The following is a 239,471-nucleotide window of genomic DNA, read 5'->3' on the forward strand; positions in this document are numbered from 1 at the left end:
AGTTAGAGTAAAGGCAGGGTAAATTTTTTGAGTGAGGGAAGAAGTGGTGTGTAGCTGATAGATGAAGAAAGGTGAAGGTGTGACATCTTTTGTACGTAATAGAAGAGTGTTGTGCACTGAATTATGTTCCCCCTCAACATTCATATGTTAAAGCTCTAACCCCCATTGTAACTTTTGTGAAGAAATGATAAATAAGGTCATAGGAGTGGGGCCCTAATCCAACTGGAACTCATGTTCTTATAAGAAGAGAGGGGGACACTAGGACACACAAAAAAAGCCATGTGATGACACAGTAAAAAAATGACAATCAGCAAGCCAAGGAGAGTGGACTTAGGAGACCACTACTTTGTTATGGCAGCTCTAGCAAACTAATACTAAGAGGTATACAGCTAGGTAAACATAGGAGGATTACTTGAGGAGTTAACATAGGCAAGCTCATTTGTAATGATGCTGAGGTAGGTACCAATAGCGACTTCCCAATATCCATTCTCCTCCTCTTCTTACGAACACAATAGAATTTCATTTGGAACAGCAGTGTGTCCATCTTATACATATATTCACAGCCTCTCTTACAGCTATAACTGGTGGTTCTGGCCAATGACAAAGAATTATGCTGGCAATTTCTGAAACAGTTTTGCTTTCCTAACATAAGCATTGTCACTTTTCTCTTTGTTACATTCTTTCTTTTTTTTTTTTTCTGCCTGTTCTTTGGATGTGAGGCTGAAGATGGCAAACTGCTTTTGGCTTTAAAATGATCATGATATAACTATGAGGATTAAAGCCAAGTGAAACGGATAATGGAGCAGAAATACAAAAGGAGCTCAGAATACTAATAATATAGCAGAACTACTGTGCCAGCCATCTACTGTCAACGTCTGGATTTATTATTTTTACCAAAACAATAAACATCCTATTTAGTGAAGCCATTGTACTTGACTATCTTCTCTTGCATGCTTCCAACTTATTGACAGATTGACGAATACACAAACTTTGTAGACAGAGTTACCTAAGACTGAAGGTTTGTCAGGCAGTTATTGCAGAAAGACCAGAGACTGATGGAAGCCCAATTTAGATTACATGGTGTAAAAAAAAGACAAAGTGTATAAGGAAGGTAGTGTTTTATGGGAAAAATTAGGAGAAAAAGAGGCCTTAAAAATGTTGGCATCTGGCTGGTGTGGTTCAGTGGTTGAGCATCTACCTATGAACCAGGAGATCACGGTTCGATTCCCCATATGAGCATGTGCCTGGATTGCAGCTACATCCCCAGTTTCGGGCATGCAGAATGATTAATGATTTTCTCTCATCATTGATGTTTCTATTTCTCTCTCCCTCTCCCTTCCTCTCTGAAATCAATAAAAATATATTTTTATAAAATGTTGGAGAATGGATGTAGAATTTAGTGAATAAAATGACCAGAAAAATAAAAGTGGTGATATTGGGGTTTAAGATTTCATAAAGGAATAGTTCCAGATAGCAACAACTTTCATGATAAAGCCAGGGGTAACAGTGGCTCAAGTACAAAAAAGTAAAGCTTTCTGGACTTGAGATCAAAGATCTTGTCATCCACACAGACTGTGATGACAAGCAGGAAATGTGGCAGGATATGACACAATAAGCTATCCACTGAAAGTGTTAATGAAATCTGCACATGTTATCAACGGTCAATGTGGAAGAGTAGAGAGTAGTATAGCTAGATCACATGAATTTCACGAGGATAAACTTTCATAGGAAAACAGAGCAAAAGGGAGCTAAGTATACATATTTTCCTCCCAAACAATTGGTATTTGGATGTTACCATTTATCTTCCCAATTCTCTTTAAGCAGATACTCATTAAATGTTTAGTAAATTAATAAAGGGTACTTGTCTTCAATCCTTTATCCACACTTATTCCCCTATTCAGAAGTCCTGTGAATACCAAGGAGCTAATCACACATTCCTAATTTTCCCCCCATTTCCCTAAGAGAGCAGATTGCCATTTTAGACCATCTTTAGACATTGAAAAATAAACCTCAGCTTCAGCCATGTTTATGTGTCCCTATTTTAATGCAATTTTCAGCTATTAAACATCTTTCCCTTTGAAGGACCTATTTGAGTGGGGAGTCCTTTCTGTGGAAATAATCTTTCTTCCTAGTTAGGGCTCAAAGTGGAACTTTCCTTAAAAGCTGCTTCCTGAAGAGGACACGCATTGCCAAGGTGTTCATTTCTAAATCAATCTCCTTTCTTAACTGATCCTCCAGTGAATCTTTGCAGAGTATTTGGTCAACATTCTGCAGACTCTCCCACTACAAAGACCGGATAGACACCACAACATTGCCAAGACAAATTAAGTTTACTTGTCTCAAATCCACACCACCATCAGATTCCATTTCCAGTTACCTAACACAGGTTACCTAACACAGCTTCTAACCCTGACTAATTATGTAAAGTTCATCTTTTACTGCATACTATCCTTCTCTGAAAATGTGGTTAGCGAAGGTACCAGAAACAAAGATACCGTACTTTTCCCTAGTTTACTGAATCCTACATTATCTGGCTTCAACCTCCCTCTTCCATCTCTGCTCTAAGATCCAGCACACTGGCCTTCTTTATTTTCTGTGCACAGCCAAACTTGTTTCTCTTTCTTCTACCTGGAATCCTCCCTGACCTGATCTTCCAAGGTGTGGTTCCTTTTTTATCTGGATCTCATCTTAACTCTACCTGTTCAGAGGGACGTTCCTGACCACCTAAAGGAGCAAGTCAGCTGTCCTTCATAGTGCCATCAGTATTCATTCTCTGCAGCTCATTTATCACCACGTGTGGTAGGCTGAACAATGGCCCTCCAAAAATGTTCACATCCTCATCTCAGACATGTGCATATAGTAAGGAAAAAGAGATTTTACATGTGATTAATTTAAGAACCTTGAGATGAGATTAGCCTGGATTAAAAAGGTAAGCCCAATACAATCACAAAGACCATTTACAAAAGTAGCTGGAGGATTAGGGTCAGAGAGAGGAGATATGATGATGGGAGGAGAAGGTTGAGTATTACATTTTGAAGATGGAGAAAGGGGCCACACGCCAAAGCATGCAGGAGGCATCTAGAAGCTGGAAATGGCAAGGGAATGGATTCTTCCCTGGGTCCCCCACAGGAAGCAAATGCAGCTGACATCTTGATTTCAGCTCGGTGAGAACCATATCAGACCGCGACCTCTGTAACTACAACATAATAAATTTGTATTTTAAGTCACTAGGTTTGTGGCAATTTGTTATAGCTCTAATAAAAAACTAACACCCTATCTGACAAGTTCTTGTTTTGTTCATTTATTTAGTATTTGTCTCCTCTTACTAGAACATAAACTCTATAAGGACAAGAGCCTTGTTTTCATATTTATTCACTTAGAGCAGTGCCTGATATACAGTAAGCACACAATAAATTAAATTGAGTGAATAATTATTTTGGTACACAAAACCTGAATTTTGTCTGCCAAGGAATTTTATTCTTTCCCTAGACTTAAAAACTTTATGCTTACTTACTGGAAAAGGATAGGAAATGTTTGGCAGAGATAAAAGCGCATTGGTCATTTTAATCTCAGTATCAGAGGCCTGTGTTAAGTAACTTTTCTACACTAAGAATATGTTCCTTTTTATCCTGATTCAGCTCTCTTATAAAAAGGACATGGACTGCCTTGATGTTTGCAATCCTTTGCCAAGGTATATGCTGTTGAGTTTTAATTTGAATCTTTAGATTTCCATGTAGTCTATTACATGGAGAGTTAACATAATTATTTTTAGAGGTATAAATGCTGGTAGAGCTACCATCATTTTACCTGGAGTTTATTTAGAACTGAAAAATTATTTCATCATAGGTTATTTTTCTAGGGATATAACTATATGTGAAAATTTTCTAAAAATATTGATTTAAAAATACATTTCAACATTTGTAAGTTTTAGCATATAAATGTAGGGATAATTTTGCTGCTATTTTAAACTAATAGACTTATAGACTAACACTTTATTTAAAAACTTTCATGAGATGGATTCAGTAGACTATGTCAAAAACAACATCTCCAAGTTTCCTTAACCACTGACATAATTTCCCCTGAGCCCATGTACATCCAGAGTTGGGCTGGGAAGTTACAGAGTTGAAAAAACTGAGATGGAGTAAAGGTTATCTTTTGTCAACTAGAAGATTTTCACCAGGTCTGTTCTCATAGAATCCACTTATTTCTAATTGAAATCTTACTGTCAGAGATTGATCTCAGTATTGTCTATAATTAATGTTTATAAGCTTCTCAATCCAAGTCTAATAAAGATTATTAAAAAACAACAAAGTAACCTTAATTACATTTTCAATAATACATCAAAATAGAAGATTACAAAGACTATTCGGAAGCAAACAACTATTATTAGAAACTATGGACCAAATATATGGTGACAAAGGCAACTTGACTCTGGGTGGTAAACACAGGATACAAAATATAAATGAGGTGTTACAAAATTGTACACTTAAAACTTATATAATTTTATTAACCAATGTCACTACAATCCTATATAATAAAGATGTAATATGCAGTGAAGCATAATGATTGACTGCATAACGACCGGATCATGGATCAGCAGGAGGGTGGGGCAGTGAGCCACAAGTGGGCAGTGGAGAGCTACAGGAGGGGGCAGGGCAGCAAGCTATGAGAGGGGGGTGCGGGGCGAAGGGAGCTACAAGAGGGCGGGGCAGCGAGCTACAGGAGGGCAGCAACGAGCTACTGGCGAGCTACTGGCACACGGATTCATGTGCAGGGCTACTAGTAAATTTAATAATAAACTAAAATAAATTTGTGTTTAAACAAATTTTTTTGAAAAAGTAAATATGGCTTCAGTAACATTTTAAAACTTGACTAGCCCCATCTGTAAGTGGAGATAGCAATTATCTCCCATATGGTCCCACATCACAATGTCATGGCAACAGTAGAGATGGCTGGAAATTTTCTGTTTTGGAAGGGGATTGGAGGAAATCTTGGTATTCATCAGTTAGGGAATGATAGGTAAAATGTAGTAAATGCACACGCAAATATTATGCTACAGTTAGAAGAAACAGATCATATAAACAAAGAACAACAAAGCTCTTAAAACAATAGGGCTTAAGGAAAAATTGGGAAAACAGAATGAGATTGATAACTTTACCATTCATATACCACTCATTCACTCCCTCCATAATTATCAAATCTATAGAAACTTTTTGAATACTTTCTTTTCCATCTAGTCATTGAACAGATCTTTAAGTCCCTATTGTGCATCACCCCCTGGGCTATCTTCAGGCTATTCAGTGTTGAAAATGACATATTTTGGACCCTCAAGAAGCTTAAATTCTAGTAGGGAAGCAGAAAAGTATCACAATTGAATTAATCACATATATTCATTTGCCTTCTTAATACACACACACACATAATTTTAGGGTGATATATCAGCTTAGAAACTGATAGAAAGAAAAAACACACTTGAGAGGCACCAGGCACCGTATTAGTGCTTAAGAATGCAAGTGACTATAATGGCCTCTAAGTATGTCAACCAAGTGAGCAATGTCTTATACATTATCTCTAAGACAGCTGAAACTCATTAGTTTTTTGGGCAGGCCCATGAAATATGTCCTCCACCCAAACATGAACAACAGTAGGTCCTGACCTTAGTCAGAAAACAGACAACCAAATGTCCTGTGTGCTATCCATCTGTGGTATTCACTATGACAACAAGAACCACTTCAAAAAACAATATGTGGCATTTGATAAAATAGAAGGTGCTGGAGGGAAGAGGCCATCAGTTCAGTGAAATTAGATCCAGCTGTGAGCCACTCAGGCCAGGGCTATCTGTAAATCTCTTTTTTTCCCTGCCCTGTACATTATAGCAATCTACTACAGATCATAGGAGCACAGCCAAAAGCCATATGTTTGGCATCATGTGGACAGCATCTGGTATTTTTTAAGATACAACTAAAAATGTTGAAAACACAATAAAACAACTGTCATTCACTTAATGCTTATGCTTATATCTTAGCTCATGGATGGTTTTATAACAAATAAACAGTTGTATGAAGTCTCAGTTTAGTCACCTTCCTTTATATATATTTTTTCCTTTGGTGAATTTCTCTTTCTTCTCTCCTTTTGGCTTGGTCTACTGTACTTTTGTATATGTGCATGTGTGCTACTGTAGATGGTGAAACATTGCTGTATAAGCAGAATGAAGCTGTCTTTTAAGGTGGATTCAGCCAAGCAGTCTACAAGGTCATAAATATTATTTACACTCAATTCTGTTTACTAAAAGTCAGTAGGGGTCTGGCTAATATGTTTCATAATGTCTAGAATTCAAGCTTACATTGAAGAAACACATGTGGTTGGCGCTTAGGAAAGTAGACATGGGCAGTTTTGCTAGCCCTCTGGATTATATATGAACTAACAATCCAGATCAAGTCTACTCTCTGATTTGGAAGTCTGTGTAAACCACAGAGTTGGAAACCTGTTAGATATTTGTTTAGGAAGACACATAACCAAACCCCGCCCCTCCAAATTACATTATTGATCAATTCACATCTTCTTTGCATCTGTACATACAACAGTGCTATTAGAAAACAGAATGAGATTTATAACTTTACCACTCATTCACTCCCTCCATAATTATCAAATCTATAGAAACTCTTTGAATACTCTTTTCCATGTAGTCATTGAGCAGATATTTATGTCCCTATTGTGTACCAGCCTTTGGGCAATGTTCAGGATATGCAGTGTTGAACATGACATATTTAAAATTCTAAGGTATGTTTGCTTTCTCACTTTATCTGCTAATTCAGAAAACGACAAGTACACTAACTGCCTTTGAAGGCATTTAATATATATTATTTTATATGGTGAAGACAGAAAAGTTGTTATAATAGGTTAGTTTGAAAACCAAGGTTAAAAAAAATAGCAACTTTTCTCTGTAGCATTTGCATATAATTTCCAAAATCAAGGTATAATGAATATAAAACACCAAATTTGTATTTATTTAATTCCTCCAACTTTTTTTTACATACTTAAGAGTTTATGTTTTTAACTATGATTCATTTGGGACAGTAGCCAGGATGTGGCCTAGACTGGGAATACAAAGATTTTATGTCTAGAAAGACTATGGTGGAATTCTGTCATTGGGAGAATTAGGACAGTTTCTCAGTGGAAAGTAGAAAGGCATAGGATTTATTTCTAAGGAGGAAAAATTAGAGAATCATTTTTATAGTTGAGTTACTTAATGCATAATTGAAATTAAGGATTCATAGTCTGGACTTATTCTTTCACTAAACATGAAGTTCTTTAACTAAGTTAATCTCTAAATAAATTACTTAGTCACTTAAAAACATGTAATTTATGTGTGGTGAATTATAATTGTTTTTAAATTAGTAATCATGCTTAATGGCATTACTACTAAATTCTAAAGTCTGTTTTATTCAAGTGGAGAATGTCCTTTTTAATCTTGCTGCTTCCCACTTTTGTGCTCCCACAGTTTATTTATATACCAACCACAATACTTATCAATAAAAACTATAATTACTATTACTAGACGATGAGTTCGCCTAGTATTAAGGCCATGTCTGATTCATCTTTGTGCCCTTAGTATCTACCTAGAAGCAGTCTGGAAAAATAAACACTAATATGTTGAAAGATATTGCCTACCTGTGAAGCATAGGCCCATGAAAATAGAAGACACAGTATACAGGAATATACACACTGACTAATGGTGTACAGGAATGAATCCAAAGAATAGTGGAAAGTGACTAATGGAACCGATGACCATTATGTTCTGAACACAGAGTCCAATACAGTCAAATAGTACAGGGTATATGTAATAAGACATTTTGTTACTTTTATTCAAACAGTCAATGCTGCCCAGTTGGTGTGGCTCAGTAATTGAGCGTCAACCCATGAACCAAGAGGTCCCAGTTAGATTCCAGGTCATGGCACATGCCGGGATTGTGGGGTCCATCCCTAGTAGGGGCCATGTAGGAGGCAACTGATCAATTATGTCCCTCTCTCATTGAAATTTCTCTCTCTCTATCCCTCTCCCTTCCTCTCTCTCTAAAAAATCAATAAAAACATTTTAAAAAACAAACAGCCAATGCTAATTTGAGCAGAGGACAGGGCATTGCAGTACATTGACAACACTGACAGCATTGGCCTCACGGGAAGTTTCTCTTCCCATTGATGTACATTGCGTTTGTTTTATAACTGGGAGGCAGTGAAACAGTCTGATTGAAGCAGATGTCACAAGTAGGAAAGAAGAAAGCCTTTGTTTCCTATCTGACCACACAGACTGGACTTGAGCTTCTTTTAGTAAAGGGTAGAAGGCCAAACAAAAATTAATTGAACTTAATACAGATCATGTGTGTGGTTAAAAAGAAAAATCAAAGTCTATAGAATGGCTTAAAATGATTAACTACTTACTCTAATCCTGTATCTCATTGCCCAGGGAAAATCACTTTTACCTTTAAATAAAATCCCATTATTTCAAGAGTACATTTATGGATTTTAACCAATTGAATTTTACTTATATGAAAGTTTAGCTTATTTACAACTGTTTCTTCTTCTTACTAATATGGAAGTGGGTGGGTTGGTCATTGGGGGACTAGGGAGCATGGGCCAGGAAGGTGTTTGAGGGGAGGAGTGTGTAGTAGATGGTACCAAATGCAGCACTTTGAGGTGATGCCAAATTAAAACCTGGCCTAATGCCCAAAGCCATCATCAATACAAAGAGCAAATCAGAGAAAAAGATCCTGGAGCAAAAGCAATAAAATACAGCCTAGGAAGCCCAGTAAAGAGAAAAGGTTAGAAGCAGAGTGGTGGGAGGAAGGGCAGAGCAGAGCGAAGCAGAGATGGATGTAGTTCTGTAGCCCTGGCAGCTCTTACAAAGCTCCTGCCAAGCAAGGAACCTGCAGTGATCGTGTGCTGAAGGGTGGCCATCAGAACCGGACATTTGAAAAACAGCAGAATAAAACTAAACTAAGCCCTTAAAAGATTTTTGCTTAAATCATGTCAATTTTCAATAATTTGTGTAAAATAAAATGTTAGAAACATTGTAAAGTCTTACCAATTAACCAACCATCCTGGTAAACTCTAGCATTTGTAAGCCTGGGCAAGACTACAAATGGAGGCCAACATATCATACTCTATATGTTTAAATTGTAAGTAAAGGCAACTTTTCATTAAAATATATTCTATCTTCCTACATTGACAAATATTTCAAAACAGAAAAATAAAATGTTTTGCTTTATAACAGAGAAAATGAAATTTAATTAGTATGTAAGTGGTCTGTGGATGGGCTGAGTAATAAAAAACTATATCATTTTTTTAATATATTTTTATTGACTTCAGAGAAGGAAAAGGGAAACATCAGTGATGAGAATTATTGATCCGCTGCCTCCTGCACGCCCTCTACTGGGGATAGAGTCTGCAACCTGGGCATATGCCCCTGACCAAGAATCAAACCGTGACCTCCTGGTTCATAGGTTGATGCTCAAACACTGAGCCACACAAGCCAGGCATCATTCTTTATTTTTTTAAATCATTTTTCTTACCTTCCTTTCAGCTAAATAATTATTATATTGTTATTGTTTAGTCTTAAAAGTAATTAAGAATTTTTTAAGTGTTTTGTTTTTGTCAATCATCACCAGAGGATTTTTTTTTTTCCCATTGATTTTTAGTGGGAGTAGAAGAGAGAGGAGAGACAGAGAGAAACATTGATGTGACCAGGGCTGAGCCTGCAACCGAGCTATGTGCCCTTCACCATAATAGAACCTGGGACCTTTTGGTTCACAGGTCGATACTCTATCCACTGAGCAAAACTGGCAAGGGCAGTAATGAAGAATTTTTTAAAAATATAATCATAAGTTATATGAACACTAGAGGTCCGGCGTACAGATTTGTGCACTGCTGGGGTCCCTCGGCCTGGCCTGCAGGGATTGGGCCAAAACTGGCTCTCTGACATCCCCTGAGAGGTCCCAGACTGCGAGAGGGTGATTCTCGGGTGATGCACCCCAGAATCGGGGTCCCTCCTCTCTGGTTCCAGATGCATCACCCAAGAACTGCAGCTGCCAAGTCACCACAGCTCGGTAGCTCCTGCGTTGAGCGTCTTCCCCCTGGTGGTCAGTGCGCATCATAGCTACTGGATGGTCAGATGGTCACTTAGGCTCTTATATATATATAGATATTTTTATAAAAATGTAAATTAAGGTAATTTCAAAAATCAAAATATTAAAATTATTTCACATACATATTTTCAAAATTAGTTTCTTCTAGAATATTCAAAATTCCCTATTGGAAGTGAAGGACAAGATTATAATTCACATCAAAATCTTAGGTGTAAAATATTTAAAGAATGCTGAAATTTTATTTTTTTTAATTAAATGTATAAAAAATTAAATGTATTAAATATTTTAATAAAAAAGAAACTATTAGCAATTCTAATACTTAGTGTCAATCTAGCTATAACTGATATTATGCTTTAGACATATTACATGTATACCTACATATATAAATTTAAATTAAATATAAATTTTTAAGTATTGAACAATATTCTTCACCTGCCTCATGCAAAGTAAATACAATGCTAACTTGTGAGCATTTTCAGAATCAAATTGAAACACAAAAGCAGCAAAAATAAAAAATAGATGTTAGGAAACTTTGTTAATAAGAATTTATTTCAGTCACTATCTAACATTCGACAAGTATCTAATAAACTAAATGCTTCTTACACTCAAATAGGTGATAGAGGTGTTGGCTAATGCTGTGGTAGTAATCATGAAACATGTAAGTGTATCAATTCAATTTGTTGTACACCTTACACAATGTTATATGCCAAGCATATCTCAATAAAACTGGAGGAAAAAGTCTTTCCTAAGCCCTGAAGCTGCATCTATCTCAAAAGAGCAGCAACACAATCTACAGACTCACCACATTCAGAACAGTTGCCTTTTGTTTCAAGAACACAGCAGGGAAGGGGGAAAAAGTGGAAGAGCATTTCCTCTGGGTCTGAAAAATGTTCGTCTTAAGAGATGTTCAGGATGTTAAAGGTTCCTGGTTGCTCGATCAGGGCTGAGTACTAGTCATCAACTAGATCTCTAAAGAAGTATAAGGTCCAGGGCTAAGGCCCCTTTTGCCTTGTTCTAAGGGCAGTACTGCCTGCAACAGAAGTGACTCCAATGCCAGTGAAGGTCCTATGTCAACATATGTAGTATGGATTAATATCACTAAATAACAATGACTCTCATAAGTTCCTGTGCTATTGTTATGTCTGGACAAACTAAATAAACAATATTTTTTAAGTTTAAAAAATTAACATATTCAACAAACTCTAGACTGCAGGTTCCTGATGCTGGTATCATAACTGTGGAGGCCACTGCTATATACCCTGTATACTAGGTGTATCATACTTATTGCATAGTAGGAGTTAATACTTATGAAATAAGTTGATGAGTGAAATATTTTATGCCTACTATGCATTATGGGACAAACTAGAGTAAATACACTGGGTGCCCCCTGCGTATGATCTCAAGGAGACACCTGAAACATGATTCACATGTCAGAGTAGAATTTATTAACCTCTTTGTTGGTCCTTTCCATGACTTCTATGACAGTTCAACTCAAAGCAGAGAGCCCTCCTGCTATGACCAGAATTAAAGACAAGGGCAGGGTCATTGCTCATCACTAAATGCCGAATTAAATCAGTACCAGATATGAGATCTCATTACTTCCAGTTTAATACAAAATTTGAGAACAGCCCTGTGAATCTTGGAGGATGTTCCAGTACTCTGACAGCCTTATTGCAGCGTTAGTCTGGACTCTGGCTCCTTCTCTGCCTCTGCTCCAAGCTGAAATCAACTGCCAGTCTCTGTTCCAGATTGGAGCTGTGCCATAAGCATTTCCCCTGGCAAATGAGTCACTTCACCCATGGCTTTAGGGTTGGTGGCACAACCCACGAACTCAATCTGGAGGGTGGGTCATCTGGAACTGGTAATGAAACTAGGTTCAGTGCATCAGTGCCAAGCTTTGAGAGAAATATTTCAATACATCCATCCAAACTTCAATTTATAGGGACTTTATAAAAAGGAACCGAGAAAAATAAAAATTGGTACAATAAAATGAAACACATTTTTAGAAAATGCCTACCTTTATAACTGTCAAAGATTATAGTTTCCATGAAATTATACTTTATTTTTTTCTTCCTCCAGAATAATCACACTTACCCGGACTCCCAGCCAGGTAATTACATGAGTATGTCCACTCATTTAATGACAGCGTGTTTTTACCAGTTATGAGTAAATAATGTATTTGTACAACTGGTAATGATTTGCAACAAATTTGACTTATCAAGCAATACTGAGTTTAGCACTGATAAATATTAAAATGTTGGATGAAATTCAGACCACATTGGTTGGAATATACCAGTGTAGGTTTCAGGGTAAGCAGAGCAGCATAATAAAAATCAAGCGCATTAACTTCACCTAAAAGGCCAGCCTGACAGCACTGGAGACCAGTATCTTTCCTTTATTCCCAAGGCACATGTAATGTAGGTCTCAGGCTCCAGTAGTAGCAAAATCTCCTCCAAAGTACTTCCAGTGAACTTTCCCATTTTCCAGGGAAGAACACCTTATAATGAGAAAAAGGCAAAGTCTCCACCTCACAATTTAAGATTTAATTTAAAATTTTTTCAACAGCAACCCCAAAAAATGTTGCCTAGGATTAAGGGAACCTGGACTGTGGATTTCATGCATTGGGAATTGCTTGGAGACAGTGTTTCTTACCTGTATAATCACTGTTCCATCCAGAGAAGACTTGGTGCAAAGCTGGTGCTTTGCCTATGCCCGGTGCATGAAATTCATGCACTAGGTTGGGGCAGGGGGTTCCCTCAGCCCAGCCTGCCCCCTCAGTCCAGGAGCCCTCAGGGGATGTCCTACTGATGTCCTCTGGCCTCCCTCTGTGGGACGTGACCAGGCTGATCAGGGGAAGGTGCCACCCCATCACCCCACTGCTGCTGCCACTGCCGGCCACTGCAGCTGCCAAGGTGTTTTCATCAACATGGACTCCAGTCCCTTCACCACAAAAAAATGACAACTTTCTTTAGGCATTTTCAAGATGTGTCTTTCACAGGATATGACTTTTTTTTTTATCCTCATCTGAGGATGTTTCTATTGATTTTTAGAGAGCGTGTAAGAGAGAGGGAAAGACAGAGAGAAACATCAATGTGAGAGGGACACTTCAATTGGTTGCCTCCTGCATGAGCCCTGACCTTGGCCCGGCCAGGAAGGAGCCTGCAACCTAGGTACATGCCCTTGATCAGAATTGAACCCGGACCCTGCGGTTGGCAGGCCGAGGCTCTATCCACTGAGCCAAACCGGCTAGGGCAGGATATGACATTTCATAGCCCCTCCAGCAGCAGACCTTCGATTTTTCCTCTAGGAGTGAGTTGGAAAAACCCTAGATCACCTTCTTGGATTCTTATTACCCAAGTTACAAGAACATTGCGAGTGGCGGCGTACAGGGAGCTTAGCCAATGAGCAGTCAGAAACAGTGTTTCCTCTGCAGCTGACAAGCAGAGGCCCCCATGTGTGTCCGCTGGGGTGGGGGCATGCTCTGAGCCGCACCAGTAGTGACTGTCAAGGCTTGGAGCCAGTCGTGACTATAAAGGCATCCCGGACAAATTTGCATATTACCTCTTTATATATATAGTGCTTTTTCTTCTACATTTGATATAGGGTCAAATTCTTAAAAGTTTCTATACACAATGTATTTCTATTTAAAACACTAGTAGCTAACATCTCCTGCTTCTTCCTCAGGCTTATTTATACATAACCTTCTTCCATAAAGAATATGAGATGAGCCCAGCCCTCATGGCTCAGTGGTTGAACATCCACCTATGAACCAGGAGGTCACACCCCCTGTAGGGGGCATGCAGGAGGCAGCTGATCAATAATTCTCATTGATGTTTCTCTCTCTACCTTTCCCTTCCTCTCTAAAATCAATAAAAATTTAATTTTTAAAAGAGAATATGAGATGAATTTTCTTTTCCTCCAAGGAGTATTGTTATGAGAATCAGGAATATTTTCAAATTGCCACATAAATATGTCTGACATTCCGCAACCTGTTGTATGCACACAGCTCTGATCCTCTTCTTCAGGACTTTAAGTTCATACTTTGAACATAAGATTAATTACTATTCTCTGTTTTATGCACCCAATGTGAACCAGGTAATATATCACAAGAATGGATCCTGAAGCACTATGATAAAATATCTCACCATCATTATTTTATTCAGGAAGAGAGTGTTTAAGGCCAGTACATTATTTTTATTTTGTCTCCATCTGTAGTGGTTGCAATTAACTTAATGTTAAAAAGAAACTCAAGGGACATTTTAACTTTAATGACCCTTGTGTGTGGTGTTATGGCGAAGTGCAAGACTTCTGAAGTCGGTGTAACATGGTTTCATGGCACTATAATAATTACCTGGGAATTGCATCCATGCTGGAAAAACGCCACAAATGATCAATCATCTTGTGCTCTTCGGCAGAAAAGAACTAAGTGAATATACACATAACCGTGCCTATACGTGGAGTCACTAAGAGTCAGCTGATAAGTGTATAGATAGCAAGAAGTACAAAAGAATCATAAATTATCATCCACGCATACCCACTCCTACCTTCATTCCAGCAGGTTAACAATTACAAGTATTTTGGTGGAAAAGTTAAGCTTCCATTTTCTTAAAACCAAATATGAGATCATGCATAGTGCTCAGGCCCTGAGGATCCTGGGTACCGCCAAGGCTGTAGTTAAATTGGGGTTTCAAAGAGGGGACAACATCCCCTGGTTACTTCATACCACTTCCCCTTCTGAAAGAATTCTTAAGCAGATGTTTACCTTGTCAGCATGTGTAACTAGGGCAACATGTTCTCAGTTTTAGAGGGTTGTGTGCTCCTCCCCACTGTGGGTTATTCACAAAATTTCTTGAAGTTGTGCAAAGCAAGTTACGGTGAAGGTTCTCCAAGGTTCTGGTTGACTTAGTTTGGAATAAGTCTTTTGTTATTTGCTTTCTGACAGAAGGACTGGAAATTGTCTAGACTTTGGAACTGACTTTGTGATGTTTGGATAAGTACTCTTAAAGTGAGCGGTGTATAAGCATGTGGTTTACTTATGCAAAGCAAGTTAAAAGATGGATTAAAGTACCTTTCTTAAAAGTGTGTTTTTTAGAAAACTTCCTAGCTGTCCCACTGTTGTGGTACAACAGACTCACGCTGGCTAAAAAATAGGCACGGTACTGAACTACCACCTTCTGCAACTGATTTCAGCAATGCTGCAGTAGCTGTTACTAGGTCCTTCCCGCCCCATCACCACTGAAATTAAGTAGACGGTGATACTACTTGCGTGCTACACTTACCAAGGTTTAAAATGGAAGTTTTTGAATAGTAGCAACTCAAACCTCCATTCTGTAGCAACTACCTCTGGCTTTTTTTCTTTGTAATAGGGGCTAGGGAATAAATAACCTGATGAACATTTAAAGTAGTGAATAGTTAATTGGGGATGAATGTTTTCAGAAAAGGACACATCTTCTTTCTAAAATTGCATTTCTCTGTAATCATCTACATGATTTTAGTGGAAAAACAGCAATTTAAATGTGATACTCTGTGAATAGAGGTCTGGGTTGAAGGGTTCTCCTGCTCTCCCCAATTCACATACCCCTTTCTGCACACCACTAGGGTAAAGGCCCTGCATTGTATTATCCTAACTTGGTCCTCAAATCCTAGAATCTAAAAATAAAATAATTCATTTACTTGATGTATTGCTGGTGTTCCTTCACAAAAATACAACATCACCCTTACCTACAAATATGTGCAAACAGAGTAAATAAATCCATGGTGGCATTGTCAAAATGAGAACCAAAGCACCAATCACTGCCCCACCCCATACACACAGGTGCACCAGGTTGTCCCAAGAAGGCACCTCTGTGCTCATCTCTCCTTGTATCAGGGGCACTTTGCTCACCACATGGAACTTTCCTGCTGCCAGTTCCTATGAACAGGGAAAAGTATTATGTGCTCCTCAGTTTGCCTTTAGGGAATAAAGTATTTTAACCATACAGCTAGAAGTATAATTTGTATGACAGAATTAGCCCCAGAAATTCTGAGTGTGAAATCACAAGAAATGCCCAGTTCTTGGAAGTCAGCTGCAGTATCTACTCTGGTTTTGCTCTCTTAGCTGTCCTTAGCCCCTGCCCTGTCAACTTACTACTGAGTGGGAGATGTGGCTGGTTCCTGAGTTACTATTTTTAAACATTAATGATGGGAATGAGGAGAGGCCAACTGTTACCAACTAGTTGGAATCCCAAGTCAGGAATATGCTGACCTTGAAAGATGCCCATTTGTCCCAGGAGGAATGTGGGCTGCCTGGCACATCTGTCCACCTAGGTCCCAAGCATTTATCTAGGATGTGAAAGCCACTGAGGTATAACTTTTTCAGCTATGTATACAGGTATAGATGGCTATCAGCTTGTGTGGACCAGAAAATTTTATTTCCATTCATTCATTCACTCATTCCCAGCAAGACTCTGAAGTACAGCCAAATCAAAACTGGGTTAGTATCTCAGCCAGTTCCAGCTTCAGGACATGTATATTGTATTTATTGATAGCTTCCTTTAATGAGCTACTACAATTTGAAACTTTTCTAGTGCTAGCCAAAGCTACAAAGAGAGCTAGTTCCATAGTTCCCTCTGTAAGAAAGAAAGACCAGGTCAGACTATTATAAAATTTCCCATGCTGGATAAACTAGAAAAGACTGGCCCCTTCATATGCCTCTTCAAAGGAGTCAAGGTTTTAGTCTATCACTGAATGAGAATAAGATGATCTTTATAAGGCCTACATATAGCTCAAGTAATGAAGAGGGGAAGGAAGAGGGGAAAATCAGAAAGGAATGAGATGGGGGGAAAAAAACAACACAGAAAAAAATGGGCAAGAAACAATAGAGAAGTAAAGCAGGAGAGAAAAGAAGGCTAGAGGCAAAAGAAGTGAAGAGCTGTGAGGACCAAGAACAACTCACCAAATGTTACACTGAATTAAGAAAAGAGGCAATATGTGGAGAGCAGATAGGCTAGAGGAGCAAGGGGCAGATAGCATCCAACTTCTCAGTAATTCCACTTCCACCTAATCCAGTTTGCCATTATCGCCGCGGATTGCTGCAATAGCTTCTTGGCATCTTCCTATCAGTGCTATTCTGTAGTTTTCCCTTCTATCCAGAATCAGAAATGATCCCTATAAAAGGTAAATCATAGCCACATTTCTTCCCAGCTTAGAACATGCCCCAACCTTCCCTTCACATTCAGAAAAACTCCAACGTCCTTATTATGGATCCAGAGGCCACCCTTATTGGCCTCACCTCTTCTTCAGCATGCTACAGCAAGGCCAACTTTATTCCTGTTCCTTGAATACATTATGTTTATATCCTCTTTAGGGTGTGTGCGCTCAGTGTTGAACTCACTGCCAGCAGATCTTCTCAATGCTGACTCCTTGTATTTCAGGGTTATAGTTCAAGTCATGTTGAGTGTGTTTAACTCATAGATGACACTCAATGTCTGCTGTAGGAATGAATGAGGATTCTTCCAAATAAAATTTCAGCATCTTATTTCTAGCTCATAATGGTTCAATTCTAGAGTCACTGGCTTTGCTGTGGTTAAAGAATATGCTCCCTATTTAGAACAATCAGCCTTTCATAAGCATTTACTTCCTATGCATTTCACCAGTTCTTTCTATTGTAATTGAAACAAGTAATGCTTTTGGGGTCAAGTTTTAAAATGTTTTATTAGAATTCTTATTAACCTAATGACTTTGTTTTTCCACCTGTGTACTTTTGCATGCTGTTCTACCTATAGCAGATCCTAGAATACCCACCACACACCCCTTCCCTACCATCTCCTCTATGCTCAGCCTTAACTCAGGAGTAAAGCCTTAGCTATCTCTGGAAACTTCCTTAGTCACCCAAACTCAGAGAATCATCTTTCTTTGAACTCCAACAGCAATTAAAACCTGGACCACTACTCCAGGCAGTGTGGTAACTAACCTCCAAATATGACCTCCAAAAATGCCTCCACTAGCTATCTTCTGTTACTCACATCAAGAGCTAGAACTTATTCCCCGACTCCATCCCACCAGCACAGGCTGGTCTTGTGACTATCTTGATCAATAAAATGGGTGAAAATGGGTAGTACTTCAGATCCTAGGACTTAAGAGTATTAAAAATTCCACTTCCTGACTCTTGGAGCCCTAATCCATGATATAAGGCTACCCCACTGGAGAAAAAAGGCCACATTAAGATGTTCTAGAGGATGAGACATAATCGGGAGAATTCACTTGGAGGAAACCAAAACCCTCACACATGTGCATGAAGAAGTCAACTTGAACCTCCCAGCCCAACTATCACTGACTGCAGTGGTATGAGACTTCAAGTAAAACAAACAGAACTAACCAGATAAGCCTTGCCCAGCCAATCCACAGAATCATGAGAAATAAAGAAAGTACTTTTGTCTTAAGCCATTAAGTTTTAGGATGACTTGCTATGCAGCAATAACCAAAATAGGCAGTCATGCCAGCTGTCCTCTCATGAATTATTTTGTTATCTGCTCAAACTATAAGCTTCTTAAGGGCAAGTAATGTTTTAATGATTTTTATGTCCCTCACTCTTTAGCACAGTGCCAGCATAGCTAGTGCCCTAAAAACAGGAGGTACTGAAATAATATTATCTTGTCCACAGACTAAGAACTTTAGTGGCCCATCTAATTTCTTTTGGTTGTTGAAAGTTTTAAAATAAAGCTAATCTTGTTTAAGATTATTTTTCTTACATATAAAGAGTCTTTGAGGACTATATTAACAAGATTTCAGAATTCAAAAAATTATTTTGATATAATTTATACCTTGTACATTTTTCATATGTGAAATATTATTACAGTTATCCAACTGTAATAATATAAAAAGAAAATACAATTATTTTGAGGATTTCCTTAGAAACCAAGAAAAATGACTCCACTGTATCTAGAAATAAAGCAACATTTAAAATTCCAAGCGACTAAGAGTAATATTTTATTTTATTACTCATGGGCACAGAATCTATATTACTGGTAGTATCCCAAAGCACTTAAGAAGACTTATGTGAGTAACAATGAAATGATTGCATTTCCAGAAAGGACACTTAGCAAGTTTATTGCTGGTTCTTTCTGCACTTCTTCAGTGATTCAATCTTTTGGCTAGACCTTTTAACTTCTACATCACTAGAGGCTTGTCCAAAATATATTTCAAATAACCACATACCTTCAGAACCTCATTCTTAAAACCTTCAGGAATATTTTGCCAATTTGATTATCTCACTGGCAAATATCTTTAGCTGTACAATTTTGCCCCTACATCACATATTATTTGGGGAAACAAAGTGTAATTATATATATCTGATAATCTATCTGGCTATATTTATTTTCTATTGTAGAATTGTTATAAGCATATTGATCATTTAATTTGAAAGCTTACCTTCATCTGAGATTACAAGCAATATAACAAAATAATACATATATGAAAATATAATTGGGCCCTGAATGAGTGGCTGAGTTGGTTGGAACGTCATCCCGGTACACCAAAAGAATGTGGGTTCAATTCCCAGTCAGAACGTGTACAGGAGGCAACCAATAGATATTTCTCTCTCACATTGATGTCTCTCTCTCTTAAAAACAAAAACAAACTATAAACATGGAATATAAATTAAAATTTAAAGATGTTTGAAATCACATATTTATGTACTATTTTTCATATTTATAAGTTGGTCCTCAGACTACATGTATTTTCTACCATTTCTCGCTGGTGTATTCTGGGTTTCTCTGGCCACAGTCTGCGAAAGTACTCGGATCAAAAACAGTAACAAATGTCCTAATTCAGTATTCAAACAACAGAAAGAATTCCAGCCCAATAGGTTAAGGTTTTTAATTTTATGATTTAATACATTTTTTGGTAGAATTAATGGGTTCTATAAAACAGTTTTCTGCCAGAAACGCCACCTAATATATGCTTCTCCTTCCTTTAATGACAGAATCTTGATTGTGCTCAGAGAGACAAAGTGCCAAAAACAACAAAATACTTAGCAATAAATTTAACCAAGGAGGGAAAAGATCTGAACATTGAAAATGGTAAGATGTTGATAAAAAAGACTGAAGATACAAATAAGTGAAAAGACATCCTGTGCTCTTAGATGGAAAGAATATTAATATTGTCAAAATGTCCATACCAAACAAAGTGATCTACAGATTCAATGTAATCCCTATCAAAATCCCAATGGCATTTTTCACAGAAATAGAAGAAACTATGCTAAAATTTGCAGGGAACCACAAAAGATCCCAAATAGCCAAAGCAATCCTAACAAAGAATAAAGCTGGAAGCACCAAACTTTTTGATTTCAAGCTATATTACAAATCTATAGTAATCAAAACAGCATGATACTAGCATAAAAAAACAGGCACACAGACTACTGTAAGAGTACAGAGCCCAGATATCAACCACACATATTTAAGCAAATTCTGTAGTAAATACTAGTTAGATGGTAAACTTGAAAGCAGGGACATCGCCTCTCATTCACTCTACATCAGTGATGGCGAACCTATGACACTCGTGTCACCACTGACACGTGTAGCCATTTCTGATGACATGCGGCCGCTAAGGCGGCCGCATGCCGAGGATGAAACATTTGCTGCTCCTGAGGATGAAACATTTGCGAAATAATGTTTTTTTCTCAAAGTGGACACACTACCCGAGTTATGCTCAGTTTTTTGGCGAAGCTTGACACACCAAGCTCAAAAGGTTGCCCATCACTGCTCTACATGAATGATCAGCACATAGAAAGTGCTAAATAAATGAACATGCCCAACATGACTATTTGAGTGTATGGTATACATTTACAAAATCAGAAACTATTCACAAGATAACACTCATAAAGGTACTATTGGACCTAAAATACCTATGCAGGTATGATTAATACTTAACCCAGTTAAAATCTAAATTGACAAAAATGTACACATATCACTGAAAATAAATGAGTTTCATTAGATTTAGGTATGTTCTTTTCCTCTGGGCAACCTTAACAGTTCAATTACAATACAAATCTAAGAATAGTTATTTTCGCAACACAGGGTGAGCTAAGCACAAAATTACTGGGTTAGAGCAATGTAATCAAGGTACTGATTGGGTTGCTGCCCCATCCCATTTCCTAAGCACTCTAAACTGGGATTTGCAGCTAAGTACCTTACATTTATAAGTACAGTATATTTAAATACTAATGACAATTTAAAAAATAGAAACTTCAATGTTTAACTTTCAACTTCAAGTACAAAACATCAATAAATTTTCTAAAATAATTAAAAATTGTGTAGTCTTACACATTGCCATTATTTCACTAACCAAACTGTTTATGCAAGGAAACTAATGAAATATATGTATTATTTTGATTTTATGGGCTTTATAATAAAAAAATTAAGGTAACATAAAAAACTAGAGTAAAATTTTACAAAACAAATTTTTAAGGATCTAAAGTGAACTTATAATACAACTCAAATGTAACTGTATACCATACCTATAGTAGATTGCGTTTTTCCATGCACAGTAAATATAAAAAAATAACACAATTACAACTTTATTTTCAAACTTGAATTATTTTTAGTATTTATGTTTTACAACTACAAAGTCTTAAAATTTAATGTCAGTAGGGATCAAAATGTTTTTTCCTCCTCATTCAAATCTTGGCAGCCCTAACTCTCAAAGCTCAGAGATAAAATTTGATTTAAAAGCCCACTAAGAACAAATTGCTTAATCAGAAATCTGGACTTCACAATTAAGAAATTTCATCACCCACAAAATATGGGGGGAAACTCATACAGCCAAAAACATAAAAATGCTCATTTTTATTTAATGCTTTGTGGATCAGAGCTAAGGAAAACAAAAATAGACATTTTTCTTACTTTACTAGTTACTAAAATCCCTAAACAGTAGCTTTAGAATAGCCTATTTTTATTATAAACACATATATTTTTACACACAGGTAACATTATTTTTCTTTACTCTGTGATATCCTAGTTGTAGTTTTATTCCAACTCATGCAAATTTCTAAAAATGTATAATCAGGTCACACAAAAACTGGTGAAAGTCACCATCTCACCATTTCAAAAAAGTTCGGGAACCTCAAGCAGAATAAAAAGGAAAACAGAGGGAAGGCAGGAGTGGGTGGTTGGGTGGGAAGAGATCAACCAACAAACTTGTATGCATATATGCCTAACCCATGATCACAGACAACAGGGTGGTGAAGACCTGGTGTGGGGATGGGCTAGAAGGGGTCAATGGGACAAAAGGAGGACATATGTAATACTTCCAATAAAAAAAGTTTTTTTAAAAAAAGAAAACAAATGAACAAAACAAAACAAAGCCTAAGGGAATTAAATATAATAAGATTGCTGAAAACCAAAAAGGTTTTACTAACAGAGGAAAGCCTTAACTAATAGTGTGTGTGTGGGGGGGTGGGGGTGGGTGTTGGCATATTGCTTTAAGACTTACAAACATCTAAAAAATATGATGGAAACCTGAAGATGTGGAATAACATTTTTAAAGTGCTATAAAAAAAATCACTCATAATAAAGACTCAAGAAGATCTCAAACTGAATGGTAATAAATGAATGCCAATACCAAGATGGCAAAATGTTAGAATCATGAGACAAGGATTTCAAAACAGTCATCATAAAAATGCATGGAGTCATTACAAACACATTTGAAAATAAATAAATAAATAGATAGATAGATAGATAGATAGATAGATAGATAAATTGAAAGTCTCAACAAAGATACAGAAGATATAAAGAAGACATTCAAAGGAACTCTGTAAACTGAAAAATACAGTAACTGAAAATTAAATAAAACCACTCAATTGGTCACAGCAGAAGGGGGAAGACAAGTGGAAATAATCTGTTAACTATAAGATGAAACAGAAATCAGCCAATCTAAACAACAAAGAACAATAGACTAAAAATAAAACAAGCAAAAATTTGTAGAACTATAAAATCTTATATCTGTGTCATCAGAGACCCAGAAGGAAAGAAAAAAGAAGATAGGGTTAAAAAGTTTTCAAGTGTTAAAAAAAAAGGAAAATAAACCTCTCAAGCCCAAATTTTATATCCAGCAAAAATATGCTTCAAGAATTAAGGAAATATCAAGACATTCTCAAATGAAGGCCACTAAGAAAATTTGTCACCAGCAGACCTACACTAAACCAATGACAAAAGGAAGTTCTCTAAACAGAAAGGAAATGAAAAAAGTAAAAACTACAAATCAAAGATATAAAGGTATTCCACATACATGGACTAGAAATTTCAATACAGTTAAGACGCCAATTCTCCCCAACTTGATATGCACATTTAATGCAACCAATGAAAATTCCAGCAAGATTGTTTAGTAGATACAAACATTATTCTAAAATTTCTATGGAAAGGCAAAGAAACTAGAAAAGTCAAAACAATTCTGAGATAGAATCAAGTAAGAGGAATCATTCTACTAATTTCAAGACTGATTATATTGCCACATTAATAAAGTCCATATGTTATTGGTGGAGGACTGAAAAACAAAACAAAACAGTGGAATACAGAACCCAAGAATAGCCCATATAAATATGACCAATGAATTTGTGACAAAAGTGAAAAACAAATTCAATGAAGAAAAGATAGTCCTTTCAAAACTTGGTGCTTTGCCCTAACTGGTTTGGCTTGGATAGAGCGTCAGCCTGCGGACTGAAAGGTCCCAGGTTTGATTCCAGTCAAGGGCATGTACCTTGGTTGCGAGCACATCCCCAATAGGAGGTGTGCAGGAGGTAGCTAATCGATGTTTCTCTCTCATCGATGTTTCTGACTCTCTATCCCTCTCCCTTCCTCTCTGTAAAAAATCAATAAATTAAAAAAAAAAAAAAAACTTGGTGCTTAAACAATTGGGTATCTACAAATATCAAAATGAACCTTGTCCTAAACCTCACACCTTATACAAAAATTAACTCAAAATAGATCAGATACTTAAGTGTAAAACAAACTATAAAACCTGTAAAAAAATAATATAGGGAAAAAAATCTTCAGGACCTAGAGTTTGGTGAAGAGTTCTTAAAAATGACACCAATACATGAAAAAAAAAATCCAATAAATTAGACTTTATAAAAATTAAAAACTGTTGATCTTCAAAAGACCCTGTTAAAAATAAAAGCTACACAACAGAATATTTGCAAACCCCATTAACTGACAGAGGCCCATACCTAGAATAAAGAACTCTCAAAATTCAACATTAAAAAAACAAAAGACCCAAACAGAAAATGTACCAAAAAAAGAGAAATATTTCACCAAAGAAGAAAAGATGACAAATAAACATATGAAAATATGTGCAACAACCATTAGCCATTAAGTAAATGCAAATTTAAAAGCTTAAAGAGACACACTTCAATGAGAACAGCTAAAATAAAAATAATGCCAAATATTCATGAGAATGTGAAGAAAGTGGATCTTTCATAAACAGCTGATGGGAATAAAAAATGATACAGCCACTCTGGAAAATAGTTTGGCCATTTCTTTTTTAAAAAGTAAACATATACTTACCATTTGACCCATAATCACACTCCTGGGCATTTACCCCAAAGAAATGAAAATTTGTATCTGTATAAAAACTCATAAATGATTGTTTATAACAGCTTTATATGTAATAGTAAAAAACTGGAAATAACCAAATGGCCCTCAGTGGGTGAATAGTTGTACAAAAACTGTGGTACATAAATACCATAGAGTACAACTCAGTAAGTAATGCAGGTCACAAAGGCATTAAAGGGTTAAAATTATTTAAATGGACCTACATTTGATTGCACATTGTACTTTTTCAAAGATTAAATTGATTCCATAGTTAACTGTATGTAAAGGAAAATACTTAAAAGCTTAATTTCAAGAGATACATCTCTTCAGGCTACTTCATATAGTAAGATTTCATTTTTAATATACAAAACATTTGCAATACCAACCAAGCCATTATGCTCAATTAACATTTGACAAAGGAGGCAAGAGCATACAATGGAGTCAAGGCAGTCTCTTCAATAAATGGTGTTGGAAAAATTGGACAGATACATGCAAAAAAAATGAAACTAGACCAGCAATTTATACCATACACAAAAATAAACTCAAAATGGATAAAAGACTTAAACATAAGATGGGAAACCATAAAAATCTTAGAAGAATCCATAGGCAGCAAAATATCAGACATATCTTGTAGCAATATCTTTACTGACACATCTCCTAGGACAATGGAAACTAAGGAGAAAATAAACAAATGGGACTACATCACAATAAAAAGCTTCTGCAACCACAAAAGAAACCATCAACAAGAAAGAGAGTCCACTGCATGGGAGAATATATTTGCCAATGTTACATCCAATAAGGGTTTAACCTCCAAAATTTATAGGGAACTCATACAACTTAACAAAAGAAAGATAAACAAGCCAATCAAAAATGGGCAAAGGACCTAAATAGACACTTTCTGAAAGCAGACATACAGAAGGCCAAGAGACATATGAAAAAATGGTCAGTCACTAATCATCCGAGAGATGCAAATCAAAACGACAATGAAGTACCACCTCACACCTGCCAGAATGGCTATCATCAACAAATCAACAAACGACAAGTGTTGGCGAGGATGTGGAGAAAAAAACGAACCCTTGTGCACTACTGGTGGGAATGCAGACTGGTGCAACCACTGTGGAAAACAGTATAGTTTCCTCAAAAAATTAAAAATGGGCGCTGGTTGGTTTGGCTCAGTGGATAGAGCGTCAGCCTGCGGACTGAATGATCCCGGGTTTGATTCCAGTCACGGGCACATGCCAGGGTTGTGGGCTCGATCCCCAGTAGGGGGCATGCAGGAGGTAGCTGATCAATGATTCTCTCTCATCATTGATGTTTCCATCTTTCTCTCCCTCTCCCTTCCTCTCTGAATCAATAACAATTTTTAAAAAATTAAAAATGGAATTCCCATTTAACCTAATAATTCCACTTCTAGAAATATATCCTAAGAAATCAGAAACACCAATCAGAAAAGATATATGCACCCCTATGTTCACAGCAGCACAATTTACCATAGCTAAGATTTGGAAACAGCCTAAATGCCCATCAGCAGATGACTGGATTAAAAAACTGTGGTACATCTACACAATGGAATACTATGCTGCTGTAAAAAAGAAAGAACTCTTACCATTTGCAACAGCATGGATGGACCTGGAGAGCATTATGCTAAGCGAAATAAGGCAGTCAGAGAAAGATAAATATCACATGATCACACTCATTTTGTGGAATATAATGAACAACATAAGTCGATGAACAAAAATAGATCCAGGGACACAGAAGCATGGAACAGACCATCAAATCTCAGAGGGAAGACAGGGGAGGGTGGAGGAGCGGGGTAAGAGATCAACCAAACCAAAGGACTTGTATGCATGCACAGGAACATGACCACTGGACACAGACAGTAGGGGGTGAGGGCATGTGCTGCGGGTGGGAGTGGCTGGGGAGAGGTCTATGGGGGGAAAAGGAGCCATATATAATACTTTTAATAATAAAGAATTTTTTTTAAAAAAAAGACTTAAAATTATTTAAATGGACCTAGATTTAATTGTACATTGTACTTTTTCAAAGGTTAAATTAATTCCATAGTTAATTGTATGTAAAGGTAAATACTTATAAGCTTAATTTCAAGAAATACATCTCTTCAGGCTACTTCACATAGTAAGATTTCATTTTTAATATGCAAAACATTTGCAATACCAACCAAACAAAAGTAAAATGAACTTGAGTCCATTTAAAGTGAATGAAACATAATTCCTAAAAAGTAAAGTTAGATATTGTTTGAGATATTTCAATGCTAGTAAAATAATACACAAATGCACACATCCCCCAAGCAGCCAATATTTTAATACACAATATTAACTAATACGTAAAAAGTGCTTTCACGATCTGTTATCAACTAAAATAAAAAAAAATTCATCATATAAATTTCAAAAATGTGTTCTTTGACTTCTAACCTCTGCTCTTCTTTAGCATTACCTGTGAAGGAGAAAAAAATATGAAGATTCATATTATACCTATGGCAAATAAAACATAATCCCCAACAAAACATTAAATATTCCTATGTTTATAATATGTAAGACTCTGAATGAATAAAACCCAATACAGAAGATGATTAGGGAATCCTTTTGCCTCATAAATGGTCTGAGACTTCTACTTCTCTCAAATAATGTAAAACGTGCCTAGATTCTCAAAATCTGGTTTTATAGTCACTTCTAGATGCTAATTTCTTCAATTGTAAGCCAAAAGTGTCCATATTAATGGTTCCTAACATTTGTAGACAATTTAGTAATCCTGGGAGTTACAGAATGTTCTAAACTTCTAAAATCCTATTTATAAATTGGGCATTTAACAACTATAAAGCAATACAAACACATTGCAACACCATATTTCTTACATTTGTTCTGCAATTATATCAATTTAAAGACCAAGACTAGTCATCTAATGCTGAAAAGCTTGTTAGGTAGACAATTTTCAAAACATAATAGTCCATGACAGAAATAAAACAACAGATCTTTAATCTTAAAAGACGGGAAGCATTAGATCAGAATATATCCAAAATATTTTTAAAGAACTTACCTACTTTTAGGTTAAGCATATCTATCATTTGTTAATAAAAACAAACCCTAAATTTAAAATACATACATACATTCTTCAAGCTCTTAAACCCTGATTTACCTACAGAAAAACTAACTTTAATAGTCTAGAATCTTGTTAGAATGTTTATAATTGTAAGAAAATTTGAAACCCCTAAGAAAATGCCAAGGCATGAACATTTCTAGGCTTGCATATATGCCACCAAATAGGTCTATATCCTAAATTAGTACTTCTGTTTTATGTTAGTATGGATACTACAAAAGTACTATGTACTCAAATGAATTTACAAAATGCTGAGTACATTATGTATTCAAATTTACAAAATGCTAAGTTAAACAGAGTTCAACAAGTTTCTTTACTGCTATTTCCCATAACCTTTTATAACTTTACATAACTATCTATACTAATAAAAGGGTAATATGCTAATTAGACAGGGAGACCTTCTGGACAAAGCCATGGTGGTAGGGCTGAGGCAGAGGCGGTTAGGAGCGATTAGGCCAGGAGGGGAGGGGAGTTGGGGGTGATCAGGCCAGCAGGGGGGTGGGGGCAATTGGAAGCAAGCAGGCCAGCAGTGGGGGAGAAGTTGGGGGTGAGCAGGCTGGTGGTAGGGGGGAGGGGGCAGTTGGGGGCGAGAAGGCTGGTGGGGGGGCAGTTGGGGGCGAGCAGGCCGGCAGGCAAAGTGGTTAGGGGCAATCAGGCAGGAAGGCAAGTGAGCAGTTAGGAGCCAGCGGTCCCAGATTGCGAGGGATCGGGCCTAAACCGGCCATCGGACATCCCCCGAGGGGGTCCCAGACTAGAGAGGGTGCAGGCCGGGCTGAGGGGACACCACCCCCACCACCACCCCATGCACGAATTTCATGCACCAGGCCACTAGTAGTTATATAAAGATGTTAACATTGTGTAAAGATGAACAAAAAGTACATGGAACTCTCTATACTACTTATGCACTTTCTGTGAGTCAGTCTATAATTATTTCAAAACAAAAGTATACAAAGACATACAGTGTCAAAAGTAAGTCTCTCTCCCACATTGTTCCCAGTCAACCATGGTTGCCAATTTCTTGCATATTCTTATAGTAACAGACTCTATATACATAATAACATTGTGACTATTCAAGGAGGTATAGTATGTTAAGTTATCTAAATGTATCTTGACACCAGAAGCCTTTCATGGTGGGGCATCTATTAACATCAAGTGGAAATGACCTCAGGAATATATTTGGAAAAAACTCTGCCTTAGGCCTCATACTCTCACATTATATAGAACTACCAGTAAGAAGCAATCTCCTCTGTTTTTATAAGTAATTTGAGTCATAAGTCACGCAAAAAACAGTTAGAAAAACAAATAGGCAATTAGAAAAGTAAAATGATCAAGAAGAAAGGTTTGATAAATTTCAAGGTGATAACTTTCTCAACTATCTATAGCCCACTACAAATCCTACAGATTACAGCCAAATATTAATTTTCCCCTAAACAGTAATAAATCAGTGGCCATGAATCTTTGCATCAGCGATCCATAATATACATAGAGAGAAAGAAAATCTGACTCCTTAATTAAATCGATTAACATGAAAAGCTAAGTGTCAACTGAGTAGACAAAGTTGAATAAAAAAATCTAAATCAGGCAGAGGTGATGAACCAAGTGGTATTTTTAAAGTCAATTCTTGTTCAAGAAAAAAAACCTCATGCCTGGCCAACGTGGCTCAGTGGTTGAGTGTGGACTTACGAACCAGAAGGTCATGGTTCCATTCCTGGTCAGGACTCATGCCCGGGCTGCGGGCTTGACCCCCAGTGTGGGGTGTGCAGGAAACAGCCGATCAATGATTCTCTCTCATCATTGATGTTTCTATCTCTCTCTCTCTCTTTCTTCCTAAAATCAGTAAAAATATATATATTTTTTAAAAATCACGCCTTACCTTTGCTGCAGCCAGTACATGCTGGTCTTTAATGATTCCACACTTATTCTTACAAGCATCTGTCCTGGACTCTTCTGCCAGTCGACGAATAAACAGTAAACAGTTCAGATGCACCTTTAAAAGAGAAAATTCAAAAGTATTTTTAAAATACTGATGTTCTGAAATAAGGACTTTTAAAAATAAAAGATAACAAAATTTAATGTACTAATTTAGTATTATGATTAAATCAATTATTTTTTTATTTAAAGTAACAGAATCTATTTCAATATAGGTCCATCTTAGATTCCATACAAATGAGACTTAGTTATTGAAATAAGGCCATGTAAGGCTAACCAAAGGCTATAGACAATAACATTATTGTAAAGCATCCTTAGATCAAAATTTATGTAGAACTTTATTAAGTAACAAATATTCCTGCTTCTGATTCCAAATAAATTTATGTATTTAAAATTTTCCCAAAATTTAAAATCAAAACAACGTATTTAAGGCTAATCATCTTTCAATCTATAATCCAAGGTCTAAAGATTTTTTTAACCAGGTATTTGAAAGACCTATTCAAAAAAAAGGTAATAATTGAAATTCTGAAGATTTACTGAGTTGGAAAGTATATGTACAAAGGTCATTACTTATTATCTAACAATTTCAAAATAATCATATCTACTATTAATAATCTTTGTCACCTTTTAAGAAATTATTTAAAATAGATAATAAGCAGACAGAACAAAATTCAAAACTCCACAAAGGACTGTAGTTAAGTAAGTTGTTAGCATTGTGGAAAGCTGGATAAAAGATACATCAGTAGTCTCTACTATTTTGCCACTTCTTGTGAATCTAGATTGCAAAATAAAAATATAAAGCAAGAGTCTACAAAAGGGTAGACTGTCAAATATAAGTCCATTTTCCATGCAGTCCCATATTAATTGTACACTCAGAATATTCAAAGTGTTACATTAAACATTAGGAATAAAATAGTCCCAAACTTCCCAGGCCAATGGCAGAACCAAACCTATAAAGAAATCAAATAGATGATAGAGTAAAATAGGGTTAATCCTTTCTAGGAAGATTCAGAAAGGCTTCACTGGAGAAGTGGTATTTGAACTGGGTTTTGAAAGAATTGGAGTTTGCTGAGTGGAGTGAGGACATCTTCAGGCAGAAGAAATACCATATACAAAACACAACATAAAAATAGATTAGTTTTGTGTTAAAGATAATGAGAGACACAAAAAGAGATATGTATAGTTCCTTCCCCTGAAGAAGCTGCATACTACAGTAGGAGACAACACTGATATATGAAATTCTTAGTGAACAGTGTCAAATTACCAATAGCTAAACTGTATGATGTACACCTTCTCTGCTATCAAAATTCAGAAAAAAATAGGTCAGAGCAGGCTGCCTTAATTGTAGAAAGGTTTATGGATGATGTGGGACATCTGCTGGGTAAGATTATGAAGTGTCAATGGCAACCAGAAAACCCTAAGCAAAGAAACCAGGGTGATGCATGGCATACACAGAGAGTGAAGGAGAATAAGAAAAAGCCAAAGAAAAGCATCCGACCTTGGAATAGATAGTGGCCTAAAGAAATTCCTTTCCCCTTCCACTGAAAATGCTCGGAATTTCAGCTCACCTTCTCTCCTGGACCACCTGGATCCCACCTGTTGTCCATGAGTCACTTTGGGGCAGACAGGTGTGAATATAAGAGGAAGCTGATCACTTGAGAAATTTTTGCCAACCTATTTAACAGTCTCCTAGATATCCCTGAGCAGGTACATTTCTTCCCCACACACTTGGGACCCCAGGACCAATGAAAACTCCAGAAAAAATGACCTAAAAATGGCTTGTAAATCAATTTCACTTTAACCCAAGGCACTTGTGCCGCCTTTACCATCACCACTGGTACTGATCAATGATTCTCTCTCATCACTGATGTTGCCCAATAAAAAATGGGCAAAGGACCTAAATAGACACTTTCCGAAAAGAGACATACAGAAGGCCAAGAGACATATGAAAAACTGGTCAGTCACTAATCATCCGAGAGATGCAAATCAAAACAACAATGAAGTACCACCTCACACCTGCCAGAATGGCTATCACCAACAAATCAACAAAGGACAAGTGTTGGCGAGGATGTGGAGAAAAAAAACGAACCCTCATACACTGCACGCAGATTGGAGAGGGTGCAGGCCAGGCTGAGGGATCCCTCCCCTCCCCCCGCCCCGTGCACAAAATTTTTTAATAGGTCTTTGAAATAGCTGGTTAATAGGTCTTTTTAATAGGTCTTTCAAATACCTGGGGGAGAGAGGAGAGATGGTTACAAAACAGAACAATATGTACTGTCTTTTCTTATGGGATCTAAGACAGGAACAAAAAAAGGAGGGTAGGAGATATTAGATGGGCTACTTTTTCAAGCCAGAAACAAAAATGTTTGCTTTGGCTTCAGAGACCAAATAAAGGAAAAATGAAGACAATTCTATAATGTCCTTGTTAGCCACAATTCTTGACCTTGATCTCCTGAAAATTAGGGACCCACTTATCACGTCTCCTTTACTCAAAGAGCCCTTGTAACAAACCTTAGGCATCTCCCATGGTTTAAACCTAGGCAAACAGTGTTCATTCTGCCAGAGGGGTATGTGTTCCAGGCATTCAACACGAAAACTCTGAATTTATTTCACGGCGGCTTGGTTGTGGCTATTTACTAGCTAAGCATGATGCTGCAGGTAATATGAGTCAGAGAGTGTGGTTTGGCTTGGAAACTGAATTAACAGGCGTTCTTGTCTGTCCAGGAAAACGAATTCGCAGCTGAGAGCAAACTACTTACAAATTACATTTCTGAATCCGGGGTTCTATAGCAAGCAAGCTAAAGTAGAGAAAACAAGGCAATATATTTGGTTGACAAGGTAAAAACGCGTGTCAGCAAGGCCTTTTACAATAGTTAAATAAAAAAAAAAAAATGGCCCGGCCTGAATTCCAAAATCTACTTATAAATGGCCTTATCTTTCTTCCTTTGGCAAGGACACTCCACTCAGTTCCATATTGGGCTCCTGAACAGCGATATTTAAAAGCGATAAGCAGGAACTTAACGCTATTTACGTTTTCTCCTTACGTTGATGTGGCTAATAGCCTTCTAGCTAAAGAAATAAAACAATTAAAAAAAAAAAAAAGGCACCGATATCTCCATTTCAGTGGACTCCAAGCGCCAGGAATAAGAACGTTCGGGCCGGACCGGGGCAAACCCGTGTGGTCTCGGCGGGACACGCCCTAAACACAGGCCTGAGAGAACGAGACTGTCTGGGGGCGCGGAATGAAAGATGGGGGGGGGGGGCTTATTTCCCGGGCCTGCCCCTGCCCCACTCCAGCCCCCCAAAGGCAGAGAACTCACCAGTAAGTCGCAACTGGTCCCTAGATGAAGGTGAGCTTTCTGTCGCTTGAAGACGCGCCTCAGAAAGCCGCGGGGAGCCTTGCGCTTGATCCGCTTCCTCTGAGAGATGGTGGCGGCGACCGCCATGCTTCCCCGCCAGGCACCAGCCGCCTCGGCCGGCGAGGTCCTCCCGGCACCGCACAGAAGCAACCGCCCGCGGGCAGAGCGAAGACCAGCCCGCCGATCGGCGGCTTCCTCCAGCCGGAGACCTCGGCCCCGGCGTTTGAATCCGCCGCCGAAGGAGCGCGCCCGGCGCTCGGCAGTGACGTCACCCCGCGCTAGCCCCGCCCCCGGGGGACGCCTGAAGTTGATTGAAAACACCCGTGGGCGCCGGGGTGCTGTCCTTAAAGGGCCCAGGCCTCCTGGAATGGCCCGATGTAATACACCGATCCTGAGGAATGATTTCTCCTAGGTTTCATAGAGATGGCGGAAAACTGTGGAACGTGTGGGTATGCCAGGGCAGCTACACCTCCTCTCCAAGCTCCCACTCTATACTGAGCCCAACAGCAATGGACTTAAAAAGTAGATGAGTTCCAAGACGTTTGTGATGTTGTATCAGGATTCCTAAAGAACCAATGTCTTCCTAGCAAGGCATGATTTTCGGATATTAACAGCTAACACTTTACACTTTCACAGAATTCCATTGGATTCTTTCCTGAAGTCTTTTCGTGAGTCTATCGTTTCTTTATAAATGCGGCTCCCTTTCATTTTAAGGCCCTTCCAGGTAACCTTGCAATAACTTCAGGTGTAGTTTAAATACTACCTCTTTGAAAACTTTGCTACTTCTTCAAGCAATTAACTTTTCTATTATCTAAGCTCTTGCATAGGTAGTTCTCAAACTTCATGGTCCATCAAAGGAAGCAACCACCCCTGGGGATTCTCATTCAAGAAGTCTTCATGGGACTTGAGAATTTGCATTTCTAACCAGTACTCAGACCATGTTGGCATTGCTAGTCTCAGGACCTGTCTGAGATCATTGTGATTTTCATGGCACCGCTAATCCTATGCCTATAATAATTATTCTGATTTCTTTTTTTTTAATATATTTTATTGATTTTCTACAGAGAGGAAGGGAGAGGGATAGAGAGTTAGAAACATCGATGAGAGAGAAACATCGATCAGCTGCCTCCTGCACACCCCCCACTGGGGATGTGCCCGCAACCAAGGTACATGCCCTTGACCGGAACCGAACCTGGGACCCTTGAGTCCGCAGGCCGACGCTCTATCCACTGAGCCAAACCGGTTTCAGCTAATTATTCTGATTTCAATAACCACACAGATGAGCTTTCTCTCTGGCCTTCCATCTCCAACACCTCTTCAGTGATCTTATCTTTCATCCCATTGAGAAGGCTAACCCCTATTTTGTAAAATTACTGTTTGGAATTCTCTGCTATTTTTTAGTCTCTTATTCTAATAATAATAATAATAATAATAATAACAACTTTGCTTTCTAGCCTGATTTAGCCTGCTTAAGTAATAAGGAAGATAAACTTAGCTGTCTGACCTTGTAGGCCAGAGACTAACTATGCGAATACTCTCTATGCCATGCCAGGTGTATTTTTTAATTGGATAGAACTGTGTTGTTTTCAAGGCCACCAGCAAGATAACCACTAAGCACACATAGGACTGGCTCTTTAATAAAAAGGGAAGTTCTGCTTGTAGCTCTGCTTAGAATTTGAATTCATTTTTCTCTGGGCCCACCGGTGAATAAAGTTGTGACTCCAAACTCTCCGAGCATTGCTTGATTTATTCTGGTTTTCTGTAACACCATGAGCCACTTAGACCTGCAGTCATACGCTAAGCCTTGCCATTAACAAACACCATACCTTCCATATTCTCAATCCAATCATCTCACTCTTCAACCTCATCTCCAATCTTTTGAACTCTCTCCAGTACCCAAATTGCAATAATTTGTAGATGTCGATGGGGTCACTGTCCTCTCTCTTTTGATCGCTACCACATCCTAACCCTACTCCTTACCTGCCCCCCTGCAGTCTATTATGCACCATTCTAATATTCCCTTGCAATTATTCTCAGCTCTGTAGCTATTCTCTTTTTTCTCATACTCACCTTACAAATCCCAGCCCTGCTTAAATTGAAATATCAATCTGCCCTGTGCTGTGTCTGTGCACTGATAGTGCCTTAAGAGAAACAGAGAGGTCTGGGTCTGGCCTCAATTTAAATGCATGACCACTCAAGTGGGCTCTAAGTACTGCCCATAATAAAGCATGTCCTATACATTACCTTATTTTTTTTATAGACTTTCATCTTTATGTATTAAAGAGTTCCAGAGTAAAACATTGGAAAATTTTTGTCACAACCTAAATTTTCAAAATGTTCTCCTTTAAAAAAAAATATTGTTTTCAGTAATTTAAATTCCTTTGATTCAAATGGTTAAAAATGACAAGGCCACTATTGGAACCCTAGCTCCCAAAGCAAGAAACTTCTCAAATTGGAAATGCCTTAAGTGTGGACAACCCTTTATTCCAAATCCAGGGAAAGTAAAAGGGAGTCTAAAAAAGAAGGAGATCTGGACAGGAGTAGTATTGACACCACAAGGATAAATATTCCATTTCTTTATCTCAAACATTTCTTCTTCTGATGTAATTTTAGTCCTGATTTGCAGAGGTCAAAGTCCTTTTGATACTGCTGTTTACTTTGGAAAGACAAAAAAAAAATTGTTTAAGGAAAATTATTGAAGAATTCTCACCACCACCACCCCATCTCATGCTATTCTTAGGAGTTGGTGTACATAAGAAACAATCCTATCTAATAAAGAGGGAATATGCTAATTGATCCTCACACCATCACAAAGATGGCAGCACCCACAGCCAATAAGGAGGGAATATGCTAATTGACTGCCATGCCCTCAAAGATGGCAGCACCCAGTCTCCTCAGTCCTGCCGCGCCTGCCTCCAGAGTTCCCCAGTCCCCTCAACCCCCCAGCCGCCCAGGGCTGGTCCGAGGAACAGGCAAGCCTCGGATGGCGGCTGCCCAGCCACCCAAGGCTACCTGAGGCTCAGGTAATCAGGGCTGGCCAAGGCTTGTGCTGCCAGCAGTGGCAGCACCAGAGGTGTGATGGGGTGTCGCCTTCCCCTGATTGCCAGGTCGCCTCCTACCCCTGAGGGCTCCCAGACTGTGAGGGGGCAGGCTGGGCTGAGGGACCCCCCTCCAGTGCATGAATTTTCATGCACCAGGCCTCTAGTTATTATTATATTAAGCTATTGAGAATTTTTGCCTTTTTTGTTGATGACATCTCAATATCTGATAAGATAGTCTTTTAAATAGTGATTCCTTTCTTTTAATCTATCCTAAAGAAATTTATTCTAAGTATAAAATACATTTTATGAACAGAGACTTTAAAATATTTTTTAAATATCTAATGTATAAATTTGGGTATATGCATTCAGTTAATTATTATGACCATATTAAAAATAACATGAAAAATTGTAATAGCCTAGAAGAAGGCCCAGGGTAATGCCAAGTGCAAAAAAAAAAAACACACCTATATACCAAGGTAAATGTAATATAATCTGCAGAATATTAGAAAATATGCATACACACACACACACACACACACACACACAACACTGGGGAAAATATAACAAAATCTGAACATGGTTTTTAGATAATGGGAATATGAAGTTTTTGATTATTTTAAATGTTGTTAAATTTTCTGTAATAAACATACTCGAAAAAGAAATAAGATATTTCATATTTTAGCTAATTAATATTGAATATAACTTAAAATGTTTACTGAATAAATGTCACTAAAATATTTCTCTAAGAAAATTATTTACACTAGAAAAAATTTTAAAAGTAATTGACAGTACCTTTTGATGTTTGAAACAATCTTAAGAAGACATTTGATTTTGCTTTTCATAAATTATACTAATGTACACATATGGTATATGTTACTAGTTAATGTATTTCTGTGAATAAACATTTTTAAAATCATTCTACATGAAATGAATCATTTATAAGATTGTTACTGACTTGTGTCTTTGTGCTCATTAGCAAAACATGAGAACAAATGTTAACAATAATTAACACTAGGTAGAATCTCATAGTTTGCAAAATACGTTTTTGACATATTGTTTTGTTAGACACTTAAAAATTATGTTGATTATAATAATGGTTAAATTAAAAATTTTAATCTGCCAGATGTAGTACAGTTGCCAAAAAATTTTGTAATTTCAAAATACTTCTGTCATGAAGCCATTCATCATTTGTGAGATACAGAATCTCACAAACTTTTGGAAACCACTATTTCAGTTGATTTTTTTTTGTGTGTGTGTGTGTGTGTGTGTGTGTTTTCATCATTCCCATGGGTTGTAAGACAAATTATTTCAGAAGCTTTGAAAATTTTCACCTTGTGTAGTCTCTTAATTCGTATTTCAAAGGTTTAGCTCAGCTAAGTGCATCTCTTCATAAACCTCTTCCCTTCACTGACTACCCTATTTTTAGATTGAATATGAAGTGGTTACAGGAACACAGATCTATTTTCCAGTGTTGATGAAAGATACTGAATTTAAAACAAATTTTTGTTATGAATGCCAGAAACCTTAGACATTTTGATGTGTTTTCCAAGATAAAAAGATGGCTTTGAAATAGGAAATAGGAATCCAAAAGAAATAGATATTGTGAGGAAATATTAAGTGAAAATAAAAATTATAATTTTGGGTAAAAGCCTCATTGCTAACAATAATTTTTCTGTAACATTTTATTCTCAGTTTGTACACTATAAAGAATAATTGCTGCTAGAACATTATTTGGAACAGATTAGGACAAAAAAGAGAAATAGTGCAATTTACTTTTTTTTTTCCTCTTCAGAAACATGTTATTTATTTTCATGTCTCCTTTTATGTCTTTCAATAAACTTTATTTTCCCTCTTTTAAACGTTATTTTTATTGTTGAGATTATTACAGATGCCCCATTTCCCCCTCCCTTTGCACCTCTACCCAGTCCCCAACCCCCACTTCCCTTGGCCTATCACCAAACCATTGTCTGTGTATATGGGTAAATTTCTACCCAGTTGGTAATGGGCCCATATCAAATCATCAGGAATTTTTATTTTTAATTTAGTGACTCCAGGGAGTTTCCAAACTGACACTACTCTCCATGGATACATTGTTTAAAAGTCTATAAGAAAACTGAATGATATCAATTGACTGTCAGGGAAAGAAGAAAAACCTATTTCTTGCCAAGTAAAACCTTTTCTCTTCTATCTGAGAGCAATGACAATATTTGTAGAGGGGAAAATTTTTAAGCAAATGGGGAATATTCCAACATAGTTTATTACTTAGTAACTATTAATTGAAAGTAAGAAGGAAGGGAGAGCTAGGATATAGTGAAGGAAACACTGAACCTCCTTCTCCCACTCCAGGCTTCCCAGTCTAGATCAGGCACAAAGCCTGGGAGAGAGACACTTTGTATTGGGTAAGAGTGTTAGGTTTTAATTCTTTCTCCAGGCTGAATTATAATCATGGAATAATTATGAGACTAGACTAAGCTTTTTATCATTAAAACAGGGGAGCTTTACGTTTACTAAAGAGCGACAGTAAAATCCTGAGAGTTCCATCTAAGACAGAAAAAAAGAACAGGTTTAGAGGGAAAACAGGAGAAAGAATAAAATTAATTTCTCCTTACACTTCATCAAGACTGGCTTGTTCATTATACTCAAGCCATTACAAAAAAATATGATGAAAGTATCTTCATGCTTTGTGTTACCATGTGCCAGGAATTGCTCTAAACATCAAATGTGTGTGTGTGTGTGTGTGTGTGTGTGTGTGTGTGTGTGTGCATTTACTTTTTCTCTAAAACTTTTGAGGTAAGTACTATTATTATTTGCATTTATAGAGAAGAAAAACGAGACTCGGAGGTAAGTTCCCAAAATTTAAGCATTTGGTATATGATGGAGATGAAATTCATCACTTGGAACAACATAAAATGTTTGAATAAATAAATACAGTCTCTCTGGGAAATACCATGCACACACTTAAAATCATGATTTTAACCACCAGGTAGAAATATGATAGATGAAAAAATATCAAGATATTCTATTATTGGTAGTTTTGTTTATATGACTTTTGTTAAAATTAAAGCTTACAAAAATGGCTGGAAGAAAAATCACAAAATGTGAATGAAAAGGTGTTAATTTTATAAGTGATTTTTTTTCTCTGTAATTTCCTATTTATTTAGTGTGGTAACATTACTTCTCTACTGAAAATATAAATTTATAATAAAAAGGAGAAAGGAATCTACTTTTAAATTTTTTTATTCAAACCAGTAGAGTGGTTTGTTATAAAAACTAATTTAAACTAGGTTTTTAGTATTATAAGACTGGGAATGACAATAACAAAATAGTCTTAAGCATTGTTGAAAACTAATTTTTCAACATGGGCACATCATTAATCTTCTGTGAGCACATCTATGTTCCAGCAAGTATGAAGGAGGAAGAGGAAATGAAGCACACTCCCCCTTTCCTTAAACTCAGTATCTGAAAGTTGCACATAGCACATCATTTGTATCTCTTTGAACAGAATTCTGATACATGACCACACCAAGATGCAAATTAGAACAGAAAATGCTATTTGTCTTTGGGCTACCATGTGCCCAGCTAAATATCAAAGAATGTGTAATAACTGTTAGCTTCTGACATATGCGGCTTTACTGGGAGACAGTATATGTAGAAATTAAAGTGGATTGTAAAGGCAAATAAACTGAAATGAATACTGGTCTATCACTTATTAGCTTTGAAATCTTGGGCAAGTGGCTTAATCTCTCTAGACATGAATTGCATCGTCTGAGGAGGGAAAAATACCTAATGCTATCACTATTGTGTATATTTCCCATATTCTGTCTGACTTCCTATTTTGGCAGGAAGATTGAGTTTTGTAGAGCTGCCATCACACTACACAAAAGACAATTTTTTAAATTTATATCAAGTGCTCCTATGTGATTTATTATTGTTTTCTCTAAGAAATTTTCTAACCAAAATTAATCTTTACATTCTACAGTTAGTTCAATCCTATCTAACAAAAAAAGAGGGAATATACTAATTGACCATCCTCACAAAAATGGCGGAACCCACAGCCAATAAGGAGGGAATATGCTAATTGACTGCCACACCTTCAAAGAGGGCGGTGCCCACAGCCACAAGATGGTGGTGCCCAGTCCCCTCAGCCCCGCTGGAGCAGCAGGCACTTGGCAAGGTTGGGCCCGCCCCCAGGTGGGTCCGGCCGCTCCATGCACCTGCCTCCAGAGTCCCCCAGTCCCCTCAGCCCTCCAGCCGCCCAGGGCCGGCCCGAGGTGCAGGAAAGCCTTGGATGGTGGCTGCTTAGCTGACACCTGAGGCACAGGCAAGCCTCAGATGGTGGCAGGCTGGGCTGAGGGACCCCCCCCCCCCTCCAGTGCATGAATTTTCATGCAGCAGACCTCTAGTTTTCATAATAAACATCAAACATAAAGATGTGTTTTAATGGGGGAAAAAAATCTTGCTTTTCACTGCAGAGCAGATGATTAAACAGTATCCTTGTAATAGCCTCCAAAATTTAAGCTTCTATTTTCTCTATCCATCTATCTCTGTATAACAAAAAATAAAATCATGTAAAGAAACTAACCAGCAGCAGCAACTACAAGAGAAGTAACAGACACCCAAAGTAGATCCTCAAAAACATCAGATAAATAAATGATTGAATATCTATATATATAAAAAGCCAGTGACCAGAATGCTGTAATGACCAGAACGACTGGTCGCTATGATGCCCACTCCGGCCAGCGAACCGGCCCAATTGGGGGTGGTGCCGGCTGTGGGGAGGTGCTGTGGGAGGTTGGCCGGCTGGCCCCACACCCAGTTGGCCCCCCCACCCTGATCAAGGGTGGGGTGGCCAGCCAACCACCCATAGCCCCTCCCCTTGGCCGCTGGCCCCCACCATCCCAATCAGCCCAAGGCCCCTCTCCCCCCAGCCAGCTCCATCCCCTATTGGGACCCCCCCGACACTCTGATCAGGGGCAAGGCCTGCAGCTACTGCCTGCGGCCCTTAAAACCCCCCACCTCCAGCCTGGCCCTCATTGGGCCCTGATTGGGGCAGGCCAGTCAGCCAACCTCCTGCTGTATCCTCCTTCTGACAGGTCCAGCCCCGATCTGCCCCAATCAGGGCCAGGCCAGCTGGACCCCACCCGTGCACAAATTTGTGCACTGGGCCTCTAGTATAATATAAAATGTATGTTTAATTTTTTAAAAATTAGAAAGTAACAAATTATTACCAAAAAAATGAAGCCAGTTATACTTTTCCAAAATAAAATAAAATATCAATGCATTTTAAGAGTATTGCTTGGAATCAAATAGTTAATTAATTAAACAAGACATTAGAAACAGCAAAAGTGAAAAGTAGTGACTTATAAATTGAGGAAATTACAAAGTGACTGAAAAGATAAAAGAAAAAATTTTAAATATGAAGAAAAAAATAAGAGTTCCAGGAAGAGAGAATAGACTGAATGGAAAAGAAGAAATATCCAAAAAAGAATGGCTAGAATTTTTCAGAACTTAATTTTCCCTTTCAAGGAACATTATGCATCTCAGACAGAATGGATAAATAAATAAATGAAATCCATACTTAGAAAAATGTTAGAAAAACTGTTGAATACCATTAACAAAACAAGTATGGTAAATGCATCTAAAGATTAACTACAAAAGAAAATAAGAAGAATGAGCTGAGAACATAATTAAAACAATTTAATAATATTCATTGTAAAATTTTATAAGTAAACTATCATTCAGAAATAAAGGCAATAAGGGTAGAATTAAAATCCTGGTCAACAATGACATGTGAGATAAAAGGAATAATAATCAAAATGAAATAGTCTGATATTCTTCTAATTGAGGGAAGAAAATTAGAAATATTCTATAGTTTCATATTTTATCAGGTATTTATGTTAAAATGTTAAAGATTATATGCATGCATATAAGCATAACCAACGGATGCAAAACTCTGGGGGGTGAGGGCATATATGGGAGTGGGGTGGGGGGTGGCAATGGTAAGATATGTACACATATAATACCTTAATAAAAAAATTGAAAAAAAAAAGAATTAAAAGGAATAAAAGATATAACTTCCACCAAAAATAAAAATTAAAAAGAAAGCAGAATGAGCCAAAGTCAGAAGGTATAAACAGCAGGATTATATCCACAAGTATGTGAGAAAATAAAACAAAAATTTGTAGGATAATTTAAATATTAGTGTTCTGAAAATGCTTAAATACAAAAAAAGCTAGAGAGAGTTATTGATTTTTGTTTTTTGTTTTTTTTTTTATGTGAGCTCCATATATAAAATCAATAATGGTCAATATACTTGCATCACAAAAAGAAATATGTACTTTTATGAACAACATAGACTGATGAACAAGAACAGACCCAGAAACAAGGAGGCATGGATCAGACTGTCGGGCCTCAGAGGGAGGGTAGGGAAGGGTGGGGGTAAAGGGGAGAGATCAACCCAAGGACTTGTGTGCAAGCATATGAGCCTAACCAGCGGTTAAGGACAACAGGGGGGTGGGGGCATGTGTGGGGAGGGGGGTGGGATGGGAATGGGGGAATGAGGACAAATATGTGATACCTTAATCAATAAAGAAATTTTAAAAAATAAATAAAAATAAAAAGGTATCACCTACAATTGTAACATAAAACATAAATTTCCTGAGAATAAATCCAATACATGAGGTACAACAACTTTTATGGAGAATATAGTAAACCATTATTCAAAGGCATATAAAAGTCAAAGAAATGCTGTAACATGTTTATATATAGCAATCATGAGTAAGAAAAATATGACAGTTTCCCCCAAAATTAATCTATAAAGTAATGCAATTTCAATTCACAAGATTTTTGTGGGGCCTAACAGGCAGATCCAAACATTTATATGGAAAAGTATAGGAACAGGAATAGAAAATAAGCATATAAAAATATGCTTAAAATCATAGGAATACAAATGCAAGTAGCAATGATTTACAATTTCAGAATCATCAGATTGACACAAACTTTTAGGTCAGATCATATCAAATTTCTGTGAGATATAAGGAAAGATAAGTTATTTACTACATTCCTGGAGAGACTATAAAAAGTCAAAACAAGATGCATATGCTCTACTAAACTGGGTTTCTATCCTTGACAAACTTTCACATATATGCACAAAGAAGTATCTGCAAGAATGATCACTGAGCAGTCTTTGCAACAACAAAACTTTGAAAAAATAAAATTGCCTCCCAATAAATGGCTTACTTATGCAATGGGATAATACTATATAGCTGTTAAAATTGTTGGAATAAATCTACATCCTATCTAATAAAGAGGGAATATGCTAATTGACTGCCACACCCTCAAATATGGTGGTGCCCACAGCCACAAGATGGCGGTGCCCAGTCCCCTCAGTCCCTCCGAGGCGGCAGGTGTGCGGCACAGCCAGGCCCGCCCTCAGGCAGGTCCAGCCATTCTGCACGCCTGCCTCCAGAGTCCCCAGTCCCCTCAGCCCCCCAGCCGCCCAGGGCTGGCCCAAGGCACAGGCAAGGCTTGGGTGATGGCTACCCAGCCGCCCAGGGCCACCCGAGGCTCAGGTAACCAGGGCCGGCCAAGGCTTGCACTGCCAGCAGTGGCAGCAGCAGAGGTGTGATGGGGGCATCACCTTCCCCTGATCACCGGATCGCCTCCTGCCCCTGAGGGCTCCCGGACTGTGAGAGGGGGCAGGCTGGTCTGAGGGACCTGCTGCTCCAGTGCATGAATTTTCTTGCACCGAGCCTCTAGTGTATTAATATGGCTAAATCTCAAAAACATAATTTTGAATAAAAATAGAAGCTGCAGAAACTTATGCAGTGTAGTGCTGCATAAGTAAACATATCAGTGTAGTACAGTAACACAGATTTAAAAATGATCAAATTCAAAGCAGCAGCATAGTTTTACAAATATAATAAGCATATTAAGCACACAGGAATGACACATACCAATTTCAGAGTAGTGGTTGCCTCTGGAAGTGGAGGAAAATAAATTATGGGGCTCCAGCTATTTCCATTTCTTAAAACCAGCAAAGAAGATATTCACAAAGTTTAAAACAATATGAAGAGCTATGTTATCTCAGTGGTGAGAACATATTTTTGTATTTTTAAAGTTGCATAATTACACTTAAAAAATATTTATACACGTGCATAGAGCTATATGTACACAGATTTTTATTGCAGCATTAATTGGTGCAGCCACTGTGGAAAACAGTATGGAGTTTTCTCAAAAAATTAAGAATGGAACTCCCATTTGACCCAGTGATCCCACTTCTAGGAATATATCCTAAGAAATCAGAAACACCAATCAGAAAGGATATATGCACCCCTATGTTCATAGTGGCACAATTCACCATAGCTAAGATTTGGAAACAGCCTAAGTGCCCATCAACAGATGAATGGATTAAAAAAACTGTGGTACATCTACACAATAGAATACTACGCTGTTATAAAAAAGAAAGAACTCTTACCATTTGCAACAGCATGGATGGACCTGGAGAACATTATGCTAAGTGAAATAAGCCAGTCGGACAAAGATAAATATCACATGATCTCACTCATTTTGTGGAATATAATGAACAACATAAAGTGATGAACAAAAATAGATCCAGAGGCATAGAAGCATCAAATAGACTATCAAACCTCAGAGGGAAGGCAGGGGAGGATGGGGATAAGAGGCCAACCAAAGGACTTGTATGCATGCATATAGTAAGCATAACCAATGGACACAGACACTAGTGGGTGAGGGCATGTGCTGGGGGTGGGAGGAGGGTCAATGGGGAAAAAGGAGACATATGTAATACTTTAAACACTAAAGAATTTTTAAAAAATAGAATCAATTAAATATATATCAATAGGGAAATGAGTAAGTAAATTATAGTATAACACTATGGCCCAGTGCACGAAATTCGTGCACTGGGGGAGGGGGTGTCCCTCAGCCCGGCCTGCACCCTCTCCAATCTGGAACCCCTTGGGGGATGTCCGACTGGCACTCAGACATCCCTCTCACAATTCTGGACTGCTGGCTCCTAACTGCTCACCTGCCTGCCTGCCTGATCGCCCCCAACTTCCCCCGCTGCCGGCCTGCTTGCCCCTAACTGCCCCCCCGCCGCTGGCCTGATCACCCCCAACTGCCCTCCCCTCCTGGCCTGATCACCCTAATTGCCTCTGCCTCAGCCCCACCACCATGGCTTTGTCTGGAAGAACATCCAGAAGGTCTCCCAGAAGGTCTCCTGATCTAATTAGAATATTACCCTTTTATTAGTATAGATAGAGGCCTGGTGCACTGGTGGGGGCAGGCTGGTCTGCCCTGAAGGGGGTCCGGATCAGGGTGGGGGTCCCCTTGTGGGGCGTGGCCAGCCTGGGCGAGGGGCTGAGGGCCATTTGGGGGCAGTTTGCAGGCCGGCCAAGCCCCCGGCTTTGTCTGGAAGGACTTCCAGAAAGTCTCCGGAAAGTCTCCCAGTCTAATTAGCATATTTCTCTTTTATTAGTATAGATATCCATGCTATTAAAGACTAGTGCAAACCTATATGAACATATGTTCCATTTACTGCAGTAATGGCCCTAATTTTGTACTCTTCCCATCAAAGTCAGAGCATTCTGCCCACTCTTTGACTCTGGGTTTGATTACAAGACTTTCATTGGCCAATGGAATGTTATCAAACATGACACAGTCGGGAAAAGTTCTTGTGCATTGGATTTGCTTTCTTGCTGCTCTTACTCCTTCACCAGAACCATGAGAACATGCCCAGGCTAGCTTGCTGGGGAAATGTGAGGAACACCTGAGGAATAGCTGTCATCACTATGCTGACCATCTTATACCAACCAGCCTCCTCAGAGCCTTCAGCCAACAAGAGATAGATAGATGTCTAAGAGAGTCCCACTGAGATCAGTCAAGATGAACCCAGATCAATTTAAAAACAAACAAACAACTGTTGCCCTAACCAGTTTGGCTCAGTGGATAGAGCATTGGCCTGCAGACTGAAAGGTCCCAGGTTCGATTCCAGTCAAGGACATGTACCTTGGTTGCGGGCACATCCCCAGTAGGAGGTGTGCAGGAGGCAGCTGATCCATGTTTCTCTCTCATCGATGTTTCTAACTCTCCCTCTCCCTCTCTCTGTAAAAAATCAATAAAATATATTTCTTAAAAATCTGTTTAGCCAATCATAGACTTGTGAGACAAAAATTAATAGTTTCAAATCCTTTTACCAAAACAATGCATTACCAAGGAAAATTCCAATTGGAAAATAACTGACATGGAATGCTTACAATGTCATTTTCTAATCAAATTTTTTTCCAATAATTTAACTTTTTGGTAAAAGAACTGAAACAGCATTCTTCACCACTACTTTCCCTTAAATGTCTCTTTTCTAAATTGTCTCTAAAGTGAATTAAATTTGTATTCAGTACTCCAGTTACAATGAGTATCTAGAAATTTACATTTGCTAAGAGTTTAGAGTTAGAAAACCTCAGCTTATATAAAAAATAAAGTTTTTGTAAGAACCAATTGCTTCCACAATATAACATTTTAACAAGCTGTTCAGGAGAATTATTAACAAGATTTTAAATAAGTCTAAAAGCAGTTTCTTCACATTAAAATTGTAAATAAATTTTACAATTGTAGAATCATAAAATCAGAAGAATCTGCAAGAGATTGCTTGATTCTAACAGCTGGTATATAAGTTAAAATTTTAACTCAGCACTCATTTTAAAATATATTAATATGTGCATCTCTATTTATCTCTGCACTCTATGTTATAAAAAAAAAAAAAACTATGCTATACAGAGTACAGTTGTGAGTTGTTGCCAAACTTTTGTAATGCAGGTACTTTCTTGGCAAACAAATAGCAGACATATTTTTCTGTTTAGGTAAATGTTAATAATCACAGCTGGTTTGGTAATTCAGTTATTCGGCAAAGACATTGTAAACTACTTGAAAAGAACCCATCTGGTTTGCAGTTGTAAAACTGAAACCAATTAAAACATTTAAACAGCATTTTGTTTTTCATTTTCATCTGTAAAAATATATTTTGCAAGTTCTAATTAGTGGTTGACTTTTTTCTATTGCTTTTATTATATGAATCTAACACTCAAATAATTTTCAAGTTCAACAAAACTGTTCCTATAATTGATATTATATTGGGACAGCAGATGAACTAAAGGATAAAGAATATAAAATATACATGGATTGATACACATAAACGCAATAATGTAGTACACAGAATTTCTATGTATCAAACCAAATAAAATAGGACAAAATGTCTACCAATCACAAGAATTGATTGGTTAGGTATAGCCTAAGAACCTGACAATTTAGTTAATGGACAATATCTACTTTTAAAAAATAAAGGAAGGAAGGAAGGAAGGAAGGAAGGAAGGAAGGAAGGAAGGAAGGAAGGAAGGAAGGAAGGAAGACACAGAACTCAAAGACTATAATAAGAAATATACTTATTTTTCCCACCCACTTTCCCTTTAATATTTATTCAGTGATAAGAGCTTTTCACTTTGACTCTGGAATAAAGTACAAGTAGCCCAATGACTGTTCTTCTCACTTTCAGATAATAAAAAGTATTATGATCTCTCTGGATTTGGTACTTAGAATGACCAGTCTCATGTAATAGTCAAAAGTATTCAACTTCATCCAAAATTAGAGCTCTGCCCAGTTCCCCAGAGGGAGCTTGGAGGCCTGCTGTAAGTGAGAAACCAGTAAAGAGGGAGCGAGTACTCGTTTTGTATCTTTCTTACTCTTTTTATTGTGTCTTCACTTCTGTACCTCCATCTTGCTAACTGGTTTTTGATGCCTCTCTCCAGAGAAAATATGAGAGGAAGGACAAGGGGTGAGCTGGGGCAGAAAAATTCTTAATTGATTGCCATTGTTTTTTAACTCTCAAGGGCTAGCAGGTGTTTAAAGTTAACACTTTCCGCCCAGCCAGCATGGCTCAGTGGTTGAGCTTCCACCCAGGAACCAAGAGGTCACGGTTCAGTTTGATTCCCGGTCAGGGCATATGCCTTGGTTTGATCCCCAGTGTGGGGCGTGCAGGAGGCAGCCCATGGTTGATTCTCATCATTAATGTTTCTCTCTCTCTTTTCCTCTCCCTTCCTCTCTGAAATCAATACAAATATACTTTTTAAAAATAAAGTTAACACTTTCCCTTCTGGGAAACTCTCATATTTGTTTGGAATGCCCTGTCCTACCCTCCTCCCATTCAAGGTGGTCTCTTATCTTCAGTTCCCTACGTAGGACTAATGTACTCCATTTCCATAGTTGCTTACTTCTCTGCCATAAGGAGTTTGATGATTCACCTTGAACTTCTTTTGGGGTTGTTTTCCCTCTCAAGAATCTGCTTATACAATATCTAATAAAGCATCTACACCGTCTCTCTCTCTCAACCACGTAAGATGTATATAAAACGTTCAGGCATCCTTAACCCTATACATCTAGAACAGTGGACCTATACCAATGAGGGGAACTCATTCCACTCCCACTGCAGCTAGCCAGGCCCTTGTCCTATGACTATATTTTGCTATAACTCCCTAACTACAGGGCCATAGCTCAGCCTCTCTGATAATTCTGTTACAAACCCTCCTACTTGACTTGAGATGAAAAGGGAGTAATTTTGTTCAAAAAATCCTCTTCATGAATCTCCCCTCCCTCTCTGCTCTTTTTATTATTTATATTTCCAATGAGAATAGGGAGGTGGGTTTAGAACCAAGAAGCTCATTTATAGACATTTTCTTTGAAAATTTTCATCTTGGTCTGGCATCTCATTTTACAATTTCATAACTTATTACATTCTAACATTTCAATTACATTTTCACTTTAACATCTGGCCTTAATAATGGTTTTTGTTCATAATAATACCTAGCCAGAGCAAATATTTAAATACTATACAGACAACATACTCCCACCTTTAAATTAATAGTAAAATTATAAATATTTGACACCTGATATAAATCTTTTTTTCTATAATCTCTATAATGTTACAGAATACATAAAAGGTGAAAGAAATAAAATGATTGGTTTCTCTTTGTAATGGCTATTGCCATTGTTGAACTGGCATCTCCATCATTCTTCTTTGAAAAACAGCCCCACATCATGACCATACAGGTCATCAAGCAACACAGGCTGGATTATTCCTAATTTGCTTTAGTTCTGGCCATATGGATTGGTCCAGGGATGCGTATGTGCCTCCAGGTGAACCAATCAGAGTTCTTCCTTGGGATTTTTCTGCTAGAGATAAAAATCTCTTTCCTCCCTAATTATGAACCTCAAATTTGAGATGCCACAACTTTTAGCAGCCTTGTCCCTAACACCCAGAAAGAAACATCGGTTAGAGGCAAAAACTTTCTGACATTCCTACAGCTATCCTAGCTCCTGACATTTTCCTTTAGGTGGTCCATCCCAGCATCTTTCCTATAAATCTTCTTTTTCCACTTAAACTAGTTTGAGAACTTTTTTTATTACTTTAAATCAAACATGATAGGCTCTTGATTATTTGTTTCTCAAAGTGTATGTAGTGTCTGGGATCTTAAAATGTTTTCAACCCAAATAAACAGAATTAAGCTCAAATTTAAGAGCAGCTATAATACTGTGGATACTAGAAGTTGCTGCAGTCATTCTAAAAGTGTGGCCAAAGAATAAAAGAAGATATTCCAGTATTTAACATTCAAGGCAATGAATGACAGCAGCAATAGAAAATGATAAGCATATATTTTAATTTTTTTTTTTATTTTGAGACACCTAAGTGATTGTGCTCCTTTTACTTTAAGGGGACTAAAGGTCAAGGTAGCACATTCAAAAAGACTAATTTTTTTATTTTTTAAAAAATATTGTTATTGATTTCAGAGAGGAAGGGAGATGGAAAGAGAGATAGAAACATCAATGATGAGAGAGATCATTGATCAGCTGCCTCCTGCACAGCCCACACTGGAGATCAAGCCCGCAACCCAGCCGGGCATGTGCCCTGACCAGGAATCAAACCATGACCTCCTAGTTCATAAGTTGATGCTCAACCACTGAGCCATGCCAGTCGGGCCAAATAGACTAATTAATGGTTAATGAAAGCATTCTTTTCAATTGCAAAATATATATAACAGGAAGATAAATATGTAAATTTCCCTTCTCAATAAAAAACCCATAAGAGAACATCTATATATATATATATATATATAAATATATATATATATATATATATATATAAGCCTAATATGCTAATAGTCCCCTCGGGAGTTCAACTGTGAGTTCAATCACTGCTGTGATGTGTGCTGACCACCAGGGTGTGGCACGGAATGAAGGAAAGCTCCAGCCGGCAGCAGGAAGGCCCCGGTGGCCCTGATTGCCAGTCAGGCCTAGGGACCCTACCCATGCATGAATTTTGTGTACCAGGCCTCTAGTATAAAATATTAATTACCTAAATCCAAACATATCAAAAATACATATATGTTTGCTTTTACCTATTTATTACTCTCTTCATTCAAAAACTACTTGAAGTAGAAAGGGAGCATTCCAAACTTCCAATAATTGGAATATTCCATTCAAAAAGTCTCCAAAGTACTTAAGATACATTATGTTCATGAAATCTTCTTATTAATAATTTGTCCATTATTATTTTCTTCTGGCTTCAGATACCTTCCAGCTATACTAATAATAGAGAAATATGCAAATTATCCGTTACAGTGTCACATCACAACAAGATCAGCAGGCTGCATCCCCGCTGTCTGCTCAGGCAGCTGCAAGACCCAGGGTAGGATAGGATATGATAGGAGGGGATAAGAAAGGAGAAGGAGAGGAAGGCAGGCCTGCATGCAGACAGGCTGAGGAGAGACAGAAATATAGAAAGGGAACAAGAAAAATAGCAGGAATGGAAAAGGGAAGGAAATGCGGGGCTGCATGCAGGAGGGGGTGGCGACCATGGGCGGCGGGCAGGTGCACCTGGCGAGGGGCAGGACGGAAGCCCCACCCATATGTGGGAGGAGGGCAGTGGCTCCCGGTGCAGGCCATTGGTGGGGAGGTGCCCACGGGTCCAGGATGGACTGGTGGATGGTCCGAGGCCTTCTGGGCGGAGGCGCTCCTGCTTCACAGCTGCAGCAGTAGTGCCCGGGCCATGTGGGCCTCAGCCACCCTTGCTGGGCCAGGCGTACTGGGCAGGGAATGGGAGCAGGACAGCGGAGGTGAGACCGGGGAAGTGGGGGTGGCAGACACCTGGCTGGGGCTGAGCCCTGGGCTGAGGGTTAATGTCCCCCCTGAACAGAAGCTTTAATAAGAGAGGGAGGGAAGGAAGAACTTTATAAAGGAGTCAGTAGAGAGCAGAGTTAAAGAAGGAAAGAGTATGTATGAGTGAACTGTAGGAGCTATAATGAAAATCAAGTATAGTTGTATACTGGGGACAGATTTTAAAAGTAGGAGTCAGAAAAGAAAAATGATAAATGATAGTGAATAATTAGGCAGGTAGATAGATAGATATTAAAACAGTGGAAGTAAGTAGAGAAGAGTGTATGGGAAAGGTAGGATGAGAGAGAAAGAAGGAGGGAAGAAAAGTTTTAAAGGGGAGCTGGTAGAGCTTAAAAGAAGAATGGGAAGAAGGAAGAAATGGGGGAGGGAGCAAAGCAGGTCTGAGGGAGGAAGTAAAGAAAAAAATTAAGGTGGGAAGGAAGGAAAAGGGGAGGAGGACAGGGGTAAATATAAAGGAAAGAAGGAATGTGGGCAGGGAGGGAGGGTAGGCAAAAGATAGAAAGAAGGATGATGGAACAGAAGTAGGAAATAAGAAGGAAAGAAAAGTTTATAAATGATGAGTCAGTAGGAAAAAGTGTTACATAAAGGAGAGAGAAAAATTGGGTGAGAGGGAGAAGCCAATAAGGAAGTCAAATACAATTATGTGTGAAGGGGATAAGATTTTTAAAAAGTTAATAGGGGTAACCAGGCCAGCAGGGGAGGGCAGTTAGGGGGATCAGGCAGGCAGGCAGAGTGGTTAGGACAGGCAGGCAGGTGAGCAGTTTGGAGCCAGGGGTCCCGGATTGCAAGAGGAATGTCCAGCTGCCAGTTGGACATCCCCCGAGGGCTCCCAGATTGGAGAGGGTGCAGGTAGGACTGAAGGACCCCCTCCCCCCATGCACAAATTTTGTGCACCAGGCCTCTAGTAGAAAGTATAAAGGTGAAATCCATTTAATTCTCTCAGAATTTAGAACCATTTATCAGATATTTAATATAGTTTCATATTTAAATAGCAAGTTAAATTAAATTATAGTCCTCATTTTGCTATTGAAGGAATTTTAGGTTATGAGCCTAGATACAGGTTTATATAGAATAAAGAGTCATCCATACAATAATTTATTTTTTATATGGGATTTCAAAATAAATTTTATCTTAACTACTTTTAATGAATTAATTTGTTCATTTGCTCATAACATTAATTGGGGTATTTTATTTATCAAGTGTATAGTAAGAAGATATTTTCTATGTTTTACCAGAATCTTATAATCACATAGAGGAGAAGTCCAGACAAACTCAGGAAGTGTGTGGCTAAGTAAAATGTAATAGGATTACCCAAGGAGCAAGACCTAGACATACCTTTGTTGAGATGGGATTAAGAAATTGAAGAAGATAGAAGAGGGTATAGGGGGATAAATAATAATGGAAGGAGACTTGATTGCGGTGGTGAACACACAATACAATCTATATATTTAAAAGCCTAATATGCAAAGTGTCCCCTTGGGAGTTCGACCAACCAGGAGTTCAATCACTCGCTATGATGTGCGCTGATCACCAGGGGGCGGTGTGGAACGAAGGAAGGCCATGGCCAGCAGCTGGGGAAGGGAGGTCCCGGCTGACAGCTGGCAGCCGCTAGGGACCCTACCCCAGCACGAATTTCGTGCACTGGGCCTCTAGTATACAAATGATACATTATAGAATCATACACCTGAAACCTATATAATTTTCTTAACCAACATCACCCCAATAAATTCAATAAAAAATAAATTGATGAAAACTTCACAGAGGATATAACATTTGATTTAAGAATTCAATTCAATCTTCAGTTTACTAGTATGCATGAAAAATTTATATGGGTATTTATGTGATGGTGGTTTTGGTCACCATCTTTCTTTTTAGGAGTCTATATGCCTGTGTTTATAAAGTTAGTGGGGCATAGATGCTGGGTTCAAGTTGAATATAATAAGTATTAAATACAAGGCTGGGTGGAAGGTGGTTACCAAATGAGCCACTTAAAGTCTATCAGAACTTCATAAAACATGTGGAGCTACTTAATGGGACCTCTTCTCTCTTAATGCACTATTGAACTTAAAGTTATATTTTCCTGTTAATTGTAAATGAGCATTCTTAAAGTTCTATACCACTAAAGTAAAAAAGTATTATTTATTAGACATTCACTTAACAAAGTTTATTTTTAAAAAGAAGACAATAGTGTGCCAGAATCTTATCATTATAAAGTAACTTTTGTTGTTAAATGGGAAAAAGGCCATAAATCAAATTTAATTTATATTTTCTCTTTTAAAGTAGAACATTCAGAACAGAAGAAACTTTGAACTCTGTTGTCAAACAAACATGTATCTATTACCTTTCATATGTTTCTCATAACCCTTTTAACTATCCCAGACAATTGTCAAAGCTACTTATATTTAACAGGCTTTTGCTTCCTCCAAGCTTAAGTTCTTCATCTATTTGATCCTAAAGTAAAATGTTGAATTTGTGACATCAAAATCCCATCTAGGGCAACCATTTCTTATGTGGTCAATTTTGACTTTATGGTTTCACTCTAAGAAAAGAGAAGAATGAAAAGAAAATAGAATACTTACATAAATTACTCAAACAGTAGTAAAAGTTATCCTCAGAGCAACAGAAATGATAGTTAATGGAGCTCCTTCTTTATTACAGTCCCCAGTTGCTACACGCATAGAAATAGAGTTAGTACCACCACTTTTTAAAGGATCATATTCTTAAATAAATGCAAATATACAAAACTTGTATGAAAATCACCATGCAATGTCTCCAGTTAATCCCATTAAATATTAAAGGTAGGGGTGAGGCGGGGGGACAGTGAGAGCCCAGAAAGGAGGTGAGTTGGTCACATCTTCCAGGGCTTTGAGCCACATTTTTGGCATCTAAAACAAAGACAAACATATTATTCATTGGTGCAGTACTTTGGTATAAATGTGTTTTATGCACAAGAGTCATATATTTCTATTTTCCTCTATTGTAATGGATTAAGGTGGAGTCCCATAGCACTATAATATTTGTATTTACAAATAGAAACCATATTTATTCGGAATGCATTGGTAACTAAGTGTACAATTCACAGCTTTATCACTTGTTTTATGAGTCCATTTGGCTTGGCACAGAAAAAAAAATAATTAATCAAGTCTGTAGATTTCAGGGCCTGGTCTTTACTTATGCAGAAACTGCTTGTTTATTAACATTAAGCATCTCCCATTTGGTCTCAAAGAGACGTATAGTTACATGGAAACAGAACAGCTTTCAGTAGATGATTGCACAACTACAGATGCTTTTTTCCGACACCGTCACAGCTGAGGAGGTCCGACCAAATGAAAAACAGTTCTGATGAAGTGAGAAACAGAAAAGCGGTACCATGCAAACATTATTACATAATAAAGTGCAGGCCAGCACACATTTTTTTACTCTCTTTATTAAATTTATGTGAATCTAGAGAAAAGGGTGAAAAGTATATTTACTGCTGATAAAAATTATTCTCTGGATAATTTCAGTCTTCTCATTTAAAACTCGTTCTTTGCAAGTTTCTCGTTCTCCCCATTTCCTTTGAGTTCTTTGTCATCTACTCCAAAGTTAAGCTTTGCGGATTTAATAAAGAAATAGAATTTGCAGGTGGCATGTTCCTGAACACACAGTCTAATATCAAGTGATGGTACTAAGCACTTAAATAAAAATTAGGAGGCTGTCCTCACTAATCCTAGTCTTAAAATATTTTCAGATGATTTATCCTAACCTGTTGCAAGAGCTATGTTAGTATGTGTGTCTATCCTGCCCCACCGGGAACGATGCCAGCCGAGTAATGCACGAAATCATGGGATGTGTTATGATGCTATCCCTGAAAGATTTCCAGCCTGAGTTATACTCACAGCATTATACTACAGGGAGCCCAGCAGCCCAATGGATTTGTAAAGTACATGCAGATGTGTTTTTCTGAAAATGCAGTACTAGAAATATTGCTTATCCTTCTGGAATGTGCTAATGTAGATACAGATACAAATATTAGAATGAGTAATTGTAGAACATACACAAATGGATCAAGCACATTCATTTCTTCCTACCAAAGAGCATTTTTTCTCCATTACTTTGTATCTATAAATATGTATAGGGTGGAGCAAAAGTAGGTTTACAGTTGTATGTGAAACACAGAGTTTATTCTTGCATTATTATTTATTAATTATTGTATTACTTTCCATACAAACAATTATAAAACTACTTTTCCCCCACTCTATATATGTGTTTGAGTGTTTAACATATATTATCTCATTTACCCTTAAAATGATCTTATAAAGTAATTCTATGTCTGTTTCACCAATAAGGAAATTATGCCTCTGAGAAATTGGGGGTTATGTGAGACAATTAATTAATTAAGTAGGGAAGTGAAAATTAAACTTAAAACTCTAGCTCTAAAGCCATTGCTCTTAACTAGTATTTCTTTCAAGTCAGCTAACCCAAACCTAACTCAATACATTAGCACAAAAGGGACATGATTGATTCTAATTAAGTATGCTTCATTTAAAGGATCATAATAAATGAATAGAATATATTCATCTTAACTAAAAGCAGTAGGAGGGAATTGGTACTCTACTAAATCTCCCACCCTAAATGTCTTCCTACTCCCCCATGCCAACATCTAAAAATATTTTAGAGGAATATAAACCTACTAGCGGCCTGGTGCATGACATTTGTGCACTGGAGGGGGCGGGTTTCCTCAGGCTGGCCTGCACCCTCTCACAGTCTGGGCCCCCCAGGAATGGGCCTAAGACGTCAGTCGGACATCCCCTGAGGGGACCTTAGCGCTGCCACAGAGGCGGGAGAGACTCCTGCCACGGCCACTGGGCTCGCCAGCAGTAAGCCCGCCTTCTGGCTGAGCAGCGCTCCCCCTGTGAGAGCCCACTGACCACCAGGGGGCAGCTTCTGTGTTGAGCATCTGCCCCCTGGTGGTCAGTGCATGTCATAGCGACCGGTCATTCAGTTGATTTGCATATTAGGATTTTATTATATAGGATTATAGCATCTGAGATATTTGGATGCTTTACATTTCTATAGCATTTTTAAAATATGTTTTATTATTTAAATGTCTACAGCATTGTCATCTGCTCAAGTTAAAATCATCCAAGAACACTTTGCATAATATTCCTTTAAGAAATGTGCCAAATAATGAGAGATTACAAGTTAGTACAAATGCATATGCCCTTTGAACTGAGTTACAATTATAGAAATTGACATGTACTAGTATACATGGCTATCCACTGCAGCATTCCTATAACAATAGATTAGAAACAACCAGATTTTCATAAAAAAGTACTAGTTTTCTAAGTGATGGTATATCTGTGGAATAGAATACTATGCAACTATGAGAAATAACAAGGAATCTCTATGCACCATCTTTATTTCTTCCAAATTTTAAATTCTCTATTGTTTAAAGTATTACATATGTCTCCTTTTTCCCCCATTGAGCTCTCTGCAGCCACCCCCACGCCCCAACACATGCACTGTCTTTATCAGCTTGGGCTGCTGTAACAAAATGCTATAAACTAGCTGGCTTAAACAACAGACATTTATTTTCTCACAGTTATGGAGGCTGGGAAGTCCAAGCACAAAGTGCTATTCGATTTGGTTCCTAGTGAGGGCTCTTTTCTTAGCTTGCAGATGGTCACCTTATAACTATATTCTCACATGGTAGAAAGAGAGGGGGGTGCCCAGCTGGTGTGGCTCAGTTGGTTGAGCAGCGTCCCATGCACCAGGAATCCCAGTCAGGGCATATGCCCGGGTTGCCAGAATGATCCCCAATAGGGGGTGTGCAAGAGGCAGCCAATGGATGTCTCTTTCTCATCATTGATGTTTCTCTCTCTCTCCCTCTCCCTTCCTCTCTCTGAAATCAATAGAAAACAACTTTTTTTAAAATAGAAAAAGAGGGGGGAAGAGGGATGGAGGAAGGAGGGGTGGTGGTGCTCTGGTCTCTTCCTCTTCTTATAAGGGCACTATCTCATTATGGGGGCTCCACCTTCATGACCTCATCTAAATCTAACCACCCCCCACAAGGCCCCACCTCCAAATATCGTCACCTTGAGAGTAAGGTTTCAACTCAAATGTGAATTGAATGGGAGACAACCTTTGGTCCACAGCAGCACTGATAAGAAAAGCTTTCCAAGATCCATTAAGTAAAAAGAAAGCAATGTCAAGAACCATGTCATAGAAAGTTATGTGTTTAAAAGAGGGAGCACAGTCAGAATATATATTGATATTTTCTGTTACTTGCATTTTAGAAACCCAGATAGCTTATACCATGGGAAACTAATTAAAGTATTTATGGAGAAAGAGTGGGAACCCAAAAGGTGAAGAATAAGAGTACTTAGTATCTTTTTTTAACATCTGAATAATATGATTGTACTAAGCAAATATTTTAATTAAAAATGAAAGGGAAAACCAATATTAAAATTGGGCATTGCCTACGAGTTGCAGTTGAAGTCTATTTAATGTTTGCCATACTTTGCTAATCACAGGCCATATTGTTGGTAAACTTCAGGACTTGAAGTTTTGGTTAAATGAACATGTGTCTTGTTTATAATGAACCTGCAAGGTCATGATTATTAATCATTGTTGTCTGCTATATAATTCAATACGGTGGTAAGCTGCACAGTTCAAAATGCAACAAGTTCTAAACACCTGGCTTCAAATCCTGTGCCTTGTTTTGACTCTAATCAATGCAAAGTTCAGATTTGGAAGTTAGCCAGTGTGTTCCACTATAAATCCCAATAAATAAGAGAGCAGTTAGTATTCTTTGTAGTCTCGTGGCAATTGGTGTCTATCTACCATCTCTGTTGGCACATCATTCCAGATAATATTCTCATCATTGTAACAAGTGCTGTCATTTATCAGGTGTTCATCACATTAAAATGAAACTAAACTTGAAAAAATTGAAAGCAAAACTTCATAAGATGTCTGTGCACTCTAGAAATAAAAAGAGGCTTGGCAGGCATAAATATGTGCTGGCAACACATCTCTTCTCATATATCAAGGACAAAATTGAAACCATATTTCCATGGGGTGCAAACATTGATTGCTATATGTTCTTATAAACAGAGAACTACAAACAGTACTGTGCATTCTCTTGATCCTTCTCTTTTTATGTGAAGTCCAAAAATGTATCAGTTAGAGTAGGCTTCTGAATTCAGTTCAGCAAACCAAGACTCATATGTCAAGAACAGAGGCAGATACTCTAGGTGAGAGTGAAAACAAACAAAACCACAGTTGTGTTCAATTTGAAATATGTAAAACTATTGTTCACTAATGGTTATAAAATGAGTACTGGTAAGTACAACTCTATAAATTATCTCAAAGCCTCATTTAAGTTGTTTTGTCTTCTCATTTCTCTTCCTTCCTTCACTAATGGTCAGGTTCCATGAACTCAAAGTACTTCTTAATCCCTCCCATTTAATTTCCTTCAGGAGATGTATCATTACCCACAAGGCATTGCATTGTTTAGCTACTACCATCCTTTGGAGCCTCATCTCTCATTACCTTCCCTTCTTTCTCTAACAACCTCCAGCTACACAGAATTTCCTTTAGTTCCTCAAATGCTCCCTGTGTCTTTCTGCCTAGGACATTAACACATGTCACTCCCTTTGCCTGAAAAACCATTTCCCATCAGAGTTCACCTGGCTAACTTCTATGCATTCTTCAAATTTCAAGTATAATAAATTTACCAGTACACCAAGAAGATGACAGCCCACCCATTAATATTGTCTCGAGGCCTATCATTTTTTTCCATCACATCCTTTGCTTCTTTATAGCACTGATGATTAGAGCCAAATCATTAATTTTGAAATTGTTTACTTAGTGTTTGAGTGTAGGTTGCTTAAAGGCTGATATCTTGCTTATCTAGTTCTTCATTGGGCTCTAAGTACCAGTTAGTGATCGAAACACTAGAGTGCATGAGTAATTTTTTGGGAGGGAAGGAAGATAGGTAGAGAAGGAGGGAAATAGAATAAAGAATGAAGGAGAAAGGAATGAAAAAAAGAAGAAAGGAGAAAGACATATGGAAGGAAGGGGAAAGGAGGAGAGGAAGACAGGGAGGAAGAAAAACATGGAGGAAAAACTGAGTGCCTATTAGCCACGGTTCTGCTGTGTAAAATTAGAGGGCAATGATCAACTGTTATGTATAAGGTGGCGATTACCGGGTGGGAAAGTTATATTTAAAACCCATCACAAGCAAGTGTCAAAAGTAAGGGGAAGAAAATCAGAGAGGTTGAACTCCAATAGAAGCAGGTGGGAGTGTGTAGTGTGATGGTTAATTTTATGTCCATCTACTGGCCACCGGTCCACCCCAATGAAACATTAATCCTGGGCACGATTGTGCAGATGTTTCCAGATGAGATTAGCATTTGAAATGGTGAACTCAGTCATGTGGATGGCCCTCGCTGATGGGAGTGGGCATAAATTCCTCAGGGCTGGAATAGAACAAAAGTCAGAGGAGGAAAGCTTTCACTCCCCCCTTTTTCTTTTTTCCTTCCTGCCTGCCTGCTTGGGTTGGGAAATCTTCTTTGGCTCTGGGACTGGGATTTAAAGGATTGGCTCCCCCTGGTTCTCAGGCCTTCGGACTAGGACTGAATTACACCACTGGCTTTCCTGGGTCTTCAGCTAGCAAAGAAAAGGTGGTGAGACATCTCAGGCTCCATAACCAACGAGTCAGCTACTCAGAATAAACCAACAAACACTGATTCTATTTCTCTGGTGAACCCTGACTAATACATATAGGTAGAATCCAGAGATGAGGAAAGCAAGGAAGGGCCAGTGCCTGCAAAGAATGTTTTTCCACACTAAAAAGAGGATAAGCCTGGTCCATAAAGTGAGCTGCATTCAATAATTTTAGGCCATTTGTTTCCATCTGGATTTTGATTCTGGTTAACCTGCATAGTTAGGTCAACATATACTCCTACCTGGCTGTCTGTCAAGTATTAGATATGTGAAATTTAACTTCCATTAATGAAAACAAGTGTCCTTAAATGAAATGAAATCCTACAGTCCCAGCAAAATGTTTATTCCCTTTAATAAATAGGTGTTATACAAATAATACCTGTGCATAATATTTGTGAAAAGTGAATTCTATTGAAATGTAATATTATTTCTGGTTACTTTTAGTAGGATTAATAAACATAATTAACATATATCTGCCACATTCTTAAAACGATTTTCTCTTTTTTTTTTAATTTGTTTACCAATCACCCAATAGAATTTGGAAGACACAAATAGAACAATTCAAGTTAGAAGAGTCAAACATGAACATTTTGAGTTACTAGAAGTTAGTCACTAATATTATAAAGAGTTTGGTGAGAACATACAAGACCTCAAACCAGATTACAAAACAAGCAAACAAAAAGTCTTCTTAAGGCATTGTGCTTTCTTGAATTTGTCTATTCTGGTTGTTATAGAATTCTCTGTTTAAATCAGAGTCTGCCATTGCTGGTTTGCTCAGTGGGTAGAGCATCGGCCTGTGGACTGAAGGGTCTCAGGTTTGATTCCAATCAAGGGCACATGCCTGGGTTGTGGGCTCGATCCCCAGTAGGGGGGCATGCAGGAGGCAGCCAATCAATGATTCTCTCTCATCATTGATGTTTCTCTCTCTCTCTCTCTCTCTCTCTCTCTCCCTCTCCCTTCCTCTCTGAAACCGATAAAAATATGTTTTTAAATAAATAAATCAGACAGAGTCTACACAATCTTTCTGATATAACAAAACCTGAACATGTTCTGAAGTCACAACTTTATGAAAACAAAGGTTTCTCAGGAATAATTGCACTCTGCAGTTTCTGGTCTCCAAATGTAGCTGCCATCAATCCTTTTCACGGCTGTTTGTGCCTATCACTCGCCTGTAGAGAAGTGGCGCTTATTTCCCCTTTATTTGATTCTGGGTGGGCCATGTACTGCTTTGACCAACAGAAAGCAGAGGAAGTAATATCCTGGTACTGAATAGGAAGAGAAGGAGGAAGTGGACATTGAGTATTAGAGAATATCATACTTCATTATTCAAGACTATATTGTATTAGTACTAAGAGGAAGAATTTAACAAGCTAATTAATTTGACTTTTCTTTTATCCTTAAGTATTCTTGCTGTTTAAATCGTCCCTCCACTTCAAAAATGTGTCACTTTAATTGGTTTGGCTCTGTGGATAGAATGTTGGCCTGCAGACCAAAGGGTACCGGGTTCGATTCCAGGCAAGGGTATGTACCTTGGTTGCAGGCTCCTCCCCAGCCCAGGCCCTGTTTGGGGCTCAAACAGGAGGCAACCAGTTGATATGTTTCTCTCGCATTGATGTTTCTCTCTGTCTTTCCCTCTCTCTTCCACTCTCTTTCAAAATCAATGGAAATATTGGTTCAAAAGATAAGTCAAGAAATATGGAGAAGCATTTCCCTGTGACCTGAACAGTTTCGATCACAAGGGCTGATGTTTAAAATTTGGGACTTGCCATGCCAGTGCTGAATGCTGGATCCCAAGTAAGAAAACACACATCTGTTCCTGTATTTATTTGTAATTCATTTCAAAATGAAAGTAAATACATTACATGTTAGCATAAATAACATCTTTATTAAAAACAACTATATTTTCTTCTAAACAAAAAGTTAATAAAAAATAGAATTTTATATTTTTGTAAATCTCATTTAGATTTAATGGAAGACAGCTAAATTGCCATATTTGTTGTTGTATTCAATCTACTGCCATATGTTGTTTGTGAAGTATGTAAAGAAAATCCAGCCCAACATTTATATGTAACGAGGGGGGAGCATTTTAATAACCTTTTCAGATAATTCTGTAAATTCTTCTTTGATAGTACACCAAAACTCAACAAGTGGCAGATTTTTAAAGGTTAGCTGCAATGTCAACAAACTTTTCATATTCGGTGACATTAAAAATCCATTGGTTCCTCTTGTACTTTAAGTGAATTATTTATCCATGTCTCATTTTGTAGCATCCTTATTGATTATTTGGAGATTATAAATTCACAGAGTTGTGCAGATCTTCTAATTGTTGACCTGTTGTTATTTTATAATCTTTAAGAAATTATATTTGGTTTTAAAAATAATGTGGTATATTTTAATTAAAAAGACCCACATCTAAATAACCATAATTTTGTCTGTAAGTTGTTCTTTCAAACAAAACTGATGTTCCATGAAAAAGTGGCCATTTCAGTTTACAGCTGAAACAATTGCATGAGTGCTATTGCTCTTGACAAATACCAGTTTGTAGTGAAACTGCTTTATGCATACTTCCCATTTTATCACACAGAATATTAAAAAGACATGTTCAAGGGTAAGGCCTAATAAAAGTATTTTTTACTGCTTAGTGAAAGAATATTCTTAAATAAAACTGGATTCTTTTTTCTTGCCAGTGCGTAGTGGTGAAGAAATTAATGACTATTAATACGATTTGGGCCCACGGCTTTGATTTGTGCCAACAGTTTTACTCACCAATTCCTTTTCCACCATCAGACCAAATAGCAACACTTTTTCCTCCCAGAAAAAAACATGTGATTCAAAAGAAGACATTTGATTCTTTGAATATTTCAGTACCATTTGTGTGTTGTCACGCATTAACATAAAAGATCTTCCATCATTGGTTTGTTCTGATATTTAACAGCTGATACTGGAATATAAGGAAAACGGTAAGCACAGACACATCTGTAGGTATTTTCCATTTTGAAGGAGAAGGTGCAATTCTACAGAGACAGTATTGACTTGATTTTCTTTTTGCAGATAAATTTTTAATTTGATGAATTACTATAGCATTGAAAAGTGGCAGCTCCATGCTATCTCTTACCAATTTTTTTTCACCCAGCAGACATTCAGCAATGTCAACTCCACAGGCATATAATATGTGTTTCCCCAGGCAACGCAACATGATAACTTGCCTTGCAAGAGGCTTCTGTCATAACTTTTTAGTTTCTAGCTTGAAAAACGGTAACAAATATTTTTGTTTATTAAAAAGTTTATCATGTCTACATTTAAAAAGTTAGTCTTTCTGAAAAACAGTGCATAATTAGTCTCAGAATGTCATTGTAAGGTAACTGGCACCACACTATTTAAAATGTTCTATGGGATAAGGGCACATAAAAGTAAATTATTAACATCTATAAAGCCTAGAAAAAAACAGCTTTGTTATATTTGTGTTTTTTATTTATAGTTTCACACCATTTTTAATTAGATTCCTCCCTTCCATGAATCAAACTTTATGATACGTCATGTCTTCTTTTTCCTTAGTTTCTGTAGACATGGATGAAGCAGCTGTGGGTTGAGATAGCAAGCCTTCTAATCTTTTAAAAGCCAAAATTCATTCACTCTAAGATGCTGCAAATGGGGAGCTAGAGTCGGGCACCATACATGGCCCAAGGTCACATAACCAAGAACAGAAGAAAGGACCTCAATTATTATTTAAGTAATTTATTTTTGTTCACTGGGGATATGTAGAACACACTAGAGTGTGGAACTCAGGAAAAAAAAAGAGCCTTCTTTTATGGGTTTAAAGTGTTACTTGAGGACATCCCTGGCAAGCCAGCATAGATTGTCTAAAACTTCCTATATAACCCTTTCAGGCAACCTGCCTCTCCAAGAATGCTCAGGGGGTTGATTCAGAACTGGGGATTCCTTAGCATATAAACTTGAACCAAATGAATTTTCTGTAGAAAACCAATCTACTCATTTCTCAAATATACAGAGTTCTTATGGTGTTGTTATGCAAATCGAGTCTTCAAGATGCCTATTAAAAACCAAGTCATTTTACTTACAAAACAGAGATTTAAAAAAAATCCCAGGACATGAATGCTTTAATTATAAACCAAACATCTTTCCATTATAATGAGTTTCTAATCTGAATCAACATCTCATTTGTATTTTATATCTGACCTAAGGAGGTTCTAGTCTAGGGCTTTCCCCAGTTAAGGGTCAATGCCAAATCAGGATTTATATGGAAGAGCCATTCAACTCCCAAGTTCACAGATTTTTGGCTTGTGCAACCCCAGTGAACCCTCCATAATGTCATCACCTACACCCATAGCCACCCTGGACCTTACTTCTACTCAGAACTGTTTCATTCCTTAATTTTAAACTTTCATTTTTATCTTTATTTTGACTAGAGTTTAATTAGTGCGTGTAGAATCTATGTTTATCTTGATTGCCATTGTATCTTATACAATTTATATTACAAGGACTTATTTCCTGATATTACATTCTATATTTATTATTTTCTCTAATTCCCCTTATAAGATCCATGAGGGCCTAAGCTTCGTTTTATTCACTGCTGTGTGTCCCCAGCATCTAGAACAATACCCAACTTATCATATGTGCTCAGTAAATACTAATTGAATGAATGCATAAATGAGTGCCAGGGTCAGTACAGTACTATAAACATAACCTGTGGTTAATAAATTTGTATTGCATAAGTGAATAAAGAATAACAATGACTAATACTTAATTGAGTATTTAATCTATGCTCAGAACTTTCTAATTTCTGTAAATGGATCAATCTCATTTTATTTTTAAAATGCCCTGTAAAAAATGTTTGTTTAATGCCCTGTAAAGTATGTGGCATTATTATTACCGTTTTGTAGAGGGACAAATTGAATTCTTCAAATATACAGACAAACCAAAATGAACTTACATACTGTGAAATTTCAATTAACGCACACAAAAACAGTGGTGGTGTTTGCGGGGAGAACACTGGAAGATTCCCAGCTCCTCACAACGTAGCAGCAGACTGTGCCTACTGAAGACAGTGGGGGGACTATAACTTGCAAGTTAATTTCACCCACAGCAAAAAAATTTCTATACATCCGTATTTTTTTTACCCATTTTAATGTATCCAAGTTTCTTTGGGGAGCTAGTAGAAGAATACATGTAGTATAATCTGATTCCATTCCCTTTTCCCAGCAAAAGTACCTTTAATGCTTCAGACCACCAGAACAATGTAAACTCATGAAACCTCTAAGCAGTGAACTATTTCTAAGATGCCTGGGTCCCATTCACTTAGTTCTTGGAGATCACATTTAACTCTTTTTTTTTAATCATCTCATACATATAGAGGACAAAAAATCTTTGCCATCTACTCTAGTGCAGTTTTGACCCATATTGAAGACTTTTTCTAGGACTTTCCACTTAGTATGTTGGTTAGGAATAATTTATGTTAACAATAAAAGAGATGAAAAGTTCTTTTTGGCTTTTGTCTTCACTCCCACTGAAAAAGTAACCAGTGACATTCAATAGCTTAGAGGAAAATTAGCCTCACCACTGAATTAAACTTTTTATGATCTGTGAATTTTAATTAGGGAAGTTTTTCAATTGCTTCTATAATGAGCTAAGGTGTCAAGTAAAAGGAAACTGAATCATGGACATGGATGTCAGAGATCTAATAAAAAGTAAAACATGCTGTAGTTGGAGTGATTAGGACTTGAGTGGTGAACAGTACCAAAGTGGCAATGTATTTTGAAACATTTATAGTTTAATTTACAACAGTCACACAGACTTCTGTTTGTATAGGAAGAAGATCAAGGACAATATAATGCCACTGCAGGGTGTAGTCAATTTTTATCAATCCAGGACTACCCATCAACAAGGGAAGAAATTAATTGTCAGTCATACAAAAGTTAAAAGCAAATTTAATTTGGGCATTTTAGAGATAAAACACACACAAACATATAATTTACTTTTCATAGAAAACATAAAGCTCTATTGAACAGTCAATAAAATATCTTAAGTTATTGTTTGTTAGGGAGACGAGCTCAACATTGAAGAGATGTGTTGACTTACTTGAACAACTCCTCCTTCCCCTGTGCTCTGAGACTCACCCTACCATCTATTATTCTCTTCTTCTATTGTATGGGCTGTTAGCCAATTCGTTAGACAATACGTTTCTCCATAATTACAGCCTCCTTCTCTTTCAAGTACAAAGAAAAAACAACAGCATACAACAAAACCTTCCCTTCAATGTATGGCTTCCACTAGTTAACACTCTTGTTCCCTTTTTACCATGCTCCTTGAAAAATAAAAGCTTTCTTCTCTCTTCAAAACACTATAATTTCCCTAGCCAGTTTGGCTCAATGGATAGAGTGTCGGCCTGCAGACCAGAGTCCCAGGTTCAATTCTGGTCAAGCGCACGTACCTCAGTTGCAGGCTTCTCCCCAGCCTGGGCCCGTTATTTCTCTCTGACTTTCCCTCTCTCTTTCACTCTCTCTAAAAATCAATGGAAAAATATCCTCTGGTGAAGATTCAAAAACAAAACAACAAAACAAAAAATAATAACACTGTAATCAACCTTCTATCCCTACAATTTCATCCCAACTGCTCTCATGTAAGTTCAGCATGGTTTATTTTTTTTTCTGTCTCATAAATACTGCTTAATATATTCCCTCTTCTCAATATCCCCCAACTTAGTTTAGACATTTATAACTTCTCCTCTAAGTTATTTCAATGAACTTTATATACCTCTTCCTGTCACCAGCTTAATCTTTCTTTTATCATTTCTACTGATCCCAAATTTCCATTTCTCACAAAGCAGACCTAAGCATTTCTTCCTATATTTGAAGTCCTATAACATCTAAAAATATTTTCTATAACATTCAAAGATTTTACCAAAGTCTTCTAGGCCAAGGTAAGGCAATTAGATTGCACTTTAAGTGGGATGAAATTCACTGAAAAGTTTTATTCAGGTGTGTGTAATCATTGATAGACATTTGGTGAAATCACTCTGGATGTGGGGAGTTGATTATAATGTGGAAAGATTGAAAGTAGGAATTGTTTAAAGAGGTTATCAGTCCAGGTAATGGCAACATGCTTTAATTTATGGATTGTAGAGATGGAGAAAAGAACAATCAAGAAATTCAATAGAGATCAAAGCAAAGGGTCTTTCTCTTGTGTTTGACATGCAGAATAAGGAAATGAGAAGATTAAAAAATAAATGACTCCAGGTTTTATGCTTAAGCAAGTGGTTAGAAAATTGTGCTGATTACTAAATTGAAGAATAGTATTATGATAGGAAGTTTTGGTAGGTAAGAGTGTGGGGACTGAGAAAAACCAGGTTATCTGTTTTAGAAATGTTAGAACTTGAAATTCCTATTAGCCATTGCTATGGAATGAACTAGCACACCCCACCCGCCATTCATATGTTAAAGGCCTAACCCCTAATGTGACAGTATTGAAGACAGGGCTTTTAAGGAGATGATAAATTTTAAATAAAATTATAAAGGTGGATCTCTTATCTAATAGAACCGGTGTCCTTATAAAAAAGAGACACCAGATATATATCTCTCTTCCTCCCTCTCTCCTACTTCCCCCCTTCTCTCCCTCCTTTTCTCCCTCCTTCCCTCTCTCCATCCCTATCTCTTCCATGTAAGGACACAGCAAGAAAGTCACCGTCAGGAAGCTGAAAAAAAGAGTTCTCACCAGAAATTGAACCTTGCCAGACTTTCATTTTGGACTTTCCAATTTTTGGAACTGTGAGAAAAATAAATTTCTGTTGTTTAAGTCACCCAGTGTATGTCATTTTGTTGTGGCAGCCTGAGCTAATACAGACATCTTGGTAGGATAATAACTTGATATATTACCTGATGTTTACTTCTTAACCTCAATTCAAACAGCCATGCTACTCTGTACTTAACTGATTTAAAAGGATCTGACTATAACATCCAGAGAAAAGAGGGAGTCTTCCTGACATTGGATCCCTTTAGAATATAGAGAAGATTCCTAACATGGATAAAATGTTTGGGAGAGACATAATTAGGGAGATCAGGCCTTTGCCCTACAGTGCCCTCACCCACTCTTACAACCCCTTTCCCAGCAGCCAAAAATGAAAATCTTCCCTGGAATTAAAAAAAAAAGAACAAAGAGATGAAAGTGATGAGCGTAGAGAGGTTGGTGGTATGGGTCAAGAGGGCTAGACCTAAATGGGCCACACGGACAGGAATGGCACTGGTTCAGCAAAGGGCCACAGTGAGGAGCATTGCTAAGGTACCTAGAAACCATGTGGGAATCATCATCTGATGAGTATCCGTGTCTACTTTTATGTAATCACTGTCCATGCCTTGTGCTCAGAGATTATGCAAGCTGTTCTTTTCATCAATGTTTAATAAAGGTATCTCCTCAATAGCCTCTGGCACTTCTCCCAGTCACTGCTCAGCAGGAGTGACAACTGTTGGTTCCTCAGATTTTACTTGACCCTTCTCTGACTTACCCCATATGGACAAATAGACAAATCATTTTGTACTATCCCAATGACTCACAATACGCGAGAAAGCCCTAGATACTTAGTGGTGAGATGATGGTCTGGAAGGGAAGACTTCCCACACCTGTAGTGAGTGGAGTGGAATGACAAATGAGGCCACCTCATGGTGCTTTCTGAACTGAGACAGTAATGAAATATATTCAAGTAGATAATTAGATATGACTCTGAAGCTCGAGGGAGTCATGATGCAATAAAAAAAAATAAAGCCATGGAAATGGGTGAGATCATTACATAAGAAAATTCAGACAAAGAAAAGGGGAGAGCCAAGTTCTAAAATATAACTGTTGTTAGAGAGAGTATCAAAGGAGAATGAAAGAAAGAGTGTCTGATGTAGTAGGAAAATAACCAGGAGAACAGATACAGAAGCCAAGATCAAGGAGAGCTCTGAGAAGGACCTAGATGCTGTGTTGTATGTTGCTGAGAGGTCTAAAAAGATGAGGACAGAACAAGAACGTATTGGCTTAAATGACAAAGATCAGCATCAATAAAGATAAGGGAATGGAGCCAGATTGGAGGAGATTGAAAAGTGAAGAAGAGGTGAGGAGGCAGAAGCAGAGTATGTAGACAGTTTTGTTCAATAAATTTGGATATGGTAAGTAGGGCAGAGAAATAGGTTGGTAGTTAGAGTGCTTAAAGGACAAGTTTCTTTTCTCCTCCTCCATCTTTTGGTTTTCAACATGGGAGACATTAGAAAATGTTTAAGCTGGTGAGATGCTCCAACAGAGAGGGAGATATTAACTAAGTAGAAAAGAGAAACAATAGTAGAGATAAATCTTTATATAAGGCAGAAGTGGAGGCTCTGACTTTTAATTGAAGGAGAAACACAAGTTCCATGATTATAGGAAGCAGAAAGGCAATAACCTGCAGATCCCTATAACCTGTAAGTTTGATAGTGGGAAGGTGAGTGTATTATTATTGGGTCTTCTATTTTCTTCTTAATGAGGTAAGATTTCCAGTGAGAGTAGATATTTAAAGAGTGGGAGAACAGGGAGGTTTAAGAAGAGAAGAGAAACTGGTAAGAGTGCTGTTAAAGAATTCCAAATTGAGCCTACAGAAAGACATTACAAAATTACTGAGTTTTGCTGAGAGCTTATTTGGAGTATGTAATCACAAATTTTAAATTAATCCATTAGCCTAGTTGTGGGAGTTTTTCAGGTTTGGGTTCTGAAGACGTAAGCAGGATGGATTTTTTTTTTTTTTTTACAGGTGTATGGTGGAAGGAGAAAGACAAGGAATCTGACAGTTTTTGTGGCTACACAGGAGATAACGCTGCTCTGAGATAACACTGCCTCCTGTGCATACTTTGAGCTTACTTGTTATCACCAGAATTATGATTGTTGGTTATGTTCAAACTTTGTTATTATACCATGAGACTACTTTAAATGGTCTATATTTCACCTCTGTAGTTTCAAAAATCAATAGGCACTAAAATGTTTGTTCAGGGAGTTCATAGAAAACCTTGGGAACTAGGTCAATATAAAAAAAAATTCTTTTAAATTTCACAAGTGAACTTCAGCACCTGAGCTCACATGGAGATGGGAAGGACAACTATAAACCTGGGATGATCAAACCCCAAGAGAAGAAATGTCATCAGGGCACAGAATGGTGAAAAAGCATGAGGCCCAGGAAGAGCAGTGAGCCCTGAAGACAAATGCCTTCTTCAACATGGGCAGAGGTCATGTAACATTGAGAAAACAATCCTCTAATGGCTAATGACGACATGATCTATTTCAACATGCTAAGGTTTCAAGGCTAAGGGGTGTTTTACAACCACCAAAAGTTCTTTTTTTTTTTTTTCTTTGCTGAGAAAAGGGTTTTAATTACAAGGGATCATAATAACTTAGCTTGTCTTACTGAAGGCAAAAAAATAGCTTCAGTGAGTGCTATAGGATTCTGGCCTTTGGAGGTGGGGGATAGGCTGGGGATAGTACAATGTCGACAAAATAAAATCAGTTCACTTCAGTAGATATTTATTGAGTACCTACTATGTTTGGGGCACAGCATTCAGTTGTAAAACTTCCAAGTATACAGCTTATGTCAAGACTGCCTGCTCCACTTATTCAGGAGCAATGCACCATATTTATTATGTGCACCTCTGTGTGTAAAATCTATACTAATAAAAGGGTAATATGCTAATTAGACTGGACATCTTCCAGACGACCTTCCAGACATCCTTACAGACAAAGCCACGGTGGTGGGGCCGAGGCAGAGGCGGTTATAGGTGATCAGGCCAGCAGGGGAGAGCAGTTAGGGGGATCAGGCCGGCAGAGGAGAGCAGTTAGGAGGATCAGGCTGGCAGGCAGAATGGTTAGGGGTGATCTGGCAGGCAGGCAGAATGGTTAGGGGCAATCAGGCAGGCAGGCAGGCAGGTGAGCGGTTAGGGGCCAGTGATCCCAGATTGTGAGAGGGATGTCCGACTGCCAGTTTGTGGGATCAGGCCTAAACCAGCAGTTGGACATCCCCGGAGTAGTCCCAGATTGGAGAGGGTGCAGGCCAGGCTGAGGTACCCTCTCCCCCCATGCATGAATTTCGTGCACCGGGCCTCTAGTACATTATATTTACTTATATTCTATGTCAACTATTCCCAGAGAATGTTCCTTAGAATACTAGAGTCAGTCCTATCTGCTATTAATAGTGTTCTGGAGAAAGGAGAGCTTCCAAAGATGAATAAGTTTTGGATACATTAAGTTAAACAAAGTTAAATGGGTATTAACTTTTAGAAGACTTTAAAATGCTAATAAGTATAAGGGTTTTCTAAGAAAAGAGGAATAAAATAATAATTCAGCATTACTAGACTTACTTGATTTTGGACCCTTTTCATTAACTTTTAAGACATCAGAGGATTACTGTTTCACTACTTGAGAAATTCTGAATCATGTAATATTATATGTTTTATATTAAAACTGCAGAGTGTGTATTATATTTGTATAATTTTATGTTAATTATGTTCTTCTATTCCCATTCTCAACCTCAACTTTGAACAAATTGTGAAGATATTTTACCATCAGTTCATTTAAAAAATATAAATGTGTTCATCCTCATCAGATTTAGACATTTTAATCAATAGCAAATAGCTATAATTATACATATTCATAAGTTTATTTTTTAAAAATTAAGTAAGAAAGATAACATGAAAGACTTTATCTCAAACTAGATCACCAAGTAGATTGTAAAGTCCTAAAAGAGATACATTTCAAAATATCAATCCAAGTATTTTACAATATATAAGAATATTAAGATGATTTCAATGCCTTGGATTCTCAGTGAAATGATAATTGATGCCTTACCTAAGGATTTTTATCCAAAAAGTAAAAATAAAATAGTGTTCTACAAATGTTTCTTAAGTCAGTTTTACAATTAGTATTTAGAATTCATTGTGGCCACAGAAACTTTGTTTGGCCAACACAATTGAACCTGTTCAGATTTATTAATTTTCAGTTTTTAATCCTTCCTAGATATACCCATGTTTCATGTATTATATCAGCTGTCTTCAGCTGTTTAGAACCAGCTGAAGTGGCAATTAAATAGTTAATGTAAAAACATGGACTCAAACCAAATGCTTCAGGAATATATGTTACATTGCATGACTGAGTTCTCCTTAGGGGTTACATTTACTATATCTTTTCACTTTGGCACAACTGGCATGGACTTAAAGACACTTTATAATGGAAGTAATTCAGAGGCAAAGAGTAGGTCAATGAGGCTCTAAAGAATATAAAAATTATGATACTCTGAGGATCCCCATAGCGGGTCATTTAAATAAAACTAAGGAAGGATATAAAAGAGATTATATACCATACATTCCCTTTTAAATACATTGAGGGCTTTTTAAAAATTATCATTGAGACCCTTAATACCTTTAATGATACCCCATTATCTGAAGGATCAAGTTCAGACATTCTAATTTGGCAAAAAAAAATAAAAATAAAAATCTTTCACCACGTACTTTCTTCCATCTTCTTCCTTAATCATACTATCTCTCTCCTCGTCTTTATTTCCTCAGGTTATACTGTTTCTCATTGCTGCTCAGAAACACTCACTTTTCCCCCACACTGTTCCTGTTTCTTCTCCCTCCCCTACAAGATTCAGGGCCAATCTCACTTTTCCTCTGAAGATGTCCCTGACTCTCGTAGGCAGTTTCTTTCTTTCTTCTTTTTTTCACCTACAACACTTAGAACATTTCTCATCTGTAGAACTATTTTTTTCTCTAACTAAACTGAATTTCTTGGAAACAAGGACAAATGACTTACTTATCTTTGTATCTCTACCACCTATCTCAGTAGCTGGCCCAGAAAAGTGTAAGTAAATATTGAATAAATTTTTAAATAAACAACTTGAACAAAAGAACAGTTCTGATGCTTTTAATTATTTAACTACTAATGGCCCAATGCACAAATTCGTGCACATTGAAAGGAAATTAATTAGAAGAAATATTTTAATATCACTATTCACCCTTTCTCTATAACAGAAGTATCAACCAAATTCATGATCAACAATGACAGATGGAAACATATACGTGCAATTGGTGCCAACGAGAGCTTTATATGTATCACGCATGCACGAGTCAACTTAGCCTTTTATATATATAGAATAAACTTGCTTAATTAGACCTGCTTTCTGATTTAGCTAAACTTTTTCCAGCCCAGTGAAGCACCCCAACTTCTCTTTCAGGTAATTGTCAGCAACACAGCAGTGAACATCAACACGAAGCAGATTATTATTGTAGATCAAGCAGGGAGAACAAAGGGTAAAATATTTAACTGCAGCAGTGTTTGACTATATTCTGTGCAGTGACAAAACCTGAAGTCATTTTCAAGGTCCACCATTTCTTACTTCTTTTCATTTGGGCCAAGTTTCTAAGCTTTCTAAATCTCCATTTTCCAGCTAATGAAAAGAAAATAGGATTCCACTGAGTCTCCTATCTATCTACTCCAGGACTTCTGTGAGGTTCAAATGAGATGAGGCACGGGAAAATGCTTCACAGACATTTGGTTAAACTGTAAAATGTTTGCACCTGGCTATAAAGCAAGTTGTGTTCCTGGGTGGAAGAAACTACATTACCCAGATGGACACTTAGCATATTAGCCATATATATATATATATATATATATATATATATATATATATATATATATTACTAGAGGCCTGATGTATGAAATTTGTGCACAGGGGGGGGTGTCCCCTCAGCGCAGCCTGCACCCTCTTCAATCCGGGACCCCTCAGGGGATGTCCAAATGCTGGTTTAGGCCCGATCCCCCCCGCCAGCCTGGTCATCCCACGCAGCCTGCTGTTCAGTCGTTTAGACGTCCCTCACTAACCCCTCTGCTGGTCTGGTCATAGGCAGCCATCTTGTGAGGGTGTGATGGTCAATTTGCATATTACCTCTTTATTATATAGGATTAGTGGGTAGGTTAAGATACAAAAAAGATATTAATTACCTCGCATCACTATTTACTCAATTTTATCAGGAGTACATATATTTTTTCTCCCTGCTTTAACTCTATCTGAAATTATATTTTATCAAAAGACATAGAAAAGAACTTAAACCCATTTTAGCTGTAAAAGCTCTATAATACAATGACAATATAAAAAATTTTCATTTGTTCTCCATAGCACAAAGAATATACAAATTTATATACAGAGTCATTAAGCCAGGTTTGTTTTTATTTTGTTTGTTTTGTTTTTACCATTCTGCAAAATGCAGGGCACCAACAGGCCAGACCTCCTTTGCAGGTGTGTATGAAAGTGTGGATCATGATAGATCTGTTTGAAACTGGTTTAATAAATGTTCCAACCAAAAATATAAATATATATTACTTTCCATAACTGTGAATTTAAGATTCTACTAATAATACACCAAATATACAGAAGCTCTTACATGTTCATGGCTGAGTGTAAGTTAAAATGATGATTTCTTCCCCTAATATCATGACTCTCAGGCTTCCAAAGCAATGCATGATGACATAAACACTATGGCAAAAAATGAAGTATTGATGCCAATGTTTGGAAGAATAAAAACAGTCTTCTATAACCACATTGCTAAATGATTGATGAACATTAGGCTATTAGTGAGTGAGGTAAAATGGAAAAGTGAATTTTGTAGAAAGCCATGTGGTTGGTGCAGGTTTCTATCCACAGATGATGGTGTGATGCCCATTCTGAGAGTTGCCTGGAAAGTGAGTGGTGAAGATTTTTGTGGACACCATTGTAGATCAGTACGAAGAGCTGGTTAAAGGTGCAGAAAACCTGGGAATTGCTTTCAAAGTGGCAACAATTACAATATGAAAGAATTAGAGCCCGCCATTTGGGATCTTTGAAAATATACTGAGGCCTTCCAATATGTAAATGGAAAGCTGCTAGCACATAAATTTATTAGTCATAATTAATAAAAATATGTTAGCTACTTTCAAGGAAATGCAAAAATAATTGCAAAGGTCAAAATAACGACCATTCATAATATTCCTTAATAACCTATCATTTCACAAGCCACCTCCTTTTTGGTATCCTTCCATACAAGTGCTTCCCCATTTTATCCCTATGTACTACCACCTGCTTCTTTTGTCCATGAAGGTCGATGTGACAGCTTCAACAGAAAGCAAGAAGGCCATTGTTAAGCAATGGTGATCCCACCCTTACTGGCTATACAACTTACGTCACCATTTCTCCCACCCACTCTGTACATGCATTGTAAAAGAGATGTTCTCATTCAAAATCACTACTGCCAGATCAGTTTCAAGTTAATATTACAAAAATAATCATGCCTGTAGTGTCATTCAGAATTTATTTTTTGTGGTAGAATTCATGTATTTATTGCAGATCTCCTGGTGAGGTGGCAAAGAGGAAATTACATTGTGTCACACAGCAGAACTTTATAAATAGCTTTGTAAATGGCTTTAGTCCTATACTAATAGAATCAAGAATGGTCTGAATGAGTCACACTTTTCAGTTATGTTACCACATTAGAGGGAGAGAGTAAAGTATGTGTCATAAGGTTATTTGGAAATTTGGGGATTCACAAATTTCTAAGGATATGGCTCAAAAGTACACACACCAGAATGAATAAAAATTGCCCTTTACAGCTATCCCTTTGGCATGAAACTAGAATATATGTATGTTGTCCCTCACTTAAGTTTTATAATTACATTTTTAATTTGTAAATGGAAACCATCCTCCTCAGAACCTACAGTTTGTATTTGCATCCACAAAAATCTTAAGTTAAAATGCTTGAGTAGAGAACGCAATTATTTATACAGCCTGAGTGTTTCATTTTTGTTAATACTATGTTTTTTTTAAATATTTTTTTATTGATGTCAGAGAGGAAGGAAGAGGGAGAGAGAATAGAAACATCAATGATGAGAGAGAATCATTGATCAGCTGCCTCCTGCACACCCCACACTGGGGATCAAGCCCGCTGTGCCCTGACCAGGAACTGAACCGTGACCTCCTGGTTCATAGATCGATGCTCAACCACTGAGTCATGCCAGCTGGGCGATACTATGTTTTTATAACTGTTGAACTTTAGGAGTAAAACTGTTGAACTTTAGAAGGAGTAGGATTTGTATAATTGGTCAAATTCCTAGACTTTACATTGGTCATAGTCGCATTGGGTAGAATTTTAAAGGAGATAAAATGTACAGCGTCCAAAAACAAGAAGAGTCTCTACTCTAAGAATCGATGTAGCTCTCTCTCTTTTTCCCCTCTGGGTTAGCCCTTTTCCCAAAGGGGTGGCAAGATCAAGATATTTAGGTGGAGTGTGCAGGTACATACTAAGTGGCGTTTTAGCTATTGAACTAAAACAAATAAAGAGGGAAAGTGATCAGCACCTATGAGAAATGAATAAGTGATTAGGTTAAAGTAATTAGGGAATTTTTAGAAAGTTCCACTCTGTGACACAACGTAATTTCCTCTTTGCCACCTCATCAGGAGATATACAATAAATAACTAAAATGTTTTTCAGGTTTTATGTAGTTATATTTGTATTTCTTTTAGACACTGTTAAACTGGTCTTAAGGTAAGAGGTTGGCCAATACTGTCATTCAGTTTTAGCATTTCTTATATTGGCTATTTGAGTCAATGTATTCTGAAATCTAAAGTCCAATATCATCATTATTGGTGCAAAAATACTAAAACATAGAAATGTGTGTGTTTTTAAGTAAAATGAAGTTATCTTACTTGAAAATAGGAGGAGCTTTTCTATAAAACATACTTTTGAAAATTTTCTATATAATGGTTATGATCATTTAGTAAGTGTTTTAACAGGATGTAGCAATATGACTGAACTAAAAGTTGCATTTATTTATAGCATATTTATTCTGAATTCTGGTTAAGGAGAATGGAAATTAAGAAAGCAAAAAAATTGTAACTCATCTGGAGCCACAATCTGCCCCCACTTACATCCATAATTGTTGTCAATCAGAAACATGTGAATGAACTAAAGAATAGCCTATGACCTCATGAGTTACCAAACACCTCACACTCCCAAAGGATTTTACCTGGAAAATAAGTTATGCTGATATAAAATTCCTTTTTAATTATTTTAAAAATTTAAACTCCCAGTTCAATAAATGTAAAATCTTAATAAGAAAACACTTGCTATTTGTTGAGACCTTACCCTGTGCCAGCCACAGATCTAAGTGCTTTATACACATTATCTTCCCTTAAGCCTTCTCAACAACCCAACTGAGGCAGATACCACTTTGACCTATTTTACAGATGAGGTAATGGACACGTAGAGATGAAACATCTTACCCAAGGTCATGGAGGTAAGAAACAGGGCCAGGAGCTAAAGCAATTTAACTGGAAGCCAAACCAGTACTCTTAATCAAATGTTAATTTCTAAGAATTGTTTAAAATAAAATTTGCTCATGTAAATGGATCTATGGTAATATGTCATAATGTTCGTGTCAAAAACAATATTTGAGCCCTAGCCAGTTTGGCTCAGTGAATAGAGCATGGGCCTGCGGACTGAAGGGTCCTAGGTTTTTTGTTGTTGTTGTTTTTTTTTTAATATATTTTATTGATTTTTTTACAGAGATGAAGGGAGAGGGATAGAGAGTTAGAAACATCGATATGAGAGAAACATCGATCAGCTGCCTCCTGCACACTCCCCACTGGGGATGTGCCCGCAACCAAGGTACATGCCCTTGACAGGAATCGAACCTGGGACCCTTCAGTCTGCAGGCTGATGCTCTATCCCCTGAGCCAAACCAGCCAGGGCGGGTCCTAGGTTTGATTCTGGTCAAGAGCACATGCCTGGGTTGCGGGCTCGATCCCCAGTAGGGAGCATGCAGGAAGCAGCCAATCAGTGATTCTCTCTCATCATTGATGTTTCTATCTCTCTCTCCCTCTCCCTTCCTTTCTGAAATAAATAAAAAAAATATTTTTAAAAAACAAAACAATATTTGACATTTTGAAACTTGCAGAATACTAATCAGACACTACTAAGAGAGTGCATAAACAGGCCCAACATTGCTACAGGGCAATTTGGCATCGGGTATCGAAGGACCCCCAGAGTGTACATTCTCCAGAATTCAGCTTCTAAGGATTTATCCTTAGGAATTGACTGGACGCACATGTAAACATGCACATGCAAGGAGCGGGGTGGTGGGGGGCGGTCATCACATCGTTGACTAACAGAAAAGGGAACAAGGGTATCATGAGCACTGGTAACCTAGGAGATGGGATATTCATGCAATGGAGTCCTCTGGCCCAGAAATGTATTGTGTGAAATGGAAGAATATCTGCAAGAAGGTTAGACAGAAAAGGTGGTTAAATTACTTGGATAGCAGGACTCCGTTTTTTGTTGTTGTTGTTTAATATATTTCTTTATTGATTTCAGAGAGGAAGGGAGAAGGAGAGAGAGATAGAAACATCAATGATGAGAGAGAATCATTGATTGGCTGCCTCCTGTACACCCCCTACTGGCGATCCAGCCCACAACCCAGGCATGTGCCTTTGGCCGGAATAGAACCTGGGACCCTTCACTCCGCAGGTCGACGCTCTATCCACTGAGCCAAGCCGGCTAGGGAAGGACTCCGTTTTTGATAGAAAATAAGGATACTAATCAGAGAAAATATACTGAAGGATGTACACCAAAATGTTAAAGCAAGTTATCTCTTTAATAATTAATGGAGAAATTATAGGCAAACTTGCTTTTGGGAAATAATTTCTAATAATTTGATTATGTGTGGTTGGTTAAAACAAGAAAACAAAAAACATGACATGGCTACAATGAATATTAAAGTATAATGTATTATAATATAATTAAGATTATATGTATAATATAATTAAGATGATAATATAATGTATAATAATAAAGTATAATATATTTAAAAAATTTAAATCTAATACTGTGCTGGTTATTGATTTATTACCCATCTGTTCCAACTGTATCCTCTTTGCCTGCTCTGTGGATATTGAACTGGACCCTTTAAATCTTTTTTGTTTGCCAGCTGTCACCGAAGTGCTCTCAGTAGAGGGCTCTCAAAAGATATGGCAGGAGGAAAAGAGCCTTGGTTTCCTGGTTTCCATATTCCCCCTGGACACACCCCTACAGCATCGGCATCTCTTCTAGGCCTTGCACCCCACAGCGCAGAATGCCAGCAGCTCCCAGCTCCAGCGGCTCTGCAGAGCATTTCTGATGCGATGCCTCCCTGTGAAAAGCTTTCCCAGAATGCTAGAGGGCAGATTCTAGCACATTCCACCAGTGTGGCATCACAGAGACTTCTCTGCCATCCAGTGAGACACGGCTGTGTTCTCTCCAACAAGACCAGGATCTTAGCCTTGGGAAAATGAGGGATTTGTATTGGTTGTCTGTCTCAGCCTTCAGAATAGTGACCGCTTCTATAGTTGCTATTCACTTCTTACTAGCCAATCCCACACAACACCAATTCCTAATACAGTTACTAACATGCTGCATTAAACTTTATTCAAATCACTGTGTGGATTCTCTCCTCATATTGGGCTCTGACAGAGCTATTTATCTCAAATGAGAAATTTTATTGAAAGTAATCATGTGAAAAGTGATTAACCAAAAGTATTTTGTTAAATAATAATACAAAATTACTAGGCAATACTCATGAAAAATATTATTTACAAATAAAGTTTCAATTATTTTATAGTTGTTAACTTACTTGAAAAAAATGTTAAATGCAGTAATCATAAATCAATTCAAGTTGAAATCTGTAATATTTTTTCTTGTAAAAAGGAAGTCATTTTATCTATTATTTTATTTTTTATAACATCAAATGGGAATTAAATAAGGAAAGCACCTAGCATACAGAGTACTACTAAATATTAGAAAGTTAATAATTATATATACCCTAATATATCAAATTTAATAAAGTATGCTGTAATCATTATCTGACTCTGCAAATTTACATTTAAATGTCTTTTTTTATTTTTGGCTATAAATAATAGTGTGAGCTTATATTGTGCAAAGCCTTGGGAATCATTCAAGCCAGAAAAAAATATATAAGTTAAATTTAATTCCTTTCAGCCAGTTATGCCTAGGGAAATACATATTGGAATGTAGAAAGTCAATTTTCATGTGTTTGAAGTGAAAAATTAATCAGAAAGCAAGTGCGTGGAACTCAGTAATAGAGCTATCGGTAACTTTAAAAAATCCATAAAAGTTAAATCTAAGGAAAAGTTGGCAGAGAGCAACTGATTTTCAAACACGATGAGTTTCATCACAGGTCTAAGCTATTCAGTTAAAGGCAAATGTCTAGGAGTGCTTACTGAGTTCATTGCCCATTGAAAACATATGACTCTTAAAACTTTTGTTTATGCATGGAAGTGTGACTTTAAGGATTGGAAAAATCTATGTTAACAAAAGCTAAACTTTTCTGAAACTTAAGACCACCCTGTGCTGTGACTTTCTCAGTTCTCATAAAATAAACTGGGTCTTACTTTGTCATTACTCAGAAGGAAGACCACCAAAGAAAATCCAAGGTGTGACTACATGCAGCGATTCAATAAATAGCCCTTTTTGTGAAATCAACATTTAATATAGCCTTCAAAATAGTGTTCTAACCTGTCCCAACCACACACATAGTTTACATGTTCTGTTTTGGCTCCCTGATTTTGGATTTAGACATCGACCCCTGGGAGACGGCGAAGAAGTCAAGGACTAAAAGTAGGAAATGTTCTAGGATTTATTCAACTCCAAGGGTGCTGGGAAAGAAGCAGGCCTCGGTGTGCTGTCTGTAGTCAGATCATTTCTGGAGAGAATCTTGGCTCTCTTCTTTGGTACCATTAAATTTAAACAATTCACTTAACAATTTTTTATCCTTGGCTTTCTCATCTGTAATAGAGATAAGAATTCCAACCTCACAGAGTTCCTATTGAGGAGTAAACGAAATAATCTACATAAGTGTCCTGCACTCAGTAAATGTTAGTTTCCTTCCCTACTCATCCCCATTCTCATTCTCAGGAACCTATTTTTGCCAAACACCAGTTCAGATGTTCTGGCCAGAGTTAAGTAATGACAAAAAGAAGGTAGAAAGGAAGGCAGGAAAGTCATGAAAATGAGAATTTAAAAATGGGGAGACAAGGAGAAGAAAGTGCAAGGCAATACATTAAAATGAATTTGTTCTGCTCAAATTACTTTTTCTTTTCCTCTTTACGCTCCAAGCTTTCAGTCATTAACAACTTGCAAGAGAAAGCAAACAATATACTTCACCACACAATCAAAACACAATTTACTGAAGAAACCACTGGTTCCAGGTGGTTTTTTTGTTTATATAATATGGACAACTTCTAGGTTAATAGGAAAAATAATGCCCATGCAATACAAAAGATTCTAATTATTTGAATGCCTTTACTGTTTTAAATTATATGGCATAAAACTAGTCACAGTAATTTTCTGGCAACACATACTTTTCAACATTTGTATTATCATTGTATTATTTTGTTTATTCCTTTTTCATAAAGCACTCAACATTGAAAAAATTTTACTAGTCCATTGTCAATAATTAATTTTAAGACAATGAAAAAAGTTAAAAGTTCTTCTTAAAAGTAAGTCAAATCTTACAACTATTCTCAGAGAACATGTAATATGTAGAAAGTTTAAAAATGAAAGAAGTCACTTGAATTTGGAAGACTAAAAAAGGGTCACTTACTTGGTTTAGGTTGCTTTGGGCGCCAGAATTTTGTCTATAAAGTTCAGTCCAAGCACCTATAAAGAATATTTACATGTGCTTTTTAAAATAGGGTTTTTTAATTGATTTTTTAGAAGAAAAGGGAGAGGGAGAGAGAGATGGAAGCATCAATGATGAGACAGTCATCAATTAGCTGCCTCCTGCATGCCCCCACTGGATATAGAGCCCGAAACCTTGGTGTATCAAGACGATGCTCTAAGCAACTGAGCTGATTGGGGCAGATTTTAATATAATACAATTTTTACCCTAGTTATTAAGAATATATTTTTGCATGTGATTCTTCTTGACATATATCATTAACGGCCATTATCATTTCATATGAAGATTCAAACATGAGTTATCTCTCTGTAAGCCATTTGGGACAGAAGAAAACAAAATGATGGGAAATAGAAATTAAAATAACACATAGCTCAGCTTTTCCCTCAGATTTCGCTAAAATGGCTGAAATCAGTGTCCCAAACCAAAACCATGTTATTAACTTTCTGTAAGACACGAGCTCACTCTATCTCTTAAAAAATATGTGTGATGAGAACATGTTTGGAATCAAATAAGAGACTAAACTTCAGAAACTCTTGTTTTATGTAGTTTTATGTATACATAAAATTAAATCAACAAATATTTGGAAAAATGCAGCCAAAAGAAACAGATGATAAGCTCTGAAAAGTAAGAACACATGATGTGCTTTTCAAGTATTGATAAAATCGCAGAAAGGATAAAGGGTGGAAAACATAGGAGAATAACAGAGGGACATAATGATACATGGATGTATTTTATTTTACTTGGCAAACAAAATATCAGGGAATAAATTTAGAATGTTATACATGACTTTTTCTTTGGCTCATTATTTTGAAACAATTTCAAACCTACAAAAATGTTTAAAAAATTAAAGGATATATCCTTTACCAGTTTTTTAACATATTACAAAATCTATTTTACCATTTTCTCTCTGAACATTTGCCTCCTTATACTTCAGCATGCATTTCCTAAGAATACAGATATCAGCTAATGTAACCAAGTACAGTTCTCAAATACTGTAAGTGTAAAATTGATGCTATATTTTTATCTACTTTTATTTATTCTACAGTCCATATGCCCATTTAAAAAAATTCCTTATAATATTTTTTCTTCTGTCCATGATACAGTCTAAGATTATATATTGCATTTAGATATCACATTTCTTTAGTGTCCTTTAATATAGAAAAGTATCTCAGCCTTTCTTTGTCATGCATGACATTTACATTTTTAAGAAAGATATATATTAGAAACCAGGAGGTCATTCTGTTACCACCAATTGCAGTCCAATTTCACAAGTTTCTTCTTTGCCATCCCTGTTCCATATCGTTGTCTCTCCTCCTCCCCAGTGAGAACCCTGGCTCCCACCACCGACACACTCACTCAATTACCTAACCCTACAGTAACAACAAATAGTTTCAGAATTCCTACTTTCATACTACTAGAAAAGAGAAATACTCAAATTGTATCTAATTTTCATAAAATGTTAATGGCTATAAAAAATTTAATTCAAAAGGTTTCTGAACATTAACAAACTTTTTATCACACATTAACTCCTTATCAGAGATATGATTTGCAAATATTTTCTCCCATTCAGTAGGTTGCCTTTTCATTTTGCAATGGTTTGCTTTGCAGAGCAACACATTATGCGCTGAGTTTTAATAGGGCTGGGGAGTGTAGGCCACTGTGGCAGAATGTTCCAGCTGAAAAAGAATGAGGCTCAGTCTTGCCCAGAAGATTGAAACCGTGACAATCATGGACCAAATTTCTCTTGATTCTATTGAGCTCAGTTTGCAAATACCAGTAAGTGATCTCGAAGGATGAGGGTTCCGGATACTTCACATAACCTGTCTGTAGAGGTTGGGTTATTATGGCTACACCCTCTTGTCCCAGCCTCTTCTTTGCTCCCACACTGTTATTTTGATACAGCTGAAACTTCAACTCCCCAGCTCAACTCCAGTCCCTCCTAATGAGGGAGCGTAACACTATCCAGGCGTCTCCCAGCACAGTGATCTGAATTTCGTTGCTCTGCACAGTCTGATTTATGTCAGCTTGGTTAAAAATCACCCACATGCTGGAAACCCCCTGTGGAGAGGTGTGCACTGGCCCCAGACCATAGCTCTCTTCTTGTTTTCTTCTACCTGCTCAAAATCTGTGGTTGGAGGGACCTGCTGTGTATTTGTAAAAATATCCTCACAGGGACACAGAGAAGAACTTCGGCCTCCTTGAAATAATTTACACCCAATTTAGTTAAAGAAGCATAGATGATGGGATTCCTTTATACCATCAATAAGAAGTATCACTTGCAAATTTTTTCGTGCAAGGTTTTGAGCACACACAGCAAATTCTATCTTCTGGGGCTAGACAAATCTCTCAGAGTAAGAGATTATTTTTGACAATTTAGTTCTAAATCCTTAAGGGGGGAAAAAAGTCAGGGCAGATGGCCTGGGGCCAGTCAGGAAACCCTTAATCACCCAGAAAAACAAGGAACGGGGAGAGGTCATTACTCTTAGTGGGCCAGACTGTAAAACAATGTTTTTAAGTCTTCAGATTTATAGCAAAGCACCTTGAAATATCTCAGGCAATTATGAAGAACAAGACTGCTCCAAAAGGCATTATGCAAAATTTTCTTGCTCATTTTTCTTACAGAAACAAAACTGCCTAACCATCTCCTAACCTCACAAGAGAGCTGTCCTATTGAGTCCATTACTGAATTCTTTCACCGTGGTAGATTTAGCACAATGACTAAATTAATCCTAAACGTCATCATAATTGAATGAAAGAAGGAATTAATTGGGGACAATATGGACACATTCATTTGAAAGCATATCATTTGACTTTAATATCTTCCATCTGCAAGTGTGAAAAAGACGACAAGAGAGGACTGGAAGGCTCTCAGGTGGGTGGGCCATATTGGACCAGGAGTCATAAATCCTGAAGTTAAAGGCAGCAGTAGAGATGAAGAAGAAAAAAAGAAATTAATACTTGCTAAGCCCTGCAATGTGCTAGGCTTTTGTCTCAACCCTTTCATTATATTATATCACACATACATTAAATCCTGTAATAATTACAACCATAAAACAAAAGCTTATTATCAACCTTTTTATAAATGAAGAAATTGTGATGTCAATTGGGGAAGTGGCTTGCTCAAGCCCACACAGCTGGTGCATGACGAAGTTACAAGCCATTCCCAAAGCCCATGCTCATTCTGGCTTTCCAAATTCACAGGCCCATTTTAGGAAACAGGGCCTGAAACACGGAAAACCAAAACATGCAATGACATTTTACCATAATAAAAATGAGTAACAACAATGACCTACTTCTGTGTCACTCTTACTTCCTGCACATGTTCAACCACACATCCATGATGCTGTTGCATCTTACAGATAAAGGAAAGAGAGGAAAAGAGAAGAAAAGCTATCATCTGAACTGTTTGCCTGTGCTGTCATGAAGCTAACGCAGACTATCAAGAAACTGATTAGGCATGAAAGGAAATCATTGCAAAAGAACACTTCTTTCTTAGAAATAGGATGAAATCAGGGAAAGTTGTTGAAATCTCGAAAACTAGTTGATTACTGTGGCAAGGCAAATAAAGTAATTCTGTTTGAGATGATAGTAACATGTAGGTTAGAACAACAATAGAACATGAGAGGAACACACCTGGCACCTCGTTTGTGTTATCACCTAGGAGATAAAAAGATGGGGAGCTTTTTTAAAGAGGAAACCCCATACGAAGAGCAGTCCCATGTTAACGAAGGGAAACCTAAAACAAGAACTGAATATAGGGGTTTTGTGTCAAGCACAGGCATAGAGAATTACTGAGATGTCTAAGCTCATAAGAGCCACACAAGAAAAGCTGCCACTGGCTATTAAACACAAAGCCATACAGTGAGCACACCCAAACAGATATCTTAGAAAGCTCTGCCGCTAAACGGGAACATAGTAATCAGGTCACAGATTAAAGTTTATAGCTCAGCCCTCACCAAGTCGTTCAGTTGGTTGGAGCCTCCTCTCATATGTACACCAGAAGGTTTCAAGTTCGATTCTGGTCAGGCACATACGGGAGGCAACCGATTCATGTAAGTTTATAGTTCACAGTCTAAGTGATCCAAATAATATTTCTGATGCTGGAATATTTTAGGGCTTTTTCTATAAGAAAGGCTACATACTTTCTTGAAGAAATAACTGTGCTTTAATCCAGCTGAGTCACTGAGATAGGTCACTTAACCTATCTGGGCCACAGTTTCTTCATCTATAAAAGATAAACAAATGCTAATTATGTTATTATTAATATTAAATAATAATTAGAGATCATCGAAGATCATTTTTAAGGGTAAAATTCTGATTGCGAGCTATATTTTTTGTCAGTAAAAAATTATTATTTAAAAAGATGGCTCTTAGTCCTGATTTCCTGAAACTGTTCCCTGAAAGGAAATCAGACATGGGATATATGGGAACATGGATGGGAAATCTCTCTTAGAGACAATTCCAACAAATTATAGACTTATGTTCCTTTTGACCTTAATATTTACAAAGTTATATCCTGCTGATATGCCTTAAAATGATATATTATGTCTCTTAACATAATATATCTTTTTTACAACTAGCATACAAAGGTGAATATTATTGATAATAAGATCAAATTTCTGGGCTCTCAGCTAGAATCATTGCCTTTGTGTTAAATAACCATTGGAAATCTGGTAATTTTTTATCCAAATGAGTAAGTAGCTGCTGTTAAAAAGAAACAGAGGATGAAAAGTATCAGGTAAAGTTACACATAATAGGTAAAAGCTATAAGTTATCAAACTATAAAGTGACAATGGTAATTAAGGTTACATGAAGAAGTCAACGACAAAGTTTATAAATTACTAGAAGAAGAAACACACATCAATCAATGTGTAAAAGTACACCTACAGATGAAATAGTGAGGATTTTTTTCTGAGAACAAGAAAAATAGAAAGTAGAACCTAAATTATGCTGAAAAAATTAAGACCACATGTCTAAAAATCAATAAATCAATATGGGCTAAACTCATATTTTAAAGAAAAAAAAACTCTCATTTTATATCACAAAGTAAAACCCTAATAATTGTCATTTATATAACATTTTCAAAGTTGATTCTGAAAGGTAAATAAGAATAGTCATAGATTAAAAATATGAATGCAAGATTTCCTATTCCCAGATGTGTGTGCCCTGCACAATCCCCCAGACTGTGAATAGGATGGATTTTACTCCCATGGTTAAATTATGGCATCTGACACAGTTGCACTTAAATAGGGACATTATTTCGGTGGGCCTAATCTAATGACATCAGCCCTTTAAAGCAGAGAGTTTTCTCAGTTGGTAGAAGAACAAGTCAGAGATCTGAGGCACTGGAAGGATTCAACGCACCTTTTCTGGCTTGAAAAGGAAGAGGGCACTTGGCAGCCGCTACAAGCTGTGAGCAGCCCCGAGCTGAGAGCCAGAAAGGCAATAAGAGCCTAAGTCTTATAAACCCAAGGAACCCAATCGGGTCAACAAGAATAAACTTGGAAGCAGATTTTCCTCCAGTCTCCAGACAAGAACTAAGTCCTCCACTTAGATTTTCATCCTTGAGAACCCGGTAACACTGTTCCAGATTTTTAAAAAATATATTTTTATTGATTTCAGAGAGGAAGGGAGAGGGAGAGAGATAGAAACCTCAATGTTGAGAGAGAATCATTGATCAGCTGCCTCCTGCACACTCCACACTGGGGATCGAGCCCGCAACCCGAGCATGTGCCCTGATCAGGAATGGAACCGTGACCTCCTGGTTCATAAGTTGATGCTCAACCACTGAGCCACGCCACCCTGGCTATTCCAGATTTTTGACATATGGAACTGTGAGCTAATAAATGGTAGTGTCTTAAACCATTAAGCTAATGCTAATTGTTATGCAGCAATAGAAAAGTAATATACCGAGAAAGCTATTTTAATATTGATTTAAGATTAAATTGAAGCAATAATATATTAAACAAGACAAAAAAGGCATCTTATTACAGAAATGATACAATTCATAATGCATATAGTCTAAAGCAGGTATGAACAGGTAACCACAAAATAACCTCACTCAACATTCATAGTGAATACAAAGATAAATACATATATGAAAACACTAGTAAAAGTCAACTCTAATTCACCTCTTGCAACCCCTATTGGATGAAGTGGACAAAAACTAAGTAAAAATATAGGAGACCTAATAACATAACTAGTGGCATAGTTCTAATTGAACTTTGCTCCCTAAAAGAGATGATACAATTTGCTATTACAGGTTGTAATAGCAATAAGTGATAGTGAATGGGATTGTCTTTTTGATTTCTAGTTTTAATTATTTGTTAGAATACTTATCTGGGTTTGGATTGCCACTTTTTGTAAATATTACATAATCACCCCATTATAAGTGTACAAATGTAAATTGAAGTGAACACCAGAGATGAAATCACCTCACAAGAGAGTGGAAAATGCATAAAGGACCTAGAGAGGTCCTTGAGGAATCCTAGGATTTGAACAAAGGAAGAAATGAGTGGCTGAGACAATGTGTGCAGAAAAATAAAAGGAAAATCAGGAACTTAAGTTTCTTACACACAGGAAAGTTTTCAGGAAGGAGATTATATGGACAATGCAAAGTGCTGCTGGAAGTTCAGAAAAGACAAGGAATGAAAAAAGTTCTATTGACAACCTTATTGATGATCTTAGCAGGGGACATATCAATGGAGAATGTGAAAATATGAGTAAGGCAATGTTTCCCTAAAAATTTGTTAACAAAAGGACAGAGAAATTGGAAGTAGCTGCCAGTAGGTGGTGTTGGTGGGGGAGGGGGTGAAGAGAGTGGTGTGAGATGAGAATTATTTGTAAATAGATGGAGAAGATCTGAGCATATTAAATGCCTGTGGAAAGAATCTAGCAACAAGTGGGAGGGAGTAAGGGAGAGGGGGATGGGGAGAGAGAGAGAGAAATAGAGGGAGAAGAAGAGGAAAAGTTCATGAAAGCCAAGGGCTAATATAAGGATTTTTTTTTTTAATGAGGTGAACACTATTTTCATTCAAAAGTCCCTCAGTTTCTACATATGACAGAGATAAACAAGGTTGAAGGTTTGAACCAGTACTAATAGCGAAAATGGAAAGGACATATTTGAAAGTAGAAGGTTCCATTTAATCCAAAGGCCAAGAAGGGGTTTTAGAGGCACATTCTTCAATGGCATCCAGTAAAATTGGAAAATTGCATTTTAGAAGTAGACAGATACAGGTTTGTATTCTCCTATGCCATGTGCTAAATAGTGGATGTTATACAAACCTCTCTGAACCTACCAGTACAGTTTCTCATCTATGAAATATGGATGGTAACTTCTCTCACAATATTGTGACTAGGTAATTAAGGTGATAAACATAAAATACATAAGGTAGTTGCTGGCATATAAAAGATGATGAGGAACAAATGCTAAATGTACAGTACCACTCCCTTACACACACACATACACACACACACCTAAAGTCTTTTGTTATGTTCATATACCCTAGTTCTGACCACTATGTCTCACGTAAATTGTACTGCCAAGTACAAATCTAAGCTAAAACTGATATAACAATGAGGGCCATGATCTACAGAGAGATACAGAGATTGGCAAACGAACAGCTACAAAACTAGCTAACAAGATAGAGAGGTTAATAGCTACAGGTAATATTACTAGAAATTCTTCTTATTTAGGCAATTTTTAGAAGGCCTTTAAAATAATTTTCCATAGTATTTTGCTATTGCTTCATGTCTGAATTTTCTATATTTTTTTTGTTTTAGATGTTTCAGCTTCATAGTTATGAGTGAGAACTGAAGAATCAGATAGAATTATGATTATTTTAACAGTAAATTTTAAAAAATATCTTCCATGACGTAAAAATGTTGGGAAATTTAGGGAAAATTTTTCAATTACTAGGACTTAGGCATAAATCCCAGATTTTAAGGATAAATTTAGCCAGTAATAATATCACAGTGGCAAAATATTACTATTGTGCAATAGTTAAGTATGGTAAAGGGCATCTATGATTAATTACACGTTTAGGACAAAATTCATCATTCTGTTTGATTAAGCAGTTCCGTAGCTAAAGTCAAAATTTCATAACTTACACACATATAAACAAGACCACATAGCAGACACTCAACAACTAAGTATTGACAAGAATATAAGTGTACCTGTGTTTATTTAAATGTAAATGTGACCATATAGGTACAAATCGAAATTACAAATTCAGTAAGGAGAAAAAGAAGTGTTTATAAAAATGAGATTTGGCATAATGCTCTGAAAGTTACCAGAACCAGGTCTAAACCTCGGCCTCCCCACTTGCTAGCTATTGCTCCAGCGAAAGAGTGCCCATAGGATGTGTGTCTATACACAGAAAGAGATTTATTTTAAGGGGCGGGCTCACATGATTGTGTTCGCTCAGTGCGTACAAAATCTGACAGGGAAGGCCTACAGGCTAGAGACTCAGGAGAGAGTTACAATTAGAGTCCGCAGTCAGTCTGCTTGTCAAACCAAGAGGAGCCCACGTGGCAGGTGAAGTCCAAAGGAAGGCGCCTGGTGGAATTCCCTCGGCCTGGGGAGGCTCAGTATTTTGTTCAGACCTCGGATTGATTGGATGAGGCACCCACATGAAGGAAGGCAATCTGCTTTACTTAAAATCCATGGATTTCAATGTAAATCTCACCCAAAACACCCTCACAGACACATCCAGAATAATCTTTGGTCAAATATCTGGGCACCATGGCCCAGCCAAGTTGACACACAAAATTAAGCATCACTTAAGCTGTGCGAGTTGAAGCAATTAAACAGCCCTCTCTGAACTTCAGTCTCTGTAAAATTAGGTTAATACATTTACTCCTTAAAATTTTGTGAGATCATGTACATACAGTTAGCACATGGTAGACAATTAACAAATATGAGTGCTCTATATATATGCATTTGTATGTTCAAAATCCCTCAACTATGATTTATCTATGCATTTGTATGTTCAAAAATCCCTCAATTGTGATTGTAATTTAAAGTGAAATAAAACTGTAAAAATGAAAGAAAAAGCAAACCAAAAAATGTGTTATGAATGCATGTTCACAGACTTGATAAAGAACAGCACAATAGAGAATCTTTTGTTGTTTACTCTCTGTGCTTACAGTGGACTATATTTTATGGTGTTTCTACAACTTGATTTAAAGATTCCATTTGGTTTGATGCCCCAAACCAAACCCAGGTATGTGTCAATGATTAGTGATACCCACTCTGCCATTCTGAAGCAGTTGTGTGCTGTCAAATTCTTACTTGGGACATGCAAAAACCACCACAGTTTCACTGTTTTAAATCATGTTTCACTATATTATTGCCCAACCAAAACTAGAAAAAAAATATTAGTGACCTTTCATTTGGAAGATTAAAATTTTTTTTTAATTTTTAAGGATGGATGAAAGAAGCCAGATAAAATAGAAGCTGCTCATAATCCCTAACCTTTGCTCCAAATTTAACCAAAGCCTCTTTCTGAGATTTGAAGCAGTTCAGCATTTACCCCCAATTATTCTTTATTTTTGCCTCTCTCTGCAGTTTCAGGTTCCAGCTGGAATCAAACAGACTTAAATACCCCAGATGAGGTTGTTCTCAAGATGTCCAGCCCAGTTTTCAAGACTTGAGAGGTTCAGATAGGTCAGATAAGGTTTGGGATCAGCAGCCAAGCACTTGGATGCTTAGCTAAACTGAACCTTCCAAGTCTGCCCAATACTAGTGTCTATAACTGGAGATAAATATTACCTCTAATTAGTTCTCCATGTCTTAAACACATCTGGATCTCACACAATGTTAAGGTATTATACATTTGACATGTTGCATGTTTTTTTGGAAATTTCGTTTTGTAATATTTTAATAAGTTGAATTACAATCAAAAGGGGAAAAAGTGTTTACCGATTCATTTATATTTTTCCAATTATAAATATTATTTTATATTTTAAAATGCACAAGTTTTAGACTTAGATATGGGGATCACCTAATTCTATGGCAGTCAAAGGCATATGATATAGTTGCCAGTATGCCTTGGTATCCATGGGGGATTTGTTTCAAGACCCCCACAGATACCAAATCTGTGGATAACAAGTCCCTTATATAATACTAGAGGCCCCGTGCATGAAAATTCATGCACAGGAGGGGGCCTGCCTCCCTGGCGGTGCTAAGGGGCCTGGGTGCCACCATCTTGTGGCTGTGGGTACCACCATCTTTGAGGGCATGGTAGTCAATTAGCATATTCCCTCCTTATTGGCTGTGGGCATCTTTGAGGGTGGGGCAGTCAATTAGTATATTCCCTCCTTATTTGCTGTGGGTGCCACCATATTTTCGATGGCATGGGGGTCAATTAGCATATTCCCTCTTTATTACTTAGGATGATGGGCATAATATTTGCTTATAACCTACACATATCCTTCTGTATACCTTAAGTCAACTCTAGATTATTTATAATGCCTACTACAATGTAAATGCTACATAAATAGTTGTTATACTATATTGTTTAGGGACTAATAACAAGAAAAAAGTCCTTATATGTTCAACATACACAACAAAGTAGACCTAACTACCTAGTACATGTCAGTAACAATGCAACACTTATTTCGAATGTTTTCCATCTGTGATTGGTTGAATCCACAGATATGGAGAGCCAACTGTACAGAATTATGGTTTGCTGTTTCCCTCCCCCCAATATAACCAGCATTAATAATAGGTAAATGTTTCAGAATCTAGATAGAATATCAAGAGCAGCTAATTAATTTTTATTTAAAATGAAACAAACAAGTAATGGGTTGAGAGGACAATGAGCTGGACATAACTTTCCCTTCCCACGAGGATTCCCAATGAAGTGATAGTAAAGGACAAAACTTTGACAGTAAGGAGACTAGGAAAGAGATTCTAGCAGTTAGGAGATTGCAACAAATATATACAAATTGGAAATAAGATGGAAGGTGTTGCCGTGGTTAAAACAGGGCAACCCAGAATATACAGGAAGGGATTTCAGTAAGAAGAAAACTGACCTGCCACCCAAATGCAAAATAATTGCAGGCACAGGATTGGTGCTGGATCAGTGGAGAGTGACAGGGGAGGCCAAACAAATGGGCAATGCTAGTGTTGTGATCTACAACAACCCTCATGTACATTATCAGGGATCTCATTCCCTTCGAAGTACAGCACTACCCTAGGTAATTCCTGTGGGAGTCCATCACCAACCACCGAGTCTTATTCCACATCTTGGTATGATTCTCCACTCACCAGGGAAAACTCTGCCTTCATTGTAGGAGAAAGAGGAGGGAATGCAGTAGACCAAGGTCAAGGCCAAGGCAGGAATCATAAAAAATAAACCATCTAGAGGAACATATTACAGCTCAAGAGATTAGTAGTATTACCAGACTGCTGAAAAGAGAAACAGTCCAGCTTCTGATTACTTTGCTCTAATATGTCTTGTAACTTATGAGGATTCTCTGAGCAAGCTGTGGGCTCTTGTTTTCAATAACCTACAGCAGTGTGAGGTGGTGAGAGACATGGGAGCTAAGTTCCTGTCCTGAAGTCATTTAACTGCTTAATGCTCACCCAGACATCTCTGAGCCTGAGTGTCCTGATCTTTAAAACTGGAAAGGGAGATTGGTAGGTGAGTTTTTCTTCAAGCACTCTACAGCTCTAGCAATCAATTGTACCAAGGAAGATGAAAAATAGCATTTTTTTAAGGAAAAAAGATATTAGAAACTGAAAGTTATCAAGCATATTACAAGACTTTCAGGAGAATATTTGCTCGATAACTTTCAGTTTCTAATATCTTGCTCAAAAGTCTGGCAAGACTAAAAAAGAAATTGGGGGAAAATATTCTATAGAAGCATCCTATATAATAAAAGGCTAATATGCAAATTGATTGAGTGGCAGAACAACCAGTCGCTATGATGCGCACTGATCACCAGGTGGCAGACGCTCAATGAGGAGCTGCCCCTGGTGGTCAGTGTGCTCCCACAGGGGGAGTGCTGCTTAGCCAGAAGCCTGGCTCATGGCTGGCGAGTGCAACAGCGGTGGCGGGAGCCTCTCCTGCCTCCGAGGCAGCACTAAGGACCCCTTGGGGATATCCTCCTGCCAGCTTAGGCCCACCCCAGGAAGCAGACCTACGCCAGCAGGTGGACATCCCCCGAGGGGTCCAGGACTGTGAGAGGCTGCAGGCCAGGCTGAGGGACCCCCTACTCCTGGTGTACGAATGTCATGCACCGGGCCTCTAGTATAGTAAATAACCAAAGAACTTAAATCTAATAGTATTTACTAAGTACCAAGTATGTGCATAGCATAGAAGCTGCATAATGAGCAGAAACTGGAAGGACTTTGAGGAGAGTGTAAAAATCGAAAGGGTCTTATAAACAGGGTCTGAGCAGAAGTCTGATCGTCTTCTACAAGGTCAGTGGTGAGAGTAAAGAAATAAGGAAAATGCTATTGGAAAAAGAAAGGGAATCTTGGTTATGCTGTGGGAAAGGCTTTAGCAACATTGTTGACCATGATAAGGTGGAAGTGTAAACATTGCACCTAAGGAGCTGGATGATAGAGCCATGCCGTAATTTGCATCTAGGTGACCAAATGCAAGAGCCAATGAGGAAATGTGGCATAAAGATTAAACTAGTGGGAGAGGGCAATGGGGACGAAAAGGGGAGCATATGTAATACTTTCAACAATAAAGATTTATTTTTTAAAAAAGATTAAAGTAAAGGTGTCACAGTAAAATTCTTTGTTTTAGACCTTGGGAAGATCTAAGGTTGTGACTCAGAGAACTGTTTAGTCCCTAAAAGGCCCTCTAGGGATTTTAATGGTGTACCTCAGAGATCCTTTCAATAAACCATTGAGCTGCTAAGGTGTTGTCTGTCAGCAACCTCAGCAGAAGCCCACAGTGGAGCAGGGTTTATCCCAAAGTTTTGTGAATGGGATATTTGTCTCTTGAATGAACCCAAATAATCTCCATCATAAAAACCCCATGGTCATGACGCCATCACGGCGGAACGACCAAAGACTGGTCACCAGGAGGCTGAGTGCACGGGCACTGGCGGGGACTTGATGCAGGCGCGGGTGGGCGGGGCTGTGAGTGCAGCCGGGCAGCGGGTGGGTGGGTGGGGCCATGCAATTTCACGCACTGGGCTTCTAGTATTTATATAAGACTCACAATGTTTTTAAGAGAACAGTATTACTATAAATAATACCAGCCTGAACTAAAAGGGACAGGGAGCATCAAGAATGGAAAGGGCCTTTACACCCAAAATTCTAAAGCAGGCTGAGAAAACTACTCACTTGGGAATACAAACTACTGTTTATGGCAGATAGGAAAGAAAGAGAATTGAACTAAAATTCCAGAGATTAGACACAAGAACCATGGCGAACCAATCTGGAGAACTTGTAGGAATGAGATCTTGTCAAGAAAACACTGGCATATTCTCCGTCAGGTTTCAGAATTGTTATGAACTAGTGATTCCTATGTGCCTCCTATTCCTCTGTCTCACTATCATGGTATGTTGGGTGATGAGGGAAAGATGACTTGTTTATTTCAGAACTAGAGGCCTAGTGCACGAATTCATGCACCAGTGGGGTCCCTCAGCCTGGCCTGCAGGATCGGGCCAAAACTGGCTCTCCGACATTCCCCGAGGGGTCCTGGATTTCGAGAGGGCACAGGCCAGGCCGAGGGACGCCACTGGTGCATGATCAGGGCCAGAGAGAGACATGAGAGGTTGGCCAGCTGGGGAGGGACCGTGGGAGGGCTCCAGGGTGTGTCCAGCCTGTCTCGCTCAGTCCCGAATGGCCGGACCCCAGCAGCAAGCTAACCTAGTGGTTGAAGCATCTGCCCCTTGTTGGTCAGTGCACATCATAGTGAGCGGTTGAGCAGCCTTAGCATATCATTAGCATATTATGCTTTGATTGTTTGAATGGCCAAATGGACACTTAGCATATTAAGATTTTATTATATAGGACTAGAGGCCTGGTGCACGAAATTCGTGCATGGGGGGGTGTCCCTCAGCCCAGCATGCACCCTCTCCAATCTGGGACCCCTCGAGGGATGTCCAACTGCCTGTTTAGACCAGATTCCAGTGGGATCAGGCCTAAACGGGCAGTCAGACATCCCTCTCACAATCCAAGACTGATGGCTCCCAACTGCTCACCTGCCTGCCTTCCTGATTGCCCCTAACCGCTTCTGCCTGCCAGCCTGATCACCTCCTAACCACTCCCCTGCCAGCCTGATTGATGCCTAACTGCTCTCCTGCCAGCGTGTTTGCCCCTAACTGCCCTCCCCTGCCTGGTCACCCCTAATTGCCCTCCCCTGCAGGCCTGGTCCCCCCCCAACTGCTCTCCCCTGCAGGCCTGGGTCCCTCCCACCTGCCCTTCTCTGCAGGCCTGGTCGCCCCCAACTTCCCTTCTCTGCCGGCTTGGTCACCCCTAACTGCCCTCCCCTGCAGGCTTGATTGCCCCCAACTGCCCTCCCTTGTAGGCCTGGTCCCTCCCAACTGCCCTCCCCCAGCTGGCCATCTTGTGGTGACCACCTTGTGTCCACATGGGGGCAGGATCTTTGACCACATGGGGGCAGCCATCTTGTGTGTTGGAGTGATGGTCAATCTGCATATTACTCTTTTATTAGATAGGATAGAGGCCTGGTGCATGGGTGGGGGCCAGCTGCTTTGCCCTGAAGGATGTCCAGGATCAGGGTGGGGGTTCCCTTGGGGCGTGGGGTGGCCTGAGTGAGAGGCCTGTGGTGGTTTGCAGGCAGGCCACACCCCCTGGCGACCCAAGTGGAGGCCCTGGTATCTGGGGTTTATTTATCTTCTACAATTGAAACTTTGTAGCCTGGAGTGGAGCCAAGCCATCTGCTTGCTCCGTGGTGGCAGCCATTTCTGTTGGGATTTATGTATCTTCTGTAATTGAAACTTTGTAGCCTTAAGCGGAGGCCTGGGCCAGCCAGGGTGTGCGGAAAGCTTGGCTTCCTCCATCGCCAGGGAAACTCAAGCCTCCTGCTCTTTCCAGCTCCGTGGGTGCCACCATTTCTGTTTGGATTTATGTATCTTCTATCATTGAAACTTTGTAGCCTTGAGTGGAGGCCTAGGCCAGCAAGGGCAGGTGGAAAGTTTGGCTTGCTCCATTGCCGGGGAAACGCAAGCCTCCCTCCTGCTCTCTGTGTCCGTAGCCATCTTGGTTGGGTTTATTTGCATATTCGCTCCTGATTGGCTGGTGGGCATGGCTTGTGGGTGTAGTGGAGTGATGGTTAATTTGCATATTACTCTTTTATTAGATAGGATACTTGGACTGGTAGAAATTAGACAAGCTTTACTTTGGGAACTTCATACAAGGAGCTTCATCTGTACCTGAACCTGATTTAGTTAATGAGATCCTGGTCCTCAAGCTGATAGTATAATGAGAAGAAACTTTTGAGGTTATTAGAAGAGTGTAAGTGTATTTTATATTTGGGAGTAACACCAACTACGCAGCATCAAGACTGGAACCCCAATGAGCCTCACCTCCCCTCCCACACTGAATCAAAGCTGGTGTGTTTTTTTTTTAACTGACCTGTAGACTAAACAAAGAGTTACTTTCAGTTATAAGAAGAGAAGTGATATGAGGTCTAATGTTATAAAGTGTGAGATAGTGCCTTAAAAGGAGGAGTCAGTAAATAGAAGGTTGAAGACATAAGTTAGCAAATTAAAAAAAAAAAAAAAAACTTAATAAAGGCATGCCTTCTAGTGTTGGAAATGAGTGAGGATAGGAAGCTGAGAAAGCAGTATAAATCAGCAAAATTCCTCATTCTTCATGATAGCAGTATTCTTCCCTGTGATGTTTGAGTAGATTTATTTCCATATAGAAATTGCAGTAAAAATTGGTAATCTCAGGCAATATTGGGTAGTTGTAATTTTAGTATTTGGAAAGCCTGGCTATTTTATAAATAATGACATTTTACTTATTACTAATGTTGGTAATATGAAATTATTAGTTCATTCAATAAATACTTATCAAGAATTCAGTTTGTTCTTAGCACTGTTCATGCTCGGGCAATATAGCAGTGAAAAAAGCTCCTCTTGAAGAATTTATTTTAGTTGGTGAGAGAGAGACAAAAGACAAGAGTCATATAAATAATAAATATGTGTAAGGATCATATAAATAATAAATATATGTAAGCCCATTGTAGATGCTAGAAGGTGGGATAGAGAGTGCTGGGGATGGAACGTGAGGTAGGGTGTGTCCTAGGTGGGGGAGGTGCTGGAAAGGTGACTTTGTTGTGTGTGTTTTTACCTTTACCAGTTTCTTCCCTTCATTTTAGTTTTTTACATTGTTCTTAGTTCAAAATAATTACAAGGTTACAGAAAAGTCTCAAGATCAATACAAAGCATATTTTTTTTCTGAACCATTTGAGAGTAAGTTGCTGCCTTGTTTCATCATTTCTGAATACTGCAGTGTTATATCTCTTACAAACAGGGAGCTTCCACTATATAACACAATACACAAAAGATAAGCACATATTCTGTGTTGTGGGCCTTGCTTTTTCCTTTCTTGAATTCCTTTGGTGTTTTTTGTTGTTGTTGTTGTTGTTGTTGTTGTTGTTGTTGGATAAGTAGCAAACAGGGCTTTCAAAAAGGATGGTCTATAACTGATAAATTTTCTGAGTCTTGCATATCTAAAAACATCCTTAGTTTACCTGAACTCTTCTTTAAAAATATTTTTTTATTGATTTCAGAGAGGAAGGGAGAGGAAGAGAGAGATAGAAACATCAATGATGAGAGAGAATGATTGATCAGCTGCCTCCTGCATGACCCCCACTGGGGATGGAGCCCACAACCCAGGCATATCCCCGGGAATCGAACTATGTGTTCCATAGGTCAATGCTCAATCACTGAGCCACGCCAGCTGGGCTTACCTGAACTTTTGATTGATAGTTTGGTTTGCAGGTAATTCTAGATTCCAATGATATTTTTCTCAGACCTCAGTCTTCAAGCATACAATATCTCTAATGAGAAGTTGGATTCTTATTTATAAGAGACAATAGTGGAGGCCTTTGGCGTCTTCTCTTTACGTATCACAAATATCTGCCTGGATGTCGTCTTTCTTCTTCACTCATGGGTGCTTCACTCTGTGTGCCCTTTCAAGCGAAGAACGTATGTGTTAATGTCTTAAAAATAAATTTTCTTTTATTATTTATCTGATAATTTCTTTAGGATATTTTGTTTTCTCTTTGTGAAACTCTTTTTGAAGGATCATAGCTCTCCTGGACGGATCTTCTAAGACTTTAAAGTCTTCTCTTATATGTTCCTATTTTTCTTTCAGCCTGATTTCTAGGAGGTTTCCTCAGGCTTTTATTCCAGAACTTCTTTTTAATTTTTATCAATTTCAGCCATTGTATTTTAAAGTTCCAATAAGTCACTATTTTTCTTTAGTATCTATGACGATATACAGTTGGCCTTTGAACAACATAGGGATTGGGAGTGCCGACCAACTGCCCAGTGGCTAATCCCCAAAACTTAAGTATCCTCGGTATCCATAGGGTGTTGGCTCCGGGACCCCACCATGGATACCAAAATCCTCAGATGCTCAAGTCTCCTATGTAAAATGGCACCGAAAATGCATGCGATTGGCCCTTTGCATTCACAGACTCTCAACCATGAATAAAAAACAATACAGGTATTTACTGAAAACAAAACAAACAAACAAAAAACACCCACATATAAGTAAACCTGTTCAGTTCAAACCCATGGTATTCAAGGGTCAACTGTATATAAAATTATATTCATGTCCCAAATGATCTGTTTCTTTGTGGGTTGAATCACTGGCTCTGTGTGTGTGTGTGTGTGTGTGTGTGTGTGTGTGTGTGTGTGTGTGCTTATTTTTCCCTCTAATATGATATTCATCATTTAAAATCATGGACTGAAAGTTACACTTCACTGGCCTGGGTTCCTGTGCCAACTGCAGTCCTGTTTCCCACCAGGCCTCTTCTCAGTGAGAGATATGGATTGTGAGCTCTGAGCCCAACGAAAACTTTCCTTTAAACTGAGTAGAAAGCAGAGAGCAAGCCAGGCCCAGACTACATGGTGGTGGTTGTTGCTTTTTGGGAGGTAGGGGCATGGGAATCTCAAACCAATTTCTTTGGCAAAGAGTATTTGAAGAGGTGCTAACTTGCACTGCTGTTCTGATCTCTAAGCCACTGCCTACTCCTGAAACTGGAACATTTCAGAGGCACCGTGCATGGGAGCATGGCTTCCCTGCCCATGACCGCCTGTGTGTGTGCTCCTGTTCCTGTATTTCTTAATATATCACATATTTTCCATCTTCCAGAAGCTCATCAAAGTTAATGGTTTGCTTATGTCTCTGCCTGACTTGAGAACTGCTATAGATGTATTACCTTTGGTACATTTACATTTTATTTCAATGGGATTTGGGAAGGAGAAGAGATATATGTCACTCTGCCCAGAAGCCTCACTTCCTCCGTCAGCCTGCTCTCTGCCATGTTCCTGATATTTATTTGTCCCATTAGTGTTGGCTTATTTCCGCTTATCTTTCCCTGAATGTTGGTGATCCATCCTTGTCTATCTCATCTTTTTCTCCTATTTACTCAATGTGGATGATTTTTCACTCACCCCCATAGATTTTACTCTCACTTCAAGTCAGTAAACCCAGTATACATGACCAGCTCTCACCTCTCTTCTGAGCTCCAGTTTTATATTCTCTATCCACTACTCTCATTTATACTATGCTTAATTTTTCCATCCAATATTAGGAAATTGTATATAATAATTTAATTCATTATCTATTTAATGAAGTAGTAAATGCTTAAAGGATCTAGAACTGGTTTTGAGGTAATCTGTCTATTACACCACACTACTTCCCAAGATTTTTCACAAGTAATTGGCAATAATTAATGAGTCTGAATGACTAATTAATAATCTTTTTGTTTACCTTGGTGTGAGCTCAACCCTGGGCCTCTTCTTTACCAAAAATTTTATATAACCCATTTTCTAATAGCACAATATAGTCAAACTTTGACTATCTCTCCCCCTCCCAAAAAAAAAAAAATTGGGTACTAAAAAACTTGAGGAGAACAAGGAACCAAACCAGTTTCCACTGTAATTCTATTTCTAATTTCAGTTACTATACTCAAACTTCTGCTATATCAAGTTTTTGAAGCTAAAACACTTAAAGCAGAAGTTTTTGCTTACCTAATTGGCTACCAATGCCAGCGTAGATTCAATCCATCTGTCCCTAAGTGGATATGTGTATCTCTGCCAGTTTGCCCTTTGTTTTGGCTTTATATTACCCTTATAAAGCTTGATTTCCCATGGAAGAAAAGCTAATAACAGGCACTCTTCTAGTCTGGACATTTCAACTATAATATCTTTTGATACTGGACATAGATTCTATCCAATTCTAGCAAAATAAGGAAAAGTTTCAAGTTAGCTAAGGTTTCCCACTACTATGGATTCTTTATATGCTGAGGAAAAATCCCGGGTTCTTCATCCACATGGTGCAATTATCTGATTCCTATTAAAGTGATGTACTATATACAGTGAAACCTCTTGTTCCAGCTCTAATAATTCATGGATCCAGCCAATCTGCTCCTATATTCAAAGGTTCAAAGAATGATTACTCACATATTCTTCCAATAAAATCATAAAACCTTTCTTAAAGTTGAGAAACTGTAGACAAATGGGATTTTCACTGATTTGGAATCATAGGTCACCCTTTCTCTGAATATTGCAAATAGAAAACACTTCATATGCATTTAATAGCAATAATAATGAAGGCAAATGTGTATTGAGTGCCAGGCACTACTCTAAACCCATTACATAGAATATTTCACTTAATTTTTGCAATAATGTTTTGGGTAGGTATTATCACCCCATAAAGAATTGATGCTTAGAAAAGTTAAATGTCTTGCCCGAGTCATTTCCACAGCTTCTAAATGGTAGAACTAAGACTTAACCCAGGAAGTCTGATATCAGCGTGCACAATTTTAACCATTAGGTAAGGGACATCAAACAGATTCCATTTGTGTGTGAGCACTGATTGATTGACTATATGGAACAGGGTGTTGAAAAAACTCAGTCATCAGACTCAGTGTGACAGAATACCAAAATGAGCTATAATGTTAACCATGAGTGCATTAGAATTATAGATCATGTTCTAGGAGAGAGAGAGAGAGAGAGAGAGAGAGAGAGAGAGAGAGAGAGAGACTGATTACTGACCTATAAACAGCTTTCAAAAAAAGCATAAATAGTTTACGTTCAGAGATATTCACAGAATGTGCCAAACCCTGCTAGGATTTGTCTTTCTTTATGCTAAGCTAATATCAAACACTACTAGTGATTTGAATTTCTGTTCTATTTTATTTTCTTTCACCCACATACTGATGGAATTTGTTGTTTTGTTTTGTTTGTTGTTATTGTTGTTGTTTTTTAATGAAGGAAGTAATAAGAGAAAGAAAATGAAAAACAATGCTTAGAAAACCATCACATGGATGACTGAGTCAACTTTCTTCAAGTCCAAGGAAATTTCAGACACAAAGAAAGAACACCTTAATTTTCTTTTCAGAAGGCTTAGTGTTGACTTATGCAGATAATTAAGACCTAAATGTGAAGAAATCCTATTTCTACAACAGTCATCCATGTTGCTTTTTTTTCCTTTGTTTTTTCTTGCTTTCCTTTCCCCTAATTTGACCAGATTGTCAGCCCTGTATTCCTTGATTTAGGACTGAATTAAGGAAATTTTTCCTAGTTTTTGTTAAAGATTTTTTTTTCTAGCTGAAGATAATCTAACTTCTATCCAAACTAGAAAAATATTTCCAGTAGGAAAAGGAGGTCTAATAAAGAATAAAAACCTCCCTGGATCCCAGAGAGAGGGACTTGTGCCCTGCTTCCCAGAGAAAAGCCCAAGCAAGACAAAAAGATCTGAGATATTTTGATGGGCAACAAAACATACATACATACATACGTACATACATACATACATACATAAAAATTTTAAAAGGTACATACTTGGTTTCCAGGAAAAACCTCCAGGAACCATAGACTAACTATGCTGGTCCTAAGAGTTGTTTATAGACACACGTGTCAATAAAATTTCTCTCTCTAGATCAGCAAGTACCTTGAAAGAGAAAGGCTCTGTGATACTTCTAGTTTATGAGACCACAAGCAGCTTCAGAGATGTCAATGTCTCAGCATGGCAGAGGGAAGCAGAAAGAGCCCTCACAGGCAAAGAGGGGCCAGCCGAGGACATCGCAGCAGCAAACCACATGAAGGGTAACGAGAACCAATGAGGAGAGTGGATATCTCACTTGCTATCTCCAAGGAAATCAGACATAGAATGGATCCCTATGGATCCCCTCCCCTACCACATAGCCTCTCCAAAATCTTAGATACATTCTTAGATGTATAGCTTACAGCAGTGATTTTCAACCTTTTTCATCTCATGGTACACATAAATCAATTACTAAAATTCTGCGGCACACCAAAAAACATAATTTTAGTTAATATGACAAAAAATAGATATAGTTTTGATTTATTTGCACTAGACGGCTATTGCTATGTTGACTGTTGCCATTTTTTAATTTGATAACCTAAGAGAAAAGAGGTCAGTGCCCCTGACTAAATAGTCAAGTATTGCATGTTTTAAAGATTCTTGCAGCACACCAGCTTGCCACAGCACACCAGTTGAAAATTGCTGCCTTAGAGAAATGTGAAGGGAGGAAAATCATAAATTAATGGAAATATTCTACTCCACCATAACGTGTAGCTGAATAAATAGTAAGCTGAATTATATAAAAATTTTAAAGTTATTCTTTATTCAATTCTGTGCGCAGAGATTCATCCCCACTACATCCATGTTTACAATCTAAGAAATGATCAGGAAGATTGGGTGTTAATAGTATTTAAGGCAAGATAACTTCTTACCTCACCGTGGCTGAATACAAGTTATACAAAAATGTAAAATTAAGTTTGAATAGTAATCAAGTAACCTAGGAATCCCTATCACACAAGGACATTGACATTCGTATGAAATCATATTCATGATACAGAAGAGGAGTTCCTATTACTCGAGGACATTAACATTAGAACAAACAATGTAATGAAAGGTTTCAATGAGAAACCAGCACCGAAGAGCCTGTGGTCTGTTTAATCTCGCCTCTCTCTTCTATGTGCTATGTCCTATACCATGTCAAATACTGGAGGGCTAATGCAAACATGTTCCAAACCTAAGCTTCCACTTGCAAGTTTTCTTCCTAAGAATAACTGGTTAAGCCCATTTAGAGGAATCCTAACTCATGTCACAAATGTCTACTTAAGGAATCAAAGTAATAAATTACTGAGTAAGACCAATGTGACATGTGCAAATACACATGCTCCAGGTGCCAACATACTCACACAGAATAACTTAACATGCTCTGTCTACCGAGCCAAGGCAAAGAGAAGAGGGACTCAACTGTCAAACATATTTTCAACCAACCAGATTCATGTGGATGATTCCAAGAAGCCAGGCCAAAGAAAACAGCCATCCTTGCCTAGTTGGGATTGATTAGAGCCAGTAAAACTGCTAAGTACTACTTGGTTGCCAGAAAAAGACCAGGAAAAAAAAAGTAAATTTGTTAAGCTGGAAAACAGGCCTCATAATTTTGGTAAAAATCTCCAATCACCAAAAAGAGTCTAAAAAAAAATAAGGTTATATTTTGAGACCTGCCCTTTCTCAAAGGACACAGGAACATGTTACAGATAACCCACGTTGTTAAGGATGTGAAGTCCAGAGAATTCACCCGAGATATGATAATGCTAACAAATGGCTTTGCAAAGAGCCTGACTTAGGTGGGCTCATGAGATATATAATCATGAGATAGAGTCTCCTCCTCAGTTGCCATGACTCTTCCAATGCAATGGGCATCTATCTAGCTAACTCCTAATTGATCGTGTCAGGTTTCCTGCTTCAAATGGGACACCTAGAGATCCATACCATGTGCAGTATTCCTGTTCTGAAGCTGGATCAGGTAGAACCTCAAATACTTAAAGTGGCACTTCTCTACCTTTTTTTTACTGAAGTAATTTTAAGAACAAGGAAAATAAGGACTCCATAGGCAGACTCAAAAGTAGAATGTACTAGTATGTCTCAAAGAAATGCATGGTACTGGTCTGTGATTTCAAGTACCTCATTAATATATGCAGAATACATATTAGCTTGGAAAACAAGGCCTTTGGGTTATTTAAAGAGATTAGAGCTTTAATCGCAGTCTTTGAAAAAAGCATGAATAAAAAATACTACTGATATTATTTAAAAACTAGATGCCCAGTGCACAAAATTCGTGCACACGGAGGGGGGTCCCTTAGCCTGGCCTGTGCCCTCTCCCAGTCTGGGAGCCCTCAGGCGATGTCCGACTGTCAGCTTAGGCCCACTCCGTAAGCCATCAGTTGGACATCCTTAGTGCTGCCGCCACTACTGCACTCGCCAGTCATGAGCCTGGCTCAGGGCTTCTGGCTGAGCAGCACTCCCCCTGTGGGAGCGCACTGACCACCAGGGGGCAGCTCCTGTGTTGAGCATCTGCTCCCTGGTGGTCAGTGCACGTCATAGCGACCGGTCATTCTGCCGTTTGGTAAATTTGCATATTAGCCTTTTATTATATAGGATATGTTCATAATTTAAATTTTAAAATATTGATATTCATAGAATATTACATTTATATAAACATATCCCAGTAGAGTAAATGAATTGCCTGTTAACATTTTTGAAAAAAAAAAACATAGAACAAGGATGATACAGACCATCCTTGCAAATCTGGTATCTTCGTGATTTTCTTCCAAAAATAACTTGCAATACCTTATCTAGGGCCTGTTCTCAGTTAAAAGATATCCATCTTACTCAATAAAGCAAATTCAAATGAGTTGTCACTGCTAATTGATCAATATATTTAAATTATAAAATCATATTTATTGTGTGCCTCTGGTTACAAAAAGTCATTTATTTAAATTATTAATTAAATAAATATGAAAATAGTAAATAAAATCCCACCGTGCAATGGAAATTTTCTAAACTATTTTTTTGTTTATCTTTCCAGATAAATAAAGATCTAATATTTCACATTTTGTGGGGGGAACTTTTTCAAATTGTGTGTTGAACTTTTAACTAGAGCATCCCAGAGTCAATGTCTTTAAGGCAAGGAATGTCTCTAACAGGGAAAATCCATAGGTGGGAGATTTGGAGGCAAACATGCCTTCTGATTATCTTCAAACTAGATGCTCTGTCTTCCCATTAGAGATATAGATATGACTATATATGGAAGAAAAGGTTCATTACAAATGAAGATGATGTTGCTAAATTCAGAAGTTAATATCTTTAGAGCCAACCAATACAATAATGATAATATAAGGATTGAAGGCAAAATAAGAGGAAAAGAGTGGAAAAGTAATTATAATACCTACTGTGCCCTACATTGTCTCTACCTTTACAAAACGGTATGGAAGGCTTCATCATCCCTAGGTCTTAGTCTACATCATGACTTCTATGGGTCATAGTCACTTTTTTCCTTTGTGGTCCACTTCCTCTATAAGAACACATTAAAAAATATGTTTTATATCTGCATTGGAATAAAAGCAAATATAACCCAGGATGAATTCCATTAGTATATATCAATTATTGTCATATTCATTTTTTCTTCTGATTTTAACAGAAATTGAAACTACATTATTTGTTGGCCCTAAATGTATTGTAGGCACTGTGTCTATTGGATAATGTATAAGTTAGTCCTTTCAATGGGAGATAATGGTGGTTAAACCCCAATAGCTATTCACCCCTCATTCTAGAATAATGAAACTCCTAAATTTTAGCCAGGCACATGGCCATCCAAAATAAAGAGTACAGTTCCCAGCCTCCTTTGCAGCTAAGTGTGGCCAGATACCAAGTTAGCCAGTGAAATGTGCGTAGAAGCAATGGGCACAATTTCCAGGTTGTGTTCCTTTGCTGCAGTTGGAAGTCAGCAGTGGCTTCCCAGAGCAGAGTCACAATGCCAGCCCAGATTTTATATAGTAAATGAAAAATACATACCTATGTAGTTTAAGTTCCTGCTATTTTGAGTCTAGGTTACATGCCCCTAACCCTATGTCCAAAGTAATAGAATTGACTTTTACAGTGAGAAAACTGAGGCACTGATGTGACTTTCTCAGTGTGATTTAGGACAAGTTAAAATGTGGCAAAAGGTCAACTCTGACCTATCCATATTCAAAACTATGTTTTATTCACTGCCTTCCCACATTGTCTTCTCCCTTCACAGAAACAAAAGGCCTGGAGAACAAAGCAATTATAAGAGAAAGAAGAAGAGCATAAACTTTATGAAGCAATAAGTGTCATCAAAAGGGAATCCAAACACAAAACAAATGGAAAGAAAAAATAAAACAGATTCCATGTGGATTTTTGCCAGCACAACATGACTTGACACTTTGAATTATGCCTGCTTACAGGAAGTATTAGGAACTTTCCAAGAAAAGAATAGTGCACATAAATGATGGGTCCAGTACATTTTGCTTATTTGTTAGCTTTGACTATAAGTTTATTAGTTTTTGGCTCTGGTAATTTCTGATTTCCACGAATACAAAGCACCACACAGAGGTGAGAATCCACAAAGCATACCTGGAAAAAGCATCTCAGTGAGAAATATTTCCGAGTACAGATCTGGTCATTTCCTTCTAACCTGTGGGATAGAAGATCATCTCTCCCGAGAACTTTCTTGCCTTCTTCATGATTCCATCAGGGTGAACAAGGACCCTGTCCAAGCAGTTATTTCTGTTCTTTGGATACACTAAACAGTATAGCTACTAATTGAATTTAACTTTTAAAGATTAAGAAGAGTCTCAGATCGTCTCTTTCAAAATAGCTAGAAAAAAAATGAAGTTTTATACTACTCTATAAAAGTCATATTGTATTTAAAAGGGAGTCTTTCAGTGAGTATGGGGGTTTCTCCTATTCACTGTTAATTAGAGCAAACAAAATGAAAGTGCACAGACATCATTTGCTCCATGGAATCTCTTCCTTTTTATGATTGTCCAGGTCATTTTAGATATCGTGTGTGTGTGTGTGTGTGTGTGTGTGTGTGTGTGTGTGTGTGTGTGTGTTTTATTGATATTTTTTAAGAGAGAGAGAGGAAGGGAGAAGAGAGAGAGAGAGAGAATATTTATGTGAGAGAGAAACATTGATTGGCTGCCTCCTATATGTCCCCTACTAGGAATTGAGCTCATAACCCGAGCATGTGCCCTGACCGGGAATCGAACCAGTGACCTTTGGGTGCATGGGACAATGCTCAACCAACTGAGCCACACTGACCAGGGAAATTTTAGATATGTTAAAAAGAAAAATTAAGTTTCTCTCTCACAAATATATTCATGGAATATGTAGCATTCAGCTCTATTTACTATATCCCTTGATAATAAATATTTTAAAATATTCAACTTTTTATTTGGATATAGCAATAGGAGTATCACCAGACAACTTACCTGTGACCATATATTTTAACCTCCTAAGATAAAAGTTAGCCCACAAAGACAGAAAACAACTAATCGAAGTCATATCATTGCCCACTAAGATGCTGGTGGCCACAGCTAGAGCTAGACAAAGGAATGTGAGGCAGAGACACGTTTCTTCTCTCTTCAGGAGTGGCCCCCAAAGCAGCATTAATGAAAGACGATTTGTAATAGTGTAGGGGAAATATTAGAACTGTCTTTTTAATCTAAGCCACAAGGAAGTAACTAAGCTATTTTACATGGGTCAACACCATTGCCCTCATCCAGTCTGCATGTCAGAGCCCTCAGCCCCATGCAATGAGCAAGGTATCCAAAAATAAGAGAGGAGGCGCTTGTTTCAAAAATGTCAGGGTGACAGCAACATGCTGGCTCATGTGCTTGTTTCCAGTGTAACTATTACATTGTAGTTTTTGTGGACCCAGGGAAGTAGACTAGCCAATCAGGTTTTAAATGAATATTTCCTCACAAAGTAGATTAAAAAGTTTCTGTAAATAACCCATGGTTTGAAAACTGCTAGCAATTTAAACATAAGCAAAACACCAGAAAAAAATGGCAAAATTAATGTTTTAGCTCCTAATACAAGTTTTATCATATATACTAGGGGCCCAGTGCATGATTGAATCATGCACATGTAGGGTCCCCTACACGCTTTCGCTTTCGACCACGGGGGAGCTGGGTGCCTGTCCACTGGTGGACCAGGTGCCAGAGGCTTCTGAAAGGCCTGCTGCCTGAGCAGAAAGGCATCCAGCTCCCACGCTTTTGCTTTTGACCGCGGGGAGCTGGGTGCCTGTCCGCTGGTGCACCAGGCCTTTCAGAAGCCTCTGGCACCTGGTCCACCAGTGGACAGGCACCCAGCTCCCACGCTTTCGTTTTTGATCGCTGGTGCACCAGGCCTTTCAGAAACGTCCAGCGTGGTGGAGGCTTCTGAAAGGCCTGCTGCCTGAGTGGACAGGCACCCAGCTCCCCCGCTTTTGATGATCCCCGCGGCAGGATGTGAGCTCGCTGCCCCAGAGGCCCCTTCTGTGCCACAGCACAGCCATGGCACAGACGCTGAGCTCGCGCCGCTGCTGGCGACGCAGCTCAGCGTCCCACCGGCCCAATCAGCTACCCCGGCCACCCCGAGTCCCACCCCCCCACACCTCCTGGCCAATCGTGGGCATAGCGAAGGTACGGTCAATTTGCATATTTGTCTATTATTAGGTAGGTTATTTTTTTAAATTAATGTGTCATGTACAAAAAGATCTCAGTCTGAAACCTTCAAAATTATCAAGAACACTATTTGAAATATGGGTTTACTTTTACTATTATTAATAGTGAAGAGCCACAATTTTTATCAATGAACCTTATGTTAAGGACCAATTGTACATTACAATATTAACTTATATGAAACAAGACAGTTTCATGTAAAATGTAACAATTATTTTTTTCAGCAATGTGTAAAGCAATGCCATATTCTCAAGCCAGTAATTTATAACACTCTACTAACTTTAATGATAACTATTTAGGAGCCACTTCTGTGGTTCTCTATTTAATAGTAAAAGCCATGTACCACTGGGGAACACTTTCTAAAAAGTGTCTGATATAATTTATAGAAATCAATATGCTGACAAACTACAAAGATTCCTTCATCAACAAATAGATTGGGAAGGTGCATAGAAAGCATTGCTGAATATTTGGCAAAACAAGCATCAGATCACATCATGAAATATGGGAGATTTGTTATAAGTTGGATAAACATCGTGATGTTCCCTCATGCCTCAGCTTATAGTATCTGTCAGATTTTGTTTAAATAAAATACATAAAGAACTACTTTTTATTGGCAACCAAAGGAAAGATGAAATAGGAAAGGTAGATTCTCAATAGCACAAACATTCTTTAATAAAACAATGCTAGTTTATACAACCATATAATGCTGTCATTGCTAGAACCACGGCCTTGACTAGAATATAAGAAAAGGATCCCAAGTTAAACTTACAGAGGGAACTGTAGAAGAGCTCGCTTCCTGCAGCTTTCATAGGCTGTGTGGTAGAAAAGAAGTTAAATCCGGTGGTGCTCTTCAAGCTAGAGGATGCTAACAGTGCGATATATATTTAATAGAAATAAGACTTTAAAAAAGAGCCCTAACTGGTTTGGCTCAGTGGATAGAGCATCAGCCTGCGGAATGAAGGGTCCCAGGTTTGATTCCAGTCAAGGGCATGTCCCTTGGTTGCGGGCACATCCCCAGTAGGGGTTGTGCAGAAGGCAGCTAATCAATGTTTCTAACTCTCCATTCCTCTCTGTAAGAAATCAATAAAATATATTTTTAAAAAGAAAATTAAAGCTTTAAAAAAATAGTCAAATTTTTAGAATGAGGGAGGAAATATCAGGAAACTGTTTTGTGCCTCAGTTTTCCTGGTTAGCTCATGGCAAAGTTCTTAAACGAACTGTTGGACTTAAGGGTAAAATACATTTCTTTTAAATGTTTAAATTTTGTCGGCCTTTTCAGTGTGATTACAATGACTGCCCATAGGATCCTCCTGAGAGTTTTTAAAAATATAAGCACATATAATCTATATGTTGCATTTAAAGTTGGATGTTTCAACAATGACTATGAGTAACGGCTTTTCAAAAGCAAATTCTGCAATTGAGATAGTTTTGAAAAAGATCCTTGGAAATGTTTCTACTCTTATAGTATTTTGTTACTAAAAAATATATAAATGTGTCATCTATTTTAAAAGCATCCTTATACATCTCCTTTGTCTATGTGTTTATGAGACTGAAACACGAATTGTCCATCCGATTTAAAGACCTTCCATATAAAGAATTTTCGGTGTTTTGAACCCCTGTTAAAATGTTAAACTAGGACACAATTTTTATAGTTTGCAAAAGCTTATTAATATCAAAGAATAGAGAAATGTACCAAATTTCATGAAAAGATTATATAAATGGAGAATACCGTTTAAAAACTGAGTATCTTGATTTCAAAAGTGCAACCAAAATATGCTTCCTCCCTTTATAGCCACATACCTTCACGAAGTATCTTCTTCTACTATAAAACCATTAAATCTACCAGAAGATTTCGCAGGCATTAAAATTACCAGAAGTACTTTTAAGGAAAGAATCACTGCACTGCAAAGGGTTAAGCCAAGATTTCCAAGAAGTTGATAGTAGTAACTACTGGAAACCCAAACCTGTACCGTCTCTTTAACTGTCAGTGCCCAAATGCTCGTGGTTTATTGGAAATCATTAAAACCGTGCACTCTCCCCAGCTGATATTAATAAGGCCACACCATTCTTGCTGCTCCGAGCGCCTCTGTGCAATTCGCCAAGGCCCCCAATTATCTGTGGGCGATCTGCAGGCCTGTGGAGGGGGTTCCACATGGGCAGGCGCTTAATGAACAGACTGGCTTATAAACACAGGCTAATCTCTCCCACATGAGCACCTGAGGAGGATCACAAGTGACAGCTGTTTAAATTTTCAGGGAAATTAATGACCCCTAAAGAGGCAGCGCTTATCAGGCGTGGAGTAGGTTTGATAGAGGAGAGTCACCACGGGGCAAAATGTTTATAATTGTCCATAAGTGCCTCATTCTATGGCTTCATCTTGGGAACTTTTATTGACACGGTCTCCTCTATTAATGCTCGGTGTTGGCAGAGCGACTTGGTTCAATCTGGTCCTAATGTTGGGCTCCCGGGGCCGCTAATGAGCATCTCCCTGTCCTCAGATCACAAGCCATTTTTAAACGATCGGGACCGTGGTTGGCATCCTGACCACTGAGGGAAAATCCCATCAGACACATACATTGTTTTGGTCCACAGGGCATTTGTAATGCATCGGCTCAGCCCCAGAGCGGTTGAGTGTGTGTGTGTGTGTGTGTGTGTGTGTGTGTGTGTGTGTGTGTGTGTGTGGTGCGGGGGTTGTGCATAGAGGGAATGAGGAATAGACCCGCCACACTGCTGGCTGGCTGGGGAATAGAGCGGGAGCAGGTAATTAAGTGCAGATTGGCCAACGGGCCAGAAGACTCTTAAAAAACAGATCTGGAGAGAAATCACACATGGCAAAACTCACCACCCTCTTCTTCTACGCCTGCCGACCCCCCTCCCCCCCCCCACCCCCCCCCCACCCGTGTTCTATGGCTTTTATGTATCTTTTATGGCTTTTGTGTATCAACAGGACATGCTACCTTGTTCTCAGTTGTCTTTACATTCCACACACTCCACTTAACAGAAAATGGTCTCATTTCCAAGGAGGGTTTGCAGAGTCTCGTGTCATGTGAAAGGAGCTACAATGGAGAGTCAGAGACAAAGAGAGATGATGATAGATATGCTGTTCTATAAATAGTGTTAAAGTGGAAAAGACCTTAGCTAAAACTGAGGGCAAGCTAGCAGTGAAAGGTAACTAAATGGAAGCATATTGTAAACATCTTCTGGGGTATTAATTTCAGAAGGCAGAAGGGAATTTGATTACTATTAGAGAAGGTGAGAGTAAGCTTCTCTTGAGTACCTATAAAACACCGTGGTTTTTTAATGCCATTTTCTCAGATGGTTAACTAGCCAAATGTTCTGCAGAGATACGAAAGTATGTTCAATTCAGGCTCCATGGCAGAGAGGAAAGATTATGCTGTTTGCATAAGATGCTCATAGATATCTCTGGCTGATTTCAGTGGGAGTCTCCTATGTTTAACTGAGATTGAAACTGGCTTCTGACACCTAGAATTCAGGAATACTAAGTTATTGGCAATGCCACTCAGAGAAGGCAGCCCCCTCGCTATGAGGTATGCCTCTCCCCATGGCTCTCCAAGGAAACTGGCACACCTAACTGCTTATTTCCATGAAGCAAACACTGAAGCCTGGATAAGCCTTTATTGTAGAGCTATATTCGTCCTTTGTGGGGCTTTGATAGTTATTATAACAGTTGCTTAAGGATACATACTTAAAAACAAATACCTGAATGTTTTACAGTTTGGTTCATTAAAAATGTAGATTTTTAAATGAGGAATTCAGAACTAAAAATAAAGTATGCTGGTAATAAATTCATATACACAAATAATTTCTTCACTGTCATTATGTTTCGTTGAACTTTATTTTTTTCTCTCTCTAGTGAAAGTATGCTTCAAGCTAATGATTCAACTACTGTTATATTTGCATTCCTATAAATACTCCTATAGGCAACAAACTTCATTTGGTAAACATTTCCAAGTAGGAATGATCATAATTCATCTATATATGTTAAAAAGGGAAGTAAAGTTACTCTACTGTGAGCAGAGAAGATATTGTTATCAGGTAATATGACTGTTTTGGTGAAGTATTAATGCTTACAAAATGTTCATTAAATAAATAATAAATCATATTCTTAAATAATTGATATTGGTGTTAGCAAGGGTTATACAGTTCTTTGCTTAATTGTATATTTTGAAAGAAAGTATTTTCTGCTAATTTAAAAAATAAATCCTAAATAAGTCATGAGTGAAAATTACAAATTTGTTTCATATATTACTCAAAAAACCGGTACATGACTAATAAAAACACACCCCAGCCTCCACTCTCCTTTCTCTTGTCCTATGGTTAAAAAGAACAACAACACAAAACCTAACTTTATTTCTTTATTCTGTTATGTATTATATAAATACTAGTTTAAAATTCAAATTTTATTTTCATAAAAGCCCAAATAAACTTAGAGCTACAGATACAATTATTCATCATGTCCTTATATGCATTCAGTAGTCCAAAGTGGCATTACCTGCTAACAGCAAGTCACCCAGGTAAAACATACATGGTGTCAAAACAAGCCAAAGGAAAATCGTTTGGGCAAAAAAATGAAAAAGGATTGTAAGTCAAATTTATAGAAAATATTCCCTTATTAACTTTTGGTCGAGAATATGTTTGTATATTTTCAGAAAACAACTCCAAGACATGTGGATTCCTGCAACAGAGAGGAATTGACAGGAGTGCTCCAGCCATGAAGTCAGAAGAGAAACAGTCCAGAGATGGAAGACGCTGACGATGCCTTGCCATACTAGCAGTCAGCAGATATGCGTCACTGCAGATTGCCCAGGACCAAACCAGAGAGGGTCGGACCTGCATTACCACCATTTGTCCACCATCCAGAACTGAAATATCATTGCTGTTATGAACACATAAACAACTGTTGGACATAGAAACCAGGACTCAAAAGAACTGTTGGCCCAGAAAGAAACTCACTATAGACTGATTCACTTGCCTCTCAGCATAACCATTATTGCTTGTCTCATTTTCGGTTCCTATAAGTGTATTCCTAGTATCACACGAGCTCACTCATCTAGGGGAAATGATGAACAACATAGACTGAAGAACAAAAACAGCATTGATCAGACTGTCAGACCTCAGAGGGAAGGTAGGGGAGGGTGGGGACAAGGGAGATAGATCAACCAAAGGACTTGTGTGCTTGCATATGAGCCGAACCAGTGATCACGGACAACAGGGGGAAGGGGGCATGCGTGTGGGGGGGTTGGGAAGGGAACGGGGGGGGGGTTGATGACAAATATGTGATACCTTAATCAATAAAGTAATTAAAAAAAAAAACAAAGTGGCATTACCCAGGAAATTTTTTTCTGATTGAAAAATAGAAAATATAACAGACTCTTGCAAACCGATGGCAGAAATAATCAGAAAAAAACTTTAATATGATCAGATTTGTTTAAAGTTTATGTTTGAGGATAACATTTGACTACATATACTTGACAACATCATTCTTCACCTACAGTATACAATTATGTTAGGGTGGGTAGAAATGAGCTCTTTTAAAAGAACAGAGAGAAAAAAAGGGGCTGTTGGCATATCTGCTTCCCTCCTTCAGGGAGTGAAACTCTGGCTTCATGCTTCTCCTTTGGAAGTAAAAGCAATGACAGAACTGTGGTTAACCATTTGTTCCTAGAATCCCCATGAATGTGTAGATGCCAATGTGGACAAAGAAGAATAACAAGAGTTCTGAGTGGTGGAGGGAGGTTAAACTTCCCAGATTGAAATCCTGGCTCCTCAAGTGCAAGTTGCTTTTTTCTGTGCCTTTTTACTCATTTATAAAATGGGAACAATAAATGTGGTAGGTCAATATTTTATCTGATCACCAATATTTGCTGTTTTCTTCCTGCCAGGTAGGATACATCTCTGCCCCTTGTTGTTGGACCTGGCTGGGTGACTAGCTTTGCCCAGCTGTATTACTTCTGGACAGAAGCATTTTAAAAGCTGGTACATGATTCTCCATCACTTATCTTCCCTGATGTACCGTAAAAATTGTGGAGGTATGTGTCAAGATGGGACATATGACCTGGCTCCTCAAGGAATTATAATAAAACCTGCCACGTGCTAATTATAATTGTACATGAAGCATAAACAAGAAATAAACCTTGGTTGAAGTCATCCTATACCACCTGATTTAGGGGCTTATCTGTTACCACAGCATTGCCTAGTTTATCCTAATTGATAGAATAATCCTACATGCCTCTAAGTATTTTGGTAAGGGTAAGCTGAGTATAAACACTTACAAGAATACCTAGAATATTATAAATGCTTCATTCATTCATTATTCAAATACCTGCTAAGTACCAAGCCCTATCCTAAGTGGACAGAAGATAATGTAAAAACAAAAAGTACCTGCTCACACGGTATTGACCATATAGTTGGAAAGGCAGTTGGTGATCAAAAGATGACACAAATACAAAATTGCAACTCTGTAAACTGGAATCTCTAAGGGCCAGATGGCACAAGAAAGCACATGAGATAATTGACTAAGGCAGGGAGGTCAGCAAAGGCTTCCTTGAGGATGTGCAGAATAAGTTTAAATCTGGAGGTCACAGAGTAATGGTAATTAGGGAAAGTTGAGAAGAAAAGCCTTTCTTGAGGAAGGCACCTGTGTGCAAAGATCTCTGGTTGTCAGGTACACGGTACCTATAAAACACTAAAAGTCTCTGCCTGGAGTCATGACTAAAGGAACAAGATTAGGACAGAGAGTTTGGTAGGGGCCAAGCTTTGTAGGATACTGAAGATTTGGGTCCTTTTCTAAAGCAAAATGGGAGCCCGGCCAGCATGGCTCAGTGGTTGAGTGTCAACCTATGAACCAGGAGGTCACAGTTTGATTCCCAGCCAGGGCACAAGCCCTGGTTGCAGGCTCAATACCCAGTAGGCAGTGTGCAAGAGGCAGTCAATAAATGATTCTCTCTTATTGATGTTTCTATCTCTCCCTCTCCCTTCATCTCTGAAATCAATAAAAATATATTTAAAAAATAAAGAGCAATGGGAGCTGTTGAATATTTTAAGCTGGATGGGATTATTCAGGCCAAAGGGTAGAGAGTGGATTATAAAGAGTTATGATGGGGCATAGTAGATACAGATGTTAACTAGCTAAGAGATTCTTGCTAGAGTCGATAGCTTGTAATAAGATGATGGTAATAGCGGAGGTGGAGATGGAGGAAAAAGATAGAGCAGGTCACTTTTTAAATATATATCCATCACCTAATCTAGTGTAGGTAAAAAACAGATATATCTCAAGGTATTAAGTAGTTTACAAAATTTTTAGAAGGGTCAAAGCTCCAAGCTGGTGAGCTCCCCAGCCAAAAACAATATAATAAAGAAAACAACCACACAAGACTGACTATTCTAATGGAACCTTTATGGCCCTCAAGATGCTGAGGACCAGACTGTACAACTACTGCCTTAGCTGCCCCAGAAGAACCACTCATCTTCACAACTGGGCTTATTAGATGCTCTGAGCCATTCACACATGGCTGCTACCTCTCAATGCTCATGTCAATCTTACCAAATTCACATGAACACATCTATCACATAAAAACTCAGTCTCATGAGAAACCTTAGCTACAAAGAAAAGTAAATTTTATTTTTAGTTTTTACCCTTGAAAGCACAGGGAAGGCATATTTAATGGGGATGAAGTAGCTATGGAGTGAACCAGACTAAAGTACTTGCTACAAAGAAGTGAAATGAATTGGAATTTCTGATGGATCACATATATGAGATAAAGCTGGAAAAGGTACCAAAAACCACTCCCAGGTTTTTTGCTTCCCAACTGGATGGATGATAGATGCTGTACACTGAACTTGGCTTGAGAGTAATGACTAGGAGTCTGGTATTGGGCACACTGAAATTGAAGTACCTTTGAGACAGCCAAGAGAAAATGTAAAATATACAGTTGGATATGCAAGAGAAGGTCTTGCTGGAGATAAATTTATGAGTCATCTGGTGATAATTAAAGACATGTGGTATTAGTTTTCTATTGCTGCATCATAAGTTACCACAAGTTAGCAGCTTAAAACAATACCCATCTATTACGTCAATTTCCACGAGTCCCGAGTCTAGGCGGGGGTAAACTGGGTCTCCTGCTCAGGGTTCCATAAGGCTGTAAAGTGTCATCCAGGACAGCAATCTAATCTGAGGTTCAGGATCCTCTTCTAAACTCACTGGTTGTTGGGCAATCGTAGGACTAAGACCTTCAGCTCCTAGAAGCCACCCACAATTGCCACTTTGCTTCTATAAGGTCAGCAAGAGAGCTCCCAATTTCCCTCATTTCAAATATCTCTCAATTTTAATCTCTAGACTTGATTTTAAAGAGCTCACCTGATTTGGTCAGGCCTGATCAGGATAATATCCCTTTTGGTTAACAAAAGTCAACGTAGTAGGGACTTAAATTATATCTGCAGTTCTTTCATCTTTGCCACTTAACATAAAGTAATCATAGAAGTTAAATCCTCCCATCTTGTTCACAGTCTCACCTATACTAAGGGGTAAGGAATATAGAACATGTATTTACCAGGAGGTGGGAATACTGGGGTCCATCTTGGACTTCTGCTTATCACACATGTACAAGAGGTGAGATATTCCTTGGAGAGAGTATAGAGTGAGAAGAGCATAGCATTTAGGAAAACAACCATGAAGATTTCCAATACTTAATGATGGAATAGAATTATCTGAAACTGAGATAGAGAAGTAGAAGCTCTATTAGTTGTATTGTTATCATAATTGAAAGTCCAATATACTAACCATAATACATCAAGTATTTGAAATCATTGATCTATTTCAGACTTTGCAACATAATAAAGAAGTTTAATGTGACCTGAAAAGATTACTAATATTTTAGACTCATAATGCAGTAGAGTTTCTAAATAGAGTAAAAGTTAGAAATGACCTAGTAAAACCACCTTATTTTACCAAAGATGATACAGATAAGAGTGACTTTGCCAAAGTCATTCAGCCAGTGAATAGCTGAACCACAGATCTTCTGACTCTGAAATCACACCTGTTTGTTTGTTTGTTTGTTTACTATTATTTACTCTGTCCCATGAAATTAACATTAGTCGTGATGCTTTATGCAGAAAATTATACTCAAAATTAGAGTCACTTAAGGGACACAATTCTATTCCTTATTTTATCTATACCTTGGGAAGTAGCAAGGAAGCGTGAGGATGCTCTTCGTCTTCAAAAGATAATCCTCACAAAATCCCTTCACCTGTCTTACCAATTACACTTTCAAACAGCATTCAAGAAGTCATATAAGTATGTTATCAAACCATTTTATAGAGTTGTTACATACCCTAAACTGAGTATTTTATCTTCTCCTTACTACTTCAGGAAACATTCCTCAATGTTTTCCTTTATATAACCTATCCAAAGGGCTATAGACATTAGTTGATATCATTTGATTCCACAGCAAGTATATTGTCTTTATTTCTGTTGAAAATACTTGAACTATGTTATAAATCCCTTTCTATTGCAAGCATATTGTACCCATTTCTGGTGGAACACTTGAATTATATTGTACATTTTCTATGTTGGACTTTCCCTACCAATTTATATTTGAGGACCTACTATACCTACCTCACAATATTTTTATGATAACTTAAGGAGGTGTAACACATATACTCCACAGAGTGTATCATAGATTTTCAATGTGTTGGCCACTTTCCTTCCATTGCTTCTTGGTTCTTTTATGGACAGGTATCCCTTTTGGTCATACTTGTAGCCATTTTGATAAACAATGGAGCCATCCTGTCTTTGCTCACATTTTATACACTTTGGTTTTCCTATAAATAACTCTATAGTCTTTATTAAAATTCTATATATTTGAGAAACATTATACATTCACGTTAATAATTATCGTTCTCTTATTGAGATTCTCACGTGAGAGTGGGATTTGGCACCAGGAAAAAAAAGAACAAGAAGAAGAAAACTCTCTAGAAAAGCAGATGAGAACCTCCAAAAAGGTAGAGCAGCAGGTATCACATGAAAAGCCCTCCAGGTGATTCAGATATCTGCCCCCAAGTAGGGGCTGCTGGTTCCCCTTTCCCTCTTCCTCACTGAGGTCCCTAGATACTATTAATAAAATTTTCTGATGCATTTATTATAGAGAGTAAAACAAACTCCAGAGTACTTTTTCTTCTTTGTGGCAAATCATCACTCACCAGCAATCCTTTGTTTCTCTTCAAATTGGTCTAAGCTGCTTCTTTCTTTTTCTATTTTCATTCTTACAATGGTCTGACCTCATTTACTTTTTGGGCCAGGCAGATTTATTTTTCTATTTCTTTAATCAATGTCTTTAGTTTAAGCTTAATGTTCATTTTATGTACTTTGTATTCAACATGTTCATCTTCAGTCCAACTTGTTGTGACAATAATTGTACTTATTACAATTCCTTTTCAGCCCTTTGGTATCACTTACTAATGTAATGTACTTGCTGGCAAACAAAGACATGTTTCAGTTGTTCCTCATTAATTCTGATTCTTATTTGCAAATTGAGTTTACACACACTGACTACAGCGTGGCCAGGAGATACAGCAGTTTCAGTACAATACCACTCAGTTCACATTGATGTACTAAAGAAACGTGTGTTAGATATTTAACAGGCTTCTTTCAGTTATAACAAGCAAATCAAACACCAATGCAAACTGGCTTTACAAAGAAGGAATTTAGTTGTTCATGAGATCTGAGAAACTCCAACACTTGAGCCAAAGGGAATCAAGACAACTCTGAGATCTTCAGTGACTAGAACTACTCACTCATGCCTTTTGCCCTGTCCCCTCTTTATCTAACCACCTCTCATCTCTTCTTCTCTTTGAGCAGCTTTATTCCTTCCCAACAGAATCAATATCTTCTTGCCCTCTATTCACCTCCTACCAGCTCCATGACCCAGATATAAAGCACCTTCATATGCAACTCCAGGACAGGACAGTTCCCAGGAGGCCTCTGATTGGCTTAGGGTGGGTCACTCACCCTCCTTTGGACTAAATCATTTTAGACAGAGAATGCAGCAACACAATTGTTCATGCATTCACCCTCATCAATGCAAGGCAGAGTACTACGAAAGGAAGGCTTACAGAATCATTCAATTGGAGGTGGAGAGAATAAATTCTCAAAGGAAGGCGGAACAACATCATGTCCACCACAGATAATAATCATAGATGTGAAAGTTGACATTAATTATATGGCATCAGGCCTTCAACTTCTCCTGCCAAGAACTAGAGAAAAGCATACTTGGCTAAAAGACACTGTTTTAATTTACATTTTATTTCCTTGAGGAAACAATTTCCGCTTCTTTACACTCAAGAAAAGAGTGTAGGTGTTTTCCAAATCAAAATAGAGTTTAATGTAAAGTTATATTAAATTACGGTGAATTTTCCTCAAAGAAATGGCTAGTGGTCAAATAGAGCCTCATTGACAAGGCAGCCATAAGCCTATCCACAAGACTTACCAGTGTGCTTGAAGAAAGCCTGCGTGCAGAGGCCAGATCCAAGGGTCCAAGGGCGGCTTAAGGAGTCCTATGAGTTCTGAACCAGCTGCGCTCAGCAAACAACCCAGATCAAAATGAGCTTCTCCACAATGCTGTGAGCAAAATGATGAAATGTTTTGAGTATTAGATGACTGGTTCCAGCCAGGCTTATCCTTTTCACATTCCAGCCCTACAAAATGTTGAGAATGACATTAACAACATAACTAAAGAGCACTTGTGCTGTGAACTAAAGCAGAGCAACCTAATCCTGGCTACTCCAAGTGTGGTCCACAGGCTGGCGGCACGGACATCGCCTGGGAGCTTGTCAGAAGGGTAGAATCTCGGGCCCTGGAGACCGGATTCCCAAAGACATTCAAAATTTGGGAAGTTCTGACTTAACAGTAAACTTATGAAAGCGTCAATTCAAAGGCAGGCTAGGTTATTATTATATCAAGCAATCTAGACTAAATGTAAATCCTGGGAAACAGCTATGGCCAGCTCGACCAAAACTCTTAGAAGGATGGCACTTTCTGAGTTAGACTGCAGGTCTTAAAAGGCAGAGTAATAAACAGAAACAATTCCCCTCCCTTCCACAAAAAATAGCAATGGTTATTACTACTACAGCATTTATATGGAGACACAACGACAAACAGCAATGGGGAACCTCAGTTAGTAACGGTATGTTTGAGTGTGAAGCTCGATTCCTGCATGTTGTGTGGCTAGGTTCTCACGCGTGCACACATGCTTGGGTTTGTTGTCAGTGTGTCTGTCTGAGGCTTCTGCCATCTTCCTATTGCCTCTCCCATTCCCATCTCCTAGATGTTCTCCATAACGACATCTTCCAGCACTTTCCATTTACCTTCTGCCATGAAGAAATGAAGACAGGATACTTGACAATTAATACTGCTCCAATGAATATTTTGTTACGCTCAAGGAACAAGTGTAGGTGTTTCTACATCAAAACACAGTTTCATTGACTATAATTCAAATCAAAGTTATGATAAATGAGGGTAAATTTTCCTTACAGTAATGACTGGTGGACAATCATCTTTAAAACACTATGCTCTTTTATCTTGAAAAATTAAAAAAACACATATTTTTTGTTTTTCTCATTTTTGGAGTTCAAGAAAATGAAAAACAACAGAGTTTTCCTGTTTCATTTCCTCTCTCTAAATGCACTTGTTTCAAATTCGTGCATCTGTTCAAATCTAAACGGGAGTCTGAGCACTAAAATACATTGCTAATTGCAATGTTAAAATGGAATTTTCATCATTTATTGTTAAAAATAATATATATTTACCAAACTTCCTCAGACACCTATAATTAAAAGAAAAGGCTATATTGACTGAGTGAAAAGAGAAAGGGTCCCTAGTTGTAAATACTTTACAGCATACATTAACAAATCCAGTTACCAGAACAATGCTATCAAAAAGCCAAGAGATCCAGGCAACCAGCCCTGCCCAAGTCGCTAACTAATCCCTGGCTCAAACAGGTGTTGCTATTGCTGTAGGCAAAGCTATAATATACAATATTGTACATTAGTTAGTACATAGTACTCCATAATGTTGGCAGAAGTTTCAGGTAGAAACAAAGAACCATAATTCACTTCCATCAACACCCAAAGAAATGAAATTTGGCCACCACGAAGCAAGTTTGGGCTCGTGCCAGTCTGTCATATTAAGCTGTAATTGACCTATGGAAGCCGGGTCTAATAGTAGGGAACGCATACATATAAGTACAGACAAGCTGATTTCATAAGCTTTCAACCTTGTGGCTGCCCTCTAACGTGAGGTTCAGAGCGAAGTGGACTGTATCCATCAGAATAACCTGTGGTAGGAGAAATTAAAAGAACATACTACTCGTCAGCCTTCTGGTATATACAATAACTTCTCCTCTTCAGTGGTTGTGAGAGGCCATAGTCAAACAACAGAGAATAAAGATTTGGTCCGGAATCCTTTTTATCAAACTGGCAAGCAGTGCAGTTCACAGATGGGGGCTTTGCCACTTCTCTCAACACCTTTACACAGTAACAGCTGAGCTGATGCATTCTGCACCTGCCACAGCTTCTAGAGACGTTTCGGGGGAAAGGCCCAAGAACAGGAAATTATAGCTGACTAGCCTGAAGAAAATGAAGATGATTATATCTTTAGTGGGAAGAAAATAATATCCCATTGAAACTTTCTCTTTTATCCATGGTTGCTTCTTCTATGCCTATAGTTTTAAAAAAATAAAAAGTCATAATAGTTTTCTTGGGCATGGAAACAAAGCTTAGCAATGGTTGCTTTCTGCTTGCTTTTTTTATTGTTCTTTTTGCTCTACAAACTCTTTCTAGAAAAATTTGAAAATACCAATATGCTAAAACACACACACACACACACACACACACACACACACCTATTATCCAATTACCTAGAGATAACTACATTGTACGAGACACCTTTGTAATTGTTTTTTATCTATACATAGATTTTTAATGGATTATATTATATTGTAATATGATTTTCATATTTAATAGTATACATGTATAATAGCATTGTAATTGCTGCCTGATATAGCATGGAGTGGAATATAATTTACTTAAGTAATCATGTGTGATAGACATTTAATTCATTTTCAGTTATTTACTATCACAAATAACATTATAATGAACTTGCTTGTGCATATAGCTTTGCACTCTCTGTCCTAGGGGTGAAATTATTGAGCTAACAGGAATCTGTATTTCAAGGTACAAGTTGGTTTGGAGTTAAGTCTTCCTTCGTCACTATATAAATTGCTTTTCACTGCCCAAGAGATAGACTGTTCTCAGCCAGTGGTGACCAGGAGGGCTGAAGTAATAAAACAGATTCCTAGTACATATGGACGGTGTCAGAGAAAGGGCTACCTTGCACTGATATTTCTACTCACCCTCTTTGAATCCTATGCTCTTAGGGAGAATCCAAATAGTCTCTCTTAACTTTGAAAATGGTATGAAGGGTAAGTCTCATGCAGTCCCAGTGAGATCATTTGCAGGGCTGACTGCAAAATGAAAATGAGGAACCCCTTGTTCATAAATTCTTGAGAATGTTTACACAGCAATAGCAGAGCAGCCGAGCATTAAACCAAGCCCGGGCCTTCTGAGCACAGGGCCTGTGCAACCGGACAAGTCTCAGGTGTACAAAGTGGCCCTGGTCTCATGCTCACTCAGAAGTCATCTGTCTGCTCACTCAGTCATCCACCTGCAGTTGTCAGACCTACTGCGTTATATCTCAGAACTTCGTATTCTTGCTGAATAGCAGGCAGAATCCTTTATGCAACTCCTGATGTAATCATGTGTTACCTCCCATTAACCATATCCCACCACTTTCCTTACACTTCATGTAGGGGAAAAAGTCACTCTAATTCTATAAGCAAATAATGTCCTCCTCTATCAGTGAGAAGTTGAAATTTACAGCAAACCCACTTACCCCAGTAAAGATGAAGCTTCCATAAAAATAACCTTGAAACACCAACCTCTTTCACTAATGTTATTTTTCCACTCCCTGAAAGTTTGTGTATGTTTGTAAGTACATGATTTAAGTCAATAAACACAGCATACTTTTTTTTAAGTTTTTAATTTAAAAAGTCCTGGTCTGTGTGCTCACATTGAATTAAAGAAATCAATGCAAAACTAAAGGAAATCAGGCAATGGTCTGAAATTCAGCAGCCAAGAGACATTTTATAAGCAATGCCTCCTTTGCTATTGCTTTTGGCTTGGTTTCCATGGAAATGTATATTCACTGCAAGCCAAGGTTTTTCTGTGGTCTTAGCTACAAGGGGAAAAAAGATAGAAAGAAATGCAGAGAGGTAGTCAGAAAAAAAATTTTTATTTAAAATATGGCCAAGGTACATGAAGCCTTAGAAAGTGAATGAAATTCTATTGACCCATCAAGTCCTGAATACTCTGTGAGTAAATAAACCATCTCTGAATATGGCAACATTAACCAAAGACAGAACATGTGTTTACATTAGCATCAATACATTAAAACAGGCTTTAGGTATAATCTTGGCCTTTGGTTATTTATTCATTAAACAGACCTATATTAGGTGTCCACTATATACCAGATAACAGCCATGCTATGTGCCAGGATTAGAGATGAAGGAGTTTAGTTTATTTCTGTGTCTGGTAAAAAGGTTAAAGAATGTTAACTTCTTCAGCATTAAACAAACAGGTATAGGGCATCTTCTTAGTGTTGGACTCAGCAGAATACAAAGACAAATATAAAAACAAATAAAACTGTCCCTATGGGGTATAAAATGGAATAGTGGATGAGTCAGAGAGCACTCATAATAATTGCAATTTAATGCAATAGGATAGGGCACCACTGAACAGACTAAGTTTCCAGAGGTACAGTCCATACAAGTTAATGGAAAATATGAAAGTACTCTAAATTGGGCTTTAGTTATAGGAGGCAAAAAAATAAAAAATAAAATAAGAGAGTCACATGAGTAAGGAATGAAGGGGTAGATGAGTAACTTAAGAGAAAAAGAAAAGTAAAGAGAGAACCTAAGGGAAAAAATTCTAGAAGAGCAGAGAATTAAAAAAGGAATAAGAAGAAAAGGAACAAGACATAAACTATCATGAAGAAGGAGAGATATTGGAGTCAAGACCCTCAAGAAGGAGAGAAATGTAGAAAGATGGAGGTCTGTGAATTAGCATTGGAACAAAAACAGGACAGTGAGCTTATTCTATACTTTCCTAAGTCCTTTGTATAATTGATCAAAGTAGAACCAATTCACAAGGAAAGGCATCTGTGGAAACATGCTCCAGTTTTTGGAAGGCGATGGTCCCATATGAAGTATGTAGGATGATGGCACATAGAACAGGCAGGGTGCAGGATATACAATCTAGATTGCATTCCTTGTAACTGCCAGCTTTTACACCTTTGCATTATCTAAGAAAAGCAATTTGTCCAAAGAGCGATTTAGAATAAAATCTATTTTTTCTATTAGGATTTTCTTTTTATTTAACAGAGGCACATTTGAAACTTAACCTTCATTATTTAACATCAAAGCAAATATTCAATACTTTCATGATGAGCACTATCTTAGCTCTCCCAGATAGGGGGAAGCACTTGCTCATGAACCAAGTAGTTACCTGGGAGACGGAGCCAATAAATATATCATTTGTTAAAGAAGCCAAGACTTTTATGAAATATAATATTGGCAGACAGCTCATTTTGGATGGGTTTGCATTTGAAATAATCTAGCTTAATATTTAACCGGGTTGATTTTAATTGTGTTATTAATAAATGGGAAAAAAATTAGAAAACAATGTTAACAGATAGATCTCCACAATTTTTGTCTAAACACTCTCTACTCAGATGTTTCAAGATTATGTGTTTACACCCTTATCTAAAAACCACCGCCTCAATAGAGAGAACTACACCTCGTCAGAAAAATCAAACAAGCCAATGATGAGTCAGTCTTTCTTTATAAATGTATGTTAGACCAGGATGGAAATTTAAACAGTAACAAGTAATGTTTTATCACTCTTTGTTGCTTAGCAGTGAACTCCTAACTAGGTATAAACTCCAGAGAGTTTAATTTCTGACTTTTTATTTTAAAATAAAATAATACCACTGTTCTCTGCATGAGAAGAAGGTAAACCCTAAGGCCAGAGAATATTGGTAATTACAGACTACTACACAATGTGGTTATCTTCCCTACTTATGCCAGCCACACACACCCCACTCAGCTACCACCACTGCCACCATCACCACTTTTTGCTAGTTTGCTAGTTTTAGTTTCTCTTTGGTCTACAGCAGATTAGTTTTCCATAAAACATGTCCATGATAGTCCCTGTCTTCATTGAAATAAAGTATTGTTCTGTGATAAACTACATTCTGTAATTTATAACACACTTCCAGAGTTCTGGATGAATCTAACACATTTGGACTCTGAAAGCAACTTCAAAATGTTCCAACGGGAGAGCAGAAAATGTGAACATTGGGGCGTGTATCTGATCTTTGACCAAAGCAAACATGATCTTTTGGAACATTCGAAGAGCAGTCTGCAGAGCCACGGGCCTGAGGATTGTAGGGGAAAAAACATCACAGAGTATCTTTTATCTACACACAGAACTGAAATGGAGTGTTTGTCACCCACGGATGTTTCTACCGCAGTGGTTTTCCTGTAAGGCAGGTGCTCATGACATCAGGTGATGGGGACACCATACGAGGAGTACTCAGTCTTCGAGTCCTTTGTTGACGTTGTACTCACATATGTTCTAGGAACTTTTCTCTGGTAAGCCAGTTTGATTCCCAGCTGCCCACCAATTATTTAGTGGCTGTCTAGTTATGCAAACACACTATAGAAAACTACCTTTGGTTACTCCTCCTAAAATTCAAAGTACTTTGGTTCAAGTCCTTCCAGTATTATTGTCATTGGATCCCAAAACACAAACCTTTTAAAATAGGGGTGGGGGGGGGCAGGATGAGCTGGAGTGGGGAAGTCAGGGAGTCAGGGGGGAGGCCCCTTTCTTGGTAATCTTAGCTACACATGGCAAGATTCTTGGAGGTTGTGCTCCTTAAATTTTAGAGGGCAAAAAACAACAACACCTGTGCTCTGCTCCATGGTGATGATGATGATTTGAAGAATGCACCGTAGAGATCCTTCACCCTGGAAAATATCCCTAGGGTTTCTCCAAGAGAAAGGGCTTATGAAAGTGGGTAGTTATTTTTTTGCTGTCTCCCTACCCATAATGCAGAAAGTTCTCATGTCTGGTTTGCAAATTGCATTGCTGGATTTCTGTGGCAGCCTGTCAGACAAAGAGAGAAGGGGTTTTGTAAACTGAGATTAACTAAATAGTGTGGTCTAATCCCGCCTCGTTTGTGTTTATGCATGCTTCACCGTGGGATTTGCAGCCTTAGCTCATGGAAAGACAGAATAAACGCAGGGAACACAAAGAATCCAGGCTTTGTGTTTCTGGGATTAGGATCAGGTTCAGGTGGGAATTCATTGGAAAATTTATCTGCAAACAAGATACAGAGATAGAGAAAACTAGGGGGGAAAAAAAGTTAAACTTCCTCTCGGCTTTCATTTAAAATTCTCTCAAAAAAGGAAAAGCAGCATCCTTACATACAAACACACTGACAGATGTTTTTCAATAGAACATCGTGCTCAGTCTTGTTCTTTCCGCACACGGTTTCCTCCATTTCTGACCCTAGGTTCCTGTCACCAGAAGCACCAACCCAGTGTGAGAGGTCTATTTTTTTTCTCTGCCATGCATCTGGAAAATTCTTACTTATAACCCATCAGGCTTGTCAGTGGAGAGATGGCAGTAATTGACAGAGGGCAGGGACTGTGTCCTGAAAGGTTAGGAGTAGAATGTAAGCTATGTCTAAAATGTCCCCGCCAAGGCTATTCTGCCTTATTAAGCTTTTTCAAAGACTGCATTCATTCTTCTCCACTCCAGATCAAGTTGACTGATAAGGAGCTTTTATTATTTCTTCTCACCTGGATAAGAAAGGGCCCACGTGTGATGAGAGGGCCTTTTGTTAGACAGGTACGTGTCCTTTGTGTTCACGTTTTCCTTTGGTCCTTCCTTGCCTCCTGGATTTTACGAGTTTTCACCTTGGGAGAGCTGAGGGCAGCTGTGAAGCAGGATAGTGATACTTTGAACCACACAAAAGTGGTAGGATATGACATGCATAGCAAAGGAGCCAATAAGGAAAACCTATGTATGGGTGACCTTATTGCATTCCTATCTCATAAATTATCTCGTTGGGGATATAATAAAGCTAATTTATGTGGGAGCGGGTCCGCATTGTTTAATGTCATCAAAATAATGAGTAAGGAATCTGAGGAACCTACAGAAATCCTTAGGGATTGGATCAGCCATAAGAAATTGCACTAATAATCTCCCCTAATGTGAAGTATCATATAGCCTTTAAAATGAAAAAATGTTTCCATTACATGCTAAAAATAAAAAGTATAAATGAGAAAACAGTTTGTTAACCTCTGGCTAAAACATGGCAGACTAAACAATTCACTTATCTTTGTTCTACCCTAAAATCCCAAATTATAGTAAAACTGTTTTCTAAGATGTAAATCCAAAAAGATAAAATAAAAGGGAAAGGAAATAACAACCAATTAGAGATGTCAACAAATGTTAGAAACTGAAAAGTAGACGGAGGAGCAATAACTGGTCAGGTAGAATAGAGGTAGGTAGGTACCTCTACTGATAAGTAGGTAGGTAGATAGATAGATGATAGATAGATAGATAGATAGATAGATAGATAGATAGATAGATAGACTGATGCATGCTTTAGGCACCAAGAAAATGCAATTGAAAATAGTTTATATTATGAACTTCAAATTTTTGGGCTAGTGTATTTCATAAAATAATTTGCAAAATTATATGTCTTCTCACCTTTTTAAGTTGACATTAAAATTTTTATCATAATTTTAATTATTTATAAAGTATATACTACCTAGCATATTATATCTATACTAGAGGCCCGGTGCACGAAATTCGTGCACTGGGGAGGGTGTCCCTCAGCCCAGCTTGCACCCTCTCTAATATGGGACCCCTCGGGGGATGTCCAACTGCAGGATTAGAGGAATCGGGCCTAATCCTGCAGTTGGACATCCTTCTCACAATCCGGGACTGCTGGCTCCTAACCGCTCACCTACCTGCCTGATTGCTCCCTAACTGCTTCCTGGCTGGCCTGATTGACCCCTAACTGCTCCTCTGCGGGCCTGATTGCCCCCAAATACCCTCCCCTGCTGGCCTGATCACCCCCAAGGCTTTTATTAGTATAGATATGACCCTGCACAGAAAATTTTACTAACCCTTCTTTACAATAAGGGCTTGACGATTGAATCATTAGGACCAGACACCAAGATTTCCTTTCTTTGAATAGTGGAGGGAATACTTATCTTGTCTTTAAGTTGCCCGGAAATTAAAATGAGATAATGACTTAGAAAAGTATAAAAGCACCACATAAAGACAACTGTCTTTTTAATGAAGTGGCAAAATGAAAAACACTTTTTATTCTCCCCTTCCTTCCTTTACAGCTTTTATTTAAACTTTGAAATTTATAAAAATTTCACTCCAATTTTCATTTCTTTACATTCAACATTATTTTGTATTGGTTTCAGGTTTTATATTAGTTACAGAATAGTGGTTAGACAATCATATACTTTACAAAGTGTTCCCCGATATTTCTAGTACCCACCTGTCATCATACCATCATTACAACACTATTGACTATATTCCCTATTTAAGTGACAATGGGTTTACAGGTTCCTTTCAATCTTTCTTTTGTGTTTTTTTTGTCCTTCCTTTTCTTTCTCACTTCTTCCCTCATTTTCTTTATATAGTATCTCAATTGGCCATCAAAGCTCAGTGAAGGCACTGGGACACGCTTCATCCATTTTACAGACCAGGAAACTGAGGCCAATTCCAGTTGGCTGTGGAACTTGACTCAGGAAGCCCTCAGAGCACACAGGAAGCCCTCAGAGCCATGCTCTTTGCGCTTCCTAAGGGGCAGCGGCCCAGCAAACAGAACAAACCTTCCAGTCAGGCTTCCCAGCCTCTTTCTCAAGCACCTCTTCATTGCGGATGCTCCAGATTCTTTCCTCTCCCCCCATTCTTTACTGCCCCCCCTTCTCCGAAGCAGGTGGAAGGCGTCCCACTCACTGCCTAGGCATGCTCTGCTATGGGGCAGGGTGTAGCAAGCTTGCTTTTGGGTGAAGGCAGGAGCAGTAGTCACTGCCTCTGAAGTGTGAAGGCCGCCTGAGCGAGGCCCATTAGCACTGGGAGCTTCTCTGAATCACGTCAGTCAGTCCAGTACCCTGCAGTGTAGCACCCCTTCACTGATGTGGCTCCACCCCTCAACCCCCGCCTCAGGGGTGAGGGTCCTTGCCCCTCTGCCAGGAGTCCTTCCATGCCCCTTGATCCCTGGCTGGGCCCACCCACATCTTGGGGGCACTGCAGAACCTCTGTCTCTCTGCAGATGAGGCAGATCCCTGCCCTAGGTCTCCTCAAAGCTATGAATCTGTGGCCAGAGGCCTGGTCTGGGTCTCAGCAACCACATGCCTCCAATGTTCCCAGGGACCCTGGGAGGGGCTGGGCAAGTCCTGCCACGCCCCCCAGGGTGGCGATCGCCACCCGGGACCCCCGGGAGCGCCTGGCTGGGCCCGGCCATGCCCCCCCGGGTGGCGATTGCCACCCGGGACCCCCGGGAGCGCCTGGCTCGGCCCGGCCACGCCTCCCCGGGTGGCGATCGCTGCCCGGGACCCCCGGGAGCGCCTGGCTGGGCCCAGCCACGCCCCCTGGGGTGGCAATCGCCGCCCGGGACCCCCGGGAGCGCCTGGCAGGGCCCGGCCACGCCCCCCAGGGTGGCGATCGCCTCCCGGGACCCCCGGAACTAAGAGGATTGGGCGCCGCCATCTTGGTCTTCTCAACAGCCGGAAAGGCCACCCGGAGTCCCGCCCCCAGCCTCTTGCAGGCCCAATCATGGGCATAGTGGAGGTGCGGTCAATTTGCATGTTTCTCTATTATAAGGTAGGATATTTTAAATCCAAATTTTGAACGTATGCAATATAATTTTAATACTCTTCCAATTTTATGGCCGCCATCATTTATTTAAAAACCACATTAACAAGGTCTTCTTTGATGATCATTCTTTTTCCCCCTTGAATTTGTATTTTTATTATATCTCTTTCATAGCTATTATAATGAAGTATGTACTTTTATGCTTCAAAATCTTTTACTGATCTTCCATCACACTTCTCTGTAACAAAAATATATTAAACATTTTAAATATAAAAATTAATTTCCTGGTACCACAAAGCTCTAAATAATCACACATATTCCAGTTGAGTTATTATGTCAAATATTAATACTACATAATTGGTCAAAATACCATAAAGTTTTAAATTATTATAACATTTTATAATTATTAAACATAAAGAATAAAACTCTATTGGAAATGTAGTTCTTTTTTATTTTTTAACCCTCACCTGAGGATATTTTTTCACTGATTTTTAGAGACAGTGGGAGAGAGAGAGAAATATCAATGTGAGAGAAACATATCAATTGCACTTGCGCTAGACTGGTATCAAACCTGGGACCCTTTAGTCTATAGGCTGACACTCTATCCACTGAGCCAAACCAGCTAGGGCAGAAATGTAGTTCTTAATTAGATAAATGAGGAATTTGTTTGGGCACCTTAATTTAAACCTGTTTCCTGAGGTTATATTATGCCTTGGGCCTTGAACCTTAGTAAGATTTGGAATGGGTGAGTGAGTGATAAATCTCCTTTGCGAAGTAGAAAGAGGTGATTTTGAAAGAGAAGGTGGGAAAGGAGAGCCACCACATCATCTTCATTTCATGTGTGCTCCAAAAGCCAATCAATTTTAGAAAAGAGTTTTTAGAGATTGAGGACCTGAAAATTGATTTCTTTACAGCTATCCATGCCCATTTATCCTTTGGAAAGCCTAGGACTCCGCAGGGTACAGGCACTTCATTTGAAAACTGCTGGCTTAAATAAGAAGGTAATTTATCTCACTGAACAGTAAGAGTGGAGATAAGCTTGGTTAATTTAGCAACCCAATGATGTCATCAAGGACTTAAATTTTATCTCTAGCTCTCTGCTCTGCCATTCTTTTTCTTTTTAAGTTACAAAATGTTTATTAAAATGTTTCTTACATACCGTTATACTGGCTAGGCTGTAAAAATATTAGTTGTAGATACTTTCCTTTTAAGCTAGCATCCTACCTGGCCACAAGATGAAAATGTGTGTGCAGGCCACACACAGATATGAAAATGTCCAAAGAAAGAAGGAAGCCAACTCATTCTGTGTGTATCTCTTAGAAAAGAGAACCCTTTCTCTGAGATGCCAAGCTAACTTCCTACAGGTCGCATTGGTCAGAATAGCATCACTTGCCTAAACCAATTGCTAGCAAAGTAATCAACCATTATTGGATTAATGATTCAAGATCTACCCCTGGGGCTATTGACAGGGTCAGTCCCTCCCTCCAAAGCACAAGGCCGTGGGGGAGGGAGGATACCTGGACAGACTAGCGATTCTGAAGGAAGGATGAAGGGAGTTGGGAGGGCGTGTACACTGGAAATACAATCAGCAGCATCTCCAGAAATGTACATTTTAAAATGAAGGAAAGCCCTAGCTCAATGGACAGAGCTTCGGCCTGCGGATTGAAAGGTCCCGCGTTCGATTCCAGTCAAGGGCACATGAACTGGTTGTGGGCTCAATCCTCAGTAGGGGACATGCAGGAGGCAGCCTATCAATGATTCTCTCTCATCATTGATGTTTCTATCTGTCTCCCCCTCTCCCTTCCTCTCTGAAATCAATAAAAATACATATTAAAAAAATAAAAATAAAATGAAGGAAAAACATCAGAATGTTAACATTGGTACTGAGTGGTTTTTACTTTGTTCCTTTTGCTTATTTCTACTTAATTTTTTCCCTAAAATTTATCATCAGAAACACAAGATGATAAAAGTTTTGCCAAAATACTTGATATATGAGATTATCACAGACAATATTTGAGTGAAGGCAAAACTACCTCAGATGAGAAGTAAATTAGGGCCATTGCTCTGTGCCTGTGCTCAAATACTTTCTAAGAATTAAGGTTTTGCAGATCTAGTAAAAGTATACTTCTACCTTTTTAAAGAAAGAGCAAATAGCTTTAAAAATGTTGATTCACAAAGCTGGGACAGTGAACTTGTTTAGTTCCAACTATTGCCCCAACAATATTTGGAACTAAACAAGTGCAGTGAGATAAGAAATAACTGAGTTTTTAATAACATGCTATTCAGCATCCATGTGTTTGAATACTTTTTAGTTTTTTTGTTGTGGTTGATTTCTAGTTTCATGCCATTGTGGTTGGAGAAGATGCTTAATATGATTTCAATCTTCTTAAATTTATTGAGACTTCTTCTGTGTTGTAACACGTGGTGTATCTTTGAGAATGTTCCTTGTGGACTTGGGATAAATGTATAGTCTGTTGCTTTGGGATGGAATGTTCTGTAGATATCAATTAAATCCATCTGGTCTAGTGTGTCGTTTAAGGTCACTGTTTCCTTGTTGATATTTTGTCTGGAAGACCTATCCATTGTTGGCAGTGGGGTGCTAAAGTCCCCTATTATGACTATATTGCTGTCATAGAAAAAACTGAATTTTTAAAGATATCTAGAGCAGATTCCAAAGTTTGGTTGTCTAGGTTCTAGATTCTAGACAACCTTTAGGTTCTGGGCTCTGGGTTCTTAAATCCAAAGCAGACAGACAATAAAAAGAAGCTATCCTTTCCTACGTGCATACTCTATGCCAAGCACTGTGCTCTATAAAATACAACTCATTCGATGCCACCCAAACCCTAAGGTGATAAATCTGAAGCAAAGAGAAGGTTAATGACACAGCAAGTATGCATCAGAACTGCAATTTGAACCCAGGCAGTTTTCATGATTTTTTAATACTATGATATACTACCTCAACTATGCTAGGGTATAAAATATATGGAAACTATAGAATACATTGAGAAAAAAAAATTATTTAATACCTAGGTGGACCAGGGTTTGAATCCTGGTTGTGTTCCTTATGATCTTGAGTTTTCCTCTTAATTTCCCCAAGAACCTAGTTTTCCTTCTCAATAACATGAGACAATAAAAACTACTTGAAGGAAGATATTGTAAGGTTTAGAGGCCATGTCTATCAAGTAACTAACCTAAGAATTTGGCCCAGAAAAGGTACCAATTAGCTACTCTGCAAGAAGCACTTGAAACAACATAGCCATGAGTTGACGAGCACTGTGGAAATACAGATGTGATGTCTCCCTCCTAAGCCGGCCCCCAGCTACTGAGTTCCCTTCCTGAGGCAAGTAAATATTTGTCAACTTCTGTATGTCACCCCCAATGTCTGTGTATCTCTCTGTGTATACAACAAATATGTGGTCCTTTTAGATTTAAACACATGGGTGTGCGCACACACAGTAACATTTTATACATGCACACTGTTTCACACTGAATAAAATGTTGCTATATAGAGAGCTGATTCATCCTTTTTCATGGTTGTATAACATTCCACCATGTTTCCGATGGTCTTAGGCGACCCTGCTAGCGAGACCCACAGGTTGAGAACCGCTGCTGTAGAGCCTAAGACCATCAGAAAACACAGACATTTACATTACGATTCATAACAGTAGCAAAATTAGTTATGAAGTAGCAACGAAAATAATTTTATGGTTGGGGGTCACCACAACATGAGGAACTGTATTAAAGGATCGAGGCATTAGAAAGGTTGAGAACCACTGCTCTAACAAAAGCAATTTAAAAGATAAAGTGCTGTGAAATCTGTAAAAACATAATACACTTGCCTATAGCTTATTAATGACAATAAAAAATATGTACATGAACACAAGATATTAAAATTAAATAAACAGTGAATGTCTTGAGAGACAAGTAGATACATGGGATTTTTATATGTTAAAGTACTACACTTGAACTTTTGCAAATCTATCCACTATGCTACCTCATTACTAGATCAGAACTATCCCAACCCTGACCAACCATAAATTAAAACCCAAACAACCAATGATGGGAATCACAGGCAAAGTGAAACCTGTTTTTACATTTATTGGCCATGTGAAGAATAGAAACCTCAGAACCTGATACTACAGGTACATGGTACCTCCTTTTCCCTAACCCTCAGGGAAATAATGAAGTAACAATTTTCCTATGTTCTATAAAAATGTTATTGGGTAATATAAAAGAAATTAGAATACACAAAGCAATAGAATGTTCACGGATTTATTTTTTTTAAAGAACTACAAGATATTTTTGTCTGTCAAATTGACAAAGATTATGAAGTGATACTCCCACCATCTTCTTTAGGATCTGAGGCACACTTGATCATATTGATAAAAGAAAATTAAAAAGAATACACAAATGCATCTTTGTTAGCACTTATGGACCTGAAATCAAACCCATGAGATAGTTTTATCTTTAATGCTCCCCTGTAGGGACGTTCTCCTTAAGCTCCACTCAGGCTTCTTAAATTCAAGATCAGTGATTTCTAATCCCTTCTTTTGCTGGTAAATCTCACAACAGCAAGCACTGACATTTTTCATTGTTCCAACGACTTCCAAATTACATTCAAAATTAGGGACATGTTTCACCAAAAAAAAAACTTCATTGCTTATTTGATGTGCTTCCCAAAGGTCTCTGAGTGGGAAATGTTGGCAGAGGGACATTTTCCATGGTTATTTCTCCAATTTTCTCTTGCTACAAAATTATACACACACACACACACACACACACACACACACACACACACACACACATGAAAGCTCTGGAAAAATAGTATTGGTTCTCATCAGAGCTCCAGATTGAGTTAGCTGAGTGTCCACGGGCTTTGCCTGCTGGTAAGTTTTATCACACACTAGGCACTCAAATCAGTCGTCATCAGGTGACCTTGCTATCCCTGGTGTCCTTGTTTCAGTAATTAAGGTGCCTTTTGACAAGCTACTAATCTCTATGTAGTTAACAAGCTACCTCAGCCAGTGTCTTATGCTCAGTTCACCTTGGCTAAGACTGATACTAATCAGAAAGAAGAGTTCAGTTACTAAGATTTAAATTTGGTGAGCACCTACAATACGTAAAGCACTGTCTGAGCACTTTCTTCATTTAAAACCTCACTAAACTTCTCTTAAACTCTGAGTCCCGCATCACTATACAGAAGGTAACTGAGACCCACAGAAGGTAAGCAATGAGCCTGCATTCAATTCATTGGGAAATAAAGAATACAAACTCAGGTCAGTCTGACCCCACAGTCCATTTCTTAACCCCTTCACTGAATCACCTTTTCCAACTTTTAGCACTCAAAGGCTTTGTGAAATCACAAGACAATCTCACAGTTGAAATCAATCTTGAGGAGTAAAACATTTCCTTAGAAAGACTTTTAAAATGCACATGCCACTGTGGAGGGTTAACTAAACCCTGAAGACATTCTCTTAAAATGTGGTCTCACTTCTTATAGCAGCAACGTTTTATCCTGGGAAGCAGTTAGCAAGAGACTGAAATAACATTAGAAAGGAACATTAAGTATTGAAGAATAGGAGAAATGTTTTTCATTAGAAAAGCATATCAGCAAGAGAAAACAAGTGATCTCTCCTTAGAATCCACAGATTCAGCAGACACACAATATTTATTTTAGGTGGATGTTGAGCATAGCCTGAGGCAAGCACATGCAGAGGAGGCCTGGCTCCTCAACAGATCACAGTTCCGGAAGGTGAAGGGTCCCCAAAAAGGAGAGTCAAGAGTAGATTTGGAATGGCATCCTGAAGAAGATTGAAAAAAAGTAAAAATAAACTTTGCTGACCAAAACAGCTTATCTACGCTCGTTCTACAGACTTTACTGTTCACGTAGAAATAAATCTTCATTACCAAATAAATATTTCAAAGAAAACCTAAGTTATCTGCAGAATATTTTGAATAGAGGGGGGAAAGGTGACTTATTTCCAGGAGCTGCCCCAAAATACCTCCTTCTAATCTGCCACGTATTCTCCTCCCTTTGACCTTCAACAACTACAATTAGAACCACTTCTTTAAATAAGAACATTGTTCCTAAAACTTCAGCCATGAAGGAAGAAATAATCTCAAGAACCCTAATGTTAACATTAGATATACTTCATGGTGTTTAAATATGTACAAATGTAAAACGAGGTGTAAGTATTTTGTAAGTCTTATGAAATGATAGAGTCAAATAACTTTATAACTTATTTTGAAATAATTGAATAGCCCATGGGCACAGACAACAGTGTGGTGAAGTATAGGGGAGCGGGGATGAGGGCTGGGTGGAGGTGGGCAAAAGGGGGGAAAATGGGGGACATCTGTAATAGTGTCAGCAATCAATTTAATTAATTAATTTAATTTAATGATATAAAATAAACCATGCTAGAGAGCCAGGTGCAGGTTCCTCCTCGTCGTAGAACCCATCGGTCCTTCAGAACCCTCCTGCCTAGAACGTTTCGTAGCTGCTTTCCTCCCATTCAGAGAGCCAGGAGGGGCCTGAGATCTGACCTGGGGAAAGCGCTGATTAAAAAGATATAAAGAGGGAGAAAGCAAGTCAAAGAGACCAAAGGCTGACCACCCTGGGAAACAGACAACCTCAGTCCATACCCCATCTCTACTATATTGGCTGTGTGATCAGCCACTGAGCTTCAGGCTCTTCATCTTTAAAGTGAATAATAATAAATGAGATAATAATATATGTAATGATCCTGGCACAGTGTAGCAGCTCAAAAAATTACAACTATGCCATAATTATACTCTGAACTTCAAAAGAAGAACATTGTCACCTAAACTCCTAAAAGCTTCATTAGTTCTGTGGACAAAGCATTAACAGTGCTTTGTTAATATCTGAGCAATATGTAAGCTCTGGAGAATTAAAGCCAGGTACAAAGTAGTTACAATAGATACAAAAAGGATGAATAGCATTCTCTCCTTGCCTTCAAGTATTTAATTCAAAGAATTCTAAACTATTAAAATTACAATTTTTGAGAGGTGTAGAAGGAACTAGAAATGAAAAGGGCTGGGTTCCTGCCCCAGTTTGCACTACATGTTTGTTCTGGTTCACACGCAAATCACCTGATGACTCTGAGCCTCATAATGCTCCTCTTCAAGGCAGAGATCTTGTTTTCCATTAGGCCTACCTCTAGGATTATTATAAAGCCAAATAGGCCCTCGGGCACTAGTAAATGTAAGAAATTATTAGTGATTTTCAAAATCAAAATGATATCTCATCCAATTCCCTCATTTTACAGATGACAAAACAGAATCCCCAGAGAGGTTTCCTGATTACCTAATACCATGAAGTTAGAGCTGGGACTTGCCCTGAGCACTAAGGATGCCTCTCGCCCAGGTTACCAGCATCAGCTACCCCAACCTACCTCCCCTCTCTCCTCTCTCTCTCTCATCACAAACCCAAAGCACCATGTAAACACTGAAAATTAATCTAGAATTCTTGTTTCAACTGTTGAAGTGACAGACTAGGAAAGTAATCAGAGTTTAGAGTCAGAGAAGGTTTAATAAAGGTGCAATTGCAGAGCAGGTGCCCTGGAGCTCACAGGATCTTATTTCAATTCCCTGCCAGTGCCGTTGTTTATGAGCACATCAATAAACTGCCCCAGCACTTAGCATTCCCTGGGACCTCTTTAAAGGGCTCCCGGCTCTCCTGCGCTGCCCAAGGAGGCTAATTAGGGAGCCTATCTCAGATCCTTTGCTGCAGAGTTTCACAGAGCCAGGCGCTTTGTGAGCCTATCAATCGTTTCCCGCTTTTCATGAGGTGGCTTATTTTGTTCCATGTGACACCCTGACACCTCTGCTCACTCGTGAAAACCCTCACCCTGGCTGGTTCGGGCCCTATTTACGGGAGAAAGTTTTATTCTCGGTACTTTTGACTTGGAGCGCTCTTTGCAAAGACTCAGCTCATAAAGTCTTACAGTTCCTTTGTTGGCCTTACCGTGACCTGAACATTTTGTTAACAAAGCACCCCGTTAATGTTTTGACCACAGGAACTCATGTGCTCGGGGCTGACAGTGTTGCCAAAGCGGTGCTTGCTCCTAAAAAGGGAAAGTTTTAATTCCATTTTCAAAATAAGTCATCTTACCGCAGCTATATTAGGAAATGTCATCAATCGGCCCAAGAAGCCTGCAGTGTGTGGGGGAGTGGTGTTTCGGGGCAGGGGGTTCTGAATTCCCTTGTTGATATGGCTCCCAATACTATAAACCTCAGCTCCCTGTAGGGAGCAGGTGAAGTCCCACGTATATGAGGTACAACAGCCCCGATGAACGTGGGTTTGAAATCGGGCATTTTAATTATAGAATACACAAAGGCACACTCAGTGGGTGCAGCCAGGCTGATACCTAATGACTGGGCAGAGACGGCAATATAACAAAGGTCATTTGAGGGTCGAAAGACACAGACAATGATTCAATTCATTTCCTGGACAAAGTCACTCTCAGCTCAGGACATCCCCAGAGTCCTGAGAGCCCTAAACATGACTCCTATAAAGGTAAAAATTTGAAGTTGTCCACCTACCTACACCAAGAGAGAAGGCAGTGATCTCATGCTCCGAGGGAGGAAAGGTGTTGTCAGGAGGAAAGGTATTGACATACTGCAGGTGCTCAAGGGAAGGAATTAAAGCACTCTGCAGGGGAGACAGACTACAGGGAAGTCAGACCATGCCATTCTCAAGCACAGATTCCCATAGTGGGAGAGGACAGAAGGAGGGCACAAACAAGAGGTTGCAGGCCTTCAGTAATAAATCCCATCTGCCCAGGTGCAAGACAAAGCAAACCTCTGCCATATACCTGAGTGGCAGGGAGAGTCTAAATTCTCTGAAGGAAAAGACCATCAGGGATGAAGCAAAGGGGAAGGAAGAAAAAACAAGATAGCCAGGCACTGGTCATAAACTTATTCCACCCTCCTGCTCGGTAGGGATTTGCAGATCATCTAAGGATACCCCTATACCTCAAAAGAAAACCTCTTCTTTCCCCCAAAGCTTTCCCAGAATCCAGAAAAATCATATTCTTTCCCTCTCTCTTGTAGAAACTTTCTCAACCCTATTTTGCTTCGATGAATCCGTGCATTCTAGAATTTCTGTCAGAGTGTAATACTTCAGTCTACAAAACCTTTTTATGTTTTATATGCTTTATGAATTATTTGTCTCCTTTCCTATCTTTATCAGTTTGTAAATTCATTGATAGTAGGAACCATCTACAACTTCTTCTAACTTTCCCTCCCTACCCCAGGGAGTTTGCTCGTACAGAATCTGTTGTCTGGCAGGATGACCTGCTATGTTTTTAGCAGATTACATTCCTTGCCTCTCAGTGTTGACAAAAACTCATTAAAATAAAGGAATCGGTGAAGGAAAGAATATAAAGGTAGTGAGAACTTTGGCTCTGTAAACTGTCCCAGTTTCCTCAATTCTCCTGAAAGCAAGCCAGATGCCAGCACGTTCTCAACTCACAGGGTACTGACATCAATCCCAGGCTTGGGAACACTCCCCTCTCCACTCCCAGGGCCAACATGGCTAGCAATCTTTCTATTAACTACCACAATCACAACCCCACCGGAACAATGGTGCCCTTCTCTTTTAGGTCAGAGTTCATCTTGGTCAATTTACATTTCTGAACCTTTTAAGATTAAGTCTTCTTGTTCCATGGCCCAATCCACAAAGCACTTTAATAGGTAGGACTCTGTATTAAGGTGAAATAGCTCCTAATGACCCAACCATTCTCCAAGAGACCTACACTGAACAAATGTCGGGATCGCTGAAAGTAACCAAAACGAAGTTGGGTGATAATATTTAGCAAGACAATTGTCAGAGGAATTCAGGAATGGAACTATAGGACATCACATACATTTCTAACTATTAGGGCTTTGGATTATGAGCCTTTCTAACAAAAAGAAGATAGAGGATTGAGGTGAAACATTTCTACCAGCTCAGTCACTAAGCCAGAGGGAAACTTCAGCCAGACACAAAGTCTAAGTTCAAAATAGTAATGCAAAGAAGCAATTGGAGATGGAAACAGTTCTATTACCAAGCTTCCAGAGAATATTCAAAAAATAATCCAGGATAAAATTTGGTAACAACAAGCACTCAAAGAATGTTATGTTTTTGAGCGAGAGGTAATCACTAAAATATCCCTTTTAAAAAAATCTTTCTAAAATGTGCGTCCTATTTATGGAACAATGAGCAGTTTAAAGCTTGAGAAAATCGTGTTCTTATAAATACTTATTACGTAAATAATAAAACATAAAGTAAAATTTGATTTGTTTAAAATTTTCCAGACAAAAGATTTTACTGCTTAGGAAATGCCCTTTGCGCTTTAAGCTATTAAATTAGGTTTTGTAATTAGTTGGGCTTTGTCATTCGAGCCATGTTTCTATTACGTGAAAAGACAATAGGACAGAGCATTAGGGGTCAGATTGAAACAAGCAACCCCCATGACTCATAAACCATAAAACTGTGTGGCCAAGTGACTGAAGCACTGGCACCTGTCTCAGACTCTTATCACCACATGCACACAGGGGCTTAATCACAAGGAACAACAACAGCCTGTAATTATTGGAATCAAGAGTCTAGGAGGATCGTTGAAGAAAAATAGGCAGCTACTCATGAACTTTATGATTGTATTAAAAGCATATGTATCATTCTTGCTTCTATACACTATAGTTCTGACCTAAACTTGTTACAATCTCTAAATTAATCAACTTAAAGACTAGCATCCTAGGAAATATTTTGTTTATAAGTCTAACATGTAACTGTCCTTGCCAAATGCTTCCTTGCTGTAAACATGATAAAACTACCCAATGAGGGTGTCAATGGGGGGGGGGGGGGCCACAAAGAGGTTTTAATAAAATTAATTAATAAAAAGGGGCTGAAGAAAAGGGGACATCTGTAATACTTTCAACAATAAATATAATTTTTTAAAAAATGTAAAACAAGTAAAAATAAGTAAATAAAAATCTGAGGGAAAATCATTTATATCCAAAATGCCATATCCAGCCAAGCTTTAATAAAATATGAAGGTAAAATAATAAATTTTCCTCCCATTCAACTATTTCTAGGAAGTAACTGAAGAATGAATTCCAGGAAAAGGAGAGAATAAACCAAGAAAAGCATGTGATTTGGAAAACATTAGCAAAGACAGGAAAGAAAAAAGAGAGCCCCCAATTTGATACTAGTATGCCAGTAGTGCAGGGAAGACCTGGGACTGGGGCTTAGCAGGAGGCATAGGGAACGACCTGTTGTGAGAAGGCATCCAGAGGGCTTAGGGGGAAAGGAGGAGATAAATATTCTAAAAAATGAAGCTGATAGATTACCAATATTTGACTGGATTGAAATGAATCAGCACTAAGTACATAAGAAATAAGTTACTAAAGCCCTAGCTGGTTTGGCTCAGTGGATAGAGCGTCAGCCTGTGGACTGAAGGGTCCCGGGTTTGAGTCCAGTCAAGGGCACATGCCTGGGGTTGCCAGCTCAATCCCCAGTGGGGATTGTGCAGGAGGCAGCCAATCAATGATTCTCTTTCATCACTGATGTTTCTATCTCTCTCTCCCCTCTCCCTTCCTCTCTGAAATCAATAAAAATATATTTTAAAAAAGAAATAAGTTACTAAAAAATGATGCAATCTTTCATTCAGGGAAACAAAAAGCTAAAAAGACATTTCAGAGCACCCTGCCTAGCTCAGCTGTGCACAGCATTTATATGGTCACTAGAGGCACGATGCATGAAAATCGTGCAAGAGCAGGCCTTCCTTCCCCCCAGCTGCTGGCACCGGCTTCCCTCTGGCACCCGGGACCCAGGCTTCCCTCGCAGCCCTGGCTTCGTCCAGAAGGATGTCCGGTCTAATTAGCATATTATGCTTTTATTATTATAGATGGCTTTGTCCAGAAGGATGTCTGATCTAATTAGCATATTATGCTTTTATTATTATAGACTAGAGGCCCGGTGCACAAAATTTGTGCACTGGGGGGGGGGGTGTCCCTCAGCCCAGCCTGCACCCTCTCCAATCAGTGACCCCTCAAGGGATGTCCGACTGCCTGTTTAGGCCTGATCCTACTGGGATTGGAACTAAACGAGCGGTCGGACATCCCTCTCACAATTCAGGACTGCTGGCTCCCAACTGCTAGCCTGCCTGCCTTCCTGATTGCCCATAACTGCTTCTGCCTGCCAGCTTGATCACCCCTTAACCACTCCCCTGACAGCCTGATTGATGCCTAACTGCTCCCCTGCCAGCCTGTTTGCCCCTAACTGTCCTCCCCTGCAGACCTGGTCACCCCTAACTGTCCTCCCCTGCAGGCCTGGTCCCCCCCAACTGCTCTCCCCTGCAGGCCTGGGTCTCCCCCAACTGCCCTTCCCTGCAGGCCTGGTCACCCCCAACTTCCCTCCTCTGCCAGCCTGGTCAATCCTAACTGCCCTCCCCTGCAGGCTTGATTGCCCCCAACTGCCCTCCCTTGCAGGCCTGGTCCCTCCCAACTACCCTTCCCCTGCTGACCATCTTGTGGTGGCCATCTTGTGTCCACATGGGGGCAGCCATCTTTGACCACATGGGGGAAGCCATCTTGTGTGTTGGAGTGATGGTCAATTTGCATATTACTCTTTTATTAGATAGGATGGGAAAGTTAATATCATACATAGGTTAAACTAAAAAGAATGATTTAACTAGATATTTAAGAGATGAGGAAATAGAAAGTATATATCAAGTGGTGTGGGGCAAGCTGATAGGGCTGGATTCTTTTCTTCTGTAAGTGGAAGCAATAGAAAATATCTAGAGCTTAATCATACACATACAAGAAAGTACAGTATAAACATTTGGAATTGTATGCCAGGAGAAATAGCTAAACAAATTAAAAGTGGTTTCATTAGTGCATCAAGAGTTGGGATGACAAGTGGTTGAGTAAGGTGCTGCTGTTTTTCATTATAGACTTTACACACTATTTGACTCTATATACTACATACCTGCATTAAATTAATAAAAATAAAATATTAATTAGAAATTCCCATATCAATAATCATTTTATATCTAATCCCTTTGAAATTTTGATTGATAATGCTACAATTCAATCCAAGAGGAATGAACACATGTTCCAGTATCTTTTATGACACCTGGGGGAAAAAAGGAAATCGGTGAATCAATGGTGTTTGCACGCAGGCTGGCCTTAATGATTTGATTTCCCATCTTGGTTCAGATGAAATACAATGTCTTTCCTGGACTGCACCCATTTTACCCTTCATCTCAGCTAACTTTTCTTCAGTCCCTGTTAAACAAAAAGAAACAGCTGGTGGAGTCTAGGTGAATGTTGTAATTTTGATTCCTCTCCAAATCTGACATTTAACCTGGATGAGTGAGTGAAGGGTTGAAGGATCATCGCTTTCTCATGTTATAATTTATGTTTATGTCAGGCAAGCGAACATTGTTCATATATCAAACTGTCAAGTATTGTCACCTTAATAGTGTAAACAATTAAAAAGAAGAATTGTAACAACCATTTTAATGGGCTTCTTGTTCATTTATTTCATAGAAAAAAAACTAAAACTGATTTGTGAAAATAAACCATACTTTGCCTCTTTCTCTCTTTTTAAAGTGATCCATCAACCAAACCATCACAAGTGTTCAGTAAATCTATTTTATTCCCTGTATTTTAATAGGAAAATTAGAAAATGAATCCAAGTGGAAAAAAGGCCATTGCCTAGGTTCCTGTGACCTTTTTTTATCCACAGGTCACAGGAGATTTTCAAAGTTCTTAAAATTGCACATTATTAAAAAAGAATTGGACTCCTTTTCCCAAATAAGATAACCCACCACCTCCCTCAAGTGGTCAATTGGATTCGTTTTCTGTTTCCAAAGCTGACTTGTGGTTTATTTCCAAGAACCCTAGAGTCATGTAAAATGGATTCTTTTTCTTTAAAAATTCTTTGGCCTTTGGGGCGAAGAGAGCAGATTACATTAAATTGTGCTAGTATTTTAATTTCTCTGTGTCAAGAGAAAAAGATCCTTAACCAGGGGTGAGGAGTTGTTCACAGGCCAACTCAGCCTTGCTTTTCCTCCCACCCGCTCTTTTCTGCTTAAGTGCTTAATCCAAACTCCACCATTTCTAGTTACTTAAGGTCTTATGCCAATTTTATTTTTCACTAGAGTGGAGGTGTTAATTCCTGCTTCCCGAACAAATTGGCCTTTTAGTGATTACACACCACTCACCAAAACTTATTTAGTAATGTTATTTCCTAACCAAAACGAAATACTTTTACAAGGTTTCCTTAGTTACCCTAGCCGAGTAGCTCAGTTGGTTAGAGCATTGTCCTGATACACCAAAGTTGCAGGTTAGATCCCTGGTCAAGGCATATACAAGAATCAACCAATAAATGCATAAATGGGTGAAACAACAAATCTCTCTCTCTCTGTCTCTCTCTCTCTCTTTCTGTCTCTCTCTCACACACACCCTCTCTTTCTCTCTCTCTTCCTTCTCTCTCTTTCTCTCTCTCTTCCTTTTATCTCTGTAGAATCAATCAATAAAAAATATTTTAAATTATTTTTTTAAAAAGGTTCTCTCCATTAATCTCTGAGAGGAAGAAAAGAGAAAAGAGGCTGAGGCTGTCTTTCTGATGAACAACAACGAGTAAAGTTGTCATTAATATCGACACTCAAATCATTTTAGTACCAAAACTTTAATTCAGGACACACTTATAAAAGTCACTGCTAAGTCATTAGGCTAATTGCAGTTCTAACAATTCCCCAGAATGAAATATGCCAACAAGGATGTCTTCGGGGTATGAATTTGAATATATGAGTTGATGTTAACACCTAGTTACCATCCAAAAACATGTTGATGCTTTTGGATGGTAACTAAGTGAAATTCCTTTTCTATTATGTTCACTCCTCAGGCTCCTCAGGAAGGATTGAAAGGAACCCCAAGAGCAGTCAGCCTGGGAGTCAGACAGATGTAAGAGCAGACACAATTGAGGAGACTTTTATGCCTTTACTGTCTAAATAATGCTTACTCACAGTTTTCAAGTTGATTTAGATAGCCTAGCAATCAGCTGAATCAGATTTTGGGGGGCATTTCTACATTTTTTTCTCTTTCAGCCCTCAACCACAAGATAAACTAACTCCTACTATAAAACTGTCAGTCTCTCTGGCATTTTGGCTTCTCAACTAACTTCTCAAGGAAGCCAAAACCTAGGAATGAAAGAATGTCCACACATGCACACAGAACGTGCTAAACCTATGTTAAAAATAAAAATAAATTAAAAAGCCGAGCGTGGAGAGGGTCCTGGATACTCGAATCTCAAAACAGACTGAGTAATAGCAAGGTCTCATTCTTCTCCACCTCATTTTACTTCTGAAAACTGCCTCAGTCATTCCTGACAGGAGACCTGAGTTCATTACTACCCCGGTGCTGAGTGTGAGACAATAGGGCTGATAGAGGAAACGTAGCCAGTGATGTAGGACATTTCAATATATGTCTCCTACTGGGTGAAGGTAATGCATTAATATTATGATGGAATAATTAAAAGCCAACCTGGGAAAGCTGCCTCAACTGTGCACATATAATAAGCTCCTTTTCTGTGAGAAATTACTCATCTGTGCTTCTGTTACTGCCAAAGGATGTGGTTGGGGCTCATGAGGGTGCTTCATTCCTCTCTTTCATTTTCTTTGTCTCTCATTTCTTGCTTTTCAATTTGTTCTTGCTCTCTCAGGTTTCCTTTCCCCTGAACTCACCCTCCCTGCAAAACACAAATGCACAATGATATCATGAAGTTGCAAAGTTGGCTTTCCCTTTCACCCACAACTAAAAGGGCAGGACCATTTAGCTAGATAAAACTTTCATTGAAGAGTTTTGCCATCTACTCCAGAGATCTGTGCTCATCAAAGGGACTCAGCATAATTTCTATGTTATAGGAGGGGAAACTTCATTTATATTAACTTCCAAGGAACCAATATCTTGGTTTATTTTTTGTGTAAATTGCTATATAGGAAAGTGTGGTCGGGGATAGTATTGCTTTAGGGGCCTTGGGTTGAGACAAACATCAGCATTTTCCTCGTTATATGGATAGAATGCCATAATGAAGTTTCCATATTTTGGTAAATTGAAGGTCATGGCAGCCAAACACATGTCAAGAAGTACAGATTCAAAATTCACACCCTAAACTGTCCGGGGGCTTTGTGTGGGTTTCCTGAGGTTTAACCAGCAGATTCTAGATGTGTCTGAAATGAGATTGTCCCTTTGTTTGCTGTGACATACACTCTTCTGGGTTTGGAGCCCTAGTTTAATAAAGAACTGAGCGCTCTACTCTCTCACTGAGAACCCATCTAATGCCACTCCTGAGGGTAGCCCCTGGCCTAGGGGATTGTGGGGAGTGATAGGTGCAGAAAGATGAGACAGGAAAGTGCATTGCCTAGGCCAGTGCTGCAAATTTAACCTCCAGATTCTGGAGTGGAATCTGAGAGTCCAGATGTCTAACAAGTCCCCGGGACCACATTTTGAGCTGTGGGGACTCGGGACCAGGGCTTCTCACACTATCAACTGAGAGGGACTAGTCCCCGCCCACCTACCCAATCTCACACAGGTCCTTGCTCCAATTTTCCTCAGACATTCTCCTGAGCCAGAGACAGTCCACAGTGACCCACTGATCATGTCTGCAGCACCCCAAAGACCAGACGCATGGCCAGAAAGTCTGCTGAGCTCCAGAATGGGTGTCTGAGAAAGAAGACAAAACGAATTCCTCACTCCACTGCTTGAGGCCACATGGTCTCTTTAACACACGGGGGAATGCTGAGTTCCTTTGGTTTTCCTGAAAACAGCCGCTGACACAAGCCTTCTATTTACAGTATTTAAAATCCATCCACAGCCTAGGCTTTGTAAAGAAGCAAGTCATGAAGTGAGCTTTCCATATGCTTCTCATCTCTGGGGTCTGCTCACCAATTGCCTCCTCATCGTGTGTTTGCCCCGGCTGCCTTACAGTCTCTCCAGATGAAATTCAAGATTCTTCGGTAACTGTAGCAGGACAACTCCTCAGACCAGTGACCTCCCAAATAGCCTCCTCATTCCTCTCATGTTCAGGGAACGGGAAAGGATGCCAGAGAGCTATGTGAGGGTGAACGAAGGCCAAAACTGTAATTTATATCTATGACCTGACAGAAAGGTGGAAACGGAGAGAATGTTACTCAATGTGTTTTCCCCCCACTGTCCTAATCTGTTCTCAACAATGTTTTGCCAAAACAAGGCATATATTTTACATGAAGTGTCTCCCATTTAAACGTTTTTGCCATAAATCGGTATTTTAAACTTAACAAGAGCGAAAGAACTCTTCTACTAGAATGTTAGCTCTTTGAAGGCAGGAATTCTGTCAGCTCATTGACTGCTGTGTCTCCAACCACCAGAACAATGCCTGGCACGTAGTGGGTGCTCAGTCAATACCCGTTGATAGCTGGCTAGCCGTATGAGTAGTGAGGGCATTGTGAGACTTCATGCATATCGTCTAGACTACATATGAAACACATACTTATCCGACCCAGTTCACCTCCTGCCAGCCTCCTCTGATTCTGTCCTCACTTTATAAACACCCTTCTCTTCTGCACAGATTCCCTCCCCAGTGTCCTTACCTCCACATGCCTCCTTTGTTCTACATTTTCCCTGATCTTGTATGTATCAAAGGCCAAGTTTGCAGCCCAAGCTTAGGAAAGGGGTAAGTTACGGCACCACTATCCTTTCTAAGGACTCTACCCAGAGCCACTGAATGGATTCATCAACCACAACAGGACAAACTGAATCTGAAAGCGGACTTCCTGTAAGTAAAAACAAAACAACAAAAACCTCACTGATTCAGAATCTACCCATTTCTCATGTTCATAAAACCATAAGAAATCAAATTTTGACCATCCTGTAAAAGTAACGACTTTATGTGAATGGTGGCCAAAAATACATGAATATTATCTATTTTATTAAAATAGGACCCTTGCTGTGGCTGGTGTGCTCAGTGGTTAGAGTGTTGGCCAGTGCATAGAAGGGTTGTGGGTTCAATTTCCGGTCAAGGGCATGTACCTGAGTTGCAGGTTCATTTCCTGGCCTGGACACTGGATGTACAGAAGGCAACCAATCGATGTGTCTCTCTCACATCCATGTCTCTCTCTCTCTCTCTCTCTCTCTCTCTCTCTCTCTCTCTCTCTCTCTCTCTCTCTCCCCCTCCCCCTTCCCTTCCACTCTCTCTAAAATTCAATGGGAAAAAATATCCTCGAGTGAGGATTAACAACAACAAAAATAGGACCCTAATAATTTTTCCAAAGTATACTCTTCCCCAGAATCTGATCCACACCCCATTATGCCTCAGCTCAGACCCACTTCTATAGGGAGTGTTATAAGAAAATCTCTGTTATAGATCAGAAAATGGGATACTTCTATGGTGTACTAGAGAGAGAAATGACTGAGAATCACCCTCTCTGAAAACTGGCTCCTCGGTGTACTTCTGGGCTGCCCAATCCCCCTCCCTGCACCACTTAGGTCTGACATTTTTTTATAGCATCCCAGATTCTGGACTCTCCCTCTCACTCCAGAAGCAAAATATATCTTCTTATGTCCCCTCTCTTCAGAGTACATTCTAAGACCAAAATAATCCAATCTATTAGTCCAAGAACTAAGAGAGTTTGGTCTTCTCCGACACCTACTATTGGCTCATTACCAAAGATATTAACTATGAAGAAGGGCTTTAAAGACTTACACCCCATGGGAGAAATATGCAGGAGAAATATGCCCCATTACTGATGTTTTCAGACCTTCAAACAGCACTAGGTAGTGCCAGACAGGTTAGTTACCTTTTCTACTCCAAGTACAAGAGGCTCCCAAACCTGAGACGGCTCATCCTAACACACCCATTAGACTTCTTATTTGAGCAGAACTCTCTGGTTCAGAGACCGTGTGAGTCACAATAACTTCCTCTCCATCAGCTCTTGTGCCAACAGTTCAGGTGACTCGAATATTTGAATCTGACAACTAGACAATAAAATAAGCCTTCCAGTTTCAAGCTTTGGGTCCATTATTTTATACATCCCTCTGCAATCTGGAAATAGTGCAAAAACCCCACCAGACCCTGGGAAAACTTGTGAAGGAGAATAGTGAGTGAAATTTTCATTAACTCATAGCAAATTCCAAATACTCTCAGGAGAAATCACATTCTAACCAGCACCAAACCTACTTTTGTTGTTCTTGAAATTTTCAACAGTGTTAACGAGAACATGAGAATTTTCATAAGACTGGAGTATGCTCTGACTGAAGTGGTTACACCACAGTTTAGCAGCAGCCTCAGGATAAAAAGCACTAAAAGTAACTTACATTAAATGCTATTGGAGCTTGCAGGACCAGATCACTAGTTCAAATTAATTATATTTTCTATTGGCATATTGATTGATTCAAAAGCCATGAATATAAATTTAGGAAGTGCCAATAACTCAGAATAAAAAAAGACTCCAGACCCATAAAGGTCGGGTTTGCAAAGTCAGGATTATTGTTCAATTGATATCTATATCTATAGCTAAATATCTATATACTAGAGGTCCCTCGCAGAAAGATTCCTGCAATAGGGCTTCCTGCTGTGGTCTCCGCTGCCCCACCTGCTTCCCTCCCTTCTCCCCGCCCCGCCGGCTTCTCTCCTTTCTCCCCCGCCCCGCCTGCTTCCCTTCCTTTTCCGCCACCCTGCTTGCTTGCTTCTCCGCAGCTTCGCTCCCTTCTGCAGCGCTTGGCTTCTTTCTACGCTGTCTTCAGTCTTCGCTCTGGCCTGGATATGCAAATTAACCACCATCTTGTTTGGGTTAATTTGCATACTTGTCCTGATTGGCTGGTGGGCGCAGCTCGTGGGTGTAGCAAAGGTACGGTCAATTTGCATGTTTCTCTTTTATTAGAGAGGATATGTATAGATATACAGATAGAGATAGAGAGAGACAGAGACAGAGATAGAGATAGAGTTGGAGATGGAGATGGAGATGGAGATATTGAAGATAGGGTTATCTTTTTTTTATGTAGCTAAATTTTAACACCACAAAATATACTTCCATTTAACATCATGTTTTCTAAGACAAAAATACTTTAAGGATTAAATTAAGGGGAAAAATCTAACTTGCTTGACTTCCAAGCTTAACCCATATTTCAGCACCACCCACCACTCAGATACCCCCAATACCACCACCCCTTCCTCCTATCTACATGGAACCCTGGGAAAGATATTTTCTACTTAGAAAGTTTAAAAAATGGGAAAACTTGACACTTTTATTTAGCTTTGAAATGTAGACTTGTTTTCTTTAAAAGTGAGGGGTGAGATTCAGGAAATATTTTGGAATTTTTGCTCCAAAATCAAATAAAATAGCCATCCTAGAATGGCTCGGTCAAGTTTTTGATGGAAAGCTTTTCAACGTTCTCCCCTTTACAAAGGAATTAAGAAAGCTGAGAAGATATATCACACAATGTCAAAGGAAGACGTCAGGTTAACAAGAAAAGTATGTCAGTTTGGTGATTTCTTTATCCAGAAAGAAGTGAATAGTAATAGAGTGGTTTGAAGACGTTGTTGCAAAGATTCCCTAGGTAGGTAGCAGCTGGGAGTAGGACCAAATGGTTACAGAAGAGTACGAAGTAGAGCCAACAATAGGGAGAGGCTTCTCAATAAGAAAGAGAATGCAATTGAAGGGAAAGTTTCCAACTGCACAAGTTTTACCAGGGCTTGTGTACGTATGTGAGGAAATATCTGTTGAGTCTTCACGGGATTCAGAGCAATGTGTGAAGTAAGAATCACATCACTACCAGAGACTCTCTGCAGACCTGATGAAAGGATGGCCCAACCCTGACTAAAGACCCACCTGGGGATCTGCTACACAATGGGAAAGACAGCTGTCCAACCAGGTTCGTGTTCCTCTGCTCACAGAACTTCTTGGAGTACTACTCAAGGACCAAACCAAATGACATCGTATTCTAAATATCTCTCTTCTTCAATGTGACACCTCAGAAATCCCCCACAATGACAGAATGTTGGCTCCTCAGCTAAACTGAAAGCAGAAATAATTCAGGGCCTAAACACTGAAAAAAGAAGGTGCTGTGCTAAGCAAAAAAACAAAAACAAAATATGCTTAAGGAAAATACATGCTTTCTTTATTTTGATCAAGTAATTTGATCACTCTAAAAATATAATCATTTGCTGGTTTGTCTTATTGAGAACTGGAGAAAAAATTATATCTTAAAAAAAGAGTTAAGCTCATCTTTAAAGACAGTTTCCCTAGGTCTGACTTGAAAAGCTATAACATAAAAGAATTTTCCCATAATGGCACCATCACACCTTCTACTTGTGACAAACTGCTTTATAACTATAGCGTCCCTGGTCCTCACAGTAAAAATACTGTATTGGAAGTTTTAGAAAAAACGAAATCTTTTGGTTTCAATTTGTTTTAAATAAACTACAATTCAACAACATGAAATAATCAAAAGTAAATTGGAACTTAGTGGTTGGGTAACCCAATCATAGCATGTGGCCTAATTGTGTTCACCCAGTCAACACCAGCACCAAGCTCTGATGAAATGAAACCATTCTACTGAAATATCCGCCCCCACTCCCCAGGGCTCTCCGGGAATGTCATATCTATCACTCACCAGGGGTTACTGCCTTCTTACTACAAACACTCCCATTGTCAGCAGATGTCTGAGTGAGGCTTGAGGGGAAAAAATTAGTGAGACTTGCTTTTTGCTCTCACAATGCTATAAAAATGCATAGTGTCACTTTCAATAATTACCTCCTTACCCCAGAATATGTTACCCTCCCCAAAATACCTTTTGGTGGGTTTAACAGTTTGGAGTTCCTTACATTCAAAAGGAAGCCAGTGCAGATGGCATCGGAAGAAGTAAAAGTTCAAGTAGTGTATCTGAGTGGTTCTCAGTCTGCTCACGTAAATCACCTGGGACATGGGAAAAAATACCATCCCCGGAGATGATCTGAGGGAGGAGCCCAAGACATTGGCTTTTTATCAAAGACTAGAGGCCCAGCGCACGATTATATCTTGCGCGTGTAGGGTCCCCTAGGCCATGCCATCAGGCCATGTGACGCTCCTCAGACACTGCCAGTGCCCCATGATGCTCCAGAATTCCCGCCCACCGTGGCCGCCGTAGGACCCATCAATGCACCTTCTGGTGAGTCCGGTAGTTGGTCGTGACGGCCTTTTATGATATAGACTAGAGGCCTGGTGCATGAAAATTCATGCACTGGAGTGGGAGGTCCCTCAGCCCAGCCTGCCCCCTCTCACAGTCCGGGAGCCCTCAGGGGTGGAAGGCAACCTGTCGATCAGGGGAAGGCGACGCCCCATCACACCTCTGCTACTGCCACTGCTGGCAGTGCAATACTCAGCCGGCCCTGGTTACTTGAGCCTCGGGTGGCCCTGGGCGGCTGGGCAGCCGCCATCTGAGGCTTGCCTGGACCTTGGGCCGGCCCTGGGCAGCTGGGCAGTCACCTCCAAGGCACAGGCAAGCATCGGGCTGGCCCTGAGTGGCTGGGGGGCTGAGGGGACTGGGGGACTCTGGAGGCAGGCATGTGGCAAGGTGGGGCTGATGGGACTGGGCGCCGCCATCTTGTGGCTGTGGGCACCACCATCTTTGAGGGTGGGGCAGACAATTAGCATATTCCCTCCTTATTGGCTGTGGGTGCTGCCATCTTTGCGACAGCATGAGGGTCAATTAGCATCTTCCCTCTTTATTAGATAGGATTCTTGGGTGATTTTACTGTGCCCTGTGAGCAAGGCAGTTTTCACTTTATTTTTTCACTGACTTTCACTTACTAAAATGTTTCACGTATTTTCAGCAATCTTAAAGCTGGAAAAAAAAAAAAAAAGAGCACCTTAGAGGTCATCTAGTTTGTGCTTCTCAAACTTCTATCAGCACCCAAGTCATCTGGGGATCTTGTAAAACAGCAGATTTCAAGTCGGAAGGTGTCAGGGAAGTTCTGAGGTTGTTTATTCCTAACAAGCTCTCAGGTGGCTCCGAGGTGGCTGGTCTGAGGACCAGACCTAGAGCAGTAAGGAAGTTCTTCCTCTGTAGCCATCACAAATGAGGAAACCGAGATCCATGGGTACTGAGGCCTCCTTACAGCAATGTAGCTAGCCCAGGGACAAACTCGGCTCAGAACCTACATCATGACTTCCGGTCCAGGGTTGTCACACAGCAGGAACCAAATGGAAATAGCATTCATTCCTTTAAAATGTAAATAAATAAATAAATAAATAAATAAATAAATAAATAAATCTTCAAGTTTTTTATGGAAAACTGGGGGGAAACTATGTTATAATAGGATTTTGGCAACTTCTAGTATAAAACACTGATTGCAATGTGGAGTTAGTGTCAAGAAACTAAGGAGATAACTACAAGTAACACAAGTAGGAATCCTATTTGTGTTTGGGGGAGGTGTTTGTTTTTAATCAGGAGGAGGAACAAATATAGGGTAAGAGAATAAAACAAACTGAACAGAAGAGAGAAACAGACTGTGTACAATCATGAAGGAGGGTACCAAGAGGGAGGTCATGAAGCAACAATAGACAGAAAATAAAAGAGTCCAGGCTGACCAAAGGGAGATAAGAATAAAAGTAGAGAGCTGGAAATGTACCACAGATTCTAGAATAAAGGGGGGAAGGAAGGAAGGAAGGAAGGAAGGAAGGAAGGAAGGAAGGAAGGAAGGAAGGAAGGAAGGAAGGAAGGAAGGAAGGAAGGAAGGAAGGAAGGTGTTCCTGGAGAAAAGAAAGAAAACATAAAATGAATTGCAAAAGAATAACAGTCATAGGAAAATAGAGCATTAAAGAATCAGAAACATGGGCATGTATAGAAAAATATTTGTCTTATCCAGTATTAAAAATAAAACAAAAAGAAGCAGTTTTATTTAATTCATCAAGGTTTATATATTTTTTCAGATTATATTTTCAAAATAAAAATTCTAATTTCTCCATAAGCAGCTAGAATCTAAGGATAGGCATGGTCTTGGGAAAAGAAGCAAGAACTCCTCTGAGGCTACCATGTCCTCCAGGAAGAAGGAGTAGAAGGGAGGACAAGGTTTAACTAAATTCAAAAGCATTCCTTCTCCCTTGTCTTGTGTAATATCAAAAGACCCAGAAACTTTCTTCTCTAGCCAGGTGACCACATGTCCTACCACAGCACGGGATAGAGGCTCCTTTGAAGCCATATTTCCAGCTCCATAAACTGCTCCAGGCAGGGAATACCCACAGTGCTGGCCTTCTCCGGGCAACATCTCCCTTGGAAATGTATCTACGAAACTAAGTATATAACGCCTACCGAGTTCTGGCTGTTCTCTCAGTCTTTCAGACAAGGGAACACTGAACCCAGTTATTCTCTAATGTACTTAGATTATGGCTCTAGAGAAGTCCATTTATCTACATATTTTCATGGGCAGCTTCCACTCCCTGGATGTGGCTCATTTCCCATTAAAAACACAAAAAGCAAACTTAGAATCATAAGGAAGAAAATAAAAATTGATGAAACTTACTTTCCTTCAAATCAGGCAGTATAAATTCAAATGCCTACAAGGACAAGGAAGGTCAGGTCTATGAATAAAGCTGGCCTGCATTAAAAAGAGCATGTGTCCCTTCTAAACGTGACTCATCTACCCAGCTCCATCCAGCGTGTTGCTATCAAGCAGAAATGTGGGCCCGATGCTGCCACAGGCAGCTGTTTTATAAGAGATGCAAGAAATTCACATTCTTAGGAGCAATCTACACTGAGTGGCCAGATTATTATGATCTCTGAACGCATAATAATCTGGCCACTCAGTGTATATCCTATATAATAAAAGGCTAATATGCAAATTGTCCCCTCCACCAGGAGTTTGACCAGCAGGCAGGCCGGCCAACCGCCCACGTCCCCTCCCCCTGGCCAGGCTGGCCGGACCCCATCCATGCACAAATTCATGCACTAGGCCTGAGTGACCAGATTATTATGCGTTCAGAGATCATAATAATCTGGCCACTCAGTGTATTAATTTCTAAATGTCAATAATTAGCTTATGTTTCTTTTTTTTTTTTTTTTTTTTGGTTCTATAACGAGTGTATCCAATTCTGTTTTAGAATCTGCATTTTCTTTAAAGAAGGTGGAAAGTTTTACTGGAGGATCAAAAACTAAGGAGGTTGCCATGATGGTCTGGGTCAGGTGGAGTCACCACAAGTACAACCCATAAAATAAAGCAAGAGTGATTCGTACTTCTATAAGGTATCTTTTCATCCTATAAAAGTGATATGAAGGTAGTTCTCACATGATGGCTCATGTGATCACTAGAATACTGCTGGCAAAAAGAATTAATCTCCCTGTTGGCATTCATTCCTATGTCTCTGTACATTGGAAGCATTTTCTTTGCATTCACAAACAATATTATTCATGTCCTATACAGGAACAAGTTTAGTTCTTGGATTTTGACTTGGAATCCCCTGGATGAACTCTTTATTAGGAGTCAATGACGGATGGAGAAGCCATGCAGAGGACTCACCCTGGCACTGGTTCGTACTATACACATTGTCTGGAAGGGCTGAGGTTGCCAGTGGAAGAGAATTCCCATGGCCTCACTGTTCAGTATCAATATTTAATGGTAAAGAGAGATGTGTTCTTTAACGTGATAACCTGCTCCTCGCGTCTCCTGAGGCCCCAGTGTAGCTGACTTTCAGGGGGCCCACATCAATCTTCCAAAACACATCTGAAACCGTCCAGTGCACATTCCAGCTGTAAATGGGAGGCACTGACCCAAGTCCAAACAAAAACAAAATCATCCAAAACCTCCTTTCTTTCCAACATCACAGGCCTCTGAGTGATGTGTTTAGATTCTCCCAGGTTGGAGTTCTTCCAGACAGGGCTGGAGACCGAAGCTACAGTGAATATCTCAGCTGACTGATTAGAGATCAGCGAACCGACCTGCAAACACATGGCTAAGCTAGGAGAACTGGCCTGTTAAGTGTATGAGGACTAGGGAACATACTTCTGTGCTAATCACTGGCATAATTTTGAGAAACATTAATGATTAAACACAGACACAAGTACAGACACACACACAAATATTGCTTTCTCAAAACTCACCGATTCCCACATTTTATTTTTTACATAGGCTGTCCACAGAATAGCAAATTAATGATCTAAAAACTAAAATAAAATAAAAAGTAAACTTTTTATTTTAGTTTTTAGCTATCAACATGGATTTGATAGAATCCATGGTAGAATCCATGGTAACTATCAACATGGATTCTAGATGGCGTTTTTACCTTTTGATGCACCTTGATTTGTACCTTTGTTTCAAACTTTTGCTTGAAAGAAATAGTCTAAATCGCTTTCTTGACATGCTCCTGTCACCCAGTTCCTTCTGTTCAGCTTCATCTAAACACAGTCCGCTGCTTGGAGATGGAGGTGGAGTTCTAATTATTTATCTTTAGCTCTCAGGAAAGTACATGAAGCAGGGGTGTCTGCAGCGTACAGGTTATGATTAAACATGTCTGGTCATGTCTGTGGGGGTGGTAGCTGCAGGGTCGGGAAAAAAGGAAGTGGTTCTGCCAAGAGTGCATTTGACTAATGAGCCTCCTGGAAAGAGTTTATACCGAGGGAATTGAGCAGAAACACAGCAGAGCAGTCCCACGAGCAGCAGGTGGAACAATGCTCAGGCACAAAGCCTGCCCACTGCTGAGATAGCTGTCATTTCTTACCTCCCCATCCCCGCCTCTGGCTTCCTTCCGGTCCTCCATGGACGGGGGCATGGATTCTAGAAAGATGGTGGCTCTTCTTCCAGGTGAATAAGGTGTTGCACATACACAAACACACACATACACACAACACACACACACACACACACACACACACACACACACACACGATTCTGAGACACGTTGGGTGTGGTACAAAGGTGTGAAGAATAAATTTTTCCAAAAGCAATGAAGTACAGCATGCCATTGATATGGTCATAGTCCAATGGGCCTCAGTAATAAATAAATCCTCTGAGAATGTATAATAGCTTTTTGTAAATTGAACTGTGTCCCCCACAAAAAGATATGTTGAAGTCTTAACCCTTGGTACCTGTAAATGTGATCTTATTTGGAAACAGGTTTTTTGCAGATGTCATTAAGATGTAAATGAAGATGAGGTCATACTGGAGTAGGACAGGCCCTTAATCTAGTGTGACTATTGTCCCTTTAAGAAAGAAGAGACACTGAGATACACAAGGAGGGAGAACACCACGCAACATTAGTGGCAGAGATTGGAGGGAAGTGGGGAAGGACTCCTCCCTACAGGTTTCCGAGGAAGCATAGCCCTGCCAACACCTTGATTTTGGACAGCTGACCTCCAGAATTGTAACACAATAAACTTCCATTATTTTAAACCATCCCGTTTGTAGTACTTTGTTATGGCAGCCGTAGTTAACTAATACATGAACCAAATACAATAAAAGTTTACTTCTCCCTCACCTGGCGGGTAGATAGCCAGCCTTCCTCCATACTCAGTATTCAAGCTCTTTTCATCTTGTGGCTCTGCCATCCACTGGGGCAAATGCCAGAAAACTACAGCCCGTGTCTCATTGTAAATGAAGTCAAACGCAGCCACACTTACCCACTGTCTATGGCTGCTCTTGTGCATCAACAGCTGAGCTGAGCACAGACAGTTCTGATTTACGATGATTTGACATAATTTTTTTACTTTACGATGGCGCGAAAATAATATGCATAGTAAAGTATGTGAGATAGTCAACACTTTATTATAATAAAATAGGCTTTGTGTTAGATGATTTTATCCAACTGTAGGCTAATGTAGGTGTTCCTAGCAGGTTTAAGGCTAAGCTATGATGTTTGGTAGGTTAGTTGTATAAACGCATTTTCAACTGAAAATATTTCCAACTTACAGTGTGTTTTTTGGAACATAATTCCACCGTAAGTCGAGGAGTATCTGTAGTTGCAAGAGAGACCCTATGACCTTCAAAAGCTAAGCTATTTACACTCCTGCTCTTTGCAGAAAAAATATACAGACCTCTGCCCCAGGGCATCATCATCATTTCCATCTAGCCAGGGAAACTGTGGAGGCGGCAAAGCAACCTTCCCAGAAATGGCACATTATCACTTCCAAATATCTAGCATTGTTTGGAAACAATCCAGTTGCAAGAACAAGTTGGAAATGTAATACAGCTGTAAATCCAGAAGGAAGAAAAAACAGATATTTGGGGAACAATTAGCAGACTCAGCCCCTGGGCAGCAGTGGGACATGTCACCCACATCAATGCAGGAGCAACAGCCATGAGGAGCCATCTCCATGGGTTTCATAGAGTCCAGAAGCTTTAAAGAAGACATCACCAAAGGGAGTCAGAGCCAGGATGGGCAACAAGAGAAGAGACAGAACGATGCTCATGGTAGCTGAGAATGCTGTTTTCTAGAGCATACAGGAGACACTGCCTCGGGACTTCTAGAGAACTGGTGGGAAGAGGAGACCTTTGTAGGCAGAAGTACTGCTTCAACTGCAGGTGGGGGATAGAGACATAGAAATTGCTTTTTCCTGTAATTATGACTCTGTATTTGTTCCAAGCTTGATATGGCCTTGGCAACCCAGTTTAAACCAAATATAAAAGCAGCTAAAATACACTTAGAAATTTAAAAAATTACAGTACCATTTGGAAAGCTTATCTCCAGTTTACTTGCAGTTTTCTTAATCTAGATCTTATACTAAAGATCCAGAGTATGAAGGTGATGATACTAAAGAGTATATCATATAATAGATTTACACACCGAACATCAATTGTTAACATCATAAAAAGAGAAATAATCACACATTATGTGTCTTTGATAGTCTTCCCAAATACATCTAGTCTTGCCAAAGAGATTGAACTTGAGTCTGATATCACCTCTAGAACAAGCTGCCAATTTGCATAAAATGCAAGAAGACATAAGAACATAGTAAATTGTGAGTGTGCAATCAGCAAAATTCACACTGTGGGACACTTGACAGGTCTTTAACCAAAACATTAGAAAAAGAAAGTGATCAAGGGAGGAAACACAGATTTTAAAAATTCTTAAAACCTTATCAAATTTTAACTAATGTTCAAGACTAAACTCTAGAGTCTAGGGATGCACATTTGAATGTTAAAACTAAACACACACACATACATACAAGGAAGTGATTACTATAACACTCAGGATAATAGTTACATGTGGCAGAAGGCAAGGGATTATATGATTGGGACGAAGCATATAAAGAGGGCTTAAGGGTGTTGGCTAAGTTCTATTTCTTGACATAGTGATGGTTATAAATGTGTTCACCTTAGAATTCATTAGGCAATTCATTAAGGAATACATGCATTAATTTGGAAGAGGTCTGTATCTGCATTTTATTTTACAATAAAAATGTAAATATCCTATATAATAAAAGGCTAATGTACTAAGTGTCCGGTAGACCAGTTGGCCATTCAACCAATCAAAGTGTAATATGCTAATGATATGCTAAGGCCACTCAACTGCTCACTATAATGTTCACTGACCACTAGGGGCAGACAGTCGACCTGTTGACCAGTCTCTATGATGTGAACTGACCACAAGGGGGCAGACACTCCGACCAGTAGCTTAGCTTGCTGCAGGGGTCCAGCCAATTGGGACTGAGCAAGACAGGCCAGATACGCCCTGGAACCCTCCTGCCGTCCCTCCCTGGCTGGCCAACCTCCTGCGTCCCTCCCTGGCCCCGATCATGCACCAGTGGGGTCCCTTGGCCTGGCCTGTGCCCTCTCACAATCCGGGACTGCTTGGGGGATGTCAGAGAGCCAGTTTTGGCCTGATCCCGCAGACCAGGCTGAGGGACCCCACTGGTGCACGAATTCATGCACTGGGCCTCTAGTTAAATTATAAAAGAAAGAAAAATGAATAACAGCAAGGTAAAAAAGACCAGAATGACTCTTATTTTTAACAAAATACAGGGTGTCCCCGAAAAATGTATGCACATTTTTTTCTGATAGCTCACTTGATGTTTCTTTCTTTTCAGGTTTAACCCATTAGAATTAACAATTATTCAAAGTATGTATACATTTTTGGGACACCCTATATATTGTTCATTAATAGAAATCCAAATGTGAGTTTAATTTCTTTTCATCAAACCCATATTTAAAAATCTCCACACTAAATTGGTGCTTTAGAGATATTGACATAATGGGTATAATATTTTTTTGAAATTAAACCAATGTAGTTTCATCCCTGGTAAACCTTACATCCCCGTGTTCCTGTAGTTTTCCCTACAACCTCTTAATTCATTGGGGTTCATTGCTTCAGGAAGTGGGCAACACATAGCTAAGAACAGCAGTCATCAGTCAGCTTCCAGATTTACATCTATAGCAATACTACTGCCTCAATGCAAAGGCTTTTGATTTAGCAGGGGCCAGGCTTTCTTGAAGAAAGAGAGGGGACTTTATCAAAATTTTTAAAAATGAACACTTTGGGTAGAAAAGCCAAGCTGAAGGACTCAGATTAATAATTACATATCAGAGAGTAGAAAAGAAACAGGATATGACCCAGAGTCAATTCTGAGAACATGGGAATTAATAAAAGGAAAGACATTTCTGTGTTAGAAGAAATAGCAAAAGGAGCAAGAGAGGGACAGGTATCAAATGTGAGAAATCTACTACCCTCCTCTCCACCCAGAGGTCAAATCTCAGGGGCAGAGAGTAGTCAGTCAACAGAAGAAGCACCTTGGGGGCACCCAGGGAGCCACTGTTGATCTGCTTTGCTGGGCGCAGCTTGGGCCCCTCACAAACCATCCTGAGAAGCTCTGCGTTTGGAATGGCACAGCATCCAACACGGTGGGAGCAGTGGGAGGTGCAATACAGTCTCTGTGGTTGAAGGAGGGGCCTGTGTGGGAGTTGAAGGACTAGTCCCAAGGGGTTCACACGCTCTGGTGACATGCGGAGAAAGAAATCAGACGAACCCATGTGCTCTGGTGGGGAATATGGAGATGTTCAGAACCTGGTCCAAAAAAGACCTGCAACATTGATCAGAAGTCTCCGGATCAAAGGGACACAAGCATCAGTAATAGAAATTAGCAGGATGCTCAAAAGGTGAGTAACACCCTGGGACCAGGCAAGCCAGGTGCTGCAGGGTGAGGCCGGCAGAGGCCAGGAGGACAGCGGAAAGATTAGAGTCAAGCCCCCCAGTGCCACTGCCTTCATTGTAGGCAACCTCCCCCCTCGCTCCCAGATGCCACTGCAAAAAATGGAAAGAAATCTTTCCAGATGCCACTTACTGAAAACCAACCACGCTTTGAAATAAACAATGACTAAGATATCTAATTTTGGCTAAAAACACACTGGCTCCAACTAAGGCTACTAGACTAGGAGAAATTATCTCCTCTGAGCAGAGTGGAGCCTGAAGAGTAACACTGAGACTGATTCTAGAAAACAAAATCACATTTCTGCCTTCCTAAGTTGTGATGTATAAATTTCGATCGCTGCAATAGAAGAAAGTTTTTCATACTTGGATCAATGCTACTGCCTGTCAAAAAGTCACTTCACCTTCTCTAAACTATTACTACTACTACTATTTCTACTACTATACACGTGCACACACACACACATAAGCTTTGCCACCTTTCAGCACTGGTATCTGACACTATCAAAACAACAATACCATCATAAATTGCTAAGAAAACTAAATATGACACAAAGAAATGTTAAATCTCACAAGTTTTATAATTCCATGTGTCAGACAGCAATGCTCTATAAAGGTTGAAATCTCATTAGGTAAGTGGGCGTGAAAAGATCTGGTTTGATTTATTCCAGAAGTAGGGGCCTTTTAAAAAGAGGCAGATCTCATGGGAAAGTTTCAATTGCCAGTAACCTAAGCATGGCATACACTCCTCCCTAGTGTTTATGGCACCAATATGGAATAAACATGCTTGGCATCTGCCACGCTGTCTCCAACACGTCCGACCGCACATGGGGGCCCCTGTGTCAACACAGCAAGAATGACTCACTGACAGTAGCCCAGCCTGGGTATGTCATTGGAAAAGGAATGCTGGTCGCACATCGGTCTTTTCAGCCACACCCACACACATGGTTTACAATCATCGTCGGCACATCATTTAAAAATACAATGTGCAAAACATGCAATGTGGAATACATTGCTGAAAAAGTTAAATTAGACATTAATAAGGGTGAGGTGGTGAGTGGATGCAGACTGACAATTTGAGTGGTCTTTTCCCACTTTATTATCTGTGATGTGGTTGTGTGCAGATTTGGTTTAACAAGTTTATAAACAAATCAATCTGCCCTTAGCAACTAAGAGATTAACCCAGCTAAATAAAGAAAGCACAACCACTAAACATATTTCCTAGTATTTTTCAAAGAAACGCTTAAAGTAACAGTATCTTCCCAGTTATATAGTTATATTTTTATGTTATAATAATATATATTTTAATCTTATATCAATTGTAAGAACATTATTGAAACATGGACTTATCCTTATAGGGATTATATAACTAAACGAAATACTTCAAACTAAAAGTAGACAACCAACATCATTTCGTTTACTAAAATGACACTAGTTTTGCATATTAGATTCCACAAACTAGCAATGTTTGGACTAAAACATGCTTTAGGAAATGTTTGAGTGTTTTATATTTATATTATTAATTTGTTATTCTTAAATAAAAGTTTTTAGCCCTTTTAAAATTAAATCAGTTATCCCAATAGGGTCTATATAAATCTAATAAACATTATGGCCTTCTTAAAGGCCAAACATTCATGAACTTTCGACTGTCATTTCCAAGATATAATATCATTGAACAACTAAGTAGATTCCCAATGCTTCCAATTAATCTGGCTGTAGCTCTGTGAGAGGTACCTATATTTTTAGCAACATTTGGAATTGTGAAAATCATCTAGCATCATTCCCTTCCTTTTGCAGATGAAGCATCTGAGGTTCTCAGAAACCCAATGGCATTCTTTGGATCAGAACTGGGTTTAGACTCCAGGTCTCTGAAAACCAGCCCAGGGACCTGTCACTTCCATAACCGCATCAGGTACAGTTCCTACACCACCTTCACTATTTGAATTGTAACAGCTGTAAAGAGGAAGGGCAAAGGTTCCCGTATCCATACAACAAATCAAGACTGAGTTTAGAAACCATATCCAACCAAATAAGCACAGCTGACATCTTTCTCCCTAGTCTAATATACTGAACCTAAAGATTTGGGGGCCAAAACTGGAAAGGATATTTAAAAGCAAACTCAGTTCCAGCGCCACTCCACACTTGATCCTGAGAAGATGTTAATGTCCCTTTTATAGAATACTAGAGGTCTGGTGCACACAATTCATGCACAGGTGCGATCCCTAGGCCTGGCCGGCGATCAAAATGCAATCGTCTGATGTAGAAGAGCAAGTTTTAGCTGACCTCTGGGCCCTGGGCAGCACCTGGGGCCCTGGGTCCCCATGTGCCCCCTTCCACCTGAGTCACGGAGCCCAAGTTCCCATGCAGTGAGCACAGGTGGACGCTGCAGGCTGGGGTGCAGCGTGGGCCTCTGGGCCACCCAGTGGCGCTGCACAGAAGCCAGGCAGGCAGTGTGCTCTCTCCTGGCCGGCCTTGCAGACCAGCTCCTGCACGAACCCATGGAGAACCCGACTGGCCCCTGTGGTCCTGGCAGCTGCAGCCTGGCTCACCTGGAAGAAGCCACGCGGGTGTGGGGTGGGCTCCTCATGGGCGCCCAGCACCTGAGCATGGGGGTTTCCCCAGGGCGCAAGCCCTGGTGTCCCAGGGGAGGGTAGCAGGGGGAGTGTGAGCAAGCTCGGCAGACACCTCGCATTCTCACCGCACCTCCGTCCCCATCACCCCTGCTCCCAGGTAGCCAGTGAGAGGTCACAGCATGTTACCAATGCCCACCATGTTCCACGCTGCCCCCTGGTGGTCAGCACATATCATAGCGAGCTGGACTCCCAGTCGAACGTCTGCCCAAGAGGACAATTTGCATATTAGGCTTTTATTATATAAGATTTAACCTTGGAAAGACAGTTAATACCACTATCTATTCATTGTAATCTCTTAATTCTCATTGTCTTCTTCTAGCCGAAGGCATGTGTGTCTCAGTAATCCCTTCTTTAGTAACCATAATCTGCCATTTCTCCTCTCATGCAGTAATCCTGGGATTCCACCCAGGGCAGAGGGCAGTGACTTACCAGACCACTCAATGCCTTGTCTTTTCTTTCAAACACATTATTGAGCTAAAAACCATTCTCTTTCCCTACTTACAGCCAAGTATACTTGTGTCCATTGTCCTTTTCTTCATTACACATTTTCTATAAATGGTTTTAAAAAGTCATAAGTATGATGATTGATTGTTTCTAGCCCTTTGATGAAATTGCATTAGTTCACAATGGACCAGCATGCCACAACCTAATTCATATTTTAGAAAGTCACAACATTTCGTTCAATTAGCAGTTTTACACTTTTCTGTGTGGAGACATACTTACCTCTTCCTGAAAAAAAAGAGAGAAGATAAGAGAGAACAAAACCAGAATACATGATGCCTGAAACAGAAAAAGAAAGATGCTTCAGTGAGAAGAGGTTATAAGAGTGAATAAAAGAGTAGACAAGGGTGAGAGATGGGAGATAAAAGTGGTCTTTCTTCAAGGTATTGGTGAAAGGTATTAAGAATATGGGAGACATGACCAGGTAAGAGGCGGCGAGCAGGTTCCACAATGCTGACTGTCTAACCTAAGGTACAATCTTGACTTGGCTCTGCCCTGACCTCTAGGTCTAAGGTAATAATTGTAGTAAGAAAATTAGCAATTTCCTGTAAGACATAGAGGAAAGTAAATAATGAAGTTCCTTAAAAGAAAGAAGACAGAAGCTAGAGAGGGAAGGAGGAAGGAAGGAAAAAAGAGTGTTGAAGCCAAATAACTAGAAATCAAGGGTGTTTCGTTCTTATTTTAACCCCTAAACTTGTTAAGGGATCTTAAGTAAGTCCCATGACCACTGAAGACTCACAAATAAAATAGAAAATTGATTAGTTCTTTCTCAAAGGGTTTTGTGACGTTCTGATTAGTCATTCAAAAAAACTGAGGTGGTCCATACATTAACAATGTAAGAAAGCCTATTTGAATGATAAGAAAGAGAAAAATAACCCTGATATACATACAAGGGCCACCAGGGAAAAGAAATGATAATAATCTTTCTAAGTTCAACAGGTAGAACATGAGAACTAATGATACTGATGAATTAAAGCGCTGCTTGAAAAAGCAGAGGTGATGCTTTTACTCTGGCCAACCCTTGAGAAAACAGAGCCTAGCTCCATCATTCAAGGACCCAGAGGGAAAAAATGGAGCTACAACTTAACAAAGTGAAGTGAAAGCTAATCTTTGTAAGGCACAGGAACTCAGCCACGTTGAAAAAGCAGAACTTTCCTTTCTAGAGGGTCGCTGGACTGAATGAGAACCCTAAGCTAGCAGAGCAGTCATCAGCCAGGAAAGGAGCAAGAATACCATGTGGTATACTTAATGACCACCGAAACACTCATGTTTTATAGCCAAGCTAGGGAGGTGGCTTCAAGCTTGTTTCCCCAAGTCAAGTCTCTTTCCCTCACCATTTATCCCCCCCTTTACCTTCTTCTATTACATTTATTAATAGTCACTATTATTATTATCTACTAGAGGCCTGGTGCACAGATTCGTGCACCGGTGGGGTCCCTCAGCTTGGCCTGTGTCCTCTCACAATCCGGGACCACACAGGGGATGTCAAACTGCTGGTTTCAGCCTGATCCCTGCTTGGCCTGCAGGGATCGGCTGAAACTGGCAGTCCGACATTCCCCGAGGGATGTAAGCAGCAGGCCGCCAGGGAGGAGCCTGAGCCCGGGGTAGGCACGCACTGCTACTGCTCAATCTGGCCCTGCTGTGCCTGCTGCTGACACCGCTCACTTGGTAGCTGCAGAGGTGAAAGAGGCTGGTGCGGGCCACTGCAGCTGTGCTCGCTGGGCTCTGGCATCTGGCACCTGTCAGCTGAGCAGCGCTCCCACTCTGGGGGCCCACTGACCACAATGGGCAGCTCCTGTGTTGAGCATCTGCTCCCTGGTGGTCAGAGCGCATCATAGCAACCAGTCGACTGGTGGAGTGGTCGACCAGTCATAACAGTCACTTAGGCTTTTATATATAGAGATTACCAATTTTAATAATGGTGATTCACTATGGTCAATCATTCTACTAAGTGAGTTAAACACACTTTCTTTTTTCATCTTTTTTTCCCCCAAACATTGCAACAAACACTATTAGGATCCCTATTTTACCAGGGAGAAAACCAGCTTAGACAGCTTAAATAACTTACCCCAAATCATACAGCTAATAAGTGGTGGAGACAGAACTTCAACCCACATCTGGTTAGTTTCCAACTCGCTTGGCTCTATTGCCTCTCCTCGCATGCTTTTAGTGATGTTCAGGTGCAGGGGCTGGCGAGATCTGTCAGCCCAGGAGTTTGCACAGAAAATGAAGTGCTTTGGGAAAGAGTGTATGTAATTAAATAGAGCACATAAACTGCCCCAACATTTAATTAAGGGGCTAAAGATAAAAATGCATTTGTGATATTTTCAACCATCCCTATGCTCGGGTTGGTAGGCTGGGCATTGAAGGAGGCCACGTTGCCTTTCCTGGTGAGGTGGTGTTGGCCAGGACCCCATGGCTGGCCTGCCAGGCTCTGGCCATGGACCAGGCTGGTTGAGCGGCCAGCAGGGTGATACCAGGAGTGTTAGTAAACAATATTGCTAGCGGGTGAAAACTAAATGAGCAGAAAGCTATGTACAATTTAATTTCACCTCTCTTTAAATTGTGTCATACAGAGCACCATACAATCTCAGAATTTAAAAGAAACGCCTCCCTTATTTTCCAATTACAATTACAAAGAGACGTTCTGGATTCTGTTTTTAACCTGCTTCCTTCACAGAGTCCTCCCCAGCCCCCTGGCTCCCTGGGTGCTCCACTTCACTTTGCTCACAGTTGTGACTCTGAAGGAGCTCTGAGGATGAGAAGACACTGTAGGAACGGGACATTCCAGTGCCACAGTGTCTGCCTACAGTAAAGCTCTCAATATAATTTCCTAAATGAATTCAGAATTGGCCATCACAGACACTAGATGTTTCCTGGCCACTAAGTACAATGCCGTTCCTTAGAAATTCAATGCTGTCCCTAGCAATACAAACCTTTCAATTTGCCTAAAATATGCAATCTTGCAAATACAGCTCCCTAGAATTAATTCCAAAATAGTATGCTTTCAAAGCAACAGTGAACAGTAAAACATTCTAGTTTTTTAAGGATATAAAGTGACATGATATTACAAGGATATATATTATTTTGACACAGGTTACAGCTAAAAAATGTATAATTTAATTTAATAAAAGGACACTACCATAAAGGAAAAGAAGAGACGTAGAATAAATGCTGCCAAATAACCCAGAAAAGTAGCTCCGAACCCCCACCCTTTTTTGTTGTTCGCTTATCCACACTTTTCTCCCCTGACCTTCTCTTTCTTGAACCTTACATTCCCTTTCGCATATTTTAAATTCTCTCTGCTCTTCTAGGCTCCATTCAGTCCTCACCTCTTCAGGGAGGTCTTTGCCCCACCTGTGGGCCCACATCAATCTTTCCTTCACATGAGTGCCTGCAACTGAATATGGTTATGAGCATGCAGCTCGGCGCTTAAATATCCTCTCAGGCATGTCTGACCATCTCCACCCCTACACGGAAGATGAGCTTCGTGAAGTTATAATGAATAGTCACCATTAACATAAACAATTGTAACAGTGCCAGCAGCTACTCTTTGTGGGGACCTTATTATGTACCAGGTACCCATAACATGTCATTCAGTCATGACAACCTTGTGAGGTGAGTATCATTATATCCTCATTAAACATATGAGAAACCAAATGATAGCTCTAAGATATGTTTGCAATAAGAAGAGCTGGTATCATAGAGTTGTACACTTGAAAACTAGGTAGTTTTGTTAGCCAATGCCACCTCAATCAATTTAGTTTAAAAATAAATAAACAAACCAACAAAAGAGAGTAATAAACAGAGACAGAAGGCAAAGTGCCAAGTCTGTAATCAGACCTGAAGTGGACTAAGGGTGCTGGCTGTAAATTGGACCTGAAATGGACTAAGGGTGCTGGCTGTAAAAGCCTTTATTGCCTCCCTCCTCCCACCTCCCCCTTACATTCCTGGGCAGCCCCTTCTTCTGGGAACAAAATGCCTGGCAGCAGGAGCAGCGTGCAGCCAGGCCCACGACAAGATAGATTGCCATTTCTCCACTGGGCGCCTGGTGCCAAATGGAATGCTGGCTGTAAATGTCCGGAAGCCCCTCTCCCTTGCCTTCTCTTAGGACTTCTCTCCAACCAGCTAGTCCAGCATTCTCTTCCCTCTCTTCCAGTGTGGCTCCTGCATCTTATCTCCTCCCCTTTTCCTGCACTCTCTTCCCCGTTTCCACTTGCCTCCTCTGTCCTGTGGGGTGAGGGCAGGTGAGTGACAGACAAAGGAGATTCAGAATCCCGGAGCTCATGGCTTCAATTTCCAAAATGCTCACTTACACTGAGTCTAAGTGCAGTGTTGGGCAGGGCCCTAAAATCTGTTGATTCCCATCAGAAGGTGATTTCTTTCAACCTTTTCTGTTTGTTTGTTTGTTTGTTTGTTTGTTTGTTTGTTTAAAAATATTTTCATTGATTTCAGAGAGGAAGTGAGAGGGAGAGATAGAAACATCAATGATGAGAGAGAATCATTGATTGGCCGCCTCCTGCACACCCCACACTGGGGCTCGAACCCACAATCCAGGCATGTGCCCTGACTGGGAATCAAAAAGTGACCTCATGGTTCATGGGTTGATGCTCAACCACTGAGCAACACAGGCTGGGCTCTTTAAGCCTGTTTCTCCACATTTTTCCTTTCTAAAAGAACATTAGTGTTAGTTATTTAATCTTCTCTTACTATTTCAAATCATGTAATTTTCTCCTTCTAGCCACTCTAAAGCCTAGGACCATAAAGAAACAATACTTTTGCTGTCAGTTTTTAAAAATTGCCGTAAGACCTATATTTCCTTTGATATAGAAAGAGGGTTATTTTAAATTATGTGACAAAATACTTTAAAGCATAAACACATACAAAATAGTCACAGATCAAAGAATATAATTATATAGAAAAAATAGGAAACCTGTTTTAAAATGTTGAAAGTCTCTGGTTGGTGGGACTTTGGCTGATTATTTTCATTTTCCATATTTTCTTGAATAATAATTTTTAAACAATATACACGCATAGCTTGACTGACCTAAAACAAACAAACAAACAAACAAAACAAATGAAAAAAAATTGTAAGGCTTTACAAGAAAAAGTGCCTGAGAATTAGATGGGCAAGCGGGAAGCAACTGGAGGAATGTAGACATCCATCTGAAATAGGGACCTGGTGACAAGGGTCCAGTAAAAACTGGGGATGTTGCCACCGAATGGAAAAGTTTGGGGAAAAGTAAATTTCTATTTATTATTGAGAAAAGTATTTTCGTCATTACAGCCACTTTAGCCATACAAACTGCTTCCTTGCAGCTTCATTGGTTGATTCTAAATAACTCACATAATCCAAAAATAAGGGAAGGAAAAGTCGAGTCTGAAACCAAGAGGGCCTGAAATTGCTTTTGGCAAGGAGCAGGGAGCTCTTCTCCGGGAGAAATGAACTAAGAATCTCCAATTTGGATATGAGCCCGTGCAAGTGATAACCCCATCCAATTCCCAAGAGGAAACAGCTATAGAAATAAAAGGAAAACAGCACATCAATGTTTAAAGCTGAAGAACACAAAAACACTAGACGGAGCCTTACAAAATGGAACAATGGTCCGAGGAAAGCCCAAACTTCGGGGGCGCCAGACCATGAAATGGAGAAACAATGCCTGCTGGAGTGGCATTGAAGACTCAAAAGCATCTATTAATTCAAGCAAGATCAAAACAGAGATCAATCTATTCATGGGACTTCCAAAAGATCATTAAAAACTAATTACTTTCTGTTTACCTCAATCGCTTTGTTGCTTTTAGCTGTAAATTGCTCTTCCTCACTTCAGTCTAGATGGCGGTGGAATAAAACAGTCTGTTCCAACTCAGATCACAGTGGGTCAAGTGGCCCCATCCTAGAGCCCAGACACTGAAGTATTGCTAAGCATTATCACAGACTTTCCACTTTCAAGCCCAAAGCTTATGTACCCAACCGAGTGACACCTAATTACATAAAGCGATGTCATGAGTTATTCCAATTAAAAAAGAGAGAGAGAGAGAAGAACATACTGAAATTTCTCAAAGTTTTAGATGTAATTCATTTAGGGGGGAAAAAATAAGTCAAACCCTTTGTTTCTAGGACTGCAGTCAGTGATTTGACATGGTGGTAAATCAGTTCTATTGTTCTGAAAGAGGCTATAGGACAATAACAGAGACAATTCTTATTTATTTTCCCAATCTGTTGCAATTGTCAAAAAAACAAAAGAAAAAGAAAAGAAAATCTTCTACCACTCAAGCAAATTTATTCTGTCAAGTGGCATTCTCAAGACAAGGGTAGCTTAAAAAAAATAAAAATCTAACAATATTTTCATTTGACCTTGGTAAATAATTTCATTTTCCTTTCAACCTAAAGTTTTCCAATTATTTTCTTTCAAATTAAAACCCTTGATCTTCTTCTTTCCATTATCTGAATACATTTTCTAGGAGAACATTCGATGTGCTCTCAGTTGTTTGTTAGGAAGCCAGATGCTTTCAATGGCCCCCAATTATATTTGTAAAAGAAGAAATGTCACTAGTCAGAAAAAAATCAGTTTTTAGAATACTATCTCCCCATGTCTTTGATCAGAAATTTTAGGGCAGTAAGAAGATGGTCCTCCTAGGAGGAGATTGAAGCACTTTCCCTAGCAGAGTATAACAGAAGGAAATGTTCACAACGGACAGAAAACTTGAAACAAAACATCTTGGAATAATGAAGTCTAAGACAACACTATGAGAAAGGAAAAGTCATTTAATTAACTAGACTGGATTTCACTCATGCTGAAAATAAAAGACATTTATCTTGTTAAGAAGGTCAAATGTAAAGGGTGGAGCTAAGCAAGTGGAGCTAAGCAAGTGGTTCTAAAGAGAGGTTGTTGCGCTGATACTGGCTACTCTCCATATATACCCTCCTTTTCCAAAATAATGATTTAAGTTAGTTAACTATGTGTCCCAAACTTAACAAAACATCAAATTTAGCTTCTTGACCTCATCTCCTGGCGTTTTCTTCTCACATCTCTTCGCTGTCCTGCCAGGCTTGGCAGGCAGCAGAGAACTTTCTCTTTATGCCAAATACATTTTAACTTTTGCAACAGCAGACAAACCCATAGATTTATGGCTGAATAATATTTTCAGACCTGCTACTTTCATACAATCACTAGTAAGCCAGCAAAATTTTCCTTACTGGTTCAATGTGTATGTGAAAACATAAACACTTTTGACTATTTAACTTACCTGACTGATTGAATTGATTTGAACAACAATTGACTAGGTACAATCACTTTTTGTTTGTTTTGCTTTTAATTATATTTGATAACTCAAATTAGACAAAGTAGTCAAATTGTGCTTTATGTTGCTAATTAATTAGGATGATTAGACAACAGTTCAAAGCCTCAGGTTCAATTCCAATTACTTATATAGAGAGGAAAAATCTCTTGTGCAAATACACTAAGTATATTTTCTCTAAAGCAAAGGATATGTGTTAGCAAAAAACTATCCCTATAACTAAACCCACACAAATTTTGGAAGGAGGCTAGTTGACTCATTATGTGCTTTAAAATAGCCACCCCTGTGAGATAGCAAGGTAGTTTTTTCAATTTTATTGGTGAGGAAACACAGAATTTAAGAAAATTAGAAGCATTTTTGGAATTATTTGGTTCTTTAATGTGGAGTTGGGGGTGGCATTATTTAAATACATTGCCACTGGTTAAAAAAAAAAAAAATCCTAGGGTCATTTGTTTGCATAACAACTAACTTCACTGGGGACATCACAAAAACTGGAGGGGTATATAGGTTGTTTTGTTGGTGGAAAAGTTTAAATTACGTTGGCAAGAAAAGCAATTTCTCAACCTCTAGCCTGAGACATGGAAAATAAATAATGAATATTTCATCTTCAGGTGGCAAATTTTGTATATTTAGATTAATGTTTAGCTGAAATGGACAATTTACTAAAAAGGGTATGTGGGTCACCAAAATTGACTAAAAAAAAACACACACACACACACACAAATCAACAACCTCTGAAGAAATTAAACTAATGGTAAAAATATTATACTTCTAAAGACACCAACCCAACTTTTTACTTAGGAATTTTATCACAGTCTTAAGAAGCAGGTAATTCTCATGTTAAACAAGCTTTTCAGAGTAAAGAAAAAGATGACAAATCATTTGACCCATTTTTACCAAGCAGACATAGCACTGATACCAAAACAAGACAAAGTGCAAGAAAATAAATTATGGCCCAATCACATTTATAAATGAAGGTATATATACTTTAAGTAAAACATTAGAAAATAAAATTTAGAGTTTTTTAAATTAAGTATCAGGACCAAATTGGTTTTATCTCAGATATGGATAAATGGTTTCATACTAAAAAAATAAAACATAAATTTAAAAAATCTATCAGTTCTCTGTATTAAAAGACAAAAACAAAAAGTTTAAACTGAGTATAATTTAACACCTAATTTTTTTTATCTTAGCAAACTAGGAATAGAAGGAAAATTTAACTTTCATAAAGTATTACTAGTGGAAATCCTATATAATAAATAGGTGATATGCAAATTAACCCTCATGCCCTCACAAGATGGCTGCCTACGATCAGGCCGGCAGGGGGGTTAATGAGGGACGACCAAACAACTGAACAAGCAGGCTGCATGGGGCGACCAGGCTGGTGGGCGGGGGCGGGGGGCTGTCAGGGGCAACCAGGCCAGCAGGCAGGGCAGTTGGAGGTGACCAGGCCAGCAAGGGGAACAGTTAGGGGTGACCAGGCCAGCAGAGGTGGGCAATTGGGGGCAATCAGGCCAGCACAGGGGGGCAGTTGGGGGCGATCAAGCCAGCAGGGGGGGGGGGGGGCAGTTAGGGGCGACCAGGCAGGCAGGCAGGTAAGCGATTAGGAGCCAGTGGTCCAGGATTGTGAGAGGGATGTCTGACTGCCGGTTTAGGCCCAATCCCAGCGATCAGGCCTAAACTGGCAGTTGGACATCCCTCAAGGGGTCCCGGATTGGAGAGGGTGCAGGCTGGGCTGAGGGGAGCCCCCCCACCACAATGCACAAATTTCTTGCACCGGGCCTCTAGTGTATAATAAGTATCATACTTAATGGATCAAAGGTTAGAAGCAGTATATATTTATTAGTTATACTATGGAAAATTGATAAATAAAATTTAAAATATACAAGAACTAGCTTAAACTATTTCTACAATTATTTGAATAACTTCATACTATTCCTTCAAGTTTGAATTATTACTTAGCTCTAGGATGGCATCAGGAAATACAGAAGTACATCAAATATAAGCTCATAAAAGTTAACCCTGCTGCTAAGTGTGCTTTACTGTTCTGAGTTAATATCTATAAAAACTGATGTATTGATGTTTTTTAAATTTAATAGATAAAATTTAAGAATGCTAAGGCCAAAGATGGCTAAGATTTATATATATATACATATACATGTCTAAATATATCATTTTCCCCACAATATCACTAACATTACAATATAAAAATAATAAACTGGCCATAAATTCAGGTCAATTAAATAGGTTTAGTGTGGAAAAAATATTGAAAGTTATTATTTAAGATTATGACAACAAAAAATTTTAATATTATTTTTTATAAAAGGTCACTATATCATTGAATTCCTCCTTATCTCTCAGAGATATTAATTATCTGGTAGCCAGGTTCCTTTGTGTATTTGTCATAGGCTTTGGAAAGTTCAGAATGATGAATATCTGTTCCCAAATCAAATATTTGCCTTAAAAATAATAGATTTTTTAAAAATTCCATGTAGATTGATAGCTCATTTATAGGCAATACAACACCTAATTGTCAGGGACAGTCTCAGCGTGTGATCCAAATGATAAATATTCCTTAGATGCATTGTCGAGACAAAAGAGCACACATTTATTTTAAAATGAAAGACATAATAAGTTACACAAAACTGCCCTTTCAAACTCATTACATCCCATGAATATTACACAACAAACTTAATTTCCTAGAGTAAAAAACCAGTCTTTTAAGGAATAGAATGTACTCTCTGGTGTTCAGACTGTTAACATCTTGTAGATTTTTATTTATGTCAACTAATACTCAGCTAATCACAAAACACATCTTTATATTTTACTATGAACTATAAAAATCTTATTTTTACTTACATCTTTCCTAATTGAAATAGATTTTTCACTCATATGCCCACTTAAACATGAGAAGAAAAGTGTCAACAACTCAAGTCACTCCAGAAATTGTGTTCAAGGAATTGAGGCATGTGGATGAATTTGAATTTTAGAACATGTTGTTGATGTTGTGGTGGTGGTGGTGGTGGTGGTGGTTGAGAAAGGGTCATTCTTTTCCATTGGATATTGAGTCTCAATGGACCAAACTTGTTTCAAAGGTGCTCAACTCTTCCCTGAGATGATGAGACTATGACTTCAGGTCATTACTGATCTGAACAACTTTATCACCCCCTCAACTTTTCAGAGACATTGCCTATGTATACCCTATAAGGCATGCACTGACTTTCTTGGATTCTCTCCCAGAATGTCTTCAAAACCTAAAGTTCCTGGGAAATACTAGACAGACAGACAATCCTACCGTGTCAGAGTCATTCCTCTACCTAGTAGGAAAAATCTGAGGATTCTGGAGGTGCAGAGGATATAAACACTGTGAGATTCTGTGCAGCAGTATATCCCCACCTCCCTGAAACACAGCCGAAGAAACTCTGAGGGAAAGAGCAGGCAGAACTCTGTGGAAATGCTAGTGGAGAGAGAAAAGGCACCCTGAAGATCCAAATGTATAGCTCTGCATCAACCTCAAAAGTAGTTTAGAGCTCACTTTTTTGTACATCCTCATTTTTTGAACATGGTTGTTGTTTTTTGTCTTTGTTTTATTTTATTTTTTTCTTTATTGATTAAGGTATTACATATGTGTCCTTATCTCCCCATTGCCCCACCCACCTCCCCCACTCGAACATGATTTTATCCTTTATATTAAAGAAGATATTTGGGCAATAAGCATTCAGACATTTAACTTTGAAATAAAGATTTAATAGATGATCAAATTTAGCATCTTGGGCAAAGCATATTGGTACTTAGAAAAAGTAACTAAAAAACTACAAGAGCATAATATGCTTTTCTAAGGGAAGGTTGGTGGCTCTTAAAAATCTTGTACATTCTCAACTTTCATCCAAACTTAATTATTTTGTGGATTCAATTTCTGTTTCAAGCAAAACACAACTTCCTAGTACTGCGGAAGAAAAGACATAAAATGGGTTTCGTGGCTCTCAAATAGCTCTTAAAAATAATATCTTGATGAGTTAAGTGTAAATGAGCCAAAACATATGGATTAAATGTCCCTTTAAATACACATGGCTTTAAAAATTAAGGGAAAAAAGGTTTTGGCAAATGTGTTTCAGATTTGGTTGAAAGAAAGCATTTGAAAGAAATAGTTTGAGGGACTAGACTAACCCAAAACATACCTGAGCTCTTCCAACCTTCTATAGTACAACCAACTCTAACACATATGGATTTTATACTATAATTCCCCTACCACACCCACCCTGAGTTCTGAGTTTTCTTTCTATGTTGGAAGTCATTAAAAACAGTCATGGTATCATTACTATATTGAAGAGACTATAACTTACTACTCTGGTCAGTTCCAGTCAAATACAATGAATGTATTTGGTCATCACTCTATAAAAATAAAAATATTTTTGTTTGAAACTCATAATATATATTTCTTATTAGCTCCTGATAGATAATAAGAATACATCATAGATACACATTCAGGTAGACACAGGCCAGAATATGAAATGTCAGGATATTCATGTTGTGACTCCTTACTTAACCAAAGTCAAGTAACAGACAAAAGGTCAATAGGAGAAACACCGAAGCACAACTTGAATAATGTCAGGTAATTTTGACCTACATGGAAAAGTTCAAAATGCACTTATTCAATGCAGGCAACTAGGAGCAAAGACAACTGGCCAATCCAGAAGTGGATCCACAGAGTGACAAGTCCTAAAACCTGTGACACCCATGTCTTATGTTTGTCTTCAAAGTGGCCATGCCCTACACACACCACACAGATGATAATGCTATCATTATTCAGCTCTATAGTCAATGACATGTACTTCTGACATGTGCTTGGGGCTAAAAAACACTAAAAAATGTAGTTATCTTAATTAAACTTTGGGACATTGAAACACAGGCCAGGGGAGATGACCGGATAGAAAACATTGTGCTAGTCACTTACTTCCCAGCCTACAAAAAAAAAAAAAAAAAAAAGAGTAGTTATACCATTAGCTTTATAAATTTGTGAAGTTATCTGTGTTGCTATCCCATTGTTTCAAATAAATTTCACTATCTCTATTAGAACAGGTGGAATGGTTATTTATTGCCACTCTCTCCCAGCTAACACTTGAAAAGCAACCAGTGATGTAAATAAATGTCCCTACTCATTATGCTCCTAAGCTGCCCTAATGAGCATGTACCCTCATCTAAGCAATCTAGTTATTATGCCACTAAGGGGTATTGTATTTATTCAAAGACTGAGGGTTTTTCCCAGTTTTATTGAGTTTATTATATATAACTGACATATGACACTATATAAGTTTAAAATGTACAGCATAATGATTTGACTTTACATATATTGTGAAATTATTACCACAGTAAGTTTAGTTAACATCCATCATCTCATATAGGTACAAAAAAGAAAAAAGAAAAAATATTTTTCCCCTGTGATGAGAACTTTCAGAATTTACTCTCTTAATGACTTTCATATATACCATACAGTAGTGTTAACTATAGTCATCCTGATGGACAATATTGTCCCTGTCGTATAACTGGAAGTTTTTACCTTTTAAGCATCTTCATCCAATTCCCTCTCTCCACTACCCCCAGCCTTTGGTAACCACAAATCTGATCTCTTTTTGTATGAGTTTTGTTTTTTGTTTGTAGATTCTACACTGACCCCTGCACAGTAAAAAATCTACATATAACTTTTGACTCCACAAAAACTTAACTACTGATAGTCTTCTATTAACTGGAAGCCTTACAGATCACATAAATTGTTGATTAACACATATGTTGTATGTTGCATGTATTATATACTGTATTCTTACAATAAAATAAGCTAGAAAAAAGGAAAAAATATTATAAGAAAGAGAAGATACCTTTACAGTACTGTATGCACTTATTTAAAACAATCTTCATATAAGTGGACCTGTGCAGTTGAAATCTTTGTTCAAGTGTCAACTCTATTTGTCTTTCTCTTACTTATTTCACTTAGCATAGTGCCCTCATGGTGCACCCATGCTGTCATAAATAAAAAAATTTCCTCCTTTTATGTGTGTGTGTGTGTGTGCGTGCGTGTGTGTGTGTGTGTTACAATTTCTTTATCCATTCATCCGTCGATGGACACTTAGGTTGTTTCCATGTCTTCGTATAGCAAATTATGACCATGGCGATGCAGATAGATATCTTTTCAACATAACATTTTCATTTCCTTCAAATATATACCCAGAAATGGAACTGCTGAATCATATAGTAGTTTTATTTTTAATTTTTTGAGGATCCTCCATCCTGTTTTTCATAGTGGCTATTATACCATCAACAGTGCACAAGGGTTCTCTTTTCTCCACACTCTTGCCAATATTTGTTATCTTTTGTCAAAGACTAAAGTTTTATACTTACCAGATCGTATCTACCTTCCTAAAACCATTATTGAGGACTTTCCTTTAAAAAATATGATTATGTTTTCAAATGTGTCACAAAAAAGAGTTGTGATCTGCATCAATTTGCTAGAGGAGCAATGTCTGAAGCAACAATTCAAACTGCTATATGCTGTTAGGGGCCTAAGGGAAAACCCAGAGCCTGAAAGTGGGGTGTGGTAGTGTAGTTGAGGGGTTGCTGGGAGGGGAGGTGAATATGCTCTCAAGGAAAGTGATGGCCTGTCTAACGTGTGGCTAAAACAGACTGACAGAGAAATTGAAGAGATGAACGGTGGATTTGTCTCCGGGAGGGTCAGCCTGGCCTCATTCCCGTGCTCTAGTTTCCTTTTAAAGGCGTGGTGTAATTGCAGCTTTATGTGTTGAGTTGAGGATTTACTTGAAATATACTTAGACGTACTGCTTCTACACCAGGGAACTGATGCAAGTTCTTAAAATTCCTGCAGTTCTCTCCATGGGGAGCAAACACTCTATAGCTAAATCCCATAATGCGCCACCTTGCCAATGCTGCTAAACCCCAGATCAGATATCTCCTCTGTAGACTGGGGTCTGTGGGGTTGGAAGTTTTAAACCTAAGAGCTATCTAGACTGTGACAGGGTCAAAATTTGCTGTAACAGCAACTCTCTTGTCCAGGATAAAATAATGCCCCTTATATTTTATGCCTGTCTGTTGTCTTCATACATGGAAGCTATTATTATCCTTTCTGTGGCAGATTTTTGTAGTATATTCTGCTTTGCTTTTTCACAGACTTGGAAGTACTTTTCAAAAATGTGTTTGCCCACATCTGCTGAAGGAAATAAATCTAAGTATCTATAAACATCAATATAAATAGACTTACCTCCAAGAAATAACATGTTCCTCTGCATGTTAGGTAACTACAGAAATTCTCCTGAAGGCTAATAGATAATACCCAAAATTGTTCAGATGATGTCTTTCAAAATTACTCGTGGCAAATACTCTGACGGTGGCTTCCTCTTATGGAGGAACAAAGGTTCAAATTTACCTCACATTCCAGCGTTCATCCAGAGTCATTAGTCACTGCTAATGTTTTTCCCATGGAACCAAACTGCATGTGGGGAGAAAAGGCCCTCTGGTTCCTAGAGGAAATCTGGAGCGTTGGCTGCTGTGCGGTTGGCAGGGAGGTTGTGGTGAATGTTGAGAACCACCATCTCATAATCATATGCTTGAAGCTTTAAATCACGACTGTCAAAATTCGTAGCTGGAAAATTGTGGACCACTTTGGAAAACCAGAGATGTACGACAGACTCACAAAACCAGCAACATGTGCAAGGAACCTCTACATTTTACCCAACGTTTCTTTGGCATAAATGCCATGACGGTCTCCTCAACGCCTTGGAGCACGCGCCCTAGAGGCAGAAGACCCAAGTTCACGTTCTGGCTTGGCAATCCGCTGGCATGGTGTTTAACTCTCTGAAACTTGGTGGATCCTTGCATTTAAAAAATCACATAATAGTAATAAAGGGTATTACACATATAAAATTATTTTGTATGCGATGAGTATCTTTGTAGCAATGATCATCTTCTAAGGCATACTCTTCTCAGAATACCTAGAACACCACATCAAGTAAGAGTGCAAATTTCTTAAGACCAAAGAATACCTGATGATGCCATCATACCTTCCTCTCTACCACTTTCAGTGGGATGTATTTCCTCACTCACAGAAAACCAATACAGAGCTTATCATAGATCAAAATGCCCAATAGATTTAATTAAACTTCTACTAAATTGAACTGAAATGATCAACCTTGGATTATGTCAGTGTAATAGCATGCCTTGTGCCAAAATAAAGGTTCTAGAAGACCAGGCCATTCTCAGGCTAAACCTTCCATTAGCCTATCAGACTCAGCTATCCCAAAGACACCATCTCTGGGTACCAGTTGTCTCCATCCAGGCCACTGATGAGTTCTATAAACGTGGAAATGGCAAGGGCAAAGTCTCTACATGCTCTTGGAACATAGGACAATGAGCCAGAATCCAAAGACTGGCTGTACTAAAAAAAAAAAAAAAAAAGACCCACAAGCATCACAGAGTAGGAGATCAAATAGCAAACTGTGGACCAGAGTGAGTGAGTGATCAAGACATTCTAAGAACAGACAGCAATACAATTTGGTATAATACTGCTTGAAAGCAGAATGATAAAAAATAGATTTAAAATCTGCATCTGGTGCACTCCCTGTGCCTGGCACCAGGCCAGGAATTAGTTTGTAATTTTGAACAAATGGAGGGGGACTAACATATTTTCAACAAAGTAGCAAAATTAAAGACCTAACATTAAGTTGGAGCTTATTCTCCATCAGACACTGTTCCAACTTCACATGCATCTTCTCATTTAATCCAACAACCTGTCTGAAGCTGCACACATTATAAGGAGTGGATAGAAAAGGACAATGTCAGAGATAGAAGGAATCTGCCCACTCACTGTCAAGAAATATTTCTGGCATGTAGGGGCTAGAAATCCAGTGAATTTCAGCCCCTCCTCCCTGGTGTATAGATGAAGAAGGTAAGACCAGAAAGACTCATTGCTTGGCCTGACACCACATTGCTATTTAGTGGTAGAGTTGGGACTAGTGTCCTCCGCTCTTTTACAACTCTGCGTAAGCACGGGAAACAGTGGCTCCAACCACAGGAAAGGCTCTCCCCACTTAAAAATCCGCATTAAAAAACAACAACAACAACAACAAAACAGCCAGATGTTTTTTTCACATCATGCTCCTATATGTTCAGAGCCATAAGGTCTGTCATCTTTTCACTTCCAAAGCACGTTCATTACCATCTCATAGGGGATATTTAAGGAGTGCTTGCATAGGAACTGCTGGACCAAACCTGTGGTGAATAAACAGAATGAGCTTATGCTAGAAGTCATTTAAAAGCACAAGCACTTATTGAGAATCACTGCACACATGAGAGGGCGCAAGGTGTTGTGGGAATTACAAAAAAGCACAGATTTCCTGTTTGCCATCCACAGGGGGAGAAGACATGTTCACAAATGACCACTCTCTACTCAAAGCACAAGAAGTGGTCTGGGAATGTGGAATAAAAAGGAAGGAACTCAGATTAAGAAGAATGGGTAAGGCTCTGGGGAGAAAAATGAATCAAGTTGAGCTTCATCCCGTGTGAAAGAAATGAGACTGCATTATCCAAGGACAGGTCCTCCTACCTACACTTTCCAGGTTTAACATATTCTGAACTCTCAGTGATAAAGGTATTTATATCCTTTCTCTACTAATTTGGAAGGAAAAGGGAAAAGGAATAAATATTCATTTTAACCCAGAAATCCAGGCCAATGCTGACATTTGTTATGTTCTTATCTTAATTGACCTGAGCAATTAATTTATGGGAAAAGCAGCCAAATTTATTTCAACAATGTGTAGTGGTACTTGCTGACCAAACAACGTGTCTAATTTGCTATCTGAGTAAATACCTACATGTTAATATTTCATTATTATCATTATAATGGGCAGAAATGAATCAACTCCTAGGTTCTCTAAGAAAATGCACATGGCTGTGATTTTAAATTTTAAAATGTGCAGGAATCTTCTGTCATGACAATGCTAAACTCTTTAGAATCTCAGGATTAAGATCCTGTGGTCCAATCATCCCATCAATGAAATCTCTTCTACAACATCCCCACCAAGTGGTCATCCACTTTATGCTTGGTTGCCTAGAGATCCAGAATATTCTTCCTAGGCAGGAAATTTCAGCTTTGAACTACTTTCCAAAAAAAAAAAGCCAAATGTGTCTCCCTCAGGTTTCTAACATTGCACCAATTTACCAATGTCAATCTCTTGGAGTCATCTGCTTTCTCTTCTACATAACAGTTCGATGGCTCTGATGATAACTAAGTTCCTTGTCCTCAGACCAGCCCCACGTCTTCTATTCTCCAAGCTTACTCTACAGACTTCTCAACCTCTCCTCACATATTATGGCTTTAGATTCCACAACCCACCCTGAAGGTTCTCCTCTGGACTCACTCTGGTTTATCGAGTGAATTTCAGTGGCGCACAGATTGAAGCACAGTGCTCGGAAGTGGATGGAACGCTGCAGGGAAGAATGAGACCAACAGTCAACCTCCTTCTTCTAATATTGTCCTCCTACTACAATGCCCTAGGATCCCATGTGCTTTTATTAACGCATGTCCCTAGATAAAATCAGGCAAAATATAAGGGTAGGGTAATATATAGTATTTGAAGAACAAAGATTTTTCCCCCCCTAAGGAGCTAATGAAAATCAGCCTTTGTTTACAGGTTTCCAAGGTGAAAAACAATTATAAAGTTCATATTCAAGGGTTCAAATCAATCTCAATATGTTAAGGATGCTCTACTCGATATGGTAACTATTGCAGGACCTTAAGGTTACAGAATGTCTGAGCCCCCTTTTTGATTTGGGGAGGGGTGGGCCTCAGCAGGGATGGATCAGCCACAGGCTTGCAGTGATACAGGAGCAGGGTATACAAGTTTTCCATAAATTTGAGGAAATCTCCTAACACAAAAGGCAGAAACAAAACAAAGCAAGCGAAAAAAAAGAAGAGAGTCAGTGGTGCAGGAAGCAGAGAAAAAAATGTTAAGCATATTAAATCTGTCAAATTATAAATTAAAATGATTAAGTTTTTTTAAAAAAATTCAAAAGAAGGACAAAAGTCCAGAGATGGAACATTATGAAAAGGGGGAAGAAAAAAAAACTAATAAGTCATTAGAGGAATTTCAATATCTGAAAGTGAAGGCCTATTTGCAAGAAGTAGTTCCTTGAAACATCAAAGTGACTTAGGCACAAGTATAGATCAGGTCACCAGAGCAAATTGTACACGTCCTTTATTTCTTAAGATCAGATAATTCAGTTATTAGGCTATTCACACAGGCATTCTACTTCATTTCTATCGTATTAAATATCCAAGTTGTGAATAGAGGTAGGAATTACATCAGAAGAAAAAGACATTTCATTATCAGGAAGTTACAGTGTTTGTTTATATGGTCGGCAGCCTCTGGAAAAAAATCGGTGGTGTCAACGTTGGAGGACAAGATTCTTAGGCAGAGCCATCGCCTCCCTTGTCTATTTACTGGGAGTGCTCAAGTGTGTCGCTGCTCACAGAACGCTCCTTATCTCATTTGGCGTCTGGCAACTTTTTCAGTGCACTGTGTTCCATGACTAGGACTGTTAACAAATCCATTGTAAGGCACAGTCTCCAAGGTGCACACCCCTGCCTGCCCCCAAAGATGGTACCAGGACTACAATGAAAGCTTCAGTTCATTATTGGAAGATTTGGCTCAACATGGTCCTTGAAAAATGCTACCTTTTAAATCAATTGATTAGGAGGTGCTAGCTTTGGTCAACTGCTTACTATTTGCTGGGCATTGTTCTAAGTGCTTGGCAGACAAAAGATCAAAACAGCTCTATAGAGCAGGTGGGATTATTAATTTTTTAATATTTATTATTACTATTAGCCTATGTTCCAGATAAGAACCTCTCTCAAAAACAGAGAGAGTAAGTACAGCAGCAGGATTTTTAACCCCAACAGTTTAGCTCTAGAGCCCACTGAACTCTCTGGCTTTGAGGCTATAAAAAATTCAGACATTATATATTTTTTACTGCAGAAATGTATTCAATATTCCAGCTTGGTATTCCCTCAAAATTTTGAAAGATGCCACTGTTTGGAGGCCTGTATTGTGCATATAGGTTAGTAATTTCAGAGCAACAGACCCAGAAATTAAGGTAGTACCACCCTGCAAAGTCTAGGGGGCTTAGCCCTAGCTTCCTAAGACGGCATAAACTGTCCAGGGCATGACGGAGCCTCAGTGTTATAAACACAGAGACTTCAATCTGCGCCAGGCACTATGTTAAGTGCTTTCATGCATCATTTCATATAATCCTCACAATGATGGGAGACAGACATTAGTTAATTCTACATAGTATAAATGAGGAAACTGAGGCATGGAGAAGCTAAATCATTTACCCAAAATCCCACTGCCAATGAGGTTAGGTTCAAACACAGTTCCTGCTAACACCGAAGCCCACATATTCTTCCATACTACTAACATTAATAAACCACGGTGAAGAGTCCTGGTAACTTCAACCATGAGTGTTTTATAGCTCTGTGCTCCGTGTTTTCTGCCTATAGCAGTGATGGCGAACCTATGACACGCGTGTCAGCACTGACACGTGTAGCCATTTCTGATGACACGCGGCCCCATGCCGAGGATGAAACATTTGCGACTAGAGTCTTGGAGTTAGTTTTTTCCTCAAAGTGACACACTACCCGAGTTATGCTCAGTTGTTTGGTGAAGTTTGACACACCAAGCTCAAAAGGTTGCCCATCACTGGCCTATAGTTTTCTCTAGAAAGATACCTCCTGAAAAGTTTTTGAAAAATTCATTCTTACCCTTACTTATAGTGATATTTTTTAGCTGATGGATGTGCATAATAACAAAATTGCATGAAGAGAGGGAAGCAGTCTCTGGGCCAGCCAAATTACCACCTGATTCACTAAGTAAATAAGTTTAATTCTGCTAAGATGGGCAAGGCATGGCGGTGAAAGCCATAACAGCCCTTGTGCTTCAGAAATTAACAATCTAATAGGAAGTCAGTGTAAAGACACCATATGCGTGCCAAGGCAGTTCAAAGGAGGGGGTGATCACACGCATTGGGGCAGCAGTAGAGGCTTTAAGGAAGCGGTTTCAGGTAACATTAGCCTAAAGAATGAGAGAAGACATGATTTTTTAGGCATTCCAGGTGAAGGATAGACCATTAAAATGGTACCAAGAGAGTGATACCCCTCTTCAAATAATCAAATGGTATAAAATGGTACCCCTCTTCAAATATTCAAATATGTCTGAAACATGGGAAGCAAACAAAACTTAGAAGAAAGATTCTGATGACCCAGGTCCATGTCCAGTGAATATATGTTTGTGGTGAGAAGGGCTTAATTCAACTCTTCCTCTGCATCTTGCATGTTTCTGCCATTGCCTAGTTCTAAGAAAACGGTTTAGATAACATCTCTCTGTGTGAAACTCCATCCAACTTGTTTTTATCTCAAATTTGGCAACAGCAAACTACAATACTATCCAAAGTTAAACATCAGGTGCCAAATTTCATCCTATGTAGACATCTTTATGTAGAATTAGAGCCCTTGGACATAAAGGATCCATACATAAGGGAAAGTCTGACAGATCTTTAATTAACCACCGGGAAATTGCTACATGTGCAGCAATCGTCAGCCCTCTCAGAGGACACCCGTATGTTAGGTTTATAAGTTCGATACAAACATTTGCTCTTAGATAAAGTTTTAATAACATTTTTCTATATCTAAAGTAATAAATGACCATTGTGAAAAATTTGGAAAATACAAAAAGGAATAAAAAGCCCAGCTGGAGTGGCTCAATAGTTGAGCATCAACCTATGAACCAGAAGTTCACAGTTCGATTCCCAGTCAGGGCACATGCGGGCTCAATCCCTAGTAGGGGGTGTGCAGGAGGAGCTAATCAATGATTCTTTCTCATCATTAATGTTTCTGTCTCTCTCTCTCTCCCTTCTTCTCTGAAATCAATTAAAAAATTCTTTTTTAAAAAAGGAATAAAGAAAAATAATAACCATTTATGGACACTACTAATTCTGTTCTTTTATCTGTGCACTAGAGGCCCAGTGCATGATTAAATCATGCACGTGTAGGGTCCCCTAGGCCTAACCTGCCATCCAGGCCATATCCACTGCCCCGCAAAGCCTAGCATGCTCCGCGGACACTGCTAGCAGCCTGCTCCCCGCTTTTGATGGCAGGGGGTCCACTGGTGCCGGAGCGAACACACAGCTCCCTGCTTTTGATCACGGGGGAGCTGGCTGTCTGTCCACTGGTGCACCAGGCCTTTCGAAAGCTTCCGGCGCGGCGGAGACTTTCGAAAGGCCTGGTGCCGGAGCGGACAGACAGACAGCTCCCCCGCTTTCACTCCCCGCTTTTGATGGTCCGCAGCAGGACGTGGGCTCGCTGCCCCAGAGGCCCCTTCTGTGCCACAGCACAGCCATGGTGCAGATGCTGAGATGCAAGCTCAGCGTCCTGCCGGCCCAATCGGCCACCCCGGCCACCTCGAGTTTCGCCCCCTGCACCTCCCGCTGACCCAATCGTGGGCATAGCGGAGTGATGGTAATTTACATATTACCCTTTTATTATGTAGGATATGTATTTTATATGCTTGAGATCATATTATGATATCTTCTATATACTGCTTTAGTCACTTTTATAGCATAAATTCATTTCATAATATTCATTCTCCTATTAACAAACATTTAACTAGTTTTATTATTCCTACCATTATAAAGAATGTCTCATTGAACACCTTTGGGTCTAAATTTGCTCATTGCTGATTAAATTTTTAAGATAAAATTCTGCAATTGAAATTATTGGTTCTATATACATGAATGTTCTTTAATCTCCTGATAAATATTTCCAACTGGTTTTTCCAGAAAGACATTCTCAATTTATACCCAGCCAGATGCTCATGGGCACATTCCAAAGTGCACATCCAATTCATAAATTTGGGGCATCTAGTAGAGAACCAGGCTGGCTCTCATTGGCACACTGACACTTCATCTTTCGTTTTGTGCATTTTGTTTTCCAACACCTTTTTCCTGCCAGCCATTCAGTTTTCTCATCTTCCTCTATTTCTTTTGACAAAAGAAAAAGGATCTTATAAAATTAAGCATGCTCAAGTAATCTATTGCCATATTTTAAAGAGAATGGCCTTGAAAGGCAAGATTTAACCTACAGTAGTGAAACACTATTAGTGAATATGTAGGGCTCTACAGGAAAAATACTTCAGATAAAAGGTTCAGGACTTCTCAAATCACACCACATAGGCAACCATGAGCAAAACTGTACCTGTTCATATTGTGAAGGACAAACCTCTATTGAGGGAGCTTTCCCTTACAAATGGCCCACATTCACATGTTTATCTAGTGGCTAACGGCTGTGCTAAAAGCCTATCAGAAAGAACTCTCCTGGGCCAGCCATCAGAAGGATTGCAGGACCAAATGTGGGAAGTGAGTGGCATATATTTGGACCCAGGGACTTGGATCCAGAGCTCTGTGAAAATAAGCGAAAGTCCATGTCTGTCAACGTGGCCCTTTGGGAAAGTATATAAAAACCCTATGCACCTAGGGAATATTGTACCTAAGGAAATGTCGTACCTAAGGAAATGTCAAACAAGATTTGACAGCCTAAATAGTTGTCATTCTGCTTATTAATAAATAGTGATACATGCAATTTAGCTTTAAGAAAAGGAAAATGTCTCCAAAGTGCGTAGCTGTTGAAAGATGATTAAATAATCTTCCTCTGAGCTTTGCCTTGTAAACAAAGTACCTTTTATAATTTTTCATTTGATAATTACTACAATTAAAATTTCTATGAGGGAAAAGATAAAGTAAGTTTGTTTTCAAGCTTTCCTCAAAGAATTAAAAGAAAATAAGTAGCAAAGTCAGGAAACAATCCATAGGAGCTGAATTCAATTCCTGAGTCATATATTTGAAAGCTAGTCATTTCTTCAAGAAATAGGAAGAAAGGATGTAAATTCTTCTACCTCCCTAGGAACCAATGTTTATTTTCAAAAGAAAACAGCTTCATCAGCCCTTGACCCCAAACCTGCCAGACAACAATATTACTACAGCTTCCTACTCCATTCAGATGAAAGAACTTCATTATGACTGGGCACGTCTGTTTGCTCAGTGTTGTTTTGGAGGATTTTGTTGTTGTAGGGAGGGAGATATTTTTATAAAATAAAGAATATGTGATCCCCCCCCCCTCCCCAGGAACTTCTAGAACACTTAGAAGATAAGGTAGCATCCCCTGAACTACTAGAAACTACTGAGGACTGACAGCCACTTAGAGTGTTATCATTTTCTGAGAGGGCCTGCTGCTGGCTTTGTGGGCACTATCTCCACAGTAGCAGGCACTTAGTTGGTCAATGTTATTTGAAGAGGCTTAAGAGGTGCTACAGCTGCTGTAGCTCAGAATTCTATTTTTAATTGGGATGAATTTAATCTCTTCAAGAGAGAGACTCTCAAGAAACATTTACGGTAAATCTACTGACAGCAGCCGAATATAAAGATAACTCAATAATCAAATCCTCTGAGAATAAAGCACGTTCCTAGAATGTCAACCAGAATGGAAGAGTTGGGTGATTTAAGTGTCGATGGTCTATGAGGTGGCAACATGCATGTTGTAACTTACATTTTGCATTATAGAATGAGACCTAAGGTTCAGAGAGGTTATGTGACATGCCCATGGTCACAGGGTTAATAAGCAGAAGTGGTTTGACTAAAATCTACATTTCCAGTGATATTTCTTTTATTCGCTGCTTTCAAGTGGCATACATATTGAACGAATTTATTGTCATTGTTGTTATCCCAATCACATGGCAGGGTTACAGTCAGCCATCCTTATTCCTTTTACATTAATGAGAGGATCTGGGGTCCTGTAGAATAATCGTGGGTCAGAATGAAAGGTTCAACTGAAGGTCTGGATCACACAAATCCATTCAAACTAACTACTATAATCAACAAGAGCATGAATTAGACAATATTATAATATGGCTTGACCTACCCACTCAAGGTGGGAGAGGAAGGATAATTGTTCCCTGATTGTTGTCATACAATAAGGAAGCCATTTTCAGATGACAAACAGGAAGCGACTTCCCTGTTAAAGAAGGTACAACACATCCCTTCCAACACCATAGAGAATGCTAATCCTACAGAGAAAACAGACTCATCCAAGAAAAGGTAGATGAGATTCTCTGGAGTAGGAAAAGAAAGCTGCAGTATCACTCAGCCAATTCCACAGATGCTAAGACTTAATTTTTTCTATAGTTAATAAGTATAAAAAGCAAAATATAAAGATCTCAGTGGAGTCCAAGGGGTATAGAACTCATAATAGACAACCCAGGCTGTATTAACTTTCCCCTAAATATACCGGCTAATAGTTATCCCGTTCCTTTAGCAAGAATACAAAAATTTGATGTATAATCTTAACATTGGTGCACATATGGTAAAATAGCACCCATACATTCAAAGATTTAATATTTGTGTTTTCAGTTATTGATAAGTAACCCCCCAAAGTCTACCTTTGTCAGTTTTTGGTGTGACAATTTGAATCATGGGCTGGGGTTGAACCCTCAGCTAGTGGTTGGTCCTAGGTTCTGCATCTTAACAAGGTTTGGTTTTTATTTGTTTTGTTACATATGCAAAAATTCTCATGAGGTGATTAAAATGTTTTATTGTTAACACAAAATAACTTCAAGAAATTAATAGCAAAGTGTCAAGACAGTGAAACCATGTAGAAAAGTGATGTGTGAACTTAACTCTCCCTCACAAGTGCTCAACTCCACTTATTACAGTGTATAAATCAATGCATTGCTTATATAAAGATGTTGTAAAGTTAAATATATCAGGGGCAGTAGAGAAACTTGTACCAAATAGATCCTCCATTATTTTTACCGTTAAGATACTGCTGACCCGAGTGGACAAATCTGAGAAAGCAGAACCTAAATTGTTGTCTTAGGGAAACATATCCAGATGGATTTACTACATGTTATGTAAGCACAGAGCATGGTCTTAGGTGTGCACCTCTCGACAGTAGGAGTATATCCAATGCCCAAGAGAAGATGAACAACTTGCACTACCCTGTAATTAAGGACAAGACCACACATACAGAAAAAAATATTATAAACTTTGGGCTTAGATCAAGGAAAGGGGATGGAACCCAGAAGGTTTTTATTATTAATAAATGTCACTATGGATTACTATGGATTTCTTCTTGCTTACCATTTATCTTTCATTCGTACTCCCAGAGTTTCTTAGTTGAGACAGACCAAGCAAATTTATACAGTGTGCTTTCATCCCCCATGTCTGCCCACCTTGTCTTCATTCTAGCATCCTCTCCCCGACCTATGGCCCCTCGGAAGATTTCAACACACTCCCGTTGTCCCAGATGGAAACAGGCTACCTGAGCTTTCTTGTCTCTGCCTTCCTCGAAAGCCAACCTTATTGCAGAGCCCTGCTGGTTACACTAGATCATCTGAAGGCCAATTTGAAGCAAGGTGCTGTGACAGTCAGATTCAGTCGGAGGAGAAAATAACAGATCATCCACATGGTAATTTAATATAGGAAACGAATTCAACAATTGCTGGAAGATTTTTTTTTTTTAAGACACTGAAGTCCACAGGTAATAACCACAAGGGATTACAGTAACCTAGAATCTTGGAAGAGGAGCTCACAAGCTGGGACCCACTCCTGATTGCTCCTAAGGGGTGCAAGGAAACTGACTGTGGGACACCCAAAGAAGCCAGAATCTAGTACCGCCTGCCCCTCTAGGGTGAAATGTCCCTGATGGGAGCAGGAAGCAGATGGCAAGGATCAAGTTCTTTCTCCCTCCTGCAAGAATCTTCCTCTAGTGCCCCAAGGAGCCAGACTAAAAGCTGTCATTTGCAGAGTCCCAGCCCCAGCCTCACAACGTGGAATATAAAAAGATGTGCCTCGCTGAGCGAACAGCCCAATTCTCCAATAAACGGGCAGTGGCCTCAGTGCCCTGACCAAGGAGAGATGGGAGGAAGGGTTAACACTGGGCAAAGGATAGCTCCCATAACACAGCACATCCCCTGGGAGAATATAGCCCAGTTTGAGCTTTTTATTCTGGATTTAGAGCAAGGCACACATACATAAGTGTATATATGCCATCTTTTATGGCTTAGTATTCAGGAGTTTAGAAGAGCATGAAGTGGAGTAGAAAGAAACTAAGAAGCATCATCCATTAACAATTTACTCTAGCCCTAACCAGTTTGGCTCAGTGGATATAGCGTCAGCCTGAGGACTGAAGGGTCCCAGGTTCAATTCCGGTCACGGGCATGTACCTTGGTTGCGGGCACATCCTCAGTAGGAGGTGTGCAGGAGGCAGCTGATCGATGTTTCTCTCTCATCGATGTTTTTAACTCTCTATCCCTCTCCCTTCCTCTCTGTAAAATAATCAATAAAATATATATTTTTAAAAACAATTTACTCTATGCCAAGCACCATCTTCCCCCACCACATTTAAGATTCAGAGTCACCCTAGAAATTAGGAGTCATTATCCCCAATTTACATAGAGTTACTTGCTGAAGATTTCACATAATCGGGAGGTTGCTGTACCAGATATCTGAACTTGGGTTGTTTTGGCCTCAAAACTCCACTTGAAACTTCCCCGGTGGACACATAGGCAGGTGATGGGAAAGCCCTCCTCTCTTCACTGGCCCTGGGAGGAGGTGCCCTGCAAACCCAGATGGCAACGTCCCCGCATGAGCTGCAGACACAGCACGCACATGATTGCTCTGGAAACCTGCAGCTTATTATTCCTGCCTTACTCTTACACACATGGTGGTCATAGCAGTTGGAAACAAAACAGGAGGTGATCTGGGCCTGGGAAAGGGAGCAACCATGTAATTAGCAAAGTTACTAGGGTGCAGTTTCCATAAATAACGTGCAGTTTACTTTTGTTATTAAGAGACATTTAATATTAAAAAGGGGAAGGGGGTGTCTGAGGCAGAAAAATAAAGGCATGTTCTGAGGCACATATCTTGGAGGGGAAAAAACTTATTCTAAGAAATTATATCTTTATTTTTGAATGACCTTTATATCCTTAAAAAAATGCCCTCGGGGTTTCCCTTGAAGCTTGCGGACTTGATTGTTAGTCGCACTGGTAATGTGGGTGGGGAGAGAGATTTCCACCTGAAAATCAGCCTATGGGGAGGGCAGCTTGCATCCAACACAGGGAGTTTCCTCACCACGACTCCTCCCATGGAGAGCTGTGGTAGAGGAAGATTAAAGTGTTAGATCATGCAGCCTCCAGGGTCCCTCCCAGGGTTCTTGGAAATAGCTATAAACCATCCCTAAGCTAGACATTTGAGTCTTCTCACACTTTCTTCATTTCTAACTGCCTAGGTCAAACTTATTTCTCCTTCCCTACCTTTTCTGGGAATGCATCATTCGCTATTTCTGTTTTGGGAGTATCATCCTTTTCTCTTTTGTGGCTTTGCTATCTAAGTTCAAGCATAAATCCACTAAGCAGAGTTGACATCTAATTCCAGGGTCTGTCCAGAGGACTATAGACATGCAACAAGTGTTAAATCACGACAACAAAAACAATAGACTCAAATAGGAATGCGATCATAAGAAAACACTTCATGTTCCCAACTGGATAAGCTCTGCAAGCTTTGACCCCAGACAGCTTTATACACATGCGTATGCACAAGTCCACACACGTGTTCCTATGGTTTCTGTAACCCGGGTTCCCATTCTGCCCTAGGTTTGTTCATAGAGCACCTCACTTCTATGCTCTCTAGGAACATTGCTTAAATTAAATGCATAGGAAATGTCATGGGAGAAGAAAAGGGTTAAAATAAAGGAAGCTGAAAGGGAACACAATTATAGAGGGTAAGAATGGGTGGTGCTTTTTATAAGCAATTACTTCCTAAAGTAATTTTATTCTGGCACAGTTCTTTAACAATACATACTTCTTTGAACATTCTGATTCTCTCCTCCCACTTTCACCCAACTCAGAGGTATGGAAAGGAACCCATATTTCTCAATCTTAAGATATTTCTTGGAAGGGTATGGGGCCTAAACTACATCATGCTATGTGTTTCTCAGCCTCAACAGCATTGCATCATGATCTATGATTGAAGAAAAACATTGAAAGAGAAAAATCTTCATAAAATGCCAAGGAGGAGGAGGAGGAGGCGAAGGAGGAGGAGAATGATGCAACCCTAAAGGACTGAAGCTTGGATGAGGCGAGTATAACTGCTCACACTGATTGCATAATTTCTCATTATGAGCTTCAGATCTTCAACAGCAAGAGCTGGTCACCTTGGACCAGAGACCTGTGACCTGCTTCTCCCACTACTGGAATTTTTTTCCTTAAGCTCTAAGACCAACCCAGACTTTAGACTAAAAGATTCACTAGTTCTCTAGCCTCACTCATGGGAAACTCATGTCACACTTGGCACCAGCCCAGACTTGGTCTTGTACTCTGAATCTGTAATTTCCTGATTTGTTCCCTGGGCTGGAGTACCTGTTCGTTCATCGGCTTAGTGCCCAAAATCCTTTATGACTGGGTTCTCACCTATCTTTCCTCTTCTAATTTTCTCCTTTATCTGCACCTCCCCCATTTATAAACCATCCTCATTTCCCCATCACACACACACACACACACACACACACACACACACACACACACACACACACACACACACACACACACACTGCTGGAAAATACAGCTGCCTGATGGCTGGATACATGCCTCCTCCATCATTTAATGTAATCACCAAGTGATCATAAACAGTGCTATCCCTTATTGTCCCTTTGTAAGAAATAATGTTCAGTCAAACTGAGCTTCCTCCCCCGAAAGGGAAAGATGCTATTTCAAATGCCAGCCCTTCCAACTTGCTTCAATCCTACTGCAGGGGATTGGGCCTCCAGACTAGATATAAGATGATCTACCTCCTAATCCAACAATATCATAGAGCTAACACAACCACACCCTCCATTCCTGCCCTGAGAGCCATTACTCTAGAAATGGATCTACTCACTCACAATCTGAATCTATGATAAAAATTATATTTTGTTTTGACATATAACTAGTTTGATATTCCATTTATCTCACTAATGGTTCACCAAATAGCAAGATACTCTTCTAAGTACAAACAGAATAACAACTTTGAGATTCTAGTGATAAAGATGGGACTGAGGCTGACTCCCCCTAAGGGAAGGTCTCAGCTCAATCACCACTTCCCACAGAGTGGTCCTCACTTACAGGTCAGGAAGCTAGTTTTTTTTGTTTGTTTGTTGTTTGGTTTGGTTTTTGGTTTGGTGTTTGTTTTTGTTTTTTTCAGAATCCTCAAAGCTGCTTGGGTGATGGACTTGCATTGAACCAAAGTCCCAGGAAACTGGCATCTAAATCACATTTTAACTATAGTCCATTGAAACACTGTAACTTGACAGTAGAGAAACCTGTTAATATTAGCAGCATTGGGATAAATTAGCACCAGACACAAATTAGCTCCCTGACGTGATGCACTGGGAAGAAAACAGCATTGCCTCAGTGTTAGTCCTGCCCAAAGTCACACCTTCAGTCCATGAGGAAACATCAGACACATTGAAACACAGTTTGCAAAATAGCTGATCTGCACTCTTTTTTTAAATGTCAAATGGAAAAAAAGACAAAGACAGAAACTGTTCCATACCAAAAGAGACCAAAGAGACATGACATCTAAATGTAACATGTGGTCCCTGAACACACCCTCCCAAAATATTTTTATTGGGGCAACTGGTGAAATATAAATAAAATCTGTAGATTCAATATTAGCACCAAATCAATGTTGATTTCCTGAAGATAATGATTATAATGTGGCTATGTGAAAGAATTTACTCATTCTTAGAAAATGCACACCAAAGCATTTAGGGGTAAAAGGTCATTGTGCCTGCAACTTATTCCCCAATGATTCTTTAAATAATAATAAGTACCTATAGAGAGACAAAATGGTTTTTGTGAAAGGTGGGAAAATGTTCACCAATGGGGAAGTCTGGGCAAAGGAATATTTGTTTTTTGTAACTTTTTTGAGAACCTAAAATTATTTCAAAAAATAAAAAATTTCTGAAAAAAAATATATATATATATTTATTCCTCTATAGTGAAAGATTTTTCTTTCCTAGTTCCTAGAATGCCTAAACCGTCTACCCACATCACTGCCCATTAACAAGGCACCCGAAAAGCCAATTCAATTAAACAAGAGCCAATTGTGTAAGATTCCCTCAGTTCTAGTGTTGGTAAAGCTCTACAGTTAGCCCTAGCCAGTTTGGCTCAGTGAATAGAGCATTGGCCTGTGGACTGATGGGTTCTTCTGGGTTCGATTCTGGTCAAGGGCACATACCTCAGTTGCAGGCTCCTCCCTGGCCCGGCCGTGTGTGATGTGATATTTCTCTCTGTCTTCCCTCTCTCTTCCACTCTCTCTAAAAATCAATGGAAAAATATTCTCGAGTGAGGATTAAAACACCTCTACATGTAACCTTCTTTCTTCTCATCCTCCTCCCATCTTCTATTACACCCATGCTTTTTAAGGCATCACGGTCAATGACTATAAATTAATGTTAGCAAGAGAGTACATAGTGCAGTGCACTCTGGCTGTTAGGATGCAATTCTAAGCTCTTTTTTTTTTTTTTTTTTTAGTATCAGTGTGTCCCAGGGCAACTGATTTTTTCATCTCTGAAATGAAGGTGATAACTCATGAGAGTGTTGTGATGATTAAATAAAATAAAAATGGGAGGTGCTTGCCACATAGTAAGTATTCAACAAATGTCACCTATTAATCTTTTAGCTCAAACATATTGAGAACCTTAAATAAGAAAAGTTGACTCTTAAAAATAAATAATTTGGGCCCTAGTCGGTTTGGCTCAGTGAATAGAGTATCGGCCCTTGGACTGAAGGGTCTCTGGATCGATTTTGATCAAGGGCAGGTAACTCGGTTGCAGGTTTTATCCAAGTGCAGGAGGCAACCATTTGATGTGTCTCTCTCACATTGACATTTCTCTCTGTGTCTCCCCCCCTCCCTTCCACTCTCTCCAAAAATCAATGGGAAAATATCCATTTTGATTAACAAAAAATAAAAACAAATAAATAATTTGGGCCCAGTTAGTGTGGCTCAGTGGTTGAGCATCAACCTATGAAGTAGGAAGTTACAGTTCGATTCCTAGTCAGGGCACATGCCTGGGTTTAGGGCTCTATCCCCAGTAGGGGGCGTACAGGAGGGCATCCGATCAATGATTCTCTCTCATCATCGAGGTTTCTATCTCTCTCCCTCTCCCTTTCTCTCTGAAATCAATAAAAATATATTTTAATAAATAAATAAGTTGGCACGATTTATAACATGTTCACATTATTAGAACATCATGGGCTAGAATTCAAAAGGAAATGTGAATTCAAGCAACTATGTAGCCATGACCAAATTAAGAATTTCCCCAAATCCAAAATAATAGAAGACATGAGCATAAATAAGCAACTTAATTCCATTTTAGGGCTCTGACAAATCTAAAACAAAGTGGAAATTACAGGCAAGAGCTTAAGAAAAAATGAAACAAAAAACAAAAAAAAAAAAACAGTACTTTGCCTCCCATTGGGAAATTTTAAAAAGATAGGAAAGACTATTTGACTATGAGACAAAAACATGAGTAACTTTCTCATTTCCTGCTCACAGGATGCTCTGGCAGCCATTATTTAAGCTGTGTGGAGGACATATAATAAGAGACTAAGCAGATATAAATGTTCAGCAGGACAGTTCTTTATGGCTCCTTGGCACCCCGTGCCAAACATTAATAAGGTTTATGAGAAGCCAGTGAGCACTGTAAATTGCTCTCTCTCCTTCTAATTTGAATCATGCTGCAGACTTCATTTGTTTCCTGCCTGCTGACCTGACAATGCGAGATAAATCTGATAAAGTTCTCTAACTTGGAAAGAGATTTGTTTTCCACCCAGGGAATCTATCTCTACGAGGAAAAGGCTATTGGGCCTGGAGCCACAGGCAATAATATGTGTACCTGAGCCGCCCCTTTGATATTCTGAGTGTTGTCGCACAGGGCACTTTGCTTATTCAGCCTTTTTAAATGGTCCTGAAGGAATGTTCTCGTGCAACCCCCTCAGCCACAAACTCGCCTGCAGTGAAGTGATTTAGGGCTGAAATGTCATTAAGGGAGCCATATTTTACGAGCAAGGGCTGGGTGGTCATCATTTTGGGTCCTCTGTTACTCCAAACTCCATTGCTTATTTCCATTTTTTAATATTTAGGGGATAAATAGTTCCAAGATGCATATTCCAGTGCGTAGCCTGTCTGGGTATTCTGCAAGCAGATCAAAGAAAAGGGAATTGACTTCATTTTAATTTTCGAATATTTCAGACTGGTTTGCATTCTGCCCCTAGTGATAGTCTTCGTGAAGTGTGTTATACTATAATTGCATTAGGCAAAGTCATAACTGACAATTGCCTGGAGGGAAATTTTTCATTTTATGGGGGGTGGGATACCAGACACTTTTTATACAACATTATATTCTCATTCTTTCCTAAAAGCAGGGAATTGCAAAATCTGGATTTCAGAGTAACAAGAAATTCAAGCAACAATCTCCACCCAAAATAGTGAGGTTCATTTAATAAGTATGAGGAATACTCTTTTCTTTTAATGCAAGGATCTCAAAATACATCCTGAAAAGCTAAAGAAATGATTAAGTTAAAACTACGATAAATTTTATAAAGTTACATTGGCACAACACAACCTGAATTTTAACACAAAAATAAGTTGTAGCTAATATTTATTGACTAGAGTCCCGGTGCACAAATTCATGCACTGGTGGGGTCCGGCTGGCCTGCTCTGATCGGGCCAGGCCAGCAGTGGGGAGGGGCTGCGGGCAGTTGGCTGCCTGACCCGCCCCCTGGTCGAACTCCCAGTCGAACTCCTGGTAGAGGGGACAATTTGCATATTAGCCTTTTATTATATAGGATATTTACTACAGTATTGCCAGCACTGAACTAAGCACTTGACATGGATGACCCCTTTGAATCCTCGGTGTACCCCCCACATTGTACACATAAAGAGAGTGTAGCTTAGTGGGAGAATATTCTGCCCAAGATCACAGTGCTTTTAGAATCACAGGTCTCTCTTCGGAACTCAAGCTCAGCCACTCCCCCCCGCCCTGCCCCCATCTTCTAATTCTAACTCTTTCCAAGACTGAACACTAGTGATGCCATAAGGCTAGCAATTTCTTAGAAGACCCATCTGAAATTCTAGTGAGGAAAAACACTAGGATATAAAAATAAAGATGTTAACTGAACTTGGAATAGACAAAGGAAAATTCTAATATCCCAATAATGTCAAGTAGCCCATTTGTTGGAAATTCAGCAAATATGCATTGAGTACCTACTGTGTGCCTGGCACTGTTCGACACTTGCATATATGGAGATAACACACCCTTAGATTCTCTGAGTTCATTCGATGCTTTTATCAGAAGCCCAGGTATCAGATTCTATACTAGGAGCCAGGGTTTCCAAGTTAAAAAAAATGCAGGCCGTGGTTTCCAAGACCTCACAATCCAGTGCCAACCTGGCAGAAAAGAATTAGGAGTGCTGTGGTCTTTACCACTGTTGTGCCTTCTCTCCTTTTCCCTAAAAAAAAAAAAAAGAGTTAACCACCCATATCCAAAATAGCACTCTGAACCTTTGAGATATATCCTGGTGGTTTTCCTAATTACCCCCTAAAAGAAGCAACGTGCCAAGAACCACCTTCAACCTGTACAATCAGAATGTGAGAGCGCTAAAAGGAAACTTCAAGATTACTCACCTGAACCTACAGGTGAGGAAACTGAGGCCTGATTGTGGTTCTAACCCATGTCATCTGGCTCCAAAGACTTTGCTCTTCCCCAGTGCATCATGCTGAGCTACCCGCAGTGTGATCAACCCAAGTCCCTTCTGCCCGCCAGATAAAAATGAAAAATTTTATTGTTCATCATTTTGGATAAATTGCAATATTGTGGTTTTGTATAAATTCGCTCACAAATTATACTCAATAAACCCCAGTGAGTAATTTAAAGGCACAATACCACCCCCCACTCTTGCTGGGAGGGCAAGGTGATGATGGAGCAGGAGAGAGGAGAATGGGGAAGCTCATAAATTATGAGAAGCAAAGGAGTGATTTCATCAAAGTGCCAAGCTCAGTCCATGGAATGTTTCAATTGTATAAAATTTATAGTTTTCTGAGGGGAATGATTTACGGGCCCTAATTTTCCACAATAAAAAGCTCAGTGGGGATTCTGTGAATGAAATATCTTTTTAAAAATAAATAAAAAATGTAATTCGAAATGAGGGTCAATGGTGCCACGTCTGGAGAATAACTCCTTCTCGGATCAGCTCCAAAAATGAGTCACGGGAGAAAGACTCCATAAAACATGTGTTATTTTAAAAGGCATAGGAAGTTGTAGAATAAATAAGCAATATGCAGAAAAGTGTATTTGATTTGATTTGTTCAATTGACAGGATTATATCTTTATCATTAGGTTTCAATTAAAGAAGAATAACTGGATAGAAATCTAAGGATTTTAATGAAAGCTAAGGTGTTTTAAAGAATAAGAAGGGAAGAAGAAAAAGAGAGAAATCTTATTTACTACAATTAAGAAACTGTGCCTTACATATATGAAAAAATAATATATAAATATCTATTGCTTCCCACGGATTTGATCAAGATGGAATCAGAGCCTAGATTTCTTGAGAAAATTCTCAGTTCCTTTCTTCAGGGAAGTCTTTCACAGGGAGTATGTTAGGAGCCTTCCCTCTGTCCACAGATGCAGCCAAATGCTAGTCCTGTGAATGGGGGATAGGCCCACTGAGTCACAATCCAGCCTCAATGCCACCTTCATGGTGTTCCGTTCTTCATAGCTGCAGCTCCACCTGAACTTCCTGTTGGCACTGAATCCCCCACTAGACTATATCCCTGCTCTTCCAGGCTGAGGTCCTGATAAACTACATGAACTTCTCCAACTTCTCTCTCTCGGGGACTGAATGAACCCCAAACCTAATATACCTAGGCCTTTGTCACCCATTCCTGGATAGATGACTTTGTATCTCAGCTCAAACAAGAGTCAAGTTTGAGTTGACCACACAACTTTAGACAGTGACTATTCATAGCAAGTTACCTTCCTCAACACACACACAGTAGTTTATAAATTCCTGGGCTCCTTCTGCACCAGCCAGAACTTGCCGTGTAGCCAAAGCGATCTCAATATTGGTGGTGATGAGTTGGTAGTTAGCACAAGAAGATGAGAACCAAGTTTCTGAATGCTACTTCAAGTACTATGATTGACTTGCTAAATGAATTTGGTAAAGTGTCAAATATTTGTAAATGTCTTGCTTCTTTCACTTTTGTGTGAATAGACTCTAAAGTGGTCACCTCATGAAATTTACACTTATTGTTCAAGTTCTTATATAATTCCCTTCCATTGAGAGTGGGCAGGATGTGTGACTTGCTTCTAAAAATAGACTATGACAAAGATGATGTCATGATTATGGTACATTATGTAAGACTCCGTCTTACTAACAGACTTACTCTAGGGACTCTAAGTAGCTGGCTTTGAAGAGGGAATGTTCAAATTTGGAAAAGGGCCTATAGGAGAGACCCACTAGCATGAAATAGGGTCAGCCTCCATCTGATAGCCAATGAGAAGATGGAGTCCTCAGTGTCACAACCACAAGGAGCTGACTTTTGCCAACAACCTGAGTGAGCTAGGAGGCAGATCCATCACCACTTAAGCCTCCAGATGAGAAGTGAGCCCCAGCTGACACCTCACTTTCAACTTTGCAGAAGACACAGTTAAGACAACTTCTGACCCACAAAAATTGTAAGATAATACATGTGTTGTTTTAAGCAACAATATATAATGAATACAACTTTAATTCAAATAAATACAAAAAATTACAATGTACACTTCAGTGAATGATATAGAAGACATTTTAAATCCCTAAACCACCAATAAGGATTGTATAGTTTGTATGGAAAGATTAAGCAAAGTTAAACAATATTGTATGATACGTGAACATTACCTAGGGCAGTTCATAATAGGTTGCCAAATGAATGAGGTAGGCTTAAGTGCCCTAGGGGCACTGTGGGAAGAGAGATGACTGGGTCCCAGGAAGAGTTTATGATGGAAATAGAACTAGTTCCACAGTTCTGGCAAGATGGATAGGGCTTGCTTTGGCAGAGAGGAGGAGTAACGCATTTGTGGCCCAAGTACCTCTGTTAGAAAATGGTGAACACACCCTGATCTCTGTAGAACGAAAATGCACTTTTCTATGGGATCAACCATTCTATAGTCCTACAATTATATGATCTTGGCAAGTTATTTTATTGTCTCAACCTCAATTCCTGCTGTTGTAATACAGAAATAAGAATGGTATCTTTCTCATTAGGTTGTTTTGAAAGTCAAATGAGAAAAAAGGATTGAAGTTCTTAGTACACGTAAGCATCTGATACATGTTAGCTCTTATTATTACCAACTGGACTGTTAATACTTATTGGAAGAAGAGAGCACATTTTAATAGTGAGCTCTCTTTTCACCAGATCCTTCAGCCAGCTCAGAGGCAAGCAAAGAGTCTCAGCCTCTCCCAAACTGGACCATTCCCAAGAAATGGTGCCTTTTAGCCTTCCACTCCTACTTCCTGACTTGGTAGGCATTTTTATGACAATGCAGATCCCCTGTACTAAACCATGAGTGACAAAGGCCTATTCACCTTCTCCAACTCTCACCAGGTCCAAAGCAAAGCTTTGCCCAAAGTAAATCCTCCTGAAGTGGTTTTGTGGGGGTTTTTTTTTGTTTTTCAGGGATTAGGCCAGCATCTCAGGAGGCTTGAGGGGGATGGAGGGGAGCAGAGACATTTTTCAAAATTCTAGCTTCTATCCCGTATCCTTTGAAATGTTTTGCTTGAGATTCCAGGATTTAATCCCACCTCAGGGGATTTTCCTAGCCCAATAAGTATGGATAGTTCAACTTTTTCCCCCAACATATGCATCACCAACCACTTACACATTGCTCTCTTCTTTTCTTTTAGAATCCACCTTGAGAAATGTTCCTTGTTTGCAAGTGTCTCCACAATAACCAAGTGCTATGATCAATAATGACAGCAATAACCTGAGGAAGTCCCATCAATTTGCATTTTTGCAAGCTGCCAACTGTCTCCATGGAGAGAGCATGCAACACCTCTATCATACTAAAAAGTCAAATTTAGAATGCATTACATCTATTGGATATTTATAAATATGAGGCATGTGTGAGTCTTTTGGTTAGCTGATGGAATTTACAGTCTTCCCTGTTGTTCAGCACTGAGACTGGAACATAAGTCCCCAGGAGTTTACTGGAATATTCACATATGGTTAGATATTACACACACATTTGGCATCTTGGTATATTTAAGAAGCAGTGTGTCTTCACACAGACAATTGGCATCTGGCTTGAATACTCAAACGTAGGGAGGGAAACAGAGATGCCAATAAGAAATCAAAGGAAAAGAGGACATGGAGAATGGCCTTTCTCTCAACCAAGAGAGAAATGGAAACACTCCAGCTCAGTCAGATGATCAGCTGCCCAAGTCTGAAAATGTAGTGTGCCCTTGGGGTACTTTCACCTAAAATTAATCCAGACCATTGTTTCCTTCAAATAAATAAAAAAGATCTAAACAACAAAGGTGATTTAATTTAAGAATCAAAGTCTCTGGGAGGAGGATGTGGTGGAAAAGGCATGAGTTCCATCTGCATAACTTACCCACTGTGTCTCTTTGGGCAAATTGTGTAACCTCTCTGCACATTGGTTTCCTTGTTTGTAAAATGGGAACAGACACTTACAAGACATCATTGTGATTCAGAACAAGGTCATGTAATGGATACACTCTTATAAAATATTAGTATTACTGGCTTCATTGAATCATTCTGTAAGTAAGTAGGGTATACATTATAATTCATTTCAAAATCATTACTAACCACAGTAAACATTTTTGGGGTCTCCCTTCTTCTGGGAACTTATGCCTCAATTCTCCCCTCCAGCTCCCCCAGACAAGACTTCATCAGTAGTGTGGGAACCACCATGTTAGTATAGCATGAGTTCAGCCTGGCCCCAGATGATTGGGACAATGTTCCTGAGGCTTAGCTATATTCTGGCCCTCAGATATGTGAACTAACCCCCATATTCATATAGCCAATCCCATGTGGCAATTTTTTTTCTCAAGCCTGTTCAAGTTGGGTTTCTGTCACCTGCAACAAAAAAGATTTGTAAAATGATATTGGAGACAATAATGATTAAGGCTACACAGAAATGGAGAGAATTTCAAAATGGGGAGAATATCAAAAGGCAAGAAAAAGTAATGAATCAGAAATGAGACTACCTAAGATATCTGGTTACTGCTATTGAAATACCAGCATTTGTGACTTACTAGTCATGTGACTGAGCAAATCACAATCTTGATCCTAATGTATAAAATGGAATTGATTTGAAATGCTCATAACCCTTGGAGTACAGATGTGATCCTATCTCTTATTTCATCAAATATAGTTAAAACTAACTCAAGCATCCTATACTGGCTCAGTCTTCCACTTGGGCTTCCCCTGCATCGGCTGAGAATCCCAGGAGGCTTAAATAAGCCAGAGGGAGGGTCCCCTAACTCAATCCAAAGCATGTAAAAAGTGCCATAGGTTGGCGTGGCCCCTGGAAAGAGGGGAAAACTGCCAGTGGCACTACTCCCTTGCCAGTAGTGCCAGGCACACACTCGGCCAGTACCTTCCAAAGTCCCTACTGCCCACAGGCTCCATGCCCAGACTGGTACAGATGCCCATTCTGTCCAGACCCACAACCACATCTTTCTTTCCAATCCCAAAGATCACCTCAAAAGTCTGATGGCTTTCCTTTTCAATCTCTGGAATTTAAAAAAGGGGAGGGGGGGGGCGGCGTGCTTCTTCCACTTTTTCCTGTGGTTCTGGAGCTACCACGTACCATCCTTCCTCACCCACCTCTTCCTCGGAGTAGCTACTTGATCTGTCTTCCTCGCTGAAGTGTGGCCACTTTCAGCTTTCAGCCTAATTACCCTCCCTACCCACTTCCTGGAGAGCAGAATTAGAAACTCCTCACACCGCTCAGGGCTTGTTTCCCTTCTAAGACAATGAGTTCCTTGGCAACTGGGAGAGCATTTTTCTTTTTCTTTTTGTCAAACCATACCCACCATTATCACCACCCAAAACCCAGCAAGTGCCAACACATACTTAACTCTTAAAAGTGTTCATCAGATGTAAAACTGCAAGATCTTTACCAACGAGGAGAATTGGTTTGGCTCCGATGTTCCTCCAGCTATCTACCTCCCACATCACACCATGGTGGGGCTCACTGTTCAAGGGCAGAGGTCAGGCCTCTTGTTGAGTGCAGAGAGGTAAGCTATGCTACCTCACCTTGCATTTGTTTTTGGCATCAAATGGGAACAAAGAAGCATGAAACAGAGGATGTATGGTGGACTCACATGACGAGCAGTGTCTACTCTCATCATGATTTTCAAGAAGAATCATGCCTCCTCTGCCTCCTTTTAAATAACATATTTTGCATTAAGGTTTGACTCTCCATGTACCTGTTTTATCCACTGCTCTTACCCAGGAAAATTTGTTAACATCTTATCTTTGGCCTTGGTGACATCACTGTAAGCAAAGAGCTTAAAATAAAAGGTTGGATCAAATAGACATTATAGAATCCTTTGGACCTGATATAAAGTTTCCACATCATTTTATATCCATCAGAAGTGAAAATTCTGGAGCTATCATATATTCATGAATATAAACCTGGCTTTTGTCCTCCCTCTAAAACTATTCTTCAGAAATGAGAGAAGTATTGTATATGGAAGTCCTAACAAAGTTGCTAATAGTACAAGGTACTTTCTCAATGGTTTTAGTTTGAACAGCAAAGTAATGTTGACTGAAATTACATCTCACAATGTTTATAGAAGTCACCTGAAATAATTCATTTTTTAAAATGAAATGGGAAGCAAAGAAACTTAATACAGATTTAGCATTGTAAGCAGGCTTTTTGAAAATAACTTTATAGTAAATTATTATAATATAGAAATTACAAATAGAATAAAATTTTAGTACCAGCATCATACACAAAATCATACACATAATAACAATATTATGATTCAAATAGTTAGATGAATGTAAAGATAATATTGTTTGGAAAACTTTGACAGGTGATTCAAACATTCTTCTAATGGTAAAAAAAAACAAAAACTAATAGACTAATGCTGAAGATGCAGGTGTGGTATTTAAGTGAATTTGTTTCATGAAATGTAAGGGTGGAAAAGAAGTATTTCTAAATCATATACTATTTTATATTAATATATTGATTCTAAAATGAATGTTTTTTATTTCAAATATATATAGGCAACTAATTAATCAATCACACATTATAGATACAAATTACCTATTTTAGCTATCCCTAAAAGAGTTTTGTATTCAAGCTGGCCACAAAAGTTATTTTATTATTTTTTCATTAGAAAAATGGAAAATAGCCCAACACTTTGGGTTCTTTCATATTAATACATATACAACATATCAAAATTAAGAGATATTTAATTCTGTGAAGCAATATACATAAATTCATGTATTCCTGAAGGGCAATCAAATGACAGGCACTAACTACGAATAACTTAAGGATGCCACCACCAAATTTCTAGCAATGAGAAGTAACTCCTAAAGGAGAGAGTCTCAGAAGCAACTTCTCAGTAAGTTTAATCCTATGTGAGAAGCTGCCTGATTTGTTGATCTACCAACTGTCTGGCATATAGCTGGTACTCAATACATATTTGTGGAATTATTGACTGTCAAATGACTACATTCTCTCAATTAATTAGTAGTTTAAACTTGTATTTTTTACCCACTTCTTTTTTATTTTTAATCCCCTTTTTGAAAATTTCTTAGACTACTGAAATATCAAGTAGCAAAATGGTATAGGCCCATGGTCGGCAAACTGCGGCTTGCGAGCCACAAGTGGCTCTTTGGCCCCTTGAGTGTGGCTCTTCCACAAAATACCACGGCCTGGGCGAGTCTATTTTGAAGAAGTGGCGTTAGAAGTTTAAGTTTAAAAAATTTGACTCTCAAAAGAAATTTCAATCGTTGTACTGTTGATATTTGGCTCTGTTGACTAATGAGTTTGCCGACCACTGGATAGGCATCTGTTTATGGAGGTCCATTCGACAAACAGGGAAACTGATCCTCAAATAAAGACTAACATGAGGGACTGGCACATGGGTATTAATATTCCTTAGTAGGCTCCTATTAATTATAATGTTCTCCAACTTGCCCTGCCCCACCCCTTTAACTTTGTTTCTAAATCTCTAACAAGAAGGGTAAAGAAAAGAGGTCTCACTGAGGATCTGAGGGCAGCAGCAAAGAAGACATGGAGGTGGGCAAAGATGGGAAGGGAGCAGACACCAAATACAATAAGTAATTGCCACAAATTATAGACTAGAGGGCAAGGAAAGAGGGTACTAAAGAGCTCTCTGGCTGGTCAATGAGAGGAAAGGATGTCTCCTTTGGGTGGCCTGCGGAGTCCAGAGGTGTGACTCGTCCAGAAAAACAGTGGGGAAACTCCAGATTGGACCACACGCCCTTCCATTTAGTGTTCTGGAAGAAATTTTGAATAATTCTTCAGGTCATTAAAATCCAGGGAAAATTTCAGGGAAATTATCCTACCCAGCACTTTGTAAAACCACTTACCATAAGAATAAACAGAGTTTGGAGATATTTTTTGTAATGGTAAGAGGCATTTTTAAGTGCTTTTCTCCACTTCCTCTCCTTACTGCCCACACACACCCCTCCCCCGCCCTGCCCCAAGAACACACACATATTGAACTATAAAGGGGGGGAGGGGTAAATCAGGAATAAAGAGCTTAAACAAATTTTAGTCTTCATAAGCCAACTAAATCTCTAGAGTTGAGAGTAGAGTTGAGATGAAGAAATTTTAGTTCAAGTTTAGATTACTCTTTATTTCAACTGATTAAAAGCTTTGAGAACACTCGTGCTTCAGAAATCATTAAAAACAAAGGAAAGGTTCATACTTAATATACATGCAATAAAACAAAAATTATCATATTTCTTAGACATGTACCATGACATACTTTTGCCCTAAGGTAAGGAAAGCTAAAATGATGTACACTGCTCTTTTTATTCACTAGCTTGGCACACTAAAAATATATTCTCTGGAAGTTTGCTTTCTCCTGAGTATTATTTTAAATAATTAGCATCTATTACTATATGGTCTTAATACAGAATGTAGGTCCTGTGATGTAAGCATTATTTATTACTGCATTTTAGTAGCTAGTTGGATACCAACAGGCAGGGAAATCACCTTCCCCAGACAAAAGTCATATTCTAATCTAAGCCTTCTGTTAGAACCCTAACAGCTTTTCCCCTAACAATACTATCAGAACATTCCTCTATTTCATATCCATCGCCATCAAAACACATATTTGGGGGGAAATACAAACCCACTCATTTCTTTATCTGGTCACCTTTAGTTTCAATATGTTAACATCAAGTAAAAGTTATGCTGTTTGAAAGAAAGAAAAGTCTGCAAGTTGGAATAATCTGATGAAACAAATAACATTCCCTGTAATTACAAATGATTCTAGCCATTGACTGTGGTTATAAACCCCAAGCTTATATCTGTAGCAGTGACTCACTGCCTTGAATTCTGTTCTCCAAAATTTAGCCTTTCACATCTCTGATATAATTAACCTCTTCTTAAGGAAATTCTCCAGGAAAGTTGGATCAACGTAAGTCAATTTCATACTCATACATAATGCAAAATAGCAAGAGACAGATTTCAGATGTGACTCAAAAGTTCTTTAGAGGAGAAATATGATTGTGACATCCTTCAGTGAACAGCTATGGAGATCCTACTACATACATAGGACCGTTATAGGTACCCTGAAGATACAAAGATTAATAAGACCCATTTTTATTAGAGGTTTAAAGACAAAGCCACAAATAGTAACAATGTCCTATTGCCCATGATCACCATGCTATCTGAAGTATTTGATGCCCATGAGAAAGAAGCTGAAATCCAACTTACCTGGACTTTTGAAATAGAGGTAGCATGACCTAATAATGTAAGCAATCAGCTAAGAGTGAGAGGATCTGGGATCTAAACTCAAACCTGTGCCTACTGAGAGTTGGAGATAAGCTGGTGAACAATGTAGGAAACATTATAGAGCAGTGGCCGGCAAACTCATCAGTCAACAGAGCCAAATATCAATAGTACAACGATTGAAATTTCTTTTGAGAGCTGAAAACCGACTTCTGTGCATGGGCCACGAAGTTTCAATCTCACTGTACATGTGCGCCCGCACGTGGTATTTTGTGGAAGAGCCACACTCAAGGGGCCAAAGAGACGCATGTGGCTCGCGAGCTGCAGTTTGCCGACCACTGTTATAGAGTGATCCACAGAATGGCATTCCATCGTGCAGATCCAGAAAATAGCCTTCTGAAATTATCCAGAACTGATGAGGCCCCAAAGGACACTGATTGGGAAATTAGAAATCCCACTTACCAATTTGTACTTAAAACTCGGTTTTGCCAATGAACCTGGAATTCTATGGGTCTACTGACCCAAAAGAGAGACTATACTGAAAAACCATATTATTCTACTCTGCATTTAACAGCTAACTTCTAAGAGAATGAGATTTACCCTACCGGTTAGATATAGCAAACTTCTCCCTCTGCTGGCTCACCATTTTGTGCATAAAAACCTTGGCCTGGCAATTAAGTCCCTGCATGTTTGATGTAACCTGACTCCAACTTTATCTTTATTCTTTCTCCCATGCCTGCCTGTAACCTCCCCAAAAACCAAGCTCCAATCAAACAGTCTGCCATTCATTCTTCAATAAGCCATGATTTCTCATGCCTTCATGCCTTAACAAATGGCTGATTCCACCTAGAAAGTTCTTCTCTTCTTCTCTCCTCATATTCAAGACTTGGATCAAGTTCCGACAACCCCTCATCAGACAGTAATAGAAAAAAATATGTCCTATTATCTTCATTAGGGTAACAAATGAGACAATCTTGGCTAGTGTACTGAAGACTGAAGCAGCATCACCCCTAGTTTGTCTCAAATCCTATTACACTAATAAGAAGAAAACTGATCCGCCCTGACTGGTTTGGCTCAGTGGTAGAGCGTTGGCCTGCGGACTGAAAGGTCCCAAGTTCGATTCCGGTCAAGGGCATGTACCTTGGTTGTGGGCACATCCCCAGTAGGAGGTGTGCAGGAGGCAGGTGATCGATGTTTCTGACTCTCCATCCCTCTCCCTTCCTCTCTGTAAACAATCAATAAAAAATATATTTAAAAAGAAGAAAACCGATCCCTGGCTGGTGTGATTCAATTGGTTGGAGCATCGTCTTGTGCACCAGAAGGTCATGGTTCGATTCCTGGTCAGGGCACATGCCTAGGTTGTGGGTTTGATCCAAGTCAGGGCGGGTCTAGGAAGCAAACAATCGATATATCTCTCTCACATCTATGTTTCTCTTGCTCTCTCTCTCTCTCGTTTCCTTCCTCTCTAAAATCAATCTTTAAAAAGAAGAAGAAGAAAGCTGCCACAAGTCACTTCTATTGGTCTACAAACTTCTCATCCTACATACTTATATTGGAATTAATTACCTTTATAATCAATTTATCTTAACATTCCAAAAACAAAGCATATAGAAAGTGTACAATGAAGAGAAAAATCTTGTAATGTAGGAGTGAAGGAGAGTCAACAGTGTTTACTTCTGCCTCTCAGGTGTCTGAAGTTCAAATTAAGCAATGTTGACATGCTAGGATAAATTAATAATTTCATATGTGTTTTTATTCTATCAGATAATTCAAATTTATGACTGACCAAATGTAAAGATAACTTACAAAACTCTCAAAATTATATTTGGCCTTGTACAGAAATAATGTAATACCTTCCTAGAAAAATATATCCCTCTTTCTACTGCCATTAAATAAGCATTATGGAAAATATTTCATAAGTAAGAAACAGTTCATGGGGTGGATTAAAATATGATTCCTTTTCATACAGACAAATTCAAGTACATAAGAGACTTGAGTGAGGGGTCCCTAGGACACTGAGATAAACATAGAAGTCTTGCTCCATTTCTAGAACTGTGTAATTTAGTTCCACCAAGACTGGCAGAGCTCACATACTTTCTGAATAAAAAATTAAGAGTATGTCATTTTTACATATTTATGAGAATACCAGTATCCAATTGATCAGCCAGCAAATAAATCTTTAGAAGCCGAACCACTGGATTGGTCAAAGTTCCTGACATTTCTAGAAATAGCCATGTCAGATATAGGAGTTCACAGTTGCTATGGGCTCCAAATATTGTAACAAAAATTCTCTCTAATAAAATAGTAATATGCAAATTAACCATCACTCCGCTACATAAGCCACGCCCACCAGTCAAGCCACACCCACCAGCCAATCAGGTCAAGTATGCAAATTAACCCCAACCAAGATGGCTACCAGAAGGGAGGCTTGCGTTTCCCCAGCAATGGAGGAAGCCAAGCTTTCCACACACTCTGGTGGGCCCAGGACTCCACTCAAGGATACAAAGTTTCAATTATAGAAGGTAAACAAATCCAAACAGAAATGGCTGCAGCCACGGATCGAGCAGGAGGCTTGGCTCTGCTCCAAGCTACAAAGTTTAAATTGTAGAAGGTAAATAAATTCCAAGCCTCTGCTTGGGTTTCAATTGTAGAAGGTAAATAAATTCCAAGCCTCTGTTTGTTGCTGGCCTACAAACCACCACAGGCCCCTTGCCCAGGCCTCTCCATGCCCCAAGGGAACCCCACCCTGATCCAGGACACCCTTCAGGGCAAACCAGCTGGTCCCCACCCATGCACCAGGCCTCTATCCTATCTAATAAAAGAGTAAAATGCAGATTGACCATCACTCCAACACACAAGATCAAGATAGCTGCCCCTATGTGGTCAAAGATCCTGCCCCCATGTGGACACAAGATGGCCACCACAAGATGGCCAGCAGAGGAGGGCAGTTGGGAGGGACCAGGCCTGCAAGGGAGGGCAGTTGGAGGCGATCAACCCTGCAGAGGAGGGCAGTTAGGGGTGACCAGGCCGGCAGAGGAGGGAAGTTGGGGGCAAATAGGCTGGCAGGGGAGCAGTTAGACATCAATCAGGCTGGCATGGGAGTGGTTAGGGGGTGATCAGGCTGGCAGGCAGAAGCGGTTAGGGGAAATCAAGAAGGCAGGCAGGCGAGCAGTTGGGAGCCAGCAGTCCTGGATTGTCAGAGAGATGTCCGGTGGGATTGGGCCTAAACAGGCAGTCAGACATCCCTTGAGGGGTCCCAGATTGGAGAGGGTGCAAGCTGGGCTGAGGGACACCCCCACACATACACCCCCGTGCATGAATTTCATGCACCAGGCCTCTAGTAAAGAAATAAGCATATATACTGACCACTGAGGAGAACAAAAGACCCCAGATTATATTCACCGAGTTCCTCCTCCTGACAAAGTTAGAAAACCAGGTGTGGTACTTGAATTAAAATTAAAACTAAATCTACACAGAGAATTCAACCACTATTAGCAAGTAATTATGATTAATCATACCAAATAAAGTTTTTATAAGACTATGTTAAACCTGAATCATCTGAATAACTACCTTAACTGGCCATTTAATATTTCTTACACAGCTCCTCAAATTTTGAAATCATATGATTATATATAACTTAAATGTTTATTAGGACTCATAAATGTAGGTGATGAGTTATTTTTAACTCTTCTGAGTAGTTGGAACACATGGGATATGAATTAACAAGTTAATAAGTTAGAATTTGAGCAAACTGTTCAAGATATTAAATGAATTTCCATATGGTCATTTTAAGGCCAGAAAATATTGAAGAAAAGCAATCAGTGTGTCATCAAGATACACAATATTCTTTAGCCTGAGATATAACTGTTTCAGTTTTACTATTTTAACACAAAAGAAGGCAACTAGTGCTCCTTAGGCTTCCATGAAAACAATCAAGTTGCCACAATAGATAACCACGCATTTCAGCATTGAGGTCCCACACGATCCTAGGCAGATTGGACCTGACTGGTGCACCCTAGAGACGTTTCCCCAAATAGCTCCCCAGAGCACATCTCTTTCAAAGAAAAGCTTTGGAAGGAAAAACAAGGCTGGTTTAGATGCTGTTTCCCATATTAACAGATATACACCCACACCCCCCATGTATGAATTAATTCTCTCTTGACATGGTTTAGTCACAGAAATCCCACAGATGACTGCCAGGATGGGACCAGTATTATGCACTAAAGAAAACAGTGTAATAAGGATGCATTGTACTAAATATTAATATTACACAGAATCCAAATTTCGAAAGAGATGAACTGACTCCATGAGACCAAGTTTACATCGGAACGTATGGATAAACACTGCTACCAGTGGCCCTATAAATCAGCGAATTGCTTCCAGAGAAGACTTTATCTTTGTTCAACACTAAATGTATTTATTTGTATCTGTATACCTATCCTTCTCTTGAAAAAAATTTTTTTGAGATGACAAGATTTCAAATAAAACAGAAATCTAATCTGATCAAGATGAAGACTCAGCTCTATTTTTACAGTATGGTTTCTTCAGTAAATTCCAATTTTCGTAAATTATAATTCAATCAATCATCACAAAATATGCGCTAGGCACTGAGAAGTAGTCTTGCCCCAAAGAAGCTTCCCACCTCCATGGAGAGACAAGTAAGAAAGGATTGCCATGAAAACTGTAGAAATTATAACATAACAAGTCATACAGTGCAGCCAGAAGTAGAGAGACAAAGGAAAATATTTAGGCCACCAGGGAGTCGGGGGTTAAAAGAGTTCAACAAGGGGAAACATGTCTGAGCTCTTGGAGAACCCCGCTGAAATTTCACAAGTAGAAATGACCAACTGGAGGGCAGGGGGCACATGGCCAGCTAGAGCAAACAGCCCGTGCACACCCACCAAGGCATGAAACAGCACAGCATGCTCAACAAACAGTTGTTGAACTGGCATTGTATTTACACATAGAACAGTTGTGTTAATATAGTCTATAATTTCCTTATAACTAAACTTTGCATGAAAGCCACATTGCTGCTCTTCCCCATCTTAAATGGGTGGGGGTGGGGGAAAACCCATGATTTTCTTAGAAATTTTACAAGATCATCCAAAACACATTCTAGTGGAAAGTTACAAACACAATTACAGCAGACATAAATTCAAAAATGACTTACAGTTGAACTTAAATGAAGAGGAAGCCTCCTCCAATTTATATCTTTTCCATCATCCTTGGATTTCAGGGTTAGCATTTTATTCAAGAGTTTATTCAGCAGCACCAGGAGGTAGAAGTTTTTCCTTGCATACACAGTGCAGAGGTTAGAGCTTTGGACAGACCTGAGAGTTAATCTTGTCTTTGTTTCTCAGTAATTATGTGACCCTGGGTAAATTTTTTATCTTCTCAAACCTGTTTCCTTGTGTATAAAATAGGTGTTATACTAGCACATGCCTCAAATGGATAGTCTGACAATTAAATGAAGTTCTATTTAAAGATCTTTGCAGAGAGCCTGGTATGCAGTAAGAGCTCAATAAATAATTTTAAAATAAGAAAAAAATAAGGCAATACAACATTGGTCTGTAAATGCAAGAAGCAAAACTAGGAATTTATGCAATTATCCAAATAATTGAGAACAAATCCTCATTCTTGAGACATAACCACCTAGTTTAGATATAAAAATGGTGTGAGTTTTAGATGAAAATGGTTTGGGATTTGATTTTCCTAACAGAGTCAATTCTTTTTCCTTTTAGCCTATAGGGCCAACCTCAACTTCTGGTCTCACTAAAAACTGCCTAAACTTCTTGGACGTTGGTTGTCCCATTTAACTCTGTAGTTAAAAGATACTTATATTGTTTACTATAAATACATGTCCAAAAGAAAAGTACCTACACACCAAAGGATGGGGTATTGGGATATTCGAGAAGCCTAAAGCTCATAAACAGCATGGCACACTTAAAATAGCTCACACACAGGAGCAGTTTCCATGGACACCCTGATACCTTAGCACTGTCCCCATTGACTGACTCATCAGTTGATAGTACAGCACCGTGTTTTTCAACACTGGCTGCATGTAAAAATCACCCGGGGCCCCTTTTAAATTTCCTTGTGTCTTCTGGTTGAATTGGTCAAGGCCAGTGGTCGGCAAACCACGGCCTGCGAGCCACATGCGGCTCGTGAGCCACGGTTTGCCGCTCTGTTGACTAATGAGTTTGCCAACCACTGGGCTAGGCAGCAGCCTTGGCATCTGTATTTTTAAATTCCCCATGTGATTTAAATGTGCATCCAGTATTGAAAACTACTAGTGTGGCATAACGCCCACTTCTAATTTGGAAAACAAGAGAGGGAATAAAAGAAAGTACTTGTAAAATACTTAAAGATGGTCACATTCTTACTTTTGTTTTTTTAAATAAATTTACAAGTGGGAAATAATTTGTCACTAAATGCCTTTTGTTAAATTTAATTCATTTGAACTATAATTTTTACTGAACGCTTACTAGGTACACTATACATTGTGCTAATAACTGTCAGGAATATTTTTAAAAGTCAATTCCCTTTTTGGCAGAGGGAAAAATCTGATTAGGAAGACATTTACACACAAAAACATAATTAGCAATAACTATAACATAACTAGAGGCCCGGTGCACGAAATTCGTGCACGGAGGAGGGTTGTCCCTCAGCCCAGCCTGTACCCTCTCCAATATGGGACCCCTTGAGGGATGTCCGACTGCCCATTTAGGCCCGATCCCACCGGGCAGTCGGACATCCCTCACACAATCCAGGACTGCTGGCTCCAAACTGCTTGCCTGCCTGCCTTCCTGATTGCTCCTAACCGCTTCTGCCTGCCAGCCTGATCACCCCCTAACCACTCCCATGCCAGCCTGTTTGCCCCCAACTTCCCTCCTCTGCCGGCCTGGTCACCCCTAACTGCCCTCTCCTGCAGGGTTGATCACCTCCAACTGCCCTCCCTTGCAGGCTTGGTCCCTCTCAACTGCCCTTCCTTGCAGGCCGGGTGCCTCCCAACTGCCCTGTCCTGCTGGCCATCTTGTGGTGGCCATCTTGTGTCCACATGGGGGCAGGATCTTTGACCACATGGGGGCAGCTATATTGTGTGTTGCAGTGATGATCAATCTGCATATTACTCTTTTATTAGATAGGATAATATGAACAACTGAATAGTCTGATTCTAAAGCTCTGAGAAAATCAGAGAAAATAGCTAAGGTGGCTGGGATTTCTGGGGAACACTTCAGGGAGGCGGGGGACACTAAGACAGGCCTGAAAGCAGTGAGGTTTGTGAAAAAGAAGAAAGAGGAAGAAATCTCCGCCTTTCTTTTTGGGGATGTACATTAGGAAGAATCCAGTTTTCAAGTTAGCTTTCTAAGTGGGCCTACTTATTCTTACCTAGTTTCAAAGCATGCCCAGCCTGCCCTGGCCTCATCTGGGGCTCTTCTTTGTTCATAATTCAGAACCTGTGTAGGATATGAGTAAGTATGCACCATGATTAAATGACAGCCGTAACTCTTTCTGCAAAGGAAAACTCTCCAAGATCAGCTTACAGGAAAAAAACAAAAACAATGATACAAGTCTGTAGAAATTAAGATGTTTGTAAAACTCTTAAACTTATTTCATTTTCACTCACTACCCCAGTGGGCTTCCTGACTTTCCGCCCCCGCCCCCAATCCCGCTTGGCTAATGTTCTTTAGTTTACCATTGGTCTTCATTCTACCATTTTGGGCCCTGGTTGTGTCCTCCCTGTAAAATGTTGGCAGTATTTACTTTAAAGTAAGTTTTAATATTGGTTGAGAATTTTTCTTCTTTCATTTGCAATTTGTGGTTGGGAAGTGATCTGCTTTTTGTTTCAGGTTGTTTAATAGTTTCCAATATAATATTCCTTCTTGCACTCCAGTGGGTTCATTTACAAAACACTTAATGTCATTTGTGTCTTTGAAGAACTGTATTCAGTGAGAACAAAAGTGAGTTCCTTCCCAGAGGTTGTGATGGTTTGTCATTGGTAAACTACTAACTTGGCCAGGTTTATGAACTAATAAAGAGAAGGAAACTTTCGGATGTTTACTCTTTTCTTTTTATTCACTAATTTATTCATTCAATAACTGTTTATTGAAACATCTTCTCTGTGTGTCAGGCACCACACTAGGCATAGAAAAGGCTCAGCTCCTGCCTCCAGATGATGTAATTCTTTGGGAGGAGGGTGTGGAGAGGAGACAGAAAAATAGAGAGACATAAACACAATGTGAATAATGTCACGACAAAGGTATGCACAGGAAGCTATGGGAAGCCCAGAGGGAGGGGAAGCTCATCCCTAAGTGGTGGGTCAACTCTAGTAAAAGCAAAGGGTTTTAGCTGCACAAATGAGAGAGAAAAAGTCACGTCATACAGAGGAAGTAGTTTGTACAAAGGCCTAAAGTCACAAGATAGTATGAAGTTTAGAGTATGGAGGAAGTGGCCCAAGATAAGACTGAAGAGATGAACAACAACCAAATATGAAAGATTTGGTAAATGGTGCCAAGAGGCATGAACTTAACTGTATAAAGAACGTGGACTTACTGAAATGCTTTAAGTACGAAGATGAATGATCTGGCTTAATGTGGCTGTGGTTTGGAAAACAGTGAAAACAGGGAGAACAGAAGAAGTAAATGCAGTAACCTAAGTGAGAAATAAGACTATGAACCGGAGTAATAGAAATTTTTCTATAGTAAAGGGGATGAATTTGAGAGGTAGTAGGAGGTAGAACTGACAGAATACACGGATGATTTGATGAGGATATATACAGAAATGGGGAAAAGGCTGGCAGACAAGCATAATGTCTAGGTTACTAGCTTGTAATGTCTAGGTTTCCAGCTTGAACAATTGCATGGATATGATGCCACTACCTAAACATTCCTCTCTTACACTCAGTATGGCTTAAGTAAAGTTTGCCCAGAACCAAGTTAAACAAATGTGCGTAAGTAAAAATGGAAGTTTAAGTGATTCATTCATGATTCAATGAATAAAATGGGCAAAATTTCATTTGTGGTTATAATATTTGGATGATATCTGAATGGAGTACTTCTTAATTTGAGTCTATTACTTTTAAGTAAATCATCACAGGAAGTAGAGACTGGAAAATGTACCCTTTTAATATGAATAATCTAAGCACATTTTCCTCTGATTATTAAAATCATAGACCTCTGATATCATTTCTCATCCATTTGTTTAACCTCTAAGTCCAGAAAAGAGACAACAGGCAGACTCAGCTTGACCATAGCCAGGATGTCAACTGACTGAAGAATCCCATTGGGTCAAGGATTGGTCTATAGGTTACTGATTCTGCGGGCCTTCATACGTACATGGCAGACCCTGAAGCATATTTAGGGTCATAGGGAGCAGCCTTTCTCATATTAAATATGTTATGCTACCTCACATAGAAAACATTTTTTCTAATGTTTGATATGTTTAGAAGGCAAAGAAATTTGAAATGGCAAGAGACCAAAGAAAAAATGGTAAAAGGGCCTAGCCCTCAAATGAAATAAGAATGGATAACTATCCATTTCATGAATAATGAGTCTGGAGCACTTCCTGGCATATGCTCACTGGTACTGTGTGTCAGAAACCAAATCAGTTTCCTGTCCTACTGGAATGTGCAGGCTAGTAAAAAAAGACATTAAACCAATGATGAAAGTTTGCTGAAAATTCAGAAAATAAATCAGAAGATATGAAATTCCAAAATGGTAAAAAAAATAAAATGAAATAAGAGTCTCTTGGCTCATTTCTAGAACACTGAGACCTTATATAAAGTAGATCAAAATAAATAATAATTAAAGAATTTTAAAGAACAGTGGACATGCTTATAGACTCATTTTCAAAATGAAAAGCAAATTTTAAAATGTGAACATAATAATAATTTGGGGCAACAGTCTACAGGGTGGCAACCAAGTCTTCAAAGAAGAAAACACATAGTGAATGGTTGATATTACATTATTGCATGTATATTATAATATGCAATTGATATTATAATCCTATATAGTAAAGATGTAATATGCAAATAGTTGTTAAGATCAGCAGGAGGGTGGGGCAGCAAGCTATAAGCTGGCGGCGGAGAGCTACAGGAGGGGGCAGGGCAGCAAGCTATGAAGGGAGAGTGGCGGGGAGTCGGAGGGAGCTACAGGAGGGCGGGACAGCGGGCGGAGAGCTACTGGAGGGTGGTAGTGAGCTACTGGCAAGCTACTGGCGCATGGATTCATGCTCAGGGCTACTAGTATATAATAATGAAATTACCATAAAATACACAATAATATATTACTAACATATTATAATACAACATATCATATCACAATAATATTGTGTATTGTATTACCTGAGTTCAAAGAAACAGAAACAATAGGATATATGTATGAGTCGCACCTCTAAGAGCTGCGACAGATGTCCACTTTTGGTGATATTGGTATAACATGCAGAACCATCTGTAAATTAAGCTCAAGATTTTTCTTCCCTGCTGATTTGGTTCTAAGAAACTCCACTGGGGGTTATGGGCATGAATTGAGAGTGAGGAGGCAATACAACAGGAATCAGTTTTGAAAGAGTCCGAACCACTTGCTAGAGCATCTTACTAGTATCTTCTAGACCTGTCCAAGCTTGGTCTCATATATTTCATTTCAACTTGAAGATAGATGGTGCTGTACACACCCAACCTTGTGGCCAGATGGGTCAGACAACATGCAATTCATGATGGGAAGCTCAAGCCACAGAGTCACATGGTATCCAATGGTTAGGCAGTCATTCTCTTCATGGTACAGTAACAAGCCAGATGCTGTTTTCGAAAGAATAATTACTTACAGAGGAAGGCATAAATCTGCTTTAAAAGCCTAGAGAGCTACTAGCCAGAAGCTCCACACAGCATCCCTATTTGCTAAGCACACATTGTCAGTGGGTCTGCTGGATCATAAGGCCCAGGTGATGGAGGATCAGGCTCTGAAGGCAGAATTGCTGCAGAGACTTCTCTTGCTCTGGTTCACACTCAAAACTGGCAGCATTATGGGATAACTCTGCACATAGTTAGGAGTAGCATATTCAAATGTGGTATAAGTGACCTCAATTTTTTCTTTAAAACCACATACCAAGCATCTTACCTCTATTTTCATGGTAGATAGTGCAAGGTGCAACAACTTATTTTCACCTTACTCCAGACGATTGAACCCCCAAAACTTCATGGAGGGCATGGGCCCCTGAATTTTTGTGGAGTTATATACCACTCTCTTATTTAAATATTTCTTACGAAGGCATCTGATTTGCTACTTATTGTTCATCAGGTGCAATCGACATAATATTATGATATATAGGACCAGTGTGTTGTTCAGTGCACTGTCTTTACAATCAATTTCTCTGCAACCTATATTATAGCAGACAGCAGAATTGACATAGAGCCCTACCTGACTCAAGTGTGAAGGTCTACTGTTGGCTGTGCCAAATAAAAGCAAATCTCTTCCAGTTGTCTTTGCAAATTGGTTTGGAGGAAAAGATATTATTCAGGTCAAGAGCTGAATTCCAAGTTCCAGGGCCTGTGTTTATTGGTCCCCAAAGAGCAGGGATGGGGAACCTTTTTTCTGCCAAGGGCCATTTGAATATTTATAACATCATTTGTGGGCCATATAACCTTATCAACTTAAAAATTAGGCTCCTATATTTGCTCAAACATTTAATTAACTCACCCTTAAAGCCTTGGCAGGGCCAGAAAAAATGATTTCATGGACCGTATACGGTCCACAAGCTGGACGTTCCCCACCCCTGCCATAGATACCATACTTGGGATAGTAGCTGCAATTGGATGTGCCACCTGATTAAGTTTATGATTCTTAGTAATTATATCCAAGATCCAGCCAATTTCTGCATTAAATTTTTTTTTAAATCAGGTAAATTAAATGGGGATGTGATAGGCATTATTCTGAACCTTTCCAAGTCTATGATGGTGGCACTAATCTTTACAAATTCCTCCAGGGATATGATATTGCTTTTGGATTACTATACTTACAGTGATGGAAAGTTCCAGAAGCTTCCATCTTGTTCTCTAATGTCCCTTACTACATGGGTCAGAGAGCCAATGTGGGGATTCTGACTGTTGCCAATTACTAGGTGTACCGGTTAATAATGCGGATTTTTTTTCACTAGATGGAGTTACACATATGTTGATATATATATGCAATTTGATATGTATGCTATTTTGTTGTATTGACAACAAGCTTCATAGTATACATTCCAATTATCCCAATGATGCATTCAAGAACTGAGGAAATAACCATAGAATGGATCAATTGATCAACTGGGCTCACTGTGAGTTAAACTTGGGCTTATATGTCTGTCTTCTGATCACCGAAAATCCCCATCTTCACTGGTGGGCTACAGTGGGTAGGTTAGGTCATAGGAATTAACATAATTAAGAGTCGGTATCTAGCAATTCCTGGAAGTTCTGGGTATTTCCTTTTTCACATGCACAGTCATCTATCAAATGGCTGCAGATTCCTTTAAAGAAAAGACTTACAGAAAGATTTATGGCATTTACTTGAAGCGATAATAAAAGGTCCTTCCCTTCAATCGAAAGGCTTTGAATCTGTGAGTTAAGGTCAGGAGACGGTGACTGGCCCTTACTCTCCATTGTGGCAGCTCTAGTAGCCTGCCCAGCTATTTCCTTCCTAGGGACACTAGGATCAAGTAGCCACCACCGAAGCTCTCTGCAGTCCAACACACTCTGGTGATCACTATGTCCCTGCTGCCTTCTACATAAACTCGCAATTTCAGTACAAAGAAACCCCATATCATGGGGAGAAAAAGCATGGAGCTTACTTATCATGTCCTGGGACTTTCATGGTAAAGATGATTCCCTCTGGAGAAACTGTGGCCGAGGCCAACTTCATGCAGGTTTGAGGTTCTGATTTATTCATCTTCATGGTCCAGGGGCTTCCCAGTTGAGAAATGAACAAGCAACCGTGCCTTTCTAATGTCATAGTTCACGCATCTGAAGGATCTATGGACTAATATTTATCTCTTTCACAGGGCTATTGTGAGAATTGAATATGTCAATGAATAAAAGCACGTGGCATCATGTAGAGTATATAGATAATTCTTGATAAATATTAGTTGTTACTATTATTTTACAAGAGACCATTACACAGAAACAGGGCAGCTCGGCCACCATACACTGGCCAGAGTAGCAGGACAAGAGCACACGAACTTCAGAATGTCCCAGGGTTGGTTTTTGCCACTTGACTTTCCCTGAGCAGCTGTTCTCCCTCAAGCTGACTGAAGTTGTATACCTTCGGCTCCTCTGGCGGGGCTACGTGCATACCCTCGGCCCTGGCTGAGCTTGTCCTCAAAGCAGCCTGACTCTCTAACCTTAAGTAAACTCAGCGATCCAGGGCCTCTGACAAATGCACAGTAAGGACGACGTTACGACAGAGGAGCTGCGTGATTTATTGTGCCTTATGAAATAGAAACCTCCTCACATCATGGGAATTAGTGATGGAATTTTTCAAAGAATAACAAAATGAAATCAGGAATGGAAGAAAAAAATGCCCGGGTCCAACCAAAAAACTTTCTAATAAAAAATGCAAACCAGATGCAGTTAGAGATGACTGATAATTAAGGGTGATAAATGACTAATGTTTTCTATTGAATTATCCAGTACACACTATTGTTTCTACACGAGGGAATGATTTACATATGGCTGCTGGGCTATCTTTTTACCTAAATTTGATTTCACAGGCAATTCTCCCAATCCCAAAGTGCCCTCTCCATCACCGAGTCCTATACTTCCCTCAGGTAAGTGGCCATCTTACCTTTCAGAGACTTCTTTTACAACAATAAGAAAGGCTGGAATAGATTATGGGTAAATATTATTTCCAATGAGCATAAAATTTATGCAACAAAGCACAATAAGTAGGATTCAAATTCTATTTCCTCAGTAATGATGACGCATTAGCCTGAAGCTACCATTTTCCCAAACCAGTCTATCTTGTGACAAAATGTACGTATTTTTCAGGCACATGTAGGGGGTGAGGTACCTGGTCTGAGATTAAACCTTCCTTAAATCCCAGAACAATCCCATACTCTTGTTGCCATTTATCATGAGTGCAGCCTGTTGCATGAGATCCTAAAGAGTTTTGGCCTACACCATCTAACATAGTATTAATGATAGGTGGCCTTTTACTATTACCCATTGTTTAATCTGTACTAGCATTATCTCACTGAACAGGTTGTGAACAAGGACTAGATTAGCTGCCCCTATTCATTTAATACCATGTGAACATGAAGAGTATCTCAACAAATATTTAATGATTATTTGACAAAGGGTGCTTGCTCCATTATTAGGACTATACTAATATTCAACTGAGACGACTAGCTTCAACCAAATTTGGTATGTAACTTCAGGAATATTTTAAATATTTTAGAGGTGATAGTGTTAACTACAAGAAGAAGGAGAGGCTTTTTGTTTGTTTTTTCTTGTTTTTAATTTGTCTTTATTGCTGAAAGTATCACAGATGTCCCCCATTTTTTCCCATTGACCTCCTCCACCATGCCCCTGCTCCCTGCCCCAGGCCTTCACCACACTATTGTCCGTGTCCATGGACTATGCATATATGCATATGTTCACTGGTTAACCAAAGAAGGAGAGTTTTTTGTTTTGGTTTGGTTTTGGTTTTTTGGTGTGTGTTTTTTTTTTTTTGGGGGGGGGGGGGGGCGGTTGTTTGTTTTTAATCCTCACCCGAGGACATTTTTCTATCGATTTTTAGAGACAGTGGAAGAAAGAAAGTCAGAAAGAAATATAGATGTGAGAGAAACATATTAATTGGTTGCCTCTTGCATGTGCCCTGACCAGGGCCCCAGGCTGGGAAGGAGCCTGCAATTGAGGTACATGCCCTTGACGGAAATCGAACCCGGGACCCTTCCATCCATAGGCCTATGCTCTAACCACTAAGCAAAACTGGCTAGGGCAAGAAGTAGACTTTTGTTTTGTTTTTTTAATATATTTTATTGATTTCTTACAGAGAGGAAGGGAGAGGGATAGAGAGCTAGAAACATCGATGAGAGAGAAACATCGACCAGCTGCCTCCTGCACACCCCCTACCAGGGATGTGCCCGCAACCAAGGTACGTGTCCTTGACCGGAATCGAACCCGGGACCCTTCAGTCCTCAGGCCGACACTCTATCCACTGAGCCAAACCGGTTTTGGCAAGAAGGAGAGTTTTAATGAAGAACAGACTAATGGTCGAATGATCAAGCTCTTTCTACCCCTAGAGCAGTGGTCGGCAAACTCATTAGTCAACAGAGCCAAATATCAACAGTACAACGATTGAAATTTCTTTTGAGAGCCAAATTTTTTAAACTTAAACTTCTTCTAACGCCACTTCTTCAAAATAGACTCGCCCAGGCCGTGGTATTTTGTGGAAGAGCCACACTCAAGGGGCCAAAAAGCCGCATGTGGCTCTCGAGCCGGGGTTTGCTGACCACGGCCCTAGAGAACCCTACTAAAGCGGAAAATAGGCCTTTTCCAGTCAAAGTTGCTGTGTATCCATTATTGTCATTTAAGTTGTCAGTGGAGTTGTTAAATCTTCACTCTAACATAAGGAAGAAAAATAATGTTTCCTTTATATATTTTGAAGGAAAAACAACCCCAATCTGGGAAGAAAGAAAATGTCTTCTAAGAAGAAACTTGATTCCTCTCGCCCACCCCTGTAGGGCCAGTAGGAGGATTTTGGTTTAATCCACCTGATTACCTGAGGACATTCTATGTCAAGGGATTTAGGGGATTTTTCATGTGGATTCTTATTCAGCACATTTAATTATCTCAGACAATATAACTCTCTTTACCTTTGCTGCCTTGCTTGTAAAAGAGGCATTCTGCTTTCCAGACAGAAGTTTCCAGCAAACTTTGACAGAATCAGATGAAAGAAACTACATTAAGAAAGGAAAGTAATCTGTTGGAGCCTCTTATCTCATTTTGGATGTCTACGTGTCTTGTTTGATTTCCTAATCACACTCTTCAAAGCCCAGATGTTGCACATCTGGAACAGAGCAGGTTGGACACTGTGGTGATGACAACGTTAAAGAAAAGTCACTCTTCAGTTCCCCATCAGACAGCCAAACTGCTCTGTTAGTTTTACATTTAAAAATTGGCCCCAGCTGCTCCAACTTCTTTTGGCTCCTTATTTAGAGCACTAAATAAAGACAAATAATTAATCAGCCCATTGGAAAGAAAGTAAGCAAATGTCATGTGAGTTAGAGACTGAGGTTACAACAGTTTGGGTCACCAGAGAGTTACTGCATATCTTCTTGCAAATTTTCTCCAGAAGTGTTGGGTTAAATGGGACAACTGGGCCAAATCTCCTAACATACTCTGCAAAGCTTGTGTCTGGCTGTGGGATCTATACCCTCGCAGTGAGATGGCCAGAGAAAACATTCATATTTATTGTAGATATTTGACTGAAAGTCATATTGTAGAGATTTGACTGAAAGTCTATTTTTATGGAGCTGATAGGAAAGAAGGGGGGTTTCTTCCTTAATATTCTTGAAGCTGATTTAAATATTTGACTTTTCACAAGTGAAAATTACCTGACAAAAAATCCATTTTGAATCCAGTGGCAATCAGCCAACACTAGAAATTATTAAAACTACTGAGAGTTGATCCAGGATGAAAAGAAACCCATATAAGACCACTTAGTCCTTCCTCGTTTATATGGTATCTATATTACAAAAGCAATAGCTCTGCGATGTAAATGCAGTTATAATTATCTGTACTTTCTTTGGCAGCTGTTAGAATGTGGGGTTTAAAGACAAAGGGGTGTAAGGATGCTGTTTGGAAGTTTTTTTAGTGACAACTGCTAGATCTTCTCTACTAATCACAAGCCACACTAAGGAAATACATGGCTTACCTATCTGGGGAAGTTGAGGCATGAACTGGGACTGCTTGTTCCACGGTTTTCAATGTCATACACACTGTATCTTTTCTCTTGACTCTACAGTCTCTGTTTGGCTTTATTTATTTTTTTATCTATCTATTTATTTTTTTGTATTGCATGAATCCTTGGTTTGAGAGCCCTGAAGCCCACAAATTCATTCCTAGAACCTGAGATAAGGCATGTCATATTGTTGCCCCTGCAAGGACTCTCAGGAATACCAAGAGACCAAGCCAGAAGGCAGGTGGCGACCCACAGGGTGAGCTGATTGGCTCGGCAGTTAGCATGCAACTAATCAGAACAAAACAGAGCCTCAACCCTGCAGGTTCAGCGAGCTTCCTACTAATCCTTGACTGTAGAGTGGACCCTTAGCCCAGCTGTATCCAGACCTAAGTATGCTACAGATCTCTCAGCCTCATGAAAACACTATTGGGACACCATATTTTCTTGAAGATAGATCAATAATATATTTTGATATAAAGGGTGGCATTGGTTCATCTTCAGAGGTCCCTAAAAGTTGAAAATCTCCATCAATGTTGTAAACAAAGCAGATCCTACTCAAACTGGAAAGACCAATGAAATAAATAGCAGATGCTAGTAGATATATCACAATGGTTCTTAAACCTGCACCAGAGGAGGGGCAGGTGACTCAAAGAAGTGTTCAGGTCACATGACTGGTTAGCGTGGAGCTGGGACTGCAAGTCAGACTCTCAAAATTTGGTACCTGTCCCAGCAGAATCAGCATCCCCTTAGAACTTGTCAGCAGTGCAAATCTCAGGCCCCATTCAAGACCTACAGACTCAGGAACTCTAGCTTGAAGGCCAGCAATCTGAGTTGTGGGAACCCTCCCTAATTATTCTGATCAATGCTGAAGTTTGGAGATGACTGATATGCCACAACAATCATAAAACCTTAGCTGAGACTTGTTTCTTCCAGCTGTGGCCATTATGTTCTGAACCTGTTCTGATGCTACATCTTAACACTAAAAGCCAATTATAGTGTGATTTCTAACGCCATATTCTTCTCCCCAGCTTTTGGAAGAGTTCATTTTAGCTTATGAGGGGGAAAAAATGTCTCCCTCACTGATCAATGTGCCAGCTTTTATTCTTAGAACCAGGCCTGAATTGAATTATCTGCAAAGGTCTTTAATATCTCACCAACACATGGGAAAAATAAACCACTAACAATGTGTCGATTTTTATTTTATTTTATTTATTTTTTTGCTTTCCTTTTCTGTGATTGAGTTACTGAAAACAACTCATAGCTTTTGCAATCCTGAGCTCTGTGGACTTACAGGAGATCTACTAAAAATGCCATAAACTCAAAGCAATTTGGTAAAGGAAAGTAAGAATTCAAGCTATCACACAAATGCCAATGGCCCAAGTGGCTTATGATTAAAACATAAGGTCTACTTTTCATCATTTTTACAGCTAATTACAAAGATTTATCAGCATCTAAAAGAAGCCCCCCAGAGGAAACAGGGCGGCATGCAGTGATTAATGATAACTAGTTTCTACTTACAGTGGAAAACTACCACACTCCAAACTCTCATGTATGCAATGCGGATGGCTATTGCTGCTGAGGGAAAGAACTGATCAGAGTTGAGGGCATAATCAGGCCATAAATGACACTCACTTACCTACCTCTTCCATCCCCAACTGAAGTCCCATCAACTCCACAAAGCTTCCCTCACTGTCATTTTACTTCCTTCTCTTCAAGTCCAAATTATATTCAAGGCACCATGTACGGCTGAATTATCAAAGTAGTTGGAAGTCAGACCTGCTTGGCCCTTCCACTTAGTAGATGTGTGGGTATCGGTTAAGCTCTTAATCTCTAAGCCTCAGCTTCCTCATCTAAACATGTGGTGAATAATACTACCATCACAGATCTGTTTTAAGAATTCAATGTGATAAAACATATAAGATGCTTAATACATTGTTTAAGTAAATACTGAATAAATGGTGCCGTTATATTGGTATTATTGTTCAAATGTAGTTTATGTGTGACGGTGTCACGGACTAGGATATAAGTTCCTGGAAAACAAGTACTAGTGTGACTTCTATAGGAGAGAAGGGAGGAAGGGGGAAGGGAGGGAAGGAAGAAAACCATTCAAACCCTCCCACCAACTGGCTGATTCCTGGAATTCTAACCTCAGAGCTCCAGTCCTTCCCTTCAGGTTTCTGACCTCATGAATCTATCTGGTTTTGCAAACATCTCTCCAATAGGATGAATGCAAGATCTGAAAGTTATTATTTTTTTATTCACATTTCGGAGAAAGAGAACATGTGAGAGGACCAGATACGGGAGAGGGGGCACAAGAGAATCGGTGTCCGTGCACCAAGAACAGGCCTTGCATCTTGCAAAGCTCTCTGGACACCAACCACTAGCAACAAACTGGAAACCAGTATAGGAACCCACATGTTTCTTATTCTGATACGGGAGTCCTAAGAGAACACAAAAGACGTGCAAGTGTCTTCATTCTCTGACAGAAAACACATCTTGATCACTGTCTTCAGAGAGGGGTCTCCCTTTCCTGATGAAGTGTCTACCCAGAGAACTCAGGAAAAGAAAGGGCTACTACTCAGTGGCTACTACTCAATGTGTCTTCTGTATATTTGGTTTCATTTTGATTCACGTAGTTCTGCTTTTATAGGGCCCTGTAATTGCTCCAAACCCTCCCAGAGAGACCAGTTGGGAAGTAGCTATACCTAACCTTTTCAATTTGACTCTTCAAAAAACAAAGATAATTTTAACGGCATTTCTGACAGATCCTTTTTTGTTTCAATGAAACAGACAAGAAACCTCCTTCATCTATAGTAACCAAAGGTATCACTATCATCCATCTCTCTCCCCTTAAGTCCACAGTCACAGGTTTCTAATACAAAAGAAAATTGTTCCTGAGACGTCTCCCACAGCCAGAGCACCTGACGCCTCTGAGTGCTAGCAGGTCCTGGGTGCTGGGTTCCGGAAAGAGAGACACCTGCTGGCAGCCGCAGCCGGAGAGCGCCCAGCCTGAAGCTGTTAGCAAAGGAGTCAGGATAACACGCAGCTTCCTGGCTTGATGGCTGTCTCCAATTGCAGGGCTCGGCCAAGGGTCCGAAGCAGCTCACCCAGCAAGCATGCCGAGGTATAATTCAATGTTAAGAGTTCCATTGTTTAGAGAAGCTTGCTTCATTTAAGTTTTAAATGTAGCAAATGATTATTGTTTGGGGGATGTTTTCAGAATTCTTCCAGAAACAGTCAAGCTAAACCAAGGCACAGTCGATACAAGGTCAGCATTTTACTGGATGCTCCCAACCTTGTCTCTTTGGAGTCACGCACATGTTTGCTCAAAAGGAATTCCCTAACTCTAACCACAAACTACCAAACCATTGGTCTCCTGCTGCTTGAGCACACTGCTTCCCGTTTACAGCCAAGTCTTCCTGTGTGCTCAGTCAAGCACAGCCTTACAGGTAGGCAGGGTAAAGCCAGGGAAGGGAGGAAGGTAACTCACGAGCATCATCTGCAAATTGGCATTGTCTGGGGCAAGTAGGAACCCTTCAGTCTTTCAGTCATCATGGAACCAGAACTATTTCATTTCACCAGCTTCTAGATACACACTGTGACTCCACGTTCTGCCTCCCCAAATGAGCAGACTCTTGTCTTTTCCTGCAGCCCCCTTTTCATATATTCAGGAATCCGCAGATATGCTTACTCATCTCCTAAATTATTCCTGGCCCTCCCCATAGGTCAGGAACTCAGATGGCCCTCAAGCCTGAACAGCTCCACAACTGCTGGTCTGAAGGTCGGTTCCTACAGAAGCCAATGCCAGACGCTGCCATGGCCATCACAGCTGGAGAGCACCTGAACGTGGTAGACCTGGACTATTGTAATTCACAAGGTAGGACGAAATCATTCTTCTTGGATTCACTTAGTAGAAATCGGGGGGGGGGGGGGGGGGGCGAGGGTGATGAAATGAAGGAAGTCCTCCAGTCAAAATTCTAACAGACTTTTTTATGGTACTTGACACGGTGATTTTAAAACTTATAGGGAAATGCAAAGAGTTAAGAGTAGACACGATGCTTTTGAATAAAAAAGAAAAAGGAAAAAGTAAGATGACTTGCTTTTCCAGATATCAGATATCAAATCACATTCTAAAGTTATAGTGATTAAGGCAGTGTGGTATTGGCACAAACATATATAATTATATCAAGAGCGTAAAACAGAAAGCCCTAAAACAAACCCATGCAGAAATGGATACTTGATTTATGGCAAAGGCACGGCTGCAGAGCAGTGGGGAGAGCAATCTGGCATCATCTGTTCAAGTCGAAAATATGCATAACAGTATGACATATCAAGTCAACTCCAAGGTGTAAACCCAACCAAATGCAAGCACACGTTCACCAGGAGACATATAAAAGAATGCTCGCAGCAGCATTATTCATAAATGCCAAAAACTACAAATACCCAATGCCCATCGTCATCATCGCTGAAAAACTGTAAACTATGCTATGTGCACACAGCAAAGGACATGAACAGCGAGATATGACAATCTAGATGAGTCTTACAAAAATGTTGAGCAAAATAAGCTACTAAATTATGATGTTTAAAGATGCACTCGCAGGTGGTAAAGCTATAAGGTAAGCAATGCAGTGGTTACCTGAAAGTCAGGATATTGATTAATTGAGCAGGCACCCAGGTGATCATGTTAGAAAAGTGGTCCACAGAGGGCTCCCTGTTTTGGCAATATTCTATTTTTTAATTCGATTTACTGGGGTGGCATTGGTTAATAATTATTCTATTTCTTAAGTGATGGTTAGATGCATGTTTACTTTGTGATAATTTATTGAGCAATATACTTAATGTTTTATGCATTTACTGTATATATTTTACAAAACAATATTTTTCTTTAATTTAAAAAATAAAGTTGTGGAGGGAGTTGCTCAGGCCCCCCCACATTGCAGCCATGAAGTAATGCACCCTCCCCTGTTTTTTCACCTTGGCTGGTGGAGCGAATGTCCTGGCTGTCCTCGTGGAGGGCACTCCAGCAAGCCTCACCTCTGCGGCATCATCCGCCTTCCCTCCGCCCTACCCTCAGGGCAGACCCTCCAGCATCTCTAGGCAAGAGGATGGAGTGTCCCGACAGCAGGCTTATTTATACTCAGGCCACAAAGGCCTGCACCTGCGATTCACCCACAAGAGTGGGGAGGATAAGTTCTGGGCCCAGAGCTCCTCTCTTCACCCTGACCCAGGGGCAGAAGCCAGACTTGGTCGTAGCCTGCAAAGTGCGTTTCTACCAAAGGGCTCCCTTGCTCACCTGCTTTCACAGTCTGGCCTTGATCATGGCTTCCTGGAGTCATCAAACAAAGGAAGGGATCTGAATCCTAGTCCATTTCCCGAAGGTAAAAGCAAATGGCTGTGCAGGCACAAGGATGTTCCCAATTCCAGCCAGCAGCATTCAAGCTCCACCTGTCCATAGTCCGGGCATCTGTCTCAGCTTCTATCCCTTTGTACCTATGTAAGCTTGTGAAATAGGGACCATTATCCTCATTGTTTATAAAAGAAACAATTTCAGAGAAATAATATAATTTGCACATGTCTGCATAACTAGAGAAGAATATCATTGCAATTATTAAGTGTCATCTATTGAGTAGTGACTGTGTATCAGCACTTTACATGTACTCACAATAACCCTGAGAGATAGGTCCTATCATGTCCATTTCACAGTTAAGAACATCAAGACGCAGAGAGAAGACTACGCCATTTTGCTCAAGGGGTTGTATAATTAATACAGGCATTAGGGATTGAACCAAGCTTGCCTAACCATAGTTTAGGGAGCAGGGCCCCCACCCCTGCCCGGGGGATCAGCCTTCTTTTCTAAAGTAAAAGCGGGTTCTCTTCTAGTATCAAGTCATTATGGCTAATTCTCTTTTTAAGTATTCCTCCTCTGAACCAAAGGTACTAAACAAACAAAATAAAGCTGTTAGAGGAACAATTAAGAGATAGAACATACACTACTGAGCCTCTGAACTTACATGACTTTTTGGCCTGCATAAACCATATTTCGGACCTAGTGTTTGCTCTCAAAATTGTCACCGTTTATTAAATCCGCAGTTTCAAAAGATTGTTTCAAATCTTTGACTGCAACTTTTATTGTATCTTGTATGCAAATTATTTTTTTCTTGTGAGACTGCCTTTCCAGATTCAGAACACAAGTCAATCGGGAAATGAGATCTAGGAGTCCCTGCCTCAATTTCCCCTATACCACCTCAAGCCAGGAGCCCACGGCTTTGACCTACTGTGGCAACAGCTTAGTAAAGGTATTCTAATTCCCATTTCGAGAAGAGAAAGCACTAATCTTTTGGAACTGTTTACAGGTTCTTAAAAAGGGTCCACAGAGTTCTGGTGTAATCCAGGGTGTCAGCACACAGGCAGATTGACAGAGATGACCTGGGCTGCCCTCAGACACACCAGGGGTCAAGGTCCCAAATTGTTGCATGGTCCCTGTACTGCAGGCCCACACATGCTCAGGAGTCAGCACCAACCTTCAGATTCACCACCACCTTCCCCTCCTCTCCCTCCATATGCACAAGCTGCCAATTCTCTCAAAATACCTTCCCCAGAGTTGCCAACTTCTATTTAGTTCTAAGTCCCTGGGTGATGGGAACCAGCAGTGGCATCTTCAGGAATATTATACCAAATAATTTTGTAAGAAAGAGCCATGTGATCAGACAGCCTCCATCAGACGCTCCCCAGCTCATCTCCATATGTTCTGACCCACATCCCACCTTGCCTAGATCTCAGACCTCAGAGGGGTCTGACGAAACATTCAGGCCCCAGACCCAGAAGGCTCGGATCCTCCCAGCTCTCTGCCCTGGGCTGCAAAAGCTTTGCTCACTGATTGTTCATTTTTTCTTGCCTCGGAGTGATTTCCAGTATCACTAAGAATGACAACTTCTGTCTAGAGACACTTGCCACTCAAAGCATGGCCCTGGACCAGCAGCATCCAGCTCCGCTTGGAAGCGTGAGGAACATGCAGAATCTCGGGCCTCATCCCAGACCATCTGCACTTTTGCAAGATTCCCAGGGGATTTGTCTACAAATTTGAGAAACTCTGGTCACGAAACTGGAAATGTCTGTTATAACACAAGTTTAATTTATTCTTTCTTTTTAAATCCCCTACTGTAGCATGTTTTTATAGCATTAAACAGAACTGTTGGAAAAAATATTTTCTTAATTTAAGTTCCATTGAATTTGGTTAATTCAAAATAATAACCTAATAAGACTTCTCCCACATTCTCAGAAAAATTTAGTATCCTATATAATCCTATATAATAAAAGCTTAATATTCTAAGTGCCCAGTCATCCGTTCAGCCAATCAAAGTGTAATATGCTAATGATATGCTAAGGCCTCTCAACCGCTCACTATGACGTGCACTGACCACCAGGGGGCAGACGCTGCAACCAGTAGGTTAGCTTGCTGCTGGGTCTGGCCGATCGATCGGGACTGAGCGAGATAGGCCAGACATGCCCTGGAGCCCTACCACTGTCCCTCTCCGGCTGGCCAACCTCCCACGTCCCTCCCTGGCCCCGATCATGCACCGATGGGGTCCCTCAGCCTGGCCTGTGCCCTCTCGCAATCCGGGACCCCGTGGGGGATGTCAGAAAGCCAGTTTCGGCCCAATCCCACAGGCATAAAAGGCTAATATGCAAATCAACCGAACAGCAGAATGACCAGTCATTATGACATGCACTGACCACTAAAGGGCAGATCCTCAATGCAGGAGCTGCCCCACTGGTGGTCAGTGCACTCCCACAGGCAGAGCACCGCAGAGTGCTGCTCAGCCAGAAGCCAGTGGCAGTGGTGGGAGCCTCCGCGGCAGTGCTAAGGATGTCCAACTGCTGGCTTAGGCCTGCTCCCCATCAGTCGGGCATCCCCTGAGGGCTCCCGGACTGCAAGAGGGCACAGGCCAGGCTGTGGGACCCCCCGCCCCGAGTGCACGAATTTCATGCACTGGGCCTCTAGTTTCTATATAATTTCTACATGATAAAACAAGGTTTAGTCTAGATATCTAATCCTTGATATACCTTCCCATATTAGTTTATATGCAAAGACCACTGATTTTCTAATTTATTTTTAAGTAAAAATAACCTTTTCCTTTTTTTCATGTTATAAGAGCCAAACATAGTTTTATAGAAAAATCAGAAAATATACATAATTGAAATGAAAATCAAACAAATCAATAAAACTAAACTATACTACCCAGAGCTAACCACTGTAAGACATTGGACTACTTCCATTTATATGTAACATTATTATAAATAACAGATTGTAAAATACAATCATATGGTACGTACCCTTTTTTATTTATTATAAATAAATGTCTAATAAATATTAATCTCTACTTTTATTGGTTGAAGAGTACTGATTATTTATTTACATTAGCCAATGTTTCATCAGGATCTAGCTCCAAATTTTTTGAAGGCATTATAAAAATAGGAGCTACATGTTAGTTATCCTTTGGGCTTGATTCAATTTATAAGGGAGTATTATTTATTTATTTTATTCATCCATATTCACTTTCAGCCCTTCGTGTTCAGGAATAAAGTTAAGAAATACATTTATGGGAAAGGTGTGTGAATTCTTATGCAGCTCTATGAATAAATAAAACTAAAATCGGTCAATAAAGTAACATCCTTTGATGGTCATTAAGTGGATTGGCCTGTACTAACATTATTGTTTTCCATATAACAGACAAGTTATACATGCCATCCCAGGATTAATTTTGAACTCACTTAGGATGTACTCAGAGCACCCGAAGACCAAAATCATAAGTTTAAAAACTAAAACACACACTGAAGTCAAGGTTGATGTTGCCTCCTGATGATTATTAATCAGTATTAGACTTTTCACAGACATACACATAATATAAAAAAAAAAAAATACAGCAAGGTAAGGGAGAAGAATTATAAATAACATTTGAACAACCTTAAAATTGCTTATACCCGGGATAGAACACACCCAGAGAGTGAAACAAAGTGGTAAGTTGTGGTGATTTGTTCAGTGCCTTCCCTCGTCATTAAGAACAAAATTGGTTGTCCATAACATGAACCGTATTTAGGTTCCTTTGCTGAGCTGGGGTTCTTTAGTTTGAATCAACAAAAGGAGTCTAGCTACCTTCGGCAAATAAAATGAACTGTATTGCAAGAATATGGAGTAATAGCAAAAGAAAAAGCTGGCCCTCCAGGCCTTGGGCAGCACAGCAATCCAGGAGCTCTGGGATCTAGGCAGCTATTATGACAGAATAAATGAACGTTAGTCTCACAATGAGAGAGTGTCCCATTGGCCCCGCTTTGGTCACATGCCAACCCTTGGCCATTGGAGGGGGACCTTCATTGACAGTCCCACCAACCTGCAGACTTCTGACCAAAAAAGTGCTATCATGAAATACAGGGAAAATAGGTGCCGGGCAAGCAAACCCAACAGCTGTCCACAACAGCCACTATCTTCCAACACACTGGCTATGGCTACACACCGGCTATGGGTGGCAAAGAAGGACAGAAACATAGTCAAATATCAGACTGAACTGGCTACAGGTATCAATGGCTCAGAATTGACTGATTCTTAGTTCATTCTGAGAATTTTGATGCCTCTGGGGGGGAAAAAAAAAGAAGTAGAAGAAGAAGCCTGTGATTTACTGCTTCACAATAAATGGTTTCAGATAAAGCAGGCCATCTTAGTTTAAGTAAACAACTCATTAACCTTGATAACAAAAGTTTAAGAACTCTGTTAATGACTGTAGCCATCTTTCTTCCCTGCTAGTCAGCAATAGTTGTAACATATGTGGTATTAATGGAAACTTGTTTTGTGTTTGGAGCGGTGCCTGTCAAGTTTTAGTGTCCATATAAATCACTGGGGAATCATGTGAAGAGGCAGATTCTGATTTGGCAGGTCCAGTATGGGGCCTGAGAGTCAGCCTTTCCAACCAGCTCTACAGAGGACTGAGCCTCCCCTACCTGCGGACCACCCATGGCTGTGATTCTCCTCGCCCATCACACAGTCACTCATTCAGCCACTGCATGTCTCCCCAGCACTTCCAGTAACAGGAAGCCACTTACCTTTTGGCAACTTTTAGAAGACTCTGGTGGAAAAGGATATTGAAGCTGTCCACTAAAATGAGTCTTGTGGATTTTATTCATATAAGTGCCATGGACCGAATGTTTGTGTCCCATCAAAATTCCTATGTGGAAATCCCATTTCCCAGTATGATGGTGGTAAGAAGAAGGCCCTTTGTGGGTGCTTAGGTCAAGAGGGCAAAGCCTCACGAATGAATCGCATTAGTGCTCTTGGAAAAGAGGTCCCACAGAACTCCATTGTGCCATGTGAGGGCACAGTGAGGAGACGGTTGTCCAGGAACCAGGAAGTAGGCTCTCACAAGACACTGAATCTGCCAGTGCCTTGACCTTGAACCCCTGCCTCCAGCACTATGAGGAATACATTTCTGTTGTGTATAAGCCACCCAGTCTACGGTATTCTGTTAGAGGAGCCCAAGCAGACTAAGACACCGACTGATCCCATTTCCCTAAGCGCAGACACTACACAAACAATGCATTTGTCCTCCGATCTGAAAGCAGACAAGGGGTCCATGTTGCTTTCTCCAAGTGCTGCTTGACTCAGAAATCTAATACAGTGATTTACCCCAGTCTTAAAATGGGGCATTGTCTGTCATCAGAGTTGGGAGATTCATTCCCCAATCAAAAGAAAAAGTGGGAACTTTGAAATGAATCTATTGTGTGCCTGCTGGACAGAGCCCGGGCCTTGTCCTCACCCCCCACAGTGACTGGCCACATCCTGTGAGCAGGGCCGAACCCAGACCCTCTGGGTGCTGTGAGGAACTTTTATCTGCACCTTGTCACAGATGCACTGAGTGACGGAGCCTGGTGTGAATGGCCTATTCTCTCTTTAGGGACAGAGAGTCAACAGGGTTCTTGTAGAGCACTTGGCCTTCCTTGCCTGAAGGAGAGGTGGGGGCACCACACACAGCCCTTCTGGCATTTCACTTCCCTGGGTGGACAGCCGGAGCTGGAGAGCCAGTGATAAGATAGACATAAAACAGAAACAGCAGATGTCAGGTCTTGAGGTGAAGCATTATTTTTAGAGACTGTAGGTAATGGAGCAGCTAACCCTTAGAGGAAAACAGGTCCTCCAATTTTAAAATTGAGTTCTTGACCTAAGGTTCTGAATTTAAGAACTAGAACAAAAACCCTGCAATCAGGTCAAGGTTGGGTCTACAACAAGAAGAAAGGACGAAGAAACCAGAAGTAAATGTTACAGTGCATTTGAAATAAGTCCATAGGACTCAGGTAATCTTTCTCTGGTTCTTGATGATCATTGTCCATTCATTCTCACTAGAATGCTGGTGAGTGGAAGACTTATGCAAATACCATGGTCAGCAGAAACAGTTCTTGCCCACATTTCCATTGACCATGACTTTTTTTCCCAGTAAGTTTTCTCCCATATAAATTTTCTGAATATTTTCTCAGAGCTGTCTTTGGACATGATGGTGGACAATTCCATGTCAATAGAGGCCTTATAGTTTTGTGAGAGGAGGATTTAAATCCATACAACCAGACACTATAATTGGGCATTGAGAACATCCAGAAGAATGGGCTGGAGGCCTTATCCCAGAGAAACCTACTGTCTACAGGAGACAAAAGCTAGCAGCATTGGGTAGTAATTCATAATGGTCAGAAGTACAGATATCTCGTCAGATGTAGGTTCATATACCACCTCTAACATTACTCACCATTTAACAGGTCACTTTGCTTAATCTCTGTGAATTTGTTTCTTTATCTTTAAAACAGATATAATTCCTATGGGTTAGAATGGTTATAAAGATTAAATATTATGTATAACAAGCACTATTCACAATATCAGCTTATTACATATTTAGCACAGGCTCATAATTATTATCATCAGCATTGCAGCTCATAGAAATTCTTTATTCCCAACCTCTCTGTCTTCTATCCACTAATTGCTTTTCCTTCTGTTCGTGTTTTTGTTCTGTTTATAAGAACTGTTATGGGCACTCATTTTAGCCACATGAAGCCTGGTCTAAAATACATTGATGGGGGGGGGGGGTGTGCAATGGGGGGAGTAAGGACACATGTAATACCTTAATCAGTAAAGAAAAAAATAAATAAAATAAAATGCATTGAGAGAGTAATGAGAATCATTCTGAATAGTGTGATATACTGTTGTTTTGTATCACCTCTGGGACCTTTCTGGGTCCTGACTCTTAGAAGCTGCTATCTGCCCCATCTTTGGCCACCCACATGGACAGAGGGGTATCAGTAGAGAGCAGAGGTGCAAGGAGCTGATACATCCAGTGGCGCATAAAGGAATAAACACAAGACCCCAGGCAGGCTCCGAGGCCTTTCTGCGGAGCAGTAACAAAATTCAGCCAACTCAGGCATCGGCACTGTCCAAGTCCTTTAGGAATACCACTGGGAGATGGACCTGCCCAGTCAAGCCTCTCATTCCTTCCCTTCCCTTTAGCAAAGATGTTCTGCTAGGAAGACTTTGAAGACAACCAAGGCAATAAGGAGGTAATCTCTTAAGCTGCTAGGTCTTGACCTAGGTTCCTTGAGCTCCATTGCTGTCAAAAAACTAAAACCATCTCACATACGAATGGTGGATTTGACTGACTGAAGGCAATGGTGTAAATGACACATCTTCTGTGTTTTTCCTGAAGACTAATTGCTGCCTAGGCAGAAGCATTTTAACTATTTTAATTATTACCAAGCCCATCACAAGGCTCCTGGTGACTGTGCATTTTATATGACTTATTTAAGCAAGCCTGTTTGATTCATCAGTCACTATGATGTCTCCTACAATTTCAGAGCTCTAATTTATCTTCAACACTGACCAAGAAGCCACTAACGCCTTCCAATCAGTGGGGGACTCCAAAGTTCTCCAGAGATCGCCTAATAGAGAACTAACAAAACCAGTGTCTCGCCCGGCCAGCATGGCTCAGTGGCTGAGCATCAACCTATGAACCAGGAGGTCTCAGTTCGATTCCCTGTCAGGGCCCAGGCTCGATTCCCCAGTGTGGGGCATGTAGGAGGCAGTTGATAGATGATTCTCTCTCATCATTGATGTTTCTCTCTCTCTCTC

General features: G+C 39.3%; 1 protein-coding gene, 2 long non-coding RNA genes and 1 other non-coding gene across 5 annotated transcripts; 2 read left to right on the forward strand and 2 right to left on the reverse strand.

The window, feature by feature from the left end:
• Positions 1-27,008: 27,008 nt before the first annotated feature.
• CENPW (centromere protein W) lies at positions 27,009-33,362 on the reverse strand. Of its 2 annotated transcripts, XM_008138577.3 has the most exons (3): positions 33,070-33,362; positions 29,694-29,807; positions 27,009-27,160 (listed from the first exon to the last, which is right to left on the reverse strand). In XM_008138577.3, the coding sequence occupies exons 1-3, from the start codon at positions 33,193-33,195 to the stop codon at positions 27,134-27,136; spliced, it is 267 nt and encodes an 88-aa protein (XP_008136799.1). In that variant the 5' UTR covers positions 33,196-33,362; the 3' UTR covers positions 27,009-27,133. The 2 variants fall into 2 exon arrangements, with proteins under 2 accessions (XP_008136799.1, XP_054578159.1); XM_054722184.1 differs by lacking the exon at positions 27,009-27,160 and having other exon boundaries at positions 29,690-29,767.
• Positions 33,363-80,898: 47,536 nt separating this feature from the next.
• On the reverse strand, positions 80,899-236,458 carry LOC114230635 (uncharacterized). The gene is made up of 4 exons (XR_003616577.2): positions 236,414-236,458; positions 121,106-121,236; positions 81,783-81,838; positions 80,899-80,965 (listed from the first exon to the last, which is right to left on the reverse strand). It is a non-coding gene; the product is annotated as an uncharacterized LOC114230635 (long non-coding RNA).
• LOC129150511 (uncharacterized) lies at positions 156,765-158,923 on the forward strand. Its single transcript, XR_008557261.1, has 3 exons — positions 156,765-156,905; positions 157,084-157,189; positions 158,773-158,923. It is a non-coding gene; the product is annotated as an uncharacterized LOC129150511 (long non-coding RNA).
• Positions 178,062-178,199, forward strand: LOC114231159 (small nucleolar RNA SNORA36 family). The gene has a single exon (XR_003617137.1). It is a non-coding gene; the product is annotated as a small nucleolar RNA SNORA36 family (small nucleolar RNA).
• Positions 236,459-239,471: the final 3,013 nt, after the last annotated feature.

This window comes from Eptesicus fuscus, chromosome 10 (assembly GCF_027574615.1).
Source record: "Eptesicus fuscus isolate TK198812 chromosome 10, DD_ASM_mEF_20220401, whole genome shotgun sequence".
NCBI classification, from domain to species: domain Eukaryota; kingdom Metazoa; phylum Chordata; class Mammalia; order Chiroptera; family Vespertilionidae; genus Eptesicus; species Eptesicus fuscus.

Bases quoted from the DNA above. Each gene is read 5' to 3' on its own strand.
- CENPW (XM_008138577.3), bottom strand. From the start codon at position 33,195: ATGGCGGTCGCCGCCACCATCTCTCAGAGGAAGCGGATCAAGCGCAAG. The intron at 29,808-33,069 runs GTGAGTTCTCTG...TCTCTTTTAAAG, and splicing joins GGACCAGTTGCGACTTACTG to GTGCATCTGAACTGTTTACT. The intron at 27,161-29,693 runs GTAAGGCGTGAT...TCTCCTTCACAG, and splicing joins ATGTACTGGCTGCAGCAAAG to GTAATGCTAAAGAAGAGCAG.